The sequence below is a fragment of the Ylistrum balloti genome, unplaced genomic scaffold (genome assembly GCF_031769215.1).
Source record: "Ylistrum balloti isolate Yb309-2 unplaced genomic scaffold, AGI_CSIRO_Ybal_v1 Utg371144, whole genome shotgun sequence".
NCBI classification, from domain to species: Eukaryota; Metazoa; Mollusca; class Bivalvia; order Pectinida; family Pectinidae; genus Ylistrum; species Ylistrum balloti.
Genome location: NW_026782627.1, coordinates 1 through 288,358, shown reverse-complemented (window position 1 = coordinate 288,358; position 288,358 = coordinate 1). Strand labels below are relative to the sequence as shown.

Genomic DNA, 288,358 nt, shown 5'->3' with positions numbered 1-288,358 from the left:
TTGTTTTTGAGTATGCTATATTAGCATGTATTCGGTAAAATTTTACTCTTTGCCATATTGCCATGTATGTATATTGAACCTTACAATAATTAATATTGTTTATATATGCTTTTTTGTCGCAGGAGTTTTATTTAGCTAGCTGTGTTTGTAAAGTTATCTGTGATGAATGTTTTAATTTCTTACTGTGATAATTTGTTTTTGTGTAAATATCTGTATTTTTATTTATAGTCGTAATAATAGCTCTACAGAATTTTATTGTTCAAAACCACGACTCTAAATAAAAATCATTGTATCTTGTCTTGTTCATAATATATGTATCAGTATGCATCAGCATTGCTGCGGTTGTATTCTCCGCCATCTTATAAGAATAAATATCATTTAGCTATTTATCTTAGATATCCTATATGCTATGTTGCATTTGGAAATTAATAGAATTAAACTGGCATGTTCTTAAAGTATCAGCTCTTGTATTATTTATATATACACATAATGTGAAAACGCGGTGTTTCAAATCTAGGTCTCAGCACCCCGGGGCCTAAGGGATGGGGCCAAATAGAGGTAATAGATCATATTCTTAAAATCCTACTTCTCCACAAGGAAAGATTGGATTTTGTCCAAAATTGGTCTGAAGCATTGCTGGGTGTATGAGGAATCAGTTTTATATAAACGGTGCGTCTCGCCCCCATTGAGTCTGAGTTCCTATAGGAATGAATATTCTTTGGTAAAGGGGCGATACAGGCCTCTTGGGCCGCTTGTTTATTTCTTGTGGAGCTATTTGAAATAATTTTCAACATTTTTTTAGTTTCAATCACTTACGCACATATTCGTACATTACGAAATACATGATGTAGAAAGAATACTTACGATGTGTCTATTTAATGTATAATAAATCCTACACAATCTTTGGATTTGGACCGAGTATAGAGAAGTAAAAACCAACCCCGTGCAATGTTGTAGGTAACGACCGACCAGTTTGTTACAGCAGATATGACCGCCTTTTAATACCACCCTGTACGGCCATATAACTGTTTGTATGTGTTGCGTGATTATAAATCCGGAAAACAACTGATTTCGTTCAACAAACTGGTGATGTATAATTCATTGATTTCCATATCGTAAGCTCAGTACTGCTTCCATAAAGGGGGTCTCCGAATCCGAAACTACTGATGTGAGGAAGACGGAGCCATACCATTGGTCTGGGCAAGCGCTAGTGCCATAAAACAACCGAATTGGTCACCCGATTTTGTATCGTTCAGTTTCATAATATGTAGATCACTGAAGGACTTGGACAAAAGACAGACGCGGTCTCCGATGGGATAATCATCAAAAGTGTCCATTGTCAAAGAGTTATTTAATCTGTGAGGTGAAGAAGACCCTATCGTTAGCAGAATAGATGTTATGGATCGTTCCTAATTTTAAAGTACGTGTAAGTAATTATTTGTACAGTAGCATGTTTACATTATCTCTATTTACTATTGTCCTATGGTATGCTAGTTTTATTTCTTTATTCTAGGGTCCTTACTACAATCGTATGTTACCTTGGTCTTTTTATTTCTATCGTTGGATTGTACAATAGTATTTTAGCTTTGCCTTTTTCTAGTGTCGGATTGTACATCAGTATTTTAATTTTATCTTTTTCTAATGTCGGATTGTACATCAGTATTTTAGCTTTATCTTTTTTCTAGTGTCGGATTGTACGTCAGTATTTTAGCTTTATCTTTTTTTCTAGTGTCGGATTGTACGTCAGTATTTTAACTTTATCTTTTTCTAGTGTCGGATTGTACATCAGTATTTTAGCTTTATCTTTTTTCTAGTGTTGGATTGTACATCAGTATTTTAGCGTTATCTTTTTCTAGTGTCGGATTGTACATCAGTATTTTAGCCTTATCTTTTTCTAATGTCGTATTGTACGTCAGTATTTTAGCTTTATCTTTTTTCTAGTGTCGGATTGTACATCAGTATTTTAGCCTTATCTTTTTCTAGTGTCGGATTGTACATCAGTATTTTAGCTTTATCTTTTTTCTAGTGTCGGATTGTACGTCAGTATTTTAGCTTTATCTTTTTTTCTAGTGTCGGATTGTACGTCAGTATTTTAACTTTATCTTTTTCTAGTGTCGGATTGTACATCAGTATTTTAGCTTTATCTTTTTTCTAGTGTTGGATTGTACATCAGTATTTTAGCGTTATCTTTTTCTAGTGTTGGATTGTACATCAGTATTTTAGCCTTATCTTTTTCTAATGTCGTATTGTACGTCAGTATTTTAGCTTTATCTTTTTTCAAGTGTCAGATAAACATCAGTATTTTATCTTTATCTGTTTTCTAGTGTTGACGTCACGTCTTTATCTATCGTCACATTATTCTACAGTATGTTGACGCCACGTCTTTATCTAGTGTACATTGTACGACAGTATGTTGACGTCACGTCTTTATCTAGTGTTACATTGTACGACAGTATGTTGACGTCACGTCTTTATCTATCGTCACATTATTCTACAGTATGTTGACGTCACGTCTTTATCTAGTGTACATTGTACGACAGTATGTTGACGTCACGTCTTTATCTAGTGTTACATTGTACGACAGTATGTTGACGTCACGTCTTTATCTAGTGTTACATTGTACGGCAGTATGTTGACGTCACGTCTTTATCTAGATTTACATTGTACGGCAGTATGTTGACGTCAAGTCTTTATCTATCGTCACATTATTCTACAGTATGTTGACGTCACGTCTTTATATAGTGTACATTGTACGACAGTATGTTGACGTCACGTCTTTATCTAGTGTTACATTGTACGACAGTATGTTGACGTCACGTCTATATCTAGATTTACATTGTACGGCAGTATGTTGACGTCAAGTCTTTATCTAGTGTTACATTGTACGGCAGTATGTTGATGTTTCGTCTTTATCTAGTGTTACATTGTACGACATTATGTTAATGTCACGTCTTTATCTAGTGTTACATTGTACGGCAGTATGTTAATGTCACGTCTTTATCTAGTGTCACATATATGACAGTATGTGGATGTCAGGTCTTTATATATAGTGTTACATTGTACGATTAAATGTTGTATTATACGTTATTATATTGGTGACATTTAGCATCAGATGCTTACTTCACATTTGCTAATGTCACATAGCACGATACACTGCAGCATGTTGATGTCACGTTTTTTTTATCTAATGTCATATAGTATGACAGTATGTTGTGAATATTAATCTTATGTCATATAGTCAGACAGTATGCTAGCGTCACATCAATATATACGTTGGCGTTAAAATTTTGTCACGAAGTACGGTAATATGTTTCTATCACATCTTTATGTCTCATAGGTGAGGGTTGTATGGTGACCTAATATCATTTTGTAGTGTAGAATGCTATTTTCAGGTCTTCATCTAACGTCACAGTACCATAGTAGGTTAGTTGTGCGTCATTCTGGTTTCTTTTAAAACGATACTATTCTATGTTACCTATTTGCTAATGTTGTGTAGACGCATCACATATTTATTTACTGACATATAATACATATTATGTACGTGTATATGTCAAATTTCATGTTCCCCAGAGTCCCTAGTTGTGTCCATCTAATTTTGAGTCCGATCAGTGAAAAACATAGCCGTCAGCCGGCTGGATTTGTTCTAGCTTGTAAGTGCTGGAGGGATATTTCTCAAACTTGATGTGTAGGTCTCCCTTGGTCCCAAGTTGTTCTCTTTCAATTTTGTGTCTGCCCCAGAAAAAATTGCTGACTACAGACAATCTTGGATTTTGACAATTGAACTTTGTTATCGTTCTTTCTTAGAGCTCTTTCTTAGAGCTCTTTCTGGCTTTTTCTTAGAATCCAGATTATTTTGCTATCCAGTGATTGAAAGGAAAAGGAGAAAGAGAAAAGTAGAGAAAAGACCAGCATTGCAAATAACCAAATAAAGATCATTCCCATGATCCCTCAGGATGTCATATGGTAGTATTGTTTGATAAGGCTACATCGTTATACATTTTTTCCTTACATCAAGTCTTTGTTCACCGTTATGTAGTGAACTTTTATCTATACATGTTATCAATACCAATGACGCATTTCGTTCGCTGTAACACAGAAAGGTCGTAGTAGCGGACGTAAAACCCATTAAATAAGTAATGTCACGTTGATTTCCAGTATGTACTTTTATCACCACAGTTTGCAGTGGTCAGCAATATATTTATTTCTTTATTAATACACTGACGTGCCGCGTGGTTTTACATAATCGCATTTTTGGCATTGGATCAGGGAGATAACTTGGGATATTTACATCCATACTGTTTTAACGTTTTATCTTTGATTCATGCATATATGTATGTGGTGAGGATACTTAATGACATATTTGTCTTGGGCAGCTCATCTCAGTCAAATCTGACAACCAGCAACCCTACCAATTGACGTCATGCACCCCTACCCCCGGGAATACCGCAAGGAAAACAGAAGAAGCAGCCTCACTTGGAAGGATTATACAAAAGTACGCGCTTCTCTCGATCAGATTAAAAATCAACGCAGGGAACACGTTGGATTTGGCAGTAAAAGACACAGGCTGGAAATGCGTACTGACGGAATAGCTGAAAGAGTTGATGAAAGCCAACCGGAACCGGAAATTGTGCACGGACAACCGTTTTGTGTGTCACTAGTTATTGATCAAGCACGACAATTCGTTAGTTTCAAGTTTCTTTTTGTTCTTCTAATATTCTTGATAGTGGAGTGTTTTGTGTTATTCTTCACACGAAAAACTGGCTAGAGTATCCCTTATCTTTGATTTCATTTCACACATATTTAGATTATACAGATTCAAGTTATATGTCGAAACTTCCGGGTTTTTTATTCGAGCGAAATATGTGTTCAGGGACGGTAAACATCTTCACGTTTATTTAGAATTTGCGTCGGATTTTGCAGTACTTTAGAAATTATTGTGATCTGATACGGAAAATGTTTATTCAAAAGATCTACCATGTCTTCGCATACTTATGATTTTTTATGATATAACATAATATTGTGAAAGTGAGAATGTTGGCAAGGAAACGCAATAAATCCTTTATCACCAAGAAATAAATAGTTCCCGTAATACCAATGAACGCCTTATAAAACATTATTTTTAATAAGCGCAATAAAGCAAAATGGGTTCCTTGTCTGTTAGTGCAACCTCACTCCGACAGTGGAACAATCTGTGTTTGTATTGGTCAAGTTTATTTATGGTTATTGACGAGATAACATCACAATGGCGGTAAATATGTAATAAACGACCAGGAAGCTTTTATTTCATGGCATGTCTACGTCCAGCTTGTTAATGCAGCAAATATACAGAATGTGCCTGAGCGTAGAATTCACAAAGATCATTAAGACATTTTCCATATATGGTACAATGATTTATTACAGTATAAAACATTGGCTAGACTTCATGGCCAGAAAAAAATAATGTATTTCACCGCCATTTCATATGAAATTTATATGAATCTAAAATGAAAATTCCTTACGACTTTCATAAATCTCACAAGAAACAGTCTTTATTTGCCTTGAGACGATGCTTTTACCATTAATAAATGACATTGAATGGGCTTGAAAATATTCGGTACTGAATGTTGCCATGGACATATTCTGGTACAACTGTATTTACCTAGCATACTGATTAACTTAAGGAAAATCTAGGCAGTTTCCACTAAGAAAACTACAAATTTAACGACGAGATGTATGACGAAAGCTCATTCAAAGAAATAAACAAGAGACCAAATGCCCCTGCATCGTTCATACAACAATGTGACCGACGACGTGGTAAAGGTCAAATTATTTGACACCTGTGATCTTGAATGTCGGCATGTAAACTGATTTTTTATTCGAACATAAATTCAGAGAAGTTATGGCAAATTAAGAACGACGGAACGATTTACACGGATACTCATGAAAAGCACCAGGAGGATAAGACCAGGTGTTCCGCAAGGATAAGAGCCTTGTAAATATAATACAATCAACGGAAGTAATGTTCGTGTTTACAAATGAGAACACAGTAAACAACATAAGAATAAACCGGTATACTACCGAGCATCAAACACGCCCATCTTTATATTGCATAAAGAAATAAAATATATTTCATTAAGATAATTAATTATGTCGACGGTAAAACTTCCCTATAACCTTCACCATCCTGCATCTCTCGAAACCCTGTTTTGTGAGCGTGTCTTACAAGACGGACCACAGAATTGCGATGAATGACAGACTGCCATCTGATGAAGGCTGAACTTTGTATCGGTGATCTTGACTGTGGGTCAAGGTCAATTCGATTGAGTGACCTTGACCCAGTCAAGGCCACCGCATGTCATAGCATGGAGCAAATATCCTGTTTCTCGATGCCACTGGTGATCTTAATCCACTATGAGTCCCATAAGGAAAGGTTAAATAAGTTATGTCGATTGCAAGGCAAGTTACAATTTTAGTTTAGCAAGGGTTATAGGTGTAATATGTAAACGTCTACCCTGAAAGGACTTAAACATGTTATAGTGTTATATACAGCTGATGCTTTACAATACATCATGATGTACTTTATTATTGCCAGTACATATATATCACTATATGCAGTCTAAGCAGTCGATACGTATCTATTCCTGTTTCCTTCGGGATTTTGCATATGCATATTGAATAGAAGTTCTTATGTCACGATAGAATTTAGAAAGCTATGCGTGACGCTTCAGTGACTACATATTCACCTCCATCAGACAAATGACTAGTGTGAAGCATATTTGTATAAGTTACAACTTAGCGGGCCGGCACTTAACAGGAACGAGGGGGTCGAAAAACTCGGTCATCTATGGCCATGTTTCAAACAAAGCGTAGCTAAATCAATTTTCATGAGATAGTATATGGAATGTCCTATATCCACATTGAAACGGCAATGTTCACTACAAATGATACAACCTGTCGGTGTATGACTTTAAAATTATTTTGTCCATTTTTTTTTGTATTTTATCATCTATTCGTTCAATTCATGTTAAAAAGCACAAACAAAAAACTGAACGAAACCAACGAATTTATCCACTAACTAACACAACAGCTGCTACAACTTAATACCTGACATCTGGCTTCTGTTTTCACAAGGCAATGAGAATGTGCTATATTGGAAAGGGGATTCGTTAACACCAGACGCCGAGGGATCGAGATGTTCGACAAATAACCTATCACTACCAGGCAATTATCGACTATGTTTACTTATCTTCAAGGCTATTTATAGAATTGAATCTGTCAAAAACTGATAAACTCATGTAGATAAACGACTGCAGTTTTGTCCCGTCATCATCATACTGATAAACAAAACCGGACTGTAACATACGAATGTATATATATAGGACGACCTGCAAACTGAAACGTTGCGGCACAAAAAGGCATCTGAATGATAGGTCTGGTTTATTGAAAGTCATAATTTAAATAAATAGGCCGCCAAAAAGCGACATGACTAAGAGTAATATTATCCACAAGACAGAATCGGGATGGAATATTCGTTTCAATAGCATGTATAACAATAGGTGAACTGAACAATTTAAAGTTAAATCCGAACTTCTAATATGAAATTTACAATTAAACAGGACGTTGGAGAGGTATTCCACGTCAGTTTTTTCTGGTAACGAAATTGGAGACTACTATCTTTACAAATATTTTTTAACGTACAAATAACACAATTTAAAAACAGATTAATTGCAAATACAAATACTAAAGTTACAACGAAATGAAGGGAATAATTTCTATTTTTGACAATCGTTTAATTGTAAACGTTTTGAAGTTTCTTGAAAAAAACTTTCATTCATGTCATATATTTGTGGAATTATCTTGTAACGAATACACATAAGATACAATTATAGAGTATACATGGTCAATGTCAATGTTTACATGTTTGTTTTATTCGTTGGAACTATTGATGACATTAAGAATATCATTTCCATGTTTATGTAAAAGTTACAGCGACCAATCTGGCTGCACATGACTGATCACAGCGACCCATCTACCTGCCCATGGCTGATCAAAGCAACCCATCTACCTGCCAATGGCAGATCACAGCGACCCATCTACCTGCCCATGACTGATCACAGCGACCCATCTACCTGCCCATGACTGACCACAGCGACCCATCTACCTGCCCATGACTGACCACAGCGACCCATCTGTCTGCCCATGGCTGATCACAGCGACCCATCTGTCTGCCCATGGCTGATCACAGCGACACATATGCCTGCCCATGGCTGATCACATATGTATTTTTTTATTTGCAGGGTTCTTATAATTCCACAAACGATATTATATACTGCGTTCGATATCAAATTACTATCATTCTTTACAGAGGCCGTGAGACAGACTGTATGTTTTATCTAGATCGTATTGATTCTTAAGGTATCTATACCATACCTTATTTTAGACCATTCTCAATAATAACGAAGAAAGTTTCGTTCGAAAATTACGTTTTTCAGTACAAATCATTCATTAAAACTCTTGTCAGCTCTCAGATCCAATACATGATAGTTTTTCAAGATACGTGAAATCAACGTTGTTCCTTTATAGAAATTGGGAGAAAACTGGTTTTAGATAAAAATGTATGAACTTGTCTAACTTCCCATGTACATGTGAGTAGCAACTTTTCATCCAAAATTAAGAATTAGATACAAACCCCCTAATGGACCAAACTGCAACATACAACTGCTAGAATTCATTCTTAATGTAAATTTTCAAAACCAAGGAGGCGACTGATGTTCACGGCGTGTCTCGCTAAACGGGTTTACCATGGTTTATGCTGGTCTGTCTGATCTATAGATTTCCGAGGGTCAATACTCACACACAAATGCTTCTAGAGACCGAAAGATATGTCAATAGAAAAAAAAAAGATTAAGAACACCATGTATCTAATAGTGGAAGATGTGCTAGCATTTTTTAATACATATATTTATATTTGCATGTATACACCACAATGTTCATTTATTTTTTAAGATATGTTACCAATGCTTGATTATTACAGGGTCATAATTGTGAGTTCAAAACAGAGACGACTAGCTGTCAAAGCGTTGATTTATCTTGGCTTAATTCAGGATATTATGGGAATAAGACTGTAACGTGCAGGAAATATAAGCACTGAACTGACATTTGTAGTTGCTGTAAATAACACAGCTTTGGAAAAAACAAACAAAAGAAATATTGAGTTTACATTCCCGACTGCAAATAACTGCAAAGGGTGTGAACTTCTTCTGGCATAACTTCATGGAAATTATTTCCGCTGTGTTCCTAGGCCAATGGAGTATCCTCAAAACAGAAAGATATCGGGTGAGAACAAAGAATATCTTCCTTTGTTTTTTGTGGTTACTCAACGGATGACTGTTGTATACACCATATAGTATATATAGATTATTACATGGCCTTTTTCATTTCACAACCCTGTAGTAAACATTTGATACTATACCATACATAACCACCTGACAGAGAGAAATATTTATTACTAACAACGTGACTCCTTTGATATAAAGTCCGTCCGTCACCCATTCATCTGAACAGTCCAGTTGTGTCCGTACATCGCGACCATGGGCCTTTTGTTTGTCATTTGACCGCCAAGACTTTAAGACACCATCACATTCCTGCATACAACTGGCCCAATACCATGGTCTGGTGGCTTGGGGATATCATAGCATTCAGCCCCTGTAAGTAATGCAATATCGTCCAACGGAACACATACGAAAACCTTTCTATTTATAGTTTTTTAACCATCATGATATTGGTTATTAATTTATATCCTGGCCCCTGACATCTTTGTTATTCAAAAGATATTTGATATAATCTAATATTTGATCAAGTGGCTGTGAGTAAGATCAAAGTTCTCCCTTCTTAACACATTATTTTAGATCCATTGGGTTTGCTGTACCCTGCGTGATCCATTTGAATTCGTACACACGCAATTGACTTTCTTCTGAATTTATCAACAATTATGAAATTTATTAACTTATAGGACTAGTGCACATCCTATTCAGGGTTTTGCCATTTCGATCATATTGTACTTTCCTCCTCGGTTTCAAAATTTAGGCATTTAGTATCACTGGAAGGACGATAGTGCTGTTTGATGCCATTTTCTCCTATTCTATAATATTAAATGGTACTGTTCATTTGTGTGTTTTTTCGTACAAACTTCTAGTCCAATATCACGACGATAAGACTCCTGAGTACTCAGGAGATTAAATCAAAGGAAAAGGTTGAACTGAATGAAAGACGCAATACCAAAGCCAAAGCTTAGTTGACTTTCACTTCAAGCAGGCAAATTAAAAATCAACTTAATATTCAAACACTTTTTATAAGTAAACGGCAATAAATCACCGTGCATGCAAAGCTGTCCTTAAATCAATAATATTCCCGTCACTCAGACAGTAGACTTTATCTTGATGGTGACGTCTATTGTGTAATGGAGATGATCACAGCGTTAGGGTATTTCTCAATTCTTGACTGTCTGTCTCTGACAAGAAGTGATCCCTCCAAAGTTTTTGTTTGTTTGGCATTTGCAGAATGTTCAAGACCATTAAACTGAAGATCGGGATAAAACTGTTGAACATCACTCAAAGGATCAACAGGTCAACTGACTATCATACACTAGTTTTTCAGATTATAAAAAGTTGCCAAACATATGTCCACCCCATTCAAAGCAGCACGTTTTCAGTTATGAGAGTCTTGTTGAGATATGATAGAACTGGACGTGTGGTGGTAACTCTTAACCACTCAAGTGTAGGTCTACATTAAGTTAGATCAAACTGACTGGTCTGTGCCGTCGTGATTGTGATCTTGGACAAGCCTTTGTATCCCAATTGCTCTGGATGGCATGGGAAGGGCCTCATGCATGTTGTTCAGTGAGGAAGCCACTAGCAACTAAAAGGAAACCCTGCCTCAACATGACCCTGATTGTTCAGGTGTGGATAAACCCATCAAACATAACCTTTGAAAAGGTATGAAAGTTTCAGCATGAGGTATATTATAGATATCATCTTGGGTTAAATATTTCATCCAATGTACAATGTTCTAAGCAACCTATTTGATAACTTTTCATGGAAGAGCTATCAGGTATGAATGACAAGGGAATGATAAAGGGGAAATAACTGTTCTATTTGTCATACATACTTGGTGTGATACTAAGTGCTGGTAATATTAGGTACTTGTTGACAGATCATCGATGAATTATTTATGATCAACTTAAGATGAAAAGCATAGAGAAATGGGCTTCCATTATGCTAGCCACTGATGAAATTGACATCTAAGAAAATACCAGGAGTGCAGACAAAATCAACACTCTGTACTTTACCATATATTTTCCATCCAGGCATTCAATATTTCTGATTATCAGCCCAAGTGTTTCCTTGGAATGTATTAGACTATGTTTGTTCATGTATATAGTGGACTCTTTTTAAACAGGTCATTGCCACAACGATATGATCTGGAGATTCTAGATTGATGAAACTTATATTAACTTGTTTAAAAATACACAAATAAAATATTTATTGTCCATTTGTACTCATCTATGTTCCTTTTCATAAATTATTTGAAACATCATTAGAAAACATGCTTTCACTTAACGTGTGAAATACTTCATAAGTTAAACTGACCTGAAAACTATGTTATATTCAAGATGGTGAAAACACTTGTACAAGACCAATCAGCATCTAGAGCTGGATACAGATTATTGAAGCAAAAGGACTTGAAATGTATCAAGGTGGGATTACACAACATATAGATTACCTATGCATGTCATTGTGCAACTACACATAAAACCCAATACGCATCAGGCTTACTAACAAACCTGTAAATTTATGGGAACAAACCAATGTAACATTTTGGGCAAAAATCGGGATAAGTCTGCCAATATTAATACAGGCATCAAAAGGCTTAGCCAAAGCTAGCAAGAAAGCAGAGCAAGATCAGAAGTTCAAGCCTTACTTCATAAATAAACAATCCTAGTTCAACAGGTCCGACCAACAACTGAAATGCGCCCATTGCACCCTGATATAGTTTTTTTTACTAAAATAAAGGTAAATTTTACTGTATTAATAAATGAACAAATATACAAAAGTAAGCTTTACTCCATACAATTCATATATTTACACTTTCAAAGAAGAAAAATCTCCTAAATATTGAGATAATTTGTTTGTAATAACTGACCATTTCAAAAATATTTAAAACATATTGACAGAAAGTGAATCTAATACAAGTAAACTATATATATAATATCTTTATTTGAAATTAAAACCAATGTAAAACTTTGTCATATGGACCAAGTGTTATAGGAACCAGGTGATTTTTAGGCCCGTCACAATTTCAAAAATATCAAGGTCTCAAATTTTTCATCATAATGCAAGAAAACTTTACAATAACCTGTTCTTTATAGTGCTCAAAAGTTGTGTCTGGGATTTATCATTCAAAATATGACAGTCTGTAACTTGACAATACATACTGAAGTTTTCTCATCAAAGATCCAACTCTAGGGTGCATACCAACAATATTTATATTAAGACAAAAACTTTATTCACTTGTCTTTGTGAATTTACAGTTAATCAAATATCGATTTCTATGGTACAAGAAACTGAAATACCGGGGAAATGATACCAAATGATAATTTGGTGTAACCTTGTATCCCAAGTATTTAAAGAATTGTGCTATTCACATGGTCATACATAAAACAAACTGGTTGATTTTAGTTATCTTAAAGTACCAGAAAACTAGTTGTAAAACACCCAACTACAGAACAAGTGTTCAAATCATTTAATCACATTTATAAATATGCGCCAATGAGAATGATAAAAATATCAATTTTACAGTGATAAATGATATTCTGAGATACTTTGAAACTGTTGCAATGAAACAAACACTACATAAAATAATATAGAGTACACACACCACTTACACACACCTTCATAATGCACCTTTACAATGATACACTCACCAATCAACCATCTAAAATTTCTTAAAAATACAAGTGTGAAGCTGGAACATTCAATTCATTCTGTCCTTTAGATTCAGACTTAATAGAAAAATACTATGTATGGGGCCTATACATTGGTGATCCTCAGGACAAGATGATACACAGGAAGTCTTTTGATCTGTAACTGTATGAATGATAATGGCTAGTCCAAAATTCAGGAAGCAGCCGTGTCCTTTACTTCAAACAGTTGCATCTTTATTTTCCTCTTGTTCCATTTTGAATGCTGTACACTTTTCTCGCCTATGTCTAAGAACTTGCTTAAGGTTCAGTACCCTAAATCACTGAGTGTATTCAGTCTGTTTCCATCTAAAATGAGAAACAAATACATGTATCAATAAATGAAAGACATATAAGTGTTAAATACACAATAAAAGTTGAATTCAAAGGTTTAAATGAAATGTTTAGTGTAGAACACAACACCAACAACCAGGTTTTCATACTATGTGGTCATTCTGCCTGTTCAAATGTATTAGTTTTCCTATGCATCAACCTCAATCAAGCTGTCTAACAGTCATCAGAATGTACTCAATAACTAAGAGCATGTATGCAAGACTCAAGCCACTCTAAATTCTAGATATTAAATGGCCAATAGCAACCTACTTTTGAAATGTATTAAGGGGTCTTACAATAACATGGGTTAAACTTCTGTAATGAAAAAATATTATACTTAGAATTGGGTTTGTTTGGTGTCTTAATTATCATTTATTTGCAGTTTATTTTTTAACAAAACTTGTAAGTAATCAGAGGAAAGTAATCCACTATGTACATCAATTAACAACTTGTCTTAAATTCCCTCCAAAACTATGGGTACATATTTAGGCCTACTATTTATCGATAATGCAGATGCTCGGATGTGAACATTATATATAATTGAGGTATATAATCATTTTCATAAATAAGCTGTTGGTTGACATGAATTAGAGCTACCAGGTATGTTTAGGTGTGTACATGGTTAATTTAAGATTATGCATCTTGTAATGAGTGACAAACCTTTGAGTTGTAAGCATCAAGCTCAGCATCCAGTTCTGCAGCTGTTGGTGTCTTCTTGTTCTCTCTACCACCTCCTCGTCCACCTCTGCCTCCCCGGTTACCTCCCCTTCCACGTCCACCACCAAAAGATCTGTAACAAACATTTTCTAGTTCATCGTCGGTCTAGTTTTTCTCATATAGATTAGTCAGATCTGATCTAATAACATTTTGCAAAATTATTTGAAAAAAAATTCTTAAATAATGCAGATATGTCTGTAATGGTAAATTAATTCTATCCGTCTTGTAATGTGAAGGGTAGATACATTAAAGTCAGACAAGACCTATTTAAGCAAAAAAAAGTGTGGAATATTCTCTAATCAGCTTCTACAAATAAAGTAAAGTGAGACATAGTGCCATAGATTTGCCCAACAATATTTGTAGCGTGGATATAATATGGGTCAAGCATTAGTTTCACAAACCAAATTCATGTCCACCTCTGTATCACTGAGCTTTTTAGTTGTAATTTACCTGCCACCTCTTCTATTGCTGTATCCACCACCTCTATAATTATAACTTATCTGTCATCTTCTCTTTTCCTCTGACCACCACCTTCCTAGTATAAATTTCCTGTCATCTCTGTTCTTCCTACCACCGCCTCCATAGTATAAATTACCTGTCATCTCCTTTATTCCTCTGACTGCCATCTTCAAAGTCCTTTTTACCTGCCACCTCCTCTACTCCTCTGACCACCACCTCCATAGTTTAACTTACCTGCCACTTCCTCTACTCCTCTGAGCACCACCTCCACCAGTTCTTTGGTTCATATTGATTCTGTTGCTCATGGGCACTGCTCCTGCTTCTGATGCTCCAATTAACTGGATACTCATCTGCCGACCTAACAATAAAGTGCTTATCTTTAGACTTTTCCTTCAGTATTACTACTGATAAAAATTTATACATTATGCCATAGTCATTTTGTTTATTTCATTGAAAAATCTTATTGAAATGCTACAAAAAATAACAAGGTGATCAAACAGACAGTGGTCCATATATTTTAAAAATAGCAAGTACAAGGAAAAAGACTTTACATAACATGAAGTATACCTAATAAATTGTAATGTAAGGAATTGTAAAGATTACTTCAAAGCCCTTTCAGATTGTAAAACTTCAACAAAATTGTGGGAAATGCAGATAACTCTGTTATGCTAGCTCCAAGGTACTTTAACAAATATGGGGTAACTTTCTTATATTTGTTTGAATTTTGTTCTCAAATCAGTAGGAATTTTTACCATCCAAAGGTACGTTGTTATATTGTTTCATGGCTTTGGCTGCATCAGCCCTTCTCTCAAATATGACCTCTGCTGTACCAAGGGACCTGCCCGATCTGTCATAGTGTACAGCTGCTTTCTTCAGATTACCAAATTCAGCAAATAATTCCTGTAATGATGTATGGATCAAGGTCAAGTAATTGGAGTAATGAAGACATGTAGTTTTATGTGAGTTAATATGGACTGTGATAAAAGGGGGGAAATTTAAAAATAAAAAAAAGGTCATTTCATTCCTTTGAAGAAAAAGTGCAGGATCACGTGAATCTATGTTAAAAACATTGATAAATGATTCAAAACTTCTGCTTAGGCAGGCAAATGAGTTTCTATTTGTGATATATGAAACCAAGTTGAAGATTTTTTCATGTAAGTGAGCATTAATGAATTTGTGACGAGTTGCATCAATCACAAATTAAACAGAACCAAATTGAAGATTTTTTATTCATTAATTATTTTGGCAAGTTTTCCATGTCACTCTATTTGTCCTCTCGGCTCTATGTTTATTGTCTCCATTGAAATGTTCTTTCCATATTTCAATAGCCGAGAGGATGCATTCAAAATAGATGTCCATTTCACCATTAACCGAAGAGTACATATTTTCACAAGTCAAACTAAGCAAGGTCCTTCACATCTTTACCTGTATATCAGAATCGTTTACTCCAAAATCAAGGTTAGATATGTGCAGTTTTCCTTGTGATCCTAAGGCACCGCCCCCTCCAAGTGTTCTTTTAAAAGTAGGTGCACCATCATACATGTCATGCTGCCATACGTCTGGAAGTTCTTTGGGCTGAAATAAATGGGAAAAAGAAATCTACATTTGTGAAATATCACCAAAACGTAGTGAAATACTTGAAAGGATGCTCATTAATAGTCCTAAAAAGTAAGTATTCAGAGTTTCAATTGATAAAAAAAGGTGACATTCATATAAAATTCATGATCTGTGTGTCCCATGTTTAATTTTTAAATTCTGTCAGAAATACCTCCTTTACATTAACTTAAATTAAGTTCAACCTGTAAAACAACTATTAGAAAATAATAAGTCCTCTTAAATGATACCAGCGTATCATTTAGTATATACTCATCTGACCAGTGGTCAAACACAACAAAATAGGTTTTTGCTGTTTTAATAGGAATAATTGTCAACAACTTCAACTATAGTACATGTGTAAACATAGTAGAGACATGTCATAAATATTTTCAGCTAAATGAGAATCGCATGCAGTAGTTGCTAAATTATTAATCATCGGCTTTCCAAAAAAAAACATGAAGAAAATACCAACATGACAACATAATCATAATCCAAACTCTAATTCCATAAAACTAGGACAGAATATAAACAAAACATTAACACAGAGACTCTCGAAAAAGTACAAGGAGAATAAGACCATGTGTTCCAGAAGAGTAAGTGTCTTTGGCATCATCGATGTAAACCCTGGTCAATTGAAGTAAGTAATATCAAGTTCTAAAATGAGGACAAGGTATACAACAAAAGAACCAACTGGCAAACTAACAAGTATTAAACACATCCAACTTTATATTACACAAAGAATACAATATTTTTCACTGAGATCACTAGGCAACAATAAACTTCCCAATAATTTTTAAACAACACTGGTTTAATGTTGGATATCAACGAAGTCATAATCTTAGTTTAAACACTGCATTGAAATATTAGCTTTTTACATTGTTGCTGTGGTGTTGCTCTATAAAATATTCAAACACTCCATGCACAAAAAGTACACAACTTTATACTCAACAAATAACGTTGCGAAAATACACAAGATGAAGGAAGTCATATTTTGCATTAATTGTTGCCCCAAATCACAGAGCAGCATGAATTTCTATGGGGATAATGTGGGGACCAATACTTTGTTAGTGCATGTTACAAGATAATAGTTTTAATTACTCTCGTTATGAAAGTACCCTGCTTACCATGTTACTGCAAAATTCAACTTGCGCATTTATGATCACATGCCTCATTTAAATCACTGGTGCCTGGGTTAACAGTATGTGTATCAAAAATTCTCGGACTGCAGCGTACAAATCAAAACAAAGCTGGTTCATACTTTGGTTCAAATGTAATTAAACATTTAAGAAAAAAAAAGTCCAGTAGTGTCATACAATTTCATAAATTAAAAAAAAAATATGAATTACTCTTGAATAATTGTTTCTGTTGCCTCCTGCACGACCTCTTCGTTGTACACCTCCTCTGAAGACACCTCCTCCACCGCCACCACGGCCACCAGTTTGGCGTCGTCCACCCCGGTTACCCCCGCGATTTGACGTTCGACCACCTCCTCTCCGCGCTCCTCGGCCTCCACCTCTTTTTGAACCCTTGTTAGACTTGATGATATCATCTAAGCTCATATCTATCTTGTCCCCCATCTTTGATGACTGTCAAAAATCGATCAAACAAGTGATTCTGTGCGTTCGCGTGTTCCCGGCTTGGTTTTGAGGAAATGGCGGCATGAGCGAAGCATGATGGGAAAACCTTAACTTAAAATATCAAGTGTTTTTGTTTTATTTTTTGTTGATGAAATGAAATTGCTTTAATAACTCTTCCAAGATAAATTTATTATGAAATAATGTTGATTTAATGTCATTCAATCAGGTAATTCATAATACCAGAGTAAATTTATTTTTTCCGTTCAAACTAATAATTGACTGCTAACGGACGAAAACTCCGTATGTTAATGTCAAAACACTGAAAGTGGATGAAAAAAATATATATATATAAAGAAAAAAAATCAAAACACCAAAACGATTTCTGTTACCAACTTTCTAAAACTTAAAATATTATTAAAAGTATTCAAACTGATCTTAATACGACTGAAACTATTAATCCATCGTTAATACCATTTTATCAAAATTGAGTTCAAACCGTGACTATTAAACAATTTACATCAAGGACACAGCATTTGTAATAATGTAACAAGCAGTGACAAGTCACCGATTTCCGATTTGTATTGATATGGTCAGAACTAAAAAACGTTGTATGAATACAAGACAGTAAAATATTATTAATTATTGTACCGAAAAGTTGTACAATATAATTTTTACGATATGACAAACTGGCCGCAGTAAAATAACGTTATAAAAGCCATTGGTAGTTTACCATAAAAAGTACATGTTCCGCGACCTGAATTTTAAAAAGACAGCATTAAGTAATATTTGGAGCGTTCAACAAAGTATCCAAAATTTTCACCCCTCCTGGTATGATTCTAAATACAAACTATAACTTTCAAGTAAATAACAATATCACGCCTCTCTTCTCTAATGATCTTCCTAAACAGCAAATTATTATCATTTGTAGATTACAAATTTATAAACCCCGACTCATTTAATTTGTTAAAAATGCATTTTCAAAATTCAAAAACATGGACTTCCCCCTCATCAGTAATCCAGACCAATAAAAACCGAAAAATAATTTTTGTCTTGACGCTACACAGCATATATATCCCTATTATTATCATTTAGTTATTTTCAGTCCTAAGAAATCTCAGCAATTTTGATTTAAACATTTATTTTACCTCCGGATGTAGCAAAGCATACCGTCCTGATTTATCCGTACCAAAAGAGCGAAAATATAGTCATTTTATTATACCTATTCACTGCAGAGGTATCAAGAAAACAAAGCCTGAATTATATACATTTTGTTTTCTTTTGTCATACTCAAAGATTTTTGTTTGTGTGTGATGTAGAGAAATGATATCGAGTTTACATTTTCTTTTTTTGTTTTCTTCGAGATCATTATTACTTTCCAAATCCACTACGCAGCCTTCTCAAATTTGAATCGCTACTTTTGCCATATTACCTGTTATATGTACATTATCCTACTAACAGCTGAGTCCTGCTGTATCGATACATATTTTACTTATTCATTATCGCCTCAGAACTTTTCAAATCAACACCCTCCACTCAACACCTCCTCCCCCCAAAATAATCTGTTTCTAGAAAAGTTACAATTTACTCTTTAAATAGCGTTTTCCAAATATTCTTTAATAATTGAAACACGTTTATTTTCAAATTAAATCCTTTAAAATTATATGGTATGACAATGTAACTGATAACAGTCTACCATGTTTGGAGTAAAAGGAATTCTACACGTTATTCTTTGTTGTTTAAATAAGTGCCAGTTAAACGACACCCATTCGATGCCTATGATAAATTCAATTACAGTGTAATGTTTGCTTTTTAAGGAAAAAATGTTTTCATACATTTTTAGTTTAAACAGCAAACTTTAAAATCAATGAACCGGAATCAAATGTGTCCGTCATTTACTTTATATTTAAAATGTACCTAATCTTTGATGTAAGCGGCCAGAAGCAGACAGCTGTACTTCCGCATCAGAAGATGAGATGCTCCGCTATCACAAAAGTCATGCAAGCGAATAACTGCGTACGTGTTTATTTAAAATAAACAAGAAACAGGAGCCATTTTGACCCCAAGAATGACCATTTGTCAAGAGACTATGGACTTAGATCACGATTCTAAACCGAGGCATGCTGTTTTCTCGAAGGTGAGTTGCCAGGCTGACAGATCGAACGAATGTCACGATATGTTCAAATGACATTGAGATTTGACACTTTGGTGTATAACTGTAAATGTCACGCTTCATTTTCATTTTACGTTCATATCGATATAATTGCTGCTCTATCCCCTCAATATATTCCAGATATATCTACTTTCGTTTACATACTATTACTATGGTATCTTTTTTCGATCTTGTAATTGTAACACTATGACAATATGGAGCTGTGTTAACTGTATTGTCAGTTTATCGGGAATTATTTTATTTTATCGAGGAGGCATATATGTCAATTCTCCCTGATTTTGGTTAAAGCTACTAGACTTAATATGGAAAATATTAATTTTAGTTTAAACAAAGAGCAGTTGAGAATTGCTTCAAGAAGCCCATTGAAAAATATTTAATTAGCACTCACGATCAGGGCACATATTTTGGTGTATGTAAATCCTGCCTTAGAAATGTTGCACCACCATTTCTAATGTCAGACACTGCTTTCTCTGCTATTTGATAAACATACACTACTTTTTTATTCGTATAACCATGAACACAACCACAATATATTTGATGCAGACAATCAATACTACACCTATTACTTAACAGTGTCTCCAGAATGATCAATTATGATTGAAAATGGACTGATAACACACAATCATAATTAATCCCTTTTCCATTATTGTGTATTTGATTAATCATATTTAGTTATTTTCTTTCAGTTTCTATCATCATCCACCAAATAATTTTATGTTACAGTGCACTTTAAAAACTAAATATGATTTGTTTGAAGTTAATGGATTTCTAGTAATTTATACCTAATGCGGAAATGGTGCACATGATATTTGAAATGCAATAATTACAATTGTGGTAAGCTTAACAACTGATTATAAATTAACAGTCACATATATAATTTAATCTAAGCTAGCTATTCAATACCAGTCATCACCATTTAAAATTATATCTGATTCCCAACTTTCTGTCTTCAATGGCTATTGGGTCACGAAGTTCTGAAATTGATAGCATTGCCAACACAATTGGTATTGCAGTCAAACCTGTCTCTAAAGACCCCTTGGGCCCGGATTTGAGCTGAAAAATGACATTTATATTGATAAGGTGTTCAGTTGCTATGAATTGGGTCCAGAAACTAATGATCTTTACAGATAGGTGTTGGTTTTTTTTTGTTTTGTTTTGGCAGATGGCCTTTAAAGGCATTTTAAACTGTGTTCAAAGACTTACAAAACTGCACCACCTACAAACAAGAAAAGTTCTAGTAATTCATGTACTTCAAAATTGTCAATATAGCATTACATTTCCTTTGATATGGACATTTAAGCAGCAGAAAGGCAATTTTTACTTCAATTTATTTTCCTTAAAACATTACTGATTTTGCATGCTGTACATTTTCAATTCAATGATAGAAGCATAAGTTTAGAGTAGAATTCAAAGTGGATAGGTGATTAAGTTTAACACAAAAGCCCTCTTCTTAATTTTTGCATACTCATCAATTTTAGAATATAAAGGCTAAAGTAGTTCATTAATAAGCCCTCCCCAAACTTAGGCTTATGTGAAGGGGGTGGGGTAGGGGCTTATATCATGGTAAATACAGTAATATTTAGTTAAGAACACAAATTAACTTTTTGAACTTGATACTGGCCTTTGTCCCTGAACACTGTTATCTTCTTTAGACATTTGATACAATTCTTTGTCTTGGACCTGAACCTAGTCTGCAACCATATTGAAGCTTAGATGCTTTCAAATTCTGATATCAGATAGGTGGTACTGAAAGTAAGTTCCATAAATGCCTTTCAATAATTATTTCAATACTCAAAGGTATTCATTACATTGGGAAATTAGATTTTCTATAGGTACATTAGTATAACATCCCATCACTACACTGTACTAAATTTCAGACATAAAAAGCAATGCTTCGACAATATATCTATATCTATAAAATTTATGTGAACCATGTACACTTGTTGTACCTTTCAGAATTCTAGATTAGAAACTGAAAGATGATAACAGATTTTATGTTAAGGAAACTAATACGATTGATTGACAACAAGTAATTTACATGACAATTTTGCGATGGCCTTAAATACTGTGTATGAATTGAATCTGTATATGTTCTTGTTGAACATTCATAAAATTTATGTACAGGATGTTTTGTGTATAATATTTCCTGTTGGGACCTCAAGTCTGTAGTGAATTGTATTGCTGAACATTGTTGTGTCCTGTCTGCCAGGAAGCATCCACCCTAAGTACGCATTGCAGCATTGTACTTGTAGGATGTCATATCCTGCGCATTACGAAAATCACAAAATTTTCTGCTAATCATATACTCCTAATGTTGCCATACACACAATCAAATTTCCACAATAACTGTTTTCTTTCCATTTTGAGATATTTAGCTGGTTCTTGTTCTGTTGAATCACACCTAAGTGTTTACACGTTGGTGAGTTACAGAACTGAGAACAGATCTGGTCTAGTAATGCTTAATGGATTTACTTCTGCTTTTGTATCGACCTCAATTTCTTCTGTATTTGATACTACAATATAGCTAAATAGATAACCAGTACATTTGTACCAAACTGTACAAGTGCTTAAAAATTTATGTAATGTACAAAGAAAATCTGTAAAGTCTATTTAGCTTGAAACCAACATTTCAAAAGTAAGATCCTGTGATTCCTATAAAACTGGTAGGAGGCAGGATGTCATTTATTTCTCCACTGATTCAATCAATATTTGATTCATAAATCAAAAATTATTATCATGACATAAAAGGATTCCTAACTGTATTTAAACTCTATAAATAGAATACTAAATCCTATTTGCTGTAGTTCAGTATTTGTGAAAAGCTTGTATAAAACATTTCACCAACCAACACTTCATCCAGCAGCAATTCTTATTGGAATTTTTTAAGTGAGTCCAGTGTTTTTCTTTAAAATGTTTTACTCTGCTTTTGCTTTAGGATATATTGTCTTTACCCTTAATGCATTATTGCAGAAATGAAGGCTCACATTAGTTAGTCGCGAATTCTTGGTCTGTGCATTTACAGTCAACTGTCAGTACCTCAGTCAAAATCTTTTGATGAATTCCATGGGAAGGTATTAATCAGTAATAAAAACCAATTTCTTAAACTTTGTACCCGTTGGCTTCAGATGACTTTCTTTTTTTTTCTATCAAAATTAGGGTATTCAGAAGGACTGTTTAGAGATGGGTTTTGACTGTCAAAATTGAGATTTGATTCTTGAAGGGACATGTCTATAGTTTTTTATTTATGTTTTGACCATTCAAACTGATGTATGATTTGACTTCTGAAATTCACACAACATATCAAGGATCAGCTAAACGATCTTTTTTAAGAAATTGAATGTGTTTTAATTGTTTAATATGCTTTGTTTGCTTCATATTTACTAGAATTAGCTATTTCTGCTATTTACATAAAAGAAAGTTGGTAAATTGTATGCAATGCAACACTTTTATTAAATATGTTATAAGTTGAATCAACAGGAAAAGTGTAGCTCTACTTTAAAATGAAACTTTTTATGAAACATTGACAATGGTATTGATACTGTTTTTTGTTCTCAATTCCCCAAAATATTCTGTTATAAATACATACAGGATAGCATTAACACTGTATTAAGTGAAGAATTAAGACAATGTATGCACTATTAAGTACAGATAAAACAAAAGGTTCTGGTAAAACATGTCTGTCTTATGATATGGACACTGATGGCATTTTCTGATGCTGGAAGCAGAATATACCACTGTTCACTACATCTGATAAAATTTTGATGACTTGTCACTAAACATTAGCAAACATTGTTGCATTTTTATTTCTATATTTTGTTATTAACTGCTTTGTTTAATCATGTAGGATGTCATGATTGATTCTGCTGTAAATATGTTTATTATTGCTCTAATGCTTTCTAATTTTAAGTATCTTAAGCCTGAAGGCACTGATCATTCCAGATCTGAATGCATGGAACTGCAATGATCACAATACAATGGCTGTGTTACTTTTTGTTCTGAAGTAACTTGATTACTGTTAAATACTAAAATTTATAGGTATCATTCTACCTGATCAAATAATCAATATTTACATGATATTTTAATAGATTGTGTCACTTTGATAATAATGATAATGTTCAATTATTTCATCAATACAGAAAGTGAAGTTACTATATACACAGATATATGTTAGAGTATTATGAAGCAGTGCTGATGCCATGCTCAAATCAGCAGCTATAGAGACATAACATGCTCCATTAAAGAGTTAAACATGCCAAAATAAAGTCCCCAAGTACAGATTAATATACAGGTAAAACATGTTCAGGTGAAGTATATTAAAGCCAAGGTGAAGTCTAATACAGAGACCAAATATCCCCAAGTACAGATTAATATACAGGTAAAACATGTTCAGGTGAAGTATATTACAGCCAAGGTGAAGTCTAATACAGAGACCAAATATCCCCAAGTAAAGATTAATATACAGGTAAAACATGTTCAGGTGAAGTATATTACAGCCAAGGTGAAGTCTACTACAGAGACCAAATATCCCCAAGTACAGATTAATATACAGGTAAAACATGTTCAGGTGAAGTATATTACAGCCAAGGTGAAGTCTAATACAGAGATCAAATATCCCCAAGTAAAGATTAATATACAGGTAAAACATGTCCAGGTGAAGTATATTACAGCCAAGGTGAAGTCTAATACAGAGACCAAATATCCCCAAGTACAGATTAATATACAGGTAAAACATGTCCAGGTAAAGTATATTACAGCCAAGGTGAAGTCTAATACAGAGACCAAATATCCCCAAGTACAGATTAATATACAGGTAAAACATGTCCAGGTAAAGTATATTACAGCCAAGGTGAAGTCTAATACAGAGACCAAATATCCCCAAGTACAGATTAATATACAGGTAAAACATGTCCAGGTGAAGTATATTACAGCCAAGGTGAAGTCTAATACAGAGACCAAATATCCCCAAGTACAGATTAATATACAGGTAAAACATGTCCAGGTGAAGTATATTACAGCCAAGGTGAAGTCTAATACAGAGACCAAATATCCCCAATTACAGATTAATATACAGGTAAAACATGTCCAGGTAAAGTATATTACAGCCAAGGTGAAGTCTACTACAGAGATCAAATATCCCCAAGTAAAGATTAATATACAGGTAAAACATGTTCAGGTGAAGTATATTACAGCCAAGGTGAAGTCTACTACAGAGATCAAATATCCCCAAGTACAGATTAATATACAGGTAAAACATGTTCAGGTGAAGTATATTACAGCCAAGGTGAAGTCTACTACAGAGATCAAATATCCCCAAGTAAAGATTAATATACAGGTAAAACATGTTCAGGTGAAGTATATTACAGCCAAGGTGAAGTCTACTACAGAGATCAAATATCCCCAAGTACAGATTAATATACAGGTAAAACATGTTCAGGTGAAGTATATTACAGCCAAGGTGAAGTCTACTACAGAGATCAAATATCCCCAAGTAAAGATTAATATACAGGTAAAATATGTCCAGGTGAAGTAAATTACAGCCAAGGTGAAGTCTACTACAGAGATCAAATATCCCCAAGTAAAGATTAATATACAGGTAAAATATGCAGTTAAAGTCTATGACATAGGTAAGTCATGTCCAGTCAAAGTCTATTATAGAAATAAAACATATCAAGGTAAAAATTACTCAGAGGTAAATCATGCTTAGGTAAAATCTACTTTAGAGAGAAAGCATGCCAGGTAAAGATCATCAAGCTTAGAGATTACTACAGAAGTAAAACATGTTCAGGTAAAGTTTACTATAGGAGGGAAAAATACCCAGGCAATGTTTACTATAGGAGGGAAAAATACCCAGGCAATGTTTACTATAGGAGGGAAAAATACCCAGGCAATGTTTACTATAGAAGGGAAAAATACCCAGGCAATATTTACTATAGGAGGGAAAAATACCCAGGCAATATTTACTATAGGAGGGAAAATATACCCAGGCAATATTTACTATAGAAGGGAAATATACCCAGGTAATGTTTACTATAGAAGGGAAATATACCCAGGCAATGTTTACTAGAGAAGGGAAAAATACCCAGGCAATATTTACTATAGGATGGAAAAATACCCAGGCAATATTTACTATAGAAGGAAAAAATACCCAGGCAATGTTTACTAGAGAAGGGAAAAATACCCAGGCAATGTTTGCTATAGGAAGGAAAATATACCCAGGCAATATTTACTATAGAAGGGAAAAATACCCAGGCAATGTTTACTATAGGAGGGAAAAATACCCAGGCAATGTTTACTATAGGAGGGAAAATATGCTGGGGTAAATTCTACTATGGAGGTAAAATATGACCAGATAAAGTTATGTGTATAATCAACCTACAGGTTGAGGTGAGGTCTGTTTATTCTTAAGAAGTTATGAATTTGTGAACTTACTACTGTGCTTAACCTAAACATTTGTTAAAGTAAAGTGGTGAGATCCTGTTTGATTGGGTGACTGTTATATAGTGGTTTTCAGGATAAGGTTGGATTAATGTATCCTGTTATGTTACCTCAACAATAGCATCATTCACAAGTGATCATCAATGGCTGGTTCATATTCATCCATACATTCACTGTTCTGTCTGTATCAGCTTAACCTACATGCAGATCAGTCTTTGTTAACTGACAATTACAAAAATATAGTTAGAAAAACTTTCAGGAAGTCTTCTAAACTTGCAAACACAATTATTTGAAAATAAATTTGAGAGTTTAAATTTTGATGGTTTGTATAGGGGAGGAAGGGAAAGCATACACATACTTGTTAGTCTTTATTTATAACAGAATCATGACCATGTCTATTTAGCAATTTGATTTAATTAATTAAGCAGGTTTGTCAACTGATATTAAATGCAAGTTCTTGTAACTTGTGCATGACAGTCTGGAAAATAAATAATGTGAAGTGTTTGAATTTATGTACCAAGATGTTTCAATTCCTATCAGAATAAATATATACATTTGTAAAATATACTTAATTTCAAATGGCTTATTTTCAAAGAAAAAGAAAAAAATGCATCTATCAGACAGTTAGGTAAGCCCATGAAGTAACATATATGGTAACATATACAAACATTTCTTCTGGAGATTCTTTTATATAATTGATTTTACACTCAATAAAGGAATAGTAGTATTGTTGAAATGATCATGAATTTAATGCAAATGCTATATGTTTGCTTTAATCCAAATTGTTTACTTAATCAAAAAATATTCTAACTCATATAGAATGATTACCATCTAGTAGTGAAAAGTCTGTCTGTTGAATTTTGGTGGAAGTTGAATTTTTAGCTTAATTATCTGTTGTAGTTTTGGTATTGAGGACAAACAGCAATAAATATTTTTGAATACAATTAATAGTAATGCAAGATTTGTTTAATCATTTTGAATTGATACTATGTGAAGTATAGTGAAAGATTATGTAGAAGCACCTGACACTTAATGTGCAATAATATATGATTCTCAACAAATGAAACAAGTTCAATGTCTTCTTGATAACATAACCAAATGTATATTCACAATGGATATCTTCACTGATTATCTTTAACATTTTCTTCAACATCGCTGACTCAACATTATTTATGTCTTTAATACAACATTATTGCGTCAAATAATGTCATTTATCACACTGTTGTTGATATTCAGTGAATGTCATATGTCATAAAGAGGTAAGAGGATGAAGAGCCAGGATTACTCCTTGTTTGACAAGGAAGTAGAAAGTTTTCTTCAAAACATTTGTCAGATGGATTGTTCTAGTGATGAAAAGAACCTTAGATTTATTTCCAAAACTTGTGACAATTAAAATCAACAGAAACTCAATACAAATGCAAACCAGCATGACTTGTTGAACATGTTGCAGTACTTCTGTGAAGTGGAAACTAAAATCCTGTAGATGTATGTTGTTTTGATGTCACACTGGAATCTCCTTTAAGGCTGGCTCTCACTGGTTATGCTAATACTTTAGATTGACAATGTGAAAGAACTAGGTATTTGCCCAGAATCAGTGACATTTATCAGCTACATGTAGTGAACAAACTTGGCAGTGTTAGAAAACAAATGAGTAATGCTAGTTATGACACAAATTATAATATTTCTTTTAAGAGTAAGTTACTTATATTTTACACTTAATTTCATGATCAAAGCTTTATGTACCCATTCAAATATATGAATTTAAATATAAAAAACATTATATATTTAGATTTGGAAAGAGATGTAGCCAAAGAAGACATGAAACAACACTGAATATAGTAATATCCAAATATGTAATTAAAAGTGATTTGGCAGCTATTCTAATAAAAATGTAGATATGGAACAATCTGTTGCCTCAAGTTAATGATGTCTTGACAAAGTCGTATTGTTTTGGAGGAAAACGTGACGTTAACATTGATTATTGGCAGGAATTTTGGTTTTGTTATGTATATATGTCTCAACAGGAAGATGAGACATCAATTTCACTATAGTGGCTGTATAGGAAGTCCATTGATTAAGATAAAAGCAGGCTCGTGGTTGATGTGTATGCAAGCAAAGCAGCTGGAGCACTGATACAAAGCATCATGGGGGTATAAAAAAAATTTCACGTTGTTTCCATTTTTTGATGCCATAACACAGTATCTGGAGCTGTATCCGTCCAGCGTCAGGCATTTATCAACGTTTTGCTGAAAATTGCTACTAGTCATGAACAACTGAACATATTTTGACTAAATAAGGTCAGAAGTATCCTTAGGGGAAGGGGAACCAATTTGTATAAATATTGGTTTTCAATCTCAAAAGCCTGAAGGTCGTGGCACAAAGAGCGAAATTTTTATTTAAATTCCTACTTCTCCTGTAGGAATGAATTGATAATATCCAAATTTGGTCCAAAGCATTCTTTGGTGAAGGGGATCAATCTTTAAACATAAATCTATAAACATTAGGTCTCAGCACCCAAGTGCAGGAGGGGCAGAGCACAATAGATGCATTAGAACAAACTCTTTAAAATCCTACTGTTCCTGTAGAAATGATTGAATTTTGCCCAGATTTGTTCTGAAGCATTCTTGGGTGAAGAGAAATCAACTTTGTATAAATAGTAGGTTTCGGCCCCCTGGGGCAGGTGGGCCAGGCACAATATGGGAAATATAGTGATTTTTTTAAAAAAAAATCTACTCCTCCTGTAGGAATGATTGGAGTTGGCCCAAATTTGGTCTAAAGCATTGTTAGGGGAAGAGGGAATCAGGTTTGTATAAATATTAGTTCTCAGCCCTCAGTGACCTGAGGGGTGGGGCCAAAAATGGAAAATTTTGCAAGTTATTTAAAATCCTATTCCTTTAGGAGTAATCAGATTTTGTGAAAATTTGGTTTGAAGCATTCTTTGGTGAAGGAAAGTCAATTTTGTATAAATAGTGAGTCTCTACTCCTTTTGGACGGAGGGGCGGTACCCAATAGGGGAAATAAAGCAAATTCTTTAATATTCTATTTCTCTGATAGGAATGCTTGGATTTTGCCAAAAAGTCTTTGTGGGTGAATGGGAATCAAAATCAAATTTGTATAAACAGTGGATCCCGGTTTCCTGGGGTGGGAGGGGTAGGGTCCAATTGCGAAAATGGAGCAAATTCTTTTAAATTCTATTTCTTATGTTGAAATGATTGGATGATGTCCCATTTTATTGTTTGGTAAAGGTGAATCAGTTTGGTGTAAACAGTAGATATCGGTCTCCATGTGAGGAAGGGGCAGGGCCAAGTAGGGGAAATGGAAATAATTCATTAAAATTCTACTCCTGTATATTTGATTTTGCCCAAATTTGGTCAGATGCTTAACGTCCTAGGGTGAAGAGAAATTATTTTTGTATAAATAGTGGGTTTCGACCCTCTGGGGCAGAAGAAACAAGGCCAAACAGCAGAAGTAGAGAAAATTATTTAAAATCCTTCTTCTTCTGTAAGAATGCCTGAATATTGTTCCAATTTGGTCGGAAGCATGCTTTGGTAAAGGGTGATCAATTTGTATAATTGAGGGATGTTGGCCCCCTGGGGTGGAAGGAGCAGAGTCCAATAGGGGAAGTAGAGCAAATTCCTTAAAAACCTTCTTTTGTAGAAAAAGTGTGAATGCCAACTGAGAGTATTTCATATTTATAGTTAACATTTTTCAAAATATTTTGATGTCAACAAGTACATGAATTGAATTCTCCATTGATTTCAAACAAAGGCAATTATCATGTATGCTGATTCAATCAGACAAACAGTAGCTCTCTTTGAGTGACCACCAGTGGTCTATATAGTTTTACATTGTGTGACATGATCGTGTTGATCTCAGTTGTTGAGCTATGACATTCATATACACACAATATTCATGGAAATATGAATGCCGCAATATTTGTTTTGTATAAATTTTGTAATATTAATTAGTATGATCTTGAAAATTTAGAATTTATTTCAGATACAGATTTGCAACTACTTATAAATGACCAACTGTTTTTAGAGGTTCTTTTACTGAATATAAGAGGTAAGAGTATTTCCTATTCATCATACAGGAAACAACAGAGAAATATGAGAGAAAATGAATTAAAAGATAGCATACAGGTTTTAGAAAATGAGGATAATATTGATATAAACCTGATAGAATCTAAGAAAAGAGAATTAGAGCAGATTAGAATACTTCGAATGAAAGGCAGTTCAGTGAGATCTAGAGCACAATGGATAGAGGAAGGGGAAAAACCAACAAGCTATTTTTTTGGATTAGAAAATAGAAACTTTACATCAAAAATAATTCCGAAAGTTCAGACAGATGAAGGAGACATAATTATAAAACAGGAAGAGATTTTAGAAACAGTAAAATTGTTTTATGAGAATCTGTATGAAGAAGGAAATATTACAGACATTAATTTAAATGAATATCTAAATTTTAACAGTATTCCTAAACTCTCTGAAACAGAAGCTGAAAATTTAGAAGGTTTAATCACATTAGAAGAAGCCAGTAAATGTTTAAGGAATATGAATAACAACAAAAGTCCTGGGTCAGATGGGTTCACTGCAGAATTTTTAAAATTTTTTTGGAATAAGATAGGTGTTTATGTTGTCAGGTCTTTAAATTATGGGTATTCACATAGAGAACTTTCAGTTACTCAGAGACCAGCAGTGATCACCTGCCTTCCTAAAGGGAATAAGCCTAGACATTTTATTAAAAACTGGCGTCCAATATCCTTATTAAATGTTACATACAAAATAGCATCAGGGGTTATTTCTAATAGAATTAAGTCAGTTTTAGATAAGCTAATTAATATGGATCAAACTGGTTTTATATTGGGACGCTATATAGGAGAAAACACTAGACTACTATATGATTTAATGCAATATGCAGAAGAAGATGATGTACCAGGTATGATTTTAATGGTAGACTTTGAAAAAGCGTTTGACTCTGTCTCTTGGAAGTTTATTGAAAAGGTTTTAATCTATTTTGGATTCAAAAATGATATTATTGTATGGTTTAAAACGCTACATAAAAATGTATCAGCTTCAATTAACCAGGGAGGTAACTTATCTGCTTTCTTTGATATTAGAAGGGGCTGTAGACAAGGCGACCCGCTCGCACCCTATATTTTCATCCTCTGTGCTGAAGTTCTAGCGATTAGAATTAGAAATAACCATAGAATTAAAGGCATCAAAGCAGGTGAGCTTCCTATTTTGCTATCTCAATACGCTGATGACACTTTTTTCACACTTGATGGATCTGAACCATCATTATCGGAATCTTTAAAAGAACTTAATACATATGCTAGCATTTCAGGTCTTAAAGTAAACATTGATAAGACCCAGATTATATGGATAGTGTCTAAGAAGTATAGTGAAGATACGTTTTTACCAGATTTGAATCTACAATGGGGGCAAGAGCGGTTTACTCTTCTAGGAGTAGAATTTGATGTCAATCTTCATGCTATGCCAAAAATTAATCATGACAAGAAAATAGTAATGCTAAAAGCACTTATAAATACACGGAAAAGAAGAAATCTTACACCAATAGGTAAAATACACATATTAAAATCCCTTTTAATTTCTCAGCTCAACCACCTCTTTATAGCTTTACCAAATCCTGATGAAAAAACATTTAAGACAATTGAATCTATCATATTTGAATTTTTGTGGAGTAGTAAAATAGACAAAATCAAGAGAAATGTAGTGATACAAGACCTTATAAATGGTGGTTTAAAAATGATAAATATAAGAGCTTTTGCAGATGCATTAAAACTAAGTTGGGTAAGGAGGCTTTATCATAGAGCAGGTAAGTGGTCTGCAATATTACAGACTAATGTAAACATTGACATCCTACTGAATATTGGAGGTGAGTATATACAAAACTGCAAAAATGAAATCGAAAATAAATTTTGGAAAGATGTTTTCAGAGTATGGTACAAACCTCAAACAACAATTGAAATGTGTACAGGAAAGGAAAAATCAGTTTTGGAAATACCTATATGGTTTAATAGAAATATCACTCTATCTGGAAAATCAATTTTTTATAAGCAATGGTATAGAAAAGGGATAAGAACAATAGCAGACTTACTAGAAGCTGGTAATACTAATAATTTTCTTAGTTTTCAAGACTTTCAGAGAATATACAATGTGACAACTAACTTTTTGAACTATCAAGGTATCATTTCTGCAGTTAAAAAATTCCTAAGAGATAATCCACCTGTGAAGAATGACTCTCAACGGCCTGTAATACCATTATATATAAAGATGTTTTTCGAGCATTTAAAAGGTTCAAAAATATTTTATAATATTTTAAATACAACTCGGACAGAGCCAACTGGTAAAGCTAAATGGGGAGAGCAGTTTGATTTAACAAATAGTGATTGGGAAATTTTCTACAAAATGCCATTTCAAATTACAAAAAACACCAAACTTCAATGGCTCCAGTATAGGATCTCTCATCACATTCTGACAACTACTAGTAGGCTTTTTAAGGCAAAACTTGTGTCCAGTCCACTTTGTAATCTATGCAACTCAGAAAGAGAATCGATCACTCATCTCCTTTGGGAATGTCAGGAAGTGCAAAACTTTTTACAATCATTTGAAACACTAACAGATTCTTTATTAATACCATTCTCAGTCAACAAACGGTCTTTTATACTTGGAATTAAAAGGAACAATAGCCCTAGCTTTAGAGTTGACAATGAAGTAATTCTTATGATTAAACATTATATATATAAAACAAGATGCCTCCATGCTACTCTCAATATCAACGCCATCGTAAAGATTATACAAAATCACTATTCTGTTCAAAAATATATTTCAAATAGCAAAAACACGTCTTACGAACAAAATTTCACAAATGATTGGAAAAAATGGGAAAATCTTATCCAATTGAATATTTAAATAATTATAATACTTTTTATCCTTGACAGTGCTGTCATATCTTTGTTTCACTGTCTTGAGCTAAAAATTTGTTTCAACATCCCATGGACTTCTTATGTCATTCCCCCCTCCCCATCCCCTATCTTCCTATTTCTGTTTTCATCGCTTTGTCTGTTTCTTTAATTGTAGAGAATGATTCAGTGAGAGAGAGCAATCTATGTATAATGTTAATTATTGATATTTCCTCTATGCTATCATTTAGTCTGGCTGTACTATGCTCTGTGTAATCTTTGACAACAAGGGCAGATAACAAAGAATCATCACCAGCTATTCACACCTCAATTATTTACAAAGGTTTTTTTTTCTTTTTTTTTATGTTTTTTTTTAATGTGAATTACACTTTGTTTCAAACAAGCAGAAGTTGCAACATGGAAAGGCTGTTATGTGGGGCGTATCTCGCTACTCCCAATCCATGCTTGCACTTCTGGTTTGGGATTACACTATTGAAAACATATAATTTTGAATAAAGTTTGGGGATTAGGTGTGAATAGATGATGATGAGGCAAAACACTAATAATAATAAACAGCTCTGTTGTTGATCAGTGTATGATGTGATAATGAGGATGAAAGGTTGATGATGAAGTGGTGATGATGATATGATGATTACAATGCTGAATATGTGTTACTGCTGATGATGATATGATAGTGATGATGATGATGATGATGACGATATGGTGATGATCATGATAATGAAGTGATGATGATACGATGATCATGATGATAACTATGATGATGATGATGATGATGATGATGACAGCAGTCATTGAATTTGTATTATTATTGGGGCTTGTGAATGAAACACAGTAGTACATTGTATGTCATGTCAGCAAAGAGGAAAGAGTAGGAAATAATGAGTGCATGTTTTGAGTGAGTGTACATGGGTGTGGTGTGATGTGTGCTAGGGTGTGTATGTGTATGTGAGTCTAGTATATATCGTGTGTTGCATACCTTTGTAAAATCTTGAAAAACAAAAAAAAAAAAAAAAAACATTAATTAGTATGAACATTTCTGTCATTGACCAATCAATTGACACAATAGAATATTGTTGACGAGAACATCATCAATCAAACTAAAATTCTGGTTACACAGTAATAATTTTAACGAATATGGCTTTTTATTTAGATATCTTGCAAACATGTGTAAGTCATTGTATTTCCCAGATCAGACAACTAAAACAAATTTTAGTGTTGATCCACAAAGTTACTAAAATAGACCAATACCAGCGGTATCCATATTTGTACGCTGTGGTGTAGTAATGATTTTTAGGATCAATATCAACACTCTTTTCAGGATGTAGTCAATTGATCTTATTGTTTTCTTATTAAAGCCGATGTTGTCTGTGTAGCAGACTTTTGGGCAGAAGCAACATCTGATCAACATCTGGCTCACATATAAATTGGCTATGTATGATACAGGATGACAAAAGCATGACTTAACAAGCTCTATATAGGCTGATCTGATCATGATGTCCACTTGTCGACCACAGTCTCTTCCATTTGACTTTCACAGTTTAGCTGAAATCATAAGATATGGACTGAAGAACTATTGTGTAAAATGTATATGTACATTGTTTATACAACTACATGTATATCCAAGATCAATTTTTAAGAATGTTTTAATCAAATGAAATTATGTTTCCATAAAGTCATATTCTAAATGTTTGAAGAACAAATCATTTCAAAGTGAAACCTTGTAGGTCACGATTTATGTCTTCTAATGAGCATTGTGAAAGGGATATTGGAATATTACTCTAGATCCAATTACCTGTAGTGATGATTAATGAAATCAATTATGATCAACTTTGAAAATGAAAGTGGCGAAATTTCCCTGTAGCGATGCATATCATGTCTTTATTGAAGTAGTCAGGGTATAATGTTCATGTATACAGCTGTGTTTTATTTCTGGATGTGTGAACAGAAACTGACATTCACTGTGTGATCTGGTCAGAAGCATCTAATTAATTAGGGGTGCTGATGTATAGCTCTGAGTGTTTCTTAAAGCCTCCAGTTAAATCTCATACAGGTTTTGCTGACTTATTGAGCTTTTCCTTATAGGGGTTTGGCTATGAATTTTCGTAATTTTATATTTCAGTTGAAAAAAATGTTATAATGTATTTAGTTCATGGTATACCATCTCTGGCACACAGACAAGCCCCTGAGAAGTGGTCCCACCTCCATCAGCTTAGTCTGGTGAATGTGCATATTTTGAAGATGGAACAAGGTCATGTGATGCATGACGTCAAAATATCATTAAGGAGATAGTGAGATTATATTTACTTGACAAGACAAGCCCACACAAGTCATGGCTATATTCATTCACCTATGTTCAAAGTTGTTTTACAGTGAGACCTAACTTTCTATATAGTGAATTATTTATGTAACTGAGCTTTGATAAAAATACTTTTTAGTTTCATATTGGTATAAAAGAAAAACCTTTTTGCAAACTTCTCATGAATATGCTATGCACATTCATTCAGTTTGCAAATAGGTTTCTCTTTTATACCAGTATGAAACTAGAAAATATTCAAAACCTTATAATTCATTTCTTAATAGGTTTCGAATGCAAAAATAACAAATCAATGTATGAATTTGATAATTTAATCAAGGATTATTTTAAAACAAATCGTTACACATAACAGCTTGTGTGACATGATGTGATGTCATTGACAGCTAATTTGTACCATTTTCAGCCTTTGAAATCCACGAATCGGCCCATCAGATTCCAACCGGAAATGTATGAAAATATTAACGTGTTTTCCCCTCATTAAATCTGTCATTTATTCATTGTTTATTGTTTGTGTACATATTTTATGATGTTGTAGTCTGTTTTTTGTTCACATCATTTAGATTTTCCATTCATACATAAAAAAAGTTCCAACAGACCTGCCGCAAGGTTGCATGTTGTCAGTGACTCCTCCAATCATCATCAAGTAGAGACAGCTAGATGTTGTTTTTTTTCTTTGGGAAATATAAAGAAAAAACCAAAGAATCAGAACGCTGCATTTCGCACATAAACAACAACAAAAATTAATTATTGAGGTATGAAAGCAAAAAATGTTTTGAAAGGGACATAACAACAGAACAAGTCTATATGCAGATTTACATACCAAGAAGAATTGCTAGAATAATGACAGTTAATTGTGATTGTAATTTTCTTATTTTGTACTTTATTTTGTGGCAGCATTTCACATAGGGGTATACCCTTAGTATCACTTCAAAATCAGAAATCATCAGTAAAGACTGAATAGGTAACTATTGTCATATTTCAATATTTGCTCTCAGTAACAATTTGTGGCAGCATTCCACATAGGGGTATACCCTTAGTATCACTTCAAAATCAGAAATCATCAGTAAAGACTGAATAGGTAACTATTGTCATATTTCAATATTTGCTCTCAGTAACAATTTGTGGCAGCATTCCACATAGGGGTATACCCTTAGTATCACTTCAAAATCAGAAAACATCAGTAAAGACTGAATAGGTAACTATTGTCATATTTCAATATTTGCTCTCAGTAACAATTTCTGGCAGCATTTCACATAGGGGTATACCCTTAGTATCACTTCAAAATCAGAAATCATCAGTAAAGACTGAATAGGTAACTATTGTCATATTTCAATATTTGCTCTCAGTAACAATTTGTGGCAGCATTCCACATAGGGGTATACCCTTAGTATCACTTCAAAATCAGAAAACATCAGTAAAGACTGAATAGGTAACTATTGTCATATTTCAGTATTTGCTCTCAGTAACAAAGTAAAATAACCAAATCAAAGTGTAATTTTATTATAATTATTGAACTGGTGTACAAAAGGGGAAGTTTTTTTATGTGACAGGTTTTTCCAAATGATGTTAGTATCTTTTATGAACCTAATGCCAGGGAAAAAAAAAAAAAACAGAATGTTTTGAGGTCCACTGAGCTGACATGTACAAAGTTTCCCCCACTTTTACAACCACACAATAAATCCAATACAATACATATATATATATATATCAGCCATCAGCCAGTTCACCCTGCCTTGGAGATAGTTTTATAAAAATGACTTCTGTATTTACAATTACTTTACTCTGATAATTTCATGTACATGTGAAAATTGAAATTCGAATTTGTGTATATACTATGAAAACATTTTCGTACTACCAGTCAAAGCATATGATGGACGTCAGTATTAAAAAAATTTCAGGAAATTTGTACAACTCTAAAAATCCATCAGGTTATTTACTTTATCTGTTATTGAACTATCACAGGGATTGATATTTTTGTATGTCAGTTAGTCCTAGATACCTGCTCTGGCTTATGTAAGGACTCATGTATATTGGATGGAACTGATCACATGTAAATAATCACATGTAAATACCTATATCACAAAACAATTTTATACATCAGAAAGTGATGATCTGAAAGCTTCTTTATTACATGTATAATTATATTCCATGTTATATCAAAAAGTGATTCTATAACAGTATCAGCTGTTCTCACCAATAACATCCAGAGATGTATGTAAATGTATAGATTTATGATACTGTGGTGTAGTTTTGCCACAGATTGTGTCTTATCGAAACAGTTTTATTGGCTCAAGTTTATATAGAACTGTATGTAGTGTTAAGGTAATGTAGAATTTCACGGTCAGTCAAAAGTATTGCAAAAACAGATCATAGAGAGAAGTGTATGCCTTCTACAATACTGTTTACATATTAGACACGGTCAGTCAGGGTTATAGTTTAACCATAATTACCTGTACCACATGACTGGTCACCTCATTAGATTTGTCACTCATGCATGATTACCTGGTAGTACTTTCCACTAGTTAACATTAGGTACCAGGACATATTTGAGCTGCACCATATTGGTGGTAGTACTATTTTAATGATGATGAAACAAAATTTAACAAAAACCAAAACATAGACAAGACCCTTTAAAGATATAATTCTAGGATCTCAAGATTTGTTAAGATAAAAAAAAACATTACATGTGAACCCTTCTTAACCATCAGCAAACATATTTATAAAATGTAATATTCTTCAATATGGAAAAAAGATCAAGAAAGCCATCAATGAAAACAGAAGTTTTAGATGTAAAATTTAATATTTTATTAAATTTGAGTTTATGCAAGAAACTGTTTTCCTTCTTTAGCTTCCTGTTTCAATCGTAATTTATCTTATTTCTGTTTGTTCATTTATGTGTCGTATCTTTATGCAAATTAGTATGCTAATGAGTGTTTTTCCTTATCTTTAACCAATCATCAATTACTCTTTAGAGGGGTATTGGTATTGGTTCCATTAAGTTTTTCAGCGTTGAGGAGAATGAGGAGCATTTTATTTTGTGCCTTAAATTTTACCTATTGAAAAGCTATTACTTCACTTTTGTGGCCAAGTTTGCGCATACGATCTTTATGCAGTTGTGAGTTTAACGTTGCGTGATTTCAGAAGCGCTGAACTTGTTACTGTTCTCCCTTTTTAGGATTTCTTATCTATCAGTCGGATACTCCGATCATTCGCCATTTTGGATTTTCCATCGACAATTCCAGTGTCAATACTTTGTACTACCATTCGCTGTCGTGAGCTGTGTTGTGTGACAATTCCCGATCTGGTGTATTTACCTGCGCCTGGATTAATAGGAGTATCATAAACAACCACCTCACAACTATTAGTGTTGAAGAACTTCCGTGTCAGAGGTGAGGGTCGGTTCCATTGTTCAATGATGGCTACGAAACGTGGGCGTAAATCTAACAGAACAGTTCCTTACGATCCGGAATTTGTAGAAAATTGGACAATCGCTCGATTACAACAAGAACTTCATTTATTGAATGTGCCCTACCGGAGTGGTTCTAAGCGTATGGAACTTGTTAAAAAATTGAAGGAGGCACAAGCGGCCCTGAGAGGTGCGGTATCCCAGCATGCCCCGAGCGACGCGATTGCATCCCATGATGCTCCGAGACAAGATGGCCGCCAGACCGGAAGTCCGGAACGGGCAGATTCTACCAGCTTACGAAACATGATTTCCAGCTTAGCAGACAGTGTTAACACTCTCCAGAACTGTTATTGCAGGTTGGAGAATAGCGTACTCACGCTCACTCAGTCTAGATCTGTGCAACCTACTTCTGCTGCCGCTGCAGGTAGTTCTCGTCAAATGGCGACTGATGGTATCCGAGCCCCGACTCCTACCACCCATGTAGCCTATTCGCCGTTGATGCATCCCGGTTCGACATTGGCGGCGGTCACAGAAGAATTTACACTGGACAGTGCGTATCGGAAACTTCAAGAGGAAAGTATTCCTTCCGGCGATTCAGCAGGTATTTTCTCCTATAAGCGTACCCAATATGGGTACACCTCCGAATCCTTACCGCTAGTAGAAACAATATCTCCCTCATTGCGCCAACAGATTATAACCGGGAAAGATGTTAATTTGGCTGCTATCCTTATTCCGTACTACAGTGGTCAAAGTGACTCAAGCTTAGGTATTAACGAGAAACAGGACGCTAGGCTCAACAGAACTCTTACTCTAAGCGAATTCATTTTAGCTTTTAGCGTTTATAAACAAGTCATGTGTTCCACTCACCCACATCGCCGAGTTGAGCTTGACATGTACGAGCGAGATATCGTAGACATGGGAACCAGATACAGCTCCGGGTTCTATGAATATCATCGACAGTTTTCGTTGAAGGCAGCAGCCCATTTACGTTTCAATAACCGGAAAATAGATTGGTCCGTTCGGGATAATACCTTGTTCTGCAACATATTTGCCAATTTAGTTCCAGTTTCGTGTTCAATGTGTGGTAGCACTGCACATACTACAAAATTTTGCCCCAACCCAGGCCAGGATAAGCGACAGAGTAGCAGTGGTTTCTCTGGGAACAGCCAGTTTCGTCAAAATAAAGGGCAAGTGTCTATGGCTTCTGACTCAAAAGGCAGACCCAGAGTTGTTTTTGAGGGGCGAGAGATTTGTAACAATTTCAATGGTAGATTTGGTTGTTCTTCCAATCTTTGCAATAACCTTCACATCTGTCTAACCTGTAAGGCAAGCCACACAAAAGTAGCCTGCCCTTTAGAGAGCCGTCAGCCTCAAAAGAAGACATCTTAGCCCTCCATCACCATGATCCTATGACAGCTTCTACCCCAATATGTGTTGAGGCTTTACATTCCAAACTTCAAGGACACCCTGATCAGCAATTTGTTAATAAGTTAATGCATGGTCTAACTCACGGCTTTGACACTGGTCTACAACACCTTCCTATTAACTCCATAGTGTGTAAAAACTTGAGGTCAGCTATCAGTGACCCAGGAAGTGTTTCAGAGTTGTTGGAGAAAGAACTAAATAAAGGATACTTAATAGGTCCTTTTGACAATATTCCCTATTCCAGGTACCGCATCAACCCGTTAGGCTTAGCTGAACATAAATATTCGAAGAAAAAGCGTTTAATTGTTGATTTATCCGCTCCACATCAAGACACAAACAATCCTAGCCTAAATAGTCTAATTGATAAATTAACTTGCTCGCTGAAGTATGTTACAGTAGATGATGCTATACATCTTATTAAGCGCTGTGGCCTCGATGCATGGCTAATGAAGACCGATATCACTGATGCCTTCAAGCTGATACCAATTGATCCCGTTTTGTGGCCTTACCACGGCGTCAAGTGGAACAACAAATATTATTTCTTTACGCGCCTCGTATTTGGATGTCGTTCAAGCCCAAAAATTTTCGATAGCCTTTCTCGGGCAGTTTGTTGGATAGCTAAGAACAAGTACAATATTCGTAACATTCTTCACTTGCTAGATGATTTCATAGTTATTGAACCAGCTTATGTCAATGCATCTCTTACTATGGAACGTTTTATGTCTATGTTCAAGGAATTAGGCATCCCTGTAGGTGCGCATAAAACTGTAGGCCCTTGTACATCACTCGAATACCTTGGTGTGTCCCTAGACTCTCATCTGAGGGAATGTCGTCTTCCACGTGAAAAAGTGGAAAGAATTATTGAGTTTTTGGATTCTTTCAAGAGAAAAAAGTCTTGTACCAAACGCGAGTTGCTCAGCTTGCTAGGTCACATGAACTTTGCCGGTCGGTGTATTAGACCGGGGCGTTCTTTTGTCTCTCATCTCATATCGCTTTCTACTACAGTGCGCGAGCTACATCATCATGTGAAAATCAGCAATGAGTGTCGATCAGACCTTTACATGTGGTCGTTCTTTTTGAAGAATTGGAATGGCAAATCCTTTTTTCTGGATGATCATATCACATCAGCAGCTGACCTCCATCTTTTTACCGATGCTACATCTGAATCTTTCGGGGGAATCTACCTTAACCAGTGGTTTCAAGGTTTTTTTCCTAGTGAACTTAAAGCCATGGACACATCTATGGCCCTCTTTGAGCTATACCCTATTGTTATGGCTTGTGTGTTGTGGGGTCACCAGTGGCATAAAAAACGTATTCTTTTTCATTGTGATAATTTAGCTACGGTAGACATAATCTGCAAAGGGAGATCCAAAGTGTCCAGCATTATGTGTCTTATGCGAAAACTTACATACTATTCTGCCGTGCATAACTTTGTGATTCATGCAGTCCATGTACCTGGTAAGCAAAACAACATTGCAGACGCCATCTCTCGTTTTCAGATGTGCAAATTCAGACAGCTGGCACCTCAAGCAGATGTACTACCAATTCCATGTCTGCCTATGGCCTCATTGATGATGAGCTGAATACAGCGGTTGATAGTTTATGGAACCATGCCCTTAGTGAGAAGACTCTGGCTACTTACAAGTCCGGTTTGAACTGTTTTGTGACATTTCTGGTTATGAGGGGAATTGCATGTGCTGCTAATTCCCTTCCCATTGTTGATGAAGATTTACTTATATTTTTTGTGACATACTGCCAGGAAGCTTTATGCTTGAAGTTCGACACTATTAAACTCTATTTAGCTGGCATAAGGTTTCATTACATCAAGTTAAACTTGGGGGACCCTCTCGCAAACACCATGCGGTTAAATTACATCTTGCGGGGCATTAAAAGAACTCAGGTTAATTTTTCCAATAAGCGATTGCCTATAACCTTTAAGTTGCTTAATCATATGTGTATAACTATTTCTAGTAGTCAAGGATTGTTTGAACCATTTGTCAAAAAAATGCTATGCTGTATTTTTCAAACAGCTTTTTATGGTTTTTTGAGATGTGGAGAATTTACCTGTAGGAAACTCGGTGACCAATCATACCTTCGTCTTAGTGATGTCCATGTTCTACCAGATAAGTCCAGTTTCATTTTGTATTTACGTTCTTCAAAAATGGATCCTTTTGGTAAAGGCGTTCACATAAGAATTTTTGATAATGAGGTTTTACATCCTGTGTTGACTATGGTAAATTATTTAAAGGTCAGACATTCTCTCGGGGCAACTCCTACTTGCCCTTTGTTCATCGAGGACTTATTTAAGTCCAAGCCTTTAATGCGTCATACCTTTATTTCTTACCTTAAAGCCTGCCTGTCCCTCATAGGTGTGAATAGTAAAGATTTCAACGGTCATTCTTTCAGAATTGGTGCCGCCACTTCTGCAGCAGCGGCCGGAGTCCAAGACGTTGTTATTAAAGTCTTGGGACGATGGTCATCAGATTGTTTTATTCGGTACATTCATACTAATCCAGCCACTTTACAGTCGGCTCAACTCAATATGACTGTTTCTTAACCTTTATCCCTTATCAATTGGGGGCTCTCGCTCGTAAGCTCATTTACTCGCTCATTTTTGGCTTTTAAATTCCGGAGGAATTTCATCCCCCAATTTTAAAATCTCCTTTTATTTTTAGCTTGTTTCATACATGTCATTCAAAAAATTTTAATATATTAGATGTGTGTAAATTGGGGTCAAACTTCTTAACAGGGTCCTTTCATGAGTCAAGTCACTGCTCTGTAACGGTTCAGAGTCCAGAGTCTTCTCATTGGTTACCTTGGAGTCAAGTTTGTCCTAGTATTATACTAGCTGCTCTGTGAGTCAGTGTCAGAGTCAAGTCACTTCTCTAGAACCGTCAGAGTCTCTTAGAGTCAAGTACTTCTCTATACTCTTACAGAGTCTAGTCCTATCATTCCTGGCTTCTCTGGCATCAGCGAGTCAAGTTGCTTCTCTGTTCATCAGAGTCAAGTGATTTCTCCTGTTCCGGAGTCAAGCACAGTTCACTTTACTTCGCTTCTCTGATTCACAGAGTCAAGCTTGTCGCAAGTAAGTTTTCAATAGTTTGCTTATGAGTGAGTAGCCCCCGATACGCCAAAGAGTTAGTTACGCCCAAGAAATTGTTTTGGCTACAGAAGACTTCTCAACATTATTAATAAACAGCTTTATTAGTAGTCAAGTCTTGCATTGTTTTTTGTATAAAATGTAAAATTTAATATTTTATTAAATTTGAGTTTATGCAAGAAACTGTTTTCCTTCTTTAGCTTCCTGTTTCAATCGTAATTTATCTTATTTCTGTTTGTTCATTTATGTGTCGTATCTTTATGCAAATTAGTATGCTAATGAGTGTTTTTCCTTATCTTTAACCAATCATCAATTACTCTTTAGAGGGGTATTGGTATTGGTTCCATTAAGTTTTTCAGCGTTGAGGAGAATGAGGAGCATTTTATTTTGTGCCTTACCCACCCGCCATCCCCTTCATCACCTTTAGGAAAGATGTTTGTATGTTTAACTTGTATGTACCTGTTCATTGTTTAGCTTTTATTACAAATGTATTTAGTTCTTCTTTATTTGCAAATGTTTGTATTTTTAATGATATTTTAGTTGGGGCTACTCACTCTTGTTGGGGTTTATGTTGACTTTTTAACTCTTCTCCCCATCAATTTAAAATCCCTATTTAAAAATTTTTATTTATTTATTTATTTTTTTTTTTTTTTTTTTGTTAGCTTCTTTATTGTTGTCATTAATATAATTTACTATATTGGATATGGGTAAATGGGGGTCAAACTTTTAAATTCCGGAGGAAGGCTTTTAAATTCCGGAGGAATTTCATCCCCCAATTTTAAAATCTCCTTTTATTTTTAGCTTGTTTCATACATGTCATTCAAAAAATTTTAATATATTAGATGTGTGTAAATTGGGGTCAAACTTCTTAACAGGGTCCTTTCATGAGTCAAGTCACTGCTCTGTAACGGTTCAGAGTCCAGAGTCTTCTCATTGGTTACCTTGGAGTCAAGTTGTCCTAGTATTATACTAGCTGCTCTGTGAGTCAGTGTCAGAGTCAAGTCACTTCTCTAGAACCGTCAGAGTCTCTTAGAGTCAAGTACTTCTCTATACTCTTACAGAGTCTAGTCCTATCATTCCTGGCTTCTCTGGCATCAGCGAGTCAAGTTGCTTCTCTGTTCATCAGAGTCAAGTGATTTCTCCTGTTCCGGAGTCAAGCACAGTTCACTTTACTTCGCTTCTCTGATTCACAGAGTCAAGCTTGTCGCAAGTAAGTTTTCAATAGTTTGCTTATGAGTGAGTAGCCCCCGATACGCCAAAGAGTTAGTTACGCCCAAGAAATTGTTTTGGCTACAGAAGACTTCTCAACATTATTAATAAACAGCTTTATTAGTAGTCAAGTCTTGCATTGTTTTTTGTATAAAATGGGGATTATACGTTGATGTTGTGTCTGCAGTAAGCCTATAGTTGTCCAACACATTAATTAAACTCAAGGTCAGAGGAAGGATTTATCACAGCTCAGAGAAAGTCAAGTAGCATCAGTTAATAATTCTGCTGAAAAAGACATGGATGGGCTTATAACAACTATACATATACATGTATCTGGTTAATTTTACTATTCAGCATGGCATACTTAACAACAATTTCATGTGTGAAATAGTAAGAAACTTGTAAATTTCAACTGCAATATACATCAGGGTTTTTCCTGGGACCCTCAAATTTATTAATCTTAAGAGTTCATGGACTTGTATCATATGAAATAGAGTAAAACTTTATCAATTTTGGGATTGTTTGTCAGTTGAAGGAGTCAAAATGAAGGTTTTTGAGAGTTAGGGAAAACCCTGAAAGACTGTTTAGAAGATATCTTCTGATGGTAAGATGATAAAAAGGTACCATAACCAGAAGACTTGATGGTCTCCAATCATCCAAGGGTATTTCGACAATACAGTGATACATGATACAGATTATTTGTTAATGGTACAGAATATGTATATCTATGTGTATCTATCATTGAATATTACCAGTGCTTGACTCATAAGACTGATATTACTGAAAATTTATGTACTAGTATTCTCTTATACATTGAAATTGCAAAATTAAAATTGGTTAAAGTTAAATTCTGTCAATTTAATAATCAACTTTACAGTGATTACTAAGCATGTGCTTATTGTGTGGAAAATGCAGTACAATAGCATTGACTGTAATATAAAGAGCTTCCAGTTCCAAGTTCTCTATCTTATCTATATACTTGTTGTTAACAGTTTCAGAAAAAAAAATGAAAAAAAAAACATTGTAAGCTTATATATAATTGACCATCTTCCAAACATGAAATGGTTATAGGTTGTTCATACATCTTAAATTGATAAAGACTTTGGTCATTTCACATGAGTCATCTGTACAAAGAAACTCCAAATACTTCTACCTAACAGATCCTCAGATTTGCTAGGTGCTGTATGCATATGGCTGTGAATGAGACTTTTACATTCTGCAGGAGACAACTATTATTGATTAAAATTTCAGTTGTGTAGATATATTTTGAAAAAGAATTAGCTAATAGATTTGTTTTTAAAAGAATGGAAGCACAATAATTTGATGGTAGAACAGGTAATGTCTTATTACAGTATATAAAAATAGCATCATGTTACTGCAGGTCTGGAGATGTAGCTCGGGAATGCTGTTGTCTTTTTATAATAGGGTCTTTGTGATAGGTAAATGTGCTTCATTAAGTTTGTTATAATTCCACTGTGTACTAGATATGCACAGGTTATTGTTACAAGACAAGATTAACACTACAATAAAATGTTACTTACCACAGTTATTGGGTCACTCCATTGCACTTATTGGGTCATTCCATTGAATGTCATTGAACACCTTTTGTTACACCTAAGTGAAAAATGTGTGACTGCAGTAAAATAAGTGAGAGTGGTAACAGACTTATTGTGTCAATCTCATGGTCAATAAACATGCCACATATAACACACTTATTGTGTCAATCTCATGGTCAATAATCATGCCACAGATAACACACTTATTGTGTCAATCTCATGGTCAATAAACATGCCACATATAACACACTTATTTTGTCAATCTCATGGTCAATAATCATGCCGCAGATAACACACTTATTGTATCAATCTCATGGTCAATAAACATGCCACATATAACACACTTATTGTATCAATCTCATGGTCAGTAAACATGCCACATATAACACACTTATTTTGTCAATCTCATGGTCAATAAACATGCCACATATAACACACTTATTTTGTCAATCTCATGGTCAATAATCATGCCACAGATAACACACTTATTGTATCAATCTCATGGTCAATAAACATGCCACATATAACACACTTATTTTGTCAATCTCATGGTCAATAATCATGCCACAGATAACACACTTATTGTATCAATCTCATGGTCAATAAACATGCCACATATAACACACTTATTGTGTCAATCTCATGGTCAATAATCATGCCACAGATAACACACTTATTGTGTCAATCTCATGGTCAATAAATATGCCACATATAACACACTTATTGTGTCAATCTCATGGTCAATAATCATGCCACAGATAACACACTTATTGTGTCAATCTCATAGTCAATAATCATGCCACAGATAACACACTTATTGTATCAATCTCATGGTCAATAATCATGCCACATATAACACACTTATTGTGTCAATCTCATGGTCAATAATCATGCCACAGATAACACACTTATTGTGTCAATCTCATGGTCAATAAATATGCCACATATAACACACTTATTGTGTCAATCTCATGGTCAATAATCATGCCACAGATAACACACTTATTGTGTCAATCTCATAGTCAATAATCATGCCACAGATAACACACTTATTGTATCAATCTCATGGTCAATAATCATGCCACATATAACACACTTATTGTGTCAATCTCATGGTCAATAATCATGCCACAGATAACACACTTATTGTGTCAATCTCATGGTCAATAAATATGCCACATATAACACACTTATTGTGTCAATCTCATGGTCAATAATCATGCCACAGATAACACACTTATTGTGTCAATCTCATAGTCAATAATCATGCCACATATAACACACTTATTGTGTCAATCTCATGGTCAATAAACATGCCACATATAACACACTTATTGTGTCAATCTCATGGTCAATAAACATGCCACATATAACACACTTATTGTGTCAATCTCATGGTCAATAAACATGCCACATATAACACACTTATTGTGTCAATCTCATGGTCAATAAATATGCCACATATAACACACTTATTGTGTCAATCTCATGGTCAATAATCATGCCACAGATAACACACTTATTGTGTCAATCTCATGGTCAATAATCATGCCACAGATAACACACTTATTGTGTCAATCTCATAGTCAATAATCATGCCACAGATAACACACTTATTGTGTCAATCTCATGGTCAATAAACATGCCACATATAACACACTTATTGTGTCAATCTCATAGTCAATAATCATGCCACAGATAACACACTTATTGTGTCAATCTCATGGTCAATAAACATGCCACATATAACACACTTACTGTGTCAAAAATGTGTAAATATATCACTTTTAGTACACTTATTGTGTCACTCCAGGAAATAAAATACACTTATAATATAACCCTGTAAAAAAACAAAACAATGACATAATCTTCCAGATTTCTCATCCTTAATGAACCAACATGTTAATGTATTGGCTTATTACTTTGGCCTTATTGGCAGATATGAGTGAAGATGGTAATAAGATAATGTATAACTGTGGGAATTCTCTATGATGTTTGCGTGGTGTGTCAATGAATATGGACACCTGACAGTATTTTACTAAGATATGGAGTGCCTGCCAAATTTCCCTGGGCTAATACCAAGTCTATAGCTTGGAAAAATGTTATATAATAAAGAAGGGTGAAGGGGATTTAAATGTTTATTATCTTTAAGGCACTTGGACATTAGAATGGCTGCAGATATAGAGAATTCAATCTCATCTTTTCAAATAGACAGAACTGGGAGCCCTCAAGATCTATCATCTACGACAGAAGGAATGGATAGCTCCAACTTGTCATTTTCAGATGAAAGAACTGACAGTGTTGTTTTGTCACCAGATCCCAAAACAGAGATAATTGAAACACCTACTTTATCATTTGAAATGGAAAAAATATCCTCTTTTGTGCTTTCAAGTCCTGAATTACCATTTCAGATGGAAGCGATTATAAAGTGTATGCAACAGGAGGATAAAGGCATACCCAGTAAGAACAGAAAGAATACTGCCACACAACTTGGGGTGCACAAGAAAGTATTTACTGGTAAGTTTGTTTATAGTTTGATCTTAAGGATGTACACCTCTGAGAAGTAAAAATATGTGGTATTAAATTTTTGTCCTGGTGATGGTCTTTAAAAAGGTTAGATTTTAGGTAGTAATTGAAAACAAAAAAAGAAAAGGGTATGTTGCTTTTCTGATAGAGTGTCAAATTATGAGTGAGAGGAAATAATTCATTTTCACATGTCATTCTTATTTTTTTTCCAGAATGACAGACATTTTTTGTTGTTTTCACGGCAACTTTTACTAAAAGAAATGTTTGTCTTTCATTAGGGGGCATTAACATGAAACTTGGATGTTATGGGAAAAAAAATAGTGTGAAATGTTAAATCATTCAATTGATTTATGATAAACTTAAAACTGCGTAGTGACCAAAAAAGGAAAATTTTGGGAAAAAATAACATGAATCCTTTATTTAAATATCTTCTAGTATTTAACTTTTTCAAAGACTTTTGCATGGATAGAGCATGATTGCTGAAAGGGGGTCACAGTTCTCACTCAAATAGCAGGGTTTTCCAAGATCTTGAAAAAAACTGACATACTTGTTTTTAGGTAAAATAAACGTAGTCAGCAAGCTAGAATTCTTCTGAATGTTGTAAAAAGCACTCAGCTTTAAAGTAAAGCTTTAGATAGTAAAGTATATAAAAACACAAAAGTCCAAGACAATTTGTTGTAATTTATGTTATATTTAATTCTGACCAACTTGTGGTCAAACATCAGTGGAGTACATCCTTAATGGAGTGTCATGTTGAGCTGCAGTTTCTGTATTGATATAGCTAAAAGTTTCTAGTCATATAGGGAGCAACATTAGCGCTACCATATAATGCTTCCATTTCAGTGATTTGTTAACCAAGTTGAATGAAACAGTCCTGATAGGCCATGTCATCTATACCGTTATACTCTTTACAACTAGATAATGATGGTGTAGTCAATACTGAAATAAATCTAATTGTCCAGTATAAATATTTCATGCATAGGTCAACACTATAGCTCAGTTAAGTGAATGTTTTTTTCTAGGACATTGTCTTTGATAATAGTGTTTAGATTATAACCTCTTTTATTTTGATTATGCTGATAAATAGTAATCAAGAAATATTGTCTAATGGGTTATTTTACCATCTCCTTTCTCCAGCATGAATTTCATCATTTGGTGTCTAAATCTAGAACATCTGATTTTAGTCACATCATGTAATTTTCATTGAAGATAGGGAATAAATATATATCATGTAATTAAAAAAAAAATTCACCAGTTCAATATTGTCCATATCTGTATAATTTACACTGTCCATATCTGTATAAATTACACTGTCCATATCTGTATAAATTACACTGTCCATATCTGTATCAATTACACTGTCCATATCTGTATCAATTACACTGTCCATATCTGTATCAATTACACTGTCCATATCTGTATAAATTACACTGTCCATATCTGTATAAATTACACTGTCCATATCTGTATAAATTACACTGACCTACTCTGTATTATTACACTGTCCATATCTGTATAAATTATGCTGTTCATATCTGTATAAATTACACTGTCCATATCTGTATAAATTACACTGTCCATATCTGTATAAATTACACTGTCCATATCTGTATAAATTACACTGTCCATATCTGTATTATTTACACTGCCCATATCTGTATAAATTATGCTGTCCATATCTGTATTATTTACACTGTCCATATCTGTATAAATTACACTGTCCATATCTGTATAAATTACACTGTCCATATCTGTACATTTTATACTGCCCATATCTGTATAAATTACACTTACCTACTCTGTATTATTACACTGTCCATATCTGTATAAATTACACTGTCCATATCTGTATAAATTACACTGTCCATATCTGTATTATTTACACTGCCCATATCTGTATAAATTATGCTGTCCATATCTGTATTATTTACACTGTCCATATCTGTATAAATTACACTGTCCATATCTGTATAAATTACACTGTCCATATCTGTACATTTTATACTGCCCATATCTGTATAAATTACACTTACCTACTCTGTATTATTACACTGCCCATATCTGTATCAATTACACTTACCTACTCTGTATTATTACACTGTCCATATCTGTATAAATTACACTGTCCATATCTGTATAAATTACACTGTCCATATCTGTACATTTTACACTGCCCATATCTGTATAAATTACACTTACCTACTCTGTATTATTTACACTGCCCATATCTGTCAGTTTTGTATTATTTGATATTTATTGCATTCTATTTATATACACTGAATGTTCTGTTTGGACACAAAGAACTTCCATTTGATCATGGATCAGATGAATGAAAATAAGAATTCCAACAACTGATAGGTAAAGTTGCAGTGTCCAAGGTATTAATATAAAATCTTAATAAGGTGAAGAGTTATCATTTATCAGACTTGTTAAAATAAACGACTTCCATAGTCATGGTCATTGGTCAAATAAAATTGTAAAGACCTATCAGGTCAATGTATATTTAAGTCAAAGGTCAACATATGAAGCATATGGCAAAATTCTGTATCAAAACGGCTTTCATTTTTGCTGCATGGTAAGCAAAATGGGATGAAATATGACACCTCTAAGATTAGCAATAAATGTAGTTTGCTGACAAGGATAACAAAGTGTCAGGTTTGCTGACCTTCTGCCTTGATTATGTTGAGATATATAATACGATGTATATTTATTTTTTGGGGGGGATGTGTGATGTTCTTTTTAGATATAATTTATATCAGGTTTAGGGTAGCATAGCTTGACATAACTTCCAATCAGGGTATCAGAAAGTTTATTAAAAACAAGCAATTACAGTAAAATGGGTCAAAGTTTGTTATAACAAAATACAGTTGATCTTGATTTAATCTCTGATTATGACCTGATTAAATTAATTATAAACTGTACTACTGAACTTGTCTTAACCTCCAATTAGAATATGATAATGTTTTGTAATATGATAATGTTGGGTATGACAAAATACAACTGAACTAGACTTAACCACCATTTAGAATATGATAATGTTGGGTATGACAAAATACAACTGAACTAAACTTAACCGCCATTTAGAATATGATAATGTTGGGTATGACAAAATACAACTGAACTAGACTTAACCGCCATTTAGAATATGATAATGTTGGGTATGACAAAATACAACTGAACTAGACTTAACCACCATTTAGAATATGATAATGTTGGGTATGACAAAATACAACTGAACTAGACTTAACCACCAAATACAATAAGATAAAGTTGATTATAACAAAATACAGTTGCCTTTGACAAAAGTTAAAACCTGATTAAAATTGATTAAAAACAAAATATGATTGCACTTGATTAACCCCCAATTATAATGTGAGAAACTTATGAATAAAAAAAAAAGAAAATTGAAGATGACTTAACCTCCAATTATGATATGTTGAAGTTGTTCAAAGACAAAATACATGTGCACTTGTCTTTTCCAGTTATGATTTCCGAAAGTTGTTAAAACAGATTAAGTGATCAGTGTTTGATGTAACAGCAACTGTTTCAATAGAACCCAGATTTGTTATTAAAGCTAATTATCAAGGTAGAAAGGCATGGGAATTCATATAAGAATATTTTTAGTATAGGGACAAAAAAATACACTATAGGATTTGTTTTGTGCTAAAAATATAACTATTATTTATTTATTGAAATGTGTTTGTGCACCACAGTTTAATTATGACTAAGTGGATAATGACGTCAGAATCTACGTAGACGACAGGTAACTAGGGACAACCCGCTGACTGAACAGCGCAGAGATATTGCTTTGTGGACAATAAAGACATTGATCGTAGGAATATCTTGAGGGATATTGGTACCGTAAATGGGAGGGTGCGTAGTTTGTAATTCAGATAACAAGACTCAACACTCTAGTCTGCATTCATCAATGAAGCTAATTAATTTCATTGCTTACCTCATTACCTAAACCTGATGATTTTATACCTGTAAATGGAAGGGTTGTCTGTAAATCATTTGTATATGGTACATGTCATATATCTGTTTGTTTTATACATTCCAAGTGGGGTATTGAAGTGTTTGGACAATAATAGGAAGTGGGTTTGGGAGTATTGGGATAGAAATAGGAAAAGGGGATTTGTAGTTTAAGGATGGTGATAGGAAAAGGAGATTGGGGGTATAAGGATGGTGATAGGAAAAGGAGATTGGGGGTATAAGGATGGTGATAGGAAAAGGAGATTGGGGGTATAAGGATGGTGATAGGAAAAGGAGATTGGGGTATAAGGATGGTGATAGGAAAAGGAGATTGGGAGTTTAAGGATGGTGATAGGAAAAGGAGATTGGGGGTATAAGGATGGTGATAGGAAAAGGAGATTGGGAGTTTAAGGATGGTGATAGGAAAAGGAGATTGGGAGTTTAAGGATGGTGATAGGAAAAGGAGATTGGGGGTATAAGGATGGTGATAGGAAAAGGAGATTGGGAATTTAAGGATGGTGATAGGAAAAGGAGATTGGGGGTATAAGGATGGTGATAGGAAAAGGAGATTGGGGGTATAAGGATGGTGATAGGAAAAGGAGATTGGGGGTATAAGGATGGTGATAGAAAAAGGAGATTGGGGTATAAGGATGGTGATAGGAAAAGGAGATTAGGAGTTTAAGGATGGTGATAGGAAAAGGAGATTGGGAGTTTAAGGATGGTGATAGGAAAAGGAGATTGGGGGTATAAGGATGGTGATAGGAAAAGGAGATTGGGAATTTAAGGATGGTGATAGGAAAAGGAGATTGGGAGTTTAAGGATGGTGATAGGAAAAGGAGATTGGGGGTATAAGGATGGTGATAGGAAAAGGAGATTGGGGGTATAAGGATGGTGATAGGAAAAGGAGATTGGGGGTATAAGGATGGTGATAGGAAAAGGAGATTGGGGGTATAAGGATGGTGATAGGAAAAGGAGATTGGGGGTATAAGGATGGTGATAGGAAAAGGAGATTGGGGTATAAGGATGGTGATAGGAAAAGGAGATTGGGAGTTTAAGGATGGTGATAGGAAAAGGAGATTGGGGGTATAAGGATGGTGATAGGAAAAGGAGATTGGGAGTTTAAGGATGGTGATAGGAAAAGGAGATTGGGAGTTTAAGGATGGTGATAGGAAAAGGAGATTGGGGGTATAAGGATGGTGATAGGAAAAGGAGATTGGGAATTTAAGGATGGTGATAGGAAAAGGAGATTGGGGGTATAAGGATGGTGATAGGAAAAGGAGATTGGGGGTATAAGGATGGTGATAGGAAAAGGAGATTGGGGGTATAAGGATGGTGATAGGAAAAGGAGATTGGGGGTATAAGGATGGTGATAGGAAAAGGAGATTGGGGTATAAGGATGGTGATAGGAAAAGGAGATTGGGAGTTTAAGGATGGTGATAGGAAAAGGAGATTGGGGGTATAAGGATGGTGATAGGAAAAGGAGATTGGGGGTATAAGGATGGTGATAGGAAAAGGAGATTGGGGGTATAAGGATGGTGATAGGAAAAGGAGATTGGGGGTATAAGGATGGTGATAGGAAAAGGAGATTGGGAGTTTAAGGATGGTGATAGGAAAAGGAGATTGGGAGTTTAAGGATCGTGATAGGAAAAAGGGAATTGGGATTAATGAAGAGGACAGGAAAAGGGATTTTGGGAGTGTAAGTTTTTTGGATAGAAAAAGGGGATTCAATGTATAAAAAAAGTTATAGAAAAATAAGGTAAGTAGGGAGTTAGGATTGGAATCAGGGTGGGGGTTTTAAGGATGAGGATTGGAAGAAAGGAAGTTAAGTTGGGGTTTATTGGTAGTGGTGTTTGATCCACTATTTATCATTGATGATATGGACCAGTAAAGCTTTGTCCTAAAGGTTTGTGTGTCAGTAGGTCATACCTGAAAATTTCATCCACATGTATGTTCTATAGGCCTTTTCTGGTACATAGAAGTTGGTAAATCTACTTATTGTCACAGGGGTTTGATAAAGTATTTATAATTGTTATGGTAAATCTACTTATTGTCACAGGGGTTTGATAAAGTATTTATAATTGTTATGGTAAATCTACTTATTGTCACAGGGGTTTGATAAAGTATTCATAATTGTTGTGGTAAATCTACTTACTGTCACAGGGGTTTGATAAAGTATTTATAATTGTTATGGTAAATCTACTTACTGTCACAGGGGTTTGATAAAGTATTTATAATTGTTATGGTAAATCTACTTATTGTCACAGGGGTTTGATAATGTATTTATAATTGTTATGGTAAATCTACTTATTGTCACAGGGGTTTGATAATGTATTTGTTATTGTTATTTCTTAAGGCTGTTATTGTGTTATAACATAATTGCGCTTACCATAGTTACTCTAGTTAAAGTGGGTCTTACAAATAAGGTCAGGGTCAACAATAAGCATAGATTGTCACAGGAAAATCATTAGAAAGTTATTTGAGGATCAAATGTCAAGATTTTTCATAATGGCCCTTAAGGAGACATAATTTGAATAGGAGTAGGTAAGTATGTTTCCATGCTATGTTTACGGAGGTTGTTGGTCATGTATGTATGTATGTATACATATATCTACTATTTTACAGTAGGACTGAATATGTAGCATGATTGAAGTGATGGGGGAATCAATTTCTCAAGGATATATATGATTTATACCAGAAATGCTTCAAGTATAATTTCCAGACATTTTCTGGTGGTTTTGTTAGACAATTTCCATCACAGAAGTAGTGCTGTACATTTGTACTATATTTTTCCTAAGTTAAGGGAGCCAGAGCACAATTACCTCTGACTCAAAGTAGAGAAATGGCCGTAATGATGAACAAAGATATAGCATTTGTGGATATTTCTTCTAAACCTCGTGTAGATGTGTGTGGGCTTGTAATTATCATCAAACATGGGCTTATTGCCAAATTACTTTGGTATATGGTTATGATGAAGTCAAATAATGCTACTTAGGAACATGCAGTTTTCCATATGTGACATAGCTCATTAATTTGAATTTTTAAATTTATCTTGTTTCAAGATTCTGCTTTTGATTTACAAAAAAAGGAAGAAAATATGATGTCTAATATTTGAGAAAAGTTGTTTATAAAGAATTAGAAAACCTCCAATTATAACATGTGTACCATATATTTTGCTCATTAATGCTGATGCATGTTCTCTTTAAGATATACACAGAAAGCTCACACATGTTCTCTTTTGTTTGAGAAAAGGTACACGATAATACCTACTGTTGCTTAATAGGTTTGAAGTCAATATTTTGATGACTCCAAATACTGGTTTCTACAGTCTTGGATAATTGGATAAAGGTCTAACAATATAATCTGTTGCCTTGGAGCTATAGAGCCTAATCAGTAAGTGTTATGTCATCTCTCACATAAAATTTGTCCAGGAAATTCAGACAATCATCTAACATGAGAACTTGTGTAATATTGCAGCAGTGAATGACTTTCAAGTTGATTGGTTCCTATAAGTATCAGGCCAAACCGTAAACTTGTTGACAATATAATTATATGATCAAGTGTTGCAGTGTGAAGAAAAACACTGTTGTCAAATAATTCAACCTTCACCTTCATGACTCACAGAAAAAAAAATATGTAAAATGGCTTGAAACATCATTGTCAATGGTGAATTTCTTTGGAATGGTGATCCTTAGTAATTTCCATTCTTTGTAGCTTTTCCTACATGAAGTTTGAATGTAGACATATGATTGATACATGTAGGAATCTTCATTGTGTCTCGTTCTGAATACATTTTTATATCAGACAAAACCCTGTTTTACCATTTGTGCTAACATATATACCAGTATAGAGGACCACATGCATGTCACTGCCTGACAAAAAGGTATGAAGTAAGATCAGACTTTGTCAATTAAGATATTATATATGTCAAATAAGACCTGATGTAAGTAAAATATAGGACCACTCATGTAAATTAAGATACACATATGTCAATTAAGACCATGCATGTGTAAATTAATTGACCATGTGTGTCAAGGTCTGTCATGTGAATTACGACCATACACATGTAAATTAAGACCTTATGAAAATTAATACAACACATATGTAAATTGTTATGACACATATATTAATTAAGACCACATGTGTATATAAAATGTATATAGATTAAGACTACAATCAGGTAAATCAATTAATTATTTATATATAAGACCTTATAGGCATGTAACAAAAAATGAAGAATTATGACATCGTATAAATCTGTGCAAGTTAGGACTACACATGTGTCACTCTGCTACTATAAATTAGAGGCACACTTACATGTACACTTGTATTGTTGAGACTTGGTGCTAATACAACAAGATCTGTTGCGGAACAGTTTGCCTGGCAAATGTTTCAAAATCTTTTTGTCAGACTCTTGGAAGAAACATTTAAACCATGCAGGAACCTTGATTGCAAATATCAGTACTGAAGTATAATTAGTAACTGAATGCTGATTTATCTTTCAATATGCTCTCCAAAATCTAAACATTTTATTAGACATAAAAAAATCTAAGTCGAAAACATGTCAAAAGCCTTTTGTTTTATTCTTTCTCACAAGAATCCTTTAATCCAGCTTTAGGACAGCATAGTTAAATTCCATATCCTAGACAATTAGAAAGTGATCTTCTGATGTCTTTCTAAACAAAATCTTAACATTTAAAAACCATTAATAATGCTGGGGAGACAACACTAGCTTCCCCCATCTTTGGAGAGACAGGCTAAAAATCTTGTAATACACAAAGAATTAATACTTACTAGGTACTGAGAATTGTATTATATGTGTTTCTGTCTTTGTCACTGGTGCTTCTACCAGATATTACGTGTGTGCCTGTTTTTGTTTTTGTTTTGTTTTTTTACCATTGTGCAGAAATCAAATGATGTGTATGTACCCATTACACAGGGTGCTAAGGAAAAGTGTGTCATTAATTCTATTGTAGTTCATTCTGAGGAAACCAAAACCTTTACTAGATTAAAATTTTACACCCTGAAGTAATCTTTTTTAGGCAGAAGACAAACTAACCTATCAGTACTTGACAGTGTTGTCAAGTTTGATCTTTGCCAATCAAAATGACCATCCTTTAGCACTGATGTATTTTAGCTTGTGTTGCCTGGTAAGTAATGGAGAAGGCAATTTGTGAGGCAGTGTGGTGGATTGAGCAGCTTATATCTTTCACATAATTACAGATGTCTAGTGTTCCTTCTGTTTAACCTACAAAAGAGTTCCACTAGAAGTTAGGTGTCAATTTATCATGTACTCTACTTTTTTACACTGGTCCTTGCAGTGTAATTTCCTTCTAGTACCGCACATCATAAGTAATTCATGAATGTTCATTTCATTTGTGATATATTTGACACATAGAAGTCCGCACCAAAATAGGCATTATTGATTGGGGGTCCTGTACCATGACATCAACGCTGGTCCTGCTCGGGGTTGATTAGGGAGCTTTGGATCTTCTTTAGTAACACCACTCACCAATGTCAGGCTTTCAAAAACACACAATGTTTATCTGCCATATATAGCACTTCTCACACTAATATAGCTGTGTCTCTATTTGTAGATCTCACAGCACACAAGATACTTAACTGGCTATATTTAGTGTCATTCTGTCAGCTCCAGATAATCAAAACGCACCAAGGTGTAGGTTTCAGACTGTCACTGAGTCATGGATGAATTTAGAATGCTGATGTATTGAAGTGACCATGTGAATGTGATGTGAATTTTTAATATTTGGAAGGGCAAGTGGACATATATATATAAAGTTACAAGGTATCAATCGTTTAAACCTGCTTGTTATCTTTAACTTATTTGCTTTGAACCATTTATCCTGAAATTCTGGTTAAGTCATTGCAGCAATATTTAGCATGAATGACTGGACAGAAAAATGTGAAATGGAGAAAATGCATTTTTTACTGCTTTTTCAATTGAATGAAAATGAGTACAAATAGTCATCCCTTAATCATGGAGTAATGACCTCAGAAACACTTTAAAATCAAAGATACTTTCAGACTCCAGAATGATTTCAGCTTCTAGTTTTCAAACAACAAGTGACTTATACAGGTTCATGGGGCCTCTTGTTACATCATCTGAATGTGATTTAAAAAGTATATGAATGAGATTGATTTTACAAATGGCATTGTAACTATTTCTATGCTATGGCTGTTGTTACAGCAAGGAAAGGGTGGAGACTACAGGATTCTGTAGTATTGATAAATACTAAACTGTTGATGCCTAAACAGAGTCACTGACCCGTCTTGTTACATTTCATTCCTTATAAAGCTGTGAGGTAAATACTGTTTTCTGTCAGCAAAGTGTTACCATTACTCTATATCATCCCTTGTAGAATGTACCCTTTTCTTATAAACACCCATATTGACTCTACCATCTCTTGTGTATTTCTCTTTACCATACAAAGTAATGTATGACCACTCTGCCTGTGCTTTTCGTATTTTAGGGTGTCTTCATTTATGTCTAGAAACTCATTACTCTCAAGCAAAAAATGTTTTGGAGCAACTGATATTTTCAAAGTTCCTGTTTCAGAATGATCATGAAAATCAATCACTGCAGACGTGTCATCTTCATAACACAATAATTAAAGACTTAAGATTTACAGAAATTAATAGCGGTGAAAATAAATTGGTTTTACAGTAAAACTGCATTCTATGCAGAATCTCATAAGTCTGCGGACTAGAGAGATATTTCATCAGGATTTCTCTTCTGTGATTACCCTATATCTGTTTATGCAAAACCATTGTAGTAGTCATATGTGTGATATAAAAACTTTATCTCGTATATTTTTAGGTCATCTGACCAAAGGGTCTGATGACCTATTGTGATCGCCTTTTGTCCGTCGTCGTACGTCGTAACCATTTTCAACTTCTTCTCAAGTTCTACATGTCTCATTGAGCTGAAACTTACCTGAAATGATCATGACATGATCCTGACCAAAGTTTGTTAATTTGGGTCGGTCCGAAATTCAACATGGCCACCATCTTGAAAACACATTTTCGACTTCTTCTCAAGTTCAAAATTTGAAATCTTGCATTTTATGTCAGATGACCATTAAGGCCCATGGGCCTCTTGTCTAATTTACTGATGGTACTGTGATGTTTGTAATTAATGGTAGTAATACTATATTTTTTTTTTGCTGTTTAATCATTCATACATATTATCATTTCATATCTGATTTTAGGAAGTGACATCATTGAATGGCTGAGGAGACGATTCCCTGAGTCTGAGACAGAGGAGATGGTTCCTAAAGAGGCATTGCACCTAGCAAACCTTCTGTGTCAGTACGGCTATATCTACCCTGTTGATCTGAAAACATTCTCCATCAAGGATGACAGATCCACTGAGTACAGGTTCCAGGTAGGTTTGTTTGGCATCAGACATCTTACACCTTGTACTGTAACCATGGAAATTTACACCTATGGGAAATATACATTGGATAATGCTGATGTGTAAATTTCCCTCACATGTACATCCCTTGTTTAACCCCTGTAGAAATAAGGATGCATATGGTTACACATATGTAAATTAATATATCTATGATCTTCATTTTATTTGAGATTTTATGAAATGTGTCTTTGAATTTTCATTTTTTCAAGCCTTGACAAGCAAAAGTTTAAATTTTGAGACAAGATTCTCAAAATCTCGTATGAAAGAAAACAAATTTAAGATACCTTTTATCACCTAACTTAGAAAAGTGACCTTTTGACAGGTTTTAAGTAAAAATGCAGCCAGTTTTTGTGCTATTTTCAATTCATGACATGAAAATACATGTGTAAGATACTAGTGTAATGCTTTTCAATGTTAATCACACTTAGGTAGACTAATATGCTGGTGTAGTATTGACTTTCACTGACATTCTTATGAAAACACTGAATTCCTAAATAGATTCGGACCAGAGGCTGACTGGGGTTATTGACTTAATTGGCTACTTGTAATATGAAACAGGAAGTTATTGACCTGAATAATACAGTGCTACCATTAATGGTATTTTACTGGCTCACAACCTTACAGGCCTTTAAACTTTTAAAATGTATCCTAATAACATAGACAAAACATGGTTATTTCAAAATGCTCATATTATCATTTTTTGTACAACAGTTTATTTGATTTGTCAATTTCAACCCTTCAGCAGCTTAAAAACCTAGCATTAAATATCAGGTACTTTCAATACACTTTTTCTTTCATCATAATGAATCTTTTGTTATATTATAGATAGTTGATGTGTATGTATGGTAATATGTATTGTTGTCCCGTTTTTGGAACATCTATATTTGTATTGAGTTTATTTACTTAATCCTCATGTACATATATATCTGAACATTGATTATACTTTGGTTTCTAAAATATTTACATTAAAGTTTGACTGTTTCATAAACCATAATGTAATCATGTCATCATGCTGTATTATCAGATAAAACAGATCGGAATGCAATTGTGAAAACTTCCATTTCGTAAAGACAGAATAGTCACTCGGAATGGAATTGTGAAAACTCCCATTTTGTAAAGACAGAATAGTCACTCGGAATGGAATTGTGAAAACTCCCATTTCATAAAAACAGAATAGTCACTCGGAATGGAATTGTGAAAACTCCCATTTCGTAAAGACAGAATAGTCACTCCAGCATGTGTCCGTCCGTTAGATTTTGATGATCGTCAGTTGAGGTTAATTGTCAAAGGTCATACAGATATATTTTACTACTATTGTAATAAAAAGCTTGTATAGACAATATCACATTAAATCTGGTTTGGTATACCACAGCAGGAATGTATTGTATTCTATAGGACCAGACATATAACTGTGATGTTCTAAAATAAAACATCCTGTAATTTATTCATAGGTATCTGCAATTAAAAAAATGTAACCAAATATAGTCATACAAATTGTATAATACAATGTAACACATGTGTGTAAGCATAAAAACATACCTATATACCATATGTGTCTCATTTCAATGAGAGAAGATGGAAAAAAATTCTATACATGTTGTAGAGACTTAAGCACTAATATAAAAATAAATGAGCAATATCTAGGTTTAATTTAGAAATAATTAGGGATATCTAGGTCAATGTCTGATTTAGAAATAAAATATTGAATTTCTAAGTAATCTTTATGCTGAATTCCTGAACTGATAAATAGATTCCAAAGAAATATCTTATGCTTTCTCATACTGATTTGACTACTATGAATAAGAATTTGAAAAGTACCTACTAGGTTAATTCAACTCATGTAGAACTGTCTGTGGAAAATGAGTATATTGAGGAAGGAACATGGTTTGCAGTAATTGGTGGCCTTCTAATTGCACTGTAATTACTGTGGGCTGGCACAGCTCTGTGTATCAGCCACAGCTGTGTCATCTGTGTTTGTCTTTCACACAATGGATGATCAGCTGTTATTGATACTAACATAGGGCATCACACATTTTACATACAAACACACTTTTATTTAGCATTTTATGTTCAATAGATTAATCAATAATGACTAGTCTGAGACAATTTGGTGTTGTGACCATACAACCATTGTCCACAGCCACACAATGTATTTATTTAAACAGGAGAACTGAAATCTAATGATTTTCTAGGTAAATTCTTACAGCAAAGTTAGACAGAAGCTACTGTAGTGACATTGATGATCACCAGTCCCTCTCAGTCTCTGTCTGTTGATAATGCACAAGATTCACAAACACTTCATCCATTTCTTTACCATTTGTGTATAAAATGTGGTACTGCTATAGACCTTGATATAAAAAAAAATTCTAGGGACAGTTTGACTATCAAAACCTTGTTCATTTTAACACTTCTCCTAGCTGTTAAAGATATTTTATAAAACAGATATCATCTCCCTGCTGTGGTCCTTTACACCTTGTAAAAGGAGCCTTATCATCTGATATGTAATCTTAGTATTTCAGAAAATATCATATATGTGGTGTTTAATATTACAATAACATATGAAGCTTCACTCTGTAGGTTTATAAAACCTTTCTTTAAAACTTTGTTAGAACACTACAAATCCTTTAAGTATGATTGGGTTCCCAATGGCAGTCGGTCATTGGCTTGGTGTAGCAATAATCATGTCATGTTTGTAGACAAATCAAGCTATCTAACGTGGTCACATGCATTCTCTTAAAACTAATTGGCTATATGTTTCCGGACAATTATAGTTCTAATCCGAAGGTCTGTGTCATAAAATGTTTCCGGGAAATACTAGAGTAGTCACATTGTTCAATAGTGGATATAAGTGATAAGTAATTGTTTAATACAAAATTTTATGAAAAAAAATATTTCACAGGTTTTACAGTCATGTTATGTGATTTTGCTGGTCACTAATACTCTTGTTTTTACTTGTGTATTATTCTGTATCAAGACGTCAGAATCAGCAATGAACATAAAACTTTTGACATACAAGTGTTTGTCTTTTGACATGCAAGTGTTTGTCTTTTGACATACAAGCGTTTGTCTTTTGACATACAAGTGTTTGTCTTTTGACATGCAAGCATTTGTCTTTTGACATGCAAGCGTTTGTCTTTTGACATGCAAGCGTTTGTCTTTTGACATGCAAGCGTTTGCCTTTTGACATGCAAGCGTTTGCCTTTTGACATGCAAGCGTTTGCCTTTTGACATGCAAGCGTTTGCCTTTTGACATTCAAGCGTTTGTCTTTTGACATGCAAGCGTTTGTCTTTTGACATGCAAGCGTTTGTCTTTTGACATGCAAGCGTTTGTCTTTTCGAAAATTATTGTAAAGATTACTTTAAATTTGGGGAAAAAAGAAAATATTTTACTTTTTGTAATTTCAGACTCCATTCTACTGGCCATTTTGCAAGGAAAAAACTGCAAACAGTATGGAATATGGTGAGGAACTTCATTTCTTATATGTGTATTTTTAGCTACAAATTTTTTCAAGATAAATGTCTTTTGTTACTGTTGTTACATCTTGTTTTGGAGAAGTAAAACTCATTGTTTTCTTCTATATCGGTATGAAACAATTAAATTACAACTACATGTATGTATTGATAATCGAGAAAAAGAAACGGTTCAAATCATAACTAAATTTAAAGTATTGTTGTTAAATGTATTTTCAAATCATGCTGCTTGTCTTTTTAAACAAATTTCAAGGTAATTTTTTATGGCAATTTGCTTTCAAATCTTTAAAATATTTCAGCAATTTATTTACAAAAGAGGAGTATGCGAAACAAGAACAAGCATGAGTTGGAGCCACATGAAAAAGTAAGGTGTTTTATTCTCAGTTAATGACCTTGACCCACTTTCAAAGTCACTTGCACCAAATGTATTAAAATCTCTTTGGAATCTTGGCGTCATTTTGCGGACATTGCCGACAAGTAATTCAGGGATCTATGTGTGAAATGTTAATAGACAATGGTTTGAAAGGTCATCTATCTTTCCTGATTTCTGTTTACAAATATTGTATCTAATACTGATCTTCTTCACTGATATTGATGAAACATTACATACACAGCCATTACCATGTATAATTATGTGATAGGGATATCTTTGTAAAGGCAACTACAGAAATTTCATGCCCTTTTTCTGAAAGTTGTTATTGGGGTATGGAGTTATTACTTGGCCTAGATACCCAATGTATAAATCATTGTTTTACAACAGCTTCTTGACAGTTATATTTCCTGAAATAGACTACACTACATGTATTTTAGAGGGAAGTGCCATATTGACTAGACTATACTACATGTATTTTAGAGGGAAGTGCCATATTGACTAGACTACACTACATGTATTTTAGAGGGAAGTGCCATATTGACTAGACTACACTACATGTATTTTAGAGGGAAGTGCCATATTGACTAGACTACACTACATGTATTTTAGAGGGAAGTGCCATATTGACTAGACTACACTACATGTATTTTAGAGGGAAGTGCCATATTGACTAGACTACACTACATGTATTTTAGAGGGAAGTGCCATATTGACTAGACTACACTACATGTATTTTAGAGGGAAGTGCCATATTGACTAGACTACACTACATGTATTTTAGAGGGAAGTGCCATATTGACTAGACTACACTACATGTATTTTAGAGGGAAGTGCCATATTGACTAGACTACACTACATGTATTTTAGAGGGAAGTGCCATAATTGACTACCTTAACCTTTGACTATTGTAATGAGTTCAGCTGTATATTGTCTTTGTAAACAAATGTATTGTCACAATATAATGCAGTGTTGTGAATTTCCATTGAGTATGACTACTTTTTATTGTAACATGGGAAATTATCTGGGTTAAAAGATATTTGGAGTATTTCATATGAACACAAGGAAGAATCATTTGTATGTATCTATTTCTTGTAGGAAGCATATGAGAAGTTGTTGAAATTTTACTGTGATAAGAAGGATTTTATCAAATCTCAAGCTGAAGAGCAAGTTAAGTAAGTATTATGTGATTCAAGATATTCAAATTTGAATGCTTCTAGAACAGTATTATCACTCTCTTGAATCTATGTATCAATGACTGAGTTTTAAAAATGGCACACATAATGATTTAGGGTCAGATTTGTTAATCACATACAAATGATGGTTGGTCACATTCAAGAATTTTTGTATTAGAGGAATTTTTCATTTTCAGATAAGATTGCTGAAATATATAGAATAAGTGTTTAAAAAGGCTTATTGTTTGTGTTCTAGTCCATAATATCTCATTTTATTCTTCCATTTCATTGAATTAATCAAGTAAGGAAATGCTTTGCTCTAAAATGATTTTAAATGTTTTGAAAGCATTTATAGAAACATATAATGATATTCTTCACCATTGAATGGTAATCAGATTGTGTTTATTGTCAATATGAATGCAATTTAGGAGTTGTCCACATTGCAATGAATATCATCAGACATCAACTGTAAAATCACTCATTTTTGTAGGGGGTGTATTTCCATTAAATTTGTGATTACTTTTAATCCATGAATTTGTGACAACTTTTAATGCATGGATTTGTGATTTCTCTTAATCCATGAATTTGTGATTATTCTTAATCCATTAATTTGTGATTACTCTTAATCCATGGATTTGTGATTACTCTTAATCCATTAATTTGTGATTAATCTTAATCCATGAATTTGTGATGACTCTTAATCCATTAATTTATTTACTATGAAATAATATCTAGATGAAAATGCCATGAACAATGTAAAGAAGGTTTAGGGAGCAATATATACCCAGGAAATTAGGTGCCAACGAAAATATCTATTATTTTAATACCATGAAACTTTACCACCACAAAAATATAGGATTTTACAGTAATTCACAGTAAAGGTATAAAATGTGTTATTTATGGTGATGTGGACGCAACCTAAGTCTGTGTGGTGCCAAAGTGATGTCATACTAATGTTAATATATATCTATGACAGGGAGCTGAAAAAGAAACAGCGACAAGACAAGACACTAGGGGACCAACAGGAAAGAGTATTCTGGAGGATACATCGGCCTCCGGTAATTAAATTATCTCATTACATGAAAACACTTCTTTTCATGAATATTAATGTCTTTTTAAATGATCAGGTGATTAACACAAGCTACATAGACTTGATGTGGTTAGAGTAAGACACTCATAAACTACACCCAAAATTACTGTAGAAAAAAACTTGTCAGCCAAGTGTTTGTATTAGTGGACCGATTAAAACATGTGATCATATCAAGTAATCACTGGGAAGAATAGGACAATGTGGATTCGGAAGTTTGTTAGTGGTAAGGTCACAAATGAAATAAGCTACTTTATCTAATTTTTCTCCGGCAGTTGACTTTAGTCTATCTGATAGTTTATAGTAGGTAAATGTTACTTTGACATTCCTTAATACAGAAAGAATCATCTTCTTGACTTTATATTCCTATTTAGATAAAGACAGCTTGTGGTGTTGTACAAACAACCTGATGGTTTGCAGTGATTTTTTTTAAATGGTGAAATTTTTTGTTTGGCGTGGGAGGTGGGTTGGGGTAGGGAGTAACCCTCTCGAAGGCATGAGTCAAATGAGAAGTGCCTTGTTTAAAGATTTTACAATATAAATGTACCAGCATGTTGTTTTCTTTTACTGGAGTATTTGATTTCAATGCTATATTCCGTCTTGGCTTGTACATGATGTGGGTATTGATTCTATGTAATTGTCAGTCTTTTGAGAAATGAACACCGTTATTCTGTGTGTAGAACAGTAATGCTATTGATATGTACATAAAGTCACGGTCACAACTAGTTTACTTTAGCAGACATATGTATTTCTATAAATTCTGGTTTTGCTGTGAGAGATTGACAGGAGTATCTGATTTGGTCAAACAATGTGTGCTTGTTCACTGGCAGAAAGATACATCAATAATTATATATATATATATATATCTGTCTTGCCTGATACTAAATCAAAGTCTGGACTTCAGTGTCAATTTCTCTAATTGTGCGGAAGGTTTGTGGGTCATAAACATATTGGATCCTACAATAATGTCTTGGGTCTGGGCTACACTTATTTTGACTATTAAAACATCTGATAGTTTTTTTTATCATTCCTCAGGTCCTTATCCTGGCAAACACAAATACTGGATCACCCCTGTCACTTAAATCCTTGGTCACAAAGACAATTCATCAACCCTGTGTAGTTAAATCCTGAGTTATTAAGACACAGGGACTAACTATGTTGTCCTAATCACACAGATGTTAGAGCTAGCCCTGTTGCCTTAATTCAGTCATACAGAACTGGGTCAACCTTATTGTCTGAATCCAGAATATACAGACACTCTGATCAACCCTGTTGTTCTAATCCATGGTCACACAGACACTGGATTAACCCTGTTGTTCTTATCCAAGGTCATATAAACACTGGATCAACCCTGTTCTTCTTATCCAAGGTCATATAAACACTGGATCAACCCTGTTGTTCTAATCCAAGGTCACACAGACACTGGATCAACCCTGTTGTTCTTATCCAAGGTCATATAAACACTGGATCAACCCTGTTGTTCTAATCCAAGGTCACACAGACACTGGATCAACCCTGTTATTCTTATCCAAGGTCATATAAACACTGGATCAACCCTGTTCTTCTAATCCAAGGTCACACAGACACTCTGATCAACCCTGTTGTTCTTATCCAAGGTCATATAAACACTGGATCAACCCTGTTGTTCTAATCCAAGGTCACAAAGACACTGGATCAACCCTGTTCTTCTAATCCAAGGTCACACAGACACTCTGATCAACCCTGTTGTTCTTATCCAAGGTCATATAAACACTGGATCAACCCTGTTGTTCTAATCCAAGGTCACAAAGACACTGGATCAACCCTGTTGTTCTAATCCTAGGTCACACAGACACTCAGATCTACTCTGCTGTTCTAATCCAAGGTCACACAGACACTCTGATAAACCCTTTTGTTCTAATCCAAGGTCACAAAGACACTGGATCAACACTGTTGTTCTAATCCAAGGTCACAAAGACACTGGATCAACCCTGTTGTTCTAATCCAAGGTCACACAGACACTTTGATCAACCCTGTTGTTCTAATCCAAGGTCATACAGACACTGGATCAACACTGTTGTTCTAATCCAAGGTCACACAGACACTCTGATCAACCCTGTTGTTCTAATCCAAGGTCACACAGACACTCTGATCAACCCTGTTGTTCTAATCCAAGGTCACACAGACACTGGATCAACACTGTTGTTCTAATCCAAGGTCACAAAGACACTGGATCAACCCTGTTGTTCTAATCCAAGGTCACACAGACACTTTGATCAACCCTGTTGTTCTAATCCAAGGTCACAAAGACACTGGATCAACCCTGTTGTTCTAATCCAAGGTCACACAGACATTCTGATCAACCCTGTTGTTCTAATCCAAGGTCACACAGACATTGGATCAACCCTGTTGTTCTAATCCAAGGTCACAAAGACACTGGATCATTCCTGTTGTTCTAATCCAAGGTCACACAGACACTGTAATCAACCCTGTTGTTTTAATCCAAGGTCACACAGACACTGGATCAACACTGTTGTTCTAATCCAAGGTCACAAAGACACTGGATCAACCCTGTTGTTCTAATCCAAGGTCACACAGACACTTTGATCAACCCTGTTGTTCTAATCCAAGGTCACAAAGACACTGGATCAACCCTGTTGTTCTAATCCAAGGTCACACAGACATTCTGATCAACCCTGTTGTTCTAATCCAAGGTCACACAGACATTGGATCAACCCTGTTGTTCTAATCCAAGGTCACAAAGACACTGGATCATTCCTGTTGTTCTAATCCAAGGTCACACAGACACTGTAATCAACCCTGTTGTTTTAATCCAAGGTCACACAGACACTGGATCAACACTGTTGTTCTAATCCAAGGTCACACAGACACTCAGATCTACTCTGCTGTTCTAATCCAAGGTCATATAAACATTGGATCAACCCTGTTGTTCTAATCCAAGGTCACACAGACACTCTGATCAACCCTGTTGTTCTAATCCAAGGTCACACAGACACTCTGATCAACCCTGTTGTTCTAATCCAAGGTCACACAGACACTCAGATCTACTCTGCTGTTCTAATCCAAGGTCATATAAACATTGGATCAACCCTGTTGTTCTAATCCAAGGTCACACAGACACTCTGATCAACCCTGTTGTTCTAATCCAAGGTCACACAGACACTCAGATCTACTCTGCTGTTCTAATCCAAGGTCATATAAACATTGGATCAACCCTGTTGTTCTAATCCAAGGTCACACAGACACTCTGATCAACCCTGTTGTTCTAATCCAAGGTCACACAGACACTCTGATCAACCCTGTTGTTCTAATCCAAGGTCACACAGACACTCTGATCAACCCTGTTGTTCTAATCCAAGGTCACACAGACACTCTGATCAACCCTGTTGTTCCAATCCAAGGTCACACAGACACTCAGATCTACTCTGCTGTTCTAATCCAAGGTCATATAAACATTGGATCAACCCTTTTGTTCTAATCCAAGGTCACACAGACACATTGATCAACCCTTTTGTTCTAATCCAAGGTCACAAAGACATTGGATCAACTCTGTTGTTCTAATCTTAGCCCTGTTGTCCTAATCCTGAATCATATATAGCCTTGAATCAACTCTACTTAAAGCCTGATTCTGGGTCCCACAAACACTGAAACAAACAATGAGTCCTAATCCTTGGTCACAAAAATAATTGGACCAGTTCCTAATACTGGGTCTTGCAAGCACTGGAACCAACACTGTTAATCCTAGGTCAAAACACTGGAATAAACCCAGTTTAAGAACTTACCAAATTAACTAAAACATCATTTTGGAGTAAGGATATGATCTTTCAACATGTAAAAAACACAGACATGACTATGCATCTAAACCAGCACATAAAGAGAATCACAGCAGACCTTTGTAATAGCACATAGAAATAATCACAGCACACCTCTACACCAGTGCATACAGATTATCACAGTACACCTCTACACCAGTGCATACAGATTATCACAGCACACCTCTACACCAGTGCATACAGATTATCACAGTCCACCTCTACACCTGTACATACATAGAATCACAGCACACCTCTACACCTGTACATACATAGAATCACAGCACACCTCTACACCTGTACATACATAGAATCACAGCACACCTCTACACCAGTGCATACAGATTATCACAGTCCACCTCTACACCTGTACATACATAGAATCACAGCACACCTCTAAACCTGTACATACAGATTATCACAGTACACCTCTACACCTGTACAAACAGATTACCACAGCACTCCTCTACACCTGTACATACAGATTATCATAGCACTCCTCTACACCTGTACATACAGAGGATCACAACACACCTCTACACCTGTACATACAGATTATCGCAGTACACCTCTACACCAGTGCATACAGATTATCACAGTACACCTCTACACCAGTGCATACAGATTATCGCAGTACACCTCTACACCTGTTCATACATAGAATCACAGCCAACTCTACACCAGTGCATACAGATTATCACAGCACACCTCTACACCTGTACATACATAGAATCACAAGACTTCTCCCTGTACATACATAGAATCACAGCACTCCTCTACACATGTATATACATAGGATCACAACACACCTCTACACCTGTACATACATAGGATCACAACACACCTCTACATCTGTACATACAGATTATTAAAGTACACCTCTACATCTGTACATACAGATTATCACAGCACACCTCTACACCTGTACATACATAGGATCACAGCATAGCTCTACACCTGTACAAACAGATTACCACAGCACACCTCTACACCTGTACATACAGATTATCACAGCACTCCTCTACACCTGTACATACAGATTATCACAGCACACCTCTACACCTGTACATACTTAGAATCACAGCCCACCTCTACAGCTGTACATACTTAGGATCACAGCACACCTCTACACCTGTACATATGTAGAATCACAGCCCACCTCTACACCTGTACACACATAGAATCACAGCCCACCTCTACTCCTGTACATACATAGAATCACAGCACACCTCTACACCAGTGCATACAGATTATCACAGTACACCTCTACACCAGTGCATACAGATTATCACAGCACACCTCTACACCTGTTCATACATAGAATCACAGCACACCTCTACACCTGTACATACAGATTATCACAGCACTCCTCTACACCTGTACATACAGATTATCACAGCACTCCTCTACACCTGTACATACATAGGATCACAACACACCTCTACATCTGTACATACAGATTATTAAAGCACACCTCTACACCTGTACATACAGATTATCAAAGCACACCTCTACACCTGTACATACAGATTATCACAGCACTCCTCTACACCTGTACATACAGATTATCACAGCACTCCTCTACACCTGTACATACATAGGATCACAACACACCTCTACATCTGTACATACAGATTATTAAAGCACACCTCTACACCTGTACATACAGATTATCACAGTACACCTCTACACCTGTACATACAGATTATCACAGCACTCCTCTACACCTGTACATACATAGGATCACAACACACCTCTACACCTGTACATACAGATTATCGCAGTACACCTCTACACCAGTGCATACAGATTATCACAGCACTCCTCTACACCTGTACATGCATAGGATCACAACACACCTCTACACCTGTACATACAGATTATCACAGCACTCCTCTACACCTGTACATACAGATTATCACAGCACTCCTCTACACCTGTACATACATAGGATCACAACACACCTCTACACCTGTACATACAGATTATCGCAGTACACCTCTACACCAGTGCATACAGATTATCACAGTACACCTCTACACCAGTGCATACAGATTATCGCAGTACACCTCTACACCTGTTCATACATAGAATCACAGCCAACTCTACACCAGTGCATACAGATTATCACAGCACACCTCTACACCTGTACATACATAGAATCACAGCACTCCTCTACACATGTATATACATAGAATCAAAGCACACCTTTACACCTGTACATACATAGAATCAAAGCACACTTCTACACCTGTACATACAGATTATCACAGCACACCTCTACACCTGTACATACATAGGATCACAACACACCTCTACACCTGTACATACATAGGATCACAACACACCTCTACATCTGTACATACAGATTATTAAAGCACACCTCTACACCTGTACATACAGATTATCACAGCACACCTCTACACCTGTACATACATAGGATCACAACACACCTCTACACCTGTACATACAGATTATCGCAGTACACCTCTACACCAGTGCATACAGATTATCACAGTACACCTCTACACCAGTGCATACAGATTATCGCAGTACACCTCTACACCTGTTCATACATAGAATCACAGCCAACTCTACACCAGTGCATACAGATTATCACAGCACACCTCTACACCTGTACATACATAGAATCACAAGACTTCTCCCTGTACATACATAGAATCACAGCACTCCTCTACACATGTATATACATAGGATCACAACACACCTCTACACCTGTACATACATAGGATCACAACACACCTCTACATCTGTACATACAGATTATTAAAGCACACCTCTACATCTGTACATACAGATTATCACAGCACACCTCTACACCTGTACATACAGATTATCACAGCACACCTCTACACCTGTACATACTTAGAATCACAGCCCACCTCTACAGCTGTACATACTTAGGATCACAGCACACCTCTACACCTGTACATATGTAGAATCACAGCCCACCTCTACACCTGTACACACATAGAATCACAGCCCACCTCTACTCCTGTACATACATAGAATCACAGCACACCTCTACACCTCTACAGATTATCCAGTGTACATACAGCACACCTCTACACCTGATTATCACAGTGCATACACACTCTACACCAGTCTACACCTGTACATACAGATTATCACAGCACACCTCTACACCTGTACATACAGATTATCACATACAGACAGATTATCACAGCACACCTCTACACCTGTACATACATAGATTACACAGATTATCACACCTCTACACCTGTACATACAGATTATCACAGCACACCTCTACACCTGTACATACAGATTATCACAGCCCCTCTACACCTGTACATACATAGGACACACCTACACAGATTAACACACCTCTACACCTGTACATACAGATTATCACAGCACACCTCTACACCTGTACATACAGATTATCACAGCACTCCTCTACACCTGTACATACAGATTATCACAGCACACCTCTACACCTGTACATACAGATTATCACAGCCCACCTCTACACCAGTACATACAGATTATCACAGCACTCCTCTACACCTGTACATACAGATTATCACAGCACTCCTCTACACCTGTACATACATACCTGTACATACAGATTATCGCAGTACACATCTACACCTGTACATACAGATTATCACAGTACATACACCACAGTGCATACAGATTATCGCAGCACCTCTACACCTGTACATACAGATTATCACAGCACACCTCTACACCTGTACATACATAGGATCACAACACACCTCTACACCTGTACATACAGATTATCACAGCACACCTCTACACCTGTACATACAGATTATCACAGCACACCTCTACACCTGTACATACATAGGATCACAACACACCTCTACACCTGTACATACAGATTATCACAGCACACCTCTACACCTGTACATACAGATTATCGCAGCACTCCTCTACACCTGTACATACAGATTATCACAGCACACCTCTACACCACACCTGTACATACAGATTATCTGTACAGCACACCTCTACACCTGTACATACAGATTATCACAGCACACCTCTACACCTGTACATACAGACCTCTACACCTGTATCACAGCACACACACTGTACATACAGATTATCACAGCACACCTCTACACCTGTACATACAGATTATCACAGGACACCTCTACACCTGTACATACAGATTATCACAGCACACCTCTACACCTGTACATACATAGATTATCACAGCACACCTCTACACCTGTACATACAGATTATCACAGCACACACTCATACATAGGATCACAACACACCTCTACACCTACAGTACATACACCTGTACATACAGATTATCAACACACCTCTACACCTGTACATACAGATTATCACACACAGATCTACACCTGTACATACACAGAATCACAAGATTACAACACACCTCACAGCACCTGTACATACAGATTATCAAAGCACACCTCTACACCTGTACATACAGATTATCACAGCACTCCTCTACACCTGTACATACAGATTATCACAGCACACCTCTACACCTGTACATACAGATTATCACAGCACACCTCTACACCTGTACATACAGATTATCACAGCACACCTCTACACCTGTACATACATAGTATCACATCACACCTCTACACCTGTACATACATATTATCACAGCACACCTCTACACCTGTACATACAGATTATCACAGCACACCTCTACACCAGTGCATACAGATTATCACAGCACACCTCTACACCTGTACATACAGATTATCACAGCACACCTCTACACCTGTACATACAGATTATCACAGCACTCCTCTACACCTGTACATACAGATTATCACAGCCCACCTCTACACCTGTACATATATAGAATCACAGCACACCTCTACACCTGTACATACAGATTATCACAGCACACGTCTACACCTGTACATACAGATTATCACAGCACTCCTCTACACCTGTACATACAGATTATCACAGCACTCCTCTACACCTGTACATACATATTATCACAGCACACCTCTACACCTGTACATACAGATTATCACAGTACACCTCTACACCTGTACATACAGATTATCGCAGTACACATCTACACCTGTACATACAGATTATCACAGCCCACCTCTACACCTGTAGTACATACAGATTATCACAGCACTCCTCTACACCTGTACATACAGATTATCACAGCACTCCTCTACACCTGTACATACAGATTATCACAGCACACCTCTACACCTGTACATACAGATTATCACAGCACACCTGTACATACAGATTATCAAAGCACACCTCTACACCTGTACATACAGATTATCACAGCACTCCTCTACACCTGTACATACAGATTATCACAGCACACCTCTACACCTGTCACAACACACCTCTACACATGTACATACATAGATCAAACACACCTCTACACCTGTACATACAGATTATCACAGTGTACAGATTATCACAGCACACCTCTACACCTGTACATACAGATCACAGCACACCTCTTCACATAGGATCACAACACACCTCTACACCTGTACATCTGCTTCTTACATACAGATTAACAAAAGATTGACACCTGTACATGATATTGGTTCTTTAATAAAAGTGGATGAAGGGCTACAGATTTGTACAAATAATTGATCTTGACCTATATTCAAGATCTCTCTGGTTAAGTGAGTTGAGATCTTAAAATTTCTTTTTCAACAAGCAATAGGTGAGGGAAAGGCATTTGTGTAGTTGTCAAGCTATTTATTTTAAGACTGTTTGGCCTCTTTCATATATAGGTCCTTATAGTCAGATGACTGTTAAGGCCCTTGGGCCTCTTGTTTTTTATCAAAATTAAAAGCCTAAGAAAGTAGATTCATAACAGTGAATTTAAGCAAGACAATTGAAAAAATGGAAAAACATGATAATACATAAAATATGTATTAAATGTAGTTGTGTCAAAAGATGTTTATCGAAGCTTACACTTGAGTGCAGATTCTATCAAGTAGCATCAACTATTTGTGGTATAATAAGTGTTGTTTTTGTGTTTGTCTATATGATAAAAGCACAGCCTATTGTTCCATAATGCTTGTGTTACTGACAGTCTTAATTCTGTTACAGAAATCCCAGGTGAATTGCCTGGAAGAGGGACCAAAGAGGAATATACATCCAACCCAGATGATGGCTCGGAAAAAGAAGAATAAAGACTGGTACAGACAGGAGGTGAGAAAAAATTCTATGTAAATCAGAAGAATTTCATTTGTACAGGAAGTCTGATTGCTCATTATACATCAATCCATACAATAGAAATAAGACTTTGTTGTATACAGAAGCTTTGTGAGTTTTCTGTTGTATACAGAAGCTTTGTGAGTTTTCTGTTGTATACAGAAGCTTTGTGAGTTTTCTGTTGTATACAGAAGCTTTGTGAGTTTTCTGTTGTATACAGAAGCTTTGTGAGTTTTCTGTTGTATACAGAAGCTTTGTGAGTTTTCTGTTGTATACAGAAGCTTTGTGAGTTTTCTGTTGTATACAGAAGCTTTGTGAGTTTTCTGTTGTATACAGAAGCTTTGTGAGTTTTCTGTTGTATACAGAAGCTTTGTGAGTTTTCTGTTGTATACAGAAGCTTTGTGAGTTTTCTGTTGTATACAGAAGCATTGTGAGTTTTCTGTTGTATACAGAAGCATTGTGAGTTGTTTTCTGTTGTATACAGAAGCTTTGTGAGTTGTTTTCTGTTGTATACAGAAGCTTTGTGAGTTTTCTGTTGTATACAGAAGCTTTGTGAGTTTTCTGTTGTATACAGAAGCTTTGTGAGTTTTCTGTTGTATACAGAAGCTTTGTGAGTTTTCTGTTGTATACAGAAGCTTTGTGAGTTTTCTGTTGTATACAGAAGCTTTGTGAGTTTTCTGTTGTATACAGAAGCTTTGTGAGTTTTCTGTTGTATACAGAAGCTTTGTGAGTTTTCTGTTGTATACAGAAGCTTTGTGAGTTTTCTGTTGTATACAGAAGCATTGTGAGTTTTCTGTTGTATACAGAAGCATTGTGAGTTGTTTTCTGTTGTATACAGAAGCTTTGTGAGTTGTTTTCTGTTGTATACAGAAGCTTTGTGAGTTTTCTGTTGTATACAGAAGCTTTGTGAGTTTTCTGTTGTATACAGAAGCTTTGTGAGTTGTTTTCTGTTGTATACAGAAGCTTTGTGAGTTGTTTTCTGTTGTATACAGAAGCTTTGTGAGTTTTCTGTTGTGTACAGAAGCTTTGTGAGTTTTCTGTTGTATACAGAAGCTTTGTGAGTTGTTTTCTGTTGTATACAGAAGCTTTGTGTGTTTTCTGTTGTATACAGAAGCTTTGTGAGTTGTTTTCTGTTGTATACAGAAGCATTTTGAGTTTTCTGTTGTATACAGAAGCTTTGTGAGTTGTTTTCTGTTGTATACAGAAGCTTTGTGAGTTGTTTTCTGTTGTATACAGAAGCTTTGTGAGTTTTCTGTTGTATACAGAAGCTTTGTGAGTTGTTTTCTGTTGTATACAGAAGCATTGTGAGTTTTCTGTTGTATACAGAAGCTTTGTGAGTTTTCTGTTGTATACAGAAGCTTTGTGAGTTTTCTGTTGTATACAGAAGCTTTGTGAGTTTTCTGTTGTATACAGAAGCATTGTGAGTTGTTTTCTGTTGTATACAGAAGCTTTGTGAGTTTTCTGTTGTATACAGAAGCATTGTGAGTTTTCTGTTGTATACAGAAGCTTTGTGAGTTTTCTGTTGTATACAGAAGCTTTGTGAGTTTTCTGTTGTATACAGAAGCTTTGTGAGTTTTCTGTTGTATACAGAAGCTTTGTGAGTTGTTTTCTGTTGTATACAGAAGCTTTGTGAGTTTTCTGTTGTATACAGAAGCATTGTGAGTTTTCCGTTGTATACAGAAGCTTTGTGAGTTTTCTGTTGTATACAGAAGCTTTGTGAGTTGTTTTCTGTTGTATACAGAAGCTTTGTGAGTTTTCTGTTGTATACAGAAGCTTTGTGAGTTTTCTGTTGTATACAGAAGCTTTGTGAGTTGTTTTCTGTTGTATACAGAAGCTTTGTGAGTTTTCTGTTGTATACAGAAGCATTGTGAGTTTTCTGTTGTATACAGAAGCTTTGTGAGTTGTTTTCTGTTGTATACAGAAGCTTTGTGAGTTTTCTGTTGTATACAGAAGCTTTGTGAGTTTTCTGTTGTATACAGAAGCTTTGTGAGTTGTTTTCTGTTGTATACAGAAGCTTTGTGAGTTTTCTGTTGTATACAGAAGCATTGTGAGTTTTCTGTTGTATACAGAAGCTTTGTGAGTTTTCTGTTGTATACAGAAGCATTGTGAGTTGTTTTCTGTTGTATACAGAAGCTTTGTGAGTTGTTTTCTGTTGTATACAGAAGCTTTGTGAGTTGTTTTCTGTTGTATACAGAAGCTTTGTGAGTTTTCTGTTGTATACAGAAGCATTGTGAGTTGTTTTCTGTTGTATACAAAAGCATTGTGAGTTTTCTGTTGTATACAGAAGCATTGTGAGTTGTTTTCTGTTGTATACAGAAGCATTGTGAGTTGTTTTCTGTTGTATACAGAAGCTTTGTGAGTTGTTTTCTGTTGTATACAGAAGCTTTGTGAGTTTTCTGTTGTATACAGAAGCATTGTGAGTTGTTTTCTTTTGTATACAGAAGCATTGTGAGTTTTCTGTTGTATACAGAAGCATTGTGAGTTGTTTTCTGTTGTATACAAAAGCATTGTGAGTTTTCTGTTGTATACAGAAGCATTGTGAGTTGTTTTCTGTTGTATACAGAAGCATTGTGAGTTGTTTTCTGTTGTATACAGAAGCTTTGTGAGTTTTCTGTTGTATACAGAAGCTTTGTGAGTTTTCTGTTGTATACAGAAGCTTTGTGAGTTGTTTTCTGTTGTATACAGAAGCATTGTGAGTTGTTTTCTGTTGTATACAGAAGCTTTGTGAGTTGTTTTCTGTTGTATACAGAAGCATTGTGAGTTGTTTTCTGTTGTATACAGAAGCTTTGTGAGTTGTTTTCATAAACTAAGAGTATCTATATATTTCAATGTTTTTACGTTTTAAGTCTATGTTAAAATTCAGATGACTTTTTAAGACACTTAAGGTTCTCGGATCTAATCCTACACACTATCCAATGTATGTCTATAAATCTATGCAGTGTGTACATTTCTTTTTATAGATTTCTTTCCTCAAAAAGTCCATGGATAGGCCGAGGATGAAATTTTCCAAAGCATTTGAATGGTATATAATTTTATTTTCGTTGTTGTTGTTATTTATGTATTAACTGTATTAACTTTTTCCTAATTGAATATTTAAATTTGTGTAAAAAAAAAACGTTTCTATTCACTGTAACAGCTGAAAGCTGTGAAGGTTTATTTGGGGTGGTGAGGAGTGATTTTATTGATGATCCTACATGTGACACTCCAAATTGGCGATTGAGTTCCGACTGTATATTAGATTTTATCCTCGCCAAGTTTTTCTAATTTGATTTCAGTACTGTCATTTGTGTCTGATCACAAGTAATTATTAAATTAATTGATTAAATGTGGGATAGAATAAAAAATATATGAAGTTGCCCCTATTTCAGCAGTGACACTTCAGTAACACTGTCTGACTACCCTTACTTGTTGGCTGATCGTGAGGTTTTTTCCCAGGGTTGATTTTGTTTAGCAGTAAATATGTTGAATGTTTTTTTGTTTACCAGTTATTGTACCCGATGGAACCAGTACCATGAATATGATCCATTTATTGAGCCGAGTGCTGCCCAGCCTAGCAACCCTTGGATCACAGATGACTCTACTCTGTGGGAACTTAACAAATCCCTGTAAGATACGTTCAGTGGTAAATTTTCATCAATGAAGTGAATTTGCTGTTAGTATTTACAAAGTTTTCATTCACTATAGTTTTTATTACAATCATGTTACAAGTTTGTTGTGAAAATAAAAGCTCTGAGATAAAATTAATCTACAGACTTTATAATATGTATCTGGTTAATATATTTGTTGTGTAGGTTCCTTCATTAAATATCCAGGTCCAATTGATATATTGTTGTGTGTGTAGGTTTGTGGGTTAAATATCCAGGTCCAACTGATATATTGTTGTGTGTGTAGGTTTGTGGGTTAAATATCCAGGTCCAACTGATATATTGTTGTGTGTGTAGGTTTGTGGGTTAAATATCCAGGTCCAATTGATATATTGTTGTGTGTGTAGGTTTGTGGGTTAAATTTCTAGGTCCTATTTACGTATTTGTTGTGTGTGTAGGTTTGTGGATTAAATTTCTAGGTCCTATTTACGTATTTGTTGTGTGTGTAGGTTTGTGGGTTAAATATCCAGGTCCAACTGATATATTGTTGTGTGTGTAGGTTTGTGGGTTAAATATCCAGGTCCAACTGATATATTGTTGTGTGTGTAGGTTTGTGGGTTAAATATCCAGGTCCAACTGATATATTGTTGTGTGTGTAGGTTTGTGGGTTAAATATCGAGGTCCAATTGATATATTGTTGTGTGTAGGTTTGTGGGTTAAATTTCTATTTCCTATTTACGTATTTGTTGTGTGTGTAGGTTTGTGGATTAAATTTCTAGGTCCTATTTACGTATTTGTTGTGTGTGTAGGTTTGTGGGTTAAATATCCAGGTCCAACTGATATATTGTTGTGTGTGTAGGTTTGTGGGTTAAATATCCAGGTCCAACTGATATATTGTTGTGTGTGTAGGTTTGTGGGTTAAATATCGAGGTCCAATTGATATATTGTTGTGTGTAGGTTTGTGGGTTAAATTTCTAGGTCCTATTTACGTATTTTTTGTGTGTGTAGGTTTGTGGATTAAATTTCTAGGTCCTATTTACGTATTTGTTGTGTGTGTAGGTTTGTGGATTAAATTTCTAGGTCCTATTTAAGTATTTGTTGTGTGTGTAGGTTTGTGGGTTAAATATCCAGGTCCAACTGATATATTGTTGTGTGTGTAGGTTTGTGGGTTAAATATCGAGGTCCAATTGATATATTGTTGTGTGTGTAGGTTTGTGGGTTAAATATCTAGGTCCAATTGATATATTGTTGTGTGTGTAGGTTTGTGGGTTAAATATCTAGGTCCAATTGATATATTGTTGTGTGTGTAAGTTTGTGGGTTAAATATCCAGGTCCAACTGATATATTGTTGTTTGTGTAGGTTTGTGGGTTAAATATCCAGGTCCAACTGATATATTGTTGTGTGTGTAGGTTTGTGGGTTAAATATCCAGGTCCAACTGATATATTGTTGTGTGTGTAGGTTTGTGGGTTAAATATCCAGGTCCAATTGATATATTGTTGTGTGTGTAGGTTTGTGGGTTACATTTCTAGGTCCTATTTACGTATTTGTTGTGTGTGTAGGTTTGTGGATTAAATTTCTAGGTCCTATTTACGTATTTGTAGTGTGTGAAGGTTTGTGGGTTAAATATCTAGGTCCTATTGACATAGTTGTTGTGTGTGTAGGTTTGTGGGTTAAATTTCTAGGTCCTATTTACGTATTTGTTGTGTTTGAAGGTTTGTTGGTTAAATATCCAGGTATGGTTGATATATTTGTTGTGTGTGTAGGCTTGTATGTTAAAATATCTAGGCTCAGTTGACGTATTTGTTGTTTGTGTAGGTTCCTTGGTTGAAGTAATGTATGTATTGTGCCTGTAGGGTGTTTGGACAATTTTATACTTCTGTTGTTTTATTAAATGTAGTGAATTTGTTTGATATATGTGTGTTGTCGCTGTAGGGTTGCAAGTCCTACGGAATTGAGGGTAAAGAAGTGGAGCTTCAGCTTTTACGAACTTGTCTCGGATCAAACTGGATTGTCAGAATTTGAGAAGTATTTAGAAAAAGAATACAGCCAGGAAAATATACGATTCTGGAACGAAGTAGAAAAACTCAAGGATTGCCCATATAAGGAACTCAAGGACCGTATGGATCGGATTTATAAGTATGATACTCAGAAATAATATAAAAAATTGTGGTTAACTGTAGTGTCAACACAACATAACAGTTAAGAATGGTTACTATGTACAAAATAAAATAAATAGCTACCTCAGTGTAAATACACCTTGATGCATGTACACAAAGAAAATAACAGTATGTACATTTCTTTTTGACAATTACAAATTTGATAAAACATTTAAAAAACAAATTACAGTATGCATGGTTATTTCCATAGGTCAAAATTACCGTTAGTTTCTTTCTAAAAGGACCAAATCATATTTTAACTTTCTAAAATTTTGTGATCTTGGTGTTAAAGGTCATCTAATGCACACATCATTATTTCACGGATTAAAATTATGTAATGTACCCTGAAATAGTGAAAATAACCAGCCATACGGTACCTTACACCCAGCATTTAGTACAATGGTAAGTTCATCTAAACAGCAATGTTATAATGGAAAAAATAGGTTGCACCACTTTGATGTCATTGATGACATTATAGGCAACAAAATAGTTCAGCAAATTATTAGACATTTTCGTTTATCATGTATCATTATCTCAGATGTCTGGTATGTCTCTTCATATTAAAACCCTGATTTTATCAAGATTAGGGATGTAAGTTAATATCATGTATATATATTAGTAATGACAAGAATCTATCAATCATCCTGTGTAAATATTGATAAATACACACATAGGGATAAGCAAGACTAAACTTCGCAAGTGTAAACACTTGTATTAAAATATCTCTGATAATGACTAGAAGTGATTAATTATATAAGGACATTTTTAGAAAAGGTGTATTCATATTGGTTCTTTGAAGTCTTTCAAATTAATTCAAAATTTTGCAAACAACTATTATAACAACTTGTTGTATCTTATTTCAGAGAATTTCTAGAGAAGGGATCTACCTGTGAGGTTAATGTTGATTCTAAAACCATGGAACAAGTACATAAAAATTTAAAGGAGAAGTTTGGTCCCCGAAGGTTAGACATTATTACATCGTATATCACTCAATTAAATTCATTATTTTTTCCTGCAATGCTCATTTTTCATGAAATAAAAGATTTGAAATTGATGTTTTTGAAATTATGGTAGCAAATAAGAAAGAATTTTGTGTATTTTTGTGTCGCCTGCAAAGCTGGCGGACACTTAGGGATCACTTTGTCCGTTGTCACACAGCGTCGTCCGTACGAAAGCTTTCTGGACTTTTTTTGGTAATGCTTTGAGTTATCAAAATGAAATTTGGTATATGTCTTCTTGTTGCAAGGGTACAGATTAAGTTTGATTCCCGGTTGTCTGTGACTCTTTTTGGCAGAGTTATGCCCCTTTCAATTTAGAAAATTTCCTGGGAATATTGCTTTGCGCAGTTTTCCCTTTATGCTTCAAGTTATAGAAATGAAGTTTGGTATTACAACTTTATGGTTGATCGTTGCACATCCAGTTCAATATCTGGGTGACCGTGACATTTTATGCAGGCGACACATACAGTTCCGAGGAACTCTTGTATATACATTGTAACAGAAACTACCCTTAAGATACAGCAGAGGAGGAAAAAAAAACATTATACTGAAGAAGAAATTGTTTAATGTTGTAGTTTTTATCTCAAACTGTTTTATCTTACAGACGTTATGCGTATGACCCAGCTCAAGAACATATCTATAACTTAATGAAGAAGGACAGTTATGCACGTTACCTAAGATCTGATCACTACAAACAATTACTGGTACAGGCTAAACAGCACCCCTTCACCAAGAAAAAGTGAGTATCTAGAAACAGCTGTCACATCATTCTCAGTAGTATTTTGGCTTCTCAGTGTTAACAAAACTATTACTTTTCAGTATTTTATTTGAAGAAATATGCTATTAACACCATTGCTTGTAGGTTGTTCAATACTCTGACCTTGGACAGGTTGTTGTAAATGGCTCTATTATGTTGTATTTATCCAGATCATCCTGATCTTGGTTGAGTTTCAGTGAATGTGTGGCCTTCATGTATGTTCAAACAGTGTTTGACAGTTAGATTCAGTCAAAGTTTGACTGTGATTTGGTCCAGTCAGTATTGTGACTTTGGTCTTCATGGTCCTGTCATTGCTATGACCTTGGTCTGGGCTTAGTTAATATTTGACCTTGATTTGGTCCAGTCAATATTGTGACCTTTGTTCTGTTAATATATTACCCAGGTGTGGGTTGATTCAGTGCTGTGACCGACTTTGATTTGGGTGTAGTCAATTTTGTGACCTTGGTCTGGTCAATAATGTGCCCTTGAGCTGGTCAGCACATATATACTTTGACATTAGGGTAAGTCATTGCAAATTACTTGTTCCTGTCAACACTCTGAATAAGATTAATCTATGCTGGGAAATCAAACTGGACATTGTGAGAGGTCATAGGGAGGATGGAACTGGACACTTTAAGATGTCATAGGGAGGATGGAACTGGACACTTTAAGATGTCATAGGGAGGATGGAACTGGACACTTTAAGATGTCATAGGGAGGATGGAACTGGACACTGTTAGAGGTCATAGGAAGAGAACTGGGCACCGTTACAGGTCATAGGAAGAGAAGTGGGCACTGTTATAGGTCATAGGAAGAGAACTGGGCACTGTTAGAGGTCATAGGAAGAGAAGTGGGCACTGTTATAGGTCATAGGGAGGATGGAACTGGACACTTTAAGATGTCATAGGGAGGATGGAACTGGACACTGTTAGAGGTCATAGGAAGAGAACTGGGCACCGTTACAGGTCATAGGAAGAGAAGTGGGCACTGTTATAGGTCATAGGAAGAGAACTGGGCACTGTTAGAGGTCATAGGAAGAGAAGTGGGCACTGTTATAGGTCATAGGAAGAGAACTGGGCACCGTTACAGGTCATAGGAAGAGAAGTGGGCACTGTTATAGGTCATAGGAAGAGAACTGGGCACTGTTATAGGTTGATTGAAGGATAGAACTGGACACTGTTATAGGTCATAGGAAGAGAAGTGGGCACTGTTATAGGTCATAGGAAGAGAACTGGGCACTGTTATAGGTTGATTGAAGGATAGAACTGGACACTGTTATAGGTCATAGGAAGAGAACTGGGCACTGTTATAGGTCATAGGAAGAGAACTGGGCACTGTTATAGGTTGATTGAAGGATAGAACTGGACACTGTTATAGGTCATAGGAAGAGAAGTGGGCACTGTTAGTGGTCAGAGGGAGATAGAACTGGACACTATTGGAGGTCGAATGAAGGATAGAACTAAACACTTGTATAGATAAAAAAGAATAGAACTGGACACTGTTAGTGGTCTAAGGGAAGGCTGAATTTGTCTCCGAGGGAAGGTAGGATTACTTACCACATAGCTACAAAGCCAATATGATACATGATCGAAAATTATTTAATACAAATTGGAGTCTGTAAAGAATCATTGTATTGGGTTTAGTAGGGGTTTAAAATAAGGATGAGTCATAATTCCTTCTAAGACAAGTTTTGATGTTCATATTCACATACATAATACCTATTTACAGTTCTCCATTCACAGCTCCACTGAAGTAAGAACAATATACAGACACTTTACTTGTATTCAAACATTAGCCTATGGTATTTATGGCCCAATAAAAGCATCTTGTCAGCTGAATATTTTAAAGGTTGTATCAATGTCCTTACCAGGAGATACAATCACGGATGTATAGATTAATGGTATCAGTAAGCTATAGAGCATGCAATCATTACGATATCCAGGAGCATGAATTTGTTTGCGGTCCCTTGTCAGTTCTATGATGTTTTATGCATTTTCTATATACTTTGATGCATTAAGTATTATGATACTGAAGGGGATATCCTACCTTTTTAAAGTGGTACACATTGATCTCCTTTCCAAAAGAATTTCCAGGCTGCTGATTAATGCTATATGTCTTTCCATGTATATTTGGAGTGAATTGATGGCAGTTTTGATTTCAAAATGTGTAATGAAGGCTTCAAAGAAAGATTAAGGGAGATAACTGTAAAACAAATATCAGTAATCCAAGATTATGACGTAAGATAACAGTTTTTTCAAAGGTTTTTAGTTAAAGAATACTAAATGTAAGATGTAGCTGCTATATCATAGGAAGATTTGACAGAAATATTGATGTACAAGGTATTTAGGGTTTGGTACTATTTACCTGAAAATCTTGCTTGATAAGGGTTTTTTCACTCACAACTGATGTCCTAGTATATATATTTTGAAGCCACTACACAGTCACTTGATCAAAATTAACGTCAGACCTTTTGCTTCATTGTATATTGGTACTTGAGAATTATAGCTTGCATGAAATGCTTTATTATGTATATATTTGACTAGAAATACTTTTTTTGGGCTGTATAGTTATATATCTACTGGTAAATGTACATCATAAGGAAACAACAAATTTACTGGATTGAGAAAGAAAACTCAGTTCCTGTTAGAAGTAATAGTTCTTTGTATCGGAATTCAAATAGAATTTTTATCCTGATAATGTATAAAAGCCTGAGTTTTACATTAGCACCTGGATCATGAATCTTGTTTTTTTGTTTTTGTTTTTGGTTTATGGTTTTTCTAATATCTAGAAAAAGAGTTCGCCACAATGTATTAATGCGCAGACAGCAATATTCCTAATGGCTTATGAAATGTGTGATTTCTGAGTCAGCAATTATAAGTGTGTTTTCCTTTATCATCAGTATAATTATAGAGTTGTCTCAGTCAATATTTAGCAAATCTGGAAAATTGATCTTCCACAGAAGTGCCCAAAAAATCTTGTTTTCCATCTTGATATAAAGCAAAAACTTATTTTCTGTGACTAGTGATACTTTATAAGAAGGATATAGTAATTAAATAATAGAAAACCAATTTTTAGTGAAAATGTACAAATAACGGGTGAATTTTCCTCGTGACCATCACCATGACCATTTTATATTGGCTCATAGAAAGTTTTCATAGGTTACAACTCCTACACCTATTAACCTGAGTACTGTACAGATTTTTAATGTGTTTTGTTGACAATTTTTATAGTGGAAATGAAAATTGTACAAATTTATAATGTGTTTTGTTGACAATATTTACAGTGGAGATTATGCAACGTTAAAAAGGATGTAAGCATTTCGGCACCACTTTTCCAGTGTGTGTCGCCACCTGTGTGTGTAACTCTGACTACAAAGTCTTTCCTATGTAGCCACCTCTTGGTGGACGTTTGTCATAATTGTTTGAAATATTTCTGTATTTTAGTTGATAACCATGATCATGTTTTCCATGTATTTTCTCCTAAATGTGTATTGTGTGCATTTTTGCCTCATTCAAACTCATTCAATTTTCGTTACCTGATTGATACGTCGCGTGATCTCAATTTTCTCCTGTTATAGATTTTTGTGTCACCTCAGCAGTTTTTCACTCTACAGATTTGTGTGTTTTGAAATTTTGAATGAATCACCGATTTATTTGGTTTGAATTTTACTATATTTCTTATTGATTTAAGTAATGGTTAGTTCTTTTGTCTTGTGTGAGGCACTAGGATGCATTATTTATTTAATCTGTTTAGAAACATGAAAATGTGATTTAAATTTAATTTTTCTTCCTGTGCTTTTTGTTGATTGTATTTCAGAATTTTTGCCTGATCATCCTAATTGACAGAAGTTAGAGTTATAAATGACTACTGAAATCTTACCTGTAATGTTTGTTCAAAGTTTCCACAAAAATTGTAACAGATCTATTAAAGTGTCAGTCACTATTGGACCAATGATAAAAATCTGAAAGGGACATCACCCATACTGTATTTGTGTACCACTGACAGCAAAGCCCTGTTGCTTCAATCATTAAACTTACATGTGAAGGAATGTCTAGAAATCTAGGTAAACATGTCTTTTGACCTGTTTGTATATTAATTAGCACTGTGCACAATATTATAATGACCTGAAGTAATGAAGTTATTAACAGGAGATAGACATTGTTATGGATAATGCATGCTTATTAAATGAAGTTTCAGAGAGGTACATAAATTGAAATGTACACAAGTATTAATATTTTGCATGTTGTAAGTGAAATGCAATGTTTTGTGCGGAAATATTTAATCATATATTAATCAAGATGATGTTGTTTGTGTATATAATATACTTGTATTTAATCTACCTTTCTTCATCAATCTAAGATGTGGTAAATTTTTTTAATATCTTTTTGAATGCAAAATCCCAGTCATGAAATTCTGTGTTGTTTTGATGCCTTAGATGATTTAATAACATGTCTTAAATTGAATTCCTGGGTGACTTGACTTCATAAATTATGAATATTATTATACAAGATGTGATGGCTATTCTGCCATTCCATTACAGATTCTTTAGTTGGAGTAATAAGAGTAAACAACAGGCACAGCCTCAACAAAGGCCAACAACTCCGAGTCCAAAGGTGGCGAGGCGTCGCGACAGCAATTCCAGCGATCGGTCACGTGATGTTAGCTCTGATGTCAGCGGTGGTGACTCCCCAGTGCACATGGCTGCTCCCCATCACTCGTACAGTACCAGTGACCTGAAGGAACTGGGCAACAACCAGAAACCCGCCCTTAACCAGGGGTAAGTTGTTCATATTTTTTTGTTATTATTTGTACATTGTGTTGATTATTGTATTTATTTTAATGGATGATTGATTTTAGTAGTTTTAGTTTATTGATATTTTCACATTACCATGTATTTTAGTTTTGATATGTTGATAATGTCACTGAAACAAGAAGTGGTTTTTTTTTAATCTTATAACCAGACCTGTATATATTCCTGTACTGGGTACTGAGCCCTTGTCTCCCCTCCAAACAATACGATGTTCACTTACACTTATAACCAGACCTGTATATATTCCTGTACTGGGAACTGAGCCCTTGTCTCCCCTCCAAACAATATGATGTTCACTTACACTTATAGCCAGACCTGTATATATTCCTGTACTGGGTACTGAGCCCTTGTCTCCCCTCCAAACAATACGATGTTCACTTACACTTATAACCAGACCTGTATATATTCCTGTACTGGGAACTGAGCCCTTGTCTCCCCTCCAAACAATACGATGTTCACTTACACTTATAACCAGACCTGTATATATTCCTGTACTGGGAACTGAGCCCTTGTCTCCCCTCCAAACAATATGATGTTCACTTACACTTATAACCAGACCTGTATATATTCCTGTACTGGGAACTGAGCCCTTGTCTCCCCTCCAATGTTCACTTACACTTATAACCAGACCTGTATATATTCCTGTACTGGGAACTGAGCCCTTGTCTCCCCTCCAATGTTCACTTACACATATAACCAGACCTGTATATATTCCTGTACTGGGAACTGAGCCCTTGTCTCCCCTCCAATGTTCACTTACACTTATAACCAGACCTGTATATATTCCTGTACTGGGAACTGAGCCCTTGTCTCCCCTACAAACAATATGATGTTCACTTACACTTATAGCCAGACCTGTATATATTCCTGTACTGGGAACTGAGCCCTTGTCTCCCCTCCAATGTTCACTTACACTTATAGCCAGACCTGTATATATTCCTGTACTGGGAACTGAGCCCTTGTCTCCCCTACAAACAATATGATGTTCACTTACACTTATAGCCAGACCTGTATATATTCCTGTACTGGGAACTGAGCCCTTGACTCCCCTCCAAACAATACGATGTTCACTTACACTTATAGCCAGACCTGTATGTATTCCTGTACTGGGAACTGAGCCCTTGTCTCCCCTACAAACAATACGATGTTCACTTACACTTATAACCAGACCTGTATATATTCCTGTACTGGGAACTGAGCCCTTGTCTTCCCTACAAACAATATGATGTTCCCAATCAGTAGTTATTACCTACCACCCTTTTCACACACATTCTTTTTCTTACATTGATTGTGTTTTTGGACTTGTAGGTCCGTTTAAATAGATTTGTTTTGTTACAATTTTTCACTTCTGTTGACTCTCCAGCTTTAAGGGGTCTGACAACAGTATTTCTATCAGGTAAGACACTGGCTTTGGTGAAGGCTTGCTGGTTCTGATTGTGCTATGCTAAAACATGGTACTGTTCTCTACAGAGCTAGCTGTTGTCACGTTATAATATTGTACTCACTAGGCTAGTGTTGTCACTGTCATTGTCCCACACATCACATTGGCTAGCTGTGGTCAAGTTATAATATAGTAAACAATAGGCTAGTTTTGTTGCTTTTATGATACTGTGCCCACACATCACATAGACTAGCTGTTGTAACTGTTATGATACTGTGCCCACACATCACATAGACTAGCTGTTGTAACTGTTATGATACTGTGCCCACACATCACATAGACTAGCTGTTGTAACTGTTATGATACTGTGCCCACACATCACATAGACTACCTGTTGTAACTGTTATGATACTGTGCCCACACATCACATAGACTAGCTGTTGTAACTGTTATGATACTGTGCCCACACATCACACAGACTAGATGTTGTCACTGTTATGATACTGTGCCCACACATCACACAGACTAGATGTTGTCACTGTTATGATACTGTGCCTAAACATCACATAGATTAGCTGTTGTAACTGTTATGATACAGTGCCCACACATCACATAGACTAGCTGTTGTAACTGTTATGATACTGTGCCCACACATCACACAGACTAGAAGTTGTCACTGTTATGATACTGTGCCCACACATCACATAGACTAGCTGTTGTCACTGTTATGATACTGTGCCCACACATCACACAGACTAGATGTTGTCACTGTTATGATACTGTGCCCACACATCACATAGACTAGCTGTTGTCACTGTTATGATATTGTACCCACACATCACACAGGCTAGCTGTTGTCACTGTTATGATATTGTACCCACACATCACACAGACTAGATGTTGTCACTGTTATGATACTGTGCCCACACATCACACAGACTAGATGTTGTCATGTTATGATACAGTGCCCACACATCACACAGACTAGATGTTGTCATGTTATGATATTGTGCCCACACATCACACAGACTAGATGTTGTAACTGTTATGATACTGTGACCACACATCACACAGACTAGATGTTGTCACTGTTATGATACTGTGCCTACACATCACACAGACTAGATGTTGTCACTGTTATGATATTGTGCCCACACATCACACAGACTAGATGTTGTCACTGTTATGATATTGTACCCACACATCACACAGACTAGATGTTGTCACTGTTATGATATTGTACCCACACATCACACAGACTAGCTGTTGTCACTGTTATGATATTGTACCCACACATCACACAGACTAGCTGTTGTCACTGTTATGATATTGTACCCACACATCACACAGACTAGATGTTGTCACTGTTATGATATTGTGCCCACACATCACACAGACTAGATGTTGTCACTGTTATGATACAGTGCCCACACATCACACAGACTAGATGTTGTCACTGTTATGATACTGTGCCCACACATCACACAGACTAGATGTTGTCATGTTATGATACTGTGCCCACACATCACACAGACTAGATGTTGTCATGTTATGATACACTGCCCACACATCACACAGACTAGATGTTGTCATGTTATGATATTGTACCCACACATCACACAGACTAGATGTTGTCACTGTTATGATATTGTACCCACACATCACACAGACTAGCTGTTGTCACTGTTATGATATTGTACCCACAAATAACATAGACTAAGCAATGTATCCTGGCTGGGTCACAGTTTGTCGGTATTAAGTATTATTACAAAGCTGCATGTCATTGCATTCAGATCCTTAATTCCATTTCCCATACTTTGTTGTCAACTACTTGTTTTAGTTCCTACATGAATACCAGAACTTGCTGATTTGCCATAGCTATGTCCAAACCTTCCTGTTTGCTTTGTTGTTTTTCTGTTTTTCATGTGGTGCATCTTGAACTATCTAGAAGGGAAACGGTTGATATACTTGTCTCTAAAATCTTATAGTCTTTTTAGTGACTTGGCACTCAGTATAAATTAATTTTTACACATTGCACCTCTGCAGAAGCCTGTTTCAACGCTCAGCTAGCCTAGATATGTGGAGGATGGATTCCAAGTCAGTAAACCAGGTGATAGCTTGTTACACCTGGCTGATAAACATGGCTGAAATGTTTCTTAAGTCAAAACTCTTCAAAGTCAAAGTAAAAATCACATTTTCTCTTATCTAGACAACTTTTTCAAATAAAAATAACTTTGTTTGGAGAGTTTTGATTGAAGGCAAAGTCAGCCAAATCTCAACATTAATTTATATCAATATTTACAAGACATATATTAGGATGGTATCCATACTCTTACCTGTTAAAATTTTGCAGTAACTTGAAGGATCTGTTCTATTTATATACTATATATCTACTTGTAATGTATGTAATTTACTTTATGAGATCTTCTGACATTAAAAAATTTGACCTGGTTATAATCTACTTGTCAACAATCTACTAGTCCACTTTTCATATTGCACTTTGACAATCTGTCTACCTGTTATCTGTCTGTTGACAATCTACCCGTCTATTATCTATATGTTGACAATCTACCCGTCTGTTATCTATGTGTTGACAATCTACCCGTCTGTTATCTGTTTGTTAACAATTTTCCTGTCTGTTATCTATGTGTTGACAACCTACCTGTCTGTTATCTGTCTCTTGACAATCTACCTGTCTGTTATCTATATGTTGACAATCTACCTGTCTGTTATCTATATGTTGAAAATCTACCCGTCTGTTATCTGTCTGTTAACAATTTTCCTGTCTGTTATCTATATGTTGACAATCTACCTGTCTGTTATCTGTCTGTTGACAATCTACCTATCTGTTATCTATGTGTTGACAATCTACCTGTCTGTTATCTATGTGTTGACAATCTACCTGTCTGTTATCTATATGTTGACAATCTACCCGTCTATTATCTGTCTGTTAACAATTTTCCTGTCTGTTATCTATGTGTTGACAATCTAACTGTCTGTTATCTATATGTTGACAATCTAATCTACCTGTCTGTTATCTATATGTTGACAATCTACCCGTCTGTTATCTGTCTGTTAACAATTTTCCTGTTAACAATCTATCTATTATCTATGTGTTGACAATCTACCTGTCTGTTGACAATCTACCTGTCTGTTATCTGTATGTTAACAATTTTCCTGTCTGTTATCTATATGTTGACAATCTACCTGTCTGTTATCTGTCTGTTAACTATTTTCCTGTCCGTTATCTACCTGTCTGTTGAGAATATACCTGTCGATAATCTATTTGTTGACAGTCTTCCTGTCCGTAAGCTGTCTGTAGATAATCTTCCTGTCCACAATTAGTGCCACAATTAATCTGTCTACAACCTTGTTGTCTACAATTTACCCGTCCAGAATTTATTTGTCCACGATCTGCCCACAACCTGTGTGTTCGCAATTTATCTTTCTACAACCTACCTGTTCTCAATCTACCTGTCCACAACCTGTCTGTTCGCAATTTACCAGTCCACAATCTACCTGTTCTCAACTTACCTGTCTACAACCTGTCTGTTTACAACTTACCTTCCCATAATCTACCTGTCCACATCCTACCTGTCCACAATTTATCTTGCAGTTCACAAACTACCTATTCAAAATCTGGCTGCAATGTTTTTGCTGTTATCAGATATGTCAGTTATTTCACTTATATCAAATTTCATATTCATTGTTGGAATGCTATTGATGTGCCAATAGAAAATTTGTTAGAATATTCTTATTACATTATTTTTATTGTTATTACATTATTTTTATTGTATCATTTATATGTATAGAACCATATGCTTTTAATACAATTTTTTGTCTAGTTCATATCATGTACCTGAATATTTCATTTCTTTCAAATTGTATGTAAAAATGATATCATGTATATTATTTCTGCTGTTCTGTCCAGGTTTTGTTGTTTTCAACTTTAAACTGAAATTTTCTGTCATATACTGGTACACTATGATGGGAACACCTGAACCAATTATAATGTGTTACAGATTAGTGGCAGAAATGACCACCTGTTCAGTTAAAGATTAAATCAATGATTTATTATACTTAGTGCACATTATATTTAAATGCTAAGAACCAAAGTTAACTTCTACAAAAACATTTTAGTAAACAGGTCTTCAGTTGTGTTGTATAGTGTTTTCATTATTATGTAGATTAAACCTATATAATCCAGATACCTGTATAAACTAAATCTACATTTAACACTATACATTTCTCTGTAAATTGAACATGTGTAATCCAGATACCTGTATAAACTAAATCTACATTCAACACTATACATTTCTCTGTAAATTGAACATGTGTAATCCAGATACCTGTATAAACTAAATCTACATTCAACACTATACATTTCTCTGTAAATTGAACATGTATAATCCAGATACCTGTATAAAACAGTTCTTCAACTCTGTCATTCAAGATGAATTCTTGTGTAGGTTGAACCTATGTAATCAGGACACCTTGTTGTAAAAGCGAGATCTCTAACTATATGTAGACAGTTTTTGTACAGATCAAATGCTTTGTAATACATCATGTTGTACCTATAGATGATCTTTCCTGATTCGGAATTTAATTTGATTTTCTATGAAAGAGATTTTGAATGCTGTACTCATTATTTACTATCTAGATATTCCCACAATAAGTAACAATCTAGTGAAGAATATTAAGTCTTAAGGAAGTTCCAGATAATTGCTGCCTTCAATAAAAGCTATTGGAATATTGTGTGTTTCAGCACCATTTCCCCTAATGTAAGACGTCGATCTGATGACCCTGGGCGTGGCAATGCACTTGCTAATAAACGACGTAGCAACCTGGAAGTACCAAGGCCCTACCCTCTCACCTCGACAACTGACAAACGCAAGTCTGAGAGTGTGCCATTCAAGACAAACAGCATTGCTCCCCTCGCGGAGAAGTAATTCACTAAAATACTAACTGTTAAGCGTGTCAGTTGCATTTTTCCACATTCTAAGTACTATAACTTAATTGGAATCTTTCATGTTTACACAATTTTGAAAACCGTTTGTCCCTTCAACACATTCTTATTATTGGGAAATTAAATTTCTTACACTTGTTTATGTTGATTGCCCACCGCCATGTTGTTTTATAATGTGTTTAGTGTTGACTGTGTGCACCTATAGAAACACATTCGTTAACAATCACATTTCTGTAGCATTGGTGTCTTTTTATATTCTAAAGAGACCAGTGTGTTACACACATTCCCTTTTTGCACCTTTTTTCACTTTTCCTCCAAGTAATATTGTGCATGGGTTTGGTTGTTGACCTGTTTGTCTTTACCTGTGAAGTTTCTCTAGCTCATGGTTTTAGAGGATGAGTCACTTACAATTATGTTGTTGTTAGTCCTAGTGTACTGTGCTATACAGAGGGCCTGCCTGGGTCGCTGAACCACACCATATCCCAACATTATAGGTACCCATACAACAATTCAGTCTATATTTGTGATCAAGTTTCAAGACTTTTGAAAAAAAAATTACTTTTGCATCAGCTGGTTATATCTGAAGTGTTTCAAATTCATTTTAAACAAGTTCTTTTTTCAACAATGAATGCTCTGGTAAAAATCAGAATTGGTTTTAGATGTGAGTGACAACGAAAACTGTGTAAAATGACTCGTCTTCACTGTTCTCTGATCTTCTCTTGCTTTGTCATCAGGGAATGGTTTACGTTATCCTTTTGCCTTATAAAAGTGATCAGTGAATCTTTCTTCTATATTTCCTTGCTATAATTCAGTAATCAAAATTGCCCTTTGAACTTTACTTGCTATATTTCCGTAATTAACCAATTGTCCTTTGATCTCTCCTTGCTGTGTTCCTTGTTATACTTGATTGATTGGTGAGTTGTTTTTAGATCATCTATCAATATTGATATCATGTTTGTAATTTCTTGAAATTTGAGCATGTTATTTTAACTTTCAAGTACATTCTTATTGATATGCATAATTAATTTTGGTCTTCTCATTTCTTTTAAAAGTTTTTAAAACACATTTGAGCATCTCTTTTGGGAGTAAATGATAGGATTTTTAGATATATGTAGATAGCAGGAACTATTTGATAGTTATTTGATTCATCTACAGAAGGTTTTATTTCAAAGACAGATGCATTTTCACGATCGAAGTAACTATATCTTCTCACTCAATGTATACAAAAGTGATCGCAGATGACTAACAGACCTGTACTCTCGTTTCTTGTACGGTTATCACATTTTGATATTATGTACTGTGCATTTTATCAATTCAAATTTTTTTTTATAATGTTAATATATCAAATATATATAAACTTACACTATACCTTTGTTATGACCTGTTAATGTATCTTTAGTGAATGTATGATCAGATTGTTAAAATACACTAGAAAATTTGCAGGCTTTCTTGAAGATATGTGTCGATGGTGGATGAATATAAGGCATCACACCTACATTTATTGTAATACAATATGATCACCTTATGACATAGTGTCATTACAGTAATACCAGATGAAATACTGTTTTTACAATTATTAGCCGTAATTAAACCTCAAATCATTTAAATAGGAGGGTGATTATAGAAACAAAGCAGTATTCTTATGACAGAAGCTTTCACGACAAACAACCAACAGAGAAAATGGTTATTATTTTCTGTTTTTCTGGTATATTCCAAAATGATTAGAGGATAAACCTGTCTCCTACAAAGAAGGATTCTGTATGTTTGTGCTCTAATTGACATAGGATCATGAGTTATTGTAATTATCGCACATGACATTTATCTATATTTAGACATCAGTGACCAATACATGTTCAAACTGAACAGAAACTTAACATATACATCACGTTTGCTAGAGGTAGGTTTGTGTAAAAAGTACTTTGTGATGTGTTGTTCCACTGACACAGGGCTGTTGTGAAACATATCTATAACAAAGCCAGTGAACATTTACTGGTAGTTAAAACATATTGGTTTTCTCAGCGTTATCAATTAACACAGTGTGTTATGGTGCATGTTCCAAGCTGTGTTAATGTTTTATAAAAATCTGATTTGATAATACAAAATCAAATCACCGTGAAACTTTTTGATAAAGGAGTCCACATGATTTATATGTCCTATTTCAAATTTTTTTATCATGATAGGATTGTTAATATCTTTTTCATTGTCAACAAATCAGTATTAAATATATGATATTTGGACAGCATTTTTAATAAGACATGATTATTAAAACTGTGCCAAGCTTATCCAACTTTTACGTCTTCAATATTTGAAATTTCTCATTCTAATGAAGATCTCTCTAATTTAGTTTGTTTTAGGTCACCTTAGACAAAGTCTCATGGTGACCTATGGCAGTCACTTTTGTCCAGCGTCGTACGTCTGTAAACAATTCAACATTTTCAACTTCTTCTCATAAATCCCTAAACCAAATTCAATGAAATATGGTAGAAACCTTTCCTGACCGAAGATGAACCAGAATTGTGACTTATAAAGTCCCCACACCACAGGGGCCCAAGGGGCAGGGTAAGAAAGGGATCAAATTGACCTGAATTTCAAAAATATTCTTCTCAACACCCAGATTTGGTAGAATCAAATACTCTTCATAGATGGAAGCATCTTAAGGTGCTTTACCAAAATTGTGAATTTCATGGCACAAGGGTCTCGCATTTCCCAGTGGGAAGGGGGTAAATTTACCAAAGTTTTTTGTTTTTCTTGAAATATGGGGAAAATTTTAATCTGTTTTGGGTGTATATAAAAATCCATGTTTAGATTTTAAGAAGTGATACTAAAAATCAGATATGTCATTACGTCTTTAAAGATAATGTTAAATAATGTATTCATATATACTTGTGCAACAACATGTCATTGTTTTTATACTTTTTTCTCTGGGACCTTATTACCAGTTTTAGAAATTTTTAAAAGAAGGTATGGAAAATATGTAATGAAACAAATACTTCCTTGTTTACAAAAGACAAGTGTAGGTAAGACACAGCTTTTGTTATGAGAAGTTTATCTGATGTCACAGGCCATTGTGCAATATAACCCATCCATCAAAAATTTCCTCATAACTTTATGTTCATTTGGCCCCTGTGCAATATGATTCATATACAATGTATCGCAAACAGCCTTCTACGTGTTTAATTTGCTACAGGCCCCTGTGCAATATGACTCTTCTAATTACATATTATAACAAAGCTGCTGTTTCCTTTTCAGTACAAACCATGTATTATAGATAACTGTTTATCTACAGACCCCAGTGTAACATGATCCAATTATTATAAACATTTTCCTGACTATTATGTGCTGCATGTCCTTGTGTAATGTGAACAAATTTTCTCTTGTTACTTTACAATATGAACCTTTTATTACAAACGTCTTACATTCTTCATGTTCCTGTGCTATATGGTAAATAGTTTCTTTACTATAATGTGCTGCATGAGGAACCATTTGTCATTAAAATTTCCTAACAACAATATGCTACAGGCCCCTGTGCAATATGAATCATTTGTCATAAAAATGTCCTTACTATAACAAGCTAGAGGTCCCTGTGCAATATGAAAACAATATCAAACAGGATCCAGTGCAAAATGAACCACCTGTCATAAAATTTCCTTACTAGAATATGCTGCATGCTTCTGTGAAGAAGGAACCATCTAGTTAGATGTCTAGTTATTTTCACGGAGTCAGTGCTTACGAAGTAAATTGTCTCATTTTTTTGGAGATTACCATTCCACATTATAATAGGAGGTTATAGATTATTGTCATCACCATGTCTTTTGATAGGTATTTTATATTTGTTAAGTTTATTGTAACAGTTCTTTCATTTGGCTGAAGATGTTTTGAGCTGTTTTTTTTATATAATTTTAATATGTTGAATTTTTGTGCCAGGAAGGATTATGATATTGTTGCTCTGAGTATATATATGAACACACAATGGTAGATATTTACAAACACATGTGTTTTTGTTACTCTAGTCAAAACCTATTTTAATTCCACATCTAAAAGTACATTGTTTTTTTTATAGATTTCTTAGAATCTTACATTTCCTTTTTCCCTTTTTTATTGGAAAATTACTGTAAATTTTCTTTTTCCTTCTATATTTTAAATCACTGACGTTTATAGTTGCCACTGGTTGACTTTGTTTACCATAATGGTATTAGATGACAACCACCTTTTTAGAGAACTAACTACTAGTAGTATTTATCTTCCCTTTCCTTTGATACTTTTTTTTGTATTTTCTAGTATGGAAAGCATTTTGAAAATTAATGATATTACATAGCAATGATGCTAATGCCATGACGTTGATGCCATGATGTTGATGCAATGTCTTGCATGCCATTGTTACCCCAAGTCTTGGCGTTTGTGATGAAAATGCCATTTCATGCTTTTTTCTTTTTCCCCCCCCCTCATCGAAGTCATGACATACGGTATTATTTTGTTGAACAGTATGTTAACATGTAGTGTATAGCTTCAATAATTCTCTTGTTGGTAACAGATACATCACTTTAATTGCTATGGAATCAATTGTAATTATATATATACAAGGGGCAAACACTGGAGAGCCCACATAGATAATCAGTATATGTATGCCATTGGATACAGTTATAGTTTATCCTTCTAAATCTTTAGAAAGAGATTTTTTTAATTATTTTTTCATTTCATTTAAAGATAGCATTCTTATAATGACATTCCATATCAATGGTATTTTAGGTTTGAAGCAGAAATATGATTTGTACTAACAATCATTTGCTTTGAGTACCTACCTGTTTAAACAGGTAGTTTGTACAATATGGTTCATGCCAAGTCTGCTCATCTTTGAAATATGTTTCTGACATAACCATATCTTCAACAAGCAATGTGGAACTAGCTACAATAGTTTAGTGAGTACATGTGTATATATATTGTACATGATCAACTATTGTACTGAATAATAGCAGCTATAAGGCTTTATATGTAATGTTTGTTAATTGTTAAAAGGGAAATAAGCCCAATGGTGTAAATCTGGCCATCAACGGGTATTGCAGTAAACCAGTCTGCCCATCAAGTGGTATTGTAGTGAACCAATATGGCCACCAAGTGGTATTGTAGTGAACCAATATGGCTACAGACAGGATCAAACACCTACATCATTCAGTCCATATCAAGTGAATTTATATTTTGTACCACAACCTCTACATTTTCAGCCAAATCTTCTTAATCAGGAAAAAAAAATCAAATATTGATTTCTGATGTATCACTGTTCTAAAATTGTACCTTGAAACTTTTGTTTTTCAATAAATTTTAACACAACAAAAACATCTCCTCTATATGTGTGATTAATGTTGTAAAAGGAGAGATGTAGCGTTAGCTTAAAGCTCAACATATCATGGATGACTGATGATAAGCCCAGGGTCTATAGAAAAGGGGTCAGACATGGGTCCTTATCTTACTGAATACAGTTATTTTCACTATTACAGACCTGAGGATTTCTCTTTAGCTTTAGGGTAGATCATAGTTACGTCTACCTAAGGAGGAAACTCTTGATTGTCTAACTCAAGACTATCGGTAGCTTGACAGTAGTACAGGGAAATCTCTACCCAAGATGGAGATTGTTTGGGGAGTTTGGATGGATATCAATAATATATAACAAGCTGTATGATAAGTGTGATTTCAATTTCTCTATTGTAAATTTTCCATTTCTGGAAGATCATCATTCCTGCATCCTGTACCTATAGTGTTTACCTATATGTTTTAGTTGACTTGATACTCAGACTTATTTCAATAACACAATTTCATGCAAGATGTCAGCAACTGACAGGCAAACTCACAACACATTATTTCTAGAGATGCAAGTTGACGAAAACAATAGGGAAGTTTTATGGTCATCATAGTGATCTCATTGCAAAATAATCATAAGGGAATGTGACATTACCTGCTTTTATTGACCCAAGCAGCAGAAGACACTCTTCTGAAACACCTGGTCTTCTTCACCTTGTACTTTTTCAGGTGTCACATGTGAATCTCTCTTTTGTTCCTATTTTGCCCTAGTTTTATTGAATTTGAATTTAGATCATGATTCTGTTGACATGTTGGCATTTTCCTGTTGTACTTATGAGCATGGTATAATGGGTGATTTAGAGTCAACAAGATAATCCTAACTCCAGGGATAATCTAAACTACATGGATAAACTTGATAATCCAAACTTCAGCGATAAACAAGATAATCCTAACTCCAAGGACAATCCAAACTCTAGGGTAAACAAGATAATCCTAACTCCAGGGACAATCCAAACTCTAGGGTAAACAAGATAATCCTAACTCCAGGGACAATCCAAACTCTAGGGTAAACAAGATAATCCTAACTCCAAGGACAATCCAAACTCTAGGGTAAACAAGATAATCCTAACTCCAGGGACAAACAAGATAATCTAAACTCTGAGGTAAACAAGATAATGTTGTATGAATGTTGTATTTTAATGTCAAAATTGACTTCAAGGAAATCCCAACCAAGTTTGAATGTCCAGAAATCCAAAGATAAAAATCCTTAACCATGGATAGAAACTTCACCAACATTAACAATGAAAATAAATCTTCCTTATCTCAACTGAATTTCACCACAGAGTGGGTTTATGACCGAACTAGGGCTTATCATCAGTGACATATGATACTTATAAATATACATCATAATCTGTGATTACACAAGTGCTAGTTATGAAGTTATGGCATAGGGAATAGAATTTTGAAATTAAGCATATTCTGTAATATGATCTGTATTTCCTATGAAAACTGATTAAAATATGGACCTATCAACTTAATGTAGACATGATACTGGTGATACAATCGACTTCAGTCACTACATGTGGTGTATTTTATGAAAACAATATTGTAACAGTAGTCAGATAACCACAAACTCCAGTTTATTTTTTTAACTATTCCCAAGATATATTTTACCAAGTTATCAAATTTTTTTATATTTAATGATGATCTTCTTATTGGATTTATTATAATCAGATGTATTTTTTGTACATTGTACAGAAGGTTATTTTTTCCATGACCTCTTGCACTTTTAGGAAATCCCTTGAATAGCAAATATCATTGAACTATAAGATAATTACATATAGTTATTGGTGCTGCTATTGTTTATGTCTTTCAAACATAAAAAAAAATTATTTTCTTTTTAGGAATATAATCATACCATTTTTGATTAATGAAAATAAGATAAAATGTAAATGTTCTTTACCAATTTCATTCATTGAAACCAGATTGTTTTAATATGTATTATATATGATTATCACAAAGACCAATAATTTGTTACATACACACTATATACAGAACAATATTTAGGGGGTTACCAGTACCATAGTACTATTCTGTAATTGGAGGGATGGTTGGTGTAAATATGATAGCAGTATATAACCTTTCATCTTTTACTTTCTATTTTAATTTCTTGTGAATTCTTTTCTTTGTTAAGACATTCGGTAAAATAAAATCTAGTCAGTTACACGATATCATTGAGAGTTTGTCATCATTTACACATGTTCCATCTGTTTTGTTTACTTTTACAATAGACAAGATCAGGTGGATAATTATGTACCATTAGTAGCCCTTCAAGTAGATATTCAGCACATGTGGGCCTTACACACTTTCACTTTTTAAGTATATTCAGCCTACCTGTTGGTGTGGTGATAAAATGAAAGCATGACACAGGCAAAATTGTAGGAAAAAATCCATTTCACAAATTCCAATAGTTTGCCACATATTGAACAGACACAGAATAAACACAAGAAGGATACCCAGATGATATTTTTACTCAACTTTCTAAGAGTGAGATGAACTCTAGTGGGACAGTTTGCTACCTTAAAGGCCAAGCCATGTTTACGACTAATTTGAAAACAGATTTGATACATAAGTTAACAATTTCTACAATTTTTATGTGAAAACACTGAAGTTGAGCTTACAAATAAGTATCTTGATTTAAGTACATGTCCAGTAGTGATAGATAATCTGTATCACTATATTTCTTAAAGAATAGTAAAACAAGAGTATCAGTGAAACTGAACAGGAATTTATTGGACACAAAATTTTCACAAAGGGCAATAACTCTGTAATTAAGGGGTTGTGGGCTCTGAATTTGGCACACTGTACAAGGTCTTAGTATGATCTATGTATACTCAAGTTTGGTTATCCTAGTTTCATTGCAAACAAAGCTATGCACCGAACACAACATTTTAACAAAGAACAGTAACTCTGTAATTATTGGGTTGATGATCCTGAATTAGGTACAATGCACATCCATCCCCTTAGTATGGCCAATGTACACACCAAGTTCCATGATACTTGCTTAAATGTGACCAATGTGATGCTCCAGACACGAAAGAAAGAACAATGACACACCAAGGATCCATGATACTTGCCCCCAATGTGAAAATTTTCCAGGAACACAAAGTAACTCTGTAATTATACTTCAATGCACATCCATCCCCTTAGCCACACACCAAGTTCCATGATACTTGCTTAAATGTGACCAATGTGATGCTCCAGAAAATTTTCCAGGAACATACAAATACTTCCATGCACGTGGACCGGAGGGCACATTTCAACACATCCGTGACAAAGAACAGTGTACTAAATGTAGTACGGACATTATGGCCCCACTCCTCATAAACCATATTAATTGTTATACAATTATCAGCAGCAAAGATCTCAACACAGAAATGCTAAACATCATCATCTATTATTATAGTCTTGATTTCCTTCAAAATGAGGATTTATTTTTTACGTTACAAAACAACCTCACTTAGGTGGCGCTGGAGTAACCTTCTTTGCGTTAAACTTATCAATGTATACGTAGCTACTGCCATAGTTATATGCCATGTATCAATTCCTTGACTGGTTCTTCTATCAAAAAACGTTACAGTATGTGTGGTCAAAAATATTAAGATACTCAAAGTCACAATAACGTATCAATATGTATACGTATTAATATATGTGTAGATACCTCTATCCTGTTGAAATTTGGGCGAGGTCACCAACAATCGATCTCTGAAGAAAACACCACACATGATATAGTCAATCACATTTAAAATGAAACAGAAGTTGAGATATAAACCAGAAATCCACTGATGGAGTTATCTCCCTTCACAATACTATCATCCTTAACTCCCTATAGTTTGGCTGGGAAATGTAGGGGCGGGCTCAGTTTAATGCATGATATACCATACAGAAAATGTTGGTATACTACCATACACAATGCGTTAAGCTTATTTTGAATTTGAATTTTTATTTTATTTTTTAGTAAAATTCGCTCATTCTATAAACATTCTATACACATTGCTGATATTAAGCGGAAGTCAACAAAATCCGACTGGTCCATTTCATTAGTGTTGTCCTCCAGTTAGGATATGAAAAAATATACACTAAACTTTATATTACATTTGTAATGTCACGCCATGATGTCACACCATAGACTGTCTCGTAACTTACCAATATGCTATAATATCATACAATAGCCTGTCTAGGCTACACATAAAACCACATTTATGCCATAAATCTTCGCCCTTGCATTCTCTTACAGTTACAATTAGTTCCATGGTGTACTCGTAAGGCTTCAATTATGGACAAATCCTTTCTCGTCAAACTCTTCGACAATATGCTCAACATTCCTTACCCTGCCCTCGATACTCCAGGGGTAACGATCATATTCGCTCTCTGTACCCCTGGAACATATCGTGGCAAAACTGACACCTTTTGGATAAGACGAAGAGTCTCGGGATCGCATAACGGTATATTATAATGTCTTTGGAGTTGGGTGTCACTCCTTTGTAATCTTCGAAAGGAGCGTATCAGCCTATGGTCAGTCACTTATATATGATATCTTTATATATAAATGTATATGGAATACATATTTGAATTTTAGGTAGGGTAATGATTCCGCAGTTGGAATTGAAATGAGACTCGGTTTCTAAAGATGCCGATCACGATTCGGCAGCGTATAGGTTAGCGAAAGCTGTTCAGATAAATCAGTTTAAACTTTTTAGTTAGATTTGAAACAAATATGGACCGCTCGTTCTGGTTCGATGTCACGGTGTGAAAGGCATCACGTGACAAATGCCGCCAACTTGCAGAGTTTATTTCCAGATGATTGGACAGGGTTAATTGTCTACACGGGTCAGTTTGCTAATTTGTCATAACATTTTCACAATATACATTACGTTCGGGAGATCAACTGTGGTTGATCTTCACCTGTTATTTGGTGTCATTTGACATAAGCACAATCTCTGAGATTAAATATGAGCAATATTCGTTTCTGTCTACAGTTAGGTCATCCCTCAACAGACGGTCGTCTTAGTTTGATATTAAAAGAAACCAGTTCAGCATTTTGTATAACGTCAAATCTTCTTCTCGAGATTATCAAAAATGGTTTGCAGCCGTCTTGGTTGTAGGGTACTTGTCAGACACCCGTCAGTTTTGATAGATGTAGTTGTTGCCTTCACGACCAGTCAAAGTATGGTTATTTATAACATATTTTCGAAATATGTATTTCAAATCAAACATGTAGTGTTTGAAACAGAAAGATATTGCAAATTGATTACATAACAATATTGGACAGCAGCCAACTCCCCTCTCCTTTCTCGTCGTTTTGGAGATATTACGAAGGTAGTAATTTGAACGAAAAACCTGCCAAATTATTTAAATGAATCAGTTTAAAATAATTATGTGATATCGAGTGTTCAATAATAATGATTGACAAAAATAATTATGACTGAATTAGCGCTTTACTATCCACATTTCGTTCTCGCACCACATGTGGTGCCCATCACACACAAGGAATGCATGTGATAATCAAGGTTTAAAAATTGTTCACCTCTTCAAAAATTTACTAACGAAACAGCCTACATATCACACAAATGGTGATCTAATTTATCCAATCACAATCCATTGTGAAGCATGTCATCAAGCTATAACGATTAAAAATAGTCTGAATACTTTTTCTCCGTGTACGTTCACAAATCCTAGCACCGAAAATATTCTTATGTCGTCAGCCCGGAAATGGAAAATGGATGCAAGTTTTGTTATGTGTTTTGTGTCAGTAAACGGATCTTGCTCCTCAATCTGTAGGTGCTGTACTGAATACATTATCCATTGGTAGCAGATATTTAGTGATGAGATAGTAAACAGCCTCTTCGTCTTCCGAAGAGAACAGAAGTCTACGCCTCCCAAGTCTTTGTCGTCGACAGGACATCGAACTGTGATTCGCGAGTCGTGGCGTCGAAGGCAGAGGGGATAAAAAGGAATGTTCTGATGGTGACACGACAGGGGTTGAGGTCAGTCTTGGAGAGAACAGCGGGTACATGAGGTCTGGGTTCGTCTCCAGGGAAAGTCTTGTCTTCGGTGTATTTGGATTTCTGAAATCATCTGCCGTAGGTTTCATAAAAGTGGAAGACCTGCTTTCGTTGTACATGTCTCCGGGAAAATTAAGGTTACCTAGCGGGGACAATGACGTAAAGGTTTTCACCAATTTATCCGGAGACGTGAATGCCACCATGTCTTCAAGAGATCCTGCCGAGAAATCAGATGATTTCTGAAAGTAACCCCGATGAAAGAAGTGATCGAATCCGGAATGCCATGAATATGATTGTCTGTTGAAAAATGGCCGTGATGGATTTTGTCCAACATTTGGTCCTGCGAAAGTTTCCGATCTTTCATTGCGAGGACCGGTGCTAATACTTGTCCGATGTAGGATGTCTATCTTGTTGGAAGTGCCTGCATCCATCTTGTCTCATACAAATGACTGTTCTGAAACATTCCATTGCCAATTCGCATAAGGTCTCCGTCTTCTCACACCAGCTTGAAAAGGTGTTGGTGGTAGAGATATTCCCCTCCAAATCGTTGCATTGTTTTTGCTCAACGTATCGTCATAGTGATGTTGCTATTGGTAATTTTCACTGGTATAGTAATTTTTCCCGGTATATTGGCCTGCCGATCAGGCGAAGACATTTCCCGCGCAAAATACATTTGATAAAACAATTTTGTGGTCTCCGTCAGTCCAGAAACAAATCTACGGATTGGGTAACGTGTATATGATAAACGAGTCGGTTCTTAACGATCACATGTTATTACACTCTGTCATCTATTAACCATAATTGATATGCAACATCGTCAGCACAGATGTCAAATGAATGTCGCACAAGCGTACGTTAAACCACGCCCCTTATTCGATTTATCTGCAAATCAAAAATTGTTTCATGAACTGATTGCCAATCAATTGTCATATTGTAAGTCCGTTGAGCAACCGTTTTCAAATGTCTGTACAGGACAGTCATATTTGAACAAAAATGTGTACAAAAATGCTAGCTGAAAATGTGAAGAAACGGCGACCAGTATATAACTTCTTTAAATTATTTCCCTAAGTAATGGAAGGTAACACGTCCTTTCATGAACAAGGGGAACCAAAATGGAATCTTTTTGTTCCTTTTATTGTTTTATAAAGGGGCTCCACACCAGTGATTACAATGAGTTTATACGGGAAATATAAAATGTAACCAACAAATTATAGTTCATATGTATGTATCCAGTAATGAAATAGACTCAAACTTCAATTTGGTATTGCTCCAACTTTTAGTTCTTCAGTCCATCAGAATTTTAAAATATGTAACTATTTCCCCATTTTGCCTATTCAAAATGGACATTATGTCTTATACTGTTACAAGAAGACATAAAGGTGTCATAGGTGGAAGTGCAGACCAAAGCAAGTTGATTGTTTGCTGCTATCATTTCAACAGTTTAAATTTTCTTATCAAAACAAAAGTGCTGTTGATAATAATTTTGGTTAGATAATTAAAATCCGAGTCTTAAACATAAAAGTTCTGTCTGCATGAAGAATCTAAACTATGTAGTAAGCCTATCCACACTTCCTAAAGTTAAATTCACATTTGTTTATTGTAACAATATATCCATCAATTATCCCGATTTGGTTGTTAGAACCACACATTTCACACTCATCTCAGAAAAGAAGCGCATCCATTAGCTGTAAGCTGCAACTGCCACCTCGGTGAATATGCCAAATCTTCTCCCAGGAAACAAGTCCAACTTACACAGAGAAAACCGAAGTCTATCCCACATTTACTGCCAAATCTTCAAATCTCCAGTAGACAGGACAGCTATTGTGAGTCTTTCTAATGTTGTATTAAACAAACATCAATATGTGGTACTTTCTAGGGACTTACTGAAACCACAGAGCTATCCGGACTCAATATACGCCACTAACTACGTACATTCTGTTATACTTTATATAACCGCTAGCTTGTTGAGTGCTTTATTCTTTAGATATTGCATCTTCATTGTGTGATTTTTATTTAAGAGCTGAACATTATTGCCCTACCTATACATAGCTGAGAAGGTATTTACACACAGAGTTTGGCTAGACTCCTACATAACCTATCATTTTGCTTACCATTGTAGTTATATTTTCTACATACTATGATCAGTCTTTATTTGCTACATGACTGAATTATTTATTATGAGATCAACAAGAGATCTTTATTCAACAGCTAATTGTTTATATATGTCCTTATAAAGGCTACAGTTTCACTTTTACATCCATAATATGTTGCTTTCATGACGTCACCAATCTATGTTGTTTTAACCCACATTGATGGAGTCTATTCATTGTTCATGACATCACTATTCTATGTTGGTTTCATGACATCACCAATCTATGTTGTTTTAACCCACATTGATGGAGTCTATTCATTATTCATGACATCACTTTTCTATGTTGCTTTCATGACGTCACCAATCTATGTTGTTTTTGCCCACATTAATGATGTCTATTCATTGTTCATGACATCACTTTTCTATGTTTCTTTCATGACGTCACCAATCTATGTTGTTTTTACCCACATTAAAATATAAACTTTATTTGTTTTACAACAATTGCGAAACAAGTTATTTAAACTTATACTAATCACTCTTGTTGGCCCGGATGTAAGCGCGCGAGGGGCCTTATTATGGGAGGAAACCGGAGTACCCGGGGAAAACCCACGCGGTCGAACAGGTGACCCCTTACCTTTTCACGTCCGTTCCGGGAATCGAACCCCGGTCGGCTAGGTGAAAGGCGAGTGCGTTAACACTGCGCCACCCGACCACCCACATTGATGGAGTCTATTCATTATTCATGACATCACTTTTCTATGTTGCTTTCATGACGTCACCAATCTATGTTGTTTTTACCCACATTGATGATGTAATAATCCGGTCATGGGTCACTTGGATCAGAAACATGTCAACAACTTGACGCATGAATAAATTGTGAATTGAGAAGGAGCTGTTTGTGTTGTCTTCACTCTCGAACTACATTCATCTGTAAAGAGTTTTAGTTATTACAATTTCTTAAGAAGCACTGGATTATTTCCCCTGGTCCTTAGTTGTGCCCTTTTGATGTTGGAAATGATAATAAAAACAAAATGATTGGCAGGCAGCCATGTAGGATTTTGACCATGAAATTTTGTATCAGTATTTCTTCTGAAATAATGAATGGATCTTTAAGGTTCATACGTACGTAACCATTTCTAATCAAAGCTCAAATTCCTTATTATTAAATGCAAAAACAAAGGCAAGAAGAGAAAAGAATAGAAATTATCCAACTTTTGAGAACAAAATAAAGATAAAAAAATAGTGGGCATCAAGATCCATCTAGGATCTCTTGTTCAAATTTATAATGCAAATAAGACACACAGGAAACTAATTAGAAGATTAAAGTATCCCCTTTGAAGAAGAAATTAAAAAAAAAGCTTTAAACAACAAACAAAAACAAAGACACGAGAAAATGAGGAAAATTGCATCATTTATAAAAACAGAAACATGTTATTTTTGCAATTTACATATTTCAAATTAAAGCCATTGATAATATGCAAACACAGAGTAATGTAGAATATGTACTACTATACTGCCTGCACATAATTTTACATACAAAATATAGCATTTCTACCCATAACCTGGCATCCACTCCCTTCTTCTGACCAGCGAAGGGAGATAACTGTAGGATAATTGAACCAGGATTAGCGGAACAAGGACAACGTCCATGACAGTAGGGTAAGCATGCCTTGTAAAATTGCAAGAATGCTGTCTGTCTGATATCATATTATTTGACTTATCATCGACTGAAAGTCCATGTTACCCAAAGCAGGAAAAGCTGCATTTATGATTTTTAAAAAATTAACATGATGTATGCAACACTTTGATTTGAATACATCAGATTATAATTAACATCAGGTTACATACTTACTAAGCATGTTTCATCTTTCAATAACTCTCATAACAATCACACAGATAAATCAACACATAGCACATTTTCTGTTCATCTGTTGTCGCATTGGTAAATTGTTTGTCCTAAAACATAGCTTAATATTCACAAAATCTGAAAACATACACAATAAGAAAACTATTGTGCGGATCATATGATGTATACACATGCACGAAAGCAAAATGCAACAATCTATTACAATCAATAACTACACACATTCTAGCCATTCCTTCCTCAATAGAATTCCTTGCATCTCCACACTAAAGGTCTTTCCACAGGGAGACCCTGTTTTATATTTCAGAGCACCAATTACGCACTTATTTTATCCATCGAGTCCTGCTTAGTGAAGTATACTTCAGTATGCCTCATTACATATCAGTACTTTTTTCTGTCAAAAACCATCAATTTTGCTACTAAAGTTTGTCAAGGCAAAACTAATAGATAAGTTAGGGTACATGTTATGACAGCATATACTCCGATACAATGTACACAATAAATAGGTATCACAGTGAGTTGGAGGACTCGTGATGTCATCTGAACTGATATACTGGTATACTGTGTTCTGGCACATGAATTAGATTGAGTGATTGAAACCTGCAAAAGAAAATACATGTTTTTTAATGTTTAGTATATTAATATTATTACGGTATTAATGAATGCAGACATATTTGTATGCATTTAAACAGTCATTTTATTGAATCAAAACAAGATTCCTCAAAACATATTAATGGAAATATTATGCACAGCAGGTAATGTAAAAGGTAATATTTACCAGGTAGTAATAAACTGTTGTTTTTTTTTCAAATCAATTTAGAGAAGATAAGTGGATAAGTGCCAAATAAATGGCAAAACTTGATTGATAACCAATATGTAATTATGTAAGAAAAGTAAATTTTGGGTGATTTGGCTAATTAAAAAAGTGCCTTTACCCCTTCAACCTGTATTAGTATCTGCGATGAAAGTAAATAACTGGAACAGTGGAGGATTTCAGCACAACAACATTGGTTTACAATTGTGTTACACTTACCATTCAGAACTTCTATGATAGTAGTAGCCTTCTATTGTTGATGTAGACTTTTGAAAGCAGATATAATAAAATCCAGCAAAAGATGCTCCATTTATGTCTTTAATAGTGTGGTCTGGCACCAGAAAATGTTCCTGTCAATACAAAATGTCAATGAAAGCATTGAAAATTGATAAATAAGAAGAACAAGAGATCCCAGTGGGATCTTGGCGCCCACCGTGATCTTGGCGCCCACCGTTTGAGGATCTGATTTCAGTTCTTGAAGATTTGTTGTTTTTTTTTGTTACAGGTGTTGTAAATGTTCATGAACTGGTCTTCATTGAATGTACTCAATGATGGCACAAGATATTTTTATTAAGCACCTATTAGCAAATATCATTTGAAAAAGATCCCAAAGTATTATTAGATAGCAGTCAGTTACAGGTGGATAATAGACATGATCTTGAATCAATATGATAGAATATCAAAGAAAATATGCTTGTGTGAAATAAGCGTTGCATATACCAGGTATGCATGATATTCAAACTAAAGGTGGTTATTGACTCATAGCTGTTGGGTGATCTGCACAGGCCAACTAGTTATGCATTAGGGTATTTGTATATATATCATGTATCAAGGACACTGGATGTATTGAAATACACTTTTTGTTTGTATTTGTTTTTTGTCCTATTCACAGCCAGGGTCATTTAAAGGTAAAATGCACAATTAGGGACCAAGGGGAACCTGCATATGAAATTTGAGAAAAATCCATCAAGTATTTTCCCAGAAATAGCGATAACAAACTTTTACTTTCAAAATCCAAGATGGCCGTCTGTGGGCCATCTTGAATTCGGATCAGTCCAAAAAGGTATAATGCACAACTAGGGACCAAAGGGAACCCGCATATGAAATTTTTAGAAAGATCCATCCAGTTCTTTCCAAGAAATAGCGGTAACAAACCTTTACTTCCAAAATCCATGTTTGCTGACATGTGGCCATGTTGATTTCAGAACAGTCAAAAAAAGTACAATGCACAATTAGGGACCAAGGGGAAACTGCATATGAAATTTGAGAAAGATCCATCCAGTACTTTTCCAGAAATAGCTGTAACAATAATTGTTGACGGACGGACGGACCACGGACGCAGAGCGATTTGAATGGCCCACCATCTGATTATGGTGGGCTAAAAATAGGGATTTATGCCATAATATTTTAAAGGGATATTTGCTGTGAATGTGATACATAATTATCCTCATTTCTTAACCAACAACACTATCTTTTATTGTAAACAATTGTGTGTTACATGAAACAGCAGAAAACAAAACAGTTATAGCATCATCTACAAAGCAACGAGTAGCTAAACAGTGCAATGATAGTTCAAGGATCAAGATATCAGCATGACAGATGGAAAGACAGATTACAAAACTATTGTCACAGCCACACGGAAACTTGGTGTGTTTAGATAATGGAGCTGACCAGGAATTGCTATATCCACGGTACATTAGTAGCAAAATTTATACTTTTTTTAAGAATTCAATATTATCATTAGCTGGATGTGGTAATAGGTCAATTATATGTAAGAGAAGGTTAAAGCATTTTAGTGACTGTTTGAGAGGTGTAGTAATGTCTTTTCCCAATGTAAGATATTGTCAGATTAGGGGTGATAGCCAATGTTATTTGATAGCCAACTAAGTACAAGCTAACTGTAAAATCCAAGGGTCATCATACTGGAAGTAAAATAATTTGGATGCAACAAAATATAAACTTGACTTGCATCTTCTAATAATAAGACTAAATGTCAAATTTTACTCCAACATTGCCTGCCATTCTGAGAATATGAATACCTGGATTGGTCAAACTGGAAAAGACTTCAATAAATATATTTATTGAGATAGAATATAGGGGGAAGGGTGAGAAGTTGTTAAAAATATATTAATTCATGAGCATTCTATGTAATACACAGCACCTTGTATTAAACTGGTTAAAAAAGACTCACCTTCCATCTCATGAATACATAATCTGTTGTCTTTAAATCTTCATAATCAAATGTATCAGAATTAAAAGTCTTTGCAAACTGGTAGAATGATAAAAATTTCCCCTGAAAAACAAACAACAACAAAAGTACTCAAACTTTTCAAAAGTATTTTTTTTTTTGCATCTTTTTTTAGAATTTCAGACTAATACAAACAAATTCAAGAACCTGGAAGATCATGGTTTTGTACTGTTTATTTGATCATGATGAGAAAATACAGACATTTGATACAGTTCCTTTTACCATCTTCTCTCTTGCTAAACATGCAAAGACAGTTAAATTGAAATTGGTAACAAAACCATTTAACAATTAATTTTTTCTACATTATGTGTACTGCATCAGCAAAAATTTCATCATGTCACAACTGCTTTTTTTTCCTTCTAATATATATGTCCCCTCGTTTCTTGGTATGTTTGGTGTTATTTACTGTTTCTATTAGGCCCATACTGTAATTACCTTATGTTTGAGAGATTTTACAGCAGACATATTCTTACTGTACGTAAACAGTCTGTAATATACCTACCCAATGCTTCCTGTCTACATCCTCATCTGCATCCCATTTCCTTGTAAGGAAAGGATGTTTTCTGCTGATTATTTCCCCATCAAAAAAAGTGGTCAAAGTTGGATACTCTTCTGTCAGTCCTTTAATCTTCAAATACCCGCACAAGTAGGAGCTTTCCATATCCACATGCTGTAAAGGAAAGAAAAAGTTCTTAACACTTCATATGTAGCTTGCATATGTTTTGATGATAAAGTATACCAAGTTAGATGTACATAAAATCCTGGAAACAAGACAACACCAGTGTAGCACCACTGAAAGAAAATATCCACCTTATCAACAACAGCAAAGATAAGAATTCTTATCAAACAGTTCTCATCAGTATTGACCAAAGGAAAGACTAACCTGAAGACATCAAAGAGTAAAGGCAAATATTCAACAGATCAAAATCACAGAAGATGGAGAAGTCAAACTATCAAGGAAAATTAACCCTACAAAAGCATCAGGACCAGATAACATCCCAAATAGAGCACTCAAACAGTAAACTGTCCATCTAGCACAGCAAAGGAGACAGACATGCAGCAGAAAATTACCGACTGGTATCCCTAACATCAATACCGTGCCTAACATGCAGTCAAGTGAATAAACATGTGGAAAAATCATAAAATCTTTACAACATTAAAGCATAGTTTCAAATCTGGGTACTTGTGTGAGATACAATTAGTAATCACCATCACCGATAAACTGCAATCATTTGATCAAATTAAACAGACTGTTAAAGCAGTATGCGATTTCTCAAAAGCATTTGATCCTATCCTTCACGACAAACATCATTTCAAAATAAAACAATACAGGATCAGCATGGCTAACATCATTCAAAACAAAATGGAACATGTAGGTAGTGCTTAAAGGGGTATACTCAGACAAAGTCAATGTGGACTCTGGAATTCCACAAGGCACTGTACCAGGCCCCATCCTCTTTCTGTACCAAATAAATAACCAGTCGGAAGTGGTTAAGTCCTCAGTAAGACCCTTTGCTGACAGTTACTTATTATGTAGGGAGATAAACAACAACAAAGATCATACAGTACTACAAAAATGATTAAAATATTCTAGAAAAATAGGCAATGAAAAATATTACATCTTAAGTAAACAAAACAAAAGGAAATGTTTCTCCTACACACTGACAACCACATCCTGGAGCCCCATCCAATCAAAATATAGGCATCCAAATTGCAGAGGATCTCAAATGGAAAGAGCACATTTACAACATCCGTAAAAAACGCTTGGATTCCTACCTCTACACAACCAAAGAGACAGCGTGTTTAGAAAATATACAAAGACGAGTGCAAGATTCAAAACAAACGACTACAAATCCAAAGAGGAAGGAAGTATGACTAAAATACTACAAGACCTAAACATTCCTACACTACAAAGGAGAAGACTACACCAACGTTTGATACCTTTCTATAAAATAATTGAAGGGCAGATACCAGCAATACCACCTGAACAGCTAATTACGTTATAAAACAAAAGTGTAGAATCAAGGCCAAAACATACAAGAACTGTAAAACATCCTAATACTGTGATATCATTGGTAAGAAACATTTAACAGTTAATCAGTAGTTCTCCCACCAGACAATTTTGATAAATTTTCTTTTTATGCGTATAGCCATTGACTAGAACCATCTGGAAGACAGTACTGTCTCAAACAACATTGTAGAGTCTTTCAAACTTGCCCTGGTGAGGCAACGCTACTAGAGAACCCTCTCTGTGTCATATTATAGCCCAACAGTGAATCTATGATGTATAAAATACAGATACAGATGTGTGGACAATCTATACGATATGAAAACAACTTTATACAGTTTGTACTCTGGCAGATAATCCAATTAGTAAAGAGAGGTGTAATAAAATTGTTCTATAACACTGAACTTATAATCCAATTAGTAAAGAGAGGTGTAATAAAATTGTTCTATAACACTGAACTTTACAGCTCATATGAAAACGTACAGTAACTAATTGTTAATAAAGGACTAATCACCAATATATGAAGTTTTCCCAATTTAGTTATGGCAGCTGTAGTACTTGTTTATGGAATTACTTGTATCAGTGCACATATTAGCCATATTTTTGCATTGAATTTTAGGTAGCACAGATAACTTTCCACATCGTTGCTTTTTACTTTAGCGACAATGAACATTTGCCATGATATTCTACAAGACGCGTAAATTATATGTCATGTGTTTACAGAGACATGGCGACAGTCATTCAAATCCTGTTACCTGTAAAACAACTTCCACATCATAACAGTTTCCTTTGCTTTTCTGGTGACCCTGAAACCGTGATCCATTGTACAGCAAAGTTGTTGTAACCCCAAGTTGTTTGGAATTCGCAGGAGGAGGTGGATCCAACTTCACAGGCATGGTTACCTGTCGATTCTGTGTTTGATTTAAGCCGGAAGTTTATAATTTTGTGACCCGATCGTCGATTCGCTAAAATATAGCACATTCCTCGCTTGACCAATCAAACAAGGGGTTGTAACTTTTTGTCATTCAAGATGGCGACGCCCATGCGATTTTTGCACAGATGCTTATTTGCTGAAGGGAAAACATGTATCTCACGAATTATCAGAGAAAGGAAGACGGAAGGATTGACATTCAGCCAGATTCGACAAAACGCTTCTCCGGCACGTGGTATGAGTTGCATATGATTGTTTTGATGATAATCGTTCACCACGATTTTCTGCAAAACATGCTTATTGGGGATATCCTTGGATTTACGAAGATGCACTGGAACTCCAACATGACCTCTCATTACAGAGGATTTTTACACTCTTAAATCAGGCACGTTACTGTGCATGTAAGTCAGAACACTCTTTTTAATGCCGAATCTGTTTACAATTCAATAAACAGCCAAATTAAAGTCACGCATATGTTCATTGCTGTCGATGGCAATATTAAATAGTAACTAGCCAACACATGTTCGAAAACGTTTGCAAATTATGAATAAAAAGTTTCATTAATGTTCAACCAATATGATATTTAGTTATAATGCCCCAAGAATATACATGCACATAGACTACCGTATCAGTTTTTGGACCACAGATTCTGAAAATGTAGTTATCATATAAATACCTGTACCTTTGCATTTTGTCTGTTTTTAATAAAGACGTTGAGACTGACTTGCATACAAATGTGTCTGGGCTGTAATGAGAGGACATGTTTGAGTTCCAGTGCAACCTCACAAATCCAAAGATGTTGCCAACCTGTCACTGAGAATATATTCTGAAAAGGGTCTTTAGATAACTACTTGTACATCTGCTTGTTTCTTATACTCTTATGCGTTTTACACATCGGGCCAATGGAAATATATATGCATTTTTCATATTTATAATTCCTGGTAAAGTGATAATAGCATTTGATTTTAACAAAAACTTTGCTAGTCTAGACTTTGCCAATTTTAAAATTCAACAGGAAATTGCAAGGTACCATAGGAAACTTATTAGGCCCCGAGTCTAGCTTAAACTTGGAGGTTCTGGGTTTAAATCATGCTCTGTATTACAAGCAGCTTGCCTTATTGCAATTTCCCTTTCCAGTTATCATAGACACAGGTTCCTGGAATACAGATTTTCTGAAGTAAGAATTACATCCCTTTAAGCTTGTTTTGACATCAACCACAGTTTATAAATAGATGGATATGTAATGAGATCACTAAAAGGTGCTCTTCTCAAAATACCTGCCTCCTTGTTGACTTGTGCACATGTATGATGATATATAATGTTGAGGAGGCATGTTTTACAAATATGTATTTGTTTTGTTTATCAACATAGTTTGGTAATCCTCCAAACCCTTTAGGTTAGTAGCTGAGAGTTCAACTCCATCAATTTTGTTTCCATTCTTGATACTCCAGGGATTATGATCACTTTCTGCACCCAAGGAACATTCCTTGCAAAACTGAAGGCATAAATGAAAGTGCTTTGATTTGCATAAAGTGGGTTTCAGGAGAAAAAAACTGACCAATCAGACTGATAAGTACCTTTGAAGATTACAAAGGAGTGACACCAAACTTCAAAGCCAGTACAATATATGGTTAAGTAACCTTGAGATTCCTTTGATGTACATCAGAGGATCAAACTAGTCTTATTGTCTTATCCACCAGATGCTGCACATGAAACCTTGAATTTTATGATGAAATGTTCTAGCAGTGCAGTGAGTGTAGCGCCTGGAATATCGTGTATGTTTTGTTTCATATTGACTGAGTTCATGCCTTGTCTTATTGCATTTACTTCCTGATTTCAGAGCTGAAGAAATTTTATAAGAATGCTCATGTTGTTCAGGCAAATGGTAGGTATATTTCACAGAAATATTGAATTTGAAATATAAAAGGAAAGTCAAATGAAATAAAAAATCTTACGTTAAATACTGTGATTTGATCCAAATACATCAATACATATATCATTGTGTTTGGATTACTTTTTGTAAATTCAGATTTTAAGGTGTGCATTGTATTTATTTTCATAGGATGGTTTGAAATCAATTTGGACAGCAGAAAACTAAGAACACCAACAGGAAATCTGTTTCGTGTTCCTAATGAAACTTTAGCAATGGCAGTAGCAACAGAATGGAATGCACAAAAAGACACCATCAAAAGACATAACATGCACCTGGTAAGACATTGTACAGTGGTCATCAAAAGCTGATGCAGGATTCAGTTGTTACTGGAAAAGTATTTGTCCTATTTTATTGGGCTGGATGTATTATACTTAAAATACATGCTAGTTATATAGTTTGTCTCTCTACCCAAAAGCTAATAAATCATTGGTTAAGTAAGCAAACAATTTTATTTGAAAATGTTTTTTGGACCTGAAATTATTACGAATTTAGGACAGTTTTACAATTGAAGTTTTATTATTTTTGTTGGAACAAAACTAGATTTCACGTAAAAGAGCTTGTTATCTTCATTTCCTTACCTCCAGATCAATTCAGAATGGCTATCTTTTGCAAGCTGCCTAGCTTTCTTCCTGTCATATACATGAAATATGCTTTAGACGGCAGGTTTATATATTTATATTATGCATCAAGACATTCTTAATTATTACTTGTATGAAGTACAGTTGAAATACATTATCTCTAATTTCAAAGGACCATGGAAAATATTTTGACTTGACCAAATGTCTTCTCAAAGTGTCTAAATAGCTAACCTTTAATTTGATAATTAAACTGGTAATTAATCTGCAGAGACCAACTGTTGTGTGTACAATGGACAGACGCACTGTAGTTAGCATGTGTTCCACACAGGTGCCTTTCTACTCTGTGTATGTATTGACCGATTTCGTCAGATGTGCTGATGCTTTAACAAAATTTAATTTCGACACAACATACAATTTTTCCCTTGCTTTACAATTGAAGGGACTGAAATATCACTTTGACTCAAACAAAATTTTTACTCAATGAAATTCAAGTCATCCTAACTAAAATTACAGAGATATAGAAGGAAAAAATCGGGACTTGGAAATGATTTTCACTCAAACAGAATTTCGACTCAAGTGATTTCGAGTTTCAGCTGTATCTGTTTTCTTGACAGAATGGTTTGTCCAATACAGCAATTGATAACCCCACTGGTAGGACAAAGGAAACAATGACAAGAGGACTGATACATTTTTTGGAAACTGACACCATTTGGTAAGTTTAACATTGGTGTTAGTCTGTTGTTTGTTTCACCCCATGAATCTTACAGAGATGATAATTGTCTGCTGGTGACGATGATTTAGAAGTTAGAATGGGAGCAACACCAGACTAATTTATGCATATTTATAAACAAACAAAAATGAAACAGAATTTGTCTACTTTTGCATATACATTTTTTATTAGATACCTGTATAGTTACCTGAATTGCATTTTACTCCCATTTCATTTTGTCTGTTATTTATACTCTATGTTTTTATTCTTTTTGGGCAAGAAATGTGAAAATAAAGTGGGGACAAAATTTCCAAGTTTTACTGTTGGCTGTCTGTTTGATTTTAAATCTATCCCAGAAATAAATGACAGAGACTTGAGTATGTTTCTTCAGGGAATACATCAGTTGATAACAAATATCAGTATTTTTAACTGAATGTATTGCAATACTCTTTGATGTAATGATCTTCAGATTTTGAATATTTACCTGATCCTGTGTAAATGCTTACTTTTTTTTGATATATTATTTTAATTGTTAAATGGTCACCTATGTACCGGTTATTATTTTGATACATTTTGTAGAAAACATGTCAGAAGGTTGAGAACTGAAAGATTATGAATTACACAAGTTTTTACTGGAATTAGTTTCACCTGAATGTATTTCATCAATAGTTACAGATTAACAGAGCCACAAGATTTAGCACAGCTCCAGCAAAAGCAATGGGATCCCGTTATCAAATGGGCAAGTGACAGGTCAGTAAATACTAGCTTATTCTGATATTTAAGATTTGTTGTCTTGTCTTTGATGAACAGATTATATTTTACTTACCAAATCAGCTGTTAAGTCCATGTTTTAGTGCCTCTGTGTTTCTCATTTAACATTTCCAAATACTGGTATTATGTTTGAATTAGAAAGTCTAAAATACCTGAAATATCACATGGTACAGATTTTCTGAAGTGTTTGTTTCCTTCTTTACTTTATGAATGTAAATATGAAATGGTTTTACCTTATACTAGTACTTAATGCAAGAATTTTGTAACTGGTACATGTATTTAAGGAAACTGAAGCCTATGCAATTAGTATCTATGGATAGCATTAATCAGTATGTTTAGGTTATTTCTTAATCTATCCCTTCAAGTTTCTTAATATTTTCTGTTTGCAGATATCAAATAGAATTGAGTACAACCACTGGTCTGCAGAGCCTTGTCATCCCAGAAAAGACCAGTCAAACCTTAGAAAAGTATCTGCTTGTCAATAATGAATGGGCTTTACATGGTAATAATACATTGTAAATGCATGATTATGAAAAAAAAATTGACAATTTTTGTTACCTGTATCATGACAGAACCTTTATATTGGAATTACCTGTGACCTTACCAAGCCATGTATTAATATTACTGTAATGTTAAGTTAAACTGATTAATTCATTATTGTTCTATAGGTTACCAGTTCGGAGTTGAGGCCCTGAAGTCACTACTGTTAATGTTAGCTGTGGTCCATAAACAGGTGACAGTAGAACAAGCTGTCTATTTGTCAACACTGGAGAGCCAGTATCAGGTAAAACATCTGGCACTAGTCTTACCATTATAGAGAATGAATAATTAATCCCCTACTGCTGACACAGAAAGGACAATTGAATATCAAATCCATCTACTTGTTTTCTCTCCTTGCAGAACCAATTCATTAATACATAAAGAAGTTTTCATGTCAAGACATTGACTTATGTACTTCATCAGTCAGTGGTAATCATTTTCAGATAGTTGTTTAGAAAAATGAGTTTTCCATTACTCAAATCCCATACCTCTTTCAAAGTGGAACTGGTGGATTATGCTCCCTTAAAAATCATTGAAGCTGGAGTATATAAGATAGCATACTATTCTATTCACCTTTGAATTAATTATATATCTCTAGCAATACCAGAGTACAGACTGAAACAGTTTATCTTTGAAAACACATTTACTTTGACACAGGATACAGCTACAAAAACTTCCTTAATAAAATTGCAGGTTTACCTACAGTTTGTAGTCAAATGGATCAGATAATAATGAATTTGTCTTCTGATCCAATGGGTGTGTATAGACTTTAGAGATATTGAACAAACTGCCTTTTCATCCTTCACATATCTACAAAACTTTGTGAACTTTCTGCAAGTTGCAAGGCCTAGATATTGAGATGAAGACTTAGGGTAGCACATGAAATACGTAACTATTTGATGTTGCATTGATCATGGTCATAAGTAGCACTTGAAGTATGTGTTCACATCATTGACACAAACTTGTCCAGGTGTATTTTCTGAATGGCTGGAATTTCGTAGATGTAAGTATTGATAGAAATACACTGGTAAAATTCTCATTTACACTGACTGATCTGTATCTCTTTCATCAAACCAGTATCCCTCTGATGAAATGTATCTAAAGGTATGGTGTATCTTCTTTGTTATTTTCACATGAATCTAGCTTTTGTCAAGTTTGTTACTTTTATATTTGACAATTTTATTTTGCAGACAAGTTCTTGGGGCAATGTTGAATGGCATCATGAAGTGGACAAATACGACCTTCAGGCACGTGTAGCTGCTGCTGCTCTCTTTGTTCACTGGTCTAGTGAGAAATCTAGGGTCTGGTCCAAAACATAACTACTCTTAAAACGTTAATAAATGACCAGTGCCAGTATCAAAGACTTCCTCTCAAAATACTAAGTTTTATATTGACTTAACGGTTAATAAAGCAGTGAATTACAAACAAGTAGTGGTGATCATTTATCTATTGATTTTGATTGTCTGGCTTTATATGTACATAACCTTAAATATGATGACATCAGGAAATATATATATGCCATATAAAAAACACTTGTTGCTCAATGATCTGTGAAGTCTTGGAACACCAGTCCGTGATGAATCTTTTCATGTTCATCTGCTAAAGTCAAACTATTGTAAGTAATTTCCATGTTACAGGGAGGCAGATCCTTTAACACTTTCTTCATAAATTTCTTTGTTAAATTGTTAAGAAAAAGGTATATAGGGAGTCATCAGTATCTTTAAGCAGTAAGGGAAATGGCACAGATGTGGCAATATAAAATATATGATATAATATCTGTATTGAATATTCATTTTTATAAATAAAAGAAAAACAATTCTTTGGAAAAAATCGTTCTTTTACTCAAAAAAGTATTAGCAGTCAGCAGTTATGTTATTTTGTTTGAAAATGTTCATTTTCTACTTCTTAATTGTCTGCTATAGCAGTAATCTGTTATCGGTCATCATGTGCCTGAAATCTCCCTAAGAATACTATTCTGGAATAAACCTGATTACCCTGGTACTTTTAGAAATGTTATTTAATGGAAGTGGAAAGTCTTACTTTCACTCAATTTTTAGAAGGTGCCCATTTTAAGAAATGCAAAATATGTCAGTGGGATTGTCTAGTTAGAATACAGGAATACAACAATTATGTGTGTAGACTTATCAATCATTTATTTCTGTAAATGTTTTTATATGATGGAATACACTAGTTCCAACAATGATTGATGGGACTGTACAGCTGATGAAATAGTTTATATACAATTTATAAAAGTCATGCCTTTATACAGTATTATGTTACAATAGAACCCATCTAGATAAGCCACCACAGGGATCAAATACTGTAGCTTAATGTCCTGAATAAACACCCTGGAAATCGACCATCTCTAGTTAACTTGGAAATGTTATCTGTACCAGGCCCTTGATAAAGGTTCAGTTTAGATAGGTTTAACTCTATTAAACAAATATTGTTACAAATCTGCAGACGACTGTGGTCTATATGTATCACAGGTATTTAAGTTTTTCTGCAATCGCACTGCAAATTTGCATCTAAGAATGATATCACAGTTCTCTATCATCATCCCAGTGGTCCATTTCGAATGAAAGCTTGATAAAGCACCGACCACTCCCGTTAAAATGGCCAGTCTGAATAGGTCACAATCATAATTTATCACAGACACTTCCAACAAGGAATCAGTAATTTCCAGCCTGTAACACATCCAAATTGTCAATTTCGTCCCGTAAGTGATCAATGAGATTGTTAATTTCTGTCACTCTCATACGATTTCTGGCAATTTCTTCATCTTCATGAATTTTGTCAATTGTTGTTTTTAGCCATTGGTTGATTCTAGTCACCATGTCATCTTCCTTGTTGTCTATCTTAAGCAGGTGAACATCATGTGATGAGGAAACAGCATTCATGATTGTGTCCTTGTCCACAAATAACTGTAATCACAGAAACATCCCATTAAATGTATTAGCTGGTAACAATTGAAGGGTATTGCTTATGTGCAGTTTTGTAGAATTCCAGTACAGGGGTATGTATGAGGAGTGACAACTATACCCATGATAGGGCTTTCTTTTATACTTAATAACAGATAGAGCTCTGATGGTTAGACCATATTTAGCTAGATATTAGATCTAATGGTACAAACAAGTGCTACATAAGTTACATAAGGCACCAGCACACAGATGAGCGCAGCTGCACTGACCACACACAATTCACATGGCCTATCTAAGCTGACCTGTGCACTAGTATTTAAATAATTAACTACACGTAACATTAGCTATAGATCAAAAAAGAGTACTGACCAACATCTGAATGCCTACCTTATCACAACCTAGGAACAGTGTACATGCACATTTCTCACTATACATTTGTATTACTTTATCAAATTACTTTGATTAAATAACTTCTTATGTTTCACAATTGACACAGAAAGAATCATTTGAAAATTAAATATTGTTTCCGCCTCAAACACAGAATAAATTCTATAAACCATGTCAAGACTGGGTGAGGCCAGAAAAAAGGGCAAGGATAAATTTCATGCTTTGTGATCAAGGTACATTTAGCAAAAAGTATTAAACAACACCTTTATGTCAAGAGAACTCAATATTAACAGAAATCTTGCAACATATGTGCAATCAATATCATGTTGTGTGCATGAACATGATACAATTTAACAAGAAAAACCACAAGGGACAACTTGAACATTTTTTTTTTCAAAATGAAAAAATAAAAAGTATATATAGCCTTTCCAAGTACATGTGTGTTGTTATACTATGTTCTGTGTTTTACTGGATATAACCAGTTTTGTTTAATTATACGAAAACATAATGAGGTCTACTTTATACTGAATGTCAAGTTTCAGCTATCAAAATTATGTTTTTACAGCTGTTATGAATGATAGCATTCTTCTCATGGAAAGATTTCAGTAGTGCTATCAGCCATCTCAAACAATCATGTGATCAGATATCTCAAATAAGAATCTCTTTCAGGAGACAAGTTATTTTCTGTCAGAAATCTATGAGAGAAAGGTGATGCTATCAAATCTCCCTTTAGAACACAAATGTTAGTTGATGCCTTTATAGAAGAATTGCTGCAACAAGTATGAGCTGAAGTGCTTGAAGAGTTGTCACTTCTTGATATTAAGTAAGAACTCACCATTCTTAAGTCTTCATTGATCTCATCATCTAGTTCATTTTTGAGGACCTTTTCCAGTGTGACAATTGCAATCTCCATCATCTTCTCGTGGTGGAATGTCTCCAGGTCCCGACACTGTGCCAGGAAAGCCTGGATATTCTCCTGGAATGAGGCCACTAGATCTTGCATGCTCCGCTCGAAGTCTTTGATAACATCCTACAGGGATACAAGTGAAAACAGTATTTAAGTCTATGGTACATGAACAGTCAATATCTTTCATTTTGATTATGTTTATAACCATACACTAGTCTTAATCTATTTGATAATGGATTCAGACAAAATTATTTTGTAAAATGTAAATGGAATGTATATGTCTGCTGTGAAAAAATTGAGCAGTATAGTACCTCCAACTGGTCAACAAGTTGTAGCTCAAGCCCCATGAGTTTGTCCCACAACTCTGAAACTTGTTTGTTGTAATCTGCCACAACAGACTCCAACACCTTCTGGTCACTGATCTGACTCAGTTCTTGCATTGTCTAAAAAATAGGGAAAATAGATTAACAAAGCTGGGCATAAAGTGAAGTCACCATCAATGTTTTACTAAACTTTAGTTTCATAATTGATTTTATATTAAGTTTTTGTCCTTTTTATTTACTTACTCTCTTTTTAACAACCATGAAATTGTTGATGGCCTGCATTCCTAAATTCTTGTTCTCCTGTTTAGCATCCTCTACACATTCCCAGAATTGCTTCACCTCAGAGTCACGCTTTTCATGTTCCTTCAAGCCATATTCAAACATTTGATGGCAGATGGCAACAAATTTATCCTTAAAAGTGAAAACTGTCAAGGAATATAATTAAAAAATGGACTTATGCAAACCGAACAAGAAGTCTATGGACCTGAATGGTTGACCAATTTTGACACCACCCATCAGCCCCTGTAAACATGTGATTAATACCAATTTGCCATCTGATAGCAATGATTTTAACCAAGTTTGAATTATTTCCAATGATTATTTAACAAATGATTCTCAAAAACATGATTTCCTGGTAAAGTTGAACTCCTCCCAAGAGGAAAATGTAGGAACCCAGGTTGATGAAGTTCTCAATGTGGGTGAAGCCCCTTAAGATCCTTCCATCTATGAAGAGTATACAATTCTATCAAATTTGATAAAACTGACCACGTTTGTATAATATCCATGCCACAGAAATTAAACAAATCATGTGACTTCCCTATACATGTATAAACTATAAGTTACCCCCTCCCCTGGAGAAATGTAGGACCCCAGGGTCATGAAATTCACAATTTGTGTAAAACTTCTTAAGACCATTCTTTAAGAACTTTTGATATATTTCCTGGTAGTGAGAAGATTTTGGAAACTGCAATCAATTTGACCCTTTTTGACTTTTGGTAATGAAGGTGTTTAAAAAATTTGAACTTATCACTGATAAGTTGAACATAATAAACATTCCTGTATGATCAAAGTCTTAAACAATATCAGCTTCTCTTGATACACAATTCACTGATACAATGTGCAATGTAAAGTAAAGGATATGTCTGTAAGAGATCTTCAATTCCTGGCATTTCGCTCAGCTTCTGTCCCTCAGAATCTTCCATATACATCATCTCAAACAAGTGTGGTCCATCCATTAGCTCCACATATGCTGCCTTTTTAACATAAAGGACTTAATTTAAAACATATAAGACATATTTAAAACATATATGATTTGTATTCAAAACTCATGTATAACTGTCCAAAGAAAATATTATCTTGCATCTACTAGATAAATAATCTAACATGAAGCTTTTAGGTGAAGATCCTTCTCATGCTGCAGAATACTTTTACATATGGTTATGTAATTTTTCTCATAAAAAGAAAATGATGTAGAATTGAGAAAATATAGAGATTATGTCATGAAGAATTGGAAATTGTTAGCTGTGTAATGTTTATCCTATTTACCTTGTGGAGCTTCAGCTGTTCCTTGTTCCTGATCTCCTCCTCCTGTTTCAATTCTGCCTGTTTCTCATTGTGTAACATTTCTTCTCTTTGAATCATGTGTTTTTCCATGGCATCTTCTCTCTGTTTTGTAGTTTAAAATCAGTATTTGTATAATGTCTATTAAAAGTAATGAAGTAATATGGTAGAATTATATTGTACTGTATATTGCAGAAAGAATCCTATATGTAGTAATAAGCCCATTCATATATATTGCTCATTACAATAAGAGTCAATAAGGGCAATAAGCCCACTTCCTGACTTGAAGTTGGAATTCTAAATAACAGTAACTCAAAGTGTAGATTCAAATAAATATTAACAATGTTGGTAATGCTGAGTACATGTATGTATGGAATACTGAAATATCATAAATACTGGTGTAGTTGTTGTATGGTTGAAATCATGAGTCACGCTAGAACTCAAACTAAATGTAGATTTGAAGTTTACTAAGATATACTGACTGACTGTTTGTCCACCAAGCGGTAATCAAGGAAGTCAATACCAGACAGGAAGGCAATCACATACTGCTTGTAGCCGTTCTGCTTACAGAAAGGATTTCCAGCCAGGTTTAAGGTTTTCATTTCCTTAAACCTTCTCAGATATAACAACTGAAATAAGAAACATTCATCTTAAGAGCAATGACAATTTGATGTACATCGTATAAATGGTAATAATTAAGAATCAAAATTACATTCCATCAAGAATAAAATATGATTCAATAATTTGATTTTATCAATGGTTCAGCCTTGCTTATTACGGTAAGAAATTTTATTTTTCTGAAAGAAAACTTTGCTGTTGTTTGTACTAAACAAAGAAGCCAAACAACTTACATTGCTGAGTTCAGTCAGCATGTTGTTTCCGATGGAAAAGACATGGAGATTTAGTAGGGTGTCCATGTTTTCCAGTGTAGCAATTCTGTTGTTGTACAGTGTTAAATCCTCCAGTTTAGTGAGTGCATTGAGACCCTCAATCACCTCAATATTGTTGAAGGACAAGTCTATTTAAATAACACAATATGATTAAGTAACTATATCATGTGTATTTTGGTCCATTAAAACTATAATCATGCATATCCTGACCAGCTCATTCTTAGGTCAAGTGTCAGTAAAATTATTACAAATTAATCATGTAGGGCATGAAGAGGGGGTTGCAACATATTGAATAATTATGTGACATATTGAATAATTATTCCATCAAAATTTTAAATGTGTTCAGATATATTCATATCAGCAAAAGTGAAATCAACTCCTGTCAACAATTAAAAGCCTGTTTTATTTCAATCTGATCTAGAATAAACTTGATGGAAGAAAGAGGAAAGCGATAAAAACTTTATTGAAATATCATAGTGGTAGTATAGCGTCATATTATCGTATGATGTTGACCTATCTATCATGTTTTGGTGATAGTATAGTGTCATATTAAAATATGATGTAGACCTATCTATCATGTATAATTACTTACCTAACCATACCAAGTTGACCAGACAATCCAAACCTTCTATTTTCTCTATGATATTGTTATCCAGCTGTAATTTTGTTAATGCTGTAAATTCCCAGAGATTGTCGATTTTTAAGATATCTGAAATGCAATAAAAAAGACTTTTAAAATAATCATAAATGAAATGAACATTCCTGCCATTAGAACCATATTAAAGTTAAACAAGTCATTACTATGGATGATAAAACATTTGTTGCTTTTATACATTATCTCAACAAAAAGTTAAATGTAGACAATGTCTGCACTATTTATCACTAAATTTTAACATAATGACACAAAGACTCTAAACATTACAATGAAAATCACATGTACATTTTAAAACTAACGTATTCCTTCAGTGAATATTGAGTCTTTTTTTATCAAGACTGGCTGAGTACCAGATAGCCAATATTCTATGAAAGTCAACAAAGACAAGTTATTTAAAAGTGTTGTGACATTTAATCATTAGTTAATTTAAAAAAAAAGGAAAAGAAAACATGTAGACACACTGATATAAATTTAACTGGAGATACAAGATTATGGTATCGCTTATTAAATTTTTGATCTTGTTAAAGAAAAAAAAGAAATGTTCACTATACATGAGTATGTTTTGGGTTGGTCTGTACATACGTATATGGCTATTTTCTAAATAGGGAGTCAAAATGAAGAATCGTGTAGCATTTTGCTTTACTGTGTATATGACTTTACTTTCATTTATGTATTTTCATCTCGAAAAAATTATCACATAATTTTTCTATAAGGCCCACCTAGTACCATCTAAAGAAATCTAGAGGAACAATATGTATCTTGCCCCAGGATCGCAGCTTCCTACAAAACACACATTTGAATAATTATCAAAATTTACACATTTGATTTTCTCTTCAGGTTGCAAAGTTTAATGCATTACCAACAAATCTATAATGACCCCCTTAGACACCTGGATGGTCATTGCAATATATATTGTACTTTGAAATAAAATGAACATATAATTTATTCAGACTCTTACTTAAAAAATCAAGTCTTAAGGATAACACATCTCCAAAATCAATTCCTTCTGCCTTTGCAATTTTTCCTGCTTCGTCTTTAGGTCCTTGCTCCTCCACTGCTCTTTTCAGCATGTCTTCGTCGACAACTGCCGGCTCCACCGTGTCATACAATCGACTCATTGTGATCGGTGGAACACAGCCTACAGATTTCTGCAGAAGAAAAGATATCAAAGGTACAACTCGATTGTCATATGATTTCGTAGTGGCCGAAACAACTCAGGTTCGAAAGCGTAATGCCCCATAGAAATTTGATTTAGAGACCAATCACTTTCAAGGTAAACACATTTCCACTTAACGAAGAAGAGATTAAGAAGCAACCGATATGGAGACCAGTTCATTCTATATAATTGTTAATGGAGCACGACAAGCAGCAACGATGTTAACTTAATTTAATCTAAAGACAATTGTTCTTTCAGCACAATAGGTATGGTACTTCACTTGCATTCTTTGTATTTTTACTGTGATGTACATATGATGCATTAATATATGAGGTATATGAAATGATTCCGTTTCAGTCCTTAGTAGCACTTGCAAACTATTGCTAGTTTCAGATAAAGTAACAACACGTTTACATAAAGGGATAGTTTTTAAGAATGCTGACTTTACGCAGAAAATGTCGTTGAAATCCAACAGTGTCACACAAACCTACTTAATACAAGTTGTTTACATCGAATGTCTCTGATCTTTCTGATCGAAGTGTGCCAAGATGGACGCTGTTACCACAGAGATGTCAACTTCCGTCTTTTTATTTCCGGTGAATGATAAGAATAACATTATAAAAATACATCTTAAACCCTTTCGACACACTTTTTGCTACAAAATTATATGAAATTCAAATTCATATCTCAAAATTATTTCATTCATGTTATTTTACGACTGATATTTGTTTATTTCTATAAATAGAAAACCTCGGGACAGTGACGTCATTTCATCTTGGCAAAATGGCCGCTATCTTCGGAGGAAATCCTCTGGTCACACAAATAGGCCAGAAGATAGGTAAGGTTGATTATACAATCATAATTTGGAAACATTGATATGTACATTGTGATTAAACTATTCACCATTGAAATAATGAGCTGTCGTCTATTTGTATTTCATGAATAGGCCCCTCCCTGGGAGGAGCAGTGCTCTGTTAACGAAGGCATGGGAAGTAAACAACGGGGTGGACGGCTGATTGTATGTCAGCGAACTTGTCATCACGTTTCCCCAACAGCGAAATAGATCGATACCATGTTTTGATAGTCAATTTACATTTTGTCTTGAATTGGCATACATCGTGTGGAGTATAAACTGTGAAAAGTCCACAATGCCATATACCATATTTTCGTGGAATCATTCTTGTTGATATTTTGTATACAATTTCTCTTCGGTTGAAGCGTCTACAGGTATTAGAGATCTTGTCGCTGTCCTTTTCAGCATATGAAGGCTAAACTGCAATTTGTAGTATTTCGCTACTACAGTTGTTAATTGATAATGCATTTATGTGTGAAAAATCAGGAAAAATACAGATTCCTGTTCAGTGCCCTGACCAGGAATTGAACCTGGATCTCCAGCAAGATAATCGATCAGCTCTACCAACTGAACTACAGAAGTATGCTCCATCACCAGGGTGACAGAGACTGTATTTCAACACTATATATAAGCCTCACCGACCCACATTTTTACACTACTCTCTGCTTTTCTTGAGATTTCTTAAAACTTAACCTGGTACTACAAATACCACAATCCTTGAGATTTTGTTGGGAGCCAATGTGAAGGAACAAGGAAAACGCACATTTCTGTTAAGTGCCTCAACCAGGGATCAAACCCAGGTCACTGGCCTTATGAGAACTATTGGAAAGATGATCCCTCCCCATCGCCACCTCTTCTTACCAATTACCACCATTTCTTGCTGAATGTAGAGAAGATTCACAAAGCCAGTATCTGTATGTTGTTTTTATTGAAAGAAATGACATTGTTAATAAAAAAGATTACAGAGCAGCAGAAGGCTTCGGAGTAATGACCTATGTATGAACACCAAAAATATCAAATAATAGCACAAGTTCAACTACTCTACTAACCACTAACAACCAGTCTTTCTGATGGGACAAAAAATGGAGTCCATTGTGAGAATATTTAACTTGCATAATAAACATCTTACAGTGTTATGATGATGAAGAGCGGGCACAGAGGTTAGGTTAGGATATGTTAAAAATATTAGGAGATTAGGCAGACCAAAGCATAGATTTGAAATCTCCTTCTCTCGTTCTAGTATACCATGTATTTTTAGCTGATTGTTAGTAGTCAGAGTTAATTTGAGACAAGATTAGGTGACAAAGTGCTGGATCTCTACGTCTTTCTTACACTATCTACTTTCACTTACTTCTTTTCTTATTCTTTTAACTTTCCAAGCTATTGAAGGCCTTAATGGTGAACAAGAATAAACCTTGCTATTTAACTACCAGATATGCTGTTTTGAGACATCAGCATAATATAAGATTACTTTATTTTTGAATTTTTTTTATAAATCCAAGAAGTGGAAAAGTAAGAAAAAAATACTCTGAAAATGTGGTAAAAAAATGTGAAATTGAAAGTTAAATGTTACTGAATCAAAATTGGTTAGCTGGGTCTATCAATATCTGTGAATATTTACTTCTTTTTGAAGAAGGGTCTTCTTGAATTTACTAGTGCTATCTATTTTCTGTACACCATTTGGGATGGCCACTTGATTAGGATGATTAGAGTGTATTTTACAAAATGGTTATAAATACCCTAGTATAGCAGATCATCAAAATCATTTTTTTTTTAAAGTCAGCATAGTTTTAAAATTAAGCTTCTCTGTTAAGTTTAAAAATTAGCAATGTTTTAATGAAAACAGAAAATTGATAAATAAATACTGTATTGAAATCTTGTTTTGGTGCATATTTCAGAGAGAGCTACAGATGGATCCCAGGCATCAGAAAACTGGGGACTTTTTATGGAAGTTTGTGATATGATCAATGAGAGTGATGATGGGTGAGTTGATATTATTGCTCAACATAGCCAAGAGTATAGTAAATCTTGGCTAGCTGCATTCAATACACACTAACTTTGAGACAATTATTTTACTGTGTTTGTCAAATTCATGTACATGCATATTGTTACTATTAATTTTTTTGCCACTTCAAATTGTGCTGATGTTGGGGTGGTTTTGGTTCAAATACTAGAGAGATTTATGTGTAAATGTTATTGTGTGACATTTCATTGATATGGGCATTTCAGCTGCGCAATCCAACATCATGCCTTTGTGGCTGTGTAATTGAGTGTCAAGTATATGTTCCCAAGTTAAACATTGTTGAGCGTTGGTCAGCTCCTGGATGGGTGACTGTTCTGTTATAACCTGGTGTATGTTATAGTTCAGGAGCTGGTGGCAGCAAATGGGCTTGGTGTTCTGTCAGGTACCCTTAGATAGCATGGAAAACATAATATTCCAAGAGACATTGTACAGGACTGTAAAGTTTAGTATTAAGGCAACATAGATATAACAACAAGAAGGGCAGTTGTATATGCTTAGGTTGTCGAGTTAAACCCAAGAAAGCTTCGAGATAAAGCTCATCAGTGAAAATAATGATATGACATTTTATGAATTTCAGCTGCCTAGTCCAAAAACACGCATTTGTGCTTGTGTGGTTGATTGCCCTGTTAATGTACTGAAGTTAAGCAACATTGAGTTAGCTACTGGTTGGTTATTGCTCCATTATGCCCCTTTGCACAGTATAGTTAGGGTGCCAATATATGATTGTTGGGTTTCTGTGATGAGCAAGATTGGTGTAAATTAAAGCAAACAATTATGATGAAAACAAAATATAAATATTTTGAAATGTTGTGTATACAATAAAGAAAAAAAATCTCTATGATAAATTACTAACACTGTCGGGTACTTCTGTAAGTATGAAACCGTTTTAGTAGCAAAGCCCTTCTCTAATAGCTGTGTGGTGTCTCTCTGTCCATCATCATATTTTTACTATAAACATCTTCTCAATTACTAGGAGGCCACAAGTCATTATACTTAACAAGTAGGTTCCTTGAATGAAGCCCAACAAAGTTTGTGAAAAGAAGTGATCTTGACCTACACTATTTTCAAGTTGTCATATTGGTCTTTCAGTCAAAATGGAAAAGATTAGCTTTGACTGCTAAAACATTGCTAGTTCTGTGGTTAAAATTAGAAGAATCATATAAATACATTTTAATGGTTTTGAATGATGCAAAACCTAAATGTATTTTGGGGAAAAAAATAAAAATGAGTAAATGATGCAGGCACATCAGATTTCTGGTTTTATTGTGGTTTTGTTCAAGTGACAGCTGTAAAGGAACACTACATACTTATCCAAAAGAATATGTCCATGATATATGAATATTGTATTGATCCAGGATTGCATAAGTGTTCTAGATACTATGATCACGATAATCCAATATATCAGACCTGTTATGCAAGTTATCAAGTAGATATTTATCTGCTATTAACAAAGATTCCCAGGTTAGTGCAAAATTCTTCTTTAAATGTAATCCTGCATGAGTTCCTGGATATAACAATTAAACCTCACTATAATGGCTGTAGTAATAATGTACAATAAATCATGTTTATATCAATTATCTATTATTACCTGCATTATTTCCTATAAAATAAAGGAAAAAAAACAAACAAACAAATGGTTAAAAACAATGCCCAAATAATTATGATAAAATTTACTTTGAACATAGATGAAGTATGATATGGTTTATATATGATTTACATTTAGCAAACGTTTACAGTATTTTATATATCACTACATATATGATATGAAATAAAGTCTTGTCTCTCATTCTCAGAATCTTTCATACATTATGGACATACCTACATACTAATACTTTAACTTCACCATTTACACTGCTACGTCTGGTGCCGTATAGGTTTAAAGTTAATACAAAATGTTTGTGTTACTATGATACCAAAATACGTTGTGGAATGTTGAGTCACCTATGCTGCAATACACATTATATAAAATCTAGTAAGGTTTGTCTTCATTAGTTGTGATTCCTATATTTTTCACATACACATTGTACAAGTTTGACCCATAATATCCATGAAAGAAGTTGTTTTGCAACGCTAAGATATGTTGTTGAACCCTACAATATTCTTTTTAAACTGAATGCAAGTATTTCTACTTTCTGTTTCCTAAATGCACATGTTAGCATGTGAATAAGGTTTTAGAGGGTGCTAAACCTTTTTGATTTGATCATTTATCACCGAATAGTGTGTTTTGTTGTTGAATGAAGTGAATGATATAAATGTTTAAATACTGCAGTAATGCACTACCACATGGTGACTTCCTGTGGATGGTTTGGTACTAACATTGACCTTGGCTAATATGATCGTTATGATTGTAGTCCTAAGGATGCAATCAAGGCCATTAAGAAGAGGCTTTCACAAAATGTTGGAAAAAACAACGTAGCCATCATGTACACTTTGACGGTAAGACATTAAAATACTTAAAGACTTCGGGTAAAAATATCAAATTTTATTTTAGATGTCAAACCATTCTCCTGAGAAAGTATTGATTACATAATAAAATGGTCACACGCTTTCCTCCATTTTGTATTGGATATAGGTTAATGATCCAAATTTCTGCTCCAAACGTTGGATCTCTCTAGACAAATGAGCATTAATCTTATCAATGACTTTAGTAAACCACAACAGTGATATACATTTCTGATATTTTGTGTTATGACTGGTAATTTGAAGTACAGAGGTATGTGTATTTCTGTGTTTCTTGAAGTTTATAACCTGAAGTTACTCAACAAGAATTGTACATCTGCATGACATAAAACATTGTACTCTATTTATTGCAAGAACAATTAAAGTCCTTTCATTTTATGTAATTAAAAAAATCAGTAACTATCTATAGGTTCCCTGTTTTTCCTCCACAGTGTCTGGAGACATGCGTTAAGAATTGTGGTAAGAGGTTTCATCAACATGTGGCCAACAAAGATTTCCTTGCAGACATGGTCAAAATCATTGGTCCCAAGTATGACCCTCCACAGGCACTGCAGGAGAAGGTCCTATGTCTCATACAGGTGAGATTAGCACAACATATATATTCAGGGACTTTGTTACTGAGACCTTACTTTAATACAGTTGTCAACTTGTGCTTAGTTTGGATATTAAAAGTTACATTATAATGTTTGGTTCATACATGTACACATCTGTCCCAACAGAATTGTGATAATCTATGTAGATGTGACCTTTCTGTACATGGCACCTTTCCTTATATGATTTGTGATGAACCCACAGACTTGGGCAGATGCTTTCCGTGGTATCCCAGAGCTAAAAGAGGTGGAGAAGGTTTATCAAGACCTGAAGACCAAGGGTATAGAGTTCCCCATGACTGACTTGGACAGTATGGCTCCCATTCACACACCTGCACGGGTATGTCTTACAGGGGCATAGATCTCAATAGCATTGTCAACAAAGGCAAAAAAAACTGAACATTTAAATAACATCATGATTCAGCTACAAGTGTGCACTGTATACATATATTAGAATTTGTCAAAATATTCTGTTAATTTTAAAAGAAGGAAATTGGTAAGAAAAAGTTTTTAAAAAGATATATAATATTAGTCTGTTCCATACTAATTGAAGTTTAATATTTTAATAGACACATCCAGATATAGATCCTGGACTGAACAGAATGCGACCTGCCAGTAGCACCAGAGCTGTGAGTAACATATTAGGATTTGTTTAAAAGAATCTCTACAATATTTTGATTTATTTTCTATGATCACAAAAATTTTGAATAACATCAAAATGATGTTTAATCAATCAGTTTTTCATTTCCTTTTTTAATCAATCTGTTTCACATTTATTTTTATACAAAATTGAAGTGAACTCATATCTTTTCATATTTAATGCATTTCACTAACTATAGATTTGTTTAAAGAATGTTTCCTTGTGATATTGTTGAATTATTCTGATGTTCCACCAACTTTTTGATATTGGTCAGGAGTTGATGAATATAAGAGCTCGGTCTGAATAAAAGCCCTTGAGTAGGCATTAAAGCGATAATTATGGGAGAAAAAATTGTCATTTCAAATGCATGAAACATAAACATCAAAAGGTCTGTTCTTTATCCACAAGATTTTCAAACAGGACATATCTGATAATACCAATACACTTACTGAATGTACTTTTTCCCAATCTGACTCTGCTTTTCGATGATGGGCTGTTCAAATCACCCTTCGTCAGTGGTCTTTCATACGTTTTGTTTTACATTCATCTATTTGTCCTGAAACAACTTTTGTTTATTGCTATTTCTTTAGAACTACAGGATCGATCATTTTGCAATTTCATATGAATGTTCCCCTTGGTCCCTAGTTGTGCATGTTTAATTTTATTACTGATGGTATAAAGAAAAAGGCTGATGGATAGCGATCTTGGATTTTAAAAGTTAAAGATTGTTTTCTTTACAAGTATTTCATAAGAAGGTACAGGCTGAATTTTCTGAAATTTCATAGGTAAATTCTCCTTAGTTGTGCTTGATCAGTTCTGCAATTTATTCAAAAAAGAATATGACCACTATAGGCAGTGATCTTAGATTTTAAGTTTGGTCACTCTTTCTCAAGAACTTATCAATTAATCATTCTCAGATTTCTTTTTTATGTTTACTTTCGCCCCTAGTTGTGCATGTTCATGTTCAATAATGGGAATTATTGGAAAAGCAAAATGGCCAAAGGTGGCAAGATTTAACTTTGAAAGATGAAATTTGAGATTGTTATGTCTTAGTTTTTCCAAATTTTGTATTTAGTGTACATATGGTCATTTGTTGTGCATGCTCAGTTTTGGAAGCCATCTTAGATTTTGAAAGTTGAAATTTGTCATCTATTTTTTAATGTTTTTAGAATTGTTTGATGGGTTGTTACCAGATTTCATATTTTTTCATGCTCCACTAAAAATTTCGGGGGAACATAAGGGTCACCGCCTTGTTTTTTTCTAGTTGTGCTTGTTTAATTTTATGACTGAAAAAACAAAATGGCTGACAGCTGGCCATATTGGTTATTGAAAATTCAACGATATTTCTTGAGAAGTAGATCTTTCTCAAACTATATTTTCTTTTGTTCCTCATTGTGCATTTTGAGACGGATTGGAAAAACAAATTGTTCAACTGGTGGCTGTCTTTGATTTTGATGGTAATGGAAAAAATAAAAAGGATGATTTGGCCAACTGGTAGTCCAGTTGAATTTTGGCATTTTATTTGTTATTTCTATTTCATGGCATAATAGAGGATCTTTTTCTGTGGATGTAGATTTCACCCTTTGCCCTGTTGCCCTTTCTTGTGTTAAAAAGATAGGAGGACAGATGAGAAAAACATGGCAAATATCCAACAAACACTTAGAAAAAAATCATATGATGTTGGGTACCAAGATTCCTCTGGAATCTCTTGTAGATTATGTTTGTAAGAGCCATTTTTCTGATCACAAGCCTTGTCACTTCTTGCACATACACTTAAGTTCAGAAAACAGTTTAAACAAGACATTTTCTCTCCCTTTCTACTTCACTAACAATGGTGACTGCAGTAATTCATAGTGATTGAAAAAAAATTACCAGAGGACATTCATTTTTGAAAGTGAATTAAAACTGAAAGCAAGTGTTAATTTTTGTCTCATTTGTTTTTGTAATAACATTTGTCATGATTTTGGCAAAATAGCTTGAGTATTGTAAGATCTTGCTCAGTCACATGATCTCTGACCTGATTCTCATCAGATTATTAGTAGGTCCAGAGAAAGTATGTTATGTTGTGTTTTTACTGAACTTTAAAATCAATACATTTTCATCAGCTTGTAGATAAAGAACAGTCCTTCTATATATGTTCAGCATGCATGTAAAAATGTTGATTTCTTTCCACTAGTATTGTTTTAATTCTGACCCAGATACAGGTTGCTTATTTTTGAAGGGTTGTAGTTGTGATATTTTCAACTCCAGACCAATACAAGAAAGTCAATGGAGCCTCAGGGTAATTTGGTTACCTTGAATTATTGCAGTATTAAGCTCCAGGAATGTGATACTACATGTACTATGTATATGTCTATTACATGTGGAGTAAATCACCCATATTGCCACATTTATCATTTCAAGAAAAACGTTTTCCTAAGAGTCTAACCTTTTTCAAAATTAACTGTTACACATTATGTTACTAGTAATTTGTTAGTGAAGTATACAGCATAAAGAATTCTGTTACCTGGGATAATCTTTTTTTTTAATTTTGTGACAGAAACGTGAAAGTACAAGGTTGTAAAATTCTTCCTTTACATATAAGCTTTGTTGCTAAATACATGTAAAGTTTCTTTGACATTGTGATTAAGTTCTTTTTCTCCGAAAGTATTATCTTGCTGAATGCAGCAGCTGTTTGATAAACTTGTATTTGGTAGATATGAGTGGTTTACATTACCCTGGGTTTGTATTGATGTATATGTACATGTTCATTTCCCTGACACTCATCCATTACACTGCAGGCCAAATATATGGTAGCTGATGATCTAGAGGTTGGCTTTGTTTTATATGCATGATTTTTTGTGATCAACCCTATATATATGTCTGTTACAGACATGTTTGCTTTATCTTGGCCTTTCCTCCTCGATGATATACCATAGTTTCTGTGGATTAAGGATTATAATACCCTATAAAGATTATAGATAAAGCTTTGGACTTGGCAATGATGTTATGCGGGTTAGATGTGGTGTAGATCATGCATGCTTGTGTTGTGCTGCATTCCATGTTGTTAAAATGGTATGTAAAATCTGTTCACATAGTTGTGTGGATTACATATACATCTGTGTGTGGATAACATATTCATACAATTGTGTGGATAATATATTCACATAGTTGTGCGGATAAATGTTCACATAGTTGTGTGAATACAATGTTCACATAGTTGTGTGGATACAATGTTCACATAGTTGTGTGGATACGATGTTCACATAGTTGTGTGAATACAATGTTCACATAGTTGTGTGAATACAATGTTCACATAGTTGTGTGAATACAATGTTCACATAGTTGTGTGAATACAATGTTCACATAGTTGTGTGAATACAATGTTCACGTTCACATAGTTGTGTGAATACAATGTTCACATAGTTGTGTGAATACAATGTTCACATAGTTGTGTGAATACAATGTTCACATAGTTGTGTGAATACAATGTTCACATAGTTGTGTGAATACAATGTTCACATAGTTGTGTGAATACAATGTTCACATAGTTGTGTGAATACAATGTTCACATAGTTGTGTGAATACAATGTTCACATAGTTGTGTGAATACAATGTTCACATAGTTGTGTGAATACAATGTTCACATAGTTGTGTGGATACAATGTTCACATAGTTGTGTGGATACAATGTGTACATAAGTTGTGTGGATACAATGTGTACATAGTTGTGTGAATACAATGTTCACATAGTTGTGTGAATACAATGTTCACATAGTTGTGTGGATACAATGTTCACATAGTTGTGTGAATACAATGTTCACATAGTTGTGTGAATACAATGTTCACATAGTTGTGTGGATACAATGTTCACATAGTTGTGTGGATACAATGTGTACATAGTTGTGTGAATACAATGTTCACATAGTTGTGTGGATACAATGTTCACATAGTTGTGTGAATACAATGTTCACATAGTTGTGTGGATACAATGTTCACATAGTTGTGTGGATACAATGTTCACATAGTTGTGTGGATACAATGTTCACATAGTTGTGGATACAATGTTCACATAGTTGTGTGGATACAATGTTCACATAGTTGTGTGGATACAATGTTCACATAGTTGTGTGGATACAATGTGTACATAGTTGTGTGAATACAATGTTCACATAGTTGTGTGAATACAATGTTCACATAGTTGTGTGGATACAATGTGTACATATTTGTGTGGATACAATGTTCACATAGTTGTGTGGATACAATGTTCACATAGTTGTGTGGATAAAATGTTCACATAGTTGTGTGGATACAATGTACACATAGTTGTGTGAATACAATGTTCACATAGTTGTGTGAATACAATGTTCACATAGTTGTGTGGATAAAGATGTGGATAAAATGATCACACAGTGGTGTGGTTAAAAAGGTTAAAATAGTTGTGGATAATATGTTGGCATAGCTGTGTTGACAAAACAGTCACATTGCCTTGTTGATGAAATGTTAATAAAGTTGTGCAAAGGAGAGGTTGTAATTGGTCATGCAACAATTTCGCACGAAATGTAAAATCCTGATAGGTGAAACTCATCAGGTCCAATAAAATAGAAGAAAACATGTAATTGATGACACCAAGGTTGATCTGAAACTGTTGAGTGTCATCCTGATGAAATAGCTCTGCTTACGTTTAGCATGTCTTAGAATGTGATGATTTGCAATTAAAGACGACATGACTCTGTTTCACAATTAATACATGTAACCTGTAATTGTAACTGAGGCCTACTTACTGAAGTACCATTGTATGATTTAAGACTTCCATCCATCACACTTATGATAATTTTTAGTTAAGTCTTATCTACAAAATGAAACCAATGCATGACTTATTTCAAAATGATTATAACAGTCACCAGGCCTTTTAATTCCATTGGACTAAAGTAATTTACAGGAAGATTTAAACATCTTAATTAAAGTTTAACACAGCTTAAATGGGATGAGGTGGAGGTCTTTGAATGTATATATATATAACCTTGCAAGTAGCGTGGTGGATAGGTGGCAGGTCCAGATCTATATATTTCCATCAGCAGAATCATACTGAACAAATTATACTCTAGGAATACATATATGAATGTAAAGTATAAATGTATGTTTTTTCAAGTCAGCATCAGCTATTTTGTCTGCATCCTTCAGGGTGGTGTTTTATCACATTATTGTTTTCATTGTGTCTATTATATGTTGATTTTATTATAAGATTGCATTATAAATTTAATCATGCCTGCTTCCCAGTTCCTGAATGGTTTTTTGTGCTAAGATCAAATGTATATAGCTGCCACATCTTCTGTCCATCCTTTTATGTCTGGAGCATAGCTTAGCCCATAGTTAAACAAGAATCATAAAACTTTGTGTAACCATTGGTCATACTAGGACAGTGTGCAGTGACTAAAGTCAGGGCCTGCAACCCCTTAATTCCAGAATTGTTAACATTTTATAGAATTTGGGATCCAGAGCATAACTTTGCTTGCATTTAATTTGGATGATAAAACTTGATGTTTACATTTGTCACTCAAAGACAAAGTGCATTGTACCAAAATCAGGGCCCTCAACCCCTAAATCACAGAGTTATTACCCTTTGTTAGTTTTTTTTATATATTCTTATAACTTTGCTTACATTTGAACTAGGGTAAAGAAACTTGATGGATACATTGGTCATACTAACATAATATGCATTGTACCAAATTAAGGTAAATTAAGTACAGAATGATTGCCCTCTGTTAAAATTGTGTGTCCAGAGCATAACCTGGCTCTCATTTATTAAGGTAGGATAATGAAACTTTTTGTATGTGTTAGTCATAATAAGACCATGTACGTGTACCCAATTCCCTTATTTACAGAATAACGTCTTAATTAGAGGGTTATTGGCATTTGTTGAAATTTTTTGTCTAATAAAGTTGTTGGTGGGAACATTCATCAGTTTCACTAATGCTCGTGTTAGAAAATACTCCTCGACTTAAGGTTTAATGTTTACATTTCTATTTTCAGCCACGAGTGGCTACAGGGATGCCACAAGGGATGCCACAAGGGATAGCTCCTGGAATGTCCCCAGTCCCTATCCAAACTACAATGCAGCCCCAGATGCCCCCACAGCCTGTACAAGGCACACAGACAAGCGGGCCTATCAATCCTACCATAGACCAGATGAGCAAGTTAAAAAGCGAGCTGAGCGTGGTACAGGGAAACATTCGTGTGATGGGGGAGATGCTGAGTGAGCTGTCGCCCACCAATGTCGACCCCTCTGACCTTGAACTGTTACAGGTAAGTCAATTACAGTAATACCTTTTATTCATATTGAGAACCCAATATTTGTCACTAGAGTTCATGGTAGTAATTACAGTGTTTAACTGTATTTAAACCACAGTCCATATTTTCCTTTAAAGAGATAGAATTATGTACATGTGCAATGGGTGGAATAAGTTTCTTAAGTCAAGATCTTTCTTCTTAAAATAGCACTAGGGATTACTGTGCTACAGAGGATATATTTGAAGCCAGTATACTTATAGAGCCTTGCTGACCAGACAGTGTTCCAGTTTCTTTTACTGATATTAAGTGTAGACTTTCTTTATCATTGATATGTACAGCATATATATCCATTTGGTGACTTACAATGGTATATGATGTAGTTACCAAGGCTTCACTCATTGTTGGATGAAGTTGTTGTAACAATAAATTTGCATATATCAAATTCTAATAAAATTCAAATGAATGAAAGGATAATCAAGGAAGAAAAACATTTATTTGATGTTTAAATGTGAAAGGTTTTAGTGATCCCTATAAATTCAATAGACAATGAATAACTACAGTAATATCAAATGATTAGCTTAGAAAGTGAATGCTCTGTTCTTCAGGAATTGAACCGTACCAACAGACAAATGCAACAAAGACTGGTGGACCTGTTGGATAAAATAGCCAATGAAGAAATTACAAGTATGTATACAGCATGTAAATTTATACTTTTTCCATGAGAATTTTCCATGTTTGAACTGTCAAAGATGTTAATTAATACTTTTCTCATATGAATTCTTGTGAAAGGTTCCATTAATTTTACACCCCTTACTAAATAGTCCAGAGTAACAAACTGTTATCTATGTCTGTCTCATCCCTCTATCTGGATTTTTGTCCCAGCCTTCATTTCTTTATTGTTGCAAGTATGCATTAGCAGTGTATATAAAACATATACCTCAGCATTATCCCAGACACTTTGCCATATACCACTTTTACATCTCCTAGGTTACCTTAGCCAAAAGTAATTGGTTTAATTGAAGTCAAGAGTTAACCAAGATCAAATGCAAAACCTATCCACATATCATTTTATCTTCATTGTTGAAGTGAATGTTTAGACATAAATGCATTGCCTTCTGTTCTAGATGGTGGGTGGCATTCATTGCCAATATCAATTTCACTGCTCAAATTCTAATTGTGCCACAAATTTGTTTTCTGTTACTTTCATGACAATTAAGTCATGGTGACTTTCTTCATTATTTTTGACAGTGACTCTTACTACACTTGTATCAACTTGTACCTAACAAACAAGGATATCCCTATCATTTTAACATAATCATCGTGTGATTAATTTTCAGGTGTATTTTTTCTGTCAGTTGACCTTGTTATATTCATTTGTTGTTTCAGATGAACTTCTAAGGGTGAATGATGACATCAATAATGTGTTTCTGCGGTATGAAAGATTTGAAAAGTATCGGACAGGGCAAACTGGTCAGCAAGCCAACCAACCAGGTAGTCAAGTGTCACCTGAACCGTCCCCTCAGGACTCCCATTTACCACCATCGTATGATCAGATTGTTACTGGAGGCCCCGAACAGGTATGTATAGCAAGAGAGAATCTCACAACAAGGAAAGTGCTTAGGTTATTTTTATACAAAATCTTCAGTAAAAAGCACTAAATCATGGTGGGGGTTTCTCAATTTCTATATCCTTCTGATTTTCTTGATTAATATTTCTTCTGATTTATTCAGCAGCAGAATTCTCAAAAACTGTAAAGTAGAATTTAGTTAACACTAACATGAGTTTGTGTCACTGCAAGGCAAAGTGAAAATGACTTGTTTTTTTATATATTTTCATGTAAACTAAATACAGTCTTCTGATTGTCAAACTTTGAATATTACCTGATTTCAATGAAGGTGTTCATGACATCACAGACACAGCTGTCACATCTGGTCTTGATTTGACAAAATAGCCACCAATTTGAGAGTGCAAGGGTAGTTCTTGGGACCTATTTAACAATCCCAGTTACAAATAGCACTCATTTACACCAGACATTACTCCTTATTGAAGTATATTTATATCAATTTCTGCATCAAAAAGAACTCTCACTTAATGTTTATGGTAAACATAATTTCTAATTGGTACAGAATTCTGGAGGACCTCGTATTGGCAACTTAATAGACCTTGGACCAGAGAATACTTCTACGGGTCTCAGCTCTCAGTTTTCAGACATGGGTAAATAGTGACTAAATACTACAACAATCACAAATTGATATGGTGCCAACAAGCCTAAGCTTTGATAGATTCATACACCTGTATGGGGCTAATTTTTTTTGTTATGTCATACCTACCATATAGAACAAGGAATTTGGTTCAGCGGTAACAGAGAAAATGTTTTAAACAAAAATTGAAAATGACTCTTTAAATTTTCACCACTCACAAGGGTTTATCATCTTTACTAAGATTGAGCTATTTCTTTCTACATCACTCAAAGGTTATACTTATCATTTGAACAATAACAGTATTTCATTTATAAGTGGATAAAAATCGTGCAAGTTTGAGGGACAATGTCTGAAAATTATTTGCAAATACTTAAAGCAAATTTGATTTCTATGTAAATGTGGATGTGAGAGACATTTGATCTTGTATTGATTCAGGACTAGGAGCTGGCAGTGTAAGTAACACCCTTGGTCAGCTCAATTCTACAGCCACCACCAACAGTACTCATCCTCCTTCTGATGACTTTGATATGTTCGCACAATCACGTCAATCATTTGACCAGAATAAAAAAACAGTGAGGTTAGTATATGATAGTGGTCTATATGAAAATTTCACATCAAGAATATGTCATAATTATATAATGGCCTATTTCACTGAAAATGTCTGATAAATATTCAAATTAAAGCTGTTCCCTATCATCTTAAGTTATGTTCACATTCTTAAAAATACAAGCTTTTGAAATGTTTGTGATATGTATATGATTTTATTACAAATTTCTAATTGAATTTACTTGATAGTGGATATTCAAACCAACTTGAGGATCACCAGTATGGAGGTGGACTAAGCCAAGCTGTCAATGCCAAAGTAACTCCAGGGGTATGTACATCTTTACTCATTATTCCAGCTCATTATGATTTGTGAACATTCTGGTAAAAACTCCTATTAAATTTACTATCAAGCAGTTATGAAGAACAGAAGATTTTATGTGTTTCTTCCTTTAAGTGGACAATTCATAGGGTTATTGATGTTACATGTGTTCATCAGTAAAACAAATCAGTAAGGATGGATTATTTTTAATAAACAAAATTGGTGGTGAACTAAAAAGAAGTAGAGCTGTTGGATTAGGATTATAGTAAAACATAATAACAACTAGTTATAGAATCCTGAACAGTCTTTGATTTGTTTAGTATATAAACCAGGGGCTAGCTATTCCTGGTTGTTTATTTCAAGTTAAGGAAAAAATGTTCATATTTAGACCATGATAACAGCTGTACTTTTGAAGTTATTGTAACAGCATGTGTAAGTGAAGGTGTGCTGTGTTACACATTACAGCTAGATGATGCTGAGGAAGTATTGAAGGTATTTTTTCTTACTGGTGTAGTGTAGATGACAATTCATTAGACCACTAATATTATCTGTATATCACAAATGCACATATATTTCTCATAGATTACTTATATACATATATCAGGTGTGGAACTTTACATATTGTAACATACTAACATTTTAGTCTACCTTCTTAAAATGTTGAGTTGTTCATCAGTTACATACCTATACTTTCCTGAGAAGAGATTACATTGAGCATCATTTTGATGTCTTTTAATGGAGGATACCATGATCCCTCAAGAATGTTTATTTTCTAACTGAATGGTGGCTGACTAATTCGTTAATCTCTGTTGAAGTAGTTTTCAGTAGAATTTAAATATTTTGTATATTATGACAATTAACATTAGAGAATACATGTATTACCTTTCATAACGAGTTGTGGCATTTCTGTATCCCATAATCTTGATTGTGAAAGAATTATTTACTGTAATATCAAATATTCTGTAGATGTACATATTTTAGCAGTTATTATAGCAATTTTTGCACTGAAAGTATTGTGCTCAAATATCATTGTGCTAATTGTAGTTTCTGTATTTTGTTTACATAAATCAATTATTATGGAGGCATGAATCCATCATGATGCTTATATGCTGAAAAGTGAAATTGCTCTAAAATTAGATATTGTAAAATTAAGTTTGTTTACTGTTATCATTGATAATCATTCTTACAGATAGGTACTCCTGACAAATGTAGTATTTTATAAATTGTTTATCAATAAGAAACTCTGATATTATGGGTTAATTTTTGATATACCATGACTAATTAGTTTAATTAATTAATTTCTGGACATATCCACCATTTTGACTGTTTGGTAAACATATATGAAATATACTTGTTAAATACTAAAAAAAAAAAAAAAAAAAAATAGCCTACTTGTCTTTTAAAAGTGTTCAGTATCATTGTGAAATTTCCCCCCAAAAAAGAGATTAGATTAAAACCCTGATAATGTGAGCTTGATTTGAAGTTCTGTTTCTACTACACTATATTTTTGCAGATCATGCAGATGGATCATGTGTCCACAATTAAAACATAACCTGTGCATGTTTTGTGTTTATACTAAGCTTTTGTTAATTTCTTTGTATTTACTTTTTGTCCGAAGCATGTTAGTCCTTCATCACAGGTTGGTTTAATCTTTTCTGCCAAACACCTTGCCCCACCCCCACACATACACACACTGTCAATAGATCAAACACCTTGCCCCACCCCCACAAACACTGTCAGTAGATCAAACACCTTCCCTAACACTGTCTGTAGATATTGACTTCAGGTTTAACAATACTTAATTTTCAGTTGTTTCTACATTTTGTATCATTAAACCGATTTCAATCTTAACACAGAAGCTGACGTTAAATGATGTCAAATATAAACATATGTATTTTAACGTTTATAAAATGGTTCAAATTGAAGATACAGGATCAACATGGAATATTCGTGAAGAACGTTTTTCAGTCTCAATTTTGGAGTAACACAACAGCTTAGCGATCTATTGTTGAATTTTCCTATCACCGTGTATTTCGCCTTGAACAACATCCCTCTACCACACTGTATACTGTATATCTACACATACGCACTTTGATATACAAACAATACATGTCCTTATCGCTTTGTCAGTCTGTGTGCACAAGTCACTAAAGTTCTCCTTTTGAAATTACAATGCTTGTACCTTATAGATGTGTTAGCTTCTTGGCCAAACTACAGAAAAGCCATAGATTTTCCTCATAATCTTAACATAAATAACATACCGTTTACATAGTGATTACACATTTGTCTTACCTGCTGTTTGCTATTTAGTAGTAATCCTAGATGCTGGTACTTGATGGTGGTTGGCATTTACCTTGACCTTTTGGTGTTAGTGCCATATCCTTCATTAAGGATGCTAGTGTCAATATGTGTACATTGGACTAGATATGAGAATTTATATCTCTCTATCTTATTATAAAACTTAAAATAAAATTTTCTTGCATCATTAACATATGTTCACACACATTACAAAGGTATTGCTTGTAGATATGATTGGAGAGGAGTTAAGTAAGTGAAGATTTAAGGTTCCAAATATAGAGTGATGTGTGTGAAGCCTTCTGCAGTGAGTTATGTATAAAATTATGACTATTTATCAATTACCTGATATAAAGGAAAATACAGGTGAAATGCAGTGTATGAAATGCAGGGTAAGATGTAAAAGAGAATTTGAAGTTCCCATAATGATTGTTTTGTAGTTGCAAGATCGGGAAAATGATTATGATGAAATGGAACAATGGTTGACAGATGAACAGAGGAAAGATGTAAGTTGTAGTGAGAGTACACAGGCTATTGTAGAGAAATCTTATACACACAAACATAAATAAGGCTGCATGGAATTATCCTATTATTAAGCCCCTCTGCATTTTGAATTCCGTGATTTTTAAGCATGTTTCAATAAAGTTTTTGCAGTCCATTTTGATAATTTTCCTTTAACTTTTTGTGGCGTGTCATTTCATTGATTGATTTAGGTAATGATGTTAGCATGAGCATGCAATAATGTAGATGTATTCACAGAATCAAATCAGACATGTTTATATTTACTTACAGTTGGAAAACACAAGGAGCAAGCCTCAAGAATCCATCACTAGTTCAGGTAACAATAACCACTGAGGCAATGATATCTTATTCATAATCAATGTAATTACTTTTGAAGGTAGATTAAAGCAGATACCTTATCATATTCATAATCAATGTAATTACATTTGAAGGTAGATTAGAGCCGTTATCTTATCATATTTATAATCAATGTAATATTTTTGAAGGTAGATTAAAGCAGGTTCAAAATACCACCAGAATCTCATAAAGATTAAAAAAATTACTTAATTTACAAGTCTGTTTCTTTGTTTCCCTCAACTTGGTCAGATCAGCAAACCAGGTTGATAAAACTGTTGCAAAATTAAATCTGGTTACTACATCATCGTTGATATAATTGTGATCAGTTGTTTGCTTGTAGAAGTAATGATTGTAATTGTGATTTTGATTAATGGAATGTTGTTTCAGAATTTGATGAGTTTTTGGCAGAGCGAGCTGCAGCGGCTGATACTCTCCCTAGTATTTCTGCACAAACTGGCCAACAGCCCCGCTCGGCAAACCGCAATCGCCAACTAAAACAGAAGGATGAGGATGAGAATCCATTGTTTGCGCTGTAGTTAATATCGAATCAGTGTGGAAGAGAATGAATGTAAATACTTAAGGTGAAATCTCCCTGAAATACCTATATAAAGTGAGAAATATAATTCTGTCATGAAATGAAAGAATACTTGTTTTTTTGAAACTGTCAAGAATGTAGACATGAGAATGTGATATGGCATCATACCTTGTTTGATGTTCTGGTTAGTGTACTGTCAATGACTCTTCTTCAGCATCACTGTTGAACATTTTAAATATTAGAATTCAAAATATCAGTATATTACTGACTGCTAGAGTTTCAAGTCGATATCTAAAGAAAAATTTATAATGTTTATGTATACCAAGTTAAGCCTAGGTGGGAGGGGCATGGAGTGTGGCAGAGAGTAATATAGTAGGTGAAGAGTTGGGCAAGGGAGTAGCATAGTAGGTGAAGTGTTGGGCAAGAGAGTAGCGCAGTAGGTGAGGAGTTGGGCAAGAGAGTAGCACAGTAGGTGAGGAGTTGGGCAAGAGAGTAGCACAGTAGGTGAGGAGTTGGGCAAGAGAGTAGCACAGTAGGTGAGGAGTTGGGCAAGAGAAGAGTACAGTAGGCAAAGGATGGAGGAAGGGGAGTGTATGTCTGTGTTTAGTTGATATGTTCTGGTCTATCACTACTGCCGGTGTTTTTTGTTTGTGAGTGTATGTAGGGAGATTTGTTGTTATATCTCTGTAATGCTGCTTTTCTAACAAGCATGCAACATGATGTCCTGATAGTGGGATCCATATGTTGGTTGTTTATTTTGTATCTTTATTTTGATTCTATTGCACATCCATTTTGTGTAGGACTTTGTTTTTATCTCATCTGAAATCAAATGTTATGGAAAGTAGTGAACTTCTATTGTATGATTCCCCCCCCCCCCAAAAAAAAAAAAAAAGATTAGGGAAATCTTATATATAATCATCTGTGACTAATGGATTTTGATGAGAGATTGGAGTGTTTGGACAGAATGAGGAGTGTATGGTCTAAAACAGCTCAGAGTGCCTAGATACATCTGTTATTATATGTGATATTATTATTACCCAGTAGAATTGTGTAGAGTGTTTGAAATAGATCAGCTACTTGTTTGAACTGATTTGTCTGGAAAAATATACAGCTGTACTGCATTTGTGTACTGTGGATGTACAGCAGTCATGCTCACAAAGTCCTGTATTCATAGTACTATGAATTTACTACTATTTTTCTTACAAGGTCCTTTATTTATTCACTATTAATGTATTACAGTTACACACACAAGATCCTGAATTCATTTTACTATGAATGTACTACAGTCAGTTAGACATTGTCACAGGCCCTGAATTCATTGTACTATGAATGTATTACAGTCAATTAGACAGTCATAAGGTCCTGAATTCATTGTACTATGAATGTACTACAGTCAGTCAGACATTGTCACAGGCCCTGAATTCATTGTACTATGACTGTACTACAGTCAGTCAGACAGTGTCACAGGTCCTGGATTCATTGTACTATGAATGTACTAGTCAGTCAGACATTGTCACAGGCCCAGAATTCATTGTACTATGAATGTACTACAGTCAGTCAGACAGTGTCACAGGCCCTGGATTCATTGTACTATGAATGTACTACAGTCAGTCAGACATTGTCACAGGCCCAGAATTCATTGTACTATGAATGTACTACAGTCAGTCAGACAGTGTCACAGGCCCTGGATTCATTGTACTATGAATGTACTACAGTCAGTCAGACAGTGTCACAGGCCCTGGATTCATTGTACTATGAATGTACTACAGTCAGTTAGACATTGTCACAGGTCCTGGATTCATTGTACCACTACAGTACTACAGTAAACCAGGTGTCATCCTACCATGCAGTTAGCTTGAATTTATGCAAGAGAGGTCATGTGGAAAGTCTGTCCTTTGAAGCTATGTACTCTGTTCTTCAATCAGTCAACTTCGGGTTCAACATTTATATCTGAAAGATAATGAACAAAATGGCCCATATTTATTTATGCCAGACATTGTTACAGAAATCAAGTTATGTTGGTGCCATTATAATGTCAAAAGTATACTTACATATTTAATACAGCTATACTACTTATATGATATTGGATACAGACAAGCTACATGTTACAAATGTTCTCTGTTTAAGCTAGGTAAGCAATGTATCACCAATTGCCAAGTGGAATGATAAAATGTTAGGTTCTAAAATCTGGTCATGCTTTCCACCATAAATGGTTGGGTTTTGCCTGTGGTCCTTAAAGTAACATCACATGTTATTTCCAAGTTTTGTTCTCAAAAACTGTAGGATGACACTTGCAATCTAATGCCTTCCACTGGTCCTTTGATCACTTTTGGAAATTTTACCCACAACATATTTCATATACTAAAGTAGGCTTGTCAATTTTGTATGCATGTACCTTTTCAGAAGGCAGAATAAAGAAAACTTGTTAAAGTTGGAATTGGTGCCCCACTTTCCAGTGTTACGTTTCTGTGTTAAGGTATGATCAGGAGATTTATTGTTTATGATGGACAATGGATTGACCACAATGCTTTGCCTTTTTTTTTTTAACTAATTGTAACAAAATTGTAAGAATGGTATGGATACAATTTTACAAAGGCACATAATAGTAAAAAGATTTTTTATATCTTCTATGAAAAAAGAATAGAATTGTTTGAATGTTGATTACATGTATTTGATCTGTGTGGAATTTCACCCAATTTGTTTATTTTGTAAGCCTTCAAATGTTATTGTTGATCAATAGGCTAGGAGTTATGTAATCAAGTAATCAATATTTTGTCTCAAAAGTATTCAATCAAGTATTATGCCTGATTTGTAGCTTTAATATCTTTTCTCTATTTTAACTAGTAAATAGATTATGATGGTTGTTCCTGTTACAAGGGAATTGTGTTATTCAGTGCATATTACAGTTGGAGGGTGCAAGGTTATCTCCCCCTTTACTGTACATTTTCCCCTATGTTTGCAATAGAAATGACCATTTTGTTGTTGGAACCTTTTATTGTCAGTTTGCTCATTAGTATAACATAAGTTTTTGTGATCCTTTTTACATCTTGGTGGAAATAGGAGACATGAAGCATAACAGTATTTCTATTTACTATAATCCTAACCAGAAATCGCCAGCACTATTTCTCCTGCAGATATCAGGACAACTTTTGTTTATTCAGTTAAAACAGTTCATGTGAAATACAAATATTTGTATTCTGTAAAATCAGGTCACAAAATTCATACTGGCAGAGGCTTTTCCAATGAAAAATAAAATTTGGTCCTATTTTTTTTTCTTATATTACTTTTTATGGGTTTTAATGTCATTAAAATGAATAACTGATATGAGAATAGACCTTGTTTTATAAGCGTGCTATGGTCATTTAATTTGTTAGGCTGAGGCATTACCAAGTTCAATGATGAAAGTGTGCACTGTTAACTAGTGATTTGCATATGTTGTTTTCAGGTTTAAACACATGAAATTGTTGAACTCAATAAATGAAATTAGTTCAGAAAGTGATGTACTACGTCATGTTTAATTGAAAATCATCTTTTCTTTTTTAAAACATGATTTAAAAAAAAAATTGTACACTTGTATCAAAATGGCAGTAAGATTTGGGTTTTCCTCTGTTATGTTTAGATTCTCTATTACTTGTACATTGTCACCTTGAAATCATTACCCTGCCACCAGAGCCATTTGTTCAATCTGCTTTTACAGAGGGTAAAATACAGGAGGGATTATGATATCTTCATTAATTTATGGCAATTACAGTTCCATGACTCTTGGAAGATATTTCTTTACTATCAGATATTACAAATATGTCTGTTCCAGCTCTTGTTTCCACATACTCTTACTATTACTAGCTTGGGATTGAATTTTAGGATTGGAAGTCTAAGGTCAAGGTCAAGGTCATTTTCTAAAAACAAAAATTTGATCTTCGTTAAGTTTTCCTGCACATTACCTGTGGTCCCGTTACATAAAGTATTTTTTACTTGAGTGTGGATGTCACTAGAGGCAAGTGATCAGAGAAATCTCTGTAGTCTTTGACAATATCTACCAAGGTGAATATACTTTTGATGAAAATGAAAGATGTGATATTTTCCAATTATTGATTTCAAGTTGAAGATATGCTGGATTTTCTCGTTGGTAAATTATGGAGACAACTATAAATAAATGTGTTGTTGATACTTGTTATATTTTTTAATATTTCCTGGCTCTGGAGACATTAAGAAAATACACCCAGATACATTGACACTTTGATGTATTCAATTAATTTTGTCAGTTATTCACTGGCTGAAGATTCTCCAGATATTAAAAGCATAATGATAAATGATGATAGTTTGAATTTCATCATTAAAGACTACCTCTACATTGTTAAATGATCATGGTATTTTTTAATATTAGGTTATAATTTGACTGTACTAAAGGGCTGTCTGTTGATCAGTACATTATTTTATTGGAAATTTGAAGGGATTTCTAAGTAAATTGATAGTGGTATTTTTCAATGTTAGATCATGGCTCTCCTGTACTATAGTACAAAATTGTTAAGTCTGATATTTTATTGGAAGAATTTCTTTCCCACCATGTTTTACATATATCTACACAGGTTTGGTTTTAAAATGGTGAAGGGGTTAAATTTTTTTATTAGTTGTCACATGTTGCCATCACCCTACAGTTGCCTTACTTTTCCTAAGACCTTAATTGACTGCTATGGCACATCATCTGCAAGGTCAATTCAGGTTAAATGTCCGTAGAAGGATAGTACCAACTTTTGGAGAGATTGAAGATGTCCGACTTTTCTGCATGCTTTAATGTATAATAGAACATTACGCCAGATCAGAAGAATATTAGTGTAGGTTAACACAGGCTAGTGTTACTGTTTACTGCTAACAAGCAACAGGAATTGAAGATTGTTAAATGTTTACCAGTATATTAAGTGTTCTATCACTATAAACAGAACCAGTTACCCGAATAACACTTGATTGCTAAGATAAACATATGTCCATGATCCTTGTTTCTCTACAGTGAAACATGTTTATGAAAGAACAGGGAAGATACACATAAATGTTGAGTACTCCAACCAGGAATCACACCCGGATCTCTGGCGTAATAATCAACCGGCTCTACCAACTGAGCCAAAGAAGCCTGCTCCGTAAGCTGAGTGACAGAGACTTTTTATACTACATACAAGTAATGCTGACATGCTCCTTTTACAAATAGTTATATAGATAATGGTAACAAGACTTTTTCGTGATTGGAGATATGTACTTTGAAACTTTATTGTAAGGGCTATTCCAATAGAACATCAATCCCACCAAACGTTTTCTTATTTGTTAGGGGCTTCATCGGCACACCAGGAATGATAATTTGCATAAAAATGGTAAGAAATACTATGATGGTAATAATTGATTCCAGCCCTTGGGTTAGGAGTTTCTTTTATGAAAAGCACATTGTTTTGGCTGTAGTTAATTCATAATAGGTAGTGACATTTTCTTATCTACAATATTTTTGAGTCAACCTGGAGAAAAAAGATTATGATGCCAAGATTGATATTGCATTCAGTTGCAGACGTGATTTGCATTGTGTCGTTATACACAGTAAACTTGACAGATGCATGTGTTGTGAACTTCTGTAATTAAATAGTGATTATTCTATTAAGGCTCTAGTGTTTAAGTGTGTAACACTTGACTAACACCATACGCTCAGTGCATTAATTATACCTCTGCTAGTGTATCATGCTACAATTATGTACAGTAAAAAGGGTTTTTTTTTTGTTTTTTTCAAATATATATTAATTTGTATATAATTATCTTGGGAGGATCACCCAAATATTTATTCTGTTTAAAAAATACATTTTCAGATGGATGTTATGTTGCTTTTGGAAAAATTTACATTTTGGACATGTTACAGATTAGCTAGATTGAGACTGAAGTTTCACAGAAACCTTATGATGTGGTTGAGATATTTTTAATCCTAGTTATATAAAGTATTGTTCTGTATGATGAATCCTCAATGACTTGCTCCTGTAGGTATGTGATTGTCACTAAAGTTAAATGTGTACAGAACAAACACTGTTGGGCCACAATCCTGTCACAACCCTTTATCACACTGCAGGTTCTTGTGAAAATGTGTATATATGCAGATACTATTGTATATTAATGTAAACCTATCGTAAATAAACATAACAAAGATTTATAATATCTGTTTCTGTTATTGTTTTTCAACAACGGTTAGAGGCCAAGATTACACGAGGCAGATATTTTCATTCGGTTTACCTCTGAATGCCACCATTTTTAATTTCCCTACATGGCAATTTGTTTTGATAGTGGTTATAGTTTTTTCCCTTAGCGTAGTGTCAGTTCCAACAGGTAAGTCTATCTTTAAAACTTACCTGTTGATACTCAGCAACTGAACTTACATCTTTCAGTTTCTATTCTAAAAGTTAATGACACTTTTTGTAAAGTGCAAATGTCAAAACAAAAAACATCTGATTTTGTAAATATCATGGTATTAATTTATAAGATTTTTAAATAATTATTTTCCAATGCTAGTTTATATCATAATATTTCAATCGCTTTACATAAGTGTCTCAAATATGTGCAAACCTTTTTTTTAATGAATACTATAATCTCTATAGTCATATAAAATACAGAGAAACCTATAAATACCATTTCATCTATCATGTTCTATCATATATAATGTTGCATATACTGTTACACTTTTCATTTCAAATCATATGGAGGACAGATATTGCTAAAAATTATTTTGATAAATTCAGTTATTTCTAGGTTCTAATATGACTCGAAATCATATTTTTAAAAACTTAATTGCATTTGACCTTGTGTAATAATATTTTGATGTTTTTCTGATGTTCAGTTGTAGACTGGCATTAGCTTTCAGCTATCGGGAACATCTGTATCATTTGTATCGCAATGAGGACCATTTTATTTTGATATTCTACACTATCCCACCTGCCAGTTTTCACTATAAATTAATGATTACTTATTGTAAGTATAGTAAAATTTTTGCCTCATCATTTGATATATCAAAAATATTATTATCAAAAATATTATTTTCAAAATTACAATCATTATATTCTATAGCAAACTGATGTCAAATAATTAGAATTATTACTAATTCATTTTTGTAAAAACTGATGGTGTTATCTCTGCTTAATAAGTTAGAATTTTTTGAAATTGAGAATTCAATATATATAAGACTATATTCTTTTGAATTATTTAGTATGAAACCTAAGTATGGAAAGTACTCTATTTTCATTTAATGATAATTTATTATACATTACAATGAAAGTATGTCATATTTCCTTAGACTGTAATATTCTTTATGAATCAGTCAAGTGGACTTGCTTGTGCCTTGTTCACAATAAACAATGTAGCTTAGCATACTTTTTTCTTAAACTAATACAAATGTAAAAACTTTTGAATAATAATGAAAAAGTTAAATTCATCCCCCTTTTGCTGGCTATAAACAATAGATACAAAACTTGACGCTCAGTATAGCACCTATTACCAGTGGAAGTATTCATAACCTAGGAAATAATTAGGTGTTCTTTAATTGAATTACTTGAGTCTCTTTGTTCCAGAAAAAGTTTATTTCAGTTTATAGTCTTTCTTTGTGTTGTGTAGTGCTAAATCATTCAATATTGTAATTTGTTGTTTTTATACCTGAATCAGTGCTGCATTGTCAATTTTAATCATAGCTTATAATTATATGAAACAGTATATAACTGACCTTCCTTAGTTTTCTAAAACATCGTTTGTTTTTAAAAAAATGTTGGCATTCGTAGATCACCGCTTTTACTCTTATGAGTGTACTTGTAATGGACTGTAATGGAGCTTAAAGAGTATAACGATATTACCAAACAATAGACAGGTGAGGAATTGCCTGTTCTTATCGAATAAGAGATTTAATATAAAGCAATAACGAACAAACTAATCAACAACTTTATTACATCAAATTAATATTCATTTAGTGTATCTTTCCTTTTTCTAGTGTTTGACTTTTCTACTTATCTATTTTCTAAGGTCTACAATGACAATCAAACTATTAGAATAAATTCATCTATGTCCTGGCATTATGATACATTTGTGTCATGAGGATGTGGAAAGTATTATGTAAATCTATCATCCTCTATAATAAAACACACCTCATATCACAGAAGAAATAAAGCATTATAACAATCAATTCTTACATTTCTATTTAAATTAAAGGCCCATGGGTTTTAACGGTCACCCAAGTTACAATGTTGTCATTCTTCTTGATTTACAATTTTGGTGCATCTTGGCCATGGAAGGTTTGTATTATATTGGTTCAAGAATTTTTGAGAAGTCAAAAATGTTTAAAAAGTTTATGATGCGCGATGCCGAACAAAGGCAATCCAAAGGTCACCATGAGACTTTGTCTCAGATGACCTAAAAAATCTCACATTACTAATTGTAAACAATTCCAGTTAAAAATTACCATACTGCTAAAATTTGTAATACATTCTAAAATGCAAGTCTGAATGAGCCAATTTCATTGCACAATAAGAAAATGTGTTTGAAAGATATAAGCCTTTTTAATATCACTAAGAAAAGCCAGAAAAAAGTTTGCTAATTGAATGTTTAGCCACTTAGTATGAAAAAGTCAATACATAACATTCAGATCATGTTTCTATGGTAGTAATGTTGAATTATTTGACACAACACATAAAATGACGAAGCCTTTCATAGAAATGTGTTTTTAATTACCATAAGCATGGTCTTCTGATCACAGAAATAGTGGCCACATGATTCTGACAAGCACTTCACAAAACAAGTTCTTGTATACTCTACTTAGTATAATGAAGAAACGAAAAGCAAAAATTTGATTTTGATAATAAAATGCCCAGTGTGTTGCATTGGCAGACAAATTTGACAACTGTTTCCATAAGAACATGTTAAATTATTTATATTGAATTTCTGTTATGGTGAATGACTAGTAAAACAAATGTTTTAAATGAAAACTCAATCAGCATACTAGTAACCATGTACAAGTCTGTATACAGTCCCTTATTTCAACCAACTTCAGAGATCAGTATACATTCTAAATATTATTTACCCTTTCATTTTCACCCAAAGGAAGCTTATCATGAGGGAAGTGGTGCATGAGTTTTGGATAAAGGAGAAAATAGGTATTAATAAATAGGTTGTCAGTGCTTATTTAATAATGCTGGATTTAACCTTCATTTGACATATGGTTCTCAACCAAAATCTGTTCAATAAAATGGAGGAGTTCACCTTGCGTACTCATACACTTAAAATTCACAACAGAATGTCAAGATAAAAGATTGGATGACATATACTTACAAACAACACCAAAAATGTAATTTCATTACCGACAAACACAAAACAGTACATTAACAGTGTGAAGGGCTTTGCATGTCTCATTTAAGTGTAGTTGAGATATTTGGCTTTCTGTATTTAACATCACCATTAGCATTAGGCAGGATCAATGTAAATTCATGTATATCTGCTTGGATATCATTAAAGACACTTAAACAATAACACAAATAAAGCTTCCAGCTTTCATGTCAAAGATTTAGCAAGACTAGCGAAATTTCTGTGAAGCAAAAATTTCAGCTGTCATTTCTATCACAGCACTTCAATAAAATTAAGTCAGAGAAAAGTCTTAAACAGTGACTACATAGCTACATTTGCAATACAACCAGTAAATATTAAAGTCTGAGTAATATATACATAATGAATTCGTTCTTAACATTAAACTCGGTTGGAAAACCCTATGTGACTTTGTGCACCTCACAAATATGTCCAACATACTGCCTGGTCATTATTTCCTTTAACACACCTAGAGTAACAACAAGTGTAAATCTTTTCTAAATATAATGATGCAATGTCATGAAGAAAAATAATCAGGCTCTATTTTGGGAATATTACCTGGCAGAAATATTTATAAATATCAAGCATCCAGCCTCAACTAAACAAGCTTAGATGGATATTTTCCTGTCATACCCCGAATAGGAAATCAATTCCAGTTTTCAGTTTGGAAAAGATAGGTAACCTATTAGAGGTTAGTTTTATAGATATACCTGGTATACTAGGGTCTATGCAAGTAGTTTTATACAAGTTCTGTGTTACATAAAAGTTCAATAGTGAAACAGGCCATATAGCAGAGTATCCAGACTATGTACTGAGAATTCAACCACCTCATTAGTGAGATAAACTACACAGAGTAAACAGGCTTTGTGTAAAGAAATACTCCACCTGATTAGTGAGATTGACCATATATTAGAATATCCAGACTCTGTATGAAGAATTCCTCCACCTGACCAGTGAGATTGACCACACATTAGAGTGCCCAGGCTCTGTATGGAGAATTCCTCCAGCTCCCTCCAGCTGACTAGTGATATAGACCACATTATAGTATCCAGACTCTGTATGAAGAAATACTCCACCTGACCAGTGAGATAGACCACACATTAGAGTATCCAGACTCAGTATGAAGAAATATTCCATCTGACCAGTGAGATAGACCACACATTAGATTATCCAGACTCAGTATGAAGAAATACTCCACCTGACCAGTGAGATAGACCACACATTAGAGTATCCAGGCGCTGTATGAAGAAATACTCCAGCTGAGTACCAGGCTCTGTATGGAGAATTCCTCCAGCTGAACAGTGATATAGACCACATATTAGAGTATCCAGGCTCTGTAAGGAGAATTCCTGAAGCTAGCTAGTGAGATAGACACACATTACGATATCCAGGCTCTGTAAGGAGAATTCCTTCAATTGACCAGTTGGACAGACCACATATCAGAGTATCCAGGCTCTGTATGGAGAATTCTTCCAGCTGACCTTTGAGATAGACGACACATAAGGGTATCTAGGCTCTGTAGGGAGAATTCCTCCACCTGTCATGATAATACACTCAGCACCAACATGTGATCATCCTCTTACATGCCACATAACCTTGTCAGTACTGCATATGTCAATTTTTCCCTCCAGCACTCTCATTTTCTTAAATCTACCATCTCTATCCTCATCTCGTCCAGCATCTTCACATTACTACAGCTCTGAAAGATCAATTATTGCCAACTGATAGGATTACAAAACAACTGATTAGGAAAATTAATACCTGTTTCTAAACAGTTTGACAGGTCAAGGAAACAAGACACTGAGTGGTCTTTAGCATTTAAAGCCTGTATCCTTGATCATAAACAGAATATGACCTGAAAAGCTAATGTTTTATACTCAGGACAATGCTATCTAAAACACATACATTGCTCACAATCTAAATTACAGTTTAATCTGAAAGAAATTTAGGGTAAATAATTACAAGAGATCCCAGAGAGATCTTGGTACCCACTATTGTTCGATCTTTACTTGCTCTTTGAAAGTTAGATCTTTTACCTCTCTTCTCTGTATTTTTGCTCTTAATAAGACATTTGAACAATCCTTTGCAAAAATTGTGATGATGATCTTTACCTGCCAAATTGGAAATGGCTGCCTGGAAGCCATTTTGTTTCTTCTAATTGGTCCCAAAATCAAATGGGCACAAGGGAACCTAAGGCAAGTTTAAAATTTGAGAGATATTCATTCAGTACTTCTGAAGAAATAGGGATACCCCTGGTAATAAACTCTACTAGGTGAAATCCAAGATGGCTGCCTGTCAGCCACCTGTTTTTCTGATCAGTCCCAAACTCAAATAGGCACAACTAGGGACCAAGAGGAACATAAACATGAAATTTCAGAAAGATTTATACAGGACTTCTGAAGAAATAGTGAGAACAAACTTTCAAAGTCAAAATCCAGGATGGCTGCCTTTCGGCCATTTTGATCAGACCCAAAATCAAATGGGCACAACTAGGGATCAAGGGGAACCTACATGCGAATTTACGAAAGACCCATCCTATACTTCAGAAGAAATAGAATAACAAACTTTCTAAGTCAAAATCAGTGATGCCCGTCTTTCCGCCATTTTATTTTTCTGACCAGTCCCAAAATTACATGGTCAGAAGAGACCAAGGGGAACCAACATATGAAAATTCAGGAGAGATCTATCCAGCATTTTTCAAGAAATAGTGATAACAAATTTCATTGAAAAAATGCAAGATGGCCACCTGTTGGCCATTTTCTTATTTGATCACTTCCAAAATCAAATGGGCACAACTAGGGACCAAGGGGAACCTACAAATGCAATTTGAGAAAGATCCATCCAGTACTTCGTAAGCAATAGTGATAACAAAAATTGTTTATAACAGACGGATATGGATGGACGGTTCAGGGACACAAAGCGATTTGAATAGTCCACCATCTCATGATGGTTGGCTAATAAAGAAATTTTTGAAATACAAAATGTATTTGATTGCAGACATAAGTACATTTCTTGTCTTTCGACAACCATTTCTAGTAGACATATATAAGTTTTATATTGATTTTCTGTATTTGTGACAAAGGCTTCATGAGTCAAAAACCCAGATGGACATGTTAGATTTGTATTTTACCTCAAATAAAGGAGGTGTTTTACGATGGTCATGGAATCCTCGTTCCCTACAACTGCCAATATCGGGCATACCAGTGTCCTGGGTCAGGGTAAATATCCCAGTTCTGAGGAAAAAATAGCATAAACATCTTTCATCTTCAATACATATAATCCCCTTGATGATGTCAATACTTATTCTGCCAAAACTTAATATAGAATAAATCACTTACAACAAAACAAATTCTCCCCTTCAGAAATATTCAGAATTGAGACAGCAGTATAAGGAAATTACGACTTTTTTGTCATTAACAGCAGATTAGTGGGTAAAAATAATGTTACTTTAATATCAACATTACATACTAACAACACCATCATTATTGTAGTTTTTATAATTTAACTTATAACTTGCATGTGAGCAAATGACATTTTCATTTCTATACTATCTGCTGACTATTGTTTTGATATGTTTCAGACACATCTTTAAAGTTTATTCACTGAAATACTCTAAGCTAAACAACTCTAACATACTCGTTGTACTTGGGTGCACAAACAATGGCTATGGCCTCAGGCAGCATGGCTTGGTAACCGTACTGGTTGTGCATATCAACACTTGATAGGAAAGCTGTCTGTGATGGATGGGTCTGTAAAACAAATCAAATGCTACATAAATATCCAAGTTGAAACTTCATAGGAATTTTTTGGCATTATTTATTAAGTATGCATTTAACTCATTGTATATTTCAGGGTCCTAAGACCACAAAATTTGTTGGATTTATTGCCCCGTAAACAGACAGGGTCATTTTGAATCTGCTTGTAGTAGCTGGTGCCACTTCAATGAGTAACATACAGGAAGCCGGATACATGCAAATCAAAAGCAATTAGGGTTAAGAGTCTCATCCATAAAAACAACCACATCAGCACAGACTTGTCTGTTTCTCTGCTTCCTGAGAAACTTAAACCACTATGGGCAGAGAGTGTTGAATCACACATGGAGATCTTTCCTGATGTCACGTAGGCCAAGCCTCTAACCAACTGAGCAGCCCCATAACACAATGGAAAAGCAGCAATAACTTGTACCTGACCCCATTGTCGCTTTCTCCACAATAAAATATGTTTGAAAGCAAAATGACCATTAGATCTCTCATAATCCATGGTATTTCTATATACAAGTACAAAGGATAACACAGGAGCTACTGACATGTATCCAGCCAAGGGTAATGAGGTCACGTGGGTCCTGGTACATCAGGATATCTTCTTCATCTTCTGCCACACAGGAGTCTGACGTTCCTGCCTGCTTCGGAATCAGCACATGTGATATGTAAAACGCGTTCTTGGACTGAAAGATTAAAGAGTATCCATTTTGTAACCCTTATTACCATACTAGTATCAGTTAGCATTTACAATTAGCATAACACCCATGTGATATATACTCAAACCATAAATTGGCACATTTACTTAGTATTTGCTTGGAGACATGTACTATCATATAAATCATGAAGTAAAATCAACTTATGTCTTTTGAGGACACAATTACTATTGTCCTAAGACATGATTACTTCTGTCCTAAGACACGATTACTACTGTCCTAAGACACGATTACTACTGTCCTAAGACATGATTACTACTGTCCTAAGACACGATTACTACTGTCCTAAGACACGATTACTACTGTCCTAAGACATGATTACTACTGTCCTCAGACATGATTACTACTGTCCTAAGACATGATTACTACTGTCCTAAGACATGATTACTACTATCCTAAGACATGATTACTACTGTCCTCAGACATGATTACTACTGTCCTAAGACATGATTACTACTGTCCTAAGACATGATTACTACTGTCCTCAGACATGATTACTACTGTCCTCAGACATGATTACTACTATCCTAAGACATGATTACTACTGTCTTAAGACATGATTACTACTGTCTTAAGACATGATTACTACTGTCCTCAGACATGATTACTACTGTCCTAAGACATGATTACTATTGTCCTCAGACATGATTTCTACTGTCCTAAGTTATGATTACTACTGTCCTCAGACATGATTTCTACTGTCCTAAGTTATGATTACTACTGTCCTAAGACATGACTTCTACTATCCTAAGTCATGATTACTACTATCCTAAGACATGATTACTACTGTCCTAAGAAATAATTACTACTATCCTAAGACATAACTACCACTGTCCTCAATCTGTTGTGAATACTCAGCATTAGATAAGGCTTAAATTTATGTATTATCTCATTCATGGATAAGTTTGTTAATACTTACTGGTTTTTTGTGTCTTAGTGTCAGATATTGTGAAATTGTGAATCTTTGCATCCATAGAAAACAGGCATTACATTACCAAAGTTAAAGAAAATAATTTCTGTATTCAAATTACTCTGTTGAAGTGTGATATTTATTTTTAGTGACAACTCACTAGTTTTCCTGCTAATATTCCACATGTTTCAATGTTTTTCATTGTGTTGTGGTCAGCCACACCTAAAAATTTTCTGACCAAGTCTGAAGGGATGCAAACATCTCTTAGACCTCCCTTGTTATGGCCTGGCACCCCTATACTGGTGAAGTGGTCAAACGCTGGCTTACATGTCCTGTCAATTCCAGGAGGCCTTAAATATAACCAAACACATCATTGTGAGCCAGTATAACGTAGCAACCAAAACTACTCCAGAGAAATTCATCAATAAAATCCTTTCTAATGATTTCAAATTTTTCCTCAATTTTAGATTTATCATATTCTTTTCATTTACTTTTTTTTGTTGCTCATAAAATTACCCCCAAATCTTTGACTTCTTTCAAGTTTCATCCAGATATAACTTACAATACTAGGGAGAGCAGAAAGCCCACCATGGATATAATTGTCATCAAACCTTTTTGCCACTAATACATCTTTACTGTTGTGTGTAATGACAGCATGATGATTTTAAAAGTGGAACAATAATCAATAATTTATCATCAGGAGTACTGGAAAACCGACATATAAATAGAAAACGTTATCTGCCGCTAAACTAAATTGGAAGTCAATGCACTGTACTATTTCAGACAATTTGTTGTGTTAACATCCGATAACTGACTTGTTTTTCAAAAAGTTTAAATCACTCACCCTAAACGTGAATCTGAATCACTTATGACTAGGTTTTTCTTCAATTCTCTGTCTGGTATATTTGGTACGCTGGAAGAAATTCTTGATGGGTCATTCAAAAGGTTCTTCTCAATTTTAGGTCGACCATCATCAAGGTTGTTGGGAATGAATGCCAAACCAAGGGATCCATGTTGTGCACTTGGCTTGGTGTTCTGATTGTTGAGTGCTGTTTTGTCAGCATTGTTGGACACAGTTGGATCATGAATCTGGGACTGTGAGTCAATATTTTTCATCATCTCTTGCTCCTTAAGCTCCAGCAGTCTTTGTTCCTGTTCTTGCATCCATTTTGCTTCAGAAGCAAGACGAAGGCAGTTTTCTTCTTCCTCTTTTTGCCGGCGTCTCAGCTCCTCCTCCTGACGGATCTTGTCCTGCTGTCTCTCCAACTCTTCTTGGATTTTCCGCTGAAATGTGATAACGTGGCTTGTCTTTACATGGTAAGACATCATTTATAAGTGAACATACGACAACAGTAAACAGAAGATATGATTCTAGCATTGATGTCAAATCAAAAGACACACTACTTGTATTTTGATCCTCTTACAAAACAAGCATGAATTGAGATACATTTCAAAAGAACTAGACATTCACTTAATAACAAAATAAATGCTCTTCATCTTTGAACCAATTAGAAATTTCAAAACTTCCTCACACAAATGCATATACAGCCTTCCAAAATCAAATACCCAACAGATATAGAAATAACTCCTTTCTTAGTAGTATGCCCATCAATATGTACACAACAATGTAACAATTTATAAAAAGGCAATTTTTGACTTCCCATTTGAAAGCTTCAATACCCATTCATTGATGTGACTGAATCAACGGGCTCCTGATAATTTTCTTTCAAAACTAGTTTAGATACTGATTAAAAGGTTCTAGCAAGGTGAATTTGTTACTTGCACATTATCAGTGTCCAGATTTACTTTTGAGCTAAAGCAGAATCTACAAGTAAAATAGAACTGTAAACTGCTGGTCAATATGATGAACTTTAAATTTGTAAGGTGCTATTCACTTGTTTGTCTTTTGTATAATCTTTCGAAATATGTAATCGACGATAATGTTCATTGGAATTCATATTCAGTATCTTAAGTGAGATGTGGTACAAATAGGCTGTTATAAAACATGAACTGTAATTACCAAGATCCACTTATTCAGATTTATACAGTACTTATGATGCATGAAAATTTGAAACAAAATGGAGCTTTTAACTTGTTTTGATATACGCTTACTTGTGATACAATCCTGAACTTAGGTCTAAACCTGAGTGCTGATGTTGAATTATTGTTTATCACTTTATTGAAAATGGTTTGCCTATGAAACATAGATATTTCAAATTTGACCTTTGCCTTTGACCTGGTGACCATTTGCTGTAGTCCAGTGAATTCTTATTTGAATTCTGCTTATCATTCCTGATCATATCAAAACAAAATGTTTACCAATAAAATAATACAAATTTCACCTTTCTGCCTTTGACCTGATCTCAATCTGTGGTTTGGAGACTTCTCCTTTGATTTCAGCCCATTATGCTTCATCATTTCATAAGTAAGTATTTATCAGTAACATTCAGATATGATACATTTTTTGCTTTATATTCCCAATTCTTGAACATGAAAAGCAATTGATTGCTAATAGAGCAAGTCTAAGTTAAGTCATCCAAATAGAACTGAAAACATTTTGCAGAAAATGATTTTCTGTATACAGTAACACTGACCAAAGTCACCTTGACCTATGACCTAGGACCTGAAAAGTTTGAGTACATTTGGCCCAACAGAACTTGAGATATTATGTTGGAACAAATAAATCATATACATACACACAACCTGATTGCTATAGAGCACCCACATATTTGACACAGGGCAATAAGACTGTTTAGTAAAAAGAGATATAGATTACGCACTGAATGTTGTTACAACCACACATAATATTGCTCCTGGTTTGTTACTTTTGAAATAAATATGATTCATTGATATCAGTCTTGCAACTTATGAGAGATATACATAACTTTCTGTTAACAGAACACCTGATTTATGTATACTCTGACTTCGAAAAATATGGACTATTAAATTGATACATTCCCCATCTCATTTTATGGTATAAATACAGTTACCTCTTCTGCTTGACGTTTCCGTTCAATTTCTGCATATTTCTTTGTAAGTTTTCCCTTAATTTGTTCAGCAACAGGAAAAGCTGATTTCACTTTCTACAAAAACAAAGAATAATATCTTGTTATAAGTCAAAGAAATCAATGAAAACAAATAATTTAAAAAAAAATTAAGCCTTTACTAACAAAAAATTAATTGAAGAATCAATGATAACAGATTACACCTTAAATTACCTGACGAACAGCAGCGATATCTGTTGGTGGTGCACTTTTGAAGTCTGGATGTTTTGGAAGCTTTTCAACAAACAATCTGGAATAACAAAAAAGCATTTATTGAGAAATGATTTCTTTTGCAAGCAGGCAAGTGTTTGTATTTTGAAGTAAGAAAGATGTCAAACCTGTCTTGCTAAAACGAAAAAAGAAAAAAAGAAAAAAAAAATACACCATGAAATGAAGTAAAGTAAAAAAAATCATTATTAAATTGAGATGAAAATACATCATTTACAATTCGTTAGAAAACTAGCAAACAAAAATCAGGCATTCACATGACTTCATGTACATTATTATTTAATAATCAATGTTAATTATGAGTTATATTTGTTTGAATACAAACATTACTACCAGTATTTACCCACTTCCAAATATTGGTTAATCTTAAATGTTTAACCCAGTTGGCAGATATGTTGCAATGGGAAACAATGTAAACAAAATCTTACGATATGAACTTTGTGTAGAGGACAAATGCACTTTCTATATTACCCTCCTCTTCATAGACTTTTGCCATGCGAATCATCTCCAGTCCAGATCTGAGGTAGCGCTTTGGTGGGATTGCAGTATCCACATCAACCTGACATGCATAATCGCAAAGCTTGCGAACACGGGCTCCAGGGTCCCGAATTTCAGCAAACAGTGATGAATCACCACCATGCATGGCCAATGCCATAATTATTTGCTGGAAGGTAGAAAAGTATATACATTAAAGAGAGAAATATAATTGAATTATTGTACAGGCTAGTCCTAGATTTTATTATTAGACCTCAAAGGTCTGAAATGACACTCTATGAGAAAGCTATCTGGCCATTTTATGTAAACGAAGTCAGTCCCTCTGAGGATGAAAGGACAATACCTTACACATCTTGTTACTAAAAATTAGTATACTGTTCCTACTTCATGTAATCTTCAGCGGTACACAAACTGAGGATGCATGTTGTTAGGTTGTCATACAAATGCATGTATCATCAACATATTGAGGGTAAACAAACAAAGTTATATGTGATTCAACACCTAGAGGTTCAATAGGAAGATACTTCTGAACTTAAGACGTTATGGACCTTTCCCCCAAAATCACTTAAATTTTTTAAAAGGATATTTTGGCTCATATAGGAAAATCTTGAAGTATCACAGTCATCAAAAACAAATTAGATTAAATGTTCTGAAAGTTTATTAATCAATAGAGAAAATGTTGAGCCATGTAGTATGTTATGTTATACAAAATATACAGATCCATTCTTCAATTTCTGAACTTGGTCAACTGCAACTCGATAGTCTGATGTTAACGCTGACATGAACACTGATGAAAATTTCTAGGAAATCTAACTTATTGAAGCAACCTTCTCAAAGACAACTTTCAAATCAACTGTATTGTGGTATTAATCTGTCTACTGTGTATTCATCCCGTCTTTGAAGGATTTTTAATTATGAACCCTTATTTATTAAATAAACTTACCTATAAAGTATCAATTCCTTTACGTGTATCTTAGTTATACTTATTTGAAAAGCATGATGTCTACGCAGAACAAATATTACACATATGTCACAGTCAGCACCTTCTGACTCAGATGATGACAAAGTAACACCAAGCAAAATTTTAGTTTGACAGCTCACACAAAACAGTAAAATCGTTCAAGCACAGATGGTGTCTTACAAACACGCTGATATTTTCTGTGTATCTGATATAAAATAAAGCGTTCATTAATTATTTGATATATAAATATTTACGAAATACGACACTAATTAAATATATGACAAAGTTTCACGCTGGGTAGGTGCTCTGTGATTGTGATACTTCCCATTAAAACTCAAAAGGTGTACGCGTTCAGATTCGAACTAACATCATCGACGAAAGATGATTGCGTTTGAATTAGCAGTGTTATCAACGATAATGTGAATCTCTCGTTAATAATTTCTACATCTTAAAACAGCGAAAATAGTAGCTTATTTTTCATTTAATTTGGCTGCCCCATATCTCTTTTAAGTTGACGAACGTATATAAAAGAAAGCATTTGATACATTTATATTCGTCAAATTGATAAATGAGTCTATCACCGTTAATGGCACGGTACGAAAAATATTCGGATTTCAACGAATTCGATTGGCTGAAACAGGATAGGTCTTGACCTTGCGTTTGCTGATTTGCAAAGTTACAAATATCTGTGCCTGTGGATACCAACAGTCGGTGTAGACCGTTTAACATCTACGTGATTTAAACCAATTTCAACATTGAATGTAAGTATGAAGATTTGCACATAGTAGTGTCAAGAATAAACATGTTGAAAAATAACCGTAACTAACAGAAAAAATTAGAAAATGTCTGAAAAGGCGGTGAAAGTCTGAGTCATGTTTACATCGGCTCTATAAGGCCCATTTCGCTGTCAGTTCGTTGATTCAATGAAACCGCGAAAATTTACGGAGTTGTTAATTTATTTTGTACTTACCGGTTAGATGTAAGCAACATTTATAAAAGTGGTAGATGTTGTTTCTGGTCACAAATCACTCTCAGAAATGAGAGAAAACATTTTAAAAATAATATTGATTTAATCTGAAGTGATGTTATTTTGTTGGTGGCCAAATTGTTGACAGGTCCTAAACACATTTTCATGAATCAATGACAGCAGAAATAACATTTCTTTCATTAAGAATATTCGTGTTTCAAATGTGCAATATACTCCAGAATGTGATTTCTTTGTGGAAACAAGGTGTGTCGCATACAGCATACCTGCCAAAATTTCCCGATTTAGCCAGGAGTTTCCAGACTTTCACTCCCTAGTCCCGCCTCCCGATTCTATAGATAAAAAATGAGGTAATACCCTGTTTTCAGAGATCCCATTATGTAGATGATCAGTAATGTTACTTTATTAGTCAAATCAGAACAGTAACAGGTAAGACTGATCACCTGGTCACATAATCAAGGCCTAGCTAGATGAGTACACTACCCAATTACCTAATTAGTGTCATCTGAGTTAATCCTTGCTGACCGTTATGCTTGAGAGCACATCTGTGTTCCTGGCCCATTGCTTCCTACCTATTTTATGGTAGACCATCGGTCAGGATCCAGGAATGGGCCCTGGCAAAGAGTCAGTTAACATGAGGTCATTATACAGATAATTCAGTAATTAGAAACATGCTACCTATTCTGCCAAATTACAAATTCAACAAGAAAATAGTTTGAAAAATGATCTTTATGATGTATCAATGAGCAGACGCTCTTCAGCCAACATAAATAATTTAACCATAACAGTCTTTAAAAAACTACTTTGTTGGTATCTGGAATAAATAATTCGGTTAGAGAAACGTTTCACTTGCTGAAAAGTTGACGAAAAATTTGAAACATGTTGAATTTTCCACCAAAACAATGAAAATTAAAAGTAGCTACACTTAAGCAAAAATGGAACAAATCCTAACCAAATTTCCAGATTTGTGTCTATTTCATATATTTCATTGAATACAAAAAATCAGATATCATGGACCATTAGATCTAGCTTAAGACATTGTGAATTTCCTAAAGAAATTATTTCATAAATTTCTTTTATTGTCTATTTCTCTTAATTTGTTCTGTAATGATACAATATATATTTTTTCTAATTTCAATTGAATAAATTCTTTCAGAAGCATTTTATTGGGGAATGCATTACCAACAACCAAACAGATGTAGACAAATTATTAGATATCTGAATTTGTTACTCAGCCTTTTATAAAATGCATTGTTTTCATCTGGACCATTGTATGATTACTTAATATGATTTATAATTAACATTAATTGAAAAAAAAACATGTCTTTGGTAAATGTTGATTCTATTATACATATGTTTGCAGCTTTGCAAATTTAGCATAACTGGACAGCTTAATTGATTATTTTATTGGCAATGGGTGAAATATGCAGTTGTGTTATCATGAATCATGGATGGAGCTAGGCCAACTGTGGAAGGAAATGTACATCTCATGATCAGGTCCATCCCATCATCTGATCATGATGGGCAGCTTCTTTGGAATATAATCCAAAGATTTTACTGTGTGACCAGTCTGTGATAATTTGGCTACCAAAGTCTGTATCATTTTTTAGCTCATTATTATCAGAAAATGAACATGGCAAAGGTGGTCATTTTGGATTTTGGTAGTTATAATTTGTTAATGATATTTTCTCTTGAGAAGACTTGATAGATTATTTTCTAACTTCATATGTTGGTTTCATTAAGTCCTTAGTTGTGCATAGTTCATTTTGGGACTAAGTGAAAAAAGCGAATGTGACCCCTTCCGTGTAACCTAATTGAAGAGGTTCAGACAACACAGAGTTTGATTGTTCTGTGATAAGCAAACATACCTGTATCTGATGTTGAAAGTGTTATATGTAAAGCTCAAAAGTACACAGTTTTCAAATTTCATGTCAAACATAAAACAATGGACAAATTATGATTTATCCTCCATTTTAATCCATACTAAAATTTCTGATGAATTATGCAGAAATTCAGAAAACTAAAGATATTCAGCCAGTTATTTTCAGACAAATATGGCTGGACCCCTCAAACTGCATGTGCTAGGTTCTCCTTGTAAGTGTCTAGTTAGTGTCTAGATGTGCTAATTTTGAATTTAGCCAGAAAAACAAAGTAACTAACAGGTGGGTGTAATCTTGGATTTTGACTTTTGAAATTTATTGCTTTTTCTTGAGTACAAGATTGATCTTCCTCAACTTTAGTATCAAGATTCCTTATGGTCCCTAGTTGTGCCATTATCAGTTGGATTTGGGGACTGATAAGAAAAATATGCTAATGAATGATTTGTTTTGAATATTTTTTATAAATTACTGGATGGACCATTTTCAGACTTCATGTGTAGGTTTCCATTGGTCCCTAGTTGTGTGTAGTCTATCATAGGACCCTCCAGAAAAATAGCATGGCCAACAGGTGGCTATCTTGGATCATTCGTAGATCAGTGTTATGACTACTTCTTAAGAAATACTGGATGGCTTTCTTTCAAATTACTTTTACTCGTGCTCACTAGTTATGAACTTTCCATTTTGGGACTGACCAGAAAAAGCAAATGTCAAACCGATAATCAACTATCTTGGATTTGACCAATAAAGATTATTAATTATTATTGCTATTTGAAAAAAAAATAAAGAAAATAATTAAATTAAGAGCAAAACAGAAGGGAGAAAAGAAAAGGTGGAGAAAATCCAACATTTAAAGAACATACACATGTAATAATCAATCAATGGCTGGTGTCAGTATCCTTCTCGCTTGTCTTGTTGTTGATGTTAATATGATAATTAGCAAAATAAAAAAAAAAAGAAAACTTATCTTCAGATAGAGATTTTTATTCAAGTTATCTTAAAAAACGATATATTTTCAATTAATCAAATAATCGGTAGTATTTTGATTTCTGTTGTGAAAACTTCCATTTCTGCTTGTTTGGTTGACAATGTGGTTGTGGTTCTAATGATAATGACTATAATCTGTGTAAGAACAAGATAAAGGATAAGGTTCAAATGATAAGGCGTGAAATTTTCTTCCATGTTTAAAAAAATTCATGGAGTAACCAGTTACTGATTTTCAGCACATGAATGTTTATTGAAAAAAAGGAAGCAAACAAAGTATGATGTTAAGTGGCTAAAAATCTTAGAAAGGAAGTTCATGTCTTAAAGATGATGCTGTGAAGCGACAGCTGATGTGTTCTGGATTACTTAATTTTCCATGCATGTATTATGGTAAGGCTATTCTTAAAAAGTGCTTTGACAATGAAAAACAAGAATAAATGAAAATAAAGGTTATTTTTATAAATTAAATGAAAAATAGCAAAATTGAGTTTATAGCACTAAATTAAAGATGTAATTAATTAGCCGGGTAAAATCTGAAATATTCTTTAATGAAATAAGACGTAAACTAAACGATGATTTAGAGTTAAGGTTTGTAAATAAGTAAGTTTTGGCAAATTGGTTTACTGCAGACCCTTTGTTAAGTTGGACATGGTCCAGTGTAAGATTGGAAGTCATTCAAAGCCACTTATCACATCAACAATGTCTGTCTATGGGGCCTGCATTCAGTAAACATTACACACCTATTAATGATGGGTTCCTTTTGTATCTATGCATTTTCTATACATATCTTTTATATGTTTGTAACAGTAATATGATAAAAGCAAGTATACTTTTGAGGATGGCTATGCATTTTGTACATGTTAATTAAGTCCTTGTAACCTGTGGATACTTTAAGATGTTAGTGTACTTTGCATGTTGAAATTATATGATTTTATCAAAGCAGGGTTTTATATTTCTTCCTTGCAAGTAAACAAATATTATGTTTTAATTAATACATCAATAGTTTTTCAATGATATAGTTACTGTGATTAATTAAGGGGATTATTTGATGTCTGTCATCACTGATTCCTTGTATTTCTGGTACAATGGTTTCTTGTACATTAATTAAGGGAATCCCAATTTACATTTAGTAATTGATAACTGAAAACACAAAGCGTATTTTCCTGGTTATAAGCTACACCAGTATGCAAGCAGCAGAGCCAATTTTCAATGATTTTTTTTCTGTTTGATCCAAATATTAGTCTCACAAGAATATGTTTTACCCTTTCTTACAATGTGATAAATGTTATGTTGACCAAAAGAAATTGATGTAACAGACAACGGAAGGCAATTTATCAAGATCGTCAGTAAAACATTTGATATAAGTTTGCAAATGAATTATACACAGATAATCCTTTATTTTATTGATGTGTTTCAAAAACGCAAAATAGAAATTAACTAACTCATTTAGCTGGGGAGGCTCCAAAGATTGTCTATGCACAGATATAGTTCTAGAATTCGACCCAATGACTTATCAATCCCAGGATGCAACAGGCTATTGTAAACTTAACAAGCAACCATACAAGTTAAGAAGTTCTTGCTGTGATGATCATATTGAAAGGTATGATTGATTAAATCCAGGAGAATGTTATTTTTATTTCAGTCTTTAAATTGTCTCGTATACGATTGCATATGACAGTTCTAGACAATCTGTTTCAGTCACAAACATGTGATGGAAAGATGCTCTTTAGAAAAATGTTACCGTCGGAGATTAATCATTTTTCCAATTTTAGCATTTATTAGTTTCATTTCTTTAATTGATTACAATGTAATTTCTAATTGTTTTTATTAAAAGCCTACCAATGATTTCTGATACAGACATGATGTTATGGCTATATATACAAGTGTATCAGTCTAGACTGATCACAAAAACAAAATAGCTGACAGCCAGTCATCTTGGATGTCACCAAGTAAAGTTTCTCATCACTGTTTCTTGAGAAGCACTGGATGAATCTCTTCATATGTAGGTTACCCATGGTCCTTAGTTGTGCCTGTTTTATTTTATGACAGATCAGAAAAGCAAAATGATTAACAAGAGATCATCTTGGATTTCACCTGATAAAGTTTGTCATGGCTGTTTCATGAGAAGCAGTATACAGATTTTTTCTTCAGAGGTGCGTGATGGATCTTTCTTAAATTTCATATCTAGATTGCCATTGGTTCCTAGTTGTGCCCATTTGATTTTGGGTCTGATCAGAAAAACAAGATGGCTGACTGACAACTATCTTGGATTTGGCAAGTTAAAGATGATTATCACTGTTTCTGAATAAGAATGTTCAAATTTCATATCATCAAAAGCAAAAACAGAGAAGAGATAAGATCAAACTTTTAAAGAACAGAGATTAAACAATTCATCTGAGATGCTTTGTATCTATGAAAACAAATGCCCATTTACTGTCTTTCTACCAGGTTTGTTCAAATAAATAACTTTGACCCACTTTCAAGGTCACATGAATCAAATGTATTAAGATTTTCAAACAACTTCTTCAGAATATTCAATAACCTAAAGGATCCAGGTACTGATACATTGCCTGTAGCCTACTGGAATGAAGTGCTACCAAGTTTGTTCAAATGAATGACCTTGACTTACTTTCAAGGGGTCATGGGGTCATATGTGATAAGAACTGTAAACATCTTTTTTGATAAACAGTAAGTTTTGAGTCATATTTGTAAACATTTTTGTACAATGGTTTATTTGCGAAATGGGGTTACATATTTGTAGAAAAAACAACACAACAGATGAGAGATTCAGACCTGCATGGCCTCTCGCTAGAAGAATGAATGAAAATTATCAATTTTTATACATTTACAAATTAAAAAAAAAAATAAAAAAAAAAATCATCAGTTCTACTAGAACTAATTAAAGTTAAGCACAAAATTTTGTATGCTGACCACATTTGAATCAGTCATCAATGGGCTTGAGAAATGACATTATGACTCGAGACATGATGTTTCAGGAGTAAGTCATTGTTCGTTGCATTTATAAACATGGGACAAAGGATTTGGAACTTAAAGGAGGGCCAGATTTTCTGGGTATACCTGTTGGGTAAGGTTCATTTCTCGATGGGATGTTAGGTAGGATTGGCTAGTTCTTGCTGAAATGAAGAAAAAAAATCTCTTTACACTTGTTCTATAAATTACTATGTAATTGAAATTAATGAAAGATTCTTTTATCACATGATCAATGGTTTTGGCAAATATTGCAAAAGACATAATTTTCCACATCAAACTTAAAGTCCTTTCATCCATACGTATCTATATGTGGTCTACATTGTGATGTCACAATGTAATCTGTAAATGTATGCCATCAAAATGATCTATTCCTGATGTTAAATAAGACTATTTTATGAAATAGGTAATAGTATTCTGTCCTGTTATTAGCCAGGGTCATTTTGAGAAGTTTGCCCTCTGTAATAGCTGGTGACAGGAAGCCAGTTGCATGCCATCTAGAGAAGTTAGGTAAAGTGTCTTACCCTATGACACAACCGAGGTAGCACAGACCAGTCTTTTTCTCAGCCTCCTGTGAAGCATTAATCGCTGCAGAAAGAGACCGTTGAACCAAGAACCTGTGGTTAAGGTCAGCACTAAAACCAACTGAATTATTGCTTTCTCTTGTTAGGTATGATATATAGCTATAGCATCATGTATCTACAGTAAGACTACCAATAGATATAGAGCAAAGGAAGATAGATTTTTGTTAAGGATATATTAGCTAAAACCGCTTCTAATTGTTGGCAGATTTCGTGTCAGAGTGTCTGGATTTATTGATTGGTCTGGATGTTGGGACTACGCATTCTGTCCTGTAGGTCACTGAAGCAGCCATAACTAGTTTGCCACCACTCCTCCCGTAAACACCAGGTAAGGTATATTTCATTACAACTCCAGGTATCCCCAGATCACAGCTTTGATGATAAAGTATTGGATATTTTTACAATGAAGGAAAAAAAAAACTGTCCAACTTTTGTTCTAGATATTAAAAAATATATCTGTTTTTTGATCGCTCTGCAGTGGGCAAAGAAACTACTACTCTGAATAGATTTTCATATTCATAAAGATTCCTGCTTTAGAAAAATTGTGTAATTCGGTAGTGCTATACTGCAATCAAGATCAATGATGTTGTTTCATGAGCAGTCAAGTTCAGTTTCATATTTTCATAACCATTTGTTTTTCAGTCATGTGGCCTTTCTAAATATACCTCCTTCTTATCATTTCTTTTGGACTATCCTGTGTAGTAATAGTATCATCTTAACATGCATGTTATCTGAGGCCTTATCTTTCTGCCTATATAATATCCAATAGCACTGATAAACTAGCTTTTCAGGCACTTAACCATTGATTTGTAAAAATGGTTAGATAGAATAAGTTTTTTTCAGCATTCAGTTTTGATGACTACTCATTAACACATGTTTACAATATGTAGGATGAATTGGAATTCTACACCTCTGGAATTAGTTACACATATAATACAGATATGCACTGACCAAATCAGTACTCTAGTACTTGTAATAAATGTTCTAAATCCATCGAGGTCTTAATTTAAGTTTGTATATGTATTCCATGTATTTGTCAAACACATGCATTGCAATCATTCTGAAATAATTTCATGATAATAACATCTCATCTCAATGTATACATGAATTATAATAACTAGTCTGCGTTGTGTGCATACAGCATTGGCATAAGGCACTGAATTATTCAAAATCTAATACCTAGCATACAGAATAAGATATGGTAGTGTCACAGAGTGTGGTAAGTTGTTACAGGTATTAAGTGTGTAATAGTGTGGTATAAATCTGGTTCTCTAATCTTGTCAACAAAGGTGTTGGGCAAGCAGAGCAGTCAGCTGGAAAAAAAGTGCCTGTGTTCAAACATGCCAGTAATTTGATCTCTGATCGACATTATGAAATCTCGGTTAAAAACACCAAACAATACTGTATATTATAGGGTGACCAGGCCAAGGCTTTGGTTCTAGCAGGTATCATTAACCATCAGGATAGCAGTAAATAAAACATCCACTATTAAATATATATGTTCACATGGTTGTTGGTTTATTATGCACATGTCAATGGCCTTTGTTTACTACCGCCATTGCCTGATCCCAGTTGCAGTATACTGTATGCACACAGATGTATCAGTTGGCACTGGACCCGTCATATTGATCCATCTGTCATAAGATTTCATACATAAAAATAAACTTACTCTAACCTTTAAATGATCAATCTTACCAGTGGATCGTTTTCTAGGTATCAGGTCACACTTCAGGTAGAATTTCAGTTTGTCAGCAAGTTAGGATTTGAATAGAAACATTTTAGTTATAGATCAATGGTATATCTGAAAAAGGGTGCCAAGGATTTGTAGAATCTTTTTCGAGTGTGTTAGTAGGATTTTGACCTGAGGGGAAGATTATCAAGTTTGTGAACACAAAGCTTGTCAAGTGTTTACTACTCAATAATCTTTCCTTGAAGGTTGAGATATACATATATTCTTGCAATAAGGGGGTAAATGGCTATTTTACTCTTACTTTGCTGGTCTTGCTTATTTATGTGCTGTTATCTCATTGCTTTGCATTGCAATTTCACCCGTAAGGTGAGACAAGGAAAAGTGAATACACCGGTCAAGGTCCAGAGAAAATAATACAATAGTGAATCACTACAGTATTGACCTTTCATTGTATTGTATAGAATAGAAATCAGCTAATAGTAAGATTGATTAACCCTAGGGCTACTACAACAGTTTGTATCACTGGTACTACAAGTGTTTTTACTTTAGTACCCGAGGCTTCACATTTAGACCTATCTCTCAATTCAATAACAGTTCCATGATGCTTACTTTACCTATACTATACTATCTTGGGTCAGATGACCTATTGCTATTGTTGCTTCAACTCCTAAGGACTTTGGGATAGGCCCCAAAAGGGTAGTTAGACAATTCTTTGCTTCAAAATGCTATTTTTTGTTAATGCTTTAATGAATTTCATTCAAATTTTGTATGTAGCATCAATGAGGGTTGACAAATGATTTTTAAATTCAAAAATTTAGTTTGACCCGCTCCCCAGGGGACTTGGGGGGGGGGGGGGTGGCCTCAAAAGGAGAAGTTAGACAACATTTTGCTCCAAAATGTTAATCCTTCTTAGTTCCTGGGTAGATTTCAACCACTCTTGGTATGTAACTCCAGTTACATTCACACCAATGAGAAAAATATTTGGAGTTTGATTCATTAAGGAAAAGAGAGTTAAGATTTTTTGTGATTTTTCAGTCTGATCAAAACTTCAACATGCTAATCACAATGGCCATTTTGTAACATGATTGTGTAACCATTTATGAGTATCTGATTCTTTCAAGGAATGTTCAGAATTTGAATTCATCTGTTTCGTCAGGGAGCTATCAGCAAATTCTGTGGTTTGTCCATCTATTCCATGATTGTCAGATGACTGTTAAGGGCCATGGTCCTCTTGTTTTTGAAAGAGAGCTTTTTGAAGCAGAGAATGAGCCACATTCCTAATTGAAATTATTTCATATTTAGCCAAATTCACAAAATTTGCAATTTACTCTGGAAAATGTCCTTCCCACATTGTCATTTTTTTCCAAAATGAGGCAACAAGTTTTAATTAATTGGTAAAACATTTGAGCATTTCAATACCTCCTCTGTTTTATTAAGATTTTATTGGGGCTTTTGTGCCAAAACTAGAAATGAAATTTAGTAAAGATTTTCGTGAATTCATAATCATGCTTTACCTGATATAAAGTCATAGCTGAGAATAATGTTTTCATTAACATTCCCAGTGATGAATTTCTTCTAGTATCATTTAAGCTGACTTTAAAAGAGTGACCATAAAATAATAAAGATGGCTATAAAATGAAAACCGTTTACACTTCTATAATTTTACTTTGCTAAAGTGTAAGTAATCAGTACCAGTAAGTACATTGAAGGGCCACGTTTAGAGGTGCCATAAAGGCAGTGAGATGATAAGATATCATCACTAAGTTAAGTAATTTTAAGTTCTGCTATATGGTCACTACAATGATTCTGTTATATCTACCTGTACTGTTCCTACCTGTCACCTATATCTATAACCAAATTACATGCCTTACCAGTGTTTACGCCCACATGTGATTATTTACAACCTGTAACAGATATGTGGTAATATATACATACGGTCTCTAGATCTTCAGTCTGTAACCTTTGTAATGTAAACATGTACCCTTAAGTCTGCCTGCGTCTTTTCTTGCAGAAACACCTAACTCTAGTCAATGGTTCAAGTATAGAAGGAAATGAAACTACATACCAACTCAAGAGGATACCAGGAGAACCACATGAAAACAATGTCAGACATAACTAATATGGTAAGTAGAAATAGCATGTAATATTTACTTACATGGTACATCATTACTTGTACTATATATTACTTGAAGTTTGCGTGAGATTCATTTTCACCTAAATTTTCATCTAAGTATATTGATCGTGGTTCAGTGTTTGAAATAGGTACATGGAAAGTACAGTTGGTTACACTTGTGATTTCTTAAATGTAAGATTAAGACTTCCATTATATTTCATGTTTATTACAAATGTACTCTAAATTTAAGCTGAAGCCTGTTCAAAATTACTGAAGTTAAAAATCAAGCGAAAGTTTAGTATTTTTTTATATGTACCTATGCACAGGTTATATAGTTTGTAATCAGGGTACTTTTAAGAAAGACTAGCAGATTTATAACCTGATATTGACCTTGAATAATCTGAGTTTAGCACTACCTACAATCATCAATAGATTAAACACTGTTACACATCAGTTTATATTTAAATGTAAATATTGACAAGTTTCAACACAAGTGGCCGACTACTTAGTGATACAGTTGATATCAAATTATATATAGAAATTTCAGATAGTACAACAAGATTAAAGTACAATTATAGATTCAATTTGAATTGCAGTTTGTCTAAGATAATTCTAACACGATTGTTGATATTTGAAAAGTTTCAAATGTTGACAGTCATCAGAATTATTACTTTATTTGATTGTGCTTACCAAAATTAAGTCATTGCAGGAAATAAGAAAAGTAAGGTACAAAAAAATTGAAAATTGGAATGAGTTGAGGAAAATGATGAAAAAATTTGACAGAATATTTCTTTGATAATGATAGAAAATTTTTAATTCAATGACAAAAGAGATGGAGGTATACATAGGAAAGAGGTGTGGATACCTTTATGTTAATTGTGGCACTGAAAACAAAAACTGCTTGCAAAAGTTGATATTCTGACAAATGTTAGAATATCTTGCTTTGTTGTATATATATCATTATCACGATTAAAATTTGATGTTTGTGATTAATGAATCCTGATTACTGCAGAAGGTTACATGTTATCCCTTGACTTAAAAAGTGTGACAACTTCCTGTATTAAAGTACATAGAAGCATTATATGGATGGAAGTAATGTTTGGTACAATAATTACACTCGGTAATTGTTATCATAATACAGGTGTATATTAACCGGCAAATGAATGTAAAGTGGTAATGGTTATTGACATAAAAAAAAACCAGTAAAGTTTTAACATTGGTGATAAGCTGAAACACATATGTAGAAATTGTTGTACAAATTAATTAATATTGATTGAGTTATTGATTCTTGGAATGACCTTTATAGCTCAAATGAAATTAATGTACCCAGTGGATTTTTTAACAACAGGAATTTAACAGTATGCAAACAAATGTGTATTCAAAAATAGCTTTGCCACCATCCAGCATATGATTCTGTGTCTACCGTTTAAATAAAAACTTTGAGTAGAAATAATTTTTTGCCCAGCAGGAATTGGTTCTGACAAGATTTCTGCTGATCTTTTACAAGGGTGATAGAAATGGCAATTTGCCATTATCATAATAAATTTACACCTGTGAAACCATCATATCCATCTGACCTGGTAGGCATCCAAAAACAAAAAGAATATAAATCCGTAAAATATGTTTACTTTTATAATGCCTTTTAAATTTAATGTCAAAATCTTTAACAGATTTAAAAATGTTGATTTTACATTGTACTGTTTAGATGTACCACTCTGTAAACACTGTACTGTTCTAAGCAGTCTTTCTAGAGATGGGAAGAAGTTATTGTTTCCTTATGACTCCTGTTGAAACTTTTCCTCTGAAGAAAATGACATTACCAGTCAACAGTGATTAGTTTACCAGGGCAATGTGTAAACAGTCTTGTCTTGTGGAGTTAGGGTGAGGCATAGTGGTTACATGGCATGGTGTGGCACAGAAGGGTTAGGGATGAAGGGGCAAGATTTAGGGAGAGGGCTTACAGGTCTGGAGGATAGGGATGAAGTATTAAAGTGTAGAGATGAAGGGGCAAGATTTAGGGGAGAAAGGGTCTCAAGGTAGAGGATGAAGGTTTAAGCTGTAGGGATGAATGGGCAAGATTTAGGGGAGAAAGGGTCTCGAGAGGTAGACTTTGAAGGTTAAGTTATAGGGATGAACAGGCAAGATTTAGGGGAGAAAGGGTCTCGAGGTAGAGGGAGAAGGTTAAGTTGTAGGGATGAACAGGCAAGCTTTAGGGGAGAAAGGGTCTCGAGGTAGAGGGAGAAGGTTAAGTTGTAGGGATAAATGGGCAAGATTTAGGGGAGAAAGGGTCTCGAGGTAGAGGGAGAAGGTTAAGTTGTAGGGATAAATTTAGTGGAGAAAGGGACTTACAAAGACTTCTAATCTTTGGTGGTGTAGGAATGGGATGTGGATGGATGGTGAGAACATGGAGCTTAAGTGTGTAAGCATTTGTGAGGAGAAGGTAAATTTGTGTGATTTCTCATCTTTAGTGGTATAGAGGGTTGAGTGATTGGTAGGGTAAAGGATAGGAGGCTATTATTGAACTACAAAGGTTTCTTGCCTTGTCCTTTAAGTATTATGTGAGGGAGGAGAAGACTTATAAAAATGATGTATAGGTATATTGGTGTGTTAGTGCACATGTAAAACATTTGATTATAGAATTAACACATAATGATAGTTTATTATCAACCCCTGTTGTTATCCATACCTAGACTTTAGGCAGTACAGTTATCATAATACAATTTCTGTTTATTTATGTCTTTCTTCAGTATTAGCCTGTTGGTAAGTTAAGTGTTGGAAATTCATATTTGACTGGCTCAGCATCAACAAAACATTTTATTTCAGGGTCAGGTTTAGCTATCACAAGGTCAGTCAGCATGCTTTATAGAAGTATATTTGTATGCAAATCTTCCTATCTCCCAGTGTTGTTTATATATAGTACATGTATATAGACAGGGTCAGACACTGACATTGGCTCTCAAGGATTCTTTCAATCTTTTCTTAGGCGTTATTATTGTAAGAAAATCTTATCTGAAATCAAATTATCATTTTACTGGTACATTTCATATTCCATTAATTCTTCCCAAAACTGCAGTTGATCATCAAATCAAAGACTATCTGACATCATTCCACTTTAAATAAGAAATGTCTAAGTCTCCAACCCAGATGTGTGTTACATTGAGGAGTCCTTTAGACTACCAAGCCAAAGTTGTCACATCCTGGTATTGGTTATGTTTTACTAAGCTTCCTCTGTTTCACAATCCTGCTGCCTGTATACAGCTCAACCATGTGGAATGTTATTGTGCATGCATCATAAGAGAATGGTACGCCACCTTTTCAGTGACATTTAACTTGAGATTAAATATGTGCAGCATGTATGTACCAAATGTAGCGGGACTTTGATAGCACCCTGTACGTGCACTTGTATCCTATATTGTTTACTTCAGAAGACCTGTAATTGTGTATGAAGGTTGGAATGACTGCTGTAGCAGGTTGTACAGAACAGGTGAATGACCTCTCTGGTCTCGATCCTCCTGCTGTATGTACAATAGTGTCTTGTGTTTGTCAGGTTCTAGATATATATATAAGCATGATACATAGAGGGTTATCTGAAATGTTTGATCTTGCCTCCATTTCTGTATTTCTGTTTCTCCTTTTGTTTTCGTCAAAATAGTAAGAATTTTATTCCTGCAGAAAGCCATATGTACAGGGAAAAGTTTGTTGACAATGATTGGTATCAGAGGGTTCTTCTAATGATTATCAATTACAATCTGATCTCTGAACATGAACAATCTGACATTTTAGAACAGCAAAAAGTTAAATTCAGTATTCTGTTCTATTTCATCTAAAAAAGAAAGCCTCTCAGTATCAGAATCTTCCTGTTACAGTTTTAAACCAGATAACATCAGACTAGCTGCATTGCTTGATTTTCAAGACATCTTTGTCCTTTATAAGGCTTGAGGTGATTTTTTTGTACATTAATGCTATACATATGAATATATCTTTTCTAAGTTTGTGACATCAGATTGACTTGTTGTGCATGTCAATCAAGACAGCGGGTTACATTACTTTACGGCACTGGTTGGTTCATTTAATATCTGCAACATAATAAGATGTTGTTTATTTGTGCTGTGTATACAGTCTAGGAAATTATTATCCAGCCCCTTATATGGTAGATTTTTCAATCAGTGGGCAGAGAAAATCAGAAAAAAGGCTATTTGTGGATGCTGTTAAGATGACAAAACAGAATTAGATGTAAATTGGCCAGCTGATTCCTATGGTATTAGCTGACCTAGACCAGGACACTGGTCGATATCAGTAATTAGGTATATAGTTACATTGATAGCTTAGGTCAGCAGTTTTGTCAATAAAATTGGTAGACTGATACAGAAAATGGTAGATTGAATGTAATTACCTAGCATATGTGTGAGTAAAGGACGATGTAGTTGCACATCTCTTATATTCTTCATATGATAACAGAATCAACTGCCAACTCCCTTCTTTGATATGTATACATGGAACATAGATATTGTTCGATGCACAAATACATTTGTCAAGGTCATGATTTAGGGTCATGGATCCAAAAAATGAAGTTTACTGTTATTGTCAATGAGAAAATGCCTGGTTTTGGCTTTTTTTGCAGATGCAGAAGAAATTTATAAGTTGTGATAGAGGAATCCAGTTAAATGGATCAAACAAATTTTTAGGTCACCCGAGACAAAATCTTAAGGTGACATAATCCGATCACCTTTTGTCTGGCATCATGCATTCGTAAACATTTTAACACTTAACAGTTCTTTTCAAAAATCCCAGAACTGATTTCAGTGAAATTTTGCAGAAATCTTCCCTGGTCTAATGGGCAGGGCCAAAAGGGTAAACTGACTCAATTTTCAAAAATCTTCTTCTCAACACCCAGATATGGTAGAATCAAATGCTTTTCATGGATGGAAGTTTCTGGAGGTGCTTTACCAAATTGTGAATTTCATGGCCCCAGACTTTCACTGTAAATTTTACTATAGTTTATATAGGAAGATAGATTTTTGAGCATAATTTGTTTAATTTCCATTGGAAATATTTCAAACTTGGTTAAGAATTTAGAGTGAAGGATGATGACTAGATGGTATGCATATGTTGATCCTGACAGACCCCAAGGGGCTTATGCGCAGGTCCAAAAAGGATTGATTTAAATTTTCAAAAATCTTCTTAACACCCAGGTGGGTAGAATCAAATGTTCTTCATGAATGGAAACATCTTGAAATGTATTTTATATTTCTTTCATGGGAGGAAGTTAATTTACTGTAATTTTTGTAGAAAATTGTATTTTGGAGCATAATGTTTTTTATTACCCATCAGAAATAAGATTATAAGTATATAATGACCGTGACCATCAAGGCCGCTAGGCCTTTTGTTATTTTAGAGGTGCAGAACTTAGGTCAAGGTCATTGGTAGATCGATATAAAACAGGTAATGGCTTTGTATCTTTTTTTCCTTTCTAGACCTTACATTATTTTTTGTGAAAGGTCATAGATCTACACCTCAAACTTGACTGACTTGACCTTGGCGTGTGTGAAAGGTCATAGATCTACACCTCAAACTTGACTGACTTGACCTTGGCGTGTGTGAAAGGTCATAGATCTACACCTCAGACTTGACTGACTTGACCTTGGCGTGTGTGAAAGGTCATAGATCTACACCTCAGACTTGACTGACTTGACCTTGGCGTGTGTGAAAGGTCATAGATCTACACCTCAGACTTGAATGACTTGACCTTGGCGTGTGTGAAAGGTCATAGATCTACACCTCAGACTTGACTGACTTGACCTTGGCGTGTGTGAAAGGTCATAGATCTACACCTCAGACTTGACTGACTTGACCTTGGCGTGTGTGAAAGGTCATAGATCTACACCTCAGACTTGACTGACTTGACCTTGGCGTGTGTGAAAGGTCATAGATCTACACCTCAGACTTGACTGACTTGACCTTGGCGTGTGTGAAAGGTCATAGATCTACACCTCAGACTTGACTGACTTGACCTTGGCGTGTGTGAAAGGTCATAGATCTACACCTCAGACTTGACTGACTTGACCTTGGCGTGTGTGAAAGGTCATAGATCTACACCTCAGACTTGACTGACTTGACCTTGGTGAGCATTAGAGACACTTTGTACTTACCTTGATTATCTGATGATCACTTGTTGGTGAACTTTGTCTGTAAATTCTCTATCAATTTGATTGATCTTTTTCGCTAGCTGGTTTTGTAGTTTTACCAATCAATGTGATCTATCAAATGCATGTTGTAATTCCTATGTAAATGCTAGACTGATGATGTGAACTTCAATTATTGCATGGTTTAGTTTCCTGTGTTTGTGCAGATAATTGCTGTGTAGCGCAAGTGTATTTGAGGTAAATATGGAACCAGACAATCCTTAGTAACTGTCTTTTGGGTGGAAACTAACTATATGTATACTTTAAGTAAATGTAAACTCATCCTTACAGGTTGCGGAGCTGCCTTGAAATGGAATTAACAGGAATGCTATTGTTATTGAGAAGATATTGATGTCTTTTTTAAAGTAATAAACACTTTACAACAGTCAGTTGATTTACTAAGCATTACTGTGACCCATCCCTTCTGTCACCTGATTTCTCCTGATCACATTAAACACTGTAAGGAGTGGTGGTTCACTTTAGCTTGTAGGTACACTGCACAGTGGAATCACAATAACGTAATGTAGAAGGGTTATCAACTGTTGTAGATTAACACTTCGTGTTTATCAGAAAGGGGCATTACAAAATATATCATATTCAAGAATAAAGGAAAACCATACATATCTAAAGAAATTGTTTCCTTACTTTAATTAAATCAGTTAAATGATAGAATTCTTGATATACAATATTTTGGTGAAATGTGCACATAATTAACTGCCTGTTATGAGCACTTTTGTATGTCTGTTTTCTGTATATCTGTCTGGGATGAAACAAACTACTCATCACTAAAGTACATCCAACACTGAAAGTGTATGTGTGTCAAAAGTGGTTCATAAGTTCTCTTCATATTTATGTTCACTTGTATCCTTGTTGAAAAGTGGTTACCTTGAACGATTTATCCTCATCATCTGTTGTTAATTTGTTACTCATTAGTGAACAGGTTTCGGAGGTCATCAACACAATTCATGGGAATTATACTCTGTACAGTAGAGTACATTAGCAAGACCCTTTCATCAAACTTCATAGTATAACAGCTCCTCATCAGGGAAAAAAGGAACATGCGTAATTTTAGAGTCAAAAGAAAAAAAGGTTCAAAGTCATTGTAATCTGTTTGGCTAAAACATCTTGTTCAATGTACCTTTTTACCTTGGTTAGTGTGGTTAGTGAAATGCAATGATTTCCCGTATTATATATAGGGTTTAAGATCAAGGACAAATTTTAACTACCTGGTAGTATCTTACATCTGTTACTTAAATTCATAAAGTAATATCTGGCGTAATGGTCTTTCAAATGTGTAATTATAATATACATATATATATATATGTATTATATGTGAAAGAAAAGAGTGAAATGAATGATTTTTCCTTTTTTTTTTTTTTTCATGAAAAAAATAAGAAAATTTTATGTCAGTTTTCTTTGGTGAATTAATGTTTTACAAGTTGATAGCTGTAGAATTGCATATACATACTGTGATGTAGTTATTGTCCATTATTCTTCCCTCTTAGACTTTGCTGAAGATGGATTGGGTGCATGTCTGTCGGTGTTTTTTTGACTATCAGACAGACAGGTTGGCTGCCCTATAACTTGGCTATCAGTAGCCTTGAGCCACTTACTCTTGTGGTGAGATGGGCAGCTGATGTAGTCAACTCATTTGGCTTCATTTTATTATAATGGTTCTACCAAAGCAAAATGGATGGAAATCTATGAAGCAAACTTTTGATTTTGTTTTCTGTGGTTAGAGAGAGAGATGTCTTTAGAAAATACTTCAGCAGATAGCTATGTTGTCAGGTGGTAAAGATTCAGTTTTATCATTTAGGTTGACCTTGATCTGTATATATATAATTTCTAGGTGATGTAACTGGTAGACAGGTAGCACAGAGTAGAAACTCAGGTATCCAGATTTTTTCTCAAGATAATTTCCATATTCTTGATGAATTTACAGACAAACAGACTTAACACAGATGGTTCTATGGAGAAGGTCAGAAAGTTGCTGCAAAGTCCCGGGTCAAGGAGAAAAATTGCATCAAATGCTCGGAAAACATTTGGAGTACCCCTGGATGAGCTTGTTCAGCTAGCTCCCACGGGTTCCACTGTACCTTTCCTAGTGACCCGAGTGTGTGAGCACATCCAGAACAAAGGTAGGCTGTTCCTATAACTAAATACTGTACTTTTTTTTTGAAATATAGACAATAATATGTTGTGACAGTCTACCCTGTATAAATGAATCATGGATAAAATAATAATTAATTATGATGCAGAATGAAAAATTCCATTATAATACATTGATTATTAAGGGACCACTCAATCTTCATCCATTGAACTATTTCTGGCATTGAATCCATCAAGTTATCTCCATATACAAGATCAGAAAATTAATATTCCAGTGTTCACAATTTCAAAGTCAGGGCAAGTGAATATGTACAAAATATAACATGAAATCTTAGCTCCGATCCAATCTATCAAAATTTGCCTACAAATGTGTAACATGAAATTATACACCTATTTCATTATTTTTTTAATCAGTTCACATTAATACGACAAATAGACATCTTTTTACTGCATTCAGTAAAGTCAGATAGAATATAGTTTTTCATGTATACATTTAGCACATCATATTCTCTGTATTATTTTGTGTGATACAGGCTTCGATCATGAGGGCATTTTTCGCATTAGTGGAAGTGCTCGTGTTGTTGAAAAACTGCGTGCCAGTTTTGACAGTCAAGGTAATGCTGACCTGGACGAGGACAATGATATCATGGCCGTTGCAGGCGTATTGAAGCTTTTCTTGCGAGAGCTACCTGATGCTGTCATACCCTCCTCACTCACCAAGCAGTTTGTTAGTATACAGGAAGGTGTGTAAAATAAAAACTTATTTCAGAAGGATTTAGCATGGTGATAAGTACTGAATCATAACCAGGCCCAGTTTCATGAATATTCCTTCACTTAAGGAAATCTTAACTTTGTAAGTTTAGGAAAAACTTCATCATCATTGTATTGTAAATGTTGCTTTATGTGACTAAAAATAATGTTCACATTTACTGAAATAACCTTTCTACAAACTGTCCAAGGTAGCTGTTCTTATTACAAATTACCCAGCACTTACTGTCGCTTTGAGGTGTCAGTTTTTGGCTTTGAGGAAGAACATTTTCACTGTACATGTATGATCTGAATTAATTAATCATTTCCTTTGTACAGCTTGTATGAATGACACATCTGCCTGCATATATAAACTAAAGATGGCTATCATAAGTTTACCCAAGGAAAACTACAACCTGCTGAAATACATCATGAGTTTCCTGGTGGTCGTGGCCTCCCATGAGAAATACAACAAGATGAGCCCTATGGCTCTGGCCATTGTGTTTGGGCCTAATTTATTTAAGTAAGTGTATTGTGAAAAGGGCCGGTAAAACTCAGAAAGAAAGTATAGTCATCAATAGCATTTGAAATGTTGTTTTGTAATATTAATAAGCCCTGGTGCACAGATTATCACATGTCATAATCCACAGTCCTAGCAAAACTGATGGTCATGTCTTAATCAACAATTCTTTTCAACTGACTACCATGTCATAGTCTACAATCCTAGTCAAATGACTGCCATGTCATAGTCTACATTCTTAGTCATCTGACTGCCAGGCTATAGTCTACAGTCCTAGTCAGCAAACTGACATGTCCTAGTGCACCTCATAGTCAGCTGACTGTCATGTTCTAATCCCTAACCCTAATCCCCTTACTGTCATGTCATAGTCCACGATCTTAGTCAGCTGACTGTCATGTTCTAATCCCTAATCCCCTTACTGTCATGTCATAGTCCACGGTCTTTGTCAGCTGACTGTCATGTTCTAATCCCTAACCCTAATCCCCTTACTGTCATGTCATAGTCCACGATCTTAGTCAGCTGACTGTCATGTTCTAATCCCTAATCCCCTTACTGTCATGTCATAGTCCATGGTCTTTGTCAGCTGACTGTCATGTTCTAATCCCTAATCCTAATCCCCTTACTGTCATGTCATAGTCCACGGTCTTAGTCAGCTGACTGTCATGTTCTAATCCCTAACCCTAATCCCCTTACTGTCATGTCATAGTCCACGATCTTAGTCAGCTGACTGTCATGTTCTAATCCCTAATCCCCTTACTGTCATGTCATAGTCCATGGTCTTTGTCAGCTGACTGTCATGTTCTAATCCCTAATCCTAATCCCCTTACTGTCATGTCATAGTCCACGGTCTTAGTCAGCTGACTGTCATGTTCTAATCCCTAACCCTAATCCCCTTACTGTCATGTCATAGTCCACGATCTTAGTCAGCTGACTGTCATGTTCTAATCCCTAACCCTAATCCCCTTACTGTCATGTCATAGTCCACTGTCTTAGTCAGCTGACTGTCATGTTCTAATCCCTAATCCTAATCCCTTACTGTCATGTCATAGTCCACGGTCTTAGTCAGCTGACTGTCATGTTCTAATCCCTAACCCTAATCCCCTTACTGTCATGTCATAGTCCACGGTCCTAGTCAGCTGACTGTCATGTTCTAATCCCTAATCCTAATCCCGTTACTGTCATGTCATAGTCCACTGTCTTAGTCAGCTGACTGTCATGTTCTAATCCCTAATCCCCTTACTGTCATGTCATAGTCCACGGTCTTTGTCAGCTGACTGTCATGTTCTAATCCCTAACCCTAATCCCCTTACTGTCATGTCATAGTCCACGATCTTAGTCAGCTGACTGTCATGTTCTAATCCCTAATCCCCTTACTGTCATGTCATAGTCCATGGTCTTTGTCAGCTGACTGTCATGTTCTAATCCCTAACCCTAATCCCCTTACTGTCATGTCATAGTCCACTGTCTTAGTCAGCTGACTGTCATGTTCTAATCCCTAACCCTAATCCCCTTTCTGTCATGTCATAGTCCACGATCTTAGTCAGCTGACTGTCATGTTCTAATCCCTAACCCTAATCCCCTTACTGTCATGTCATAGTCCACTGTCTTAGTCAGCTGACTGTCATGTTCTAATCCCTAATCCTAATCCCTTACTGTCATGTCATAGTCCACGGTCTTTGTCAGCTGACTGTCATGTTCTAATCCCTAATCCTAATTCCCTTTCTGTCATGTCATAGTCCACGGTCTTAGTCAGCTGACTGTCATGTTCTAATCCCTAATCCTAATCCCCTTACTGTCATGTCATAGTCCACTGTCTTAGTCAGCTGACTGTCATGTTCTAATCCCTAATCCTAATCCCCTTACTGTCATGTCATAGTCCACGGTCCTAGTCAGATGACTGCCGTGCCATGCCATGCCATGTTATGTTTTATAATAGCTTTTGCTAAACTTGGTCTTCGTCTAGGTATACAATTCTAGTGAAGTCTTTTTAAGTATAAAGATGTCCCCTTTTCAATGCAGGTGTGGAATGGGTGTGGTAGGTTTGAAGGACCAAGGAACGGTCAATCAGATTGTCTACAAGTTCATCTTCCATTACAATGCCATATTCAAGCTGGAACATGAGACAAGCCCAGAGGATTTCTGGGTAAGTACTTCACATTAGCCTTTTCTACACCTCATATATCTGAATGTGATGTGGTTTTTTTTATAACTTTGATGGAATATATAGATGATGATGGTTTTTGTTGAAGATGCAGCTCAATGTTGTAGACTAGTTGTATAATTGCCAAATAACGATCTTTATACCTAGCATATTATTTCAACCCATATATTGATGTAGAATCTGTATTGTATGTAAAATGCATAATGCATGATCTTAGAGTTGTAAATAAATGTTTCAGTTGGTAATGCTGTATGCATATCAATGGAATATGTCTAGCCCAATCAGATCATTGCTTCTTTCCTTTGTGTTCTTTTGATTTTGAATAGAATGTGTTGATTATTCTTATTTAATATATCTGACCCTGAAATCTATAAGGTGATATTGATACAAAAATACTAGATATGATCTATTCAGAAAGCTAGATGTTGTTGAAGCCTTGTGTCAGCTTTTCGTTTAATGCTAGAATGAATGACAGATTTTAAAAAAAAAACTTATAAAAAGAAGTCATCAATCTCAAGAAAAAATATATTTCTTATGAAACTGTTGTTTCTTCTGTTCATTACACATCCTGTCAAATAAATTTGGACACCTGGCAAAGTTGTCATGATATATCTTAACCTCAGAATTTATCAAGCATATTCACATCAAATGTACAATTTTGAAAAAAAGGAAAATAAAGAAAACGAATTGAATAATAAAACAGCAAGAACTTGAATAAGATTTATTTTGAAATTTGAAATGAATAATGAGTAGTGCACACCAGTGATTGAATTGTTATTCTGTTAGGTTAGGTCAGCTGTTTATTCTGTCAGGTCAGCTGTTCAATCATTTATGATATATTATTTCATTTCCTCAAATATCACAATAGAGTGAGAGTAGTCTGTTAAGATCAAATATCCTGAAGTGTAAACTGGGATGCCTGTAGTTAGTCAAGACATGATTTCCTGCAGTTCTTGAGTGTAAACATTATTCAAGGCTAGAATTAATTACTTATCAGTTTGGTATAGTGTATGTATACATTCTTAAGTACCTGTGTATTTGTTTATTATCCTGTAAGTGATATCAATGAGCTGTATTCAGCAGTAAACACTCATTCTTTGACAGCAAGGTCAGCTTAATGAAAATATTGCTCCTGAACATTTTGATCTGATATTTTTTTATGCACTCCCTGGGCGAGACTTTTGTAAAAGTAAATAGTTTGCCATGTTGAGGACATTTTACTTATGTGGTATAGAATGATCTCACATGAATGCACCACTTTGTACATTTGTATCCACATATCTGATGGAAGTAGATGTATATTTTTGTATTATACCCAAATATGGTGATGATTAGTCACTTCAGACACAATGATGCTGCACATGTTTGTTTCCTACTCAGTTACTAGGTATACAGTTATATTTATACCTGTTTCCTAACTGACAGCTACACAGAAGAAAACAGAAAACTCCCCCTCCACGCCCTCCCCCTCCCAAGCTTCAGGTCGTGGATGTAGAGGCGCGACCCGTGGCCACTCCCAGAAAGGTAGGCATCCACTGCGATGGCCATAGTTACTGTGTTTGACCACTGTCCTTCACCTCATTGTCTTGGACCTTTTACTTACCTCTACTATATCACATTTGCCTTGAATACACGTTACCTGCATCTGTCTATCTCTATCATCTGAAGCTTACTATATATTACTAATGGACGTGGACTAACATTTCATTCAGTCATTGTCTTGGCATTATGAAAATAGCTTTAACAGCAGGCTAGAAGGAAGATTTGTGTTTATCAACTACTGAAAGAAGTAATTGTTAAATCAGGGTCAAATAGTATGAAGCTTCATATCATATTGATGAAGATTATCAACTTATTGTATTAATGAGAATAGATTATTTAAGTATGCAATCTGAATTAACATATAAGGGATTATTCCTTGAAGGTTCATCATTAAATTATTGCTATTATTAGGAGGATTCTTTTTTAATATTCTTAAAGTTAATATTCTTATATTCAAACAATTCTCAGTAAAATGGAAGATCTCTAGTATTTCTAAGTTTTGTACTACTGGAACTCTTCAAAAGTAGTTGCAATCCATAATAAGGTTGCATGCATCCATAACTGAATAGAAAACATAGATGTCTTATAGCAGTCTGTGATGTTCTGCATGTACACAGGGTTTCATTGTTGTTGTACTATACCTTGTTTTTTATGCTTTACATGGGTATACATCTATAGGTACTAATCTTACAGGCTTATGAAAAACTTCAACTCACTTTATTTCTTTATCGCCTTTGATGTTTTTAACTGATGCTTGTTAGTTTTATTGTAATCCTAGTGTATATTCAGGCTAATTACTGCAAATACTTGTAGCTTCTTCTAGCATCTTTTGTATGTGTACATACCATTCCTTTATATCTTTGGCATGTGCAGAAATTTCAATAGCAAATACAGCATTCATTAACCTATATAAATGTAAGTGATAGGTCAGAATAGTATTTATCATTGCTGCCCAATGATTATATTGGGAAATGCTTTGATATTAAAGAATGTTTTAGATTAGGTGTATAATGGACATTATATGTTTGACACACAGCATACCTATATATATATCCAGCTGTATATGTTTGACACACAGCATACCTATATATATATATCCAGCTGGTGTATTTGGTAAACAAAAGACCTACCTATTCAGAGAGATACCAAATCTGTTTACATGATAAAATAACAAACTCATATTTTGGATTTACTTCTCTTTATCTCAAGACTAACAAGCATAACTATTTCTGAAGTTTGAACATAGAAAAACAATTATAAGAATGATTCATGTTTCGAACAGATGTTAAGATATATAAGAGTGCATGATTTCATTGAGAATACTGAGAGTAAATATTGACAGAAATTCAACTGAGGCTCTGCCAAGGGGTGCTCACATTTGTTGGTCAAATAAGGGTATTATACATGCACTCTTGAAACTTTTAAATCCTGGACATATTCTCAATGTTTTGTGAGGTGTATAATTTAGATCACGGTACACACATAAGTCTACAAATGGCAGGTCTCCAAGAGTAGTCTGTTTTAAAGCCTTATTTACATACTGGTGTATGTACAGAAATGTGCTGATGTAGGTTCCTAAGGATTGTGTGTAATAAAAACTTCAGAAACCTACTTTCACCAGATTTTCCAGTCTTTTATAAGAATTTTCTACGTGATGTCAGCTGTAAGCACCTTAGGTTATAAGGTGATCAATTCTCTATGTGTAACACCTAAACACAATAATTTCCAACATCAAAATATCATTTCTTTTTGCCTTTGTGACATTTAAAAATGAGACTTTAGAAGATCCACTTATCAGAGATAATAAAAATTTCAATACTGTGATGAACCGCGAATGTAGGGACCATTGTTCAGTTTCAGTGTTTATACTCAAACATGTTGATCTAGTATAATTAACATGTTTACATCTCAACATTTTTGTAATAGTTCAGTGCATGTTCAGTGCTTTCTGACCAGCTATGTATCATATTAACATTTCAACATGCTTTCTGTGACCTAGTTTTCTGCATGTTAACATTTCAACATGCTTTCACTGACCTAGTTTTCTGCATGTTAACAATTCAGCATGCTTTCACTGACCTAGTTTTCTGCTTGTTTACATTTCAGCATGCTTTCTGTGACCTAGTTTTCTGCATTTTTACATTTCAGTATACTTTCAGACCTGGATTCCCGCATTCTGTATATTGTTTTTTACAGAATTTTCAGGTGTAATAATGATATTTCCATTAAAATTTGTAATACCATGAGTTTTATGCTTGTAATTCGTTAACATTCCTGTCAATAAAAATTCCATAATGGAGGAGTGATTAGATAATGTGTATTTCCCTGTGAACTGACAACTTAATGATGCTGATTGATAATACTATATCCATGGAGAGACCATTTCCTTGATTAATGATTAGTGTTATTTGTGGTGGTAAGGTTGTAATTATTTAAAGCTATAACAGAGCCAGCAGGGAGGCTTTGAAAAATACCTATTGATTATTACAGTATCACTGACAGATTATCTCCTAGTACTTAACTCCAATGTATGTCGGCTAGTTAAGGTCAGGTGGAAAGGTCACAGGAGATACAAGCCTTATCCTGTCCGGGTCACTTACATAATACATCCCAAGTGTGTCTGATGGGATGTCGAAGTTATACATAAACAGTCAAATCTGGTAAAATATAGGAAATACACTAAACGCACAATAGTTGTATAAATGTCACCAACAGCTTCTAAATGATTCTAGATTGTGGATGAGTTTTGTTTAAGTCCTATTAGTTTAGATAAGCTAATAGAGATACACTCTGAATTTAAGGTTAGCTCACAGAGGTATGTATTGTAGTTAAGGTTAGCTACCAGAGATATGTACTGTAGTTAAGGTTAGCTAACAGGGGTATGTACTGTAGTTAAGGTTAGCTAACAGGGGTATGTACTGTAGTTCAGGTAAGATCACAGAGGTATGTACAGTAGTTAAGGTTAGATCACAGAGGTATGTACAGTAGTGAAGGTTGGATCACAGAGGTATGTAATGTAGTTAAGGTTAGCTAACAGGGGTATGTACTGTAGTTAATGTTAGATCACATAGGTATGTACTGTAGTTAAGGTTAGATCACAGAGGTATGTACAGTAGTTAAGGTTAGATCACAGAGGTATGTACAGTAGTTAAGGTTAGATCACAGAGGTATGTACAGTAGTTAAGGTTAGATCACAGAGGTATGTACAGTAGTTAATGTTAGATCACATAGGTATGTACTGTAGTTAAGGTTAGATCACAGAGGTATGCACAGTAGTTAAGGTTAGATCACATAGGTATGTACTGTAGTTAAGGTTAGCTAACAGGGGTATGTACAATATTTAAGGTTAGATCCCAGAGGTATGCACAGTAGTTAAGGCTAGATCACATAGGTATGTACTGTAGTTAAGGTTAGCTAACAGGGGTATGTACAATATTTAAGGTTAGATCCAAGAGGTATGCACAGTAGTTAAGGCTAGATCACATAGGTATGTACTGTAGTTAAGGTTAGATCCCAGAGGTATGTACAGTTGAGATTACTATAGCCAGAGTTCAGCTGGTCACATTACTATCTAACATGCTGTCTAGTAAGTAGGGTTATTTTTTCCTTTTCTTTATACAATGTAGTACGAATAGGTCACCAAATTAGAGGCAAATGATAATATTTCCAAGGGCTGGCTGTTGAGAAACTTTGCTTTTAAGGTTTTAACTCCAGCAGCTACCGGCTCATCAGAATTAAAACACTGTATGTGTTCTAGACCACAGGGTTTCATCTTGTTTCTTTTGTGTTGTCTGTTTGGGTGTGAAATAAAATAGAAATGAAAGATACACACCTTCACTCAGTCACACTTTTTCTTTTCATTTTTTTTTTATTATTACAATATTTCAATGGGATAGAATAAAAAAATAAGGAAATTGTGTACCTGAACATTGTAAATATCAAAAAAATAAATCTGTCCATAGTGGTTTAAGGAATTAAGAATTCAAATACTTGTGATATGTTTGTGAAATGCTGGATGCTTCCTACCTGTGGAAATTTGTGTTTCCCCTGAAGCTGAGCATTATACTGGTGTGACCTGAGGTGATTGTGTCCTTGGTCAAGACAATCTACCAGTAATTGCTCTGGATGGCATCCTGTAAGTTGTTTAGTTGAATAGTGTTGTCCTGTTTTAAAATGCCCTGGGCTGTTCTCAGGGGATAAACCCAGCAAACATGCTTGTAATATAAAACTTTTGGATTCCTTGATACAACTACTTAATGACCCTTCTGTTTTATGCTGGTTTTTATATGTAACATCCAGTTACAGAAACAAGTGATAATTGTATCATGGCTGCTAGTAGATCAACTATCTGTTATTAAATTATTTTTTACAGTGATACATGGTGTCAAACCCCAGTTAGCTATCAGCACACAGGTCAAACTAGTACCCAAATGTATTATCATACATGGGTTCAGATGTTTTCAAATAGTTGAGACTTTACCATTCATGCCTGACCTCAGCCGTAAACAGACTTGATAGGAATGATATCTTTTGAATGTGTATTTATTGGTCTGAAAAATAGCCACACACTGTGTTGGTGCATTCAAACAGTTATCATGGTGTATTATAGGACTGTAAAAGGCTGTCAGTTAAGTTCATTTACATTTGTGTACTGAATACCCAGTAGTAATTAAAAATACAACATGTAGTTTTGGTTTTAATCATATAACCAAAAAGTCAATGATATCACTTTCAGTCCGCTGGTGGTCAAAAGTGTTTTTATTCATTATCAATTTTTGTTTACACTTGGATAAAAAAGATGTTGTTGTGCCAGATCAGATCAAGTTGTCTACTTGTTATACACACACTTGCATGTTCGGGATATAAATGGTGTAGATCAGGAAAGATGAAGGTCAAGTGTAGCCCAAGTATATCTGATACAGTCTGTGTGATATAAGTCTGAGGAAATTATACATTAATTTAGCATACATCAAACTTCAGTCCCATGTACATGTAAGTACATATCTCAAATTTAAGGACTTTCAGAGAAAAAATTATCATTTACTTTGTTACAGTTTCATATTACATTAGGCTAGTGAGAAAATAATATATATTGTGAAAAGATATTTATCTTTTTTTTCTTAATCTTATGTTTTGTTATCCTATAAAGATAATTCTTTTAGTCATTCATATAAACATGTAGTTTTCATTACCAACTTCATAGGAGTGATATTGTCCACTTGTAACTTCTGTTGTTGATTGTATTGACATAATCTCATCCCTTTTGAAATTAAATTATTGCGGCGTTATGAATGACTTTTGAGATAAAATAAATGGTCCTATAAATCTGAAAGCAATATGAGAAATGTTATAAGTCAACATAGACTAGTCTATAGATAAAAAGTAGGAGATATATGAGTGCAGTATGAGGTAAAACATTACCACACCTTGCTGACTTTAAGTGTCATCATAACCATGTTTGTATTTGGGTTGGTGAGTTTCACTTCACCTTGGATACCAACAGGTATGCGGGCTAATGAACAATACGGAGTACAAGCTTTGGGTACAATGCCTATACTGTTATTAGCTAAGCTATTTATGGTGATCCTCATCTGGTTTAGAACTTACTAGATGCCTCCATCAAACTAAGGTAGACTTGACAGTTCTGTGACATTACTCCTCTGTAGTGGTTAACGTATTATACCTGATTTGGTTAGAGACCAGTAAAAATAGACCAGCAATATAGGTTTACTTCAGATTTAATACAAATCAATGTAGAAAATAACACGAGGAGACGTGGATAAATAGCCCAGGGAAAAAGGCATGAGGAAAAGCCAGACTACAATCTGTACAAAATTACCTGAGATATATAGGTTTTCCAAATGTAGACATTGCTCTTCTATAAGATAGAGTGTAGCCATCAAATTAAAACTTTCTCCATTACAATTAGAATGAAACGAAGTAGGTATTTTTATGTTAGAATGATTTTAGGTTTTCCATCAAATTAAACCTATAACAGATAAAATTTTCAGCATCACTTCTAAAAAATTACCAGGTCTTTCAAAAATGTACATTTTCCATTAACACTTAATCATCATGATAGGAATGACACCACAATGAATGTGAAATGCAAGTGCAGCTCCGGGCTATGTCAAAAGTGTTTTGTGAGAACTTGGTCATAAGACATGCATGCTGGTTTAAGATTAAGCGATCTCCATTTGGGCTGTGGTACAATCATTTGTTACTAACTCATTTTGCTTAGCACATGTATGTTTTCTTTGGTATAGTGTCACCTTAATCCAATCAAGCCTAATTCAACTATTGATGGAGGAGTGGTGATGGGAAACATCTAAGATAAATATGTAATATTCATTGCACATGGATACTGTTTGTTAGATTGTGTTGACCTTTGTTTCCTAAATGAAGTAGGTACAACTCTGAGGTTGAATGTACTGTATGCTAGTGAATAACCTTAGAACCTTAGTCTCTCATCTACATAGAAATAGATTTCATCTCATGATGTATAGTATAGAAGGTAAGAGACAGATAGTTCAGTATACATGTCACCTATGAAAGTGAGCTTCTGTTTGAAGGAATAAAAGTGTATGTTAATTGTTCTGTTTTGTAAAATATTCAGACAGTTATGTGTGGTGTAAAACTGCAGTAATGTTGACTTGTAATCTCTGCAGGCCAAATTACATTTACTTTAGTGAAGCTTTTGTCTACAGATCAAATTGACCAGTTGCCAAATACCTGACAACTGTACAAAACAAAATTGTGATAAACTGTTTTGCCATAAATAAAGTAAATTTGATTATACCATCACAGTCCCAGTATAGGTAGTCATGTTAGTTGGAATTCGGTGATTGGTAGAGTTGGACTTGTATTAGTGGTGCATTGTGAATGTTCCTTGTTAACATACAACAGTAATATAGACACTGAAGCTGAGCCAATAGTGATAGCTTTAGTTGTGTGATGTTATGTGGGCAGTACATGTATAAATTGGTATAGCAGTGTACATTGAATTACAGTCGAAACTGGACTATGACAGTACCCAGTACCAGGACCATGAGGACTGGGACCACAGCGAGGACTCTTCCTCAACAAATCTCCGACCTGTAAGTCCACGCTTCAGCGATGACGAGTTGGTCGCTGGACGGGCCTCACCATTCATACTGGACAGGTAAACCTTTTCAACTTGTTTGTGTTATGTTTTTTTTGCTAGAATAATTGCATATCAAGATTAATTTGGCAGACATGGTGGGGTCATCTGTCTTCATAACATCCTCATTTATCTTTGGGCTAGACAACTACAAAAACATTGGTTTTATGTATATCCAAGTCAACCAAAACAAAAAATGTTTAAAAAATGGTTTTTGTCATTTTTGTATAAGATGTTATGGTTTATGGTTATGTTTCTATATAAGTGGTGATACAAGTGGACATGGTAAGGCATATATTACAGGCATTAGCTGACTTTATAAACAAAAATTTAATAGAACTTTTTTGGAAATGATGAAAGTTGTGGGATTTACAAATTTGTATAATCACAGAAAGAATTGGGTGTGATAGGTTTTTTTTAATTTTATCTTTTTTTTCCCCACACACCAATATTTCTTTTAATTGTTGGCATACTAATATAAATGTGATATTGCTAAGGTGCTAGGAATGCCATTATTTCCTGTCCATTTCGGTCATTAACCATACTGACATGTTCCCATCCCATTTGAATTCCAGTTTAATGAAATTATGACGTCAGTTATGACTTAGGTAATTTTGAAGACTTATGTGATAATTAATTTACATCACTTTATGAGATGTTATTAACTCGCATGAAAAGGTAGGTTGTAGGGATTTCTTGGTAGTGGTGTGCTATACTGATTGTCATTAACAGGATCTGTACGTTAATATAATTACAATAAATTAATTAGGAATTATATTGAAATTAGATGTAAGTTGTGAAGGTAGGTAGTATACCTGGTAGGTTATAGGAATTGTTATAAACTGTAAGAATATAATTTGATGGTTAGGAAATGAAGATGAGAGTTTTGTGTTACAGCGATGGTGGATACAGTATCATTGAATCCCCTATTCCATCAGCCAGGACCTCAGAGTAAGTGATGTAGCCTTTCTCTATCTTTACTTCTCTTTCATGTGAATCCTTTTATAAATATACACAATGTTGATGAGTGACATCTGACATATGTTCTCTTTGTGTTGTGTATTTATATCTGTTCTTTATTCACTGGACTGAGCTCATAAGTACAGACATGTAGACATGATACCAATGATGAATCACTAGTATGAAGTCCTGTGTAACTTGGAAGTAAAAAGATATTTGTATTGGAATCTCTAACATGTGCTTAGATTGTAATACAAACTAATGGAGACTGATTGCTTGTTTTTAACACTGATTGTTCTATCAGCTTGTTTTTAACAATGACCTTTCTATCAACTATGTCATTATTTCATTTTCAAAGATGCTTGCAATATCAGGATCTTTTGTCAATAATTCCACAGAAGTAAATTAACAACAATACATAAGAGAGTGTTTGATACTGGTCATAGATCTAAAGGTGCTGACAGTATGTGACCTTGAACTTTCAGGACTGTAGAAAAAGTGATCACACAGACCATTACAGACACACTGTTTGGTGACGAGGACCGATCTTTTGTGCGAGACAGTCTGGAATTTCACAGAGAGGCAAACACAGAGGAAGGTTAGTCTACAATTCCAGCTCAGATCAATTTCCAGACAATCATTTATTCAGATTTGTATTTGATACTTTTTGTATTTGATACATTGAGTACAGACCTATTAGACCTTTTCTGATGTAACTACGTATCACAGATGTCATCTCTCAAGTTGATATGACTTGAGAATAGATTTCCCTGTTATAATAATGTTATATATAGAGGAAGTGATTTCTGGCTATACAAGGCAAAATGATTATTTTATTTCTGGTAGCTGTCACCTGACAGACATTGTGACAAATAAGTTTGTTAAGATACATGTATTGTCCATAAAGTCAGAAATCCTAACCATTTACATGTCGGTCCTTTACTATCTAATGACATTTTCCTATTACTTACATTTGACTTGATGCCCAGAACTACATTTATCAATAAAGAACAAAGTGAAAACTGCTATAATTGTAAATTGGTTAGATTATTATTAAATTGGCATGGGTTTATATCCATGTATGTCAGACATTTGTATTACCACAGTGTTATTTGCTGTTGTAGATACAGCGACAGACACATCTACAGGCCATATAGGAGGTTTAGGGATGGACCTGCAGGAGGACTCGAGTGGTAACAGGTTAGCCTAGCCATATACTTATACATTCTAGCTAGACTTTCACTGGCTTTAAAATACATTTATTAAATTAAAAGTGAATTGTTCAAGAAAGCTGCAAGTTTTTAAAATGCTGGTTTGATTCAATTTGATTTTTGGATTTGAATTGTCTTAAACTACAATAACTAGAAAAAGTCAAGTTATTTATATTTCACATAAGTGATAATACATCTGGACAACTACCATTATGTTTCACTAATGACAAGTGTTTTAACGACATGGGAAACTTTTTCTCTGTGAGTTTTAAGTGCTTATCTTTGTGTTTTAGAATTGTGAAAATAGATAGACATGCAGATCTTCTGGAAGTTGTTCATTTGAATATATTTATACTGTTACAGTAGAATGGAGGAGGAGGCTGCTCCGGCTGTACGAGACAGGATCAAGCAATATGAAGACATGCCATCAGAGAGCATAGAAACAACTAAGGTTGGCAAGCAGAGGCCAAGCTCATCTGCCTTCAACTTCTTTGAACAGAAAGGAATCATTATTACACAGGTAGCATGTCAGAAACTATTAGAGACACAAGGGTGATCACAACTCTAATGAACTAGGAAACACTCTGTAATAGTTAAAAAGTATTTAATGGTAAATATCACATTAAATATGTGTACAGTCATATGATGTGAAAAATTCTTGTAACTTTCAATTAATATGACATAGGTGTTTAATTTTAAAAGATGTAAGAAGAAAAAACATGGAAAAGGGGACACACAAATCCTATTTCATTTATCTTAAATATTTGTTAGGATAGAATTTGTCATAACTGAAGTGGATTCACTTTGACTAAGATTAGCTTAGCAGTTAAATTGGGAATGTAAAGATCCTTCAAAAACCTAATGAAATCTGGAATTTGAATAACAGGACACTTGATGTATTTTATTGTGGTATGTTTTTACAAGCAGTTTCTTTGCATCTGCAGTTACCCAAATATTCTAGTACAGAAGATGATGGAGATGGAAAAGAAAATGATGACAAAGCAATGAGGTACATTATAGGATAGACATTCAGCTTTACCTGTGACAAAATAAACTAAATAATAATTAATTAAAGGTATAAATATTGTGTTTATGTGTTAGTGAGAACTGTCTTGTAATGTCTCATATTTCTGATACATGTAGACAAACAGAAATAAGACAAGTAACCACTCCAGATACAGTAGTAAAAGTATACAGATAAAAGATTACATTAAAGATGTCTTCATGAATGTGTTTTTGTCATCAAGGAGCAGTCAGAACAAAGATGACGACTTTGAAACTGTCAGCAAGAGGAACTCAGGGACACTGTCAAGTGTAAGTGACACACAGATTTTAAACATTGTGATGGTGCTGGGTGTATACAAGTTATTGTTTCAAATTCTTGTAATGGATTTGAGTTTCCAAATTTGGTCCAACTTTGTCATGTAAACTTGTGTTATCAAGTATTTTTGTATGTGATATAGTCTCTTTGATTTTTTTTTTTTTACATTGGCTTTCAGCATCATTTAAAATGAGGAATACATCCCCTTTTCAAAGAGACTGATTTTGTATTGTAGAGGTTGTAATGGGATATTTTATTTTTAAGTGATTTTTCTTTTCTTTTTGTACTCCCCAAAAGTTTCAAGGGTATATATAGTCGCCGCCTTGTCAGTCTATCTTTCCATCTGTCCTTTTGTGTCCTGAGCATAACTTTGCCTCCAATTAAACTTGGTGTATACATTGGTCACACTAAGGGAATCAGCAATGTACCAAACCAGGACCCTTGACCCCCCTAAATAACAGGGTTACTGCCCTTTATTAGAATTGCTCATGCTAAGACAATGTGCTGTGTATCAAATTCAGGGCTTTTGACCCCTCATTTATATAATTATTTCCCTTTGTTAAAGATATCATCTCCAGAGAATAACTTTGCTTGCATATAAGTTAGGATAATGAAACTTGGGTATACATTGATCATACAAAGAAAATGTGCAGTATACCAATATCTTAGGCCTGAAACCTCTTAATTACAAATTATTGACTTTGTAAAAATTTTGTGTCTAATAAAGTAATTATTTTTGGAGCTTTCATCAGTTTCACTGACAAACTTACTTCAAGATCTGTATATTAGATAAACGTTTAACTGTAAATTCTGTTTTGTAGTTTAAGAGGCCAGCAGGACCAGCTAACCGACGCTCTCCAACTAGAAAACATCGTGCTAGCGTGGAAGAAGTGGACTTTGACGAGGACATTGATCAACTCTTACAGGACACTGAAGCCAAAGTGGTGATTGAGACCATACCTGACAATTCCACACAAAATGCTTCGTCTATTACACAAGATACAGCCATGGTCAATGGAGGCATTCCCAAACCTCGTGTAGCTTTCCTGGAACTAGCTGCAACGGAAATCCGGCGCAATGGTGGCTCCCCAAATAGATCTCCGAATGAGTCTCCGTCGAGTAGCAGGAAGCCATTTATTCCTCCTCTTGACCTCTCAACTCTCCATCAACATATAGATAGCTCAGGTTAGCTGATTCTGCATTCTTTCATACTGACACACCATCGAAAAAAGCTGACATAGTTCATGTGGAAACTTTTATATTGTTTAGTAGTAGAATGGAATTTTGTAATATAGTGATATAATATCATTACCAGTTTCTTTCCTTTTGGTAGAATGATAAGATACATCTTCCATTATTTTCCATCTTTTAAGAGCTCTAGGAGTCCTGTTTATTTTAGTGATTATGACATCATGTGTTCAATTCATACTTATGTATTCTCTATTCCTCAGATGCCATCCTTGCCCATAAGGGACAGTCAGTCTCATACTTGCGTGCGGAGTCACAAATCAATGGTGATGACATTACAGACACTCAAGCTGTCATCTCACCGCGCTCAGGCAAACTTAACAAACGCAAATCAGAGTAAGACTTCCTTCCCTGCTTGTTATCTTGTGGAGTGCATTGTGCTTCTTTGAAACAGTTTTGTTGTGTTTTTTTACTTAAAGTGAGGGAATTTAGGTTGGTTTTGTTGACAACTTACATTTTAGATTTAGAACAGGTTTTTCGTCTTACATCAGAAAGTTTAGCTAACTGTTTGGTGGGTTTGTTTGATAGCACTTCACTGTGGTCTTTCTTTCATTTGATATTGATATGAGATATAACCAGATCCTTGAGTGTTTCAACATTATACATTAACAAGATGTTACGCTAATGATGATGAAGTGATTGAAAATCATTTGTAAACAATATTGGAAAAAGCGAAGGACCTATTCATCAATCAAGTGACACGGCGTTGGCTCAACTTCTAGATAAAGTAATGACATTGATTTAAACAATAAGAGCGGAAGAGAGATATAAAGAAACAAGGGGCTCTGTGAAATGTAGCCATGCTGATGAGGCCAAAGCAGAGATTCTTATTGAAATTCCTACCTCATGACAATGACCTCATATTTAACAGTGCTATAGGTCACCTAAGTGATATAAGCTGTACCCGTGGACAATATCACAATTTATGAATCTTTCAGGTTTGGGGTCTTGTTAATCTAAAAAGCAAACTGATAACAATCATAGTAATGGTCACTGTTTTACACTAAAACAAATCACTGGTTAGAGGTTTTCTAATCTGTGTCCCTAGTAGCATGTAATATGTACTAACTCCATCAACATCTGTATTTGTAGATAAGTATAGTTTCTAGGTGACTTATCCATTTCCTCCAGTTAATAGTATCAGTATGGTCGTTGTGTTTGCATAATGCTATTTTGCCAAACCATTTTGTTTTTGAGTTCTGTATCAATGCTTTTGATAGTGGTATGTAGAGGTTAGAAAGTTTCTGGTTTTCAACAATTGATACATGTGACGGTGTCAATGGTGTGAAAGCTGTTTGACCAGATTTGACCTAGATTTATGTTGTATCCACAATCTAGTGTGCCTGACAATCATTTTGCTGACCTGGAAGCCCAGCTTTCTCCGAGTGCTTGTCAGACTGGTCTGTCCATGAGGTGAAACTCATTAATTTTTATTGCACCAATTTTCTAGCACTTTTCTTCTAACATTGTGACATGCTGTACTGGTTGTGTTCCTAGCCATCCTTAGTACATGTTAGTTATACCCTGCATCCTTGTATAATGTAGTAACATAACATATATCTGGTTTGGGAGTGGTGAACATCTACAGATTGATTGACTAAAGGCCAGTAACTCCTGTTTGATGATATCATGTATTTTACAATGTACACAATGAAAGATTGGCAATACTATCTGACATATATTCAAGATTTGATACCATAACGCTAGATCTCACTTATGTATTTATAAACAAGATTAAATGGAAATCACTTATATTGATCAAAGATACTTTTTGAATGATTACTAGTATATGGATTTTAAACTTCGAGATACATTTCAAATCCTAATTTGAAAACTTATCTTACAATTGCCATTCTCTTCTGCACTCGTTCCTGTATGAGTTATATCCTAGTTTTGGATTGCCTGAGTATTCAATATGGAATTGAACTACACATTACTATGTAGTTTGTATACATGATATTCACACTTATATCAATTTTATGATATTGTTTCTTGTAATTGGCCTCTACTACCTAAAATGTTTGTATGTATAGTATTGTTTCCAGTTATTGTTCATTTACAAACTTTGTTCTCTATTGTTACATGTTAAAATATTCTGGGAAATTAACAGCCACTTTCTAATTGATATGCAAAACTTATGATACTTACAAACCAAGGATCCAGGTGAAGGGGACATGATTTTATGTTCTTCCATATACAGAATGTACAGCCAGAATGTAGCATTGCTTTCTCTTTTTCGTACTGTAGCTGTTGAGTTTTATTTCAAGTTTTAACTTCTGATTTTAATTGTTCAATCATTCAGATGATTTTTATCAATTTCCATTGTTTTTCTTTTCTACTTTTTTTTCTACAATTCTGATTTACCTGTTTAGTTAAGAATGAACTTTCTATTTTGTCAAGGTCATTGAGAGACAAATACAATTGAACTTGAGTAAATTTAATAACTGTAGTTATATCTCGATAATCTCCACAAAATAGAAAGTTAATCCTAATATTTACATTTTTTTATTGAAAAACAGTTTTTATTACTTCTTAAGTTTACAGACACATAAGTAACAAAAACATTGAGTTTGCCAGCCTAAAAACTATCATCAATGAATAGTCTATTGTTTCAGTCTTTCTGTGATCAGAGCAACAAAATAAATAACAGTATTTGAAAATGTCACATATATTCACTTAATAACTTTGTAATTCCAACGTTTGTTCGAGTGAGATTTTGTTAAAGAAAAAATCAAAAGTTTGACAAATATTTGCATGTTTCAAATAGACGATGAGACAGTATCATTATCAGAGTATCATTAAAGGTTATAGAGTCAGTAACAAGGGTAACTGTATTTGTAATACTATATACCTGACTCAGTATAAATCTATCTTAAACAAAATAAAATTTTCCCCTCGATTATTTCGTCAATCCAGAAGTATTCTTTTTTCATATTTACTGTCCTTGATTGATGCATTGTAATTTAACAATAGTGACACATCTTGTCAAAGAATATAAACATTCTCCACTGCATAATGCAAACTGACAGAGGTGGTAATCATAGAAATAGTTCTCATTTGATATTTTCATTATTATGTGTTTTGTTTATTATTTATCATTTCAATTTTTAATGATTTTTTTTTTAATGGAAATACATATCTGCATATTAGAAATATTAAGCTGATACAGGGACTGTTGGGGTCATTTCATGGTACAGTTCTCTAAAACCATAAGAAACACCTGGCGTTCATGTACATAAGCCCAAATCTCCTTTGTTATATACACTGTCTGTATAATTAATTGTCCTTGAGTTATATCAGATATGGATGATTTTATTTGTGATAGAATTTTATATTTAAATATTTTTCTCCTCCTGACAATCAAGAAGAGTAATAACTCCCAACAGGCATGGGATAAGTGGTATTTCTTTATTATGAGGTGTAAACCGGTTTTACCTGTACTAGGGCTAATCCTCAGAAATATGATTTTCCGTGCTTCATTCTTGCTTGTAGATAATATTATCACCAACACTTATCAACACTGCTAGGTACATCAGCTGCTTTTTTACACTACAAGTAGGCTTTAGGAGCCCCATTGGTACATTGCCTTTGCACCTTTCCGAGGTAGAATAGTATTTTTGCTATTATGGTTTAAATTACCTAGTTTTTATCTTGATATCCAGACATTACCTGCCACACAATATTCACTAGGTATTTGTACTGTTTTAGTTGTCCCCCTTTTTGTTATTATTGGTACTTCTTTTTTACGTTAACTGTTATACAAGTTAGCCATGAAGAAATTTACAATGCTGAGGTTTAACATCAGGCTTCTTCAAGATTTTTTATGATGCTCCTTTCTGTTAATATAAATGGAAAGAAATTACTTACATAACATAGCTTGTGTCAAGCATGTTTGGGCCAACAAATGTATGCTGGTGTTTTTTCTCTAACGAGTATTATGAACCTGTCTGCTTTTTTTCACAAATTTTAAACAAGCATTTTTTGGAGTCTGAAATGGTATCTCTATAACCTAGATAAATGTATCCAGGGAAGCAAATTATTCCTCCATACCTATGCTTAGTCTTACAAACAATGAAAATGGAAAACACCAATATTTTGTTTGGCCTTATGGAAAGGTGCCTTAACAAAGACAGTGTAACTTCATAATAGAACTATGATACTTTGGTAACTTTCATTGTATAATACCTGCAAAAATAGAATCGTGGGGAAAGGGGGAATGTTTTCCATTGTAATTTGCCCACAGGTCTGTATTTGCAGTTTTGATCAGCTAGGTTAGACCTTATGTATACAAGTGCATCTGGAAGTGGGTGCTAATGTACAATCTGATATGTTTCTAAATGTAATTGGAGATTGAGTAAAGTGTTACATGCAGTTTTTGTATGCTGTTAATTTAGCAGTTGTAAATGCATGAATTTGTCAAAACACTAATTTGTTCAAAATAGATAATACACTAAAATTGGATTGATCCCTAATAAGTCTGTTTACAGTTACCTAATCTGATTATTGTTTCTCATATGTGGCCGTCTTAAGAAGCCTGTATTTATGAAATAGGTCTGGAGATCTAGTGCTCATGTTGATTCCATTGAAATGAACCATTGAATGATTTATTTAAAACTAACTGTTTTGTTTTGGATAGCATTGCCAATACTGACATTCCACCGTCACCCCCAGTTGGACAGGATCAATACAAGAAACACAGGTAAAACCCCTTCACTGATGACCACCAGTAAACCACCCTGTCTTCAGTCTCTATCTAAGGCTGTTATGAATTGCTCTTACAGAGCACCTGCCAGATGACATGAAGTGTGAATATTAGCCAATTTTTATCAAAGTTGGGACAACAAACCAACATTTGCAATATCATGGTGATTTACTTGCTTATGCTGGATCACCATGCTAATATAGCTTTCATCAAATGGGCTAGTGGCTACCAAGCCAGTCATTTGGTAAGCCCCAGATATGAACAAACCAAGTGTCTGTATGGAATAATATTTCATACAGTATAGGAGTATAAGCTTGTATAAAACCATTTATTCCTCCACTAATTTGACTGTACTAATTTGTACTTAAATGTACAGCTATGCAAACAATAAAATGATTATGTCTATTTCAGAAGTTATAGTGAAATCTTACCATATTTAGTCCATACAGTTGATATCAAAACAGTCTTGTGAGACATACTCTGAAATGTGTTTCCCTTAAAGTGGCATTTCATGTTACAAAATGAAATTTGAAATTTGCACAAATTTGAAGTCAATATTCTGTTTCAGTACTGGCAGTGCAGATGATGAATATGCCGTTAAACTTCGACTGTACACCAAGAAAATTCAAGGTCAGTATCAGGGGAAGTTATGTCAGAAAAAGTTATACATATATACATTAAAAAATTTCTAAACATTTAGTTTATATAGTTTAACAGCTTATATGAACAGCATCCCAGAAAACAAACCCACTTGCCTATCATACTGTAAACATACTGCTGTGTACAAGAAGGTAATTTCCTCAATTGTAAGTCCAACACTGGATACTAGGACCATTCAACTTTGCTTTGATGGACTTGATAACTACCCACATGATACTTTTGTTACATTTTCTATGATGACTTCCTAATGGTACATTATTGAAAGGTAATAAACCATCGTTGTGTATCTAAACCAAGCATTTAAAAATACACTGGCACTGATTGTAGAATACCATGGTTAATCCCAATAGTCATAGGATAATTATGATGTCACAATGTTATGTATCCATAATGTCTCATGTTTACCTAACAACTGTAACGAAAAATTGTACTTCATTGAGTGAAAGTTGTAAAAGTCATCCTGATGAGGGCTACTTAGTGGTCAAAATATGTTCATTATATTTAGATCACATTAAAGATGATAACTGTTCATGGATGTTGAGAAACCTTTATTTCTACATTTTATATAGTATTACAAAAGTGGGTAGAAGGAATAGCTATATGATAGGTGGGTAGGAGAATTAAGACACAGCAAGAAAAATTCTACGTTATTAAGTATGAGGTGTCTTAAACGAAGGAAATTCAAGGACAAAAGGAATTGCTAATAGTCACAGTTGAGCTTTATTCAGTACTACTGTATACTCAAGACTTCAGCAGTTTATGGGATTTGATATGTGGATGATGTTAAGGTCTGATATATTACATTTATATAGACATAAATAACCTGTTCCACTGTTCATTTGTAATGAATTTTTGTGTATTTTTTCCAGGTCTGAAGAAGAAAATTCGGCTTTTTGAAGAAAACTTTGAAATAGAGAATGGCTTCAAGGTATAGTGAATGGGTGTAACACCTGAAACCTAACACTATTTATAAAGACCATAAAATCTCACATTGATGATTAAACTGCCTCTTTTTTTCTTTTTTTTTTTTTGTTGAATTTGATGGACAGATATATCATCCACACCTTTCATGTATCTGTGAGACCTTCATGCAAAACATCATAATTGCTTAAGTTGTGCATAGATTGATTATTTCAGTTAGAAATCTCCTCTGAACCCGTCAAAATGTGATTCATTATAAAAAACAAATCCCTGCTTTAAGCTGTGTACTTGTCCTTGTGTTTTGTGAGTACCGTTTGAAATGTCCTTCATTTGGAGGTGGTATCTCCATATTCATTTAGCTAAAACATTACATTAAGAAGTGTAATAATTGGTTTAAACAAAAACTACGTCTTTACATTTAGAATGTATAGAATATCTAAATATTCCCTACTGAATTAATAAGGCGAATTCAAATAGATACTGCATGTAAGTGTAAAAACTAGGAAAATGTAAATAATTGTTCATTTTCCAGCCATCCCATGTAGACAAAACCAACAAACCTGATGTGAAGAGGTGGATGAGTGACATCACAAAGGCCAAGAAAGAGATCAAAAGTAGGGAACATTTGTATAGTAGTGCTGTACTTCTATAGAGGACTAGCTAGGACGAGGGATATATTGTTTAATGTTCTTCAGAAATGTGATTCAGAAATGTAGTATTTGATCCTTGTACTGAAAATCTATATGATGTTATTTATTTACAGAACCATCATTGGATGAATGAATTGTTAGATAGTTTGTGGTACAGGAAAAATAATCAGATGTGAAATAAAGAAATTCAACCTTTTGCTGAATTTTTCTATACCTCTAGATCTGTAAAGTAAATTATTTTTCCCTATGTAAAGGACAAGTTTCAGTTGTTTGCCTGTCAAGATAATTCTTGTCTTTGTGGATTTTTTTTACAAGTTGGTCAGAAAATAGCACATCTTAATGCTAGCCTTCATCTATGCCGTGATTGTGATAATTATACCTAGCCATGTTTAAAAACATATTTTCAAACTGATAGATTGTTTACTTAATACATCTGTAATGTTATAATGTTGATAACAATCTGACTGATAGATTGTTTACTTAATACATCTGTAATGTTATAATGTTGATAACAATCTGACATATTTCAGATTTCTTTATCAAAACCATCTTCGTTCTATTTGTCAGAGCTGAAGGAGGAGGCCGAGATGGGCAGTAGAAGTCGACACGGGAGTGGTACCTCATCAAGTGGTGAGAGAGGGGAACCCCCAGATCTTCCACCAACTATGGAGCAGACACTGATGACCATTTTACAGAGGCTTCAAGAAAAACGCAAGGAGGTTCAGCGGCCGGAGGATGTCAATGTAAATAGACTGACCAACATGAACATGATATATATAATAGGTTTTTGATAGGTTTTTGATGCCATTATCGAATTTTCACTGTCGTAGTCTTGACTTTTGCCTGAAGAGTGTTGAACTGGCATATTCTAATTGAAAAAAAAAGTGACATTATATAATTTTAGTTTCTTCTCTTTAATAACAACATATGTACTAGAATTACACAGTCTGATTTTGGCACGACATGGTGAAATTCGTGCATGGCTAAATGAGCCAGTTATACAGTGGAGGCTATATCACTGTATGAAATATAGACCAACATTACAGTAGCATTACAGCAGGCTTCACTCACTTTAGCCTCCTATTTTTCCAGTCACATCACAAGTTTGTTTACTTTCAATATTCATGCCAGTACAACAGAGTGATATGTAATGGTTATCAGAGGACAGGATGATTACAAGTTGATTTCAGCGAGGAATTGCCAACAGCTTCATTATAACTGAATAAAATAAGAATATATCTGTTGTAGATTATGAACAGAGAACAAGTACAGGATGAAAAGCTGTCTGTGCAGAAAGCTTTGTTACACTTTGAAAGTATTCATGGTCGACCGGTAAGTTTGTTAACTTCATAAAATGATCAATATTTTAAAGCTTTTGCAGATGATTTCATTCTTATTTATCAATCAGCAGTTTTCTGTGTAAAGATAAATGTACAAGAACATTTCTGAAAATTTGTTTTCATTTTCTAACAGCGAACCAAAGATGATAAAGATCTCATGAGACCACTATATGATAGGTACAGGACCATAAAACGACTGCTCTCAAAACCATCTTCAGTAAGTATTACTTGTAAACTGACAGGTAACCATGTGTTTTTTTGCTTGCTCGATGTTTCAAGAGATGCCAACCATTCCGCTTTGGGAGGAGTGCCTCCATTTTCAGTGTCAAAATCCGCGCCTCCAATTTTTTGTTTAATTCTCTGATTATTCTAAAAGATATCTCGGTCATTTTTCAATTTTTTTTTTTTTTTCGTTTGTGTAGAAATTGGGTTGACACTGTGTGTAAATTCTCCTAACACCAGTTCTGGTTTTGTTCACTCTCAGATTGTATGCTAGGGTGCAATAATAAAGTATGAGGGTTATCAATCGTTTAATTACCACGTTGATGAACACGAGTGTACAATTGTGCCAAGATGGCCTCAAACAAGGACTGCACATCAACTGGGCTGCTGAACAAGAAATTGAAACACATCATCTGCAAAGTTTCAAAAAGGAATACACAGAAAAATGTCTATCTTGACATCAGAGATTAGTGGACACCATGTGTTCTGCACAATTTGTGGTACTAATTTCATGATTTGTTGTTCATTTATTTGCATTCAAACATTGCCCAGGACTTTATTAAGGTATTTGTTTTGCAAGATACACTCTGTAATTATAGAAATATTGCCAAATTTAAGCCAGGAGAATGCTTTTCTGTGAATATGATTTTCAAAATTTGGTGCTTGGGAAAGACTTCGTTTTTCAATCACCACAGGTTGGCATCTCTGTGTTTCCATCCACTCATGTGTACCTTTCAGATTGTATTCATTTTGTTATCCAGTGTTCAGAATTGAGTTTATAGCTTTAATCTGTATTACAAGTAAGTCCATAATTATTTACAATGTATGTTTCTCTGACAGAATACTGTGATATCTTTGTGAAACTTCAATTTCCACAAAGAAATAAGCACTGCCCCTTGTTGAGGCTTGCATGGTCCCGAAGATGATCATTTTTTACACCAGCATATCTTTACATATAGAAAGGAAACTAAACATTCTTTGTAAAGAAAAAAATGTCTTAAAGTTTTGATGGGATTTCTTTGTAAGTTGTGAGAAGTTATCACCACCATTTGTTTATTCCATGATGAGTACCATACTCAGTTATTGCCATAAAAGTTTTGATCTGATTTCTTTGAGTCTAGTTAAGGTATAATTTCATCAAATATCAGGATGTTTTATAATGTACCAGTATGGTACTTTGTGCTACCTTATAAATGTAATGATTAGTATGGTGTGGATACATTGTTGCAGCATCTCTCCTGGTTAAACATGTATTATGAATTTTTAAAACAAACCATCTTGAGCCTGCATTTCCTTTTCCTTGATTGTAAAAGAATGGTGGATATGTCTTGGTTTGCACATTGTTACTGCATGGTAAATGAAATGTTTTAAACTGTGATTTCCTGTATGATAAGATTCTAAGAAATGATACAGTATCCAGAAGTTATATCTTTAAATTGATGTCTGAAAATTAAACACATTAGTAGCATATAATTCCATATAAAACTATATCATTATTCATTTTAAACTAAAGCTAGGGTGATTGGGGAGCCTAGCATGTCATGTATTTGTGAGCATGGTGTTTGAATCATTTTGTTTGTAGCCACGAGATAAAGGTGAGCTGCAAACAGTTCCAGAGGACCAACCATTTGAACTTCACCCTGCTGATGCCCGCTCTTCCAAGTTTGTAAGTTATGTTTCTGTTCAAATGAGCTTGACTTACTTTGCATTTTAAAACTAACTCTTTAAGGAATCAGTATTATTTCCAACTTTTATCAAATTGTTAGTTTTAATCAAAGTGATAGAATACTAAAGAAGTTTATATCACATTACAAACAAGGATTCATTTTTTTGTTTTACTTTTTTTTTAAAGAACAAAATCAGAAATGTATAGGGGTTTATTACTAACATGGAATTGTTTGTCCTTCTGTTATTTAATTGTTCTCTCTGCATGAAAACTTCCTCAATACTTGTATGTTAATGGAATTTGACTTTTCTGGTGACTTTTACTACACATGTATAGAATCATGGTTAAGGAGTTATTGCCCTTTGTTATTTTTCATACTTTTTTGGAGCATTTTTGACTGGAGAATTACACAAAAACTAAAAGAGGTATCAGCATGAAACTTCATAGTTAGATAGATCTCAACGAGAAGGAGGGCAGTGAAGAAGAATCATAAGTCTTTTTTTTTAACCTTTGTTATTTTCTATATTTAAATGTTGTCCCATTTGGGGAGCATAACCCATGTCTGATAGCCCTTGTCAATCCAGCAGGCAAGCATTGCATTAACATTTGCTGAGAACAAAAGTAGCAGAATTATCAAAAATCATCACAGATGGAACAATTTAAATGTCGATAAATGTATTTATGTCCTGACATGAATGTACATTTTAGTCTGATTTGCTACAGTATTGTAAGCTGAACATATGAAATAAGAAGGTGTAAATGTGTTACAGTACTGCAACATCAAAAGAATTTCTAAACTTGTGCTGTTACCTGTAGATAAACCCTATCCATGTACCGACGGCAGACACAGAGGAGGAGGAGGAAGGTGGAGGTCTAGCAGTACTAGGTACCATGGACTTTGCCGTCACTCGAGATTTCTCCATCTTAAAGGACCCATTACGATCAACAAATAAAGCGAATGAGAAAAGAAATGGCCATTCACCAAAAGTGAAACGAAAACTTGACCTCTCAGATGAAGATATCATTTCTAAAAGTGCAGAATCAAACCTCCATGAAATGTCTGTGTAAGTCGATAAAGCTTTATAGATTTCGATTATTTAGTCTTTTTTTGGTAACATTTTGTTTTTTCAGTAGAATCCTTTAAAATTATTTATCGTAGTTAACTTGTGAGGAAATTTGTTCATTAATTCTTCATTTTCTGGTTGTAGTTTCTTCATGAAATAAAATAATTTTATGTTAGTTGACTCACCCTATCTATTCACCTTGGCATTATTTTAGATGAACACCTTTGTTAATTACTGTTTGTTGCTGAAAATTTAATAACTGCCATTTTATTAAGTAATTTTATATATATTGATTGTAGCCCAGAACTTCAAGATGAATTGCTTAGATCCCGAGGGGAGAAAAAACATTTAAGACGATTACTCAGGAACTTTGAAGAGGAATTTTTAAAGAAACATGATAGGTATATGAATGTTTTTATTACAATATTATAAATGTTTAATCATTAGACCACGGTAGGATAAGTGCTGTATTTTCCAGGTTATATTTCACACAGGTATATAAACCACAGAGCCAATCTTTTTTTCGATTTGATCAACATATTAGCAGCACGGGAATATAAGCTGTATCATTCCTTATGATGTGGTAATCTTAATGTTGATTAAATTTGTTGATATAACAGACAACAAACAGAAGGCAATTTATCAAGATCGTCAGTGAAACATTTTGATGAAGTTTGCCAATGAATGAAGTACAAATAATCCTTTATTTCATTGATGTATATTTGAAAATATTCTGATAATTCAAAATACATAAAATAGCAAATACAAACTTGTTTGGCTTGGGGCCTTCAAAGAATGTCCACACACAGCCTGATGTTACGTACAGTTTACTATACTGTTAAATATTAAGAAAGGCCCTTGCATGCTGACAAAATTCCATATTACTTCTTCCTGTAATTTACATGAAGCCATTTAATCATAAACAAGCATGGTGGTTTTTCTAGAATTTGACCTATAACATGATGACCTATCAATCCCAGGGTGCAATAGGCTATTGTAATCTTCTGTCATGCCTTTTTGAAGTAACCCCAAAGTCAAGAAGACATTAATGTGATTCATATTTCAATTGCAATCTTTGAATTATCCTGTATACAATTGCAAGTGACAATTCTACATCGTAAACCCATGGTTGGCAGGTACTCTCTTACTGGTACACTGCAATTTTTTTTTTTCACATCCAACCGATTTTTTTTTCATTCGCATATAAGTCACATCGGTATAAAAGCCAAATGCATAACTCACAAGGCAAAACAAAAAGTTGTGGCTCCTAATCAGGAAAACACAGTATACAAAACTTATCGTCACTTAGGTCAGCTTTGTTTGTTTCCTTAAAATGTCAAAGATAACACAACAAGAAGTTTCTCTAGCTTAGAGTAAGTCATGTGTCATGTGGTGGTGTACTCTGCATGCATGATTCCATGATGACTACATACATTAGTACTGTGTTGAACTGGTAGGATAATGGCCCTGATTTCAATCTTCATAGTGACAAGCATTTTCTTTCCTTCATTGTGCTTGTTTTGAAATGCTCAAATTCTGTGCAAAGCATCTGGAGGTGTGATTGATTTATGTCCCTCACGTCTTTAGAACTTTACTCAACTACTATATGATAATTACTCTTGCATGGTTTCCGAAACTTGGCGGCATGATCTGTCACTGCCCATCATTCATTTTTGAAACCCAATATTTACTGTATGATATCATCAGATACATTTAATAGTACTGTGACATGTGACTATTGTGGAATGACATATTGGGTTAATATCATAGTCATACCAATAAGATTATTTTGCCTTTTGCAGAAAAGTCCAGAGAGAGGACAGACTTCCCCTACAGTCAGAATATCAAGGTTATAAGGTAAGATTTAACCCCTAGGCATCACATAGAAATTTTCTGATTTTGTACAGATTTGGTCATTTTTTTCCCTTTTATTAGCTATTGGAATATGAGCACTAACAATGTAACATTTTTCTTCACAAAACAAATAATCTTTTTGAGCAAAGTTGTTAATTTCCAGCTATTCATATGTAGAATTGTTATATGATGTTAATACTTATAGAAAAAATTGATGAAAAGTATTGATATACAAAAGCCTATTGATAGTGACATAGAATTTTTAAACAGATATATATCCTTTCATGCAGGTTTTGGACATTTTTAATTTAATGTGTTATTTGTATTTTCAGCAAACAAAGGCCAGATTAAAGCTATTAGAAGCATTGATATCGAAATATCAGCAGTCATCAGATGAGTAGTTTTCGAAGTTTTCTCCCCTGTTCTTGTGATATCCATTATAAAGCATTTTCCACATTCTTGGCACAGCTGTTTCTGGACTAGTACCAGCCTGAAAAAATTGCTGCTTTTGACTGGTGCCATCTTCTCTGTGAAGACCATGCATATGGTGGTACTACTCTGCTTAGTGTGCAACAGCGTAAAAACAATACTCTGATCTGTGTGTGGTTTCCAGGGGTTCAAAATTGAATACTGTTTACCTGGTGGATTATTTACTTTGTAGAAGACGAAGGGTCATATGATGTCCAATTTAATTGGATGTGGATTATATATTGTGGATAAGGACATGTTTTTGTTGACCAGACTTAAGAGCAATTACATTTCATTGTGCTTCATTTTCTTATTAAAGCAGCATCTTGTTCCTTGGTCTGCAAACTTTAGTCTACCAAAATGTGTGCAGCAGCAAATGATGTATCTGGCAGGCAGAACTTTGATTGTGAAATTAAAATTTGTCATTGTTCTGTTAGTTTAATTGTTAAAAAAAAAAACCCCAGCAAAACCTTTAATTTGCAGTTGAGAAAATATCTGTCACTGTGAATTGTATTGTTGATAAAAAAGAATCTGATTTCAGACTTCACAATTTTACATAAAAAGAATCATGTAGATGTTTTTGATATAAAAACAATAATGTTGTTTATAAATTGATGTAGAAGTCATCTACAGAAAAAGCAAGGAAACACTTGTTTTTACCAAAAATGTATGTGTCGTGCTTACCCTGGTGTGATTTTTGCATGATTTCAAATTGATTTGCTGCCATATATAATTGTGACATCTTGAACTGTCTTAAGGGCATAAAATATATGTATATACCAGTGTACTCTCAGTTGGAGTTGTAAGGAGATGAAACATTTTTATTTATTCCAGTGAAAGAGTATGACACTACTGTGATTGTACAAAACACCAGTTGACATTGAGCGATGCATTGTGCAAGTTACGAATATGTAAAGTGAATGTGTGCTGTATGTATATTTTCATGATGATGTTTTTAACTTTGAAGTATTTGGTGTAAGGTTGTCGAAAGAGAAAGAGTTGTGAAAGATTGTAATATATGTAACAAGCTTACATGGCTGTGATCACTTAAAGGATCTTCTTTTGTAACTTCTACCAAAATACTGATGCCAACATGCGAAAAAGCCACTTCAGAAACATCCCTGTCTGCTGACCAGGTAAATGTTAAACAGAGATTGTCTGCCTTATAAAACCGGACCAGATGATTACCATGTTATGCAGCTGAGTTTTGGTAGAATTGCAGAATATTTTCCCTTAAGTTATATTCAGTAGGCAGCAGAATGGGGAGGCAATGCCAAGGAGAACGTGGACAGAGGTCCACATCGTCCATGATAGATACACAGTAACTATTAGTCCTTAGTCAAGCCTCTTTGATTTGCCATTTCATCAATTAATGATTCTGCCTCAGTTATGTTGACTTTCAAAATCACCCTGCCAACCTGTATACACATTACACATTTTACATTTATATATACTTGTATCCAGTTATCCATTTATAAGTTTTTGTCTTTTTTGTTTATTTATTTAAATGTTACTAGCAATAGGGCTCACAAAAAGTACAGTATTTACCTAAAATATTCTTAATCAGTTGTAGTATGGAACCTGAATATGATTGATCAGCTGTTACCCTGTGTACATGCACAAGTGACCTTTTTGACTGATAATTCTTGTAAGCAGAAATTCAGTTAGATATGTACAAATTGTCTTATTTCTAAAGAAGGTTACCTCTTTAACAACCCTTACCAAAAGCAATCTTTTTGTATGTTGTACTGAAGAAGAACCAATTTCCTATATTGATATACAGCTTTATGTCAGGATGACATGTAACATCATGTTCTTTTGAAATCCATTATTTTTGCAGTGCCAGTAGGTACCTAACCAGTGTTGTAGTAAAACCTGTCCTATTTCAGAGCAGATTTGATCAGAGTATATATGAATGTCTGTAAGATTGGCATGTACATCTTGTCCAGGTCTATGTTCAAGGCCAACAGGATTTATGGTGTTCCTGTCATGAGACTGGTGACTTTCTTTGTGTTTCTTGGTAAGGTAAACATTTCTAGGGTATAGGAAAACTACTGTAAGTATTGTTGGTTTTTTTGTGCAAAACATGCATTTACTTTATGATTCAAGCATTTGTTTAACCAATGGAAATTTGTAATGTCACAGAAACCTTTACAGCATGTATACCAATACATGGCTATGATATGCATTCATGTATCTATATCTGTGTGTATCTACTATGTATCATTGTGATTTATTGATCTCAAACAAAAGGGTTTATTGGATTAATTCTTGAGAGATAAGGAGACAAGCTGACAACTAATTATATGTAAATGTTACATGTTATCAGTAATGTCAAATCACAGTATTAAATAGCCTTTGTAATACAGTGCTGCACTTCAAGGAGCTCATATACTGTATTTGCTACTTGTGAATCAGTCACAGTGTGTAGTCTAATCCTCCGAAATCCAGATATATTATTTGTTGCGTAATCTTCGTTAATCCAGTGTAATATCTCTAATGTTATCCTCCTACACAGCTGTTATACCTGTAGTGTAATCCTCCTACACCAGCTGTTATATCTGTAGTGTAATCATCCTACACCAGCTGTTATACCTGTAGTGTAATCCTACTACACCAGCTGTTATACATGTAGTGTAATCCTCCTACACAGCTGTTATACCTGTAGTGTTAGCCTCCTACACCAGCTGTTATACCTGTAGTGTTATCCTCCTACACCAGCTGTTATACCTGTAGTGTAATCCTCCTACACCAGTTGTTATACCTGAAGTGTTATCCTCCTACACAGCTATTATACCTGTAGTGTAATCCTCCTACACCAGCTGTTATACCTGTAGTGTTATCCTCCTACACCAGCTGTTATACCTGTAGTGTTATCCTCCTACACCAGCTGTTATACCTGTAGTGTTATCCTCCTACACCATCTGTTATACCTGTAGTGTAATCCTCCTACACCAGTTGTTATACCTGAAGTGTTATCCTCCTACACAGCTATTATATCTGTAGTGTAATCCTCCTACACCAGCTGTTATATCTGTAGTGTTAGCCTCCTACACCAGCTGTTATACCTGTAGTGTTATCCTCCTACACAGCTGTTATACCTGTAGTGTAATCCTCCTACACCAGCTGTTATACATGTAGTGTTATCCTCCTACACCAGCTGTTCTACCTGTAGTGTAATCCTCCTACACAGCTGTTATACCTGTAGTGTAATCTTCATATACAGCTGTTACATCTGTAGTGTAATCCTCCTATACAGCTGTTATACCTGTAGTGTAATCCTCATATACAGCTGTTACATCTGTAGTGTAATCCTCCTATACAGCTGTTATACCTGTAGTGTAATCCTCCTACACCAGCTGTTCTACCTGTAGTGTAATCCTCCTACACAGCTGTTATACCTGTAGTGTAATCCTCATATACAGCTGTTACATCTGTAGTGTAATCCTCCTATACAGCTGTTATACCTGTAGTGTAATCCTCCTACACCAGCTGTTCTACCTGTAGTGTAATTCTACACAGCTGTTATACCTGTAGTGTAATCCTCCTATACAGCTGTTATACCTGTAATGTAATCATCCTACACCAGCTGTTATACCTGTAGTGTAATCCTCATACACCAGCTGTTATACCTGTAGTGTAATCCTCATACACCAGCTGTTATACCTGTAGTGTAATCCTCCTACACCAGCTGTTATACCTGTAGTGTAATTTTCCTACACCAGCTATTACATCTGTAGTGTAATCCTCCTATACAGCTGTTCTACCTGTAGTGTAATCCTCCTACACCAGCTGTTATACCTGTAGTGTAATCTTCCTACACAGCTGTTATACCTGTAGTGTAATCCTCCTACACCAGCTGTTATATCTGTAGTGTAATCCTCCTACACAGCTGTTATATCTGTAGTGTTATCCTCCTACACCAGCTGTTCTACCTGTAGTGTAATCTTCCTACACAGCTGTTATATCTGTAGTGTAATCCTCCTACACCAGCTGTTATACCTGTAGTGTAATCTTCCTACACAGCTGTTATATCTGTAGTGTTATCCTCCTACACCAGCTGTTCTACCTGTAGTGTAATCCTCCTACACCAGCTGTTATACCTGTAGTGTAATCTTCCTACACAGCTGTTATACCTGTAGTGTAATCTTCCTACACAGCTGTTATATCTGTAGTGTTATCCTCCTACACCAGCTGTTCTACCTGTAGTGTAATCCTCCTACACCAGCTGTTATACCTGTAGTGTAATCTTCCTACACAGCTGTTATATCTGTAGTGTAATCCTCCTATACAGCTGTTATACCTGTAGTGTAATCTTCCTACACCAGCTGTTCTACCTGTAGTGTAATCCTCCTATACAGCTGTTATACCTGTAGTGTAATCTTCCTACACAGCTGTTATATCTGTAGTGTAATCCTCCTACACCAGCTGTAATGTAATTCCCAACATTAGCTGATATGCTACCCCAGTAGCCATATTAAATATTGACCATGCTCAGTTAAAGCCACACAAATGATGCTATAAACTATTACAAGTAAGGACACATTGTTACCTAGCACCAAGTGAATGCCACATTGTGCTCAACTTATTATGTCATGCCACCTTTGTTAAATAGATCTGCTACCAATTAAATGTGATACTATAAACACAACATGTTTAATACTGTGACTAGATTTACTATTTTTCATCATGTTATGTGTAGCTTGCTTTTCGTCACAAGTTTTCAAGTTTTCTGTTTCTGACTGACCAGACATTAATTCAATGATATCAGGTCAATACACCTGTGTATCAAATGGCCAAATTAACCACTAAATTAGGGTTTTGGTAAACCTAGGATTATCATACCTGAGGTGTGATGGACAGAATGATTAGTCAGTTTATCAGACTTTTGTTTATCTTTGGTAAGTAAAACTGGTAAATAGATTTAGTGGTCATTTTGGCAAGATCTTACTAGTGTGGCCAATAAGTTGTCTGATTTACATGACATCATTGTTATGGTCAGGTGTTGGTCACTTTGATATTATGTGACAACACAGATGAACAAATACGATTATGTTTTAGTTAATATATTCCTAAATACTTCTTACACATAGTGTGTTGTATTCATACAAGTGTGTTACACTGCTACTAACCTGTCTCCATGGTGATACTGTAGGGAGAACATTCCCAGTCGTGAATGAATGGATAGATTGTTTGAATGAACACAACTTGTACCTCTCTTGTTAGAACATTTTATTTGCGTCCATAGTTTCACCACTAGTTCATAGATAGATACCAGATAGCTTATTTTTTGTATAGTTATTTGCCAGGAAGTGCTGTAGACTACTTAGTAGACTTGCTGCCTGTTATGTTGCAGCTCTGATACAATTGTTAAATATGTGTATGTCCGATGATAATGTCTTCTCTTTGACTATAAGGGAGAGTCCAACATTGTTGATTTACAGATGAAAGCTTAATAAAAAGCCTTTTCTGAAACATTTCATATTTGTTGTTTTTAGTTTCTAGTCACTCTGTGGAAAATGACAATGTAATGAATTGACATCATCTATGACATAGATTGGGAAGTATGTGAGCCTAACATCTACCATAAGGATGTATGCTACCTTATTGAGGCATACATACATACAGGGGTGACTGGGGAACTGGAGGTCATTGACAGGGGTGACTGGGGAACTGGATGTCATTGACAGGGGTGAGCAGGGAACTGGATGTCATTGACAAGGGTGACTGGGGAAATTGCTGTCAATGACCGGGGTGAGTGGAGAACTGAGCGTGTCATTTACAGGGAATGTGGAGAACCAGTTGTCATGGACACGGGCGAGTGGAAAACTATTGTCAAGGACAGTGACGTATAGAAAATTATGTTAAGACAGATATGCGCGAAAAACGGTTTTCAAGGACAGTGGTCAGTGGAGAATCAGCTGTCATTTTAGTTAGGATATAGCAATGTCATGAATACCATAAAAACTCTTAAGACAAAACGAATTATATTCATTTATTTACACATAACGGCTTCCATAGATGTGCACCTCCTCGTGTAAAGTAAACAATATGAATTTCGACCGTCCTTTAGGTACTTATTAAAATCATGTTTACCTGAAGATAAAATCAGTTGACTTGTCGAAACTGGCAAACGGGCTATTAATGGACACAGTAGATGGGGGTCGTTTGTGATTCATTATGGTAAACCACTACCTAGTTGGTACAGACACTGTGTCACTTTATGAAATAGTCTTTTTCGTTATGACGTGGTAATTTTTACTACAAATTCATCACTAAATATGCATGATTTACAGCCCTACTGTATGGCGTGTTTTTACCATGTGTCGCGATATCTCGGGCAGATAAATCGTTGGCTTATGTAATCCCAAGTGAAGATCAGAGGTCATGATGAACCCGTGACAGTTAATGTTTCTGTGGAAGCTGAACATATGCTGATGGGCGTGTCCTTGGAACAGCACACGACATAGTCGTTCACAGCTGTTTCTTCCATCAGATCTTGTAACTTATTGTTGTCCTCAACAGTTCCAGAGTCTTTATATAAGGCCTGCTTGGACTTTTGTGGTTTTGTTTATACATGTACCTATTTCTACCAAAAAGGGTTTCCTGGCACGATGTTTCCAATTTTTATTTTGTCTGTTTTCAGTTCCGAGTTGATAAGAAACAGAAGTTCCCTACCCTCCATTTACAGTTTGGGTTCCCATATTCTGCATTCTAGACTTTACTTTTATCTCTGTGTTTCCTAATATGTCTGGGTTCGTAGCATTTATTCTGATGTTCTGTAACTTTGTTTTTTAGCTGGTCGGCGTTTGTGTATATTTTGTTTTTCTCGGTAGTTGAAATACTGATTTCACATTTCTGATCTATTATTAGGTCTGGTTAAAGGAAGTCCATACTGTTGTGACCTTTTTGGCCCACGGTGGGCCCCAGATTGCTAAACGGTACCATTATATACCTGTTTCCGTTATTCGTTTGGAGCAGAAGTCATATTTCTCTTTTAAGAACATGGTCCATCAGCGGAGATCCATGAGCTTGTTATAAGCTTGTTAGTTTTTGAAGTTGGTTTGAATGAATTGGATTGGGGTCCATTTGAGGTCAAATGTTTGAGATGTAAATGTAAATAAAATAAAAAAAACATTTTATTATGTAAGGCTGTCTTGCAAAGTTGAATAAGACGAAATATAACGATGGATATGTCCGATTTTCCTGGCCGGGTATTATATGACACTATTGTACTTCCGGTAAACTCGTCGTAGCGTGATAGCTTTTGCCTTACAGCTGAAGCAATCATTCAAATGTGGTGCGTATTGTTCCTTTTTATGATATTGACAACATTCTTTCGATATTGAAAGTCGCTCGCTAAATGTCACTCTTTGTCGAGTTACCGCAGACAGGCCTCTATAGATAGCAAATACAACGGTGACTCACTGTATTTAACGCAGGTATCGATATTTCTTCCTAGTTAACTGGTTTATATAGGAGGCATTGTGTCTATATTTCGCACGGTGACAATACCCAAACAACGGTTAGTAGTCTTGCGATTGTGATGCAGGCCATAGCAGTATATCATTTTTGGTTTCTCAATTTTTTCTGATATTTCGAGATAACCCAATTAGTCTGCTGTCAGTTCCACATTATTTGCCTCAAAAAGCAGGACAGAACAGGTCATATATTTCCTCTCCTTTACAGGCGTCACAGAAATAACGTTAAAGAAGAAAAGGGGACCTGGGTTCGATTCCTTGATTGGACATTGAACGAGAAGTGCCAAAAGAAGTGTCGAACCTAGTTATATCAGAATACCGTTCCTTACAGAGGTTAATTAATATCTATGAATAGAAATTGTCTCATAATTGTTTGCAGATAAATGTTTGATATATCTAACTTCATATTGTCAGTTTTTTCTGGTCTCGTTATTAACCGTCGTAGTCCATACAAGGATAAGACCATAGAAGTGTTTTTGTTGAGTAGCTCTATTTTCACTTTCGTAAAAATCGAGATAAAACCAAAGCCCCTTTCATACAACTGTTGGCGTACATTTACAGTGCCTGGTCTATGGTAAACATCCTACCTGCCTCTATTTAGATGTATTCTCGTGTTGGTAGGTTACATTTTAAATGCCCTTGGCTATATATTTCAACGATTTACATATCTGTTTTGTAATAACAGGGCATCTTCCATACGATTTCAGATGCTAATTTCTCGGTGGTTCTATCCTGTTCTGTTGCTCATACGTCGTTTGTCCCCCTACAACTTTGTAGCATCAGCAACAGGATAGAACGAAGGAAGACGGAAGCCCATGTGTCTATACGGTCACCAGACTAATCTCGACTTAACTTCCGATCCGGACTCTTAAACCTGCAAAGGGTCATCGCTCTGCCAATAACGATCGAACTGGTCCCAAACTCATTCGAGACCTTATTAATATAATTCTGCAGACTGAGCTTCATCAAAATCCGCACGATGAGGTACGAACAACGATGACATAAAAACGCAATAGGGGATCTTATAGGAATTCAAGTTCATTCGGGGGTGATGAAATGAGTCAAGAAAAGTCTAAAAAATCATAATTCCTATGAAACTGAAACGAATATATGATTTTCTAATAGATGATTGTAGTAGTGATATAACGATGTATTTCTGTGATATCTATATCTTTTATTGTAATTGTTACTGGGTACAATATACATGTTGAAATGACTATTAATGTATGCTGTCCTATCAATATGGACAGGAAGTGGCTTGCAGTGTTACATTGTATAGTAAACAAAGAAAAATCAGTTCACTAGACTTGCTACAACATCTATACTAATGTGTATGCAAAACCAATTTCAAATTGAAAAGATGAACCTAAAGTGAACAAAAAAGATGAAGGGCACTCGACATCAGAACAAGGGGACTACGCTCACGTGTTCTGATCAACGATACCCGCTTTAAAAACCAAAGTTCAAACAATGTCATTTCCCCCAAAGGAGAAATTGAGAAAGACCGGAACCAATAGTTATGTTATCGAACACGTCAAAATTAATAATGTATGCTGTATGTCCTATTTTCGTCAACAGACAACGTTTATCACAGAAGTCTTGATATAGGAATAAGTCCATTAAATTTCAAATAAACGGCAACAATTACAGAGGGCACAGTGGGTTGCAAAGGAAGGAGCGTTGCTATCTAGAAATAGAAATACATATTTGTAAAATCGATGTCATTAACCATATGATACACACCTTTTCGAGTGACCGAAATCGACATAAGCGGTTTATCTAGACGCGTCTGCCATGCGCTTGATTATCAAGCTTTTGATTCTGCATTCAGAAGGACAAAGTCACAAGTCTTTTATCCATCGACAATAATACATCTTAAGTGATATTTAAGATTAAGTTTCAATAAATGAAGGCTGAAGATAACACCCGTCAGCAAAAATGAATGTTTTGCTCCAGTGGGTATGTCTGTAGCCCGTTGCACTTTAACATTAAAAAAACAGTTGAAACAATTTGCAACTTAAAGCGAATCAACACTGTTTGCCGCTTTTTCTATGGTCTATCCGTTGTAAGGCGCGTGTTCCCCCTATTGTGTTTAATGATCAGGATATCAGTTATAGCGTATGGCAGACATTGCATGCTACTTCCTGTCCGAATGTCTTTGTGTGACACATATCTGACCGGGACGCCGATAAATAGTCACAGGAGACCGATCCTTCTACGGAGAGCCATAGGCGGATTCCTTTGTCTGTTATCATCGATAATTCATTCGTTTTTCGTTTGATAATATCTGATTGTTTCTATGGTATTTTCTGAAAAGTAAAGGCAAGATATTTGAATCAACTGCTGAAGTATTTTAAATATATCTAGTTTCCTTTTATCTTGACCATACTGAGACTCGTCCTTACTTTTCAACAGTTCTCTATTGATATTGGTCGATTCCGTTTTTAAAATATCGTTATTTATACATGTACTTGGTACAAGTTGAACACGAATTTAACTCTGTGCCATACGCTAATTTATGCCACTCTCTGCTGATTTCGTTTCAGCATTAATAAAGCACTTGTACTGGTAATAAATATTGATTAACGACATGACAATAGAGTAACGTAACCGATGTAGTCTGGACAACCTTTACATCACGAGTCAAATAGATGAGACATGTAGCGAATAGATTTCAATATCATCTCTTAGCTGTACCACACCTTTTATATGTCTTTTCTGGCTTGTCCCGTGCAGATCGATATTTGTTATTATAATGCCATTAACTATATTTTGTAACCCTTTGTAGTTGCCTAACATACATAATGTTTTCGCCTATTCAACAGAATAATGCTAACGTAACGATATGACAAGATTTCACAGTTATGGCGTTCCATACCCTTCCGTAGATAACGCTCTTACGGATAACAGCGAGCGAACAAGATGGCTACCATTCCTTCCACGATGAAAGCTCTTGTGAAGACAAAGGAGGCGGTATCATTTGATCTACAGGATGTACCCGTCCCCGAGCCGACAGGGGACGAGGTATTGATCAAGGTGGATGCAGTATCGGTGTGCGGCTCCGACATCAACATGTACACGTGGAACGATGTGGCCAAAGTCATAGCAACCATACCGTTTACGCCCGGTCACGAGTGCGCAGGTACGGTAGTCAAGTGTGGACCAGACGCTAACATACCAGTCGGCAGCAAAGTCGGGGTCGAGAACCATTACTTCTGTGGCGCGTGCTACCAGTGCACGCATGACACCCGCGAAATATGTCTCAACATGGGCCAGTTTGGACACGGAAGACAAACCCCGTATGGGGGATGTTCCGAGTACACAATAGTTCCTGCCAAGTTTTTGTATGTACTCTCGCGATCTCTGAGTAAGTTTGTCTTTATTTCAATTGATTTTCTATACAAGTAGATGACATTTTGTTTTAAGTTTGCGTGCCATTCACATAGTATACAATGTGAAATAATTTAACATTATTTCAACCAATGCTGAATTTTGATCTCCGTTACATAAAAAGAGCATTTGAACTTCATCGCTACATGACGCTAAAATGTAGCGTTATTTTTGTTGTGGAAAAGTAACAGCTATATGTCTAGTCAATTACTAAATACGAAAGTGAAGTTTAAAGATTATTATGTGTAAGAGTTTCAGTGTAATATTTTCCGTTTACACAGTATCCAGTTTTGTCATTAATGGTTTTGACCGTTACCTGTTACAGCACCTGACCAGATCGCAATGTTGGAGCCTCTTGGTGTCGCCCACAACGCGGTCGAACGGCTGGATTGTAAGGGCGAAGATGTATTAGTTATTGGCTGTGGGGCCGTGGGTATCCTCGCACAGAAAGTCGCCATATCTATGGGTGCCAAAAGGTATATACGAAATACCGTCACATAAAACAACACTGCAACATCGTTCACAAAATTATTAAGATGCTGAGAAATATAAATACCAACTGAAATCATTGCAACAAGACGAGTCCGCACAGGTCATCATGACAAGTACATTGTATGAAAGCCGAGAAATGTAAGCGACTTTCTCAAAACGGATAAACACACGACACCATTCGTAATGAAAAAGTGAGCTGCATGGTAGATAAACGAGTAAGCGACACGAAATAACCGTGCACAAACACGCACGCATTACACACTACTACTCTGAGAGCGCAAAGTCTGCTGACGTTGAAAAGCAGACGAAACAGTCTTTAATAGTGACGTGTAAATGTACCAACACTTTAAGAGTTTACCACAAAATTTAATGAAGCTGATTGTTAATACTTTCACTTTCATTTTTATCACTCTTGAACAGAATTTCTCTATACCATAAATATTCCTTTTGTTTCACTCATGAACAGAATTTCTCTATACCATAAATATTCCTTTTGTTTCACTCATGAACAGAATTTCTCTATATCATAAATATTCCTTTTGTTTCACTCATGAACAGAATTTCTCTATACCATAAATATTCCTTTTGTTTCACTCATGAACAGAATTTCTCTATACCATAAATATTCCTTTTGTTTCACTCATGAACAGAATTTCTCTATACCATAAATATTCCTTTTGTTTCACTCATGAACAGAATTTCTCTATACCATAAATATTCCTTTTGTTTCACTCATGAACAGAATTTCTCTATACCATAAATATTCCTTTTGTTTCACTCATGAACAGAATTTCTCTATATCATAAATATTCCTTTTGTTTCACTCATGAACAGAATTTCTCTATATCATAAATATTCCTTTTGTTTCACTCATGAACAGAATTTCTCTATATCATAAATATTCCTTTTGTTTCACTCATGAACAGAATTTCTCTATATCATAAATATTCCTTTTGTTATGATGATACTGATTATCTTTCAATTTCAGGAAATAACAGCTATATGCTTACATGGTTGTGAACTCTAAACAAGACTTTATGGAAGAATCTGCAGAGAATAACATTGCGAAATCTCAAATGATTGAATCTATAGACTATATCTAACTCGACTTTACCTTACGTACATTCTTTACCCCTCGCTTGTCTGGCTTGTTATTATTTTGTACGTGACTGAACGTATTTAATACTTTGTAAAGATGGCGTAAATAAAGACAACACGGAGTCATTACTGAGTTTAGACCCGTCATCGTGTTGTCAACCATGCTTGAAATATCGTGTTGAAATGTCCGTATTTAATTTGATACTCAGAGGTGTCCTTATGGAAGTTAACAAGTTTGTAATGTGGGAGTTTGTACATTTGTCAACAATTATTGGGAAGTCCTTGTTTTTACTTCAGAATAATTGCAGCAGACATTGACGAAGAGAAACTCAAGTTTGCTAAAGAAATGGGCGCAGATGTAACTGTCAACACCAAGGAATGCAACCTAAAGGAGGTGAGGCATGTTCATGCATATGTGACTTGAAGCCTTGGAAATACTTAAAATAATGCATTTGCTCCAAGTTGCACGTGCGAGTTTCAAGTAAAATTAGCTTAATTACTGAGCATAAAACAGAATGATAAAATTAAAGTCATCGTAAAGAAGCCTTCAATTACAGCAACATTTAGTCGGTACCATCTGATAATGGTGAGGACCATGAAAATATGGCGGATCAGATCGGTGTCACTTACGTAGGAAACTTTTCACAAGAACTGAAACGTGATTTAATTGTTCACGAAACCACGTGATGCAAGCAACACGTGCTCTTTTAGGATCGTTTGTTTCTATTTCATGTAATTTTGCAACATTCCTGTTAGAAACACTTCCGAAACACATTAATTCATGTATACGTACATCAAACAATGTGGTGTATCTATTTTTGTCCACCTTCAGTTTATTAAATCGTTCACTGGAGGTGTCGGTATGGGACGTATCTGTGAATGCAGTGGTGCTGCTGTTATGGTAAATGCTACCTTCCCTATGCTGAGGAAAGGAGGACAGCTGGTGCTCGTCGGGCTTCCTAAACAGCCTCTACACGTGGAAAATGTACTGCAAGACGTGGGTTGGTATCTGACATTAAAGGACGTCCATTTAGAGCATTGACAAAATATAACGATACTCTTTAAAAGCTGGTGAAATAATATATATTCTTTTACGGTAAGGTTCTCAACAATTGCTCATAGATAAGAAAAAAGGTTGTGGTGTATGAAATCAGCTTATACGCTGAGTTTGCCAAATCGATGGCAGCCTCTATTTGGTGCTTTTCAGCATTTCCATTTTCACTTTTATACAGTATTCAAGGCGATGACTTTGAAGACAGTACACGGTCGTCGGATATACCATACTTGGCGCGAAACCGAGGCTCTGGTGGGAGACGGTAAGGTTGACGTAGACCAAGTCGTCACACATCGCTTCCCAATGACGCAGTTTGAAGACGCATTCAAAGTACTTATGGCCGGTCAAGCGTGCAAGATAGTACTTTACCCTTCTCAGTAGTATACGGATATTTCCGAGTTGTTCTTCACTTTACCTCAACATTACAAGCACGTCGTCTTTGAAATCGGGATCTGTATGTCAGACTCCTGGAGAAAAGAAAATAATTGTATCCAATTGGTTAAAATTTGCTGATGTCCAAATAAGGATCGTTTCAAATTATTCGTATAATATGATAATTATTTATGCAATGGATATAAATTCAATATTCTATCATAAAAATGGCTTCGGAATATTATATATAAGTTTATGTAATAAATCTAAGGTATTTAATCAGTAACCAATGCATTTACTTACTTGATATTGTTATAGGAATGGGTCTTGTGATAAGTAATTACACTTATTTACACGTAGTCCGAACTTAATGTATGCAGGGATTTTATCAGGGTATTTACTGTACACTCGCTGTAAGTATACTAACTGCCATTTAGCCGGTTATGAACCGTACAGATTATCCTATTTAGCTATATATTTATGTTATGTGAAACCAATTGTAATTCCTATCTGTTGATCCTTGTGTAAATAAACCAATGCTAATCATATTTGGGTGTATATGATTATGTTTCTGAAATTAAGCCTTCATACAATTCCATTAGAGTTCGTATGAAGGTGTTTGGATCTTGATTCCTGTCGGAGAAGTGTTATTCATTGAATTTAGATTGTTCAGATCGGTTTCAAACAGATCGTGGTCCCTGGTTTACCACTGATATACACTAATTTACAATCTATTCGTGCTATTGTACAGTTTTGACTTCATTCTTCTCTTGTTCTTAAAGATTTATACCACTCAGTAAAATTTGCTTTTCTTTATAAATATCTTGGCCTCAGATTACGTTCCGAATTACTTTTGTTTTAATAAGATTTTGTTGTTCTCAGTATTTGTGACTTGTAATGAGAATAAACAAATTTACTGACTGCAGCACAGACAGAAGGATTATTTACATTATGATTACCGGATGACTGAAGATGAATTAACGTGCTATGATCGGATGCAGTATCGTAAATTCAGACTATGTAGATAACCAGGGAAAAAATGGACGTCTTCGTAAGTTTAATTCAGACTCAAAATCGATGAAACGAAGGAAAATGTAAACAAGAAAAGATTTCCATCTTCATCGATGACAGCTGATATATGAAATTTAGACTTATTCTAACAGACAGCACCATTCATCTCTGCCAGGCTGGATATTATGGTAATCTAATTGACCAGAATGCATAGAAAAAGTATCGTTATAATCAGAGACATATGTCTCTGTTATAATTATGAAAAATGACCTGTATAAATAATGTTTGGTACTAACATTATAACCCAGCCGTCCAGGAAAGTGTGTACTAAAGACACATATATATTGAGGATATCTTCAAACAAGCATTCAGAACTAGAATAGTTAAACGTGAATTATCGGAAACAGCCACACATTATAGGTGTTTTGCCGGATGTGGATTATTTCCCGCTACATGTCTATGACACACTCTCAGAAAAAACTCTGTAATCAACATTACATGTAAATGATTTCCTTTAAAATTCAAATTCGTTTCGTAGTTGTCCATCTGTTCCAAAGAAGGAAGGAAGGAACGCATATTACTACTTGAAACGAAAAATTAAAGATTTTACCCTTAATACTACAACTCTAATCTCTTTATTTGATACATATGTCGTTTGTATACTGAATTATGGGTGTGAAGTGTGGGGTCATAGTGCATCGCCACAAATTGAAAAAGTTCATCTCCTTTTTCTCAAAGATTTATTGAAAGTAAAGAAAACGGTCAATAGTTGAATGGTATATTTTGAAACTAGGGTGTATTCGTTACATGTACAACGTAAAATTGCTATGATGAAATATTGGGTAAAAGTTTTAAATACGAATAATTGTATAGTAAGATCTTGTTATAATGCTTTACTTGGTTTCAGTGTCAGAAAGCCAAATTGTAAAGTGAACTGGGTATACCAAATCAAGAATGAATTATGTAGACTGGGTTTTAACTATATTTGGGTAAGTCAACATGTACCAAATGAAAAAAAATATTGAAATGTATACACAACGTCAGCATGATGTTTTTATTCAGGAATTGCGAAGTGCAGTTGATACATCTTCTAAGTGTTATTTATATAAACATTTAGTCGATAACTTTCAAATTCAGTGGTATCTAATTAAACTTATCACTTCCAATATTAAACAATTACTGAGCCAGTTTCGAATGCAATGTCACACTCTTAATATAGAATCTGGTCGTTATAACGGTACACCTAGAAATCAAAGAGTATGTACAATTTGTAACACAGGTGATATTGATGACGAATTACATTTTATACTTCTTTGTCCAGCCTGTTTAGAAATACGAAAAACTTACATTAAACAATATTATTATCGACGTCCATGTGTGTTTAAATTAGTAGAACTATTTACATGTAAATGTGTTAAAACTTTAAGAAAATTGGGTAGATATTTATTGTATGCAACAGCTAAAAGAGAAAACCTTCTTGTGTAGTAGTAATACATTGTATATTAATTTCATTTGTTATTATATGCGTATGAATTCTACTCTATTACCATAGCTTATTGCTGGAGTTTTGATTGAAAGTCAACTTTCATTGTTAACACTGTGTGACGTCATAACTTTCCCGTATCATCTTTATTATTACGTCACAAACCAAATGATATAATTATGAATATTGATTCTCGTGACATTGTTATATGTTAATTCCTGGAACTGTTTGGTGTCAATATATGTTATATTCACTATCTCTATGGAATTGCCCTCCGCCATCTTGAACATTTAATATGATTTGAATAATTATGTATCATTGCTACCTATATGCTGTTATTGCATTTGGAAATAAAACAATACAATACACCTCCAGTTTAAGAATCATGACGGTACCTACATGCATTGAGAAAACAAATACACGACGGCGCCGTCGATGAAGTCCATTCTTCAGTGCCTGGTTTTCTTCTCCTTGTATATTTTCAGCTTTCTGTGTAAATGTCTCTTTAATTAATGTTTTTGAGTTTGGGTTATAATTTTGACCTTGTATTTGCACATCGGATTAATCTTCTTTCTGTCTGTAATCACGGACTTGTTTACTTTTGTTATTTCTAAGATGCTACACATGTTAAAACAGGAAATACTGTTTCGTTTTTGACTTTATATGTGTTATAACATCTGACATTTGGCTGATTTGAGTGCTAAATTGCTGAAATCCTTTTTCACGTGTCTGTTTCCTCGTCATCTATGTGGGAATTATCTCCGGTGGTAGTCTAATGAGCTATGTCATAGGGTTTTCGCAGGTAAATCACCATTGATATAGGTTTATATAAACTTACAGGCATAACAATCTGGTATTGATTGATCTGTTAAATAATTGTAAAAAATGTATTTGTATGTTATTCTTTGAAAGCGATTCCGTAAGAATTAGCGTGGTACACTGAGCTGCGTCCTTGTTAACCGCCCTGATTTTCCGGTTCACATAAACACATAGTGTACCTTGCTAATTAGTGGATTCAATTTTTGATATTTTGTTCTGATATCTTTAGATACTTAGTTCGCTGTGTGTGAATTTTTTGTTTACAAACTGAAAACCGTTTAACTCATCTATGAAAAATCTTATACATACCTCTGGTATCGATATCAGGCTACACTATGTTTGTGCAGTTTAAGGATAAGTTGTTTTTGCTATTTTGCTAATACCACGAAAAGAATTGCTAAAAGAAAGAAATCCGTGTTCCCGAGCATTGTTAGGCTACAACTCGTAATCTATCTAACACACTGCGTCATTATTTGTTTTGTACATTGGCCCCTGCTAAGTATACGAGTACACAACTCTTAATAAATGACATTCCAGAGCTGCTGTTCAATTAATTTGTACAAAGACATTACCACATTGTGAACAAAGACATCAACGTCGTAAGACACCAAAGATTTCCACCAAAATGACAGCTGAGTGGGTTAACTTTAACTGGTGTTTTTTTTATTTATCTTACTCTGTTTATATTGTTTTGTAACTCTATGATGGACTTTATGTAAGTATATTACTGTACAATTATTTGTTAATAAATTATATATCTAAAATGCAATAAAAAAAAAAAGAGAGAAATAGACACGAACTTGGTACTGCTGCCAGTGTTTTTAATCTGTGAACGTAAATGTATCAGACAATTCTATCACAGAAGTCCGAATATTTTTAAGTTAACGATATTACTGAGCACCAATAATGTAAAAGAATTATGTAATTTAGTGAACTGTTTATATCATGCTTCACGGAAACGCATAGAACTTAGTGATTGATAGAACTAATAGTACACTACAGTATCATTGTAAGCTTACTCTCCATTTAAACTCATTTGTATAACATTTTTTCATATTTGTACCACATTGTGTAATTATGTGTTTGTTATTAAACCTATGAGTCGGATGGCTCAAGGAAAAAATAAATGAAAATGAACGATTACCGTGTAAAATTCCTAGGGAAACATTTGATGTCCTACAGTGTATTTATATAACTCTAAATCATAGCTTAGTCAGCAATCATTTATGATTATTGAATGTCTGTAGTATGTCCTACCGCGTGATATATTATGTAATACAGAATGTCTGTAGTATGCCCTGTAATTTATTGCAATATATTTGGTCTGTTGTACACCTGACTATGTGGACAACAGAAGGCTCCAGAGCTCCATGTCATCAGTGCCTAACCAAAGCAGCGGTTGGGTTATCATTAGCAGAGAAATCTGTAAGTTCACATCGTAATACAGAATGTGCAAACAGTACGAGTCACCCGAACGTAGTCTTACCGACAAGTTTGTTTGTTGTGATTTGTTTACTGAAGGACGCGTTTATGTATGTTTTATGTCGGTAGACTCAAAAATAGAAAAAGTGTTGTTTTGTTTGATACCTAAAAACTCATTAACTCGCTGGCAGCTGTTGAATTAAACACAATGTCGATATATGCCTTTCTCTTTCATTTAGGTTAGAATGGCCGTGTAGTACTAATCACTCTTTCCTTTTCCCATCACGTCACGTCAACCTTTTTGTGTTGGTACGTTGGTGGATGTTGATACATTTCCCCAAGAAATAAAGTTCTACCGAAATGAAACCAAACGAACAGGTTCTGTAATATTACAACAGTGTACAACAAATATCGCTCTATTACCCCTGCCTGGCCCCCATGACAATAAAAGCATGCCCTAACGTTGTATTGGCTCAGTTTAAATATCGCACTAGCCAACTGTGTACGCTTACAATCTATGTGCCAGTTTGTGCTTTATTAGCTTTCCTGATGTAGGGTGGATAGAACGACATACTGTCAGCGCCTGTACATTAACCCAGTCCGTAGGAGATCGTACAGTGGATCCCACGTTGCCATGTCTGTTCGGGGTAGCACCTCGCGTCGAAATAAGGAGTACCATTCTCTTCGGTCAGAGCTTCTGAGGGCCAATTCATTGTTTGTAGACCCCGAGTTCCCACCTAATAACTCATCCTTGACATTCAATGGTCATACGCCACGAAACTTCGTCAAAGTTGTTTGGAAACGTCCTACGGTAAGTCAATAGTTTTAAGTATCGTATGATTAATTAGTATTTTTAAATACTTCCTACTTTCGATATAACCCCGTTTTGCCGCATAGGTCAAATGAGGCTGTGCAAGCAACATGGATGCTCTAAGTATATCGTATAGATTTGGAAAAAAATGACAAGTGAAATACAAACAACTAGTGGCAGGATGATTCACCTGTTAACCTACAGACCTATGCATCGTGTTGATATTGTGTAGAACTGTCAGATTTCGGGCCAGGCTCTACACTTGTACCGAGTTCTACCTACTTCGTATACTTGCACATTGTTTATTACCTGGGTAAAACCCTGACCCACGATATAACCTCTTTTCTAACTACATCGACATGCCTGATACACACGTGTTAAATCAATAGCTTTACCTGAGACGATATAGAACACACGGTAATGGCCCCTTAAAGTAGGCTGTACATTTTTAACACGAGATGGTTATAGTAATGCCTGTGGCAATCTTTAAATTATATCCATAATAGCATCGCATGAATACATAACACAGTTTAGGTGATGACAGACCTCAAGCAGACAAAATATAATTCACAAATTATGCTTTACACGTATATCCTGCCGGTAATCGACACATTTCTACACACACTGGTCTATAAGGCTGTGAAACATATGGATACCGGGACCCTAACAGTGTAAAGGAATGAATCTATTAAAAGTAGATTTACCGGTTCACAAAAGAATTATCTCTTAAAAATCATTTTACGTTTATGCATATTAAAATTTGGCCTTGAACGTGTCGTTTTCCTACTATCTGACTTTAGCATTTTTTCTGTTATATACAAAATATCAAATGTGTTTCTCTTGCATGATTGTAAATTACATACACGCTAAAAATGTAGATAATTTTTCATGTTTATAAAGAGCAACGTGTATAGTGAGCTATACCGTATATAATCACTAAGCTTGTGATAGATATATTGATAAGTTGTAAATATACATCCGTTCTTACTGGAGCGGTTCAAAATTAAAACAATGTTCACTCTACAAACCTGTAATTAGCGCTTATGTAGTGATGTCTATATATAACTTTTATGAAGGACACAACAGACACTTGTAGGTGTTGACTGTATATCCGATATCAGGACGTAACATTAACGTATACAGAAACAGAGCGACATCCCATCTGCCCCAGATTACCCGCTACTAATTACAGTGACTATTGACATTTCTGTTTAACAGAGACGCTCCGATACATGTATGAAACATTTAGTAAAGCTTGTTGTCTATTTCCCTGATGGTTACCATGACACCAGAAAACGGCAATGGTTTTTCTTCATATAGAGACAGGTTCATGGAAGCGTTAATTCATGTTTGAATTGATAACACGTGTTTTTAAAACAAACAAATTAAATACACGCCGAGAAAATAGATTTAGTTATTGTAACGTTCATCACACATGTGGACACACTATTTAGATTAACAAGTTGTGACATTTAATTGAAATTTTCAAAGAAAATACATTAAGATGGACATGTATAACTAAGTTCCCTATTGTTGCTCGAGACTGACCCCCTGTTATATCGTACCGATTACATAACATTTAAATAATAAAATTATTACCAGAGACATCTACTTGTGAAGCAAGTACAACTACACTGGTTACACTGCTGTTATATACATCACTGTTTTGACACAAAAAGAGGTAATAATGACACGCGTAGGATTTCAATGTACGTTAATGTTTTTATATACGGTTTACAGTTTATTCTCATATATGTGACTGTTTCTGCCTTCGTGTATGCCAATATGCACACTGGTGAGCTTTAATGGTGATGAAATTAAAGAAGTGTTCCTGTAAGTTCTGTCTGATTAAATTTAGATTTATATCCGTTTATTTATGCATCAATATGTACCATATACAGAAACGGTGGTCATATTCTCAGTTAGGTCCATATTTCTGACTAGTCCAAGAAACAACGGCTTTATTACGCAGCTGAATTCATTATCTTACCGTGTAATTCTAATTTGTATTGGAGAGTGCTATTAAGTTGTGTAATTTCTACAGTGCTTTCATTTTGAATTTAGTGATATATTCAATGTGATAACATATTAAAATTGTTGTTATCCATATCAAAAGATATTTCTTCGCTGTGTATTAGAGTATGATAAACTTCTTGTCGTGAAAGCAAAAGTGCCTACATGTTTAAAATGAATGAAGAAACTTGGCGAGCTTCTCTGCGTAACGAATGATAAAAAGTAACAAAAACAATTTGTTGTTTACGTACACAAAAGGGAGACTGAACGCAGTTACAGCCAGAAGGCGTGGAAGGTCAGTGCCGTAACAATACAGGACAGTATCTCAGACTTTTGACCTCACTATACAATGTGAACTGTTGATGGGTGTTTTATGATTTTTCCTTAGAAAGTTTATTAACCGTTAATCCCTTTAGGGTATGTGTCACGTATGTATATTACAAGCATCCAGTGCAATGTTGCCAAGATATTTACCTGGCACCTGAGAAACGTCCTGTGGATGATTTATGTCTTAATAACCTGATACTTTTTCCCCACTAATTATACTGTTTTATTGTATATAGGACATTGTACGAAATCCAAAACTATTTGTAAGAGGAGCGAGCAGATTCGATCTTGACCAAGGAGCTTTGGGTAAGATTAAAAGCAATAGGACATTGATATGAAAGTATGTTTGAGAGGTAAGATTAATAGAATCTTACATAGGTCTGTTTCATGTATAGTTTAGCTGGTCCAACTTTGGAGTTGAGATATCACTGACAACACAGCATACCTATAACCTATTTAACTTACATACTTAAAACTACAGTAACAAATTGCAAGCTGTGAAAATATTTATCGCTACAGACTATTGTGAGTAGCGTCTTAGCACGTGTCAGCTGTCCGTCCTTACTCATTTTGGTATAGAGATGTCCCATTGAATTGGTCTCTACCAAACTTAAAAAGTTTAAATGATGATGAGAGACAATTGTGTCACAAGAAAGCTTATACTTAACGAGCACTCGTGTTTCCGTTGTGGTATTCTTACCTGGTGTTTTATTTCCTGTTACGGACCTTCACATTGAGTTCATATTTCGATTACGTCATTTCATACTGAAAAAGAAAGAAAAATAGAGGTGAGAAGATTGTTTTATTAGTAATGTTCATACAGAAGGTTAAAATGAGTAAATAAAAATACAAGAATGATCCATTTGTATAATTTATTTACCTAGTACATATGTTTTTCACATCATATATGTTTGTTTTATGCCACATACAGAAGTTTTGAAACTCTAAGCTATGAAGTTTATATCGCTTTCGCCTTTTTATTACCTCGTAAAATACGTATATCTTAAAGGCGATTAGTTTTCAATAGATGAAAATACGGTACTGTATTCTAACGTTCGGTTTAGGAAACACTTTAATACTGTCAACTACCTGCTGTTGCTTTCGCGTTTATGTCTGGATAAAGGATACTCACACCATTAATTACTGAGGTCTTCTTGACAGGCGTTTTTATTAGTAATTAAGATTCATGTCTCCTTGTGTTGTTGATGTAGTATTTATTTCTACATGGTTTTGCCCAGGAAACTGTTGGTTCATTGCCGGTGCAGCTGTTGTAGCAACCCATGGTAAACTTATAGAACGAGTCGTTCCGAACGACCAGGACTTTGACGTCGACTATGCAGGTATGGAGACTCTTTTTACTGTACAAACCAATTCTGTGGTAAACTCGATAAAAAAAACGTAGGAAAATGATAATTGTGCTTTATGTTTTGTCGCTTTTTTTGTTAATTCGAATTCGTTACCTTGATTTTAAAATGTTGATATTTCATTGATGTTCTACCAAATTTGTTTTAATGTTTAAATCGTATCTTTCTTATCTGTAACATTATCTCTGTTGTCCTCTGTAGGTATATTTCACTTCAACTTTTGGTGGTACGGCAAATGGACGGAAGTGGTCATCGACGACTATCTACCCACAGATGGGTTCCGGCTTATATACGGAAGGAACCGAGAGCAGCAATCGGAGTTTTGGCCATCGCTTCTCGAGAAGGCATATGCTAAGTAAGTAATGATGTACAGGATTTCAATATTACTCATTATGCATTCTTTTATATGACTATCCATGGCGGTATGGTATGATTCATTTAATAGTATATAAACCATAAATGTTGTTTTTTAGAGAGTTCCCCTATTTTTGCCGATGGAATAAAATTTTCAAAATATAATTTTATTATCCATCTCATGACTTTCTGGAAAAATCTTCCATTATTATTTCGATCAAAGTCACGAAAACTACCTTTGCAGAATAGTACATTAACTCAAGTTACGAAAAGTAGCCATTCTGACAAGGTTTTGTAAGATAATGTCTATTCATTTGAATTCGAAATTGATGTATATATCTATGGACATTATTCTTCCAAGACTCCGTGGGTGCTACGAGGCGTTAGTTGGAGGGAAGCTGGACGTCGCCATTGTCGATATGACAGGCGGTATATCGGAGAGAATCGATATGACGAATAAATCAGATATACCCAACGATCTGTACGATGTCATGTGGAAGTGCTATAAAATGAATTCCATGTTAGGAGCGAGCATGCGTGTGAGTAGTTTTCATGTTTTGATATATCAATCATCCATTTTTGTTCTTTGTTTTAGTTTATATATTATTATTAGTGATAAAGTGCCTTTATTTTGGTACATATAGGTTCTTAAGTGATTTTTCATTATATCAGACAGTTTATGAAACCAGTCTTAGAAGCTTTTATTTTGGGCGAGCCTAGGCGAGATGAGAGTCGTTATAGGGAAAGATCTAGGTGGCAAGCTGATGTAGAATCGTGTCATTAATCAAACAGTTGGAGGTGATGTGTTGTGTCAGAAAGATGTGTCCTTAGTATCAATCGCGATATTTTTCTCATTAATGAAGTTGATTAATACTATTAATTCACACCTTCAGTATTTGTGATGTAAATGCGGTTCGACTTACGTAGAAACGAAAATCTGAAACACTACCTATTCATTTATGTTTGACTTAATGCCAATTTATGCAAAGAAACTGGTATTGAACCCCACATTCATGAGATGTACACATTTCTCTCTTCAAAAGGACTCGGGATTTAACGTAGTTAAAACCTGGCACGGTAAAGTATAGGTTTGAAGAGTAGTTTTTGGGTATACATATATAATTACGTAAACAACAAATTCATTCGACCATGGCAAAAAAGTGGATTCGGTTACTGATGTTCTGTATTGTGGCATTCTTTTTATCAATTAAAGCAAAATATAAACAACCTTGACAGTTAGACTGAACTGTGCGTTTTGTTTTACCATTTCCGTTCAAACGGATTTGTGGGAATTGAAACGTTCATATCAATAATAAAGATTAAAAAAAATGTTTGGGCTTATAATTGACAAGATCACACGTGAAAACCGTTGTCGGTATCCTGAGCTTAAAGAACACGTAATTTGTGTTTGCCGGTATACTACATATATTCGATATTAGAATCGTTATGACATCGTCATTTTCTCACAAATCAAACTTTGTACAGAATGTTATCTCAGTCATACCAAATATCACAGTCTCCCATGCGTGTCTTTTTAAGCATTTTGTGAGATTCAAGATAAGATAATTATATTTTGTTGTGTTAACTCTCGACAGCGTCTCCTGTTAAACCAGAATTTATTATCTAATCTCCAGTATATACATAAAACAAGCACACTATCCCCTAAGTGATTATACGATTAACATCTTCTAAGTCTAAGTTCCTCATGTTGTAGTTGGAAAATTTAGCTATCTGAAACTTAGACTTGTAGGATAAAAAAAACCCAAAAAACCAAAAAACGTCCATCGAATTTACATTCATACCGTAGCTAAATATACTTACTGAGTTTAATGATTAATTAAAGGTAAGTATTCCAGTTTTGTGCAGATTTTTTTTGACGGAGTGAACTGTAATTGCAACCCAGAAGTATATCTTATTCCGTACGGTAACACAAGCAGTCGACCGTATATTATCAAGATCGATATGACATCGCCTGGTCATTTTTCCCTTTTTAAATTGAATTCTTACATATTGTATCAAAATCTTTCGAACAATATATCCTCTGATGTCTTTTACTTAAATAAGCATATTGTGAAATAGACTTCAACGACCAGACGCTTTTTTTCTTACCGTGAAACAAAATACGTTTACAGCCGGCGATCGCACAGAATTAAAATCGTCATATTTGGGATATACATCTCTTAGATATCTAACAGTACTCGAACCAAAAATTATGAAATCATGACATTAGACCAAAAATGGCCCTTATCCTAACAAGTACTTTATCCTATTTTTGTTTTGTCCATAAAAGTTGAAGGACCCGGCCAATACGACAACACGAGAGGTAGAATTACCAAATGGACTGTTCAGGGGCCACGCCTACAGTATTACGGGACTAGCTACAGTGAGTGTTGATCAATGGGACCCTAGTTTGAAGGCGATATCATTGTTCATTCTTAGTAATCACATAATGTATCGAGTGAACTAATCCCTTGCACAAGGCGATACTTGCTTTAAGTCGAGTGTGATTCAGTGGTAAAACATGAGCAAAGCCATACACAGATAAACATCCTTTCAACTATAATCAATGCATCCAGCTTATAACTTTATTTCCATACAACACACAAATTTGTAATTGAAGATCCTTTATCGGATCCAATGGACAGATACATGTGTAAAAGGTTATTAATTTAACAATCAGGTACCGTATCGAGGAATGAACATACAACTTGTCAGACTAAGAAACCCCTGGGGACACGATGAGTGGAAGGGCGATTGGTCAGACGGGTAATGTTATACAACTGAATATTGTTTAAATGAAAGAAGTGGTCAGAAATTAAAAACGTTTTCACTGGTTGTGAAGGTATCATAAATATAGATAATTTGTTTTCCTTAGATGTTTATTTTCTGATAGAATTACATAAAATCCTAAATTGTAATTTCCCTCCAAATCATATTTAGAACGAGATATTTAATGATCTGTTTATAAAAATCAAGTAACGATATTGAAACTGCATTATCTTTGTCCTTTCCTGTTTATGTAAAATTCATTTCTCTGATGTATATGATATTTTTATCTGAATCCACAGATCTGACCAGATGAAAAGTATGTCATATGAAGTCCGCAAACAGCTTCATATAGTTGTAAGAAATGACGGCGAATTCTGGTAAGTTTCACGTGATCACTAATTAACAATTAGTTTTTAAGTGGTGATATCTTAGAAGTCAATTTTATAAGGATTTTCTAAATCTAAATTGAATAATCAAACAAACGTATCCTTAACTGATATCTACATAAGATTGCCTCATTTCATATTAATTATGAAACGTTAAACAGGAAGTGTAGACAGGAATGTGAAAAAACGTAATTCGAAATCAAGAGCGATGGTAAAAGCGCTAATTTAGAAGAAACGAGAGATTTATATGGAGATGTGTAAAACGTGAAAGTACAAATGTTCTGGAAGCTTTTTTGGCGTATTTCTACTGGCAACATCTACTATATGTTGTTTTCAAAACTTAATATCAATTCTCAACGTGAAACCTACAGCACACTAATTAACATAATAAAACGTTTAAAAACAGCATTTCTCTTCCATAGTCTTTGTTTATTAGAATGCTTTCAGAACGATTCTAATGAATATCTTTGTGACTGAATTCAAATGTTACGGGAATGTGTTTTATATTGTGTCATCCTATATCGTTTTTCTGTAAATTAGGATGTCCTATCATGATGTGTTGCTGAACTTTGATGAGATACAATTGTGTCACCTGCAACCAGATGCATTGTTGGAGGAAATATCAATTGATGAGGCAAGTAAAAAACACTTGAAATTAAATTATGTAAATTTCCGCCATGTACATTGAAAAATCGTGAATTATGTCACGAGAAAAGCTATTCAAAGAAGCTACATCCATCTATGGATTTGATTCACTAACATGTATACTGATACAATTTGCATTATATGGAGAAGTGTTTTTTAATAACGGTTCAACGTGTCACACTAACAATTCGGGTGATTTTATGAAGATTATAAACAATTAGTCTACATGTTTATTGCAGAGACAGCAGGCATGGCAAGTCGTGGTTTACCACGATGCTTGGATAAAAGGTGTCACTGCCGGGGGATGTGGAAACAAGCCGTATGAGGGTAGGTAAAGGTTATCACGTCACTTTAAAACATTTACATATGTGGGATTTGTAGAGAAGAGAATTGCCAACGTAATGTGTGGAGATGGAAAATAGGAATTTACATAACTAGACAATACCAGTGTAGTATTTAATGCAAACTAAATCAGAAAGATTTGCAAGGTGCGTCGTTTGCCTTCGTTACACGTTTTGCTTAATTTTTTTTTTCAGAATTGTTCATTCTGTTTGTCATTACAGTTTTATATGATATGAAGATATAAAACGAAGGCCAGGTATCAATTTCTTCGCGGATATTACTCCAATGAGTTATGGCTGAGAACAGGACTGATATCTTATTAGATATTGTATACATTTAGCATATATGGCACAAAAATATAAAATGAGAATGTAATTTATAATAATACGAAAGTATACTTACAGCTTATTTCTCGAAACAGATCTGTACTGGAGGAATCCCCAATTCTTTGTTACCCTGAAGGATGTGGATGAGACTGACAATAGCGGCAAATGTACACTTATCGTGTCTCTGTTGGAAAAAGAGCAGGACAATAGGAACAAAGTGGCTATGGCCTTCGATATCTACAGAGTGTGTAATGGTGACTTGTTATACGAGTGTTACATGGTCGTGGGGTGTTTAGATGGTATATCAATGACATTTATTAGGAAACACAAATACAAATACATTAATAGGATAGATATTGATGCTTTCGTCAATTTGTTCCATATCTCGATACTGTAACATACTTAATTTGGCGCATTATCACTATTTTCCAAATTAGCATAACGCTGAATCTGCGCATCCACATTTCATTGGGTATAACCATCATACAATTACTGTGTTTTCTTATTTTAGTTTGATACTTTCAGCACGAAAATCGTTAAGGAAAGATAACCGTGCGTTTACAGTATATCGAAATAATAATGTAAATCAGGAATGAATTTTCATGGGATTTGTTTTCTTCAAAAATGTCTATTTTGTGAGCACATCAGTTTGAGTATCATTGGTAAAGACGACAGAGTTTAAGACTAAAATCATTTCAAGGAGGTATTAGTTCTTTAAAGTAATCCTCCTTGAAACTGATGCTTTTACAGTGGCACCTCTTTAAAACGAACTGTCAGACTTGCGTAAAATGATAACTCGCCTTAGTGTGACACTGGAAACATTCTTGATTTTGAACTTTATTCAACACTCCAAAGAGTCACTTGTTACTACATTGTAAAAGATTGATAGATAGGTTACTGTTAACAGCTCAAGAATCCACAAAGAAGACCACTTGATGGAGAAACTGTATCAAGAAATGCTCTTCATCAAGAAAAGTCTTCTGGCAACTACGAATTTTATAGAGAGAATACGAAGCGGTTTCAATTTTCACCAGGAACGTATGTCGTCATCCCAAGTACATTCTACCCTAACGTAGAATCACAATTCATGTTACGGTTCTTCACGGAAAAACCTTCTGATAGTGGGTAAGTACTATACAAAACCTCACGCCCTTTGCGACTTTCTAACAATCGAGTTTCTGAAAATTGCCATCACTGAGATGAATATTCCATTTGAAATTATACCATTTTCTTTGTAGTTCGTTTCCAATTAAATGAATATAACGCATTGTTCATACATGCCATCTTTTAAAGAAATGTGACCATTTTCAATGTTTGTGATTCACCTCTGTATATAGAGTGCTGTTGTTATTGCAGTGTCTTGGATGAAGAATCTGGCCCGGGAACATCCGTGAGTAATAAGACATTGAATTTCATACCAGCATGAAATCAAAGAAATTCAAAACTTCAGTCAGCAAAATGAATAATTTCAAAAACAGTTTTTGGTTGATAAGTTCAACATCTACGGAACAGTACATCTTACATTGTGTTATCTTAGGTGGGGAATCAAAACCATTAATAAAAAATGGCGCTATTAGACTAGGTAAAATTTTGCATTGAACTGAACAAAACACTATTCAATATTTTCGAGCTTTTAGTAATAAACGCAAATATCCATAATCATGTAAGTGCTACATATATAAACATAATTGGCAGCTCCGTCATATATCTTAAGCAAATGCTAATGAGTAGATAATTCGCATAAGAGAAATTACCTATTTAGGAAGAAATGGTTGCTAAGAAATCAGTAAATCGTTTCAAATTTATCATTTTTTATTCTATATACGTAACAAACATCATGTTTCTTAGTCACATCACAAAACAATTTATGTACAATTTCAAATATTTAGATGTCAGATATTTGATGTTTTTTGTTTCAGACAAACCATGTTCCTACGGATGACCCTATAAAAGCCATTTTTAAAGCATGCACCAAAGAGGATGGAAAGATGTATGCAAGAGAATTGAAAAAGTTTTTAAGGAAACTTACTGCTCTTGGTGAGGAGAGGGGAAAAACACCACACACACATCACCACACACACACACACACACACACACACACACACACGAATAAAACTTAAGATACTGTATATCCAAATATTGAATTAAACTGCAAGCTGTTTTGTCCTTCTAAGACCCGTCAGTGATGTTAAGGGTCTAAATTTTGAAACTTGGAGGCGACTGTGATAATTTACATAACAAAGCCATCGTAGAGATATGATATGAATATACTGTATTTTACATCAATGACACACAATAATAATTATTGTATACAGTATTCACATCGTACAACTGTTATTTATACTATATCATCTTCGTAACTTCCGGGCTCTTGTTATAAAGGTGAAATGTCCCATGCGTGTATTTCATATTAGTAATGTAAAAAAAAATAGTTTACATCAATTAAAATATTTCTTTATAGTACAGGTGCTAGTTAATTGCTTACAGTGTTTTTGGGTCCTACAGTCACTTTAATAACCAGATCTTTGTTTCAGAGCACAAAGAACCAATCAAGTTTAACACTGAAACCTGTAGATGTTTAGTAACCTTAATGGATGTATCCTTCCAATCTTACAATCAGGCCTAACAGAATTAGGAGAGTTTAGTCATCACCGTCTGTAAGGATTGGATGGTTGTAATATGACAGCGTTTTAATCCAGTCAGATTTTTCCTCTGTTTACCAATACTTCGTCAAATCATTTGAACATTTATAATTGTTTCTTTGACAATGAAATATAGCATTGTGTGACACTACTACCTGTTACGCACTACGCTCTCACGCCGTTCTATACATCTATGTGTGTGTGTGTCCAATCTCTTTAGGTCTCTGTGCTGAAGGTATGGCGTGAGATTGTACTCGGTACCTTTATTACATGATAATAAGCGGCTCATAAATAAGTATATCTTTACTTCTGATCTTCTTCACAAGTATTTCTGTTTGGAATGTCCACCTTGACATTGCCGCACTTTTGAGTTGAGCGTTTGCCTCTGAGCGGAAGACTAACAGGTTCTGTCCCCAAAATCTCGTTAAAGTATACTTGATACTCACTTCCCCCTTGGTACTAAAAGCGATGAAATGGGTGCAAAATAGAACAACTATCTCGCCCCATTATAATGGCCCAAGCGAGAGAGAAGATGGGGAAGGGTCCTGCCATTGTGCCGGTGATATGATATTAGAACCATAACAAAAACACAAGCTGAAATGAAAACCGTATCACAATTCAAGGTCGTTATTGATAGATGGAAGAACAATGTGTTCCAGAAGGCTAAGCGTCCTTTGGTTTTATCTGAGATACCCGACAAAGAAATCTTGATCTATCCTTTTTATATCAGGTTTGCAAAAGCAGGACGTGTTAATAACGAAACTAACAGGCATATTAACGAGCACCTATCACATATAACGCGAGTTCACACAAGGAGGGAAATTGATAACATCATAATAACCTTACCGCTTAAAATTTGTACTTTACGTAATAATTGATGACGATATTTTGAGAAATTGAAAGAAAGTATGGTGCTTTGTTTTCGTCAAATTAAGTTGATCCTTAGCGTTATCGAGCGAAATCGTTCAGGGGCGCTGAACTATGACGAAGCTATAAAGGCATGGAAAGAGATCCAGGGATTCAGGGTAAGTAAGATATATCTTCGCCTCTAGAAAGATGTTACCTATGATGATGCCTGCAAACACAGTATCCATATCTGAGTGAATAATTATGAAATTCTATGATTTTTCTAGGCAGTGTTTAAACAGTCTGACGCTGATGCATCCGGAAATGTTGACACCTACGAACTTGGGAAAATGTTTACTAAATTAGGTAATGTGATATAAAAAGTACATTGTTGGATTTCACAAATGTTATAAATTATAGACTTCAAATACATTCTTCGACAAATGAGAGTATATATGCAAACAAAATCATTTAAGAACATTTCTCGCAATATGTCAAGTTAATTTAGTCTGTACTATGTCCGATCAATTCTTGATCTTTCTTGTATACTTAACGTTTGATTGTACTACACTCATGTATATAAGTAGTTTCACCTACACCTGATGGTGGGCGCTATACATCTACAATGTCTGTACGAAGGAATATGGACGATAGTATATGTATGTTGAAGTCAATTCTACAGATATTATTTTCCGATGTATATTTGATATTTTCGCATCAGATTTTGTGCGAGCCTTGGCGGGCGAACATTAAAAACTTAGAGAGGATTCCATAAAACCTAGATCTAGTATGTTCAGATACTTTTACTCACATAATTCATAAACGTTACATTTTGACAAATTTGAAAATAAAAATGTGGAGGACAAAATAAAAATAGATACAACCATTTTATTCATGGCGTAACGCCATTGTCCATTTTAACATTACAATTGACTTACGATTGGCACAGCCAATGTAAAACGCACCATGATGCAGTACACTAGTGACATCACTAGATAACAGACGGATTGTATTACCTTTTTCATGTTTTATCAATAATTTACCATTTAAAATTGTTCCACTATTTAAATGAATTTAAATGTGGCACGAGGGTTACGGTAAACCTCGTAGATTTAAAGTCCTCCTGTTGTCTTTTAAGATTGTACAAAAGACACACAAGTCAATAGCACCGTTTAATAATTTAGAGTTAGATACAGTAGAGTCAAACAATGAATTAAACTGCATCATACAGCTGTTTCGTCCTTCTATGACTCGTCAGTGATGCCAAGAGCCTAAATTTTGAAGCCTTGGAGGCGACTGCGAAAACTACGAAGTCCCATAAATAAATTTTGTAATTTTCTTACATCAGAGCCAGATTACTGAAAGTAAGTTACTTTACAGGATTTCCCATCAGCAGAATGGTACTGACTGGCATTGTACGGCGATATGGTGGCAGGGACAATACTATTTCTCTACCAGACTTTATCGTTATCCTGTGTAAATTAACAGTAATGTACAGTAAGTACAACACACGTATATATAATACATATTTTTATTATCTTCTACTTGATCGTCGCCAACATGTGTACATCGACTGTTGAACACTGAACTTTTGGACATGTCAACAGACACACTGGGGTTGATTTTCTTTCGCATCATTAAAAGCAATTAGACGTTCACGTATGGCGCGTTTTCATGCTAAAATGAGCAAGAAAATTTGGGGGAAAACATTAATTTCCGAAAATGATATATCTGTTTTAGTATGACTTCCGGTTCAGCGAGGATTTAAAATCCAAAACAAAATAAATTTCTTCGGGGGACAGAACTGATACGGTGTATAATCTTTACCTCACGTATTCTGCTAAGTTCCATTAATATAAGATATTTCTAAATAAATCGCATGATTGTGTTTCACTCATGTCTTTTGCAATGGATGTATTTATCCTGGTTAAATTGCTTTTCGTTCCAATCTCAGGCCTATACCAGGAACAGTCGGGAGGGGCAAATACAGCCAAGATCAGTATGAATGAGGTATGAATTCAAGGAAATTTCATTTTGTATCTAGAAACCGATAAAGTGGCCGTCAACTTCCTTTAGTAATTATAGTTATACACTATATATAGAACCATTCGGTAGGATATATTGTGAATCTATCTTTGTTTATAGAAGATATGAGTTTGTTACTAAGAAACCATATTTATGAACTAAATATGAAGTATATATTGTGAATCTATCTTTGTTTTTATATGAGTTTGTTACTAGATATTTATGATAAATATGAAGTATATATTGTGAATCTATCTTTGTTTATAGAAGATATGATTAAGTCATTACACTAACAATACTTATCAACAGTGCTGTTTGTGAAGACAACTTGTTTTTATTTACAGTTTCTGTATTTCTCCATGTTCTGTTGATGGAGGGCGCCATATACAGTTACAACACAGACCACCATGGGTATCAGTGGACATGTTCCAGTGTTGGATGAAATATGGTAACAAAGAATTTAGGCAGTCTATTTGTTGGAAAAAGATGTCAAGAACGATTTAATCTTTAATTGCTGTTTTCTGTAAGAAACAGTCTACACTAAGACCCACATGATTGCTTTTTAGTTGTGTACATTAGTGTAGGATTAGGTGCCGGAGATTTCCACTTTTAGTAGAATCTTTATAGTTGTTTATAAAATTTTGTTATCGCAGTTTTTTATAGTGTGCTACTCGTTAACATCTACTCTCAGGTACTTACTTACGCAATATTTGATGTCAATCTTTTATTTTGATTATCAATGACATAGAGAAGTTTTCCTCCAAACAGTTATGTGATAATTCATGAGACAGAGTGGCAGATAAAAGTTATCATTACATGTGCAGACTAAACATTTTTGTTGTCAAAAGGTATTTGTTTCTATACACCATTACATTAGTCAGACATCAATATTCACTATTGATAATGACGATATTCATCCACGCGTTAATTGGATAACTTTGATTGTGACGCCAGGTCGGTCTGAAATAGGAGTTATGTTTCATTCGCAGAATAAACCCCCTGTTTTAGACATGGTGTAACCTTGTTAAAGAAATAAGAGAATGAGATCCTCAAACATACGGTGTTGATATGAATCTTATTTTTACAAATAATAAGCTATTAACAAAAAGTGATCGGGTATTTTGCAGTTTTACGATTTGTTAACTGTATGTAGTAAGATAGATAGTACCATTTCCACCTCTGTGTAAAAGGTACTAATACTGCATATTTATTGTCTGCCATTAACTTTTTTGATCTGTAAAATTTTGACGTATTTGATAAACTACTAATCTTAATACACTATATAGAACGACAAAATTAGGTATCATGCTTTAGCTATAGACGTTTTGCAAAAGGAAAAAAAATACAATGTTTTAGTGCAAGGCTCGAACTTTCTACCAGCTTATATCTATGATTTCTGCGCCTTTGGGTATGCACTATAGTAACGAGAAGTTTCCATACATCCTACAACTTTGTATGAGTAAGTTGGTGTGAGAATTGTCCTGGAATCTTGCCTACATGTGTTATTGTTAATATAAAGAGAAACAGAATCCCACACCCAAACACACCACCTCCCACACGCACACCCACACCACCTCCCACACGCACACCCACACACACACCCACACACACACCCACACACACACCCTCTCCCACACGCACACCCACCACCTCCCACACACCAACTCACACACACACACACCACCTCCCACACGCACACCCACACCACCTCCCACACGCACACCCACACACACACCCACACACACACCCTCTCCCACACGCACACCCACCACCTCCCACACACCAACTCACACACACACACCACCTCCCACACGCACACCCACACCACCTCCCACACGCACACCCACACACACACCCACACACACACCCTCTCCCACACGCACACCCACCACCTCCCACACACCAACTCACACACACACACCACCTCCCATCCACACACACACACAACCTCCCACACAAACACCCACACACACATACATATATAATCTTGAATAAAGAGATGTTGCATCTTTGTAAACGTATGAGTGGCTGACTATGAGAATGAGTTTTCAATTACCAGGGTACATATTCCATGGATGAGAAAATAACAGGATAGTGACGGATTGATTACTTGGATTTCAAGGATGGAGATTCGAGTACTGTTATACAGTTTCACATTTTTTTAATGGGATTGTTCAAATTTGAGAATGAAAGGCGTTTCTGCACTTTTTTCATATTTTCATATGATTTTCATATATACATAAGAAATGAATTAAATGTGTCAGTTTATTTCATTTATTGAATGGATGTCTCATTATTTCGCTGCTACTGATCATTTTTGCATAATGGATTATACCAATTGCTTACTTTTGTTATAGGTATTTTATATTTAAATCCGTTTACATTGTTAAGATTGTGAATTTTTCTGACAGCTGTGGTGACCTATAGATAGATAGGGAGAAGGGCTGCTGCATGATTGTGTTTTAAGACAAGAATAATTACACATATATAGTGATGTCCTCATTTTCCTTGTTCATATGTTTGATATCAATAGTTTTTTTTCAAATAATTGTTTTCAATAAAAAACTTGAAAATTTTTTTGCTTTGTTTTCATTTTACTACAAAATAGATAGTTGATGTTTAATTTAAAAAAGTTCTCAAGGCTCCAATAAAACAGCTCTTTGAATGTGACTGGAATTGAAGTTCTTATAACACAACCAGCGAAAGATTTGAGTGTGCAATTTTGATCACCTTCAGACAAATGACCAATGTGGAGCAACCTGAAGAAAATGTTTCAAAATTCTTATCATTTGGAAAATGAAATTCAAGATATTGTCGATTTCTGTAGAAAACCATGTCAGACAGTGCAAAATGAAAACATACAAAATTGGGTTCATCTTCAGATTGGGTTTATCCAATAATGTCTTTTGTATAAAAACCAAAAAAAAGATAGATTGAAATCTGAATCCCTAAATGGAAATCAAATAACATGTCAGTACATTATGACCACACTAAGTGGAATTTATGACTGTGTATGCAACGTATCCATTATTTACATCAGTCTGCAGCTAGACAGAGGTCCTGTTTGTAGAGAGAGCTACATTATAATGTGATATGATGATAAATGTTCATGTTTTCCTTAAAAAAATAACTGAACATGCTGAAGTGCACAGTAGGATTATCATTTTTAAATACTCGGAGGACAGAATTCAGTTGAAGCTGCTATAAAAAATAAACTTTCCTTGCTGAAATCAGTCAAGAAAACTGATGCAAGTAAAGGAAACTGTTTTTTTAAATACTGCTCAAAAAAGAATTCAAATCATAATTCAAGATATAGGTCTTATGGTAATCCAAAACAGAAAATTAAGATAAATGTGTCTGTTAGGCATGGTGTGAGTACAACCTCAAACGGCATTTCATCAACACTATTATCTTCTTTGTTAGAACATAGAAAAGATTTGTTCATACCTGTACTAACTTCCCTATTTTGGCTTTGTTTTGTTTTCATGTGAGCTTTTGGAATTAGGAAAAGAATGCAAATCATCACGTATTTTAAAATTTCTTTCATTTCATTATCAGCAGTGATATCTGATAAAAGAGTTGTGTCAGCCCTGTCTAACTAATCTGATTACTTAACGATACGAAGTCAAACACTATGGTTGATAAACACAAGGCAAATGTACATTACTTACTGTTTAATCACAACAAAATCTATCAACAGCTTGTTACCTTTTGACCCTCAATTCATGGCTGATCATAAAATCACACAAAAACATAAAATCATGCAGCTATTTATTAAGAACATTATATAATCAACAATATATCATTTACTTTGTTTTGAAGTTTGATTACAAAAGTAAATAACAACAGTATCAACAAATTATAGCAGATTGATCATCAAATGAACTGACAATGAATAGCTTATTATAACACATTAAGGGGAAGGTTAAATCTGTTTTAGTAAATATTTCATTACTTTTGATTAATGATGATTTTGATGAGTTATTAAACAACAGTTTGATAAGTAATTGAAATTGATTTGTACAATAACTGTAGGACTTGACATATGAAACCTAACAATCAATATGTATTGTTGGACTGTGCCATGTTCTCATGATAAATGATCTTCAGATATACAGCTAAAGTATGATATACTGAACTCAGTAATTTGGTTATTCAGGTTGTCATGGTTTCTGATCATATAGGTATTGCAAGGTACCAAGGGATTCCAGTGTTCTGGAATAAAACCTTCAATATCATGAAAGTGCCATATTGACCAATATGTTTTAAATTACATTTCAATAAAAATAGTTACTCTTTAAAAATTTTTATCTATCCTGGGAGTGGGAAGGTGGGTCTTTGTCTTATTCTGGCAGGAAAATTTACCAATGGGTATTCAAATTCTTGAGAATAAATGGCCGTACTTTGGAAATTGTGCATAAAAATGAGGTAGATAAAAATATGACACATAACTGACCTCCAAATATCCCCAAAAAAGGCACAGATTACAACAGGATGGCAAAGGTGCTGTGTTTACCAGAAATCAGACGTTGTACTTATGGCTGTATCCCGGAACACATACATATTATAAACATCTACCGGGAACTTTGTTTTTACAGTGATGATAGTCTATATCATTAATGTTAGTTAGGTTTACCTGTATTTTTACCTGTGGTTCTCACCTGTACATGTATAAAAAAAAACTCAGCCAAAAAAGGAAATAAAATAAAAATAATTAAAGACATAATATAATAAAATATATATGGTGACATAATGTACATGTAATTATTATGTCGTGTATGGTGACATAATGTACATGTAATTATTATGTCGTGTATGGTGACATAATGTACATGTAATTATTATGTCGTGTATGGTGACATAATGTACATGTAGTTATTATGTCGTGTATGGTGACATAATGTACATGTAGTTATTATGTCGTGTATGGTGACATAATGTACATGTAATTATTATGCCGTGTATGGTGACATAATGTACATGTAATTATTATGTCGTGTATGGTGACATAATGTACATGTAGTTATTATGTTGTGTATGGTGACATAATGTACATGTAGTTATTATGTCGTGTATGGTGACATAATGTACATGTAATTATTATGCCGTGTATGATGACATAATGTACATGTAATTATTATGCAATTTTTAATGACGTTATATTATTTTTGTTGTATATTCCAAAATAATATAAACTATTGTGATATCATTTCCACTATATAATTTTTGATTATAATATTTTTGGGTTCAGATGATATTTTTCCAGTGAAATGTTTTAATATGAAAACTGTTTACTTGTCTTAGTTCAATCTGTTAAACCATGATAAACTCTATTAATACTGTGCTAACGTTGACCAAGCTACATCTGATGTGACACCTTGAGGTGATTATCCAAGCTATATATTTATCTATATTGATAAAAAAATATATATTTATCTATATAAGATTCAAAATTAATCCCCAATTCCATCATTCATTAAAAGGTTCTGACACTTAACTGACATTGTTAGAAATCAATCATGGCTAATGCTCAGTTAGATTTTAAGTTCATCCAGAATAGAAAAGGGGATAACAACTTAGCATGTAACGGTCATTTATACAGAATTGGGTCTTCTCGCAGAGAAAGGTAAATGATTATGTAAATGACTATGCGTAGATTTATTATTTATCAATATGACAGAGAAAGAAGTTGATTCAATTTTTAGAAGGACATGTGCATGTATACATGTACTTTCTGTCTGCAATACTGAAGTATTAAGAGACAAAATATCAATAATTAATTGTTGATTTATAATGATACATCTGTAATATCTAAAAATTACAGGTAGATCCACAGGTAAAATATCTCAGGTAAATGCAGTACCTATATGAAACAGATTATAATTACCCTCCCTTTGATGTTTCTACCTATTGTCATGGACATGTAGGCGTTCCGGGAACACCCCCTACTTACCATATCTTTAGTGGGAGTTATTATAGATTGCATTGCATATGATCTCATATAAAAAGTATTTAGGTATTAACAATCCAATATTTTATTCAATTTTGATAAATTATACATTGAGTATATCAAAGAGGATTTCACTTCACTCTGGTTGTCATGACCTTGAATTTGTATAAAATAGAAATTCACCAATATCATTCTCATCCGGCACTAGATACACAATTTTAAAATATTTATAACTTCAAGTACAAACTTCTACTCTAATACTAATAATACTAATAATAATATTCAATGTTATGAATGCCTAAGTTTTTGCTACAGCTAGGCAAGACTAAGGCAAATCTCAAATTTTGTATTGTTTGTCCTAATTTATCAAAGAAATGGTATTAAGATTTCACATCTCACATAATCAGTTTCTTTCTTAATTTCTCATTGTTTTGAGAGTAAAGACAACATGTTTAAAATCCAAGAGTCTTGTTCTTGATTTAACTGTCTTCTCTACACATTTGGAATACATAAATATCTACCTATTACCTCTTTGATAACAATAAAAGAACGCTGTGGCATCATTTGGTAATGTAAGTCATCTTCAGTTTAGATGAAGCTCTTTAGGAACAATTTTTGCTGTCAAATGACTAATGTTTCAATACTATGACAAATTAATGTATGGACATATGCTTCACATGATGAATCATTCCTTGATATATAGTCCTTCACTAAAATAAAGACTTATTCTATTTTGCTTTGATTAATGTTGGAAATACTTTTAATAATAATTGATATCCAAATATTCTCAATCAGGACGAATTCTCGTTACACTGGGTACATGGTGAAAATAACAGCTACAACAACTGTTCCTTGTAGACAGCAATATCATGATCTCTAAAATAGTATCCAAATTAACATATCACTATCTCTATTACTAGCAGTGTTAAAACAGCTTATCTGTTTTCTGGATCTAATTAAAAGAAACCATATTTGTCTGCTTGATTCTACTTTCTATTCTTTAACTTGATATCCACTCCAAATTCTGGTCGCAGGATAAGTTCACCGACCGGACTGAGGTCCTCTCTCTTCTGTGTAGCAATGATGTGAAAATTCCTCAGTATGGACGAGATCATCACCTTTTCTTCCATCAGCGCAAATCTCTGGCCTGGAAAACAAAGTGATCTGTATAGTCCTCAAAAGTGGGAGCTCGAGTACTTAAAAACATCGAGTTGAGAAATATATATACATCAGACCAAGAATATTAATGGAGTGTAGAAGGAGAATAAATGTGAACATTTCTTGTGCGATCAGGCCATGGAATCACAATGGCTGTTTTGAAAAGTGTAAAAAGACACTGTCTATTTATTATTGCTGAAAAACCACCAAGCTACAACAGGAAAAGAATTGACAGTTTTTTCCCCGTGCATTTGAAGAATATTTCTCTCTCTAAAAAAAGATTAAAGAGGCTCATCACTTAAGGCAATTATCAAAATAAAAAATAAATCCTAAGCGCAGAACTACTTAAGGTTCTAAGTCATGTACATCAAATTTTATAAAATTTATACGAGTGCATACCAAGTACTACTATTTACAACTTTTCTGTAAAATGTAAATGGACACACATCCCCATGTGGTGTAACTAGATGAAAATGTGAATGGACAGAGAGACATCCCCATGTGGTGTAACTAGAAGAAAATGTGAATGGACAGAGAGACATCCCCATGTGGTGTAACTAGAGAGAAATGTGAATGGACAGAGAGACATCCCCATGTGGTGTAACTAGAGAGAATGTGAATGGACAGAGAGACATCCCCATGTGGTGTAACTAGATGAAAATGTGAATGGACAGAAAGAAATCCCCATGTCGTGTAACTAGATGAAAATGTGAATGGACAGAGAGACATCCCCATGTGGTGTAACTAGAAGAAAATGTGAATGGACAGAGAGACATCCCCATGTGGTGTAACTAGATGAAAATGTGAATGGACAGAGAGACATCCTCATGTGGTGTAACTAGAAGAAAATGTGAATGGACAGAGAGACATCTCCATGTGGTGTAACTAGAGAGAAATGTGAATGGACAGAGACATCCCCATGTGGTGTAACTAGAGAGAATGTGAATGGACAGAGAGACATCCCCATGTGGTGTAACTAGATGAAAATGTGAATGGACAGAAAGAAATCCCCATGTCGTGTAACTAGATGAAAATGTGAATGGACAGAGAGACATCCCCATGTGGTGTAACTAGATGAAAATGTGAATGGACAGAGACATCCCCATTTGGTGTAACTAGATGAAAATGTGAATGGACAGAGAGACATCTCCATGTGGTGTAACTAGATGAAAATGTGAATGGACAGAGAGACATCCCCATGTGGTGTAACTAGATGAAAATGTGAATGGACAGAGAGACATCCCCATGTGATGTAACTAGATGAAAATGTGAATGGACAGAGAGACATCCTCATGTGGTGTAACTAGATGAAAATGTGAATGGACAGAGAGACATCCTCATGTGGTGTAACTAGATGAAAATGTGGCAAATAAACAAGCAATACCCTTAGTTTCACCATCATAGCTCTACTTCTAATGTTTCAGTGTTACAAATAAATTCTGTACTGCTGCTGAGTTTTGCACGCATGATTTTGGTACATTAGCATAATTGTGAAAGTAATCTGATAAACTTGTTGCAGAAATTACATCATGAAATTCACTTTTAATACTCCACCACAGATTTCTGACCACTCACATGATCACGAACAAATAAAAGATGATATTTTTTCCCCCTTAAGACATACAGTTTTTGTATAAGAGATCAATATATTGTTTCAATCAAACAAAAGACCTCGCTATGGTAACCATTGAACAGTTTCCAATAAACACTGACCAATGCAATAGGACCACCTTATCAACCTGGAGGAAATGTCCTGAAATACTGACCAATGCAGTTGCGGGGTCCAGCTGAGAAGGGGACATAGCTGAATGGATGACGAGTTGAATTTTGCGGCATGAAACGGTGTGGGTCAAATTTGTTTGGATCAGGAAAGTAGCGCTCATCCAGATGAAGTGCAACAGGGACAATTACAGCAGTAGTGCCCTTCTTCAGTTTGTACTGGTTTCCTGAAAGTTAAACAAAAGTGCCCTTTCTGCATTTTTGATTTCAAATACTTCATTTTCTCCAGTCAGATATAAACAAAAATCAAAGATACAGTGTAAAACTTATCATAAATATTTGAAGTTATTCCTGTGTGAATACAGATGTGTCGCCATCTACACCAAAAAAAAAAAAAAAAAAAACCCATCCCCAATCCCAAGTATATGTTTTTCCATAGAATTTACAGGCCTCTTCAAATTACAAATTAATTTTATTAATGCAATAATACTGTCATTTTTTTCAATGTTTGATACAAAGAAACAAAGTACAATGGAAAAACTTACTTAATGTTTTCTGACAGCTATATTGCTGTATTGGTATATTATGTGTATTGACGAGTTCCAACAAATGATTCACTTACCTATGGTGACGTCCTCTGTAACACTCCTTCCAAAGAAAGGTACTGAAGGGTAAAGTCGTAGAGCTTCCTACGAAAAAAAAATAGAAATTGACTCATCAACTCACAAGGATAAAAATAGCTCCTATATTCAAATATAAATTACAACTGAGAAACTTTTGATAATAAGTTTAATCAAATATACTTTACAGGTTTATTATAAACATATTGAAGGATAAAACAAAATAAATTGACCTTTTACCTACCTTAATTGTACATTCCAAGTACTTCATGTCCTTCAGGTCCTTCATGGTGGCTGGTCGGTCACTGTCTCCTGAAACCATGGTAACCAAGAAGGAATTCACAAGATAATATCCTTGCTGATGGATATCAATTACTCTAATTAAAGAAATTGTAACTTAAATGTTGAGGTGATTAGAAAACCTTTTCCTTCTGGGAAGTCAATGACATTGTTAACATATATGTATGATCTATGAAACAGAAATATTCTTTGAATTTTTTTATCACATTATCATCCTATCAATTCTTCTTGGACAAATGCTGGGTGTCTGGTGGCACAGAGATAACACACTTGCTTTTCACCAAAAAGTTCTGTGTTTGATTCCTTGAGTCGAGGTGAAAAAGCATGGGTCATCTGTCAGACCAGATGGAGGTTTTCTCCCACAGTAAGACCCCTTTCGATCTTAAATCTGGGCTCAAGGATTAAATACTAGAGAGAACATGATTTTCATGTCATCCTTATAAGGTCCTGTAAGTTCATACAACAATCAAGGTGTGCGATGTCATTTCATTTTATGACATCATAAGGTCATATTACAAGTCCCAGACTAAAGTATGACAAGCGATAGAGCATTATATCAATAAACCTAGAATATATATGTAACAACTGAACTCCCATGCATGTAAGTATCACTGTTTGATGAATTTGCAGAAGGTGTTATATGTGACCCATGACCCTTGAACCTTGACTGATCACCATCTTAATATATGGTGTATAACTTGATGTTATGATGCTATTGGTTAAAATTAGCATACTGTGTTGAGGGATTCTTTAGATATGAAATTGATCCTGAATGTGACACAACACATTGTGATATAACAGGTAACACTATATACCCCACATAAAATGGTAGGGGGATCACAACACATGAAGATAAATATTATGCAGAACCCACCAAAGATGCTGTCCATTTCCTCATGTAACTTATCCTGGACGTGTGGGTGTTCCCCGATCAGGTGTGTACACCAGGTAATGGCTGCGGCTGTTGTATCATGACCCTAATTAAAACCAAAGTTGAGTGAGTATCCTCCACAACACTCCACAACATTAACAATATCATAATTAATTGAACAATCTTTTGTAAATTAGTGGCACAGTCCATGAAATTGAAGTCTATCATCAGACAATAATCAGATCATATTAAACTATGCTGAAGTCACAAACTGGCGATATCATATAATCAATACAATTAGTTTCATAACCTTTCTAATCAAATGGATCATTACACTGTATGGCTGTGTGTATAATTACAAACATTGGCATGGCTCAGATTATCGTATTAAGCTACATAGGTATTATGCTATTTATTAATTTATTGTTTATGTTAATTTCCAAAAATCCACTGATGTCTTTCAAAATATGACAAGACAAACATTTCCCCTTTCATCATAAATTGCTTAAGAAAGAAAGAAAATACTCAAGCAATTTATTAAAACATCAGTAAATAAAATAGCAATTCCCAACAGCTCAGGAGAGAAAATTTCTCAACTGAAAATCAAACATTTTTCAATCAAAAAACAACAAAACTAAACTTATTCTGACATGTGGAGTGAACCCTCACCTCAAACATGAATGTGTCCACTTCCTCTCGGATGTCCTCAAATGAAAGGTGATGACCATCAGCTGAGGCACACAACAGCATGTCCAGGAAGGCTAGACGCTTACCCTTCTCCAAGTATATGGTGTCATCATCTCCACGACTTTTCATTATTTCTTCCATAGTTGTCTCCTCTGACCTCTTCTGTCTAAACTCATCGCTACGCTCTATGATCACCTGAATAATGCAGTTTAAACATCAAAAGATTACTGCCACAATCTTTATTCAACATAATAACAATGTAGAGTCTTTTGTAGGTATTTAAATGTACCTGTAACTTCTTTTTTCTGATCAACCATACCTGTTGCAGCATACCACAAATCTCGGAACGACTAATTCATAAATGTATGACACTTTCATTCAAAATCATTATCTACTTTACGTTTGATATACATGTATCACCAAACATCAACAAATTTTCACGGTGAAAATGATGGCAGTATACTTAGCCTGTTATACTTTTGAAGCTTCTGAAGGGTGATCATGCTCTGTAATTTTCGCAGCACTCTGTTGCAGGTAAGGGCTCATCAGAGACAGTGACTTGCTTTTTAATTTGTTAACTACCTTTGATGTGAAGGAGTGGAGAGTCTTCAGACACTTGTCATGTTCTCTGCCTGGCCCCAGTAGATTGAAGAGAATGTTAGGCCAGTACCATGGGCGACGCATTCGCAGCAGTATCAAGACTGTGATCCTAAACAAGGTAAAATAGGCCTGCTTCATTTCATTGTCTTCAATATGATTGGAAATGATAAATACTACAGTTTAACAATGCTGTATATGATCCCCTCCTTATTGTCTGTTGTTTAATAACAGTTTAAATCCTCTCTTACAAGAGTTTAGGAAGGGTGAGGATACTGTACTACACGATGTTAGGGGTATCTCAGTCCCTCTAAGGAATTGGAGGAATTTTCATAAGGTTTCTTATTACAATTTTTCCTCTTATAAAATACTGCACTGATATATTTAAACATAAAATATTCTTACTTGTTGATGGCTCGAACATAATCAGAGTCGCTGTTCCCCTGGGCATTCACATGTCTTCCCATGGCAGTCTCTACAGAAATCATACCACTAATATTACTTACAGTCGTACTACATATATCCTGCTGTAAGTCCCAGAAGCTTACAAATGACCTCCAACTCTACATAGAGGGGTAGTCTTATAACAAGACAATGCTTTAGTTATTAATTCAATGGCCTATTAACTTTATCATATCAGTCTGGTGTCAACTCCAAATCAATATAAAAATGTTGATGGAATAATGTCAGAATAATTCAGACTAGGTGCTTGTGTTGCTTTATTATTCTCTTTATTATGCTTTTGAGAAGCCAATCCAACACTGCCTCAGATAAAAGTTATATAAAATTCCATAACCAGACAACTCAAACAAGTGAACAAGACATCTCACCACAAATGATATCAAGAGCACACAGGGTGATGTAGGGAAAGACATCGAAGGGTCCTTTATCAGCGACCTTTTGTAGTTTCTTCACCATCACATTGGACTGATCATTGAACACACCAATAAAGTCATGGAGAATCTTGAAATGGAAAGTAGGGGTCAACATCTTCCTCCGAATTTTCCATTTGTCTCCAGTGCTGTGAGTGGATAACATTGTCAGACAACTCATTACACAATAGGTACAGACAAGTTTCTCATCACATCTCCAATTCAATTTAAAAATTGTCTTTAGTTGTACTTATTTTTTGTAAAAATGAGTGCTATTTGTTATAAACATGTCTAACATTGAAAGTACTGTACATCTAACATGAAATTGACAGAAAAAAAATGTAAATTCAAAAATTTTAAGATTTATGCAATCCATATTAACTACCTTCCTGTTGCACATCACATTTTTTCAACACATCTGACCAGTAACCAAACAACAGTGATCGATTGCTTCCCATGCAAACTTTAGATAAGATATTTAACTTTAGAGCTCATGGACAAATAACAGAAGTTGTTTGAATTTCTGATATATTTTAAGTTGGATAAGTTATTCAGAAGAAATATCATAACTCTTGACCTCAATGTTCTAAAGAAGAAGCTTCAATGAAAAAATTAACATTGGACAGGCATGACAAGATCTTTCAGGTGATGTGCATGTTACCTTGTCAGTAGTCCTGTACCAAGCCAGGGATGGAGGAATCTGTATTCATCAGACTTGTCCATGTGCTTACTGCTGTTGAGGAGGACCTGTTTTAAGAAGAATTGAATTTCAATCTTTAATCATACATTTTGCTTTTAACTGATCCAGCTTGAATGCTTATATATATAATGTTGATCAGGAATACAGGTTTTCTTCTCTAACCAATGACAGAATTCTATAATAAAAAGACATTGAAACACATTTTCACAGCTAAACAAAAAGTTTATATAGCTTGCAATTCAGTTCATTAAAGTGTTTTAAATTATATGAAATTATGCAAATAAGAACATGTAACAAATGTTGGAATATTAGATTCTCCTGTGATGTTTTGTATTATTAAAAGAAAGTTTCAAAATGACTTCTTTTCTAAAAGAATGTATATACAGATACTTTGACAGCAATTGATCTATAGAATAGTATACTAGACTCTCTGGTAATATAAGAACAAAGGAAACAGATATACATGGTACGATATAATTTAATTCAGTGTCTGAGTGAGAACACAAATTCAAAATGGACAATGAATGGTTTCCATTTAGGCTAGGTCATTTAGCTGACCTAGGAATTAGGCTATACCAGAACTTAAATGACCTTTTCCTTGAAAGGTCAAGACAGATATGGTCAATCAAACCTAAGAATGAAATCTACTTGTTGAGTGAAACATAACCTATCCTGGGTTTACAGCACAGGTACTTGTCCCATCTGTCATTATACACTTCTGGCACAGGTCTGAGCTGCATTCTTCATTGTGAAATATTTTCAGGTCAGCTGATTGGCTGGTCACGGTATTCGCATTGATACACGTGTATAGCACTTAATTGGAAGGAGCGAGAAATCAAAAAGCATGCCAAAACAAAAACAAACAAACAAACAAACAAACAAAAAAACAGCAATTGTATTCAAACTGGATTAAAAAATGAAGGTATATGAACAATGATGTGGTGCATACATTTAAAGATATGATGTAATATAGTAACTTAGAAATACATGATTCTACATTATCATTTTGATTCATAAACAAGAGGTCCATCGGGCCTCTATCGCTCACCTGGATCTTAATGCCCAGCGATGGTACACATGTATATAGGTTGGGTATTTCAAATATTTCCAAATTAAAGCTGTCTACCTCTTTGATGGGGAGAGACCAATGGGTTTATACTTGTACCATGACTGTCTTGCTCTTTTGATGCCAGGTAAGAGTTTATATGGTCATCCATTTAGTATCCCAGCTACATCAAAAATATGACCCAGAAATGATGTCCCTAGAGGTGTGCCACAACCACGGGTCAATTCTAACATAACAAATTACCCAGAAACTAAGTCCCTAGGAGTGGGGCACACCCCAGGGCCAATCTTACATCATGATTGTGTTTATCTTTTGATGTCTAGCAATGCTATATATGCTTATGGGATGCAGATCTCAACCATTTTAAAAGATGTAACACATTTCCTGAGCCCTTCAGCCCCTCCTCTATAGCCCTTTTGGGCCAATATCCATCCTTTTATACAAAACTGATTTCCCTTTACCCAAACATCCTTCACACAACATTTTGACAAAATAAATTCATTCCTACAGGAGCAGTAGGATTTTAAAGAATTTGCTCTATTTCCCCTATTGGGTCCTGCCCCTGAGCCCCAGGGGGTGGAGACCGACTGTTTATACAAATTGATTCCCCTTTACCCAAAGACACTTTAGACCAAATTCGGGCAAAATCCAATTATTCCTACAGGTGAGCTAAAAAGCATATGATCTGAATTGTGGTTAAAACCTGCTCTCCTCTCCAACAATTTCGAGCTTGATCTAACTGACATCAATTGACCCTCAATCCTTTTGTGTCTATTTAGGAAAAGTGAATTATGACGTAGACTTCCACTTTTTCATGGCTTAGAATTGACATCTATCATCCCCTGCCCCTACTCCCCAACAACTAGCAGCAGATATGACTTTGAAATTAACACTGACCAACTATACCGCATATGACCCAAGGATTCATTTCCATTTCCTGTTTGCAATAGGTGATAGAGAATGACTGTAGATTTTGTTATCTCAATACTGAATCAAAGAATCAATACAGAAGAGAAAAAAGATTACATTGGAAGTATCAGCGATATAGATACATACTTAAGAATTCAACATGCAAGTTTCAAAGTTGCAGATTCACATTGAGACATCAATCATGTAATGTGCTTACATGTAGGAAAAAGAAGTGCAAATTTTCCTTTTTTTAACTCAAATATTTTCCCAATGATAAATGTTACCTCTACATAGTCTGCCCTGTACACACAAACACATGGCTGGCTGCTCAGCAGCAGTCTAAACAACCCTGCATCAGCATATTCATTACAAAACCCAACAAGCTGGCAATAAAAACCTACCAACAAAAACACATTACTATAAGATTAGTTTGTGTACATCAACAATACAAAATCTCTATGTGAAAACATCCACAAGTTCTGGAGTTATATATCAATGTATGTTTCCATGATGAAATGTACAGTAAATAAGTATAAAGCAATTGATATCAAAGTGTTCAGTTCACCTTCAGTATGATTAGAAAATTCTTAAAAGTATGAAATCAATTGTTACCAAGATACTCAAGTATTATTCACTCTTTGGTCAGGGAAGGTTTCAGCAAAATCAGTTCAAGGGTTTTTGAGAAAAAGTAAAAAATATACAGTGCTTGACAAAAACCGATCACGATGAGTCATCATGAGACATTGTTTCAGGTGGCCTAACAATTTGACCCCTGTCACCTTTAATATGGTTGAAGGTCGTTCATTTTTCGCAAACTTTGTCGACCTCATCCTAGCAACCCATCAGCCAAATATGACATTTGGAATGTTGGTTATTTGGTTAATTTCACTTCTGTGACCTTGAATAAGGAGTCAAAGTCATTTCTTTTCGCAAACATTGTTGGGCTTCATCCCAGCAACCCATCAGCCAAACACCATGACATGGAAAGGTTGATCCCTGGAGTATCAAGGATAAAGTGATCATAACCACTGGAGTATCGAGGATGAAGTGATCATAACTACTGGAGTATTGAGGATGTAAGATGTAGTGATCATAACCACTGGAGTATCGAGGATGTAAGATGTAGTGATCGTAACCCTTGGAGTATCAAGGATGAATTCCTGTATGATACATGAATAAGTTATTTTAAAGAATGGAGGTTGTGTTACAACAGAAGCTCACTTCAACTACACTTTGGGCACATTGAACAAGTGAGATGTCATAAAAACACTGACCACTTTACAAGCAAGCTACAGCACAATAATGACAAAGCTTACAGCTATGACACAGTCTTAACAAAGTTTACAGCTACAACACAGTCTTAACAAAGCTTACAGCTACAACACAGTCTTAACAAAGCTTACAGCTACAACACAGTCTTAACAAAGTTGTAGCTCTTAATAAAGCTTACAGCTACAACACGGTCTTAACAAAGCTTACAGCTACAACACGGTCTTAACAAAGCTTACAGCTGCAACACAGTCTTAACAAAGCTTACAGCTACAACACGGTCTTAACAAAGCTTACAGCTACAACACAGTCTTAACAAAGCTTACAGCTACAACACAGTCTTAACAAAGCTTACAGCTACAACACGGTCTTAACAAAGCTTACAGCTAACAAAGCTTACAGCTACAACACGGTCTTAACAAAGCTTACAGCTACAACACGGTCTTAACAAAGCTTACAGCTACAACACGGTCTTAACAAAGTTTACAGCTACAACACGGTCTTAACAAAGCTTACAGCTACAACACGGTCTTAACAAAGCTTACAGCTACAACACATTCTTAACAAAGCTTACAGTTACAACACAGTCTTAACAAAGCTTACAGTTACAACACAGTCTTAACAAAGCTTACAGCTACAACACAGTCTTAACAAAGCTTACAGCTACAACACGGTCTTAACAAAGCTTACAGCTACAACACAGTCTTAACAAAGTTTACAGCTACACTACAGTTATAACAAAGTTTACAGCTACAGTGCAGTTATAACAAAGCTTACAGCTACAGTGCAGTTATAACAAAGTTTACAGCTACACTACAGTTATAACAAAGTTTACAGCTACACTACAGTTATAACAAAGCTAACAGCTACACTACAGTTATAACAAAGCTTACAGCTACACTACAGTTATAACAAAGCTTACAGCTACACTACGGTTATAACAAAGTTTACAGCTACACTACAGTTATAACAAAGTTTACAGCTACACTACAGTTATAACAAAGTTTACAGCTACACTACAGTTATAACAAAGCTTACAGCTACACTACAGTTATAACAAAGCTAACAGCTACACTACAGTTATAACAAAGCTTACAGCTACACTACAGTTATAACAATGCTAACAGCTACACTATGGTTATAACAAAGCTTACAGCTACACTGCAGTTATAACAAAGCTAACAGCTACAGTGCAGTTATAACAAAGCTTACAGCTACACTACAGTTATAACAAAGCTTACAGCTACACTACAGTTATAACAAAGCTTACAGCTACACTACAGTTATAACAAAGTTTACAGCTACACTACAGTTATAACAAAGTTTACAGCTACACTACAGTTATAACAAAGCTTACAGCTACACTACAGTTATAACAAAGCTAACAGCTACACTACAGTTATAACAAAGCTTACAGCTACACTACAGTTATAACAAAGCTAACAGCTACAGTGCAGTTATAACAAAGCTAACAGCTACAGTGCAGTTTTAACAAAGCTAACAGCTACAGTGCAGTTATAACAAAGCTGACAGTTACAGCACATTTACAACTAAGACTGTACAAAAGATACAAATGAACAGGACCTTTTATCCTACAACTGGCACTATCATTGTAGGAATACACCTACCATATATATTTTTGTTGTATTTGGTAGTAATGGAAAACAGGTGTATTTTACCATGTGCCTTATTTCAACAGAATAACTTTCAGAAATTACTTAAAAATTAAATTGAAGAATAAACATAACTGTTGAAATAAGTGATTTTATATGTTGTTATGAACAATTTTATTTACAAAAATTCATTAAATCACTGCCATATTTGTTGAAAGTTGAAACTATATTCCTGCATGGAGAAATTATTTTGGCGTAAAAACAAAGATTGAAGTTTTGATTGCCTTTTTCGCAATCAGTTTTAAAAGATGAATAGAATACATTGTTAACGTCTTAAAATATAAGCTTTATTTTGGCAAGGGTGAAGAAAGACAAAAGCTACCATATCATACGAGACTTCCACTTCTAAATTATCAAAAGGTGAATTTTGATTCAGGGCACTACCTAGGTATGTCAAAAGATAGACTTGCAAAATGTTGTTGCTGGTTACCTTTAATACGTTGTTTGGCTCTACAGTATTTACCCCAAAAGTTCTATTAAATATCAGTTTGGAACCAATTTGAAGTTTACAATCTTCATATGACAAAAATCAAACAGTACTGAAATTAATTTTGAAATTATTTCTAAGATTACTTTCCCTACATTTGTCGTCGAATAACTCACAAAATATAACATGTTTAGATAAAACAATAGAGTAATTTTGCCAGTCCTTCAATGATAGCCCTTAGCTACACATATAACAAACATCACAAAGCTATATACATTACATACAGTGCACATTCTAGCTACACTACTTAACACATAAGTTTACCTCAATGTACTCGGCTCTATAAACTGCTATGATTGGTTTATTTCCAAGCAATATCTTGAATATTCCAGTATTTGCCCATTCAGCACTATACTCAAGCAGTTGGGTATAAAACTCTGCAGGAAAACATGGATCTAATATTATGATATTTTATCATTCAAGTGAAAAAAACAAATATTATCCTCTATCTCTATTTTGAATATGTCAACATTACACATCTGAAATCATTTCGATGTCAAAAAATGTCTTCCCTTTAATGGGAGTTTAGATTTAAGTCCCTGTATTTGTTCTCAACTCCTGCTATTATTTGGTACTATTCCATGACTAAATCAATTAAGTTTCATTTCAATTTCTCACTCATTCATTTCAAAAGTAATTCTTCAATTTACATATTATTTATATATTTTTTTAATGTTTCATCAAATCTCTTTATTGTTCCTTCATCATTCTCCATACATGTAAATTTTTATATAGCTTTACTAGTGCTTATTAAGTCAATCTTCACACATTGCTATATGAATTAGCATACTTAATTGGTTTTTAATTTTCCATAAGTTTTGTAGGAAATTTGTGCATGATCAAAAGCTATAATTCCTTTAACTACCACCTGTGACACTACCAAATTGTAACACAATCATGAAACTATGATGACCCATATCAGCCATGTCAAAATACACTTAAGCAACCTGGTTTTGTCAAGAGATTTTAGTACATGAAATTCATTGTCAGCAACTACAAAAGCAGCTGAATATTCTGGAGTAAGTGACAATTCTTCTTGGTCAAATTCTGTTTTGCTTTCAGATGTTTTCTCATAATGGAGTGTTGGTCCATATCACTTTTCAGCTTTGCTTTATCAATTACCATTACTCTTGATTAACACTAGACTCTGCCAGATGAAATACAAGTGGTCCCCTCCTTCCTTTGACCTTTAATTGTTTCTCTTTCTCAAGTATTGATAAAATCTCATTTGATTCAAGTAAATTCTTTAATGCAAGAGGAATTTCACCTTTGAAAATAAGCATGATATTTCAGCAATTCGACATTTTTACAGAAGACATTAATAGTGTGCATGTTACCAGTATCTAAAATTTAAGTATATCATTTCAGAAATATCAATTATTTTACAGCCATCTATATGCAAATCTAATGCGTATTTAAGATATTGGAGGCACTGAAATAAATCTGCCAGTGATATTTAAAGGAAATGTGAGCTTTCCTTCCTACACAGTGTTCCCATCAATCAGTCAGGTGTTATCGAAAGAAACAGTAGATATTGTGTGCAAAATTAAAATTCAAAATATGTCAAGGCAGATATGGGTTAACATCACTTTGACAAAAAAGAAAAGAAAGTGAAAGGAAAGTAGAACGTGACTAAATATTTTGTCACAAACTTGACAAAATCCAACTGTTTTTGCTCAGACTACATACAGAAACCTCTGACAAAAAAGATTTGCTTGTGCGTATTTTGACATGGCTGCTACGTGTATAGGCCATCGTATGAAACACGTTTACTCACAAGTGTCGATAAATTACAAGTTTTCAAAGGTGTATCACGTAGGGGTGTTTAAGTATTTGTTTAGCAACGGAAGTGTTTATGTCCAGTACAAAGTTGACAGTTCATAAAAATACTTGCTCTTTGCATCGGTGCTAAGCTGATGAGCGTTTCCCAGAAAGGGCAATGTCGGTGGTCCTGGGATTGTGTAGAAATCGGAAAGTGTCTTCTTCTTCTGTTGATACCAGAGCAAACTAAATACCACCACCGCTAATGTAGCTGCGGCCACCAACAACACGTCCGCCATTTTGTCCACGAGGTTAATCTTTATCAGATCACGTGACTAGTCACATGATAAGGAAAGACCTATAATTGAAAGAAACACCGTGTACCTCTTTTCTTCAATTACCTGGTCAACTTTTAGTAAATGACATCAATTTCAGAAAACTCATCAGTCAAATTTAATTGAGTATTTATAGAATGAATTCAACTATATTAATATTGATTGTTTTTCAACTGAGTTTATCATTTTTTGTACCGACAGCTGAATGAATTGTGGCAACATCATTCTTATTGTTGAACGTGGATTGGAAACCATCTAACAAAAGATCCCATAGCTGGGATCCAAGATTTGATCATTATTTGTGCTTAAAATGTTGGATCTTTCCTCATCCGTCCTTTATTTTTGTTCTTAACTATATTAAATATGTAATCATTCCTCTAAATTTTGATAACAATCTTTACCTGTCAAATAAAAAATTGTCACCTGTTTGCCACTTTATCTTTCAAATCAGTCCCAAAATAATAAAGGATACAACTAGAGACCAAGACTAACAAATAAAATCTGTGAATGATCCACTTAGTGCTTCCCTAGAAACAGGAACAACAAAGATTGTTTTAGGACAGATGATCGAGAGATGAAGGGCAATTGGAATAGCCAACCTTGTACCATCTTATGATAGTGGGATGTTGATTAAAACCTATTCCATAACTAGCTCACTGATAATTTTCTCAGTTCAATCTTAACTTCTTCATTAAGCTTCATCTCTGGCAATCAACACTTTAGTTCCACCTGAGGTTTGCAGTATGTCTATTATGATCCAAAATTGGAAAAGCTAACCAAATGAGGATAAAAACTGGACAATGTGAATCTAATTTGAAAATTGACAACAAATCCATAATGGTCTTTCTTGGGATTTTGACACAGGAAATAAGCCAGTAAGTTTGTTATGTAAGAATGTCATAATTCAGATCTCAAATAATGTTGCATTTCATTTCAAAATGAATCTAAAACAATTTCATTTCATGCACCAATGTTTACACGTAGATGAACTAAAACCATTACCATAGTTTCAGCATGTACATGTAACATACAAAACATAGATATTAAATGGATATGAATAAAATGTACTTAATTTTTTTTCTGTTACCCTGATTGTATCATCAGATCTCTATGAAACAACTTAATTTTGTTTTGATCACTCCTTATATGGTAATACATGAATGACAAAAGGATAATTTCTTTCTTTCCATGCTGACAAAATATGCTTAATTGTTCAATACATACATTCTGACATCCAAGTAAGAACGGCCCTCCTGATCAAATTATGAAAGCATGTGTAACAGTTGTTAAGTGATCCTGTATTTCCTGAACACTGCAGTGTTTCAGTGGAAGTGTTTCCTTTCATGTTGACCTGCAGTGACTTATAGGATATTGATACTTGACACCAATAAGATTCACCAGCATGTATCTCGTCACTTTGTCATCATTTTCACAGCAAAGATGTGTAATTACCAGGAAGATGTTTTTAACTCATTTATCCATCCACAAATATTTGACATATGCAAGGCAAACACCAAAAAACAGCTCTGTCTCTTTTAAGTGTAATAACAAATAGCTGTTGTCTTACACATGGGGCAAATAAACAAGAGGTCTTCAAGGCCTGTATCACCCACCTGGTTTAGTTATCTAAGATATATCTATTTCCCTTATTAGGCCTTGCCCCTATGCCCCATAGGGATCACATTTATGGTTTACACAAACAAGCACTCCTCTGACTAAAGTTGAGCAAAATCCAATCATTTCTGCAGGGGGACTAGCATTTTAAATAATATTCTCTATTGCCCCTATCTGGCCCTCCCCTTAGGGTGAGACCCACAAAATTTGTTCTGCTTTCCAAAAGCATGCTTCAAATCAAATTTGGGCAAAATCGAATTATTCCTACAGGAGAAGTAGGATTTAATTTTTTTCCATTTGGGTCCCACCCTTCATGCTCCTCAGGGCCTAGACCCATTATTTACAAAAACAATATATTTCACTTCCCCAAGGATGCTTCTGACTAAATTTGGCTAAAATCTTAGGAAAGTTGACAGACACCAGGTAAGCTCAAATTTACATGTCCATCACTTTCATATGGAGCGTTACTCGTGTTCTGAGTACAAAGAAATTTCTTGTCCATGGGTATGATGTGGATATTTAACTGTTTTATGTTAAGACTGAAGGACTGAATCTTCAGACACAAGCAGACACTAAAGATCTGAGATGTGTAGTTTGACAGTCTATACCTGAAGTGACTTCCTCAGGAAGCTGAAAAGAAACAGACTGGTCAGTGTTGTCTTTATTGTGTACTAGGGTAAGACACTTTACCCAAATGTTCTGGACAGTATGTGACAAGACTTCAATATATTGCTCGGTGAGGTTGCCATCTCAAAATGACCCTGACTGTTCACAGCTGCCCCCCACCCCTCCAAAAAAAAAACCTATGTAAACAAATAAAACTTAAACACAGTCATTATAGTATGAATATATTTGTCTCTTTATGAACAAAACTCACTGGACATGAGAGTCAATCTTGATAATGTGTCTACAATTGCACATTTACTTATTTCATTACTCTTTTGAGTTACCTTCATAAATATATCTTTTATATGTGACATCTGGAATACACTGGAATTATCATCAAGAGGATCATGAAGATGTTTAGCACTTTCCATGACGTCCTCCAGAGCTGGGCTGATGAGGCACAACCAGGGACTGATTGATTCTCACAGCTGCACATACTTGTCACTGCCTGAGGTGGGAGACTTTCTTGCCACACATATTTACACATCCTGCTGCATCGCTACGGGCCATGATGTCTACTTATTTCCTGTCAATTTGTGCCTAGCACTGTGCCTGGTGACTGCAAAACCTTTCTTCCCTGTTCCTAAATATCCAGCTAGAAACTGTATGCTGGCTGTCCCTACCAGTTTCTTCCAGTCTGCTCCTATGACATTTAGCAGTCATAAGGGTCTCCAATATGACCTTCACATGCAGACATCAAGTTCTCTGTCCCTGCTGTTGAACTCATCCACTAACTGCTAGTACTTCGGTTGCTTTTGTATGTGGTTCATCTTTTTTAGCAGTACAAGTAAAATTTCACATGAGACCAAATCTCTAAGTTTAAATGGTCTCATAAACACAATAAAAGATCACTTCCGAGTACAAAAATACATTGTTTCTTCTAAAAATTGTCGCATAAAAAGGAATTTTGAGAACTGGAAAAAATGGAAACCTATTATGGAATTATTAACTACATTTTGAGCTGCTTTCTCCATTGACGTTGACATCACCACAATTTCGGTTATCATTTCAATTTTTTTTCATTTTGACCTATAAATTAACTATAAATGTAGAAATAGGCAGTATCTGATATAGCCCTCCATCTTGTTTCTTCCTCTTTTCTCCCTCTTTAATCCATTGCCTTTTCTCTCCCTTCTCTTCTGCCCCATCCTTTCCCATCTATCATATTTATATGTATGTCTGTGTGATCGTGTGTGTGTATGTGTGAGGGAGGGTGTGTATGAGTGTGAAGGTGTGTGTGTGTGTGGGTACTCATTCCATAGCATGTATAGGCTGGGCCAAATTTCATAGCCACCTCTATATGCTGGTTCGGAGTTTGTCAATTTTCTAGTTTATGTTTGATGATTACAATGATAATTGATGATGATATTTGAGGAGGAGGAGGAGGAGGATTATTGACGATGATGATGATGATTTGATGTTTGATGATGATGTGATGATGATGATTGAGAATGATAATGAAATGATGATGATGATTTGATGTTTGATGATGATGGTGATGATGATGATGGTGATGATGATGGTGGTGATGATGGTGGTGATGATGATGGTGGTGATGATGATTTGATGTTTATGATGATGATTGATGTCTGTTGATAATGCATTGTGAAAGATGATGTTTGATGATGATGATATGTTGCATACAATTTATATATATATTATTTATAATGATGATGATTATTAAAATGTGACTAGAGTGAAAATGATATTAGGCCCTTAAATATTGTGGTGTGTCTGTGTATTGGTGTGTGTGAAGGCGTGTGTGGGTACTCCGTCCACGTGTGAGTGTGGCATTGGCATGGGTGTGAGTGAAATATTTATGTTTTGAAGAATCATCGAAAAATTGAAAAAATTATGAATTAAAAAAAAAAAGAAAACTTCACATGAGACAGACATTTACCATCAGTCAATAATCACTCCTATGTGACTACCTTTCACAACACTGACCAGAGAAAAGTCTATCCTATATATACTGTATTGGAAAATATGAATATTTAAAATGTATTTTAAAAATGTTCTATAATCCACATAATCAGTGTTACTTATACATGTAGATAACAATCAATATGGTTGTATCTATTTCATTAATAGCAGTCTACAGCATTGTTCTCATCTTCCTGGTCTGCCTTGTTGGAATATGACAACATATCTTCTAAAAGTGACATAGGATTCTTATCATATTCATCACATGTTGTGGAGACCTCTAATAGTCTAGCTGTCAAGTTTAGACATTTCAACTTGTGATAGATGGACTCAATGTTTGTTTCTGAGTCACTTGTCTTCATCCTTTTAGCAGGGATAGCAGAGTCTGACTGCACAGAATTGTGCTGTTCAAAATGTACAGACAAATGCTTCATTACTCTTAGGAGAAGTGTGCAGGCTTTTTCACAGACACTCTGATCATAGTCATAAAGAAGTTTCAACAAAGAATCAAAGCAACCAGTCTTGACAAGTTCTTCAATGCTTTCAAATGCTCCTTTAGTTTGTTCAAAGTTTTGGTGTTTTTCACTCGGTAGTAAACTATCTACATACGATGGTAACTGGACATCTGATCCTGTCAAACCTTCCTCTATCAGCATCTCCCAGAAATCCACTAATTTCGCTTTAACCTCCCAGTCAAAGTCGTTACTTGTTCTTTCTACCAAAATTTGTAAAGTGTTTACTTTCAAATCACCATGTACAGAACTCCACATCCTGGTTACAAAACTAATGCACTCTCTTCTAGCAAATGCTTCTGTGTCATCCTGCAGGACTGTCAGGACCTTCCTGATGATATCATCCTTGAGGGGAAACAAAAGATATCAGTAAGGTTTTCAGGTAAGTTCAATATATAACAATATTTTATGCCAAGTGACTTTACAATACTGGAGCAGTAAGAACGTTGTGATGTGAATTAGTGTACTAGGTACCAGACAAGTTGAGTTGTGTATTATTGTCAAGATGATAATATAGGTTTTAATACAAAGGTTTGAAAAAGGCACAAGTTCAAGAGTTTATAAACACTCCTTTTGTATCATTGATCACACATTAGGAAATTGGAAGCAAATATCTTGAATTTGCCAAAAAAACAAGACAAAGGCCCTCAGAGACGGGTTATCCCTAAGTGGGACAAAATTTAAGTATGAAAAATAACAAAGGGCAATAAGAGAGTTATGATTCTCGTTAACTGCTCTCTTTCTAATGAGATCTATCTACCTATTAAGTTTCATGTTGATACCTCTTTTAGTTTTAATGTAATGATTCAGACTAAACTTAATTGTGAACAAGAAATCCCAGAGGGATCTTGGCACCCATCATTTTTTGACCTTTATATGCTCTTTGAAGGTTGGATCTTTCCCCTTCTTTTCTCTTCTCTTCATTTAAACATTCCTTTGTGGAAAGAGCTATGATATTCTTTACCTGCAAAATTCTAAATGGCTGCCTGGAAGCCAATTTGTTTATTCTGATCTGTCCCAAAATCAAACCACCACAAGGAGAGACCAAAGGGAACATACGTATGAAATTTGAGAGACATCCATTCAGTACTTCTTAAGAAAAAGCAATAACAAACTTTCAAAGTCAAAATACAAGATGGCTGCCTGTCAACTCAAACATGCACAACTAGGGACCTAAAGAGACCTTTACATGAAATTTGGGAGTGACATATAGAGTGGTTCTCAAGAAATAGTGATAACAATTTTTCGAAGCAAAAATCCAAGATGGCCACCTTTTGGCCATTTAATTTTTCTGATCAGACACAAAATTGAATGGGCACAACAAGGGACCAAGGAGAACCTACATATGAAATTTAAGAAAGATCCATCAAATACTTCTCAAGAAATAGTGATAACATACTTTAAAAATAAAAAATCCAAGATGGTCACCTGTCGGCCATTTTGTATTTCTGATCAGTACCAAAATAAGATGGGTAAAACTAGGGAACAAAAGCCAGCTATATATGAAATTTAAGAAAGATCTATACAGTAGTTCTCAAGAAGTAACGATAACAATTTGCAAAGTCAAAATCCAAGATGCTGCCTGTCAGCCATTTTGTTGATCAGACCCAAAATCAAATGAGCACAACTAGGGACCAAGGGGAACCTACGTATGAAATATGAGAGAGATATATATCTTACTTTTCAGGGATAGTGATAACAAACTTCATAGAAAAAATCTAAGATGGCTGCCTGTCATATGCAATTTGAGAAAAGATCCTTCCAGTACTTCTCATGAAATAGTGATAAAAAAAATTGTTTACAAACAGACAGACGGACGGATGTACGGACCACGGACACAGAGAGATTTGAATAGCCCACCATCTGATGATGCACTTTTCCTTGTTATGATCTGTCCACCTATGATGTTTCATTGTTATACCTATTGCAGTTTAAGTGTAAGGCTCCAGACAAAATTTCAGTAAAAATAACGAAGGGAAATAACACCTAAATTATGCAAAAAGAGAGTGATGGTTCTGGTGCACTGCACTTCTCCTTGTTGAGATCTATCTATCTTTGAAGTTTTATGTTGATACCTGTTATGCTCCAGACAAAAATATGATGAATGGACAAATGGACACATTAATGGACAAAGTGTTGACTATATGCTGTCCCTTTGGGGGAACATAAAAAATTAGCATGGTATTAGTAATAAGTACCATGGTAATGTCACATTGCTGCAGGAGGTATGTAGTGAGCTTGCTGGACTCCAGGACTCTCTGTAGAGAGGTTAAGGCGGTAGCTCTTACATAACTGTTGGAGTCATCCAAAGTTTGGTATATATACAGACACAAACGGCTATCCTTCAACCATGCAGTCACCTCACTGCGATCTATAATAAAAGGATACAAAATTATATCAAACATCTAGCAAGTTAAATCCTCTCATTCATGGTTCTGTTTCAGACTTTTCAATAACTGAAGGTAGATGTTCCAAAATCATATCTGTAAACACACAGGCATAAATTAATCTAATCTGCAGATTTATCTACCAATTCATGCATATTTTGTCAGGAATCTTTTTTGTTTACCTTGACAACTTGACAGGAGTTTAGTCAGGAACACAAGAGTAGTGTCTCTTCGTTCCCAATCAATGCAGCAAAGACTGAACTGCAGAGTGTTGGTGAGGCATTGGTCAAATGCTTCACCATCTTTAAACATTGAATCAGTAGCAAGCAGCATCTCTGGTGTTAACACACACAGCACATCTAAACATTTGCTGAAGGTCTGTAAAAATATAAAACTTAGATGCACATTTGTCATCTAAAAGATCATAATTCATGTACTAGTGCCCATAATCATATAAATGTCTTTTGATTTATTCCTAAACTTAAATTTTGTTTCTTAACCAGTGTGACAGGTACTTTTAAAGTGCCCTTCACTAGTTTACCCCTTTACATATCACATCTATTACACAAAAGACCTGCCAATGCCTGGTTCCCAACTGTATCTATTTCAGTCCTACAGAATTGCAACATATACTGTTCTATTACCTGTAATAAACCTACGAGTCAATAAGAGTCAGAGATAATGTGTTTTCCCCTGCAGGTTATTGAAGGCTGATTACAGAGCACAACAAATTCTACTTAATATTTCAAAGGTTAATTTTTTCAACAGTGTATTTTCTACAGCGTAACATCATGTTTATCACTTTCAGAATATTTTTCAAATACACACAATGTATAAAAAAGCAAGAACTTTTTATCTGCCCTGATATCAATAGTTACTGAAAAATGAGAAATATTTTCTTTGTTACAAATACATGTTAACATAAAACAAAATGAAAATTGTGAGAAATAAATGTAGTCATTTCGTAATGCTAAACATAGACCAATTCATCTCGTACTGTTGTATATTTCCTTTTCAGTTCATATTTTATCTCTTTAGACTATCTTTGCTTGGTTTTATTTATAAATAAAAATATTTTTACCACCTAGCTCATTGTAACATGTTACTAACACAGTAAATATTGATGTTCCAATTTTTAATTTCCAAGTTCAACAATTTTAGTTCTGTAAAGCATTTCTAAGCACGGTACTTATATTCAACAATATTTCAAGAGAAATGAAAGATTGTAAATAAGTTAAAATAAACATACCACATGGTCTAATGATTCTGTTTTCATGACATCCAGGACAGACCCACAAAGTTGCCTCCCACAACTCAGTCTGCTCTGATCTACAACAATAATCATACCTTTAATTCTATGTAAATATCTATCAAATCATGTTATTGTCAACAATGACATGATATGATCTGCCTTTAGAAATGAAACAAGAGTATTAGAGACACTGATGAATGCTTCCTGAGAAACAGCTTTATTGAACACACAATTTTAATAAAGGGTAATGACACTGTAAGTTGGTACACTGCACAATGTCTTCATATGACCAACGTATATACAAAGTTTCATCATCCTAGCAGAAATGCAAGCATAGTTATGCTCCAGACACACAATTTTAACAAAGGACAATACCTCTGTGATTCAGGGGCTGTGGGGCCATGAGTTTGGTACACTGCAATGTGTCTAAGTATAACAAAGCAACAACTATGATTCTAAAATTTTTCTGAAAACTTAAAAATGGTGCAAAGGTTTCCATAAAGAGATAATGGTACCCCTTTGCCATTTAGATAGCAGGAAAGTTGATTTAGTGTATGAGAAAAAACATGTGAAGGTTAAGTACCAAAGAAAGGACATGATTATTGTGTTACCATAAATCAACTTCATCATTAAACATGAGGCATCAACAAACTGGGGAAACGAATCATGAGGCCGAAAGACTTGTAAGGCTAATTTACCAAGGCAAAAGACTATATATGTCTGGAGTTACCAGAATGGGGATTTATGAGGCTTGACTTCTTCGTAGAGGATTTATAAGGTTTGATGAAGGAAGAGACTTACTTGTCACAAATAATTCTAAGCATCTTTGTTGGATTCTTGTAGAGTGGAAGAGATGACAGGTCACATGAGTCTTACTCCTTCCTCCATCATGTGTCAAGGCAAACAGTTCTATAATAGCTTCCATCACATCCTGTGGCTAACAGAAGCATTGTTAACCTAATATCATAAAAAAAATGAAGAAATACACTTCTATTTCACTGACATGTATAAGTATAAGAAAGACTGTGTACTACAAAAGAGATAGATGAATGTGATGTTGTTATACACATATATCTTATACTGTGAAAACACAATTTGATAATGGACATCACTGTCTGGTGGTAAACGGTTACTCCACATACTTTAAATATCAATATCACCTTATTACAATATATCATCATAAACAAAACAACAAATTCGTCTATTTCTTCATTGTGACCTAACTCCCATAAAAAAGGTAATTTACTATTGTATGTTATAGTGATACATTTGTTATACACAAAAGGATTCAGAAACAAGTACACAGAATATATATTTAATCTGTCTCCTTACAGCAATGTAACAATACCAACAATATTTCATGTATTAGATATGTATTACATGTGCAGAGAAAGAAGAAAGAGAAAGGGTGCAAGGGTTTGGATTGGGATGATGCTGAGGGTTCATGACTACATTTCTGGGATACAAAAAAAGGTTAATTCATTTATGAAGCTGGATAAAAGTGGAAGTATTTGCTGACATACTTACAACATCAGTTAATCTGTAAACCTCCAAGGAGTTCAAAATGGTTTGGATGGATGTAGATTTAGAATCCATGTGTATAAGGATCTGATTGGTGTGCAATTCTGAAGTTTGAACGAGATGTGACCACCCTGTTATTACATACAGTGGACACAGAAGTAAATCTTTCACCATTTCTTCATGAAGCCTTAAAATAGAAAATAAAAGTCACATTAGGTTCTTCACTACAGTTTTGTATTAGTGTGCTGCTATTACTGAGACAGTCATTATTAATTGGTGTCAAACCTGACCTCTAAGTATAGGCTTAAATTTAATTATAAAACAATGTAGAGATGATATTGTTTATCATCGAACAGTTTGTCACAAAGTTGTAATATGTCACTCCATTTTTACTATTTGTTGCAAGTACAGTTGGACAAGTACCAGTTACATAGTCACAAAAGATCCTCTACAGATATATAGAAATGCCACAAACTTTAGGAATTTTAGTAAACGTATGTACATAGGTGAGACAATCAAACCAAGCACGTTATAGATGTAAGTATACATACATACCCATTTTTCAACATTTTGATGCAAACTTCCTGACTCCGCAGAATGTCCTTTTCTACTAAATCATGTGGCAACTGCTTCAATAAACTCTCAAATTCTCCTTGCCCATGTACATCAAGTTTGCTGGAATTGAAATTAAAATCAATGACTTCGATTGCATTCCTTTTTCAATCAAAATAATATCTTACTCCTAATATCGGCAGTTTTGTGATAATTGTGGGAAATAATTCAATATTTTTCCAAAAAGGAAAATTATAAAAGAAATCAACTCATTGACAAACTGCTCTACTTTTTGCAATTACCTGGTATTAATAAATGTGTGAAAAAATGGAATAAATAAGTTTAACCATTTACCTTTGTAATGATAACAATGCTTCCAGAGCACAGAGGCATGTCTCCTTGTTCATGTTGCATACTATGAATCCCAGACATTTCAATGATTTCATTACGATAGTCCTATCCAGTGTCTCAATCAACACACGTGGTATGTCTTGAAACAGCTGTAAGACCGAGGGCAGAATAGAAGGCAGATGAAGTGGGTCAAAATTGATTGTACACATATGAACTTGACAGATGTGACTGACAACTTTCTGAAAAATTGTTGTAAAGTTGCTTTCTTCTACATGAAGATCATCTTGACCTAAGTAATCCTTGAGGAACCGAAGGACAGCTGATGTCAGGAACAGACTTCTTCGGTCAGTAAGTATCTGCCAACACTTCAGCATCAGTTCTGTGAATACAAATATATATTGACACATCACCAGATAGCAGATCAAATATATAATACTGCAAAGTGCAAAAAATCATAGTCCCTCAACTACGGGTCATTTTTTGTGTTAGAAAAGGGGACATAAAACTCAGTAAGGTGAGAGACCCAATTTTGTTTGTGCCATGTAATTATCCAGGTACTTGAGAACAAGACCTATTTGAAGTTTAAGGTTAACTTGTGAGTGCATTACTCAGATACCATTAGCTATGCACTCACTACTGGATAATTTGGAATACAGACTATACCAGTCCAAATGTATGCAGAGTGAGTGCATGGGTTGAGTGCATGTTTTCAAAAGATACAAAATGTTGATGTGCCTCCTTGTGACAGTACGGAACTGAAGCCAACTTTAAAATGTTACCACACTGAAATACATGATAATATTATGCATACTGATGAAGGCATCCAGGAGGGTATAACACCTGATCACATTATACTTACAATAAAAAAAGTTGTTAACACCTCCACAGCACTAAGCTTACAACCAGGGAGTAGTAACTACATAATTTTTAAAGACTCTTGTCTGATATCAGTATGTCTCAGTCAGCTGACAGAATCTAAAGCCTTATTCACCGGGATGGACAGTCAACTGAATGCCAAAAAGGCCTGTGTGCTATATTGAATGGTATACCTTAATATGTGATTACTTTTGGATATAAATACCTCTTCCATTCTTGCATTTATACACACAGTTCCCATTCGTAGTCCTAAATGTTATCAATTTCCGTAGGGTTTCAAAGTACTCAGTTCCAATTGATGGATTGTTTAAATCTTGTTCTCTTAAAACCATGTCCATGAAAGTTTCAACAAAATCTCTTTGTTGTGAGTCAAGATCAGGAATTTGTCCAAGGATACCAGCAAGGTTTACAGAAAACACCAGTAAGGAGGTTTCAATATTTGTCTCTTTTAATGCAGATGTCAAGAAAGGAATGATGCCACATTGTTCAGCATGCTTGGATGATTTCACTAAAACAAAAAGAATACATATGAGCTTTAATAGATGGTTTTACAATAGTATACTAGTAGCTTATTGATTTGACTAACCTATGACAAAGAAATTGAATTCATTATCATTTTTATAAATCCTTAACTCAAATATCTTAATGACTTGATCTTTGTAATAATTCTCATGAGACAGGTCCGCTTGTTCATTGAATCAGGGATAATGTTAATGTTTGTTTCATGTAACATATGGCAAATGATGATCTATGCAGCTAATGTAGCTGTTGTTGTACCTTTAGCCCAGTCCACTTTCTTGTCACTATGCCAGAAAGCAACGTTTAGGCATGCTACCTGTCTCGATAATGACAGAGTACACATATATTGATACATGAAATGTATAAATATGTCATAATGTGTTCTCTCTTATCAGTGTGGAGGATACCTTACACATAAATAGAGATTGTGTTTAAAAGTTATGTAACATTGCATGAAAAATTGATTTTTATTTGTTAAATTCACAGAGAACAGAGAATGTGTTGCTATTTCAGTTACCAGGTAATGTGAATATGAGACTACAGTGGTCTGCATTTAGGCAGAGTCAAGACTGGAGAACGAAAGGAATAAACTCTGGAAGATATCAGAGTCTTTGTATTATATTGGGGATCTGAAAAATATTTGATAAAAATGACAAAGCTACAGAACAGACATAAATATATCTAAGTCTGTTACTAGTAATGTCTGTCTCTAAACAAATTTGATGTCCTCTGTTACTGTCTTCATGTTATTTCCCTAGGCACTACTGTACAAAATATCTCAATAAATATGGCACAAAGTATGTGATCCTGTCCAGATCAGACTCAATGTAGTTTTGTGGTCATGTAAGGTCACAGGTTGAAAAAAATCTCCTCGCTGAACTCAAAGTCAACCAAAAATGCAACAACTTTTGAAAGAATATCAAATCAGGATCTAACAAATGGAGGATGAACTTCAGAAGAAATGAAATGAAGGTACTGTCAGGAAGATAATTAGAAAAGAGATGGCCCACTCATCAGACACATTAGAAATGATGTCCATTGCGACACAGCACACGAAACCTTGCATTGCTATACAACAGGTTCTAATAGAACTAAAGCACAGGAAAAGGAGAGAAACAAATATTCGGGTTTGTGGAATTAAGGAGCAAAGAAAGAAGTGAGCAAAAATAAAGGAGGATGGGAAGGAGATTAAGGCAATGCTGGATGCATACAAACTACCATCAGATATATTTGATGGTATCACAAAAGTATTTAGACTTTGGAAATTTGATAAAACCAAAGGGAACTTTCAACCAGAGGCCCATGGGCCTTAATAGTCATTAGACAACAAAAACTTTCAGCAGGGAGAACGTGTATTTTTTCTACTTTGAATGAAATCTTACAAAGAAGCTATTTTCCATTATGCAGATGTAGTTTTGGTGAGGAGAAGGTAATTGTAACAAGTGTTACTATTTTTTGACAGTAAAGTTGGAGCTCAATCCAACTGGTGAAACTTGAGAAGAAGGTGTTGCACAGGAAAACTATGATTGCACAATCATGTTAACAAATGACCTCCCTGGCTGCCGTATCAGAATTTCTGACACACCTGTAACTATTTAATAGAACAACTCAGGACAAACACGAATTTTTCTCCATATCTGAAACTAACATTATTCATTGGGGCGCAACATCATTTGTAAATTTTCCTACTTGGGCGAGTCGTCTGAAGTGGGTGCAAAAGTAATGGTCTGAAACAACTTTGGGGCAAAACATGTAACTAACTAAAATTAGATAACAGTTGGATGATCTCTTGGATGATCATTTCATTCAAGAATATCATGTATGACCTTTGATTAATGTGACATGTCCATTTCATAAGCCAAGTCATTAATACTTTTAGGGCACTTTCGCGTAAGCAGTTGAAATGGTTGAATCTGTAAGAAAAACGACAGGTACAGATGCAGAATATTTGGCACGTGCAGTTTGCGGAGTCCAGCCGTACCTGTCCGAAATTAATTTGCTGAATATCATTAGTTTTCAGAACTTCAGTTTAAAAGTAGGGTCGGTGTTTCCAAGGGGTTGGCGTTTCCGGGAGCATTGTGCTATAAAGTACGAGTGAAATGGATGGTATCGTAAATTTTAGTCAATTGATTATAGGTTAACAGGAAATTCCGAAACTGTACATTTTTAACTTTACATAAATCAGTTCCAACATCAGACCACCTGAACCGTTTCAACTGGGTTACGCGAATGCAGCCTTAGCATGCGTCCATTAAATTGCTATTAAATACTTCAATAGATCCTCTCATAAACGGTGACTCACGTCTCGAGTGTAGAAGATCAGAGAACTTTTGGAAACAAGTATCGTCTCTGTTAGTATTTTGATGAGACACTAAATCGTTCAAAACAAAAGCTATTTTTTCCAGCAATAATTTTTCTTCGAAATCTCCCTCCATATTGTTATTTTGGAGACACCTCTAGACCTTTATTTGCAATGAGTAGGCAGGACTTAGATACATTCCGAACGCAAGGGAGGTATACGTGATTGTAGACTGCATGTACAATGTCACCGTATTATGATACAACATGTGTCAATACATGACATTTTGCTGGCGTTTCGCATGGCTTATTAAATTTTTTTACACATCAGAAATTTGTTGCAATATTGTCTGCTTTTATGTGTATTATCTTTTGTCATTGGTATAGAACAAGTGTTAGGGAGTCTAAATACCACGTGACCTTTCTTCGGCCATCTTGGTAGGAGCAGGCAAGTGTACCGGCAGCAATGTTGTCAACAAGGGCTGCTAACAGCCTTGCTAGGTCTCTGAAAGTAAGTACATCAGGACTCGATCACAGAGCAAGAATAAAGAAATATATAGACGTACAATTCAATGAGATATTTTAATGTTTGTGAATATGTGAACTCGGTATTGCCTAATGACCTTGTAAACATCTATGATTAGGGAGGTCAGCTCAAAAAATGAACCACCTAGAAAACATTTTAAAACATGTTTTTTGGACAAAACTCAAAGAAAGAGGAATTTTGGTGCAAAAATTTTGGAAATCGGTTGAGCGGTTCAAAAGTTACATCAATTTTTGTACCTCGAAAAGCGACCCTTTTTCTGTTTTTAGCAAATAGTCCCTAAAAGAGGCATGTTTGAGGCCTTATATCTGAAAATGTGGTTATGATATGTATTGT

General features: G+C 34.7%; 13 protein-coding genes across 18 annotated transcripts; 7 read left to right on the top strand and 6 right to left on the bottom strand.

Moving 5' to 3' along the window:
• Positions 1-12,520: 12,520 nt before the first annotated feature.
• LOC132561061 (THO complex subunit 4-like) lies at positions 12,521-17,753 on the bottom strand. Its single transcript, XM_060225781.1, has 6 exons — positions 17,449-17,753; positions 15,932-16,081; positions 15,259-15,406; positions 14,741-14,864; positions 13,991-14,120; positions 12,521-13,306 (listed from the first exon to the last, which is right to left on the bottom strand). Exons 1-6 carry the CDS (start codon positions 17,677-17,679, stop codon positions 13,292-13,294), a joined length of 798 nt encoding a protein of 265 aa, XP_060081764.1. The 5' UTR covers positions 17,680-17,753; the 3' UTR covers positions 12,521-13,291.
• A 1,989-nt stretch (positions 17,754-19,742) lies between these two features.
• Positions 19,743-97,241, top strand: LOC132561055 (regulator of G-protein signaling 7-like). Its single transcript, XM_060225775.1, has 15 exons — positions 19,743-19,813; positions 48,652-48,757; positions 59,965-60,140; positions 63,576-63,630; positions 63,941-64,005; positions 65,110-65,186; positions 66,163-66,244; positions 76,194-76,295; positions 79,259-79,320; positions 79,784-79,903; positions 81,817-82,020; positions 82,904-83,002; positions 83,643-83,777; positions 88,336-88,572; positions 94,752-97,241. Exons 1-15 carry the CDS (start codon positions 19,745-19,747, stop codon positions 94,933-94,935), a joined length of 1,773 nt encoding a protein of 590 aa, XP_060081758.1. The 5' UTR covers positions 19,743-19,744; the 3' UTR covers positions 94,936-97,241.
• LOC132561062 (uncharacterized) lies at positions 38,615-42,932 on the top strand. Its single transcript, XM_060225782.1, has 2 exons — positions 38,615-39,551; positions 41,875-42,932. The coding sequence occupies exons 1-2, from the start codon at positions 38,957-38,959 to the stop codon at positions 42,930-42,932; spliced, it is 1,653 nt and encodes a 550-aa protein (XP_060081765.1). The 5' UTR covers positions 38,615-38,956.
• A 12,554-nt stretch (positions 97,242-109,795) lies between the features above and the next one.
• On the bottom strand, positions 109,796-116,249 carry LOC132561063 (glucose-induced degradation protein 4 homolog). The gene is made up of 5 exons (XM_060225783.1): positions 116,091-116,249; positions 113,830-113,997; positions 113,271-113,372; positions 111,299-111,429; positions 109,796-110,865 (listed from the first exon to the last, which is right to left on the bottom strand). The coding sequence occupies exons 1-5, from the start codon at positions 116,229-116,231 to the stop codon at positions 110,802-110,804; spliced, it is 606 nt and encodes a 201-aa protein (XP_060081766.1). The 5' UTR covers positions 116,232-116,249; the 3' UTR covers positions 109,796-110,801.
• Positions 116,250-116,365: 116 nt separating this feature from the next.
• On the top strand, positions 116,366-122,228 carry LOC132561066 (ATP synthase mitochondrial F1 complex assembly factor 2-like). Its single transcript, XM_060225786.1, has 8 exons — positions 116,366-116,501; positions 118,107-118,151; positions 118,329-118,474; positions 119,392-119,489; positions 120,156-120,236; positions 120,647-120,759; positions 120,926-121,041; positions 121,988-122,228. Exons 1-8 carry the CDS (start codon positions 116,366-116,368, stop codon positions 122,114-122,116), a joined length of 864 nt encoding a protein of 287 aa, XP_060081769.1. The 3' UTR covers positions 122,117-122,228.
• A 716-nt stretch (positions 122,229-122,944) lies between these two features.
• On the bottom strand, positions 122,945-129,558 carry LOC132561072 (dynein regulatory complex subunit 3-like). The gene is made up of 10 exons (XM_060225795.1): positions 129,399-129,558; positions 128,378-128,494; positions 127,747-127,913; positions 127,378-127,524; positions 126,881-127,000; positions 126,476-126,588; positions 125,579-125,753; positions 125,324-125,455; positions 124,941-125,135; positions 122,945-123,721 (listed from the first exon to the last, which is right to left on the bottom strand). Exons 1-10 carry the CDS (start codon positions 129,556-129,558, stop codon positions 123,470-123,472), a joined length of 1,578 nt encoding a protein of 525 aa, XP_060081778.1. The 3' UTR covers positions 122,945-123,469.
• Positions 129,559-130,379: 821 nt separating this feature from the next.
• Positions 130,380-155,363, top strand: LOC132561083 (TOM1-like protein 2). 3 transcript variants are annotated; one of them, XM_060225805.1, is made up of 17 exons: positions 130,380-130,434; positions 132,348-132,432; positions 134,824-134,908; positions 135,364-135,510; positions 135,728-135,862; positions 136,092-136,151; positions 138,943-138,972; positions 142,174-142,446; positions 143,037-143,115; positions 143,818-144,008; positions 144,558-144,645; positions 145,068-145,209; positions 145,428-145,506; positions 145,963-145,989; positions 148,233-148,298; positions 148,585-148,630; positions 149,038-155,363. In XM_060225805.1, exons 1-17 carry the CDS (start codon positions 130,380-130,382, stop codon positions 149,184-149,186), a joined length of 1,737 nt encoding a protein of 578 aa, XP_060081788.1. In that variant the 3' UTR covers positions 149,187-155,363. The 3 variants fall into 3 exon arrangements, with proteins under 3 accessions (XP_060081788.1, XP_060081789.1, XP_060081790.1); XM_060225806.1 differs by lacking the exon at positions 138,943-138,972; XM_060225807.1 differs by lacking the exons at positions 145,963-145,989; positions 148,233-148,298.
• A 1,755-nt stretch (positions 155,364-157,118) lies between these two features.
• Positions 157,119-168,968, bottom strand: LOC132561053 (STAM-binding protein-like). The gene is made up of 10 exons (XM_060225773.1): positions 168,637-168,968; positions 167,627-167,862; positions 167,145-167,220; positions 166,917-167,009; positions 164,771-165,210; positions 164,087-164,276; positions 162,849-162,986; positions 162,179-162,291; positions 161,673-161,775; positions 157,119-160,241 (listed from the first exon to the last, which is right to left on the bottom strand). Exons 2-10 carry the CDS (start codon positions 167,851-167,853, stop codon positions 160,179-160,181), a joined length of 1,443 nt encoding a protein of 480 aa, XP_060081756.1. The 5' UTR covers positions 167,854-167,862; positions 168,637-168,968; the 3' UTR covers positions 157,119-160,178.
• A 394-nt stretch (positions 168,969-169,362) lies between these two features.
• LOC132561085 (protein FAM13A-like) lies at positions 169,363-224,040 on the top strand. 3 transcript variants are annotated; one of them, XM_060225811.1, is made up of 30 exons: positions 169,363-169,415; positions 176,278-176,397; positions 179,771-179,882; positions 182,696-182,717; positions 187,997-188,192; positions 188,697-188,906; positions 189,250-189,433; positions 191,450-191,573; positions 193,017-193,115; positions 200,144-200,295; positions 201,172-201,225; positions 201,720-201,832; positions 202,359-202,434; positions 202,812-202,965; positions 203,390-203,454; positions 203,693-203,759; positions 204,588-204,951; positions 205,218-205,350; positions 209,651-209,713; positions 210,285-210,346; positions 211,246-211,304; positions 211,830-211,911; positions 212,515-212,690; positions 213,196-213,279; positions 213,421-213,504; positions 215,092-215,175; positions 215,992-216,239; positions 216,539-216,640; positions 218,042-218,096; positions 218,426-224,040. In XM_060225811.1, the coding sequence occupies exons 5-30, from the start codon at positions 188,024-188,026 to the stop codon at positions 218,492-218,494; spliced, it is 3,132 nt and encodes a 1,043-aa protein (XP_060081794.1). In that variant the 5' UTR covers positions 169,363-169,415; positions 176,278-176,397; positions 179,771-179,882; positions 182,696-182,717; positions 187,997-188,023; the 3' UTR covers positions 218,495-224,040. The 3 variants fall into 3 exon arrangements, with proteins under 3 accessions (XP_060081794.1, XP_060081793.1, XP_060081795.1); XM_060225810.1 differs by having other exon boundaries at positions 202,809-202,965; XM_060225812.1 differs by lacking the exon at positions 215,092-215,175 and having other exon boundaries at positions 202,809-202,965.
• Positions 224,041-228,938: 4,898 nt separating this feature from the next.
• On the top strand, positions 228,939-232,996 carry LOC132561087 (L-threonine 3-dehydrogenase-like). The gene is made up of 5 exons (XM_060225813.1): positions 228,939-229,409; positions 229,758-229,908; positions 231,320-231,416; positions 231,855-232,023; positions 232,255-232,996. The coding sequence occupies exons 1-5, from the start codon at positions 228,965-228,967 to the stop codon at positions 232,455-232,457; spliced, it is 1,065 nt and encodes a 354-aa protein (XP_060081796.1). The 5' UTR covers positions 228,939-228,964; the 3' UTR covers positions 232,458-232,996.
• A 4,124-nt stretch (positions 232,997-237,120) lies between these two features.
• On the top strand, positions 237,121-254,609 carry LOC132561084 (calpain-B-like). Of its 2 annotated transcripts, XM_060225809.1 has the most exons (21): positions 237,121-237,186; positions 237,739-237,994; positions 240,571-240,640; positions 241,573-241,674; positions 241,900-242,053; positions 242,414-242,591; positions 244,343-244,435; positions 244,733-244,818; positions 245,121-245,198; positions 245,748-245,841; positions 246,092-246,179; positions 246,616-246,764; positions 247,428-247,645; positions 247,877-247,910; positions 248,440-248,557; positions 249,055-249,116; positions 250,119-250,187; positions 250,296-250,374; positions 251,389-251,505; positions 251,963-252,018; positions 252,378-254,609. In XM_060225809.1, the coding sequence occupies exons 2-21, from the start codon at positions 237,818-237,820 to the stop codon at positions 252,402-252,404; spliced, it is 2,049 nt and encodes a 682-aa protein (XP_060081792.1). In that variant the 5' UTR covers positions 237,121-237,186; positions 237,739-237,817; the 3' UTR covers positions 252,405-254,609. The 2 variants fall into 2 exon arrangements, with proteins under 2 accessions (XP_060081792.1, XP_060081791.1); XM_060225808.1 differs by lacking the exon at positions 237,121-237,186 and having other exon boundaries at positions 237,674-237,994.
• A 2,572-nt stretch (positions 254,610-257,181) lies between these two features.
• On the bottom strand, positions 257,182-274,275 carry LOC132561060 (cytochrome P450 4V2-like). The gene is made up of 13 exons (XM_060225779.1): positions 274,232-274,275; positions 272,806-273,030; positions 271,176-271,288; positions 265,469-265,554; positions 264,766-264,956; positions 264,341-264,410; positions 263,921-264,047; positions 263,321-263,533; positions 262,655-262,757; positions 261,725-261,792; positions 261,483-261,549; positions 260,908-261,087; positions 257,182-259,130 (listed from the first exon to the last, which is right to left on the bottom strand). The coding sequence occupies exons 2-13, from the start codon at positions 272,969-272,971 to the stop codon at positions 258,970-258,972; spliced, it is 1,545 nt and encodes a 514-aa protein (XP_060081762.1). The 5' UTR covers positions 272,972-273,030; positions 274,232-274,275; the 3' UTR covers positions 257,182-258,969.
• A 1,230-nt stretch (positions 274,276-275,505) lies between these two features.
• Positions 275,506-287,615, bottom strand: LOC132561073 (BRCA1-associated ATM activator 1-like). The gene is made up of 10 exons (XM_060225796.1): positions 287,483-287,615; positions 284,867-285,169; positions 283,789-284,164; positions 283,438-283,557; positions 282,889-283,069; positions 282,163-282,298; positions 281,359-281,438; positions 280,292-280,487; positions 279,921-280,093; positions 275,506-278,067 (listed from the first exon to the last, which is right to left on the bottom strand). Exons 1-10 carry the CDS (start codon positions 287,613-287,615, stop codon positions 277,372-277,374), a joined length of 2,394 nt encoding a protein of 797 aa, XP_060081779.1. The 3' UTR covers positions 275,506-277,371.
• Between the last annotated feature and the right edge of the window lie 743 nt (positions 287,616-288,358).

What these genes read in the sequence shown, in the direction of transcription:
- LOC132561083 (XM_060225805.1), top strand. Translation starts at nt 130,380, where the DNA reads ATGGCCGCTATCTTCGGAGGAAATCCTCTGGTCACACAAATAGGCCAG. An exon ending in CCATCATGTACACTTTGACG is followed by an intron (nt 134,909 to 135,363) that starts GTAAGACATTAA and finishes TTTCCTCCACAG; the next exon opens with TGTCTGGAGACATGCGTTAA. An exon ending in TGGTAGCTGATGATCTAGAG is followed by an intron (nt 138,973 to 142,173) that starts GTTGGCTTTGTT and finishes TTCTATTTTCAG; the next exon opens with CCACGAGTGGCTACAGGGAT.
- LOC132561063 (XM_060225783.1), bottom strand. Translation starts at nt 116,231, where the DNA reads ATGCCTGTGAAGTTGGATCCACCTCCTCCTGCGAATTCCAAACAACTT. An exon ending in ATGTGGAAGTTGTTTTACAG is followed by an intron (nt 113,998 to 116,090) that starts GTAACAGGATTT and finishes TTTCCTTTACAG; the next exon opens with CATGTGGATATGGAAAGCTC. An exon ending in ATGTAGACAGGAAGCATTGG is followed by an intron (nt 113,373 to 113,829) that starts GTAGGTATATTA and finishes TTTGTTTTTCAG; the next exon opens with GGGAAATTTTTATCATTCTA.
- LOC132561087 (XM_060225813.1), top strand. Translation starts at nt 228,965, where the DNA reads ATGGCTACCATTCCTTCCACGATGAAAGCTCTTGTGAAGACAAAGGAG. An exon ending in TGTACTCTCGCGATCTCTGA is followed by an intron (nt 229,410 to 229,757) that starts GTAAGTTTGTCT and finishes TACCTGTTACAG; the next exon opens with CACCTGACCAGATCGCAATG. An exon ending in AAATGTACTGCAAGACGTGG is followed by an intron (nt 232,024 to 232,254) that starts GTTGGTATCTGA and finishes ACTTTTATACAG; the next exon opens with TATTCAAGGCGATGACTTTG.
- LOC132561062 (XM_060225782.1), top strand. Translation starts at nt 38,957, where the DNA reads ATGATGGCTACGAAACGTGGGCGTAAATCTAACAGAACAGTTCCTTAC. An exon ending in TCCTTCCGGCGATTCAGCAG is followed by an intron (nt 39,552 to 41,874) that starts GTATTTTCTCCT and finishes TCTCGTTTTCAG; the next exon opens with ATGTGCAAATTCAGACAGCT.
- LOC132561053 (XM_060225773.1), bottom strand. Translation starts at nt 167,853, where the DNA reads ATGGCATTGGCCATGCATGGTGGTGATTCATCACTGTTTGCTGAAATT. An exon ending in GGAAACGTCAAGCAGAAGAG is followed by an intron (nt 165,211 to 166,916) that starts GTAACTGTATTT and finishes ATCACATTTCAG; the next exon opens with CGGAAAATCCAAGAAGAGTT. An exon ending in GATTCAGATTCACGTTTAGG is followed by an intron (nt 164,277 to 164,770) that starts GTGAGTGATTTA and finishes GTTATATTTAAG; the next exon opens with GCCTCCTGGAATTGACAGGA.
- LOC132561055 (XM_060225775.1), top strand. Translation starts at nt 19,745, where the DNA reads ATGACCATTTGTCAAGAGACTATGGACTTAGATCACGATTCTAAACCG. An exon ending in TGGGAACTTAACAAATCCCT is followed by an intron (nt 79,904 to 81,816) that starts GTAAGATACGTT and finishes TTGTCGCTGTAG; the next exon opens with GGTTGCAAGTCCTACGGAAT. An exon ending in GAGAAGTTTGGTCCCCGAAG is followed by an intron (nt 83,003 to 83,642) that starts GTTAGACATTAT and finishes TTTATCTTACAG; the next exon opens with ACGTTATGCGTATGACCCAG.
- LOC132561085 (XM_060225810.1), top strand. Translation starts at nt 188,024, where the DNA reads ATGGAGAAGGTCAGAAAGTTGCTGCAAAGTCCCGGGTCAAGGAGAAAA. An exon ending in TCACCATTCATACTGGACAG is followed by an intron (nt 200,296 to 201,171) that starts GTAAACCTTTTC and finishes TTTGTGTTACAG; the next exon opens with CGATGGTGGATACAGTATCA. An exon ending in AAAGTATTCATGGTCGACCG is followed by an intron (nt 213,280 to 213,420) that starts GTAAGTTTGTTA and finishes ATTTTCTAACAG; the next exon opens with CGAACCAAAGATGATAAAGA.
- LOC132561072 (XM_060225795.1), bottom strand. Translation starts at nt 129,558, where the DNA reads ATGAGTCGATTGTATGACACGGTGGAGCCGGCAGTTGTCGACGAAGAC. An exon ending in CTTAAGACTTGATTTTTTAA is followed by an intron (nt 128,495 to 129,398) that starts GTAAGAGTCTGA and finishes ATTGCATTTCAG; the next exon opens with ATATCTTAAAAATCGACAAT. An exon ending in GCTTGGTGGACAAACAGTCA is followed by an intron (nt 127,001 to 127,377) that starts GTCAGTATATCT and finishes ACTACAAAACAG; the next exon opens with AGAGAAGATGCCATGGAAAA.
- LOC132561061 (XM_060225781.1), bottom strand. Translation starts at nt 17,679, where the DNA reads ATGGGGGACAAGATAGATATGAGCTTAGATGATATCATCAAGTCTAAC. An exon ending in TAAACGATTCTGATATACAG is followed by an intron (nt 15,407 to 15,931) that starts GTAAAGATGTGA and finishes ACATCATTACAG; the next exon opens with GAATTATTTGCTGAATTTGG. An exon ending in TAACAACGTACCTTTGGATG is followed by an intron (nt 14,865 to 15,258) that starts GTAAAAATTCCT and finishes CTTTATTGTTAG; the next exon opens with GTCGGCAGATGAGTATCCAG.
- LOC132561066 (XM_060225786.1), top strand. Translation starts at nt 116,366, where the DNA reads ATGGCGACGCCCATGCGATTTTTGCACAGATGCTTATTTGCTGAAGGG. An exon ending in AAACGCTTCTCCGGCACGTG is followed by an intron (nt 116,502 to 118,106) that starts GTATGAGTTGCA and finishes TCCTGATTTCAG; the next exon opens with AGCTGAAGAAATTTTATAAG. An exon ending in TCATGTTGTTCAGGCAAATG is followed by an intron (nt 118,152 to 118,328) that starts GTAGGTATATTT and finishes TTATTTTCATAG; the next exon opens with GATGGTTTGAAATCAATTTG.
- LOC132561060 (XM_060225779.1), bottom strand. Translation starts at nt 272,971, where the DNA reads ATGGCGGACGTGTTGTTGGTGGCCGCAGCTACATTAGCGGTGGTGGTA. An exon ending in ATAGAGCCGAGTACATTGAG is followed by an intron (nt 265,555 to 271,175) that starts GTAAACTTATGT and finishes TTCTTAAAACAG; the next exon opens with GTCCTCCTCAACAGCAGTAA. An exon ending in TGGACCCCGCAACTGCATTG is followed by an intron (nt 259,131 to 260,907) that starts GTCAGTATTTCA and finishes TTTGTTTTCCAG; the next exon opens with GCCAGAGATTTGCGCTGATG.
- LOC132561073 (XM_060225796.1), bottom strand. Translation starts at nt 287,615, where the DNA reads ATGGAGGGAGATTTCGAAGAAAAATTATTGCTGGAAAAAATAGCTTTT. An exon ending in ACTCCTGTCAAGTTGTCAAG is followed by an intron (nt 280,094 to 280,291) that starts GTAAACAAAAAA and finishes CTTTTATTATAG; the next exon opens with ATCGCAGTGAGGTGACTGCA. An exon ending in AGCAATGTGACATTACCATG is followed by an intron (nt 278,068 to 279,920) that starts GTACTTATTACT and finishes TTTCCCCTCAAG; the next exon opens with GATGATATCATCAGGAAGGT.
- LOC132561084 (XM_060225809.1), top strand. Translation starts at nt 237,818, where the DNA reads ATGTCTGTTCGGGGTAGCACCTCGCGTCGAAATAAGGAGTACCATTCT. An exon ending in CTCGAGAAGGCATATGCTAA is followed by an intron (nt 242,054 to 242,413) that starts GTAAGTAATGAT and finishes TATTCTTCCAAG; the next exon opens with ACTCCGTGGGTGCTACGAGG. An exon ending in TGTTAGGAGCGAGCATGCGT is followed by an intron (nt 242,592 to 244,342) that starts GTGAGTAGTTTT and finishes TGTCCATAAAAG; the next exon opens with TTGAAGGACCCGGCCAATAC.